The following is a 266,129-nucleotide window of genomic DNA, read 5'->3' on the forward strand; positions in this document are numbered from 1 at the left end:
AAGTATGGTCCTTCTGGATCTGTCCAGACCTTTGATGGGCTCTGTGTCTTGCCTTTAAATATTGTCAATGAGAAAATATATGTGTTTTTGTGGTTCTGGTTTATAATATTGTCTGTTCTGTCTGGCATTGGTGTTGCTTATAGATTTGCTGTTATGTTTGGCTCTCGTATGCGTATGTATCTTCTTCGTGCCCGTTCTCGCCTTGCCCTGCAAAGCCAAATAGAAATAATAGCTAAGAATTGTGAAATTGGTGACTGGCTGCTTTTATACCAACTTGGGAAAAATATAGAACCTCTTTGTTATAAAGAATTCATTGCGGAACTTGCTGGAAAGTTGAGCACCATGAAGCAACCTGCTTGAGACTAAAGCTCCATTTTACACTTGTGCCTCGGCTTTTATCAGAGCAAAATTTTTTTTAAAGGTTTAGAATCTGAAAGCGTGTTAAATTTTTGAATCTTGTTAAATTAGGTTGAAAATGCTGAGATGTGAACATACAATTTTCTTTAGTACATTACAATACAGAAAACTTTGAAAGCTCAGCATTATGGCAAATGTGCAAAAGATCTGCTTAAGTTCTTAATTTTGCTTTTGAGAACCATTCAGTTCAAATTTATTGTTTTACAGTTTTAGATGTCTCAATCCAAAATTCTTTTTCTAGTCACCGTGAATATTGCTGGCTTAAATGTGTGCACAGATGGAATGTGAAAGTGTAAATCATTTTAAGTGGTCGCTTGGTTATATGCAGTTGGAATTTCCTACTTACCTGTTTTGTTTTATTCTTGTGGGCCACTGGTGTGTATGGTGAAGGAAAATTAGTGCTGTGATGAACTAAAGACTGTTGTATGCAATTTATTAATTTTTGCATAGATGTTGAAGTCATTATTGACACAAGGATCTGATGTCCTGGAATATTTTTTTCTTTTATTTTTATGTTTTTTTCTGAGTCACTTTTCATTTTTCCCTAATGCAGGGATATCATTAGAATATTAATCAGACTTTTAGCGCTTAATCTTGCTTCTATTGTATGTTCTTGCCAAAGTGTTAAGGGGCATATAATTGCTATTGGTCTACTATTGTTTTAGTTTAAATTTGTTAAAACTTTGATTCCTTACAATTACTTATCATTGCATAAAGAACATTAACACATTCCTGCTTTTTAAGAAGTGGACTTACATGTCAATGTAATTATTTTGCTTATAGCTTTTATCCGTTTGGTGGTATACATGTAATACAAGTAATGAACTGTGCCGAATATGGTAAGACTGTTTTAGGTGAATTGTTTTACAAGGCAGCTGTTGATGCATTTTACAAGGCAGCTGTGTAATTCCAAAGTAGATTCAGTGGACTGTGTAACATTCTTAAGAATATATTTTTGTAGATCTTGCCACTGATTTGGTTGTTGGTATTTCATTTTTGAAAATGACTTTGTGTATTTTTGCCAAGGTAAAAATTTTGTTGAGTAACCAATCATGAAAGTTTTATGTTGGTGATGAAATGTTTTTGAAGATCTGCTCATGTTTGTGTTCATCTGTTCCTGATTAAAGATGTACATGTAATCAGTATGTTTACATCTTAATGTCTTCCAAGCAATATCTTTACTTGTTAATCCATGTTTTACATGTAGGAAGAAAATTTTCTATAAATTTATTGAGACAGTGTTTACTTTTTGTACTTTTATATAATAAATTGTGTAGAAATAAATTTAATTGCTCACTTAAGGTGTTTACATTACTGCCCTTCCCATTTAACAGGTTAGTGCAGACATGAGTACACTTGAAATATTCTGCTCATTGCAGACTCCAAAAATAAGTACTATTGCAAGATTAATGAGATTAAACAGTTGGTCCTATATATTGGGTCTAGTGTAGCAGGGGATACAACCCGTCGGCTTTGGACAATGACGTCACAAGTCGCCAGAGAGCAGTTAACAATTTTTGCTTTTGCTGTTATGTTTCAGTTTCGTTTTTTTACTGATTGCTTAATAAAGTGGATCTGTTTATTCTATCTCGTGAGATTTTTTTAAAAAAGCCACAAAACACATCAGCTACTGAAGGGAGCTACAACACTAAGAAGAATCGCTTCTCGTTTGGCGATTTGTGACGTCATTTTCCAAAGCCGACGGGTTGTATCCCCTGCTACACTAGTCCCTATATGTTTGATACACGTATCCTTGCAATATGTGTGAAATGAAATGTTTGTGAAGATAATTATTTGGGTAAGAAAGTTATTTCTGAAATGTTATGTCTGTGATACCTTCTTACAAAGTGGAATGTCAGTTTGTCCACAAACGAGTTTATTCTCTTTGCATATGTATGTATGCTTTAATGAAACTGACAAATTAAAGATGCGTGTGGGGCAGTTAGACAAACCTAGATTCTTGCTCTTCTAGCAACTGAGTTGTCAAAATGTGCTCTTTGGCTTGATGCAAAATTTCAGTCTAATGGCTGTCTTGTATTTTATAAATTCCACGTGGTATTGTACAGTCCTTGCTGCACTAGAATACTGTGAAAAAGTATACAGTAGAAAATGGTGTAGCCACAGGGTAGGCATTATTTTCAAAATGAGATATTCAGACTGAGGAGCTATGGTGCATGTGCAGTTGCTAATAGTGTTGAAGTTCAGGATTTTAATTCCAGAAAATTGTTTTGTTAAACAAAACTGCAGTGGGGTCGGTGCCTCCAACAGCTGACAGTGCAGTTGATAGCTGTCATCTTTGAAGCACAAACTGCTGTATGTGAAACATTAGAGTTCTGGCAACACTAGAGGTGTTGTCACATTCACGTTTACAAAATCATGTAATGTGGTCAGTGGAGGTCTGCACAAAGCTCACTGCAATTATCAGGTGTTTTCTATGCCGAGTGGACTATAGCTGTAAGTCATAAATCAATTTTTTAAATCACTTTTGCTGTCCATTATGTCTCTAATTTTGTGGTTGGATTTTAGAAAATCTTAAGAGTACTCAATCGTTTCGCAGGTGCCAGGACTAAGGGTGTTGATAAGTTATCAGTATTAATGGAACTGTTTTAAAAAGTAATTGCTGATTTTCATTGTGATCATTTCATTTGGAAGGAAATATACATCAAATATCATCCTTTATCATGTTTTCTCACTTTGAGTGATTGTGGATTTTTTCGTGATTTAAGAGGCTGTTGACTTCATTTTTATCAACATTTTTAAAACCATTCTTGACGCTCTGAAGACTACTATGCCATTCATTAAAATACTGTGTGCATCCTTGTGCACAATTATGTTGTAATTGATACGCTAAGTAGAAAATCCTTCTAAAAGATCATTTAGTGTCACACATTCAATGAAAATCTGACACTGTTATTTTCAAAAGCCAGAGAAATTTGAGCAGTAAGTGTGAACCTATGCAATTTCGAAAATTTGGAACATTTTATTACACTTTTCTGCAACTCGAACTGTATGCAAAATAGCATACCATTCATGTTGTTTCCATTGTAGTAGGACTTGGTGGTGACCTACATATGAGTTTACATGTGGTGTCTGTGATGCATTTTGTATATGCTATAGTGTGCAAAGTATTTAAGAAAATTGCAAATCTGTGGAATGTAGTTTGATACAAGAGTGAAGCACAAAAACCTCATAAATGCACAATGTTTAAAAAATGAGACTGAGTAGTAGTAGTAGGAGGAGGGGGAGGGGGTCATGCAGAAATTAGGGGACAATGTAGGGTGAATACCATTTCATTCTGTACATTTCTCATATCCACAAGGTAACAATCTTGGATATATAGTGGATGCAGATAATGCGGTGCATAAAGTTCTGCTGCCGATTGGGCTAAACACATTGCAAGTAGCACAAAGACTGACTCTTAAATGAGGGTATGGACTGGAAGCTTGAGGTCTCTCTAGATTCCTGTGATTTCATCTCTGATGGGACTGAGTGACTGTACTTACTGATGTCCAAGCAGTGTTTGTCCCCCAGAGTAATATTCTAAAGTAGAAAAGGATACAGTAAAACAGTGACTGCCAGTTTCTTTCTAAATTCAACTATTTCGTGAAATAGATGTGAGCCCATTAATAAATGGTTTACCTGACCATGATGGCCAGTGGCAGTAAAAAAAGCATACGCATAAATCAGATTTAGCTAAGAAGGGTAAAGTTAAGTTTCACAGAACTTTTAATATTAACTTTACTACATTATTCAAACAGAATTTACAGGATGAACAATAGGAAGTAGTTTACCAAAGATGCAAAGTAGATGAGAAATTTAAATCTGAAAAAAATATTCTTGCATCATGAAACATAGTTTTCTTTTATAATGGGTCAGGGACATTAACAGAAACTAAGAGAAAGGGTAGATCACATTTTGCACCATGAAGTTAGGATTCTATTTTACACTGAGGACTTATGACCACTAGAAGCACTATTCAAATCATTTGCCAATGAAGTTGGTGAATTCTTAATAACAGTAGCTGCAAACACAAGAACAAAAGTGGGCCATCAAAACAGATCTGCTGGACTTACTTGTGTAAGCATTGCACACTCCACCACCAGACTTCAGTTTTGCCAACTGAATTGTTAGAGATTGCAAAAATCTTTAGTTCACTAAAAAGCACTTCTGGCAGTACCAGTATTTCAATCACATTACTAAAATTTTGTGATTGTTTTGTAATGCTCTCCACCTCATGCTTCTTTCTTAACCATACAATCATTTACCAGGTGTATCTCCTGAAAGGCTGCAGTGCACAACACTAACACAAATATACAAAAATTGATAAGCAGCTGACCTGAAATTATAGACTGAAGTCCAACCTTCCTATGTTCTCAAAATATATTGTGAAAGTAACTTAAAACAAATACTGAATCACTTTTCTGACAATGTCTTAACAGCAGCTCTGTTTGGATTCGGTAAAGACATTTCTATTGAGAAAGTGATATAGATGATGTCGTGAACTCAGTTGTGGTAGAAGTAACCAGAAAAATTACCCTGCTTGCCGTATGAAGGTCTTCGGCTGTGTAAATTATAAGTGTCTCCTGCAAACCTAAATTTTTGGACACTAGATACATCCCGCCTTTCATAGATGGAGTTACATATGAGCAGTAGAAAACAAAAGGCCAAATTAATTAATGCTGCAGTGGGAATAAGGATACGTTTAGAATGGGGAATCATTAAATAAAATGCCCTGCAAGGTTTGGTTATTGGGGCAAACCTGTTATTGACCTGCATAAATGATTTCCTCTGAACACTGGAGTCCTTATCAAAAACTGCAGTGTTTGCTGATGACACAGGTATATTATTCATAAAGGGACAAAACACATCCATAACAGACAAAATGGGATACTAATGGAACAGTCTTACAACTGGCTCACAGTAAGCTGATTAAACTCTAATTTTATATTCATACTACACAATTACAAAAAATTATGATGCAACAGTAGAAATTAATGACATACATTGGATAAGGCCTGCACTTATGAATCTCTCTTACTGTATTGACCTACATGTGGGATCACTATGACCCTTTGTGCACTTTTACACAATGTTCTATTGCATTTAATAAATGCAATAAATGTAAAAAAGAAAAAAAAAACATTTATTCCGCAGAAGTGTGCAGTAGGTACTTTGTGTTGGGTTGATTACCAGTCATCTTGTGGGAATAGCTTTAGAAAGAAGAGATTCGGACACTTACGTGACAGGTATTTCCTAAAATTATTTGTGGTTAACAACACAGATGCATTCATGGCAACACTATTTTACAGAGGTAGCCTGCAGTGGATTCTGCTGCCAGTTGACTCACTCAAAATACTTTGTGATGGAATCTGAGTAATACAAAGTGTCAATAAATTAACTAGCAGTACTCTGGTCTGGGTTGATACTGCTGAGAGAATAGCTCTGACAAGGTGTAGTACTGGTTGGACCAAGATAAATGTTTAAGGGTCATCGGCTTTGGCCAGTAACGTAATCTTAAAGGCTGTTGTCACATCATCTTTTTGTGCATATATTCACAGTTTTGTTCTTAGTTGGCAAAGCCAATGAATTTGGCCCGAGATATAGGTTAGGTTGGAAGGTGACAGTTCAGTTGTGAACTGGTGAAGGCAATGAATGTGATACTAAAAAAATATCTGGTTGTGGTGTCAGACACATCCGTTGCTTAACCCATTTGAAAAAATTTCCAGTAACATCACATTAGTCACCATATTGTTTATGGTGTTTGTCGCATGTTTCCTATGTCACTGGTCAGAAGCCGATGGCTTGTGTCAAACATTCCTCTATATCCAACTGATCAATAGCCTTGCAAAACTCTTCATGCTCTGGTAGACTAATATATTGCAGGTAGGATTCTTTGAGCCCTACTACCATGTGTGAGTTCTTGGTATGTTAGTATTCATCCTCAAAACAGAACGGAAATAGTACTGAAAGGGAACTCGGGCAATACTATTTTTTTAATTTAGGTATAAAAAAGTATAACTTTCATGAGCCAAAGAGAGGCAAGTGGAGTTGAAGAAATGCAATCACGTCAAATGGAAATATTGTAGAACAGAATTGTGGTGAAACAAGAGGTACCAAGTATAATTAGAATCGGGACATGCTTTATTGTAGATGGTCAAAGTGAGGCTTTATCGAGTGCAAGAAAATTAAGAACATTACAAATATTGATGGAATGGTAGACAGAATGGGAAGGTTTATTTTAAAAATAAGATATTCCATGAGAATCATTGAAGTCTATGCCTCAAGACATACTAATGAGGAGGTAGCAAACCGCTACAAAGGGTTACATTAATTGTTAAATGGGGGACAAAAAAAAAAAAAAAAAAAAAAAAAAACAAAAAAAAAAAAAAAACACAATGCAAGATAATAGTGGTGAACTTTAATGTGAGTGTAAGATGAAAATAACCAGCGAGGAACTTTCGATGTGATGTTGGAAATGGCAAAAGTCAGTGGGGAGAGAACTTTTCTGAGAGTCACTTTTGTCCTCCTCTTCCTAAAAGAAACCAGGCAGGAAATTGAATTTCCAATGACCAAATGCAACAAAAAATAAGCTCAGTAAACTGTCAAACAGTAAGAAAACAGTAGATGATGTGATGGCCTTAAAGAAATTGAGAACTTTGAATGATCATACAGAAGCAAAATAACTGATGGAAGTAGGGAGGATATAAATGCAGACTGCCAAAAGCAAGTAAAGTGTTTCTGGAAAAGAGAGAGATCTGTTAACCTAAAACATAAATTTAAGTGTTACAAACACATTTCTGATAGTATTTGTAGGAAGCGCAGTTTCGTATGGAAGTGAAGTGTAGATAAGCAGATCGGACAAGAAGAGAATAGTAACTTCTGAGGTATGATGCTATGGAAGAAAGCTGAAGATTAGGTAACTAAATCAAATAACTAATGAGGAGGCACTTGACAGAACAGGGGGAAAAAATTGTGGCACAGCTTGACTAAAGGACACATCAAAGTACTTTCAATTTGATAATGGATGGAAGTGTGTGGAGTAAAGATTATAGAGGTAGACCAAGGGTGGAACACTGGTATCCTGGCCTGATGACTTTGAAAGCTCATTGGAGAACACAGATTTACCATGCCAGGCATAGCACTCCATCACTGATGACAATCTCTAATGAATGTTCTTCCTTTCTTGGGCCTCCCTGGAGATGATTTCCTCACATGTGAATTTGGCACCTCTCTGAATTTCCGTTGCCCTCACATTTGCGAATGTGCACATTACTTTCAAATTATTATTCACACAGATTGCATATTGTTGTATTATGACTCAAATTTCATCAGTACTGCAAAAAACCTAGCCATTTGTATTGCTTCTGGGTGATTGATTTACGGGGTTAAGCTGCTAATGTGATTTCATTTGTGCAGGCTAAACATGCAAAACTTCATAGGCAGACCCCTTAACCCTTTAAGTGGGCATAACGGGTATGTCAGCCATTGCCTGCCTGTTTTCAGTCAAATCAATGGATATGTTCGTTCGCAGCATTCTGTGGCTTGTTGGCAGGTGTTGTAGCACTATTAGTTAATGCTTTCTCTACTAGATTATTCCCCTCATTAGTCAAGGTAATTCACTCTTGGCCAGATATGATGTTTTCCATTGTTTATACTGGTAACTCACTGTTTGTTCAGTAAGGCTTATTGTATTTATGACGATGCCTGGGGCACTATCCAGATTTGGTTGCCAAACACACCATTGTTGTCGACACAGCGTAACAAAACATAAGGAGTTCCTCGACGTCGCAAAAAAATGAAAAACCGAAGAGGGAGAATAAGTTACAATGTGCAGAAACAAACATATGCTGGTGCAATGGAAGGAAGAGAGATGTGTGATGGTCAGCATGTTCCACAACGATACATTTATAGAAGTAACTTCAAAGAATGGTATTGTGTGAAGGCCTAGCGGCGTCGTGGATTAAAACAAGAATTGGTAGACGTGGACAGGAGCAGTTCCTCGTTACAAAGCTACCAAATGGACAGGAGCAAAATAGTAAAATTTATCAGAAGGTTTTTCACCATTTACTAGAGTTTTAGGTTTGAATGTTCCATATAAAAACATTACAACAAATAATGAATGAACAGTTGCCTGTATCCTATCCACATCGGTTAGATGACCATCTTGAACACCAAAAGCAACTTGTCTTATAGCCACAAATTTTCCAGAATTTTAGCCAAGCACAATGAAGAAAAGAACAACTAGGAGGTGTAGAGTATGCATGAGTAGACATCAACATCTCATTAATGTTAAGAATGTGAAGTTCCTCTATGCATCACTGCGTTTTAAAATATTTCACACAGAAATGTTGTAATGAGTGAATGGGGCACACAGTGTGACTACACCAGCCAATGCTAGGGGGAATTGCCTACTGAGGCAGAGAAGTGTGCATGAAAAGTACCCACTTAGGGGGTTAATTAGAGAGATATTGGTCTATTGGCTCCTAAACCAGACGTACGCATGTCAGCCCTCAAACTAGGCAGCCCATCATTGGAAGATATTTTGACTATCGCGCACACTTTCAAAATCATACAGGCAGCAAACAAGTGCCACATTGTCTGACCACGAGTAGAATCAAGGATCTATGAACAGCTGGTCGTGCTCCACATCACGCCACAGGAACCGAAGTATCCGTGTCCCACTTCCAAGATGGTGGTGTCATGTTTCATCAGTATCAGCTGTGTCAATGACCTCTGAGTAGCTGGTCGTATGCCTTTCTCTCTCTCTCTCTCTCTCTCTCTCTCTCTCTCTCTCGCACACACGCACTCTCTGTCTCAATTGCTGGGGATGACCAAATACAATTCCACACAAAGGAAAGGGCATAATTTAGGTAGTAGTTCCTGGCCCCCTCCCCAAAGCAATATTTTGGCTGACAAATTATGTATAAAGCTCATAATTGTGAGCAAAGATGTCCATTTCCACTTTTGCACACTATTTACAATATTATACGACACAGGGCTAAAGTGCTGCGGAGACAAATGACAGTTTTTCCATGAGCAAGTGGAACACTTCATGCACTTGCTAAACAGAAAAAGGGATGCAGTTCACAGGTGGCAAGATAACATTTGTCAACTCCGTACACCACCCTTAAAACTTAACAGGAGCTGCAAGCTTTCCTGGGAAACGTGAATTATTATTCAAAGTTTCTCCCACAAATGGCACATTTCATGCAACCGTTAAGCCTGTTGCGGAAGAAGGGTGTTCAGTACATACGAACAACTACAGTTGAAGCGTATGCTGGAATTGACACCTGGCCTTACACCATTTTCACCTTTACTGGTTCTGACTGCAGTTGCTTCTCTATATGAGGTTGGCATTGTGCTGCCACATAGAAACAATGATGGTACTGAACAACCTATCGCCTGTGGGCCAAAACTGCTGACACACACACACACACACACACACACACACACACACACACACACAGAGTCTCTCTCTCTCTCTCTCTCTCTCTCTCTCTCTCTCTCTCTCTCTCTCTCTCTCTCTAGCGTTTTGAGTTTTCACTTAAGAAGTTCCATGTTCACCTCTTCCAGACAAAGTTCTCTTTAATCAAGGACCCCAAACTGATGGTAACACTATTAAGGCCACATTCATCTCTCTAAATGATTAACATAGTGCTCCAACTTTAGGTATTTTTCCCAAAATCTCGCAATTATACAATTAAATACAGCACAAAACGCAAATGCAGACAATCTACCTTACATTCCTGTGGGTCCAGACCCAGACTTTCACCAGCAGGAAATCTTATGGAGACAGACCTTGGAAAGATTTTCCTTAATAGCTTTATGAATCACTCCAGACACGCATTGCAGCCCAATATAACAAGTAGCGCAGCATGTGCTACATGGGTGGCCCACATAAATTTCAAAAATCAAGAGCACGAGACCTGCTCTAATACCTACAGGTATCCGTCAGTCATCAAAGATGTCCTCATAATAGATGCTGAAGCAGATACATGCATTGTTGTCATCCTAGCCACCCTATGGCCAAAGGTTTTTGAACTTCTTCATTGAGGTCACTGGATGACAGCCCTAGCAAAGCAACATGCTTACTGTCCAGACTTAAACAGGCCATTCAGCTTGTTCATGGCATGAGGCAACACAACTCCAATCTTCCACCCCCCCCCCCCCCCCCCCCTTCACCCACCTACTGGCAACCTTGACTGCATTCGTTTGGTCCCTGTGTGCTCGTTGTTTCTGGGTTCCATGTGGCTAATAGTCATGGATGCCTACTTCAAATATCCATATGTGATAAGCATGGTGCATCCATCCACTCAGAAGCCGCAATAAACATGTTAGCCCAGATTCTAGCCACTGAAGAGCTTCCCAGTTCACAGCATTGGCTTTCAAACAACTCTGCACATGAAATGGTGTAAAACATCTTTTTAGTCCACCATTTCCCCCATCCACCAGTGGGTGTGCAGAGCATATGGTGGAGACATTTAAGAAGCAAATGCTGAAAGCTGTCGGAATCATCATCACAATAGCAGTGCTTACACTGTTCCTGAGCGTGTACAGAGCCGGTGCCATTCAAGGTCATAGTCCAGCGGAGCTTCCTTAGGAGACAACTGCAAACACTCCTCCGCCCCATAGCTCCAGAAAACCCAGACCCAGCTTTCAGGCTGATACAGCAGAGTGGGTATGCACGTATCGAGTGAATGACAAGTGAACACCAGCAACAGTGGTTAACACCCATGGAAGGTGCATTACGTCAGTTGACATACCAAAATGTTTGGAGAGCTGCCATATAAACCAACCCTTCCCAGACCTGCCAACTGCACCACCACCAGTGACACACTCTGAACTACAAAGTGTGCCATTACCAATCCCACAACCTCACAGACATAACTCCGACCCAAGAAAACCAGGGCCTGTCCATGTACAGCCAAAAATGCTTACATCACCACATCCCAGAATAACGCCATATGTTCTCAGTTTCTCACACTAGCTGGTGGGCTTAAGTGCTGTGACACCAATCATACCACCATTTCACATTCTGAAATGTCATCCAGGATGCTTCAGACCATATGTACATTTCATGGGGAAGGGATATGATATTCTGTCTGTAGACATTGAAAGTTCACCAGAGAGTGTGGAACTGGATCTGGCTGTTGCAGCTGCAAGCAGTAGCATCATTTTGCTGCAGCATGACACAGCATTCCACCAACCAGTTCGAGCTCCTGGCTAACCAGTAGGTCCACACGCACAGTGAAATTTGACCCAATGGCTTCTTGTTGTATCACATCATCGATTCTTGCCCTCCACTTCCACTTAATCTCAGGTTTTCCCTCTCAGGATTACTCACTGGACTTGTTTATCTGTAACGCCATCTCCACTTGTCCATTTACTTATTGTTTGTCTTTCTGTTCACACTTAGTGATCCACCGTTAGTGGCCCCAGACCAGTTGGTTCAGCTTTCATCTGTTATCTTTTGAGTCTTTCCCAACATTTGGTAGAATTTTGATCACAATAAATAAAGTGCACAGGTATAAATAGGAGTAGATTGCATTCATTCATTCATTCATTCATGTGTGTTTTGAGTATCCTGTCAGGAAGAAGAACCTGTATGGATGTGGACCAGGTCAAGGTATTCATTAACATAAAACAAAGACATCTTAGAAACTTAATATTTATATTGCATTATCAGTTCACTATAAGTATTCTACTTAATGCTGTTCACACTTATGCCATCTAAATTTAAATGAGTAAATTAGTAAAGAGGTAGCTACTTTAAAAAGAAAGTTTTACTATACAGCTGCTGTTTAACTGATGTTGGCAACTTAATATTTACTAAATTGGAATGGTATTTTTGCAAAGCTATATAACAAACATCACTACTCGTTTTGTTGCTTGCACAACTTTTCAATCCCTGAATCTAGATATTCAGATAATTTACAGAAAGAGTGGTTAATGAGGTATTTTTATTTTCTTTTCAATTGGTAGGGATTCTCAGTTTCTAGCTTGATGTTAGATGGAAGCTTGTTGAATATCTTACTGTCAGAGTGCATAGCTCCATTCGGAACCTTGGACAAAGAGGCAAAGTCTACATAAAAATTATTTTTTGTGTGTTGTTTGTGACTGTGAATATCACAGCTCAGTTGAAACTGATTTTTTTGTCAGGTACAAAAATCACTAAGGGGTAAATATATTGGGAAGTGAATATAAGGATCCCAAGATCATTAAGATGGCTTCTGTGAGATATACAGTTCTTTACTTTACATAACATTCTCACTGCTCTCTTCAGCTGATCAAACAATTTATTGTCTTTACTTGCACTGTCCCAGAAGATAATTTCATAAGACAAAAGGAAGTGAAAAGCAAAATAAGCCAATGCTCTTGTCTTTAGATTGATAAAATGGGAGATGCTTCCAAGGACATAGCTTCTCAATTAGTTTATCCATGTGTTGGCTCCTTTTTAACGTGATATTCAGCTGGACCCAAGGAATTTACACATTGTGCTTCATTCTATGTATGATCACTAATGCCTACTTTTGATGCTGAAATACCATTATTGCATATTTGAAAATGCGTAACATGAGTCTTTGTGGGATTAAGATGTAAACTGTTAGCTGTGAACCATTTGTAAGCCTGTTCAGGTACCACCTGAACTGTGTGTGCTAGGATTCAGTTTCGAACCATGATGAAAATGCTTTATTTATTTATTTCATCTTTGAATATTTTGCATGTTATTGATACTAGTAGCTTGTACAAATTGAATAATAAATAATGGTACATACAATAATAAAGAAAACAGTTAAATCATATAGATTAGCATACAAATATACAATAAGCTAAAATTTTAAATCTTCCTTTGCACAGTCAAAAAATACCTCTGTGACACAGAAAGCTTTCTTTTCAATCCAATTTTGTAGAACAATTTGAAAGATTTTTTAATGATGTAGTGTGTACTTGTGGTGGCACTGCACTACACAGTTTTACTCGAAGGTATGTGCGGCTATTGTGAGTCTCGCTTATTCTTGTAAATATATGAAGGTGGTATCTGTTCTTTCGGACATGTCTGAAAGAACAGATACCATCGGTGTTTTCAATAAGCTTGTTCACAGACACTCTGTAATAATCATCTGCCCTCTGTCAAAGTTGTTTATCTCAACGGATTTCCCCATTTTCTACTCATATTTTTGCTAGGATGGTGTAAATAATAACAGGACTATCATGACACACATTCAATTTTAAAGTGGCCTAAAAGATACATTATTTACTGAAAATACCCACTGAACATCTGATAGCCTTTTCCTGCTACATAAAAAACTTGTTTTCCCCAGTGGAGCTCCCACAAAGCAGTATGCAGTATGTTAAGTGGCTATGAAAAAATGCCTAATAGGAGCTGACCACTCACACATGCTCTAAGTTTATGTAGAAGATATATGACTCTTGATAATTTAGTACATACAGAATCTGTGTGGAGGTTCCAAGTTAATTTGGAGTCCAAGTGTACACCAAGAAGTTTACTAACATAAATCATTGTTGGTATAGCATAAACTAAAAATTACACTTTTGGTTTTATTTTGATTTGCAGTTAATTCATTGTCTTTAAACCAGTTACTAGATATTCGTACATTGGCTCTGCTTTGTTCATTTAGATCCTCTATACCATTTCCAGTTGCAATGAAAGTGCTTTCATCAGCATACAGAACAGATTTACACGGAATAATATTGGATAGGTCATTAGCATAGATCTCAAACTTAATGAGTCCCAGTGCAGGACCTTGAGGCACACCTCTTGCAATATCTAGGAATCCAGAACTCATGCCATTAAAAGTGTGCTATCTGCTTCCTATTCTATAAAGATGAGTTCTGTATCTCGAATTCCAAGCCATCTCAGTTTGTCTATTAGATTCCAATGAATCACAAAGTCAAATACCTTGCTTAGATCAATCAGTAGGGAATCAACAGTTGATTTTGCTTGTGTCATCAGTAAACATTGCAGTTTCTGATTGCTCTTTACAGTCATTGGAAGATCATTTATGTAAATCAAAATGGGCCCAATACCAATCCCTGTGGTATTCCACAAGTTACATTCCCCCATTATGAGGTTATTACTTTGCCTGAGGTATAGTCTGTCAATGAGACCACTTGCTTTCTGTTTTGGAGGTAAGATTCCATCCACGCAAAAGGAATGCCATAACACTTTACTTTGCTAAGTAGAATTTTGTGAGCCACACAAAGTTTTCACAAGTTTACAGAATATACCAACAGTATTATTTTTGTTGTTTAGCTCTGTTGGCACTTCATTTGTGAGATCTTGTATTATCTTTGAAGAAAGCCAAACTGAGAGGCATTAACAAGTTCTGATCAGTTAAATGAGTCAGTATTCTGTCATATGCCACTTTCTCAAACACTTTTAAATGACCTGTGTGATCTAGGTCCATAATTAGAGATGGTTTGCTCACCTCCAGTTTTGTAGATGGATATTATTACATTATATTTACATTGTCAGGAAATATGTCCAGGAGTCATTGATAGATTACAAATGTAGCTTAAGAGTAATCCTATCAAGTCAGCACAAGATTGCAATATTCTGCTAGGAACACCATTTTAGACCGTAGAGCTACTGCTTTTTAGTGAGTTATAATCTCCTTAGGTGTTTTATTTTTGAAACTAATGTCTGTTGGTGCTTCCAATATGCATAAATAAGCTGTATTTGTTTTATTTTTAATGAGTGAAATGTTTGTAGCCTCTATGAAGATGTAATCATTGAATTTGGTGGCCAATTATTTGAAAGTATCAGTAGCTATGGAGAGATGACGAGGCTTACACAGAATAGACTAGCATCGAGTACTGCATCAAACCAATCTTCAGGTTGAAGACATCAGCAACAAGAACAGAACAGTAGGACATAGAACAAAAATATACCAAAAGCTAAAAATACATAAAAGAATTATTTAGGAACAAAGGAGACCACTCACCAAAAGATAGAAGTGCTGTGTCATTGATAGGTACACAAACAGAAGTTTCTGTACCTATCAACAACACAAAGCTTCTGCCTTTCGATGAGTCATCTCCTTTATTTATAAATAATTCATAATTCTCAACTAGAACATTCCGTACATGATTGTAAATGAATAAAAGAGGCAAATACAGAAATTGATTGCATGTTTATGCTGAATGATGGATAAAAATAAATAAATAAAATAAAATATAGATCCTGAGAATTTAAAATGGGAAATGTACCAGATTAAATTGACATGTTCAGCATCTTAGAAAGTGAAGATTATACCAACATATCTGAGAGATGCAATTATTTAACCATAGTATAAGTCAACAGGAAAATATGTTGCCAGTGCAAAGGGGAGGAAAAGCAAATCTCATATGGAGGAATGGTCTTTGAGACAATGTGAAAAAGTATAGTGGAAATTTGGTGGAGAAAAAGAATAAAATAAAAAGATAGTTTAGAAAACAGACTATGAACTTATGTTGGGCAAACACCGCATTTCGTCTATGAAAATGACCCAATAACTAACAATGTGTACAGAAATAGTTCAAGAAATGGTTCAGGTACACAGATATTTAACAGTGGCAATAATGTGATTCCAGAAGATGTGCCAGATGAGCTGTTTAAAAGTCATTTCAGGTATAAGAAAGAAAAGGCATCTGGAGATGATCATGTTTCATTGGAAATGATTATAACTTGAGGAAATTAGTAGAAAACAACCCTGCAAAATTATATATTGGTTGTATGCAGAGGAAGACTATTTCTGAATAACCAACAACAGTAGTGTAATTGTTCTGTTTTGCAGGACAGGACACACACACAATAAGAAAACTCTAGACTTATCACCTCCAATCTGTAATGAACAAGTGTTGTTGTTGTTGTTGTTGTTGTTGTTGTTGTGGTCTTCAGTCCTGAGACTGGTTTGATGCAGCTCTCCATGCTACTCTATCCTGAGCAAGCTTTTTCATCTCCCAGTACCTACTGCAACCTACATCCTTCTGAATCTGCTTAGTGTATTCATCTCTTGGTCTCCCTCTACGATTTTTACCCTCCACGCTGCGCTCCAATACTAAATTGGTGATCCCTTGATGCCTCAGAACATGTCCTACCAACCGATCCCTTCTTCTGGTCAAGTTGTGCCACAAACTTCTCTTCTTCCCAATCCTATTCAATACTTCCTCATTAGTTATGTGATCTACCCATCTAATCTTCAGCATTCTTCTGTAGCACCACATTTCGAAAGCTTCTATTCTCTTCTTGTCCAAACTATTTATCGTCCATGTTTCACTTCCATACATGACTACACTCCATACGAATACTTTCAAAAATGACTTCCTGACACTTAAATCAATACTGGATGTTAACAAATTTCTCTTCTTCAGAAACGCTTTCCTTGCCATTGCCAGCCTACATTTTATATCCTCTCTACTTCGACCATCATCAGTTATTTTGCTCCCCAAATAGCAAAACTCCTTTACTACTTTAAGTGTCTCATTTCCTAATCTAATACCCTCAACATCACCCGACATAATTCGACTACATTCCATTATCCTTGTTTTGCTTTTGTTGATGTTCATCTTATATCCTCCTTTCAAGACACTGTCCATTCCATTCAACTGCTCTTCCAAGTCCTTTGCTGTCTCTGACAGAATTACAATGTCATCGGTGAACCTCAACGTTTTTATTTCTTCTCCATGAATTTTAATACCTACTCCGAATTTTTCTTTTGTTTCCTTTACTGCTTGCTCAATATACAGATTGAACAACATTGGGGAGAGGCTACAACCCTGTCTAACTCCCTTCCCAACCACTGCTTCCCTTTCATGTCCCTCGACTCCTATAACTGCCATCTGGTTTCTGTACAAATTGTAAATAGCCTTTCGCTCCCTGTATTTTACCCCTGCCACCTTTAGAATTTGAAAGAGAGTATTCCAGTCAACATTGTCAAAAGCTTTCTCTAAGTCTACAAATGCTAGAAACGTAGGTTTGCCTTTCCTTAATCTTTCTTCGAAGATAAGCCGTAAGGTCAGTATTGCCTCACGTGTTCCAGTGTTCCTACGGAATCCAAACTGATCTTCCCCGAGGTTGGCTTCTACTAGTTTTCCCATTCGTCTGTAAAGAAATCGTTTTAGTATTTTGCAGCTGTAACTTATTAAACTGATAGTTCGGTAATTTTCACATCTGTCAACACCTGCTTTCTTTGGGATTGGAATTATTATATTCTTCTTGAAGTCTGAGGGTATTTCGCCTGTTTCAAACATCTTGCTCACCAGATGGTAGAGTTTTGTCAGGACTGGCTCTCCCAAGGCCGTCAGTAGTTCCAATAGAATGTTGTCTACTCCGGGGGCCTTGTTTCGACTCAGGTCTTTCAGTGCTCTGTCAAACTCTTCACGCAGTATCATATCTCCCATTTCATCTTCATCTACATCCTCTTCCATTTCTATAACATTGGCCTCAAGTACATCGCCCTTGTAAAAACCCTCTATACAATCCTTCCACCTTTCTAATTTCCCTTCTTTGCTTAGAACTGGGTTCCCATCTGAGCTCTTGATATTCATACAAGTCGTTCTCTTTTCTCCAAAGGTCTCTTTAATTTTCCTGTAGGCAGTATCTATCTTACCCGTAGTGAGATAGGCCTCTACATCCTTACATTTGTCCTCTAGCTATCCCTGCTTAGCCATTTTGCACTTCCTGTTGATCTCATTTTTGAGATGTTTGTATTCCTTTTTGCCTGCTTCATTTACTGCATTTTTATATTTTCTCCTTTCATCAATTAAATTCAATATTTCTTCTGTTACCCAAGGATTTCTACTAGCCCTCGTCTTTTTACCTACTTGATCCTCTGCTGCCTTCGCTACTTCATCCCTCAAAGCTACCCATTCTTCTTCTACTGTATTTATTTCTCCCATTCCTGTCAATTGTTCCCTTATGCTCTCCCTGAAACACTGTACAACCTCTGGTTCTTTCAGTTTATCCAGGTCCCATCTCTTTAAATTCCCACCTTTTTGCAGTTTCTTCAGTTTTAATCTACAGGTCATAACCAATAGATTGTGGTCAGAGTCCACATCTGCCCCTGGAAATGTCTTACAATTTAAAACCTGGTTCCTAAATCTCCATCTTACCATTATATAATCTACCTGATACCTTTTAGTATCTCCAGGGTTCTTCCATGTATACAACCTTCTTTCATGATTCTTAAACCAAGTGTTAGTTATGATTATGTTGTGCTCTGTGCAAAATTCTACCAGGTGGCTTCCTCTTTCATTTCTTAGCCCCAATCCATATTCACCTGCTATGTTTCCTTCTCTCCCTTTTCCTACACTCGAATTCCAGTCACCCATGACTATTAAATTTTCGTCTCCCTTCACAATCTGAATAATTTCTTTTATTTCATCATACATTTCTTCAATTTCTTCGTCATCTGCAGAGCTAGTTGGCATATAAACTTGTACTACTGTAGTAGGTGTGGGCTTCGTATCTATCTTGGCCACAATAATGCGTTCACTATGCTGTTTGTAGTAGCTTACCCGCATTCCTATTTTCCTATTCATTATTAAACCTACTCCTGGATTACCCCTATTTGATTTTGTGTTTATAACCCTGTAGTCACCTGACCAGAAGTCTTGTTCCTCCTGCCACCGAACTTCACTAATTCCCACTATATCTAACTTCAACCTATCCATTTCCCTTTTTAAATTTTCTAACTTACCTGCCCGATTAAGGGATCTGACATTCCACGCTCCGATCCGTAGAACGCCAGTTTTCTTTCTCCTGATAACGACATCCTCTTGAGTAGTCCCCGCCCGGAGATCCGAATGGGGGACTATTTTACCTCCGGAATATTTTACCCAAGAGGACGCCATCATCATTTAATCGTACAGTAAAGCTGCATGCCCTCGGGAAAAATTACGGCTGTAGTTTCCCCTTGCTTTCAGCTGTTCGCAGTACCAGCACAGCAAGGCCGTTTTGGTTATTGTTACAAGGCCAGATCAGTCAATCATCCAGACTGTTGCCCTTGCAACTACTGAAAAGGCTGCTGCCCCTCTTCAGGAACCACACGTTTGTCTGGCCTCTCAACAGATAACCCTCCGTTGTGGTTGCACCTATGGTACGGCTATCTGTATCGCTGAGGCACGCAAGCCTCCCCACCAACGGCAAGGTCCATGGTTCATGGGGGGGAATGAACAAGGTATTTGTTAAAATCATTACCAAGAGCATATAAAAACATTGGATTTTAATTAAGCAAAGGTACAACCACACTATAAAAGTGAACATAGTATCTGATGTTATTAGCGTGAATTTCTCTTTGCCTGGAATTCGTAAATTTTGTTGAAGCTTTCTATGTAGTTTCAACATTACAATATGTATTAACAACACATGAGGAACAAGGCTTTGTATTAGTGCACTGAAGATAATATACATCAATGCTACATACACTGATGAGAGAAAACATTATGGCCACGTGTTTAAAAGTTGGCCCACGTTTGGAATGCGGTATGGTAGTGATTCTGTGCAGTACGGACTGAACAAGTCCTTAGGTTTCCAGAGGTATGTGGCAGCAGATGTCTAGGCACAGGTCACACAACTCCTGTAAATTACCAGCCAGTGGTTTGTGTGCATGGAGCTGGTACCTGATAAGTGTCCTAGATGCGTTCCATCAGGTTCAAATCAGGCAAATGTGATGGGCAAGACATCAGCATCAGTTCACTATCATTCTGCTCAAACCACTGCAGTACAGTTCTGGTCTTGTGTCACTTACAGTTATCAGCATAAGGATGCAATTGCCATATCACTATCAGGGAAGACATCAAGCACAAAGAGATGCAGATGGTCCACAATAACACAGCTGTCATGGCACCTTCAGTTACTACTAAAGATCCTATGGAAGCCTATGTTCCCAATAGCATGGTACTGGCTCCACAAGCTTGTGTCCATGTTATGGTGCATGTTTAAAGCAATTTTTCACCTAGATGACAGTGTATCTTGAAACAACCATCGACCAGGTGTAACAAGAAATGTGATTCATCTGATCAGGCAACATGTTTCCATTGTTCAACAATCCAATCTCAATGATCTTGTGCCCACTGCAACTGTAATTGATGATGTCATTGGGTCAGCTTGGGAACAAGTAGCAGTCATCTGCTGCAGAGCCCCATGTTCAATAATTTTTACTGAACAGTGTGCTCCAATACACTTGTGCCTGCACCGACATTGTACTCTGTCATAAATCTGCTACAGATTGTTGTTTGCCCTGCTGTACAGAGGGGGCAAGCCTTTGACCTCGTCATTCTGTAATGAGGTGTGGACTATGTTACAGCTTGTAGGACGCCTTGTCACCTACTAATGGTTTCACTGTCCTTCAGCCGACCAGCTTTGCCATTTCTGAGATGTTCATTCCAAGAGCTGAGCTGTAAAAGTGTGCCCTATGTTAGATTTGCTTATGTCAGTGGATTTCCTCATTTACACCCTATATCATCACTAGAATGATTCTCCATTTATCTCTCTTCACTTACATGCGTACTGTGTTTACCACATTGCGTGTCTGCAATGCCCCTAGGCAGCATTCAGTCTCATGGTGGGCTGTGGTAAAAATGTTTTGGTTCAGCAGCTTATATGCATATGATTTCAAGATGTTAATCCATTCTAGTCAGATTTTCTGGCTGTGGGACCAAGTCATAATATGGTAGCTTTATCATATTGTGACATGGCCGACACTTAGAAGAACCTTATTGAAATTAGTGCTACGACTTCATGAAGGTAGTAGAAAATTCAGAACTGAAAGAGGGGTTGGTAAAATAGCAAAACAGTTCTCAGAGGCCTTATAAAAAGTTTTCAGAATCCTAAACTGGGAAAACAGAGAAGGGATGTGTGTTAATGATGTATTGCTGAACCTTGCATTTTGCTGATGATACTGTGTTGTTCACTTCTAATGCAGATAGAAATCAAAAATGTTGATCTGAACAACAACAACAATAATAATAGTAATAATAATAATAATAATAATAATAATAATAATATGAAAATAATGCATAATCAGCACATGAGAAGAAAGTCCATAAATATTTATTGCAAAAATGTTATTATAGTATAGATGAATATCTCAAAAATAAACATTTATTTCCAAGGTCAAATACAATGTATGGAAGCTGAACCTTCAGTTGTGATAATATTAAATCTAAATCAATGTAAATATTCTTGTGTGATTTAAAAACATGTATTGTAAATCACAATGACTTATCCAATATCATATTGTACACCTTGTACAACAAATGATCAAAAGGACCAATGAAAATGTAATGTAATGAACAGAACCAGCTGCCCAGTTTTTGAGGAAGCTGAAGATGGTTGGATGAATGGGCAGCAAAAGAAATCGACAGGAGAGTAAAAACAGTGTAAAGTGATTTTGGTACACTAAATAGCTTCCCCGGGCCCACCTGGATAGCTGACTACGTTAAAGCACCCACTTCTGGGCCCAGAGAGATGCACCGGCCTGGATCAAAGCGGCCTTGTGGATTAACGATGGAGGCTGGTGTGCTTGCTAGGATGGATATTGTTTATGTGCTATTTTTTACATCCAGTTAGGTGGTTACTGGGCTGGTTTCCAGATATGCCTCAGTTGCGTATTGTGCAAACATTTTGCAAAAAAAAAAAAAAAAAAAAAAAAAAAAAAAAAAAAAAAAAAAACCCACATTTGAGCAAGCAGTTTCACCAGATGCAGACAGGAGGGGTGCACTGTTTCCTCCCCGCATTAAAACGCCTTTGGCAATAGCATCATAATAATAGCTTATATAGAAGTATTGCTTTCTGCAAGTATCATACTAGTCCTGATCCAGCATTGGCTGGAAATGGGGCGCCAGAATAAATGGGTGGAAATGGTTTCCCTTAAATGGAATATTCATCATCCCTGTGTATTCCCATTCCTGACATGAAGTGAGACATAGACTTTTAATGTCAAAACCATTCAGAACTAAGGGTACTCACTGAGCAGTGGACAGATGGATGTTGGGTCTTCTAGGAGAAACATGAGAACAAAGAAATGGATTTGGAAACCAAGTGACATAAGTGATTATGACTGTAGGTTGGTGGAGCATGTAATCAACTGAATACATGATAGATGGACTGAAGAAGTATGTCGCTGAATTTTAAGAGAAAAGAAAAGATCACGGTACCTCATGAACAGTGGATATATGATGTTAGAAAATACTGTACGCAGTAGCAACATGGGTGTATATGGTGTGCAACATAATGCTTGGAGAAGTCACAAACTGAAAATGACATACTTGGATCTTTAATTTGTTGGCTTCATCACAGAATAATTCATTTATGCAGCAAAGCAGGAGGTTGCTGAGAGAAGGTGAGAACATACAAGAGACCATTAGGATGCAAAATGCACAACAGATGTGCATCCCAGCAGAAGATGGTAGTGATTTCAGTGGTGCTTTATCTTGGTAAAAACAGTGATGTACATTGTATTTCCAAGATTTGCAGCTAAAGGATTCTCTGTTTGTGTCCTTTCGATAATAATGTGAGCTGAATGTGGCAAAATGTGCACAAACTCCAGGTTACAATACACACATGGACAGGTCAAATTGTTGACTGTGACTTATTCTCATGAAGTTTCCGATTATGAAACAACAAAACTTTGCTAGTTTAATTTGAATCTGTCCAATAATAATATGTCAAATGATCTCTGTTAAAGATAATGTAGCTGACATAAGCAATTTTGGTTTTCAAATGGTTGATATTACCATTATTTGAAACAAGAAATGACGATCTAAATATAGTATTGCTCCATCAGTGCATTTTTTTGTTCCCCTTCCCAACCCCTCACCTCAAACTGAGGTGCACAAACTGTGCTTCTCATCTGTAATGTCAAAGAAGTCTTAAGAATATCTGCTACATTTGTAATAATATGACTTGTATCTTTTTTAAAATATAAATATTGTCATCTTCAGTGCTTCTTTCTCTTTTGTCACTATTCCATAAATATTTTACTTCATAACTAAATCTGTTAGTATAATATGTGATCCAGATACTAAAGAAGTATGATTGACAAGGCATTTAGAGTGCAGAGAGAATGAATCTCTCAGATTTAATATATTATCAGGAAAATAACTGAATGCATACATTTATAAGCAAAAAGTAATAATAAAATAAAATAATTTTAATAAGAAGATAATAAATCTGTTACCCTGATCATTTCATCTCGTCTCCATTGACACATGAGGTACCGAAATAACGTCTAACAGAAATACTTGCACCAGATGGCAGAACAAACTCCAATGGGGTCTTCCAGCCAATAATGTCATATTATCATTTCATTTTAATAAGTTCATATGCACACTGTCAAATTTCAGATGTAGAGTAAGCAAAAGTAACACAGAATTAAGAGGAAGGCAGACATGAATATGTATTAAAATTAAACAAGGCTCTAGAACCCAATGGAATCCCTTTCAGATCCTATACAAAATGTGCAAGTGAATTAGCTTCCATTTTAACTATTGAAATATATTGTAGATCCATGGAACAAAAAATTGTGCCCAGTGATTGAAGGAAAACATGTATCTCAATCACTAAGAAGAAGGGTTGCAAATGTGATCCACAGAACAATCGTCCAATCTAATAGATGCCCATCTGCTGTAGAATCTTTGAACATAATAATAACTCAAACATAATGTGTTATATCAGTCTGAATGTTCTCCTCTATGCCAACCTGTATGGATTCTGGGAATATCAATCATACACAGATCTTGGCAGCCGAACTTCCTCGAATAGGGGCCTCCCAGCCAACGACGCCATACGCTCATTTCATTTTATTTCATACACAGATATCCCAAAAGCCATCTATTAAGGCAATCAGCTGAATGCAGCATTTCATGACTTACAAAAAGCATTTTTACTCGGTATGACATAAATGTTTATTTTTGAGATGAGCAAACACATGTGGTGTTAAATCAAATTTTTGAATGGATTTTAGGATTCATTTGTAGGGTGATGCCGCGTGTTATCATGGATGGAGAGCCATTAACAGAAGTAGAAGTAACTTCTGATGTGCTCCAGGGAAGTGTATTGGGATACTTTCTGTTCATGTGCAGTCAGTTCCACAAGAAAGTGTACAAAGTAACCTGTGTGAAATAAAAGACACTATTATAAATATATGTTTACATGAAAAATACATGTTATTAATAATTGCACAATTACCAAATAGTTAATCCAATCGTCGCCATTATCAATGATAGCTTGCCACCTTAACCCTTTCTCCGGTAAATCATCCACATTTTCAACCTCTAAATAGGCCTATAATTTGACCACTTCACAATGAATGTCTTTGACTTTCTAGGAATTTTAGCAGCAGTTTCTTATGAAAGATTTGGTCCCTTTGGATGATTTACAAGGAACACTGCCTCGTGACACTTCAGATGTTTTGAACTCGGCTTAAACTACAATCAACAAAATCAAACATTCAACTCTCACACTGTTTATCTGTACACTGTGCAAAAGCACATGGATTACAGATTTGAGACCACTACTAGAGGTGTTTTTTGTGGACATTCCATTTAAAATTATTGCGTACACTTTTTTGTGGAACTGACTGTAGTATATTAAGGATGTGGCAGACAATATTCATAGTAATGTCAGTCTTTTTGCAGATGATACAGTTATTTATAATGAAGCACTATATGAAAAAAACGCTGCACAAACATTCTTTCAAATCCCAATAAGATTTCAAAGTGATAAATAGATTGGCAACTTGCTTTAAATGCCTTTGTCAAGAATAGACAACATACACACACTCCTCCATCCAACTATGATTACCCTCACTGTCCCCAAATGAACCTCTGTTAACTTTTCATAATTTCTTAACCTTGAACCTTGTCTCACCACCCTTCATCAAATCTCTCAACATGCAAACTAACATTACGTCCACAAAAAGATCCACAATCCACCACCTAAAAGCTGATCCCGACCTTATAATCCAACCTGCTGACAAAGACTCCACCACTTGTTTTGAACCGCAAGGATTACCTGGCAGAAGGAATCCACCATTGGTCCGATTCATCCACCTACAAACCCTGCCACAGTGACCCTATTCCAGAAATCCAGCAGGATCTCCAGTCTCTTCTCAAATCCTTAGGTGCATCCCAGAACCTCTCTCCAAAGTCCACCTTCAGCCTATTACTCTCAAAGTACATTCTTATATAAAACATACCAACCATTTCCTCCGCCAGCTCACCACCGTTCCTGTTCCTTTACCACAATGCCCTGATAATCACTATTGATGCCACCTCCCTTTACACTAACATCCCCATGGCCTTACCACTATTGAACACTACTTTTTCCAGCACCCGATGGATTCCAAACCAACCACCTCCTTCCTAGTCGCCATGACCAACTATATCCTCACCCACAATTACTTCTCCTTTGAAGGCATTACCTACAAACAAATCTGGAGTACAGCTATGGGCACCCGCATGGCACCATCCTGTGCCAACATATTCGTTGGCCATCTAGAGGAATCCTTTCTAAACACCCAGAATCCCAAACACCTCATCTGGTTCAGATTCACTGATGACATCTTCGTGATCTGGATCAAGGGCGAGGACACTATCCACATTCCTTCAGAATGTCAACCCATTCACTTCACCTGTCCTCCTCAAGCCACCTTCCTCAATGTTGACCTCTACCTCAAAGATGGCTATATCAGTATCTCTGTCCACACAAATCCTACCAACAACCAGCAATACCTCCACTTCAACAGCTGCCATCACTCCATACCAGGAAGTCCATTCCACAGAGCCTAGCCACCCATGGCCATCACATCCATACTGACAAGCACTGTAGGGCTACATGTGAAACCAGTCATGTGATCTACAAGCTAAGCTGCAACCACTGTGCTGCATTCTACATGGGCATGGCATTCAACAAGCTGGCCCCCGACAAACTGTGGCCAAGAAACAACTGGGCCACTCTGTTGCTGAGCACACAGCTGAAAACAATGTTCATCATTTAAATGACTGCTTCACAGCCTCTGCCAATTGGATTCTTCCTATCAACATCAGCTTTTCTGAATTGTGCTGGTGGGAACTCTCCCTGCAATACATCCTAAGTTCCCATAACCCTCCTGCCCTCATCCTTCATTACTCATTGTCCTTACCCATCTATCCCCTTCCCTGTTCCCATTCCAGCACTACACAGCCCTCTATTCCGTCAACACACCCAGTCTTTTTACCTCTCTCTTTTTCTGCTACTCCCTTCTCTCCCCTGCCCTCTGTCTAACCTCGTGACTACACCTAGCTGCCCTACTCTCCAACTAGTCCCTGCATGCTCCCAGCAGCACTTGACCATCCCCCACCTTACATCCCTCTCCCTCCCTGCCCCCCGGTTGCCTCTCCCATAATGTGCTGCTACTCACGGTCTGGCTCTGGCTGCCAGAGACTGTGGTCACGTGTGTGTAAGTTGCATTTGTATGTGTGTGTGAGTGTTTTCTATTTTTGGAGTTAGCCAAAAGGTGACGTTCCAACAGTCTTTTTGTTGTACCTTTCTGCAATTCAGCATCTCCGCTGTACAGTGAGCAGCAACTATGCTTTCCATTATATTGTAACATTCCATCCTGGATTTTCCATTGTTTGATTTTGGCAAAAATGTAAAATTGTGCACTTCACAGAAAGGAAAAAGAAGAAGAAACAAAAGTATCCTCTGCCTACTGTATCAGTGAGTCACAAATGAAATCATTCAATTCATACAAATATAATGGTCTGGCAATTTGTATCCTGTAGGTAAAGCAGTTGGGAGACTTCCCACCAGTTGTGCAAAGTGTGTATACAGAAGTAGATAATATGGCGATCAGCCTCTGTGCAAAGAGGCATTGGGTGTGGGAACAAAATGAGATATGTATCTAAAGGAGGTTTTATTTATAATTTAGAAATAATATAACAACTCACTGGATAGTGGAGGCATTGAGTTGCGAGCAGGCACAAAAACAAGACAGGAAACTTTATTATGAAAAGGATAGAGTGTTACTCATCATATAGTGAAGATGCTGAGTCGCTGACAGGCACAAGAAAAAGACTGCTAAACAAGTAAACTTTTGGCCAAAAGGCCTTCTTTTGAATTGGACAACATGCACACAATACATATTCATGCAAAAGCAACTCCCACATACATGACCATATCTCTGGCTGCCGAAGCCAGACCACGAGCAACAGCACATGGTGGGAGAAGCAATTTGGGTAGGGGGCGTAAGGAGGCTGGGGCGGGGAGGGCAATGGGGTTGGGGGGGGGGGGGAGGGGGGAATGAGAGAACTTGAAAGACTGTGTTGGTGGGATAAAATGCTGTGCAGAGCTGGAGTGGGAACAGGGAAAGGGATAGGTTGATGAAGGACAGTGACTAATGAAGATTGAGGCCAGGAGGATTACGGGAACATAGGATGTATCCTATTTTGCTCTAACCCTCCTGGCCTCAACCTTCACTACCGGTAGTCACTGTCCTTCACCCACCTGTCTCCTTCCCTGTTCCCAATGTAGCACTACACACCCTTCTGTTCCACCAGCACTTCCACAGTCTTTTTAATTCTCTCTCTTTCTGCTCCCCCTCCCTCCATCTAACCTCCTGACTGCACCTAGCTGTCCTACCCTCTCCCCAACTCATCCCTTTATGTTCCCACAAGCAGCATTATGGCATAATATTTTGGGGAACTCAGGAAATGTTACACGAATTTTAAAGTTGCAAAAAAGAATCATTCACAACATGTGCTCTGCACAGCCGAGAGCATCATGTTGACCATTATTTAAAGACCTAAAAATGTTAACTGTCCGCTCTTTATACATCTTTGAGGTAGTTTTTTTCCTACACAGCAGATCTGATCTATTCAAAAAAATCATTTTGAACACTCTTATGACACAAGATCTAAAGAGAACTTTATGCTCACCTCTCATCACTTAAAACTGCATGCTCAGACTCCCCAGTATATAGCCATGAAAATTCGCAACACAATAAAAGGGTGTGACATAATGAATATGAAGATAAATATTTTAAAAAGCAAGTTACATTATTTTCTAATAGAACGATGCTACTACTCTGTGGAAGATTACATTAAGGACGAAGTGATACTTTGAGCTGGATACCTAAAATGGAATAAAAGTTTATGATAGTTATAGTTGATGTAAATACTGTAAGTTTGACAAATTTCAAGTAAGTAAACTCTCCACAAAGTATTGTAAGTGTGACAAAATTATAAATAAGCAAATTGTAACTTTGATATGTCTCCTGTACATCAGACATATGTTCTGAAACTGTGTATGTTATGAAATGAATAAAACACATTTCACATTTACCACCCCTCATCCCTAACCTGCTATCCCTCTTCTTCTATGCTCCAACCTCCCCTCCTTATCTCCACCACCAGATTGCTTCTTCCATAATGCGCTGTAGCTTGCAGACTTGCTTTGGCAGCCAGGGACAGTGGTCACATGTGTGTGAGTTGCATTTGCTTGAATATGTTTGTGTATGTTGCCTAACTTAAAAGAAGGCCTTTTGGCCAAAAGCTTTCTTTGTAACAGTATTTTCATTTTGCCTGTCTATGACTCAGCATCTCCTCTATATGGTGAGAAACAATCTATCCTTTTCATAATATTGTCATTGTTTCACACTGGAATTGTTCAATTTAGACAGAAAACTTAGCTAGCTTTTGGACAAATCCTTTTTCAAGCTAGAGAAACACACACATCAGTAATGTTACATTGTGCTGAATACAGTGTGCTAGGACTGCAGTTCTGCAACTTGACTGGGGTAATAGATTGGGTGCAGGGTTGTTACAATTTAATGTGACCAAAAAAATATGAGTATTATTAAACAATATTTAGTTATGAAAATTTAATTAATATATAAAATGTTACATAGTTAGCATTACAAAAATTAAGAAGAGCTACCCTACTTATTGAAGACAACTATTTACAGTCAAAGGAATTTATTTTATTAGTATTGTGTTTTAATTTTTCTTGCAATGTAAGAAACATAATTAAATAACATTTAATTTACAGAAAAAACTGTAACTTGATGTAGAATCATGATGGCTGTAAAGTACAGTTTAGTCCTTTTTGGAAGCGGGTAGAAATTTATAGACTTTTTCTAATTTCTCAGGTCTTTTCTCTCCTAAATTATTCTTTAATTTTGACCAAATGAGCCCATAGATGGAGAATATTCCATCAATAGATGCAGCACTGGCAGGGGAGGAAATGAGGTTTTTCACAAAATTAATAAATTCTGTAGGCAAGTTTCCTTTTTTTTCCAGGTCCATTGTCTTGCACCTTTTGTTTGGCTGGAACTGTGCTGTGACTGGATCAGAAAACATTATGGCAGGAAAAATATCTGAATCAGCAATCCTAAAGACATAACACTTGCAATCCACTCTGGCTACATCTCTACGAGTCAGTTTTCTGCGCTTCCTTCTTGTTCAGCAGTTAATCTTCCGCCCTTAAATGTTGGATCTAACATATTAGCAAGATAGTGAAATGGTTCTAGTGCCATTCTATGTCCGGACTTCTTTCTAAAAGCTCATTTCATAGTTTAACAGTGTGTGCAATATATATGCTATCTGCTTGAAAAGGTAGTTATAAGTTTACTTTTTCTCAATAAATGACAATGCCATCATTTGTCTTATGGAATCTATGGTGGGATTTTTCTAGAGTATAATGAATACTATCCGATGATATCTGGTCTAACAACAACCACATGATTTTGTTACCTGAGCCTTATACATGAAGCAAAATTGATAAATTACTTTTGTGAAAATTTAAATCTGTGTTAATATGTTATAGAAGACAAAAAATTAATTGTGATGTGGAACTAGAAGTCAGTAGTAGGAAAAGAAGTAACAATAGCTGGAGAACATGGACTGGGGGAAGGAAATGAAAGGGGGAGCCAGATGCTGGATTTTTGTACGGAGCACAACTTGTGAAAGAAGGTTTTGTGCATAGAAGAGACCTGGAGTTTCTGGAAGATTTCAGATTGGTTATACAGTGGTAAGGCAGGGAGTTAGAAAACAGATTGTTAACTGCAAAACATTTTCGGGAGCAGGTGTTAACTCTGATCATAATTTATTAATAATGAAATACAGATTAAAGCTGAAGAAATTCTAGAAAGGTAGGAAATCAAGGACAGGAGTTGAAACAACCTGAGATTGCTGAGAGTTTCAAAGGGAGCATTAGGCAATGACTTGATGGAAGCACAAAAAGAAATACAATAGAAGATGAATGGATACCTTTGAGAGATGAAATTGTGAAGAGAGCAGAACAACACCTAGATGAAAAGACATGGTCCACCGGAAAGGAGATAAAACAAAAATGCATTAAATTAAGCATAACTAAAAAAATGAGATTGACAGAAAGAGCAAAGTGGAAATGGCTAGAGAATAAATGTAATGCTGTAGATGCATGCATGACAATGGGAAATATAAGAGTAGCGATCAAAAAGTAATACAAAACTTTTTTTTCTGAAAGCAGGTTGGTTTTTTTCAGGATTCCATTACACCATATACTAGGTCTACAACTTTGCTTCCAACGTTTTTTTCTCAAAGTTCAGGGCTTTATTGTGAAAAACTTACAAAAAAAATTATGATTCATAGTATTGCCTATCACTGGCCACTACATTCTCCCATCTTTTGGATAGCATACTAATCCTGTGGCGGAAGAACTGGGCGTCTTTTGTGGGACTCCAGGAATCAATTCAATTTTGCACTTGTTCATACAATTGGAAGTGCTGGTCAGCCAGACCGTATGCCACTGATTGAAAAAGGTGGTATTCAGAGAGAGCAACATATAGAGGATACAGCGGGAGGGATAGGACTTCTCATTTCAATGTTTACACGTATATTTTGACGGGTTTTGCGACATGGGGTCGAGCACTGACCTGCTACAAAATTACCTGTACGTGTCTATCGCTGTATTGTGAGCATTTGTGTTTCAGTGCTGGGCTCGAACACATCAATTGCTTTCGATAATGATGTCCTGTGACCGTCTCCGTATGTTTCAGTAGCTACGAAAATGTTCTGCCTTCCACCACCATGCCGATCTTTGACATCAAAATCACTGTTCATAAGGCATTGAAAACATTCTCTGCACGTTCTTCCACTAATAGTTTCCTCACCATAGGTCTTACCCAGCATTTTAAGAGCCACAGCTGCAGATTTCTTCATGTTAAAGCAGAAAATTAAAACTTCCCACAAATGGTGAGAAATGGGTATGTAAGTTGACGTATTTAATCAAGAAAAACCTTATGATGCAATCACAAATCGACTAATATTTTTATGGCATTATGTTTACAGATGCCTAAGCTTATTGTATTACACCTATGGCCAACCACCAGAACCCCACTTACCGTTACTGCCGTCTATTGCAAAACAGCAGAAGGAAAGTTGTAGACCTAATATTATTCCTCACTCTTTTGGCCACAAAACACTATTCAACATAAACTCCATTCGATGTGATGGCCTTACACCACCTTATTGGGAGGGCCTGTTTGCCTGCATGGTACCACTCTACTGGTCAACATGAGATCTTGCTGCATCAATAACCTCCCCATCACCCACATACTGCTTTCTTTGGGGTGCATTCATCATTGAGCCCAACACATGCTTCATTGCTAATTGTAGTCTTCTGTTAGCAGTGAGGAACCCGGCAGGTGCACACTTTTGAGTGCCCCAACTGTTGAATGAGTGCAGCAGCACTATAAACTGAGGTGTCCAGTTATGCAGTGAGGAGGCTGATTGTGATTCCTTGATAACCTCAAATGAGAGTGTCTGCATGTTCCAACATTGCAAGAGTCACAGTTGTGTCGGCTGGCCAGCACGAGGAAGATCAGACAGGTTTGCGTCACCTTGTTGCGATGATGCTTTCCTCAGTGACTCTTCCATGCTTTTGTTTAGTGTCGGGTCTCTGCAGACATTCTACAAGCACTTATGAATATCTGTGATGCCGTGGTTGTCCGGCAAAATAAACTCAATGACATCTCTCTGCTTGCACCTGTGTTGCAGAGGCCATTTTGAAAGCTAAGTATAGTGCAGCCACCTGTCTGAACTTCAAGAAACCATAGAGGCTGAAGTGGGGATATTCCAGAATGCCCCACAACAAATACTGCATTTTTTCAATTGAAATTGGCTGAGAAAAAAAGTGTTGCATTACTTGCTGAATACCCTTCATAGACACCATATAAATGAAAACTAAAGAAATCTTTGAGAAAAGAGAAGCAACTATTGAATATTCAAATTTCTACTGGATGACCAAGGCACAACTATGGTAAGCATGTTTTAGTGGATGTAGGTTGCAGCTGTTATTCACAGATAGACTAATGTATGCAGCTGCATCAAACCAGTCTTCATGTTCTTCAGTGTCCATCCCTCACTGCCTAGCATCTCCTTCAACATGACTGTTAAAGTGGATTTTATGAAGGTATCTCTTCTATTACTTTCCCCAAATTAGGATAACACACATGACAAGCATGAGGTCTGATGACATCTCAATCATGAGATATGCTGAACTATTCCACGCACCATGGTAACAAGGGTGCTCACTCCAACAGAGCACCTACGTCTTTTTCAACTGCTCATGACTGCAGCTCCACATGTTTTATCCAGTGATGCTCATAGTTACACAGATTTACGCATGCAAACATCTTCCTGAGCACAGCAGATATCTTTGTAATCTCTGTTTTCATTGTTAATGGTTCAAAGAAGCTTCACTTTTGTTTCAATGCCCTCCAACAGCTGCACTAATTCAGAGTAAAATGTTCTACAACTGTGTGGATTGGTTGGCAGAATTGGGGGGGGGGGATATCAAACAGCGAGGTCATCGGTCCCATTTGGGAAGGATGGGAGTTATGTCCTTTCAAAGGAACCATTCCTGCATTTGCCTGAAGTGATTTAGGCAAACCACAGAAAACATACATCAGGATGGTCAGATGTGGGTTTTAACTGTCGTCCTCTCGATTGTGAGTCCAGTGTGCTAACCACTACAATCAGTGTGATACAGGCAGCAGATGCATGTGATGGAAATGTGGAAAGAAGAGGAAGTTGTTGCATGGCACAAGAATGTGTAGCTTTCTTCCTCTCTCCTACTCCACTTGACACAAGCAGGGTTGAGAACAGTTATTTAAAAAAACCTCTGTGGTTTAAATTGGTTTTTAGGGGACTTTTTCAGGTAGACAAGTAGTTTAACTTAAGTTATAGTGATTAATTTATTCATAACATAAACCCAATCTAACAATTACCCAGAAATTGTAACAGAGTATTCTGAAGAAGTCCCTAGTAGCATTAGCAAAATCTTGGACAATGTCATAATTTATAAAGATGCCACTCATCTTCTCTGACAACCATCAGAGATTTGTAGAGTCCTGTGAATGCCTGGTGTCTGTTCTTTTGGACATGTCTTAAAGAACATAAACCATATGGAACCTGCAGCTGTGATACTTTATATGTACACCCAGTATCTTCTGCTTACTAGGCAGTTGCGTTAACACTCTGCGCCAGTCAGACACAGTGTTTATCGCAAGTGTGTGGACTGTCTTGGAATGGCTCTCGGCCAACCCACACGACCACCTAGCATGCCAAGACAGTCTGCGCAGTTGTGATAAACACTGTATTCAGGTGACACAGTGGTTAATGCAACTGCCTAGTATGCAGGAAATCCCGCATTCGAATCCCAGTCCAGCACACGTTTTCACTTGTTGCTGCTGATTCTGTGTAAACTCCCGATGCACCTGACATCAGTAGCCCCTTCCCTTTCATTTCCTTTCTCCTCCATCCACGTTCAATTTACACATAGAAAAAGTTTACAATATGGTGCCTAGTGTAAGTTGTATTTTTATAGTCCCCAGTGTTTTAGCTAATCAAAATGAGAAAAAGTGTTCAACATGTGGAAATCTCAATGTTTATAATGTAAGAACATGAATAGCGTGTGATGTAGTCTCAAATTTTAGTGAATTAAGGGATAAGAAACTCAACAAATGCAAAAACAGTACACCCTGTGCAGCATCAACATTATTTCACAAGATAATGGAATAAATGATGATTACAAAACAGTGCTACTGCAAAAAATGTCCTACTAAAGGTGTAATGTTCACAACATGTAAAACAGTTGTGTGATTGTGAAGCCTGGATTTGCTCTGTATACTTAAACTTCACAACATAGAAATAAATCAGAAATTACATCGGTGTTAATTCAAGGGAGTCATGCTTTACAGCATAGATGTGGGTTGTTATTGCAACAGAAACAACAAAACATAGCTGAAGTACAAGATGAGTGCCTCAATTAGCAAAATGCATTAGTTAATCAACGCAAACGAATCACAGAACTACTCATGAAAAAAAGGTAAATATCAGAAGCAAAATAACAATGTTGGCGAACAGCCATGTTGTTGTGGACTAGTGGAAATTTTCAATAAGTCAGTTTAGCTAAAAGCAACAAGTGTTAATACACCAAACACCTCATTCTCAAAAGTAGGGAAGTTAGTGCAATCTGCTGATTGTACCAATCTTAATCAAAATGATTTTGTTGTATTATTAGGAGGATCGAACAATGTGCATAAAAATGAAACTCAAAAGGCCATACAAAATTTGAAAAGATGCTTAAGCCACCTTACTCATATAAACATACCACATAGATATGACTTACCACAATGGTCTTGTGTGAACACAGAAACTGAAATGGCAGATAAACATCAGAAATTTGCAGATTATAGACATTAACAGTATTGGGCAAAGATTTCATACTTTGCATGGCCTACATCGTAACGATTATGGGAAACAGATGATAGCCAAACAAATAGCCAATATTGTGTCAGAAAGGCAGAACAAATCCTGTGAGAAAAAGCTGACCCTCTGTTGTTGCAATTCAGGTACACAGCAACATTTAGCAATCGCTAAACCACAACTACAAAATCATTCTCCACTGGAGAAAATAAAAGAACCAGAACAGAATACAGAAGTGCAAACTGATCAAATACCTCCAAAGAAGTGAACCTGGCATCAGAAACATCAACTAACCTTTTGCACAACAGAAAGAAGACAACAGCAAAATCACCATCTAATGAAGACCACCAGAAGCGGAGAAAGACACAGTTTCAGCACAGAGAGTGAAGATACAGCCTCACCAGAAGTGAAGTTCTCAATATAAAAAGAAGAGTAGCTCCAGTTCACTTAAGGGATTTCTTCTGATGGGAGCTATAAAAATGACAAAAAGTTAAGTACAGGAGAAGTAAACACGTCACTTAATCAGATAATAACTACACATCAAAATAAGCTTGTAAACTTACAATTAGCTATAGAATTAAGATTAAATTAGATTAGATTAGTACTTGTTCCATAGATCATGAATACGACACTTCGTAATGATGTGGAACGTGTCAGGTTAATAAAAGGTGTCTATACAAGATATTACATTAGACAAAATATTAAATGACGCAATTTTTTTTTTTTTTAGGTTGGGAAATTATCCACTTACTATATCCAAAAATTCATCTAATGAGTAGAAGGAGTTGCCATTAAGAAATTCTTTTAATATTTCCTTTTAAATGCTATATGGCTGTCTGTCAGACTTTTGATGCTATTAGGTAAGTGACCAAAGACTTTTGTGGCAGCATAATTTACCCCCTTCTGAGCCAAAGTTAGATTTAACTTTGAGTAGTGAAGGTCATCCTTTCTCCTAGTGTTGTAGCCATGTACACTGCTATTACTTTTGAATTCATTCGGATTGTTAATAAGAAATTTTATATATATATATATATATATATATATTTTGAGAGGCTACAGTGAAGATTTCTAGCTCTTTAAATAAGAGTCTGCAGGATGATCTTGGATGAGCTCCAGCTATTATTCTGATTACACACTTTTGTGCAATGAACACTCTTTTACTCAATGATGAGGTACCCCAGAATATGATGCAATGCGAAAGCAGAGAATAAAAATAGGTGTGGTAAGCTAATTTACTCAGATGTATATCGCCAAAATTTGCAATGACCCTAATAGCATAAGTAGCTGAACTCCAACGCTTCAGCAGATACTCAGTGTGTTTTTTTCCAGTTCAACCCCTCACCAATGCATACACCTAGAAATTTTGAATATTCTGCCTTAGCTACCGATTTCTGATCGAAGTCTATATTTATTACTGGGGTCTTACTGTGTGGAACTGTATATACTGTGTTTTGTCAAAGTTTAATGAGAGCCCATTTGCAGAGAACCACTTAATGATTTTCTGAAAAACATCGTTTACAATTTCACCAGTTAATTCTTGTCTGTCGGGTGTGATAGCTATACTTGCATCATCGGCAAAAAGTACCAGCTTTGCATCTTCGTGAATATAGAATGGCAAGTCATTAATATATATTAAGAACAGCAGAGGACCCAAGACCGAACCTTGTGGCACCCCATTCTTGATTGTTCCCCAGTTTGAGAAATCACCAGTTTTTTGCATATTATGTGAACTGTTTATTTCAACTTTCTGCACTCTTCCAGTTAGGTATGATTTAAACCATTTGAGCACTGTCCCAATCATACCACAATACTTGAGCTTATCTAGAAGTATTCCATGATTTACACATCAAAAGCCTTTGATAGATCACAAAAAATCCCAACGGGTGACTTCCGGTTACTCAGAGCATTTAATATTTCATTAGTGAAAGTATATATAGCATTTTCCATTGAAAAACTCTTCTGGAAACCAAACTGACATTTTCTTAAAACTTTATTTTTACAAAAATGTGAAGCTACTCTACAATACATTACTTTTTCAAGAATTTTGGATAAGGCAGTCAGAAGAGAGATTGGGCGGTAGTTGTTGACATCAGACGTATCCCCTTTTTTTATGCAGTGGTATAACAATGGCATACTTCAGTCTATCTGGGAAAAATACCCTGCTTCAGAGAGCTTTTACATATGTGACTAAGAATCCCACTTATTTCTTGGGAACAAGCTTTTATTATCCTGCTGGAAATGCCATCAATCCCATGTTAGCTTTTATTCTTGAGAGAGTTTATTATCCTCCTAATTTCAGATGGAGAGGTGGGTGGAATTCCAATTGTATCAAATGGTGTGGGTAAGGCCTCTTCCATGAACTGCCTTGCTTCTTCTAATGAACATTTAGATCCTATTTTCTCTACAACATTTAAAAAATGATTATTCAAAATGTTTTCGACTTCTGGCTTGTTGTTTATCAAGTTTCCAAATTGTGCTGTTGTTTGTGTAACTGAGCACTGGCTCAAAGATAATGAAGTAATTTGTACACTGAAGCACCAAAGAAGTGCTGTCACAGGTTTATCCTATCCCATCAGGGGCTGGACCACCTGTGAAGGGAGCCATGTAATTTACCAGCTCTGCTGCAATCATTGCACAGCTTATTATATTGATGTGACTACCAACAGTTGCCCACTAGGATGCATGGCCACTGCCAAATTATGGCCAAGAGCAAAGTAAAGCCTCCTGTGGCTCAACATGCAGCTGAACATAACATGTTTGATTTAAATGGCCACTTCACTACCCGAGCTATGTGGATCATCCCCTCTATCGCCAGATTTTCTGAACTGCTTAGATGGTAGTTATCCTCACAACACATTTTCCACTTGTGTAATTATCCCATCCTAAACCTATAGTAATATACTGTCCCCACACCTTCCACCCAACAGTTTCCATCCCCCTCTGTTCTATCCCCTCTTTCTCATTCTGATCTCCCATCTTCTTTGTTTGCTGCCCTCCACAAGTGCACTCGCCCAACTTCTCCCGCTCCTCTCCTTTTTCACTCCGTCTTCACCACCTCCCTGCCCTACAATCTATTGACACTGCAAGTGTTACCATTCTAGTCCCTGCACACTCCACCAAACACTGCTCCTCTCTCCCCCCCCCCCCCCCCCCACCTGTACACTGCTATCCCTTCCCCTTCCCCACCCTCTTTAGATTGCTGCTTCCATCCCATGTGATAGTTGCTATCCGAGTTGGTTGTCATGTGTGTACGAGGTGTGCTTGCTTGTGTGAATGAAAATCATATGGTTCTCTCTTTCTGACAAAGGCTGCAGCTGAAAGCTTATGTGTGTCTTTTAATTGTGCTGCCTGCCCGCAAATTAATGTGTTGTCTTTATGGTAAGTAGTAATCTATCTTTTTCTACATTGTTGACATTCCTACCTGGAGTTTCCATTGTTCAAACCTGCAATTTGAGTAAGTAAAAGCAATGTTTTTAACGTAAAACTGACAAAGCAAATATGTACTTAGACATGCTCCATAGATGTATATCATAAGCTGTTTAGTAAATAAATAAATAAATAAAAGAGCAGCGGTTTTTGCATTGATAATGAGTTCAAAAGTACAATGCTCAATTTCATATTTCCACTGTTTCTTTTTTTGTTGTGGGTATGTATAGATTCCCCAAAGAAAATTTCTGAAATCACTTGACAGGTTTTTTGACTCAGTTAAAGTCAGGTCATAAATGTGTAAATCTCATCATACTCAGACAAATGAACATTGACACTTTAAGTGAGTGTCACGAAGCAAATACTTTACAGATCATATCCTATCTTCTGGGGACAAGGATCTACATGGACTGATACACACTAGAATAGTGATCACACGGTAGTTCAATAACTTATGTTATAACAAATTATGACTAGATCGTCTCAGCAGAAATTACAAATGCTCATCTCTAAGATCACTAGGTCAGACTTTACTGCTATAATGTAATACCAAACTGAACCCAACAAAATGTACGAGCACAAGTGTGTACTATCTGCAGGCAACATTGGTATAGTAAGATACAGTCAAAATCAGGAATCTTTGGAATGAGTAATTCCTACCATTGTGGATCAATAATAAATTAAACATGTTCTTAAAGTACTAGCTGGGCACATAAGCATTAAAAAAAGTGAATATAAAAAAAATCCACCTTTAAAATGAAAATCTATACCCTTTAATTTAAAACAAGAGATGAAAGGAAAAATGGAAAACGTGGATAGCTTGCACAGACAAACTGCAAGTTATATAAAGAACTCTGTGAGCATTGCAAATATCAGCTCTGCAAAGAAATCAAGAAATTAAAAGCAGAAAGAATTAACCAGCAGAGATGAAGCTCAGATAACATTTCAAAGTCTTGCTGGTCAGTAGTAAATAAAATCTGAAATGATGCAAGAGAGAATAAAATTAATAAAGGAACATGAGCTGTGAATAATTAAGACATTTCTGAACCTCTAACAATTAGAATATTTTTAATGATTACTTTACATAGACTGCTAAAAGTGATGTCTGCATGAACAGAATGCACAGCATTCATATGAGACAATTAAAAAATTGAACTGCAGTACACTATCTGTAGTATACACTGACAACATCCTGCAGCTTATCAATAGCCTCAGAATCAAAAAATCAGCAGGATTAAATAAAATTTCTCTGTTTCTACTGAAGAAATGTTAACATGAGTTAGAGAAACCATTAGTAAATATAAGAAACTGTATTTTTGAAGACAATGTGTTACCTGACTGGTTAAAAGTTTTAGTCAATGTCTTCATAAAAAAGGGTAAAAAGCATGTTCAGTACTTCATTAGGTTTGAAAATCTATGGTTCATCATTCAAAATTTTCAAATCTACTAAAAGCCTACAGAAAATGCAACCTGCTGAATGATGGATTACGCAAATGTTAGTTAAATGCCAATAATTTTTTTGGTGAGTGTTTGTTGAATGAATGTCGCAGTTCCTTTTGACGAGTCCTTGTTACTAGCCACAAATGCTGTGAGAGCGCATTTCCAAGGTGCAGAGGTATCTGGAGGAAATACCCGATTGAGTGTGTACAGCATGTGTCACTAAATTAAGCAATATTCTTCAAAGAATCCCAGGTATGACACTATTAAGAAAGTGACCAGCACTGTAGAAAGATCCTTCTCAGCCTACAAAAATGTACTGAGAGAAAGCACAAGAAGTTTCACTTTACAAAACTTCTTGTTGTTGTTGTGGTCTTCAGTCCAGAGACTGGTTTGATGCAGCTCTCCATGCTACTCTATCCTGTGCAAGCTTCATCTCCCAGTACCTACCACAACCTACATCCTTCTGAATCTGTTTAGTGTATACATCTCTTGGTCTCCCTCTACAGTTTTTACCCTCCACACTGCCCTCCAATACTAAATTGGTGATCCCTTGATGCCTCAGAACATGTCCTACCAACCAATCCCTTCTTCTACTCAAGTTGTGCTACAAATTTCTCTTCTCTCCAATTCTATTCAATACCTCCTCATTAGTTATATGATCTACCCATCTAATCTTCAGCATTCTTCTGTAGCACTATTCTCTTCTTGTCTAAACTATTTATCGTTCAAGTTTCACTTCCATACATGGCTACACTTGATACAAATACTTTCAGAAACGACTTCCTGACACTTAAATCTGTACTCGATGTTAACAAATTTCTCTTCTTCAGAAATGCTTTCCTTGTCATTGCCAGTCTACATTTTATATCCTCTCTAATTCGACGATCATCAGTTATTTTGCTCCCCAAATAGCAGAACTCATTTACTACTTTAAGCGCCTCATTTCCTAATCTAATTATGGCTGCATTACCCAACTTAATTCAACTACATTCTATTATCCTCGTTTTGCTTCTGTTGATGTTCATCTTATACCCTCCTTTCATGACACTGTCCATTCCGTTCAGCCGCTCTTTCAGGTCCTTTGCTGTCTCTGACAGAATTAAAATGGAATTACAATGTCTTCGGCAAACCTCGAAGTTTTTATTTCTTCTCCATGGATTTTAATACCTACTCCAAATTTTTCTTTTGTTTCCTTTACTGCTTGCTCGATATATAGATTGAATAACATCGGGGATAAGCTACAACCCTGTCTCACTCCCTTCCCAACCACTGCTTCCCTTTCATGCCCCTCGACTCTTATAACTGCCATCTGCTTTCTGTACAAATTGTAAATAGCCTTTTGCTCCCCGTATTTTACCCCTGACACCTTCAGAATTCGAAAGAGAGTATTCCACTCAACGTAGTCAAAAGCTTTCTCTAAGTCTACAAATGCTAGAAACGTAGGTTTGCCTTTCCTTAATCTATTTTCTAAGATAGGTCGTTGGGTCAGTATTGCCTCACGTGTTTCAACATTTCTACTGAATCCAAACTGATCTTCCCCGAGGTCGGCTTCTACCAGTTTTTCCATTCGTCTGTAAAGAATTCGCGTTAGTATTTTGCAGCTGTGGCTTATTAAACTGATAGTTTGGTAATTTTCACATCTGTCAACACCTGCTTTCTTTGGAATTGCAATTCTTTTTGAAGTCTGAGGGTATTTCGCCTGTCTCATACATCTTGCTCAACAGATGGTAGAGTTTTGTCAGGACTGGCTCTCCCAAGGCTGTCAGTAGTTCTAATGGAATGTTGTCTACTCTGGGGGCCTTGTTTAGACTCAGATCTTTCAGTGCTCTGTCAAACTCTTCACGCAGTATCATATCTCCCATTTCATCTTCATCTACATCCTCTTCCATTTCCATAATATTGTCCTCAAGTACATTGCCCTTGTATAGACCCTCTATATACTCCTACCACCTTTCTGCTTTCCCTTCTTTGCTTAGTACTGGGTTTCCATCTGAGCTCTTGATATTCATGCAAGTCATTCTCTTTTCTCCAAAGGTCTCTTTAATTTTCCTGTAGGCAGTATCTATCTTACCCGTAGTGATATGCTCCTCTACATCCTTACATTGGACTCTAGCCATCCCTGCTTAGCCATTTTGCACTTCCTGTCGATCTCATTTTTGAGACGTTTGTATTCCTTTTTGCCTGCTTTATTTACTGCATTTTTGTGTTTTCTCATTTCATCAATTAAATTCAATATCTCTTCTGTTATCCAAGGATTTCTATTAGCTCTCATCTTTTTACCTACTTGATCGTCTGCTATCTTCCCTATTTCATCTCTCTAAGCTACCCATCCTTCTTCTACTGTATTTCTTTCCCCTATTCTTGTCAATCGTTCCCTAATGCTCTCCCTCAAGCTCTCTACTTCCTCTGGTGGTGGTGGTGGTTAGTGGTTAACGTCCCGTCGACAACGAGGTCACTAGAGACGGAGCGCAAGCTCGGGTTAGGGGAGGATGGGGAAGGAAATCGGCCGTGCCCTTTCAAAGAAGCCATCCCGGCATTTGCCTGAAGCGGTTTAGGGAAATCATGGAAAACCTAAATCAGGATGGCTGGAGACGGGATTGAACCGTCGTCCTCCCGAATGCGAGTCCAGTGTGCTAACCACTGCGCCACCTCGCTCGGTACAACATCTGGTTCTTTCAGTTTATCCAGGTACCATCTCCTCAATTTCCCACCTTTTTGCAGTTTCTTCAGTTTTAATCTACAGTTCATAACCAATAGATTGTGGTCAGAGTCCACATCCACCCCTGGAAATGTCTTATAATTTAAAACCTGGTTCCTGAATCTCTGTCTTACCATTATATAATCTATCTGAGACCTTCTAGTATATCCAGGGTTCTTCCATGTATACAACCTTCTTTCATGATTCTTGAACCAAGTGTTAGCTATGATTAAGTTATGCTCTGTGCAAAATTTCACCAGGCGGCTTCCTCTTTCATTCCTTACTCCCATTCCATATTCACCTACTATGTTTCCCTCTCTTCCTTTTCCTACTGTCGAGTTCCAGTCACCCATGACTATTAAATTTTCGTCTTCCTTCACTATCTGAATAATTTCTTTTATCTCATCATACATTTCATCAATCTCTTCCTCATCTGCGGAGCTAGTTGGCATATAAACTTATACTACTGTGGTAGGCGTGGGCTTCGTATCTATCTTGGCCACAATAATGCGTTCACTATGCTGTTTGTAGTAGCTTACCCGCATTCCTATTTTCCTATTCATTATTAAACCTACTCCTGCATTACCCCTATTTGATTTTGTATTTGTAACCCTGTATTCACCTGACCAAAAGTCTTGTTCCTCCTACCACCGAACTTCACTAATTCCCACTATATCTAACTTTAACCTCTCCATTTCCCTTTTTAAATTTTCTAACCTACCTGCCCAATTAAGGGAGCTGACATTCCACACTCCGATCCGTAGAATGGCAGTTTTCTTTCCCCTGATAACAGCATCCTCCTGAGCAGTCCCTGCCCGGAGATCCGAATGGGGGACTATTCTACCTCCGGAATATTTTACCCAAGAGGACGCCATCATCATTATCCATACAGTAAAGCTGCATGCCCTCGGGAAAAATTACGGCCGTAGTTTCCCCTTGCTTTCAGCCGTTCACATTACCAGCACAGAAAGGCCATTTTGGTTAGTGTTACAAGGCCAGATCAGTCAGTCATCCAGACTGTTACCCCCGCAACTACTGAAAAGGCTGCTGCCCCTTATAAATGTGATTATGTACTGCAACACCAAAATGTAATATAAAATTCCATGGAGCATGGAGAGATGCACCAAACCTGTCTTCGGACTGAAGACAACAACAACAATATGAAATTCCTTCTTAAGTGTAGCATTAGGCCATTAATTGTGGCCATATATAGGTACACATATGAAGTGTGTGTTTTTATGTGAGTGACACACGAAAAGAATTTTTCAGTAAAAGACTTTTCATTAAAATATTATTTGAAAAGAAAATAACTGTAAACTGGATAAACATCCCAATTATTTATGCTTTTTTTTTTTTTTAGTGCCGGTATAAGGAATGGTTAATTGTTTATTTTTCACGAAGGACTGGAATAAATGTGTCAAAATCATACATTTTTCTATGCTAATCTTAGTGTTCATTATATTTCTCATTAAAGGACTCCAGAAAGGTTAAAATAATTTGTTTGAATCTAAAAAGGTCTATTCCAAGAAAATAAAGGGGCTAAAATCCATTTTATAAAAACCTAAAAATCCGAGCACTAGTTATCAGCTATTATGTACTTTGGACATCTTTACATTTTTTTTTTTAAGTATCAGCTTTACTGTCTATGTATTAAAATGCTGGCTGAAAGTATATACGCCTACCACCAATATACAAATCAAAATACATAAAAAAAATCCTCTCTCATACATTGCTGTGTTCAAAACATTGGAAAATACAGGAAGTGAGAACAGGTTGTGATTGTTTACATTATTCCTTTCACACTTTTTATTAATCTAATCTATTAATGAGGATTTTAATCTATATGGAAACTAACTGAAATGGAAAGATGCTTTCCACAGGTTACTAAGAACTAAAGTGCTAATGTATGGGGCAGAGATCTTTCACCATACTGAATGGTTCATCACATCAATATTGAGTTTTGACTTTTCAGTGGTTTAAGGGATTAAATTTGCTTCTTGCTGCCAGCAGGTGACATCAGCTTGGGACATCAGCTTTTAAGGGTGTTGCATATTTTCTTGTATCAATAAAATTTTGCTTTAATTTGCCAACCAATGACAGGAAATGGCTGTTCAATATTTTGCACAACTCTGATCAATCGCTGACAGTACTTGCATAGAACAGATGTATTATCTTTAAATGGCCACCATTTTCCCCTTACACTTCTTCCACAACTGACCATATTATTTTACTATTGTTTGGGTAGCTCTCTATTCTCTTAGTAAGACTAATGATTTCTTTAAGCCTGTCACGTCATGTTCTTCAGCATTTCTCATTATTGTCTAGTAAATTATCTGCTTAGTTTGTCTCTGGCCTTCAGACTATGATGCAGCTCCCATTCTCCCTACATGTCATTATTATATCCAAACTGATTGCTGATTAGTGTTACATACTTGCTGCATTTCTCAAATAGAAACAAGTTGTCATAGAAATTGACGAAGATTTTAGAAATGCACTATATTGTCATTTAAGCTGTCTGAGTGACAGACTTCTTTCAAGCGTACCCTTTGGACTTTTAAAAGGTCTTCATCACAAGTGAACCTCAACATCTGTAGCTGGTGCCAAGATTTTTTCTGCCTCTTAGACAGAGCTTCACTTAAGATGAACCAGGTTGTTTTATGTTTTATAAAATGGAGAATTGTATTTGATGAGGGCATGACTATATAATTGATATAAATAATTGTTAATTCAAAAATTACTGACAATATTTCTGGCACAGACAGCTACTACTGATAATACTATTATAAATGTGCTAAACTAAATCTAGGGCAGTTTATCAAGAAAGATAATTGTCATGAACAATACTGGCATTACTGTTGTAAGTAACAGTGTCTGCATACAAGATAAGTCTGTAATATACTGTATATTTAAAACAACATGATAGAAATAGAAATGAAAACACCTCCATCAATGACATAAGATTTTATTTACTCTTCCTTAATAAATTCATTTTTAATAACAAAATATTGTACAAATATACTGAGCAATGACAATGAAATTCTAATCTTACACTGTAAAAGATTTCATTGTTTACAATAAAGCTTTATGGTGACAAAATCTGTGTTTATGAGCTTTTAAGCTTTGATATCAACTGGAAAACTGTCTTTATTTAATTATTCTAAATATACATTTTAGCTTTTTTGTAGTTTGAAGACAAAACTACTGCAGAGCTTGAATTAGTAACGTCCTCTCCGAAGTAAGAAATCTGATGATCAGTGGTTCCAGTGGCTCAATGCTTCTGGCTGCTTGTCGCCTCATTGCTTGCTTAAAGTCTTCTTTCACACCCTTATCCGCTCCTCGTGTAGAGATGCGCCGCTGACTGTAGAGAGAATATAATTGCATCATTTTGATGAATTTGATATTTTATGAGAAATATGAACTACCTCAGGAGTATTTGTTATTGTGTCTGGCTCACTAATTACCCAGAGCATGACACTGCAATAAAGACTGTGGCGTGATGAGCAGCCTCTACATTCTTTTTACAAGTCTTTCTTGAGTGATGTTATTTGGCATTATTGCTGCATTTTTCCAACCACAATCTCATTATTGCAAGTTCTCCACCTTATATTACAAAAAATACCAACACAATTAGATCCGAACAATCTAGCTCTGATATTTTTCTTCTCAAGTTTTATTCTGTCAGGTCGTTGGAGCATAATAGGAACTGCTCCACATATCATAAAGTCTCTCTCTCTCTCTCTCTATCAACATCTGATGTGGAACAATCCCCTTAACATTTTCTTGATGTTGTATTATCTAACAGCTTGTTGGTATTTCATTAGTTCAGTTTCTACACAACACACCATTCTTACCTCGTTTAGAAAGTTTTAATAGAAGCCAGGAGTACTGAAAAATTATGCATTGGCCATGGTAAATGACACCCCAAAAAGCTTGTTTCTTCGGTGTTCAGTTCTCATAAGGAACTGAATATAGTTAAAAACAATGAGACAACAGAATTAAATCATCCCTTAAAAATGTGTACAAAATATTCCTCCAGTTTCTGTTCAGATATGTTGGCAAAAATTGCAATTAGTCTTGACCCCAGCCCAACTGGAACCAACCCTGATCTTAACTAGAAACAGTGGATTAACACTTTAACACTTGTGAAAAAGAATTGAATTTATAGCTTCACACTAATGCTGTAACAGTGACTTCCATGAAGTTACAACGTGCTCACAAATAATTAAAATATTAAGAACTTCTATTCTGTGTCTGTCTGAAAAAAGAAAGAAAAATCAGCCAACATACATAACCAACTTTATGATGGTATCATATGCAGCCTGAATTTTCCCAGTGGAAATAATATTTATAACAAAACATTTTTTTATTTTTACACAGTTTTATAAATGAATATTACTTGTTATTGTAATGGTGGTGGTGGTGGGTCTTCAATCCAAAAACTGGTTTGATGCGGCTCACCACCCTAGTCTATACTTTGCAAGCCTCTTCGGCATAACAGCTGAAAAGTATATCCATTTGACCCTGGTTACTTTATTGAAGCTCTGGTCTCATTCTACAAGTTTTATCCTCCAAGCTTCCCACCATTACTAAACTGACAATTTCTCGATGCCACAGCTTTTGTCCTTTCAACTGGTCCCTTCTTTTTGTCAAATTGTGCCATAAATTTCAACCTCCTCATTAGCAATGTGACTTACCTTTCTAATCTTCAGCATTCTTCTGTACCACCACACTTCAGAAGCTACTATTCTTTTTTAGTCTGAACTACTTGTGTGTTACAGCAAGGGGTCACTTTAGACAAATAGTTTCAGAAAAGATTTCCTAGTACTCAAATTTAATTTGGTTTAAATAGTTTTGCATATTGGGGCATGACACTGTAAACTACTAAAAACTACTTAAACAACTAAATTGCCGACATTTTGACTGACTTGCTGTGGTCTGGATGATTGACTAATCTGGCCTTGTAACACTAACCAAAACGGCCTTGCTGTGCTGGTACTGGGAACGGCTGAAAGCAAGGGGAAACTATAGCCGTAATTTTTCCTGAGGGCATGCAGCTTCACTGTATGGTTAAATGATGATGGCGTCCTCTTGGGTAAAATATTCCAGAGGTAAAATAGTCCCCCATTCGGATCTCCGGTCGGGGACTACTCAAGAGGACGTCGTTATCAGGAGAAAGAAAACTGGCGTTCTACGGAATGGAGCGTGGAATGTCAGATCCCTTAATCGGGCAGGTAGGTTAGAAAATTTAAAAGGGAAATGGATAGGTTTAAGTTAGATATAGTGGGAATTAGTGAAGTTCGGTGGCAGGAGGAACAAGACTTTTGGTCAGGTGAATACAGGGTTATAAATACAAAATCAAATAGAGGTAATGCAGGAGTAAGTTTTATAATGAATAAAAAAATAGGAGTGCAGGTAAGCTACTACAAACAGCATACTGAACGCATTATTGTGGCCAAGATAGACACGAAGCCCATGCCTACTACAGTAGTACAAGTTTATATGCCAACTGGGTCTGCAGATGATGAAGAAATTGATGAAATGTATGATGAGATAAAAGAAATTATTCAGGTCGTGAAGGGAGATGAAAATTTAATAGTCATGGGTGACTGGAATTCGAGAGTAGGAAAAGGGAGAGAAGGAAACATAGTGGGTGAATATGGATTGGTGGAGATAAATGAAAGAGGAAGCCGTCTGGTAGAATTTTGCACAGAGCATAACTTAACCATAGCTAGCACTTGGTTCAAGAATCATGAAAGAAGGTTGTATACATGGAAGAAGCCTGGAGATACTAAAAGGTATCAGATAGATTATATAATGGTAGGACAGAGATTTAGGAACCATGTTTTAAATTGTAAGACATTTCCAGGGGCAGATGTGGACTCTGACCACAATCTATTGGTTATGAACTGTAGCTTAAAACTGAAGAAACTGCAAAAAGGTGGGAATTTAAGGAGATGGGTCTTGGATAAACTGAAAGAACCAGAGGTTGTACAAAGTTTCAGGGAGAGGATAAGGGAACAATTGACAGGAATGGGGGAAATAAATACAGTAGAAGAAGAATGGGTAGCTCTGAGGGATGAAGTAGTGAAGGCGGCAGAGGATCAAGTAGATAAAACGACAAGGACTAGTAGAAATCTTTGGGTAACAGAAGAAGTATTGAATTTAATTGACGAAAGGAGAAAATATAAAAACGCAGTAAATGAAGCAGGCAAAAAGGAATACAAACGTCTCAAAACGAGATTGACAGGAAGTGCAAAATGGCTAAGCAGGGATGGCTAGAGGACAAATGTAAGGATGTAGAGGCTTATCTCACTAGGGGTGAGATAGATACTGCCTACAGGAAAATTAAAGAGACCTTTGGAGAAAAGAGAGCCACTTATACGAATATCAAGAGCTCAGATGGAAACCCAGTTCTAAGCAAAGAAGGGAAAGCAGAAAGGTGGAAGGAGTATATAGAGGGTCTATACAAGGGTGATGTACTTGAGGACAATATTATGGAAATTGAAGAGGATGTAGATGAAGATGAAATGGGATTTATGATACTGCGTGAAGAGTTTGACAGAGCACTGAAAGACCTGAGTCGAAACAAGGCCCCGGGAGTAAACAACATTCCATTGGAGCTACTGACGGCCTTGGGAGAGCCAGTCCTGACAAAATTCTACCATCCTGTGAGCAAGATATATGAGACATGTGAAATTCCCTCAGACTTCAAGAAGAATACAATAATTCCAATCCCAAAGAAAGCAGGTGTTGACAGATGTGAAAATTACCGAACTATCAGTTTAATAAGTCACAGCTGCATGGCGGGGGTAAAATACAGGGAGTGAAAGGCTATTTACAATTTGTACAGAAACCAGATGGCAGTTACAAGAGTCAAGGGGCATGAAAGGGAAGCAGCGGTTGGGAAGGGAGTTAGACAGGGTTGTAGCCTGTCCCCGATGTTATTCAATCTGTATATTGAGCAAGCAGTAAAGGAAACAAATGAAAAATTCGGAGTAGGTATTAAAATCCATGGAGAAGAAATAAAAATGTTGAGGTTCGCCACTGACATTGTAATTCTGTCAGAGACAGCAAAGGAGTTGGAAGAGCAGATGGACAGTGTCTTGAACGGAGGATATAAGATGAACATCAACAAACGAGGATAATGGAATGTAGTCGAATTAAGTCGGGTGATGCTGAGGGAATTAGATTAGAAAATGAGACTCTTAAATTAGTAAAGGAGTTTTGCTATTTGGGGAGCAAAATAACTGATGATGGTCGAATTAGAGAAGATATAAAATGTAGACTGGCAATGGCAAGGAAAGCGTTTATGAAGAAGAGAAATCTGTTAACATCGAGTATAGATTTAAGTGTCAGTTAGTCGTTTCTGAAAGTATTTGTATGGAGTGTAGCCATGTATGGAAGTGAAACATGGACGATAAATAGTTTGGACAAGAAGAGAATAGAAGCGTTTTGAAATGTGGTGCTACAGAATAATGCTGAAGATTAGATGGGTAGATCACATAACTAATGAGGAGGTATTGAATAGAATTGGGGAGAAGAGGAGTTTGTGGCACAACTTGACAAGAAGAAGGGATCGGTTGATAGGACATGTTCTGAGGCATCAAGGGATCACAAATTTAGCATTGGAGGGCAGCGTGGAGGGTAAAAATCGTAGAGGGAGACCAAGAGATGAATACACTAAGCAGATTCAGAAGGATGTAGGTTGCAGTAAGTACTGGGAGATGAAGAAGCTTGCACAGGATAGAGTAGCATGGAGAGCTGCATCAAACCAGTCTCAGGACTGAAAACAACAACAACAACATGCTGTGGTCCTCTTTTAGGGCTATTCACTGTTGTGTGCTGCTGAATGTCTTCATTTATATACTGATGAAATTTCTTTATATACTGTCATTTTTGGTTATCTGCTGGATACCAATGTCACATATTTAAAATGTCACTGGACAATTTGAAGAGGTTGTTATGGAGGGGTGACTGTACAGTACACTCTTGCTTCTGCTACCCTCGTGGCTGACTGGAAGGAAATCTAGTAGATGATTGGCAGAAGGCAGTGTATCAGTTGTTTGTTGCCTGTAACACTCTGATAAGCAATCGGTGGGCAAACTCTTGTTGACGACGTGAAGGCAATAAAAAATCAACAGCTTGCATCTGGTGGTAGCATTTTCTTGCGGCGAGGCGTTAAAACCGCACAGTATTTCTCTCACAGCCGCTTTTTATATTATTAAACTGGGTCAAATGGTGCTGCTGGCTGGAAAACACACACTGTCCACTGGCCTGGAATTGCTGGCAGCTCGGCCATAGGTAACTTGTAGCCATTCTCTCTGTTAGGGGGTTTAATTATTTCAATAGCCTCTCTTATTTTCTGTTTCTGCGTCCATAGCTGGGGAGCAAGCACACAAGGTTCTTGAAAATTTATAGGACAGCTATATTCCTGGTAGTGTTCTGCTACAGCTGACTTGTTATTCTGTCCCAGTTGTAAATAATGTTCATTCTCTGAAACTAAGGATCCAGTGAATGCTCGCCACACTGCAAGTGTCTACAAGCTTCAGTGTGAATGCAGTGAAGTCTATGTTGGTGAAAGGGGGAGACCTATTAGCACTTACATTTAGAATATGAACTTTACATATGACTGGTACAGAACAACACGCCAGCTGTAGCAGGACACCACCAGGAATATGGCTGTCCTATCAATTTTCAAGAAACTCGCGTGCTTGCTTATCAGCCGTGGATGTAGCAATGGAAAATAGGAGAGGCTATTGAAACAATTAAAGGCCCTCATAACATGAACAGGGAGGATGGCTACAAGTTATTTATGACCTGCCTGCCAGCAATTCCAGCCTGGCAGACTGTGTGTGTTCGCCAGCCACCAGCACCACTTGACCTGGGTTTAATAATATAAACAGTGGCCGCAAGAGAATTGTTGTGCAGCCTTAATGCTTTGCTGCAGGAAAACACTACCCCCTGGATACAAGCTGCTGATTAGCTATTGCTTTCCAGTCACCAATGGGAGTTTGCCTACCAATCAGTTATCATAATGGCAAAGACAACAGACAGCCAATATCCTACCTTTTGTCAATCGTCTACTAGAATTGCCTTCCAATCAGCCACCGGAGTAGCACAGGCAACAGCGTACCATACAGCTACCCTGTCATAACAACCTATTCCAATGACAACTCAGACATGTGAAGTTGGTAGCCAGCAGACAAATAACATGACAGGACATAAAGAAAGACACGGTGCTGAACTGCTCCGAAGAGGACCACAGCAAGTTGGTCAAAATGTCAGCATTTTAGTTGGTTTAGTAGTTAACAATGACACAGCCCAATAACCAAAATTATTTTGTCCAAAATGACACTGGCTGTGGAAACCTATGTACTCAAATTTATATACAATGTCAACAAATTTCTCTTTTTCAGAAACAATTTCTTGATATTGCCAATCTGCATTTCATCTCCTCTCTATTTTGGCAGTGGTCAGTTACTTTACTGCCCATATAACAAATGAACTTCTTTTAGTGTCTCATTTCCTAATATAATTTCCCCAGCATTGTCTAACTGAACTGCACTGCTTTGCTTTAGCTTTTGTTGGTGTTTATCTTGTACCTCTTTTCAAGAAACTATTCATTCCATTCAGCTGTTCCTGCAAGTCCATTGCTCTCTCTGACAGAATTACAATGTTACTGGCAAACCTAAAGTTTTTACTTTTTTCCTTGCACTTAATTCCCTTTACAAGTTTCTTCTGTGTTTTCTTTACTGCTTGCTCAATAAATAGATTCAACAACACTGGGGATAGATTACAACCCTGTCCCACTTCCTTCTCGACTACTAGTTCCCTTTCACATTCTTCAACTCTTATAACTGCAGTCTGGTTTCTGCACTAGCTGTAAATAAACTATACCTCCCTGTATTTTATCTCTGCTATCTTCAGAATTTCAATGTTGGTATTCCAGCCAACACTGTCAAAAGCTTTCTCTAAATCTATAAACGCTTTAAACGTATGTGTACCTTTCTTCAGCCTGTCTTCTAACATAAGTCATAATGTCAGTGTGCCTCACATTTAACTACATTTCTCTGGGACCCAAACTGATCTTCCCTGAGGTCGGCTTCCACTTGTGTTTCCATTCTTCTGTAAATAATTCATGCTGTTATTTTGCAATCAAGACTTATTAAACTAACAGTTTGGTAATATTATTAAATGTCAGCACTTGCCTTCTTTGGAATTGAAATTATTTAATTATACTTGAAGTCTGCAGGTATTTTGCCAGATTCATATACCTTGCGCACCGGGTGGAATGGTTTCATTATGTCATGTTTTCTCTAGGTTTTCAATAATTCTAAGGGAATGTTATCTACTACTGGAGGCTTTTTTCAACTCAGGTCTTTCATTGCTCTGTCAAATTCTTATCGTAATATCAAATCTCCCAGCCCATATTCATCTACTTCCTCTCTCTCTCTATAATATTGCCTTAAAGTTAATTTCCCTTGCATAACTTTTATACATATTCCTTCCACCATCCTGCTCCCCTTTTTTTGCATAGTACTGGCTTGCCATACAAGCATGGTTGGTTGCTGATTTGCGGGAGGGAACCAAATAGTGAGATCATCAGTCCCATGATCTGGGATGGCAGAAGTGAAGGGAGGAACAACACAAACAGCACAGTCCAGTCAAGGGGAACGGAGAAAGTGCAAAGAGGGAAAAGGAATGTTAGGGAAGCAGGAAGAGGGCAGAACAAGAGGAGGTGGGTGTGAACGGGGAAAGCTGGGATGTTCCGAAATGCTACGTGCAGTGGAGCACCAGCACCTTTATCACGATACAAAGAGGCAACATGAGGGGAAGAACACAAAAGAAAAGAGGAAACAAAACAGCAGCCCAGATCAGACAAAACATAGGGAAAAGGTGGGGAGAACCTGTCCAGTATAGAGGCAAGGCCAAAGACTCTATGACCACCATCTACACTACTGAGAAACTCAAATGCCAGAGGAAAAGTCAAGGACTTATATCTGCAAGTACAAACCACTTTTGTGAAGAAAGCCAAGGCCGGACATAACCACACGAGGATCGTCCCCTAACACACGAGACAAGGAAGGTGGGAGGACATATTCAGTACACTGGGCTGAAAAGCAGCATAGTCCAGCAAAATATGGATAATTGTGAGCAGAAACCCGCAACTACAAAGGGGGGTGGGAGGGTGGCTCACTCATTGCAGAGTAAAACACAACGGGTGAACCTAGTACGGCCAATATAATGATGACAGAGGACGGTAGATTCCTGCCGGGAGAGGCAGAGGGAAGAACAGCACATGGTGGGAATATCTTTAGTGGCACGAAGTTCATTAGACAGAGGGTAGCTTCCCAAGAGTCACCCCATGATTGAGCAAAAAGAGAACTGATTTAAAGCAGCAAATCTGCTCCTGGAGGGGTCACAGAGAATGGGGGTAGTTGGCTGTGGTCACCCTCAAGTCAGATTATCAGCAAGTTCATTACCCAGGATACCCGGCAGTTACCAGTGGCTAAATGGATACCATGATGGTGAACTGAGTCCAAGAGCAGCAATGTGAAAGGAGCAGCCAATCTATAAACTTGACAACCACAGTCTGGGCACAACAGAACTAATGCCCAGTAAAGACAGAGAAGAGTCGAATGATTTGTGCCCCATGAGGTGGTGTGGGCAATGAAGTGAAAAACATTGAGTTTACAAAAACTGCCAACCTTCAGATGACGAATCTGAGGGACCCAAGAAATGGAACTGGGGGACCACGGTAGGTGTTGGGCATCGCGATAAGAGCCCTGGATAGGATGGACCTTAGTCTGGTGGCAGAAATGCACCAACCTCAACTTAAGGCAAGAGAATTTAAAATCATGAGTGTGTCCACAGGGAAGCGCACTGGATGTCACCCTGGAGCTGGCGTTCCACAGAGGCCACCGAGCAGGAGCTAGCACAAATATAGAAATCAACCATATACAGAGCACAGTTGACCGCTGGTCCAGCAGAGGCCCCAAGTCCATTAATGGCTATTAGAAAAAGAAGGACACTTCATATTGATCCCCATGGGGTGCCATTTTCCTGAATCTGCAGAGAGCTGAGAACAGTGCCAACCCAGACTCTGAACAACTGGTGGGACAGGAACTGGCGAATAAAAATTGGGACGGCGGCCCAAAGACCTCACTCATGAAGCATATGGGGGATGTGACAGTACCAAGCTGTGTCATAGGCCTTACGGAAATCAAAGAAAACTGCGACAAGATGTTTTGCTGAGAAAAGGTGTGCCAAACTGTGGATTCCACTCAAAGCAGATGATTGATTGGAGACTGTCTCTTTCGAAAGCTGCACTGGTAGGAGATAAAAGGTCCTGAGCCACCATCTGTTCTAGTAACTTGCAGGGGACATTTGTCTGGCTGATGGGCCAGTAACCATAAAGAGATGACGGGTTCTTGCCAGGCTTGTGGACAGGAACCATGATACTGTCTATGCATTGAGGGGGGAAAATATCTTGGAGCCAAATACAGTTAAACACCTGGAGGAGATACTGACATTGTGGAGGGCTGAGGTGTTGAAGCAATCGGTTGTGGATGGAGTCAGGACCAGGGTCTGAACTGTGAGAAGAAGAGAGGGCCAAAAGCAGCTCACTTTCAGTAAAAGCTTCATTGTAGGATTCCACCTGACAAGCAGTAAAACAAAAGCGGGAAGCTTCAGGCAGCTATTTCAGATGGAGGAAGGCAGCCGGAGAGGAGGCTGTCGCCGATGTCATTGCAAAATGGGTCAGAAAGTATTCCACAAGAATGGATGGATCTGTACAAAGGCCACAGAATGTAAGACTGCCACTGACAACCTTGGAGGGTGCAGACTGTAGCTTACACCCATGACGAAGGGACAAATGAACCGAGACAGGAGACAAAGCATTCACAACACACTAGTTTGCTCTATTTGATCAAGTAACAGACTTTGGCATGAAGAAAAGTAAAGGTAATAAAACCGGCTGAGGATGGGTGCCATGTAATATGTTGCAAGGTGCAACAACAATCACGGACAGCAGTGGCAATAGCCATGCTTCACTGTGGAACTGGCTAACAGTGAATGGGGCCTGTCACGCGGAGAAAGGCAACGCCAGCAGCAAGGATTATCTTATCAGACAGATCACAGACAACTTCATCAATACAACCTGACGAAGAAGGCAGATACATGACCTGGGAGGCATATGGAGGCCAGTCAGCACATTGGAAAGCTCGGCAGAGAAACCTGGTCATTGGGAGGAGGAAGGGGGGGGGGGGGGGGGGGGACGAGAGAATCAATGGGGAGTGGTCACTATCACAGAGTTTATCGTATGGTGACCAGTGTAAGGTAGGGAGAAGGGGAGAGGAAGAGAGTGAAAGCTCAATGGCAAAGAAAGTGCCATATGCAGCACTAAAATTAGTACGGGAACCATCATTAAGAAGGCACAGGTTTTGGTCAATGAGGAGCCTCCCCCCAACTAGATGAAGAAGCAGTGCCCCAGAAAGGCTGATGGGCACTAAAATCCCCAAGGAGGAGGAGGGGAGGGGCAGTTAGGGTACGATACGCAGGTGGCCTGTCAGGAGGGAGATAGAGATTGCAAAGATTTCAAACTGTGATGGCAAAGTCCAAGTGGACCAGATCAGCAACTGTTTCTAACATGGTACAAAGTGGGATCACTGTACTAACAATATCCATATGGACCAATGTCCAGGCACCACCGGAAGTTCTCCAGGGCCAACCTGGTACCATCAGAAAGTACAGTACCCACAAAGGGTCGGCTAGAGACCATCAGTCGAATGAGATTCCTGGAGAATGACACTGACAGTAGTATCCGTTAAAGTTTCATTGAATAATCACAACAGCTGGGTACCTCTCAATGCCTGTGTGCCTGAGTGATCTGCCCTTCCTTCTTCTTAAACTTCCCTGACCTACCTACCTCCCTCCTTCCTTGAGGGAGGAATTAAGAGCTCTGAGAGCTAGGATACTGCCTATCGTCAATACTAAATATTATGCTTATTGAAGGTAAGTACTTGCCAGTATTTATGTCTTAAAATTTCATAGTTTTCTTAAGTGATATAAAACAATTAATTATTTCAAAAACAAACTGGCAGTGAGGAAAAAAGCTGTATTGAAATATTAATTATTTAGCATTTTTGCTGTGACAATAAACAGAACAATCATGAGAAGCATCAGAATTCACATATGAAAGAAGAACAGAAATTTTGAGGGAGCTATGACCGCCACAGAATGCTGCAGAAGCAGAATGCTGGCTCGGAGTACAAATGTTTCGAGTTCCCATTTTTTGGATAATTCCCATGCTACTATACACCAGCAGTGCACTTACTCACAAGCAACACCCATACATATTTAAAATTTTCTGCATATTCTATGTTCTTTTTCAGTTTCACTATCTGGCTACCCTGATTGGGGTTTTTGTAGTGTTTTTACATCATTACAGACAAATGCTGGGATGGTTCCAAAATTCACCAAAACTGTGGCCAACTGCTTTCCCTATCCTCCATCAGCTAGTTTTCACCTCTAATGATCTTGTCATCAATGGGAAACTTAATTCTAACATATCTTTCTTCTAGCCACACATGTGGAACTGAGGAAAGGCCATCTTGTGAGCCATACATGTAACCTGTCTTGGAAGACTCATTCAGCACAATATTTACATGATCATTACTTCGCTATGAGAGTGAACTGCCACACTAGTTATTTTGCTGCAGAGTTTTGCCTTTTTCCTCTTTTACATAATTCATAATATTCTGTGGATCCTATCAAAATGGATAAGCTTCAGGGGTCTGGTGTGAGTCAAATGCACATTAAGAAAGAGAAGTAACTGTTACAAATTGCATTAATAGTTAACTACCGTTAAAATACTTTATTTTTGTTTACTCAGGCTAAATTCAGCGTAATACAGTCAGCAGAAAAACTGCCATTTTGGGAGCAAAAAGAAAAGAAAGGAAGAAAAAATGCTCCTACTGTTCTATTGTTAGCTTAATATCTACATAGTCTCATTGCTATTTATCATAAAACCACACTTAGCTATTTGCCGCAAGAAGAGAGGCTTTTTTACCATGAGTGTTGCTGCTAGTCACCTATCTAACAAAAATAACAAATCCTTAATTAAATTCTTTGTAGATTTACAAGTAGGCTATGTTTTTAATCATTTAGTCGAACAATAGAAACTCCAGATAGGAATATGAGCAATGTAGGAAAAGATAGATTGCTATTTACCGTAAAAAAGACACATCGAGCTGCAGGCAAGCACAATTAAGACTCACATAAAGCTTTCAGCCACGGCCTTTGTCAGTACAAGACGCGCGCGCGTGCACACACACACACACACACACACACACACACACACACACACACACACCACAAAAAGGAAGCACACCTTACACACACAAGCACCAACTCCAGCATCTTGGGCCAGAATGCAGAATCACGTGGGATGCAAGCAGAAATCTGGAGGGGGCTGGCGAGGAGAAGAGATAAGAGATATTAGTGTATGAGTGGAGAGGGAGAAAGAGAGAGACGGACACTTCCTGGTGGAGAGTACAGGGACTAAATTGCCAACAGGCACAGTGTCAGGAGGTTGTGGGACAAGCAGGTGGGGAAAAAAAGAAGCAATCAAGGAGAGGAGTGGGGAAGAACAGGCAGATGCATTGGCAGAGGGCCACAAATAAACAGGGTGGGAGATGAATAGGGAGGAGATGATAGGACATCCCGATGCTGCACCCGTTGGCAATCTAGTCCCTGCACACTCCACAAGACAGCATTCCTCTTTCTCCCCACCCGTACACTACCATCCCATCCCCTTCCCTGCCCCGACCAGATTGCTGCTTGCATCCCACGTGATGTTGCATTCTGGCCCAAGATGCTGGAGTTGGCGGTCGTGTGTGCATGAGACATGTGTGTGTGTGTGTGTGTGTGTGTGTGTTTTACTGACGAAGACTGTAGCCGAAAGCTTTATTAGAGTGTATTTTGATTGTGTCTGTGTGCAACTTGACGTGTCTTCTTTACAGTAAGGAAAAAAATCTTTTTTCTTACATTGTTGTTTTTAATTATTTATATATGTGGACTGAAGTGACAAATGAAAATTCGTACCAAGGCTGGGATTCAAACTGAGGTCTCCTGCCCATTAGGCAGATGTGCTTACCACTACATCAACCTGGCACAGTGGCTTCGCACAACTTCATGGACTACCCAAGCGTGTCTCCCTCCTCAATACAAATTCCCATTCATACTTCAGTCTGATTCTTACACAGTTGGAGAACCTTTGCAATACTGCTCTAGTTAAGGGAGAACACTAAGTGGACTGAAGTGTGAGTGGGAATTTGGACTGAGAAGGTAGGCATGCTAGGGTGGTCCGTGCAGCTGTGCAAAGCCTCTGTGCCAGGGTGGCGTAGTGGGTAGCACATCTGATTAGTGAGCAGGAGGCCCGGGTTCTAATCCTGACCTCAGTACAAATTTTCATTTGTTGCTTCAGTCTGCGTGTATACATCACAGATGTTTGAGACTTTAAAAATTCCCTGGAACCATGTAGTTCCACTTGGTTTTTAATTATTGTTTAATTTCTAAGGCTTCCCATTTTCCTGTTGTATGGCTGGATAAATAAGAAAACAGCAAGGGCACTACAGCCCTTGCTTTCTGCTGTCCACATCATTGCTAAGCTTTCAACACAATGTTCTTTTAAACCTGAATACTGGAAGTTTCTTTCTGGCATACCATTCACAGATTCAAAAAAACTTTTTAGATGTGCTTTTTGGGTGGGGTCCGCCTTTAGCAAAACACAATTTTGTTTTCTGTCCCAGACATGTTTCACTGTAGTTGCAGCATTGTCAGGTTTTTTTAATCATTATTATTATTATTACGGATTCTTACCATATGGTGTGGTTTTCCTGCTGTATTACTTTTTTACAGTGTCTGTTTTTCTTTACAGTTTGTCATCTGCAAGCTTTCTTTTTATGTCATCTTCTTCACTGTCAACTTCTGTGTATTGAGAAGTTCTGTGTATTGGTAAGAAGCCATAATAATAATAAAACAAACATTGATGAAGCTGCAACTGCAGTGAAACATGTCTGGGACAAAAAACAAAATTGTGTTTTGCTAAAGGTGGTCCCCACCCAAAAAATCTGTTACTGTTAAAGCAAACACAGACAAAAGAGCTTCATCCTCAAGATGATTTTTAGATGTGTGTGCTTATAAGTCAGTTATTCTTGTTTCACAGGCTTCTAAATAAATAGTCGCATTTTAGTACATGATATCTAAAAAGAGGTTAAACACCACTTTCCATGAGAATATTTAGATTTATTACCTTGATGGTTGTGTGCTGGGCACAATTTCAAGTGGAATAGCTCCACCTTGTTCAGTAGTGAGGTACACAAATTCTTCAAGGAGATCAATGGAAATAACATAGTGCTGGAACGGAGAGTAAGTAAAGCTGCCCTTGTGATGAATCCGTTGCACCAGTTGATCCATAAGCTCTTCTTCCAGAGGCCAGTCTAACTGAACAAGAACTGTCATGTGCCCAATTATTAAATCCATGTCACAGTCAGGTCTTTGGAGACATTTCTGTAAACAAATAAGCTGTCACAGTTAAAAGGAAAAAAAGTGTGAATTAGAAAAATCACCGATCAGTTATAATCTTACAACATATTTCACTTAGCATACCTGCCCACTTGTCTTACAGTTCCCTCATTATCAACCTTACACCCACAAAGTAAAAAGTAAATTATTATTTCATGAAAACCACTTTGGGACTTCCATTTCCAACATCAGAAAAGTAAGATAATGCATATGTTGTGTGTCTTTTTCATGTGATTCATCTTATGTAAGAAAAAATGTGCAAATCATCAATGGCAATATGATAGTTGAAACTATTACTGAAAAGGATCATATAGTCCTAAAACTTCAATTCTATATCTAAAAACAAAGATGATGTGACTTACCAAACAAAAGCATTCACACGTCGATAGACACACAAACAAACACAAATATACACACAATATTCTAGCTTTTGCAACCAACGGTTGCTTCGTCAGGAAAGAGGGAAGGAGAGGGAAAGACGAAAGGATGTGGGTTTTAAAGGAGAGGTTAAGGAATCATTCCAATCCCAAGAGCGGAAAGACTTACCTTAGGGGGAAAAAAGGACGGGTATACACTCGCGCACACACACACACACACACACACACACACACACACATCCATCCACGCATATACAGACACAAGCAGACATATTAAAAGGCAAAGAGTTTGGGCAGAGATGTCAGTCGAGGCGGAAGTGCAGAGGCAAAGATGTTGTTGAATGACAGGTGAGGTATGAGTGGCGGCAACTTGAAATTAGCGGAGATTGAGGCCTGGTGGATAACGGGAAGAGAGGATATATTGAAGAGCAAGTTCCCATCTCTGGAGTTCAGAAGGGTTGGTGTTAGTGGGAAGTATCCAGATAACCCGGACGGTGTAACACTGTGCCAAGATGTGCTGGCCGTGCACCAAGGCATGTTTAGCCACAGGGTGATCCTCATTACCTACAAACACTGTCTGCCTGTGTCCATTCATGCGAATGGACAGTTTGTTGCTGGTCATTCCCACATAGAATGCGTCACAGTGTAGGCAGGTCAGTTGGTAAATCACGTGGGTGCTTTCACACGTGGCTCTGCCTTTGATTGTGTACACCTTCCGGGTTACAGGACTGTAGTAGGTGGTGGTGGGAGGGTGCATGGGACAAGTTTTACACTGGGGGCGGTTACAAGGGTAGGAGCCAGAGGGTAAGGAAGAAGGTTTGGGGATTTCATAGGGATGAACTAAGAGGTTACGAAGGTTAGGTGGACGGTGGAAAGACACTCTTGGTGGAGTGGGGAGGATTTCATGAAGGATGGATCTCATTTCAGGGCAGGATTTGAGGAAGTCGTATCCCTGCTGGAGAGCCACATTCAGAGTCTGATCCAGTCCCGGAAAGTATCCTGTCACAAGTGGGGCACTTTTGTGGTTCTTCTGTGGGAGTTTCTGGGTTTGAGAGGATGAGGAAGTGGCTCTGGTTATTTGCTTCTGTACCAGGTCGGGAGGGTAGTTGCGACATGCAAAAGCTGTTGTCAGGTTGTTGGTGTAATGGTTCAGGGATTCCGGACTGGAGCAGATTCGTTTGCCACGAAGACCTAGGCTGTAGGGAAGGGACCATTTGATGTGGAATGGGTGGCAGCTGTCATAATGGAGGTACTGTTGCTTGTTGGTGGGTTTGATGTGGACGGACGTGTGAAGCTGGCCATTGGACAGGTGGAGGTCAACGTCAAGGAAAGTGGCATGGGATTTGGAGTAGGACCAGGTGAATCTGATGGAACCAAAGGAGTTGAGGTTGGAGAGGAAATTCTGGAGTTCTTCTTCACTGTGAGTCCATATCATGAAGATGTCATCAATAAATCTGTACCAAACTTTGGGTTGGCGGGCCTGGGTAACCAAGAAGGCTTCCTCTAAGCGACCCATGAATAGGTTGGCGTACGAGGGGGCCATCCTGGTACCCATGGCTGTTCCCTTTAATTGTTGGTATGTCTGGCCTTCAAAAGCGAAGAAGTTGTGGGTCAGGATGAAGCTGGCTAAGGTAATGAGGAAAGAGGTTTTAGGTAGAGTGGCAGGTGATCGGTGTGAAAGGAAGTGCTCCATTGCAGCGAGGCCCTGGACATGCGGGATATTTGTGTACACTGCTGGCCACCGTAAATGCAACACCCTGAAGGAAGCATCCAAATCAAGTGAAATTTACACCATGGGTTTGCAGCGATGAGATATGCAACAGATTAGAATTTCGGAGCAGACGCACATCACGCGGTGCCTGTGGCGCCACCTCATAGCGCCATTTAAGGCGTGGCGATTTCGACGAGTGTACGTTCGGCATGTGTGTTTACCTTGTGGTTGTTTCACAAGACGATCAGTTATGCCTCGTAGACAACAGCGAACATCGTTTGATCAAGTATCCAAGTTCGACAGAGGAAGGATAGTGGCCCACCGAGATGGTGGATTATCATACAGAGAAATCGCTAGTCGTGTTGGACGAAACCAAACAACTGTAGTGCGGATATGTGACCGTTGGATGCAGGAGGGTACGACGGACCGACGTGGTCGATCGCATTCACCTCGGTGCACCACTGCACGTGCAGATAGGCAAATTGTGCGCATGGCAGTGACGGATCGCTCAGTGACAACCCGAACCGTAGCACAGCACATTGCGTCTGAAACGCATCATCCAGTGTCTGCGCGTACCATTCGACGCCGTTTACAGCAGAGTGGTCTGTCTGCAAGACGTCCATTGCTTCGTCTACCACTGACGCAGAACCACAGACGTCTCCGTCGCCAATGGTGTGATGACAGACGGATGTGGACGGCAGAATGGAATGACGTTGTCTTTACTGACGAGGCACGCTTCTGTCTGCAGCACCACGATGGTCGGATTCGAGTGTGGAGACACCGTGGAGAGAGGATGCTGGACAGCTGTATTATGCACCGCCACACTGGTCTTGCACCGGGTATTATGGTATGGGGCGGTATTCGATATTACTCTCGCACGCCTCTAGTACGCATTGCTGATACTTTAAATAGCTGGCGCTACATATCAGAGGTGCTGGAGCCAGTTGTCCTTCCTTACCTTCAGGGCTCGGCCACAGCCATATTTCAACAGGATAATGCGCGACCACGCGTGGCACGTATTGTCCAAAGGTTCTTCGTCAATAACCAGATTGAATTGCTTCCCTGGCCGGCTCGCTCTCCGGATCTTTCGCGGATAGAAAACATGTGGTCCATGGTTGCTCAACGAGTGACCCAGATTACATCCCCAGCTGCCACACCAGATGATCTTTGGCAACGTGTGGAAGCTGCTTGGGCTGCTGTACCCCAGGAACACATCCAACGTCTCTTTGACTCAATGCCGAGACATGTGGCAGCGATGATCTCCAACAATGGCGGCTACTCTGGCTACTGATTCTGGGAGGAACCACATGTCACAGACGTCCGTAAACGTAATCATTGGATACTTGGTCAACATGTTATCTACAAAATAAATTTTGTTGTGCTACCTCTTGTCTTTCTTGGTGTTGCATTTACGGTGGCCAGCAGTGTATAAGGAAGTGGCATCAATGGTTACAAGGACGGTTTCCGGGGGTAACAGATTGGGTAAGGATTCCAGGCGTTCGAGAAAGTGGTTGGTGTCTTTGATGAAGGATGGGAGACTGCATGTAATGGGTTGAAGGTGTTGATCTACGTAGGCAGAGATACGTTCTGTGGGGGCTCGGTAACCAGCTACAATGGGGCGGCCGGGATGATTGGGTTTGTGAATTTTAGGAAGAAGGTAGAAGGTAGGGGTGCGGGGTGTCGGTGGGGTCAGGAGGTTGATGGAGTCAGGTGAAAGGTTTTGTAGGGGGGCTAAGGTTCTGAGGATTCCTTGAAGCTCCGCCTGGACATCAGGAATGGGATTACCTTGGCAAACTTTGTATGTGGTGTTGTCTGAAAGCTGACACAGTCCCTCAGCGACATACTCCCGACGATCAAGTACCACGGTCGTGGAACCCTTGTCCGCCGGAAGAATGACGATGGATCGGTCAGCCTTCAGATCACGGATAGCCTGGGCTTCAGCAGTGGTGATGTTGGGAGTAGGATTAAGGTTTTTTAAGAAGGATTGAGAGGCAAGGCTGGAAGTGGATAGTGTCTTGGGGAGTTGGATCATTAGGAGTAGGATTAGGATCAATTTTCTTCGTGGCAAAGTGATATTTCCAGCAGAGAGTACGAGTGTAGGACAGTAAATCTTTGACGAGGGCTGGTCAAAGATTTACTGTCCTACACTCGTACTCTCTGCTGGAAATATCACTTTGCCACGAAGAAAAATGATCCTAATCCTACTCCAAATGATCCAACTCCCCAAGACACTATCCAAATTGAACCCGGCCTGGAACAGTTCTGTCCTCCGTCACAGCGGGACCCACCTCCTCTTCCTCAAAATCACCCTCTCCAAACCTTCCAGGAATTTCTGACTTCCAGCCTTGCCTCTCAATCCTTCTTAAAAAACCTTAATCCTACTCCCAACATCACCACTGCTGAAGCCCAGGCTATCCGTGATCTGAAGGCTGACCGATCCATCGTCATTCTTCCGGCGGACAAGGGTTCCACGACCGTGGTACTTGATCGTTGGGAGTATGTGGCTGAGGGACTGCGTCAGCTTTCAGACAACACCACATACCTGATGTCCAGGCGGAGCTTCAAGGAATCCTCAGAACCTTAGGCCCCCTGCAAAACCTTTCACCTGACTCCATCAACCTCCTGACCCCACCGACACCCCGCACCCCTACCTTCTACCTTCTTCCTAAAATTCACAAACCCAATCATCCCGGCCGCCCCACTGTAGCTGGTTACCAAGCCCCCACAGAACGTATCTCTGCCTACGTAGATCAACACCTTCAACCCATTACGTGCAGTCTCCCATCCTTCATCAAAAACACCAACCACTTTCTCGAACGCCTGGAATCCTTAACCAATCCGTTACCCCCGGAAACCATCCTTGTAACCATTGATGCCACTTCCTTATACACAAATATCCCACACGTCCAGGGCCTCGCTGCGATGGAGCACCTCCTTTCACGCCGATCACCTGCCACTCTACCTAAAACCTCTTTCCTCATTACCTTAGCCAGCTTCATCCTGACCCACAGCTTCTTCACTTTTGAAGGCCAGACATACCAACAATTAAAGGGAACAGCCATGGGTACCAGGATGGCCCCCTCGTACGCCAACCTATTCATGGGTCACTTAGAGGAAGCCTTCTTGGTTACCCAGGCCTGCCAACCCAAAGATTGGTACAGATTTATTGATGACATCTTCATGATATGGACTCACAGTGAAGAAGAACTCCAGAATTTCCTCTCCAACCTCAACTCCTTTGGTTCCATCAGATTCACCTGGTCCTACTCCAAATCCCATGCCACTTTCCTTGACGTTGACCTCCACCTGTCCAATGGCCAGCTTCACACGTCCGTCCACATCAAACCCACCAACAAGCAACAGTACCTCCATTATGACAGCTGCCACCCATTCCACATCAAATGGTCCCTTCCCTACAGCCTAGGTCTTCGTGGCAAACGAATCTGCTCCAGTCCGGAATCCCTGAACCATTACACCAACAACCTGACAACAGCTTTCGCATCCCGCAACTACCCTCCCGACCTGGTACAGAAGCAAATAACCAGAGCCACTTCCTCATCCTCTCAAACCCAGAAACTCCCACAGAAGAACCACAAAAGTGCCCCACTTGTGACAGGATACTTTCCGGGACTGGATCAGACTCTGAATGTGGCTCTCCAGCAGGGATACGACTTCCTCAAATCCTGCCCTGAAATGAGATCCATCCTTCATGAAATCCTCCCCACTCCACCAAGAGTGTCTTTCCGCCGTCCACCTAACCTTCGTAACCTCTTAGTTCATCCCTATGAAATCCCCAAACCTTCTTCCCTACCCTCTGGCTTCTACCCCTGTAACCGCCCCCAGTGTAAAACCTGTCCCATGCACCCTCCCACCTCCACCTACTCCAGTCCTGTAACCCGGAAGGTGTACACAATCAAAGGCAGAGCCACGTGTGAAAGCACCCACGTGATTTACCAACTGACCTGCCTACACTGTGACGCATTCTATGTGGGAATGACCAGCAACAAACTGTCCATTCGCATGAATGGACACAGGCAGACAGTGTTTGTTGGCAATGAGGATCACCCTGTGGCTAAACATTCCTTGGTGCACGGCCAGCACATCTTGGCACAGTGTTACACCGTCCGGGTTATCTGGATACTTCCCACTAACACCAACCCTTCTGAACTCCGGAGATGGGAACTTGCTCTTCAATATATCCTCTCTTCCCGTTATCCACCAGGCCTCAATCTCCGCTAATTTCAAGTTGCCGCCACTCATACCTCACCTGTCATTCAACAACATCTTTGCCTCTGCACTTCTGCCTCGACTGACATCTCTGCCCAAACTCTTTGCCTTTTAATATGTCTGCTTGTGTCTGTATATGTGTGGATGGATATGTGTGTGTGTGCGGGAGTGTATACCCGTCCTTTTTTCCCCCTAAGGTAAGTCTTTCCGCTCTCGGGATTGGAATGACTCCTTACCCTCTCCTTTAAAACCCACATCCTTTCGTCTTTCCCTCTCCTTCCCTCTTTCCTGATGAAGCAACCGTTGGTTGCGAAAGCTAGAATTTTGTGTGTATATTTGTGTTTGTTTGTGTGTCTATCGACGTGCCAGCGCTTTCATTTGGTAAGTCACATCATCTTTGTTTTTAGATATATTTTTCCCACGTGGAATGTTTCCCTCTATTATAAAACTTCAATTCTGTTAGATAGTAGCACAGGAAGAATGAGAACATGTTTCCAACAATAATGTTAGTGACTGATGACATAACAGTGCAAAAGGGGGTGGGGGGAGGGGGAGGGAGGAGTAAAATACAATGACTACAAAGAAAGTTCTTTTACTCCATTTTCATCTAGGAATTCAGAACTAAACCAGCTACTGGATACCATACAACATGTAATTTTAAGAGAAGTACTGAGTGATGTCAGCAGTGTACAAGTTCTCTAAGGAAATAATTTAATAATGAAGACTTGCTCTCATTATTTGAGCAGAAGTCAATGTGGCCTGGTACCTCAATTATTCAATGAGGACAAACATCGTTAGTCAAGGTCTTATCACATTCCAGATTACATGGCATCATTTGTTTTGTATGTAGCTCACCAAAGTCTAAAATATACAGAAAAGGGATATATTGCTACTCACCATAAGGATTACATGCTGCATAGCAGACACAAACAAGCACATGTCATGCATGCATGAGTGCCGTCTCCAGCAGCTCAGAGTGGAATGCAATTTCACTAGAATGAAAGCAGCAATCTGGAGTTGGCAGGAAAGGGATAGCAGGGTACAGGTGAAGGGAGAGGAGAGCCCCATCTGGCAGAGCGTGCAGGGACTAGATGGGAGGCACAACGAGACTGCCACCAGGTGCAGCATGCAGAGGCAGTGGGGGAGGGAGGTGGGGAGGAAACAGGGAATGGAGAAGGAGAAGAGCAGGGAAGAGGAAAGATGGGTGCACTGGCAGAGGGTGGCACACAATGAGGGTGAGTTGATGTGAACAGGGAGGAGATGCTAGGACAGACGGGATGGAAACTGTTGGGTGGAGGGTACGGGGATAGTAGATTACTGTAGGTTGAGGTCAGGATAATTTTGGGGGCGGAGAATGTGATGTAAGGATAACTCCCATCTGCACAATTAAGAAAAGCTGCTGGTGGAGGGGATGGTCAAGATGGTCCAGGTTGTGAAGCAGCCACTGAAAACAAGTACATTCTATTCACTGCATATTATGCCACACGTTGATCTACTTTGCTCTGGCTCACAGTTTTGTGGTAGTTGTTCATCCTGGTGGACAGCTCGTTGGTTGCTGTTGTAGTGGTCTTCAGTCCTGAGACTGGTTTGATGCAGCTTTCCATGCTACTCTATCCTGTGCAAGCTTCTTCATCTCCCAGTACCTACTGCAACCTACATCCTTCTGAATCTGCTTAGTGTATTCATCTCTTGGTCTCCCTCTATGATTTTTACCCTCCACGCTGCCCTCCAATACTAAATTGGTGATCCCTCGATGTCTCAGAACGTGTCCTACCAACCGATCCCTTCTTCTAGTCAAGTTGAGCCACAAGCTCCTCTTCTCCCCAATTCTATTCAATACCTCCTCATTAGCTATGTGATCTACCCATCTAATCTTCAGCATTCTTCTGTAGCACCACATTTCAAAAAGCTTCTATTCTCTTCTTGTCTAAACTATTTATCGTCCACGTTTCACTTCCATACATGACTACACTCCAAACAAATACTTTCAGAAACGACTTCCCGACATTTAAATCTATACTCGATGTTGACAAATTTTTCTTCTTCAGAAATGCTTTCCTTGCCATTGCCAGTCTACATTTTATATCCTCTCTACTTCGACCATCATCAGTTATTTTGCTCCCTAAATAGCAAAACCACTTTACTAATTTAAGTGTCTCATTTCCTAATCTAATTCCCTCAGCATGACCCGACTTAATTCGACTACATTCCATTATCCTTGTTTTGCTTTTGTTGAGGTTCATCTTATACCCTCCTTTCAAGACACTGTCCATTCCGTTCAATTGCTCTTCCAAGTCCCTTGCTGTCTCTGACAGAATTACAATGTCATCAGCGAACCTCAAAGTTTTTATTTCTTCTCCATGGATTTTAATATCTACTCCAAACTTTTCTTTTGTTTCCTTTATTGCTTGCTCAATATACAGATTGAATAACATCAGGGATAGGCTACAACCCTGTCTCACTCCCTTCCCAACCACTGCTTGTAAATAGCCTTTCGCTCGCTCCATGTATTTTCCCCTGCCACCTTCAGAATTTGAAAGAGAGTATTCCAATCAACATTGTCAAAAGCTTTCTCCAAGTCTACAAATGCTAGAAATGGAGGTTTGCCTTTCCTTAATCTTTCTTCTAAGATAAGTCATAGGGTCAGTATTGCCTCACGTGTTCCAGCATTTCTACGGAATCCAAACTGATCTTCCCCGAGGTTGGCTTCTACCAGTTTTTCCGTTCGTCTGTAAAGAATTCGCGTTAGTATTTTGCAGCTGTGACTTATTAAACTGATAGTTCGGTAATTTTCACATCTGTCAACACCTGCTTTCTTTGGGATTGGAATTATTATATTCTTCTTGAAGTCTGAGGGTATTTCGCCTATCTCATACATCTTGCTCACCAGACGGTAGAGTTTTGTCGGGACTGGCTCTCCCAAGGCTGTCAGTAGTTCTAATGGAATGTTGTCTACTCCGGGGGCCTTGTTTCGACTCAGGTCTTTCAGTGCTCTGTCAAACTCTTCACGCAGTATCATAACTTTCATTTCATCTTCATCTACATCCTCTTCAATTTCCATAATATTGTCCTCAAGTACATCACCCTTGTATAGACCCTCTATATACTCCTTCCACCTTTCTGCTTTCCCTTCTTTGCTTAGAACTGGGTTTCCATCTGAGCTCTTGATATTTATACAAGTGGTTCTCTTTTCTCCAAAGGTCTCTTTAATTTTCCTGTCGGCATTATCTATCTTACCCCTAGTGAGATAAGCCTCTACATCCTTACATTTATCCTCTAGCCATCCCTGCTTAGCCATTTTGCACTTCCTGTTGATATTATTTTTAAGACGTTTGTATTCCTTTTTGCCTGCTTCATTTATTGCTTTTTTTTCTCTCCTTTTATCAATTAAATTCAATATTTCTTCTGTTACCCAAGGGCTTCTACTAGCCCCAGACTTTTTACCTATTTGATCCTCTGCTGCCTTCACTATTTCATCCTTCAAAACTACCCATTCTTCTTCTACTGTATTTCTTTCCCCCATTCCTGTGAAAATTGTTCCCTTATGGTCTCCCTGAAACTCTTCTTGTCAATCGTTCCCTAATGCTCTCCATGAAGCTCTCTACAACCTCTGGTTCTTTCAGTTTATCCAGGTACCATCTCCTCAATTTGCAGCTTCTTCAGTTTTAATCTACAGTTCATAACCAATAGATAGTGGTCAAAGTCCACATCTACCCCTGGAAATGTCTTACAATTTAAAACCTGGTTCCTGAATCTCTGTTTTACCATTATATAATGTATCTGAGACCTTCTAGTATCTCCAGGCTTCTTCCATGTATACAACCTTCTTTCATGATTCTTGAACCCAGTATTAGCTATGATTAAGTTATGTTCTGTGCAAAATTCCACCAGGCGGCTTCCTCTTTCATTCCTTACTCCCATTCCATATTCACCTACTACGTTTCCCTCTCTTCCTTTTCCTACTGTCGAGTTCCAATCACCCATGACTATTAAATTTTCGTCTCCCTTCACTACCTGAATAATTTATTTTAGCTCATCATACATTTCATCAATTTCTTCATCATCTGCAGAGCTAGTTGGCATATAAACTTGTACTACTGTAGTACGTGTGGGCTTCCTGTCTACCTTGGCCACTATAATGCGTTCATTATGCTGTTTGTAGTAGCTTACCCATACTCCTATTTTTTTATTCATTATTAAACCTACTCTTGCGTTTGATTTTGTATTTATAACCCTGTATTCACCTGACCAAAAGTCTTGTTCCTCCTGCCACCGAACTTCACTAATTCCCACTATATCTAACTTTAACCTATCCATTTCCCTTTTTAAATTTTCTAACCTACCTGCCCTATTAAGGGACCTGACATTCCACGCTCCGATCTGTAGAACGCCTGTTTTCTTTCTCCTGATAACGACGTCCTCTTGAGTAGTCCCCGCCTGGAGATCCGAATGGGGGACTATTTTACCTCCGGAATATTTTACCCAAGAGGACGCCATCATTATTTAATCGTACAGTAAATCTGCATGCCCTCGGGAAAAATTACGGCTGTAGTTTCCCCTTGCTTTCAGCCATTCACAGTTACCAGAACAGCAAGGTCATTTTGGTTAGTGTTACAAGGTCAGATCAGTCAATCATCCAGACTGTTGCCCCTGCAACTACTGAATAGGCTGCTGTTCCTCTTCAGGAACCACATGTTCGTCTGGCCTCTCAACAGATACCCCTCCGTTGTGGTTGCACCTATGGTACAGCTATCTGTATCGTTGAGGCATGCAAGCCTCCCCACCAACGGCAAGGTCCATGGTTCATGGGGGGAAGAGCTCATTGGTAGTCCATCGGAGTCCGGGCCACATATGAAAGCAGCCATGTGATATACCAGCTCTGTTGCAACCATTGCACAGCTTTTTATATTGGTATAGCTCGTTGGTAGTCATACCAGTATCAAAAGCCGTGCAATGATTGCAACAGAGCTGATATATCACATGGCTGCTTTCATATGTGGCCCGGACTCCGATGGAGTAGGGTAAGCTCGTGACAGGACTATAGTTGGAAGTGCTCGGAGGTGGATTGGGCAGATCTTGCAACGGGCTCTTCTACAGGGAGTGGCATAGGGACAGACTAGGATTCTATGGAGACTGGTCACTTTAGGAGGGCTGGGAAGGACCTCGGTTATCCCTCATTTCAGGGCATGATATGTAGTTAATCAAAGCCCTGATGAAGGGTCTGGGACAGTATCGGGTGAAGAAGAGGGCACTCTTTAGTAGCTGTTTCTTGGGGATGGTGGGAGGATTGGGGGTATGTGGGGAAATGACATGGGAGAGCTGTTGACTAGGTCTGAGGGGTAGTGCCTGTCTGTGAAAAGGTGTTGGTGAAACCTTCAGCATACTGGGCAAAGGAGTACTTATCAGTGCAGATATGCCTCACCCAGGTGGCCAGGCTGGTGTAAAAGGGGTAAAGAGGAGGAGGCCAACATGCAGGAAGGTGGCACACTTAGTTGAGGAGGATCGGGTGAAGTGGATAGGAGAGTCTACATCTGAAGAATATGGTTTTAATAATTACTTGCATCTTAATTCGTTAGATATAAGGCTTGTAGGTACCTAAATTATGGAAAGCATTCAGTGTTTTCTTAACACTGATTTCCAGTATTTCGACACTGCTAAGCGTATAGTACTGTCAGCAGATTTATTTATTTAATCTGGTCTCATTAGGTCCTGCTACTGAGGACTTACATCAGACCATGGTTTCTCACACACAGTACTTCTTTTTATTCACTTTGGGAATAACAATTTTAATATGACAAATAGTATTAAAATGATTTGAATGTTTACAGAGACAATGTCAGTAAATAGTGCTGACTATGAACTAATAAAGTTAATACTGGTAGTACGTGTACTACTGCTGAAGCTGCTCCCACTAATGGTGGTAATAGTAACAGTTATAATGACTACAGTAACAATAACGATAGTGGCAGATATAAAAAGAATTTAAAGGTGTACAAAATAGATGTTTTATGATATAGCGTGTTCTGAGGAAAGGAAAGAATATTGGGAAATGAGGAGGATATGATTGGAAAGAAGGGTGAACATGGCCAATGACAATCATTACTGGTGCTTCAGCACATATGTCATTAACTGTCTTCTGATGCTGGAGATGTTATTCAGTTCTCTAATATACTGCGGGAGGTTATTCCAGAATCAGGTTCCTGCTACTGAGGACTTTGAGAAAGTGGCTAACAACAGAGTGGGACACAGACGATTTTACTCTGATGGGAAGGGGTTTTTCTGCCAGAGCATTAAGATCAATGAGAGATATGGGAGACCTCTGCATATTTGAGGTCTTTTAAACAAGACCACAACAGAACTCATCATCAATAAAATATGACAAGATAAATAAAATATTTCCAGTATTATTGTCTTTGCAGTTACCTGGAAATTGAAGCATTCAACACCAGGGATTCAAGATATTTCCATATGATTATACAGGTGTCTCATGAAAGACAACCGGGAGGAGTCTGCAGGTCTCGCAGCATGTTTGCCGGCTGCTGATGCTGCATCTGCCAGTTGTCGCTATGCACAGTTCTCGGACACCAATACTTTGCGCATGCTCCCTACACTGCCCGTCTGGTATACTGGTGTTTTCTTTTGAGTTCTTTTGTTGTCAATTTTAATCTCTTCAAATATTGTTGCTAGATGTAATTATTATAACTACGCCAAATCTGCGGTGCTCGCGTGCTGCTGGGCCCAGCCCTCAGACAGAAACCTTGTGTGCGTCTTCTACACTGAGTGTTAGGTATTTAGTTTTGGGTTTCCTGTCGAGTTTCCATTCGGTACGGTATACATGAAGGATCAATGAGCATTTCTTGTGTTGAACTATGCAAAAACAGAATCATATGTGGAATGTCAGCTTGAATTCATACAAAAATTTCCCAGTGTACATGTTCCCAATGATTCGATGATATGCAGATTAATGAAGAAATTTCATGAGACTGGATCTGAGTTACACAAACAAAAGGCCTATAGAACCTAATCTTTTAACCAAAAACAAATTAGATAAGATACGGGAGGCCTTGAAAAAAACCAAGTAGATCTCTGCACCATTTGGCACTTCAGACTGGGGTGTCACGAGCATCTGCTCACAGAGCTGTGCACAAACTGAAATTGAAACTATACAAAATAACGATAGTGCATTAATTGAGGAAATCAGATAATGTTGCGTGACATCGTTATTGCAACTGGCTGTTACTGTCTGTGCACAATGGGGAAGTTGATCCTGAGAAGCTTTTTTTTCCCGAACAAGCGTGGTTGCATTTGTCACGGTATATAAATTCTCAAAACAATCGATGTTGGAGTTCCAAAAATCCTTACGAATTACATCAACAGCCTGCGCATGATGTGAAAAGAGGAGTGTGTTGTGCAGTTTATTTCATGCACAACAACGCAAGACCACACATCACCAATGCTTCTATGACAGCAATACAAAGTGTGTTGATGATAGGACAATTGACTGGCATCCTCATTCTCCAGATCTAAATTGGTGTGATTTTTACCCTTGGGGAATGTTAAAAGAGAAGGTGTATGCAACCAATCCCACCACTTTTGAAGAGTTGGAAGGCAGGGTTTGGCTAGTTATTTCCCATATTTTGGCAGCTGAAATTCGTTGAGTGTTGGCTAAAGTGTTCAGGAGATGTCAGGCTGCTTTTACCACATAGGGATATGATTTTGAGCACCTACTGTATATAAATGTAAGCTTAAGTTAATCAGATGGCAACATTGTTTATGCTTAAATCAGGAGAAGTGTGCATGCAGCTGACTACTGGCAGATTAGTGGCAAAGAGTTGGGCACAGTGGCAGCCGGAGGATGTGGTGGTGGTGGTGGTGGCTGTGGCCTTGTGACGCAACCTGTAGACCTCTCCCAGGCGTCTTCCGTGACACACCCTGAAGAACTAGTACAAGGAAGGAGGAAGTTCCGAGAGCAAAACAAGGCATCTAAATTTTTGATACATGGGGAATTAGCTGGAAATAACATTAATAAAACACCATGACAGCAAATTACATGAAGGGACTCTATTGCTTTTTTGATGACATACATTACTGATCATTGGCACCTGGAGTGACTGATGTCTATTTTGAGTTATTCACTCCAATATTTCCATGCAAGAGTATCTTGACACAGCCACATTCCATTTACCCTTGTTTAGTCACAATGGTCAAACATTAACAGTGAAATACCCGTTCACTTTGGTGCAATGCACAACAAAAACAACACAACATAACAGAATAATTAATGGTCCTAACTAATTAACTAAATAAAATGTGTTGTACGTATTTAATGAAAAAACCCACTGAGGATGCCACAGTTGTGGTGAAACATGTTTGGGTTTTACGGAAAAACATTAACTCTGTACTTGCAAAAGGGTGGACCCACCTTTAATTCGTTATTATTTTTCTGCAAGCATGGAAACAGAGTTAAAAATCACAGTACGATAGTTTCCATGCCATTCCAGACATTTTTCTCAAAGCTCTACAACAAATACAGCAATGAAGTTCCAGCAAACCAAAATAAGCATAAGGTTTAACAAAGTATGTTTATCTAAAAATGTTAAATCTATTCCAAAGTTAATGTAAACACGTCATATGCAGAAAAAAGAAAGAACAGAATTTGCATGGCTTCTTAAAACCACACTATAAAAAAACATTTAGAATTAATCAATCACATCAAACAATCTTCAGTTCTTAATGACATTACTGAAGACGTGAAATCTCACATAGAGACAACAATGTAAAAGAAGCTAGAGAAACAAGATCAGAAAACACACAATAGGAATAATGCACACCAACACACATTCTATGAACAAGTTGGCAATTTAACAGAAATAAAGTTCTCAACACAGGAAGAAGAACTGCCTCAAAAGAGATTTAAATACAATCTAAAAACACAAATCACACAAAGAAAAATAGAAAACATTATTATAGAAAATAAATATACAATAAAACAGGAAGAAAGAAAAAGTATCGGAAAATTCAATATAGAGCTCACCAGAGAACTGGCAGCGGAAGAAACCAGACATTGTTAGGAAGAACAAAAATACTATCAATGGTTCAAGTTAACCACAGAGGGGAAAACTGCCAAAGACATGCACAAAAAACTGAAAAAAACACAATGCAATGCTCACAAGGGCAGACAAGGACAGAAGAATGGAAGAATGGTTGTCATATATGAAAGGGACTACACTAAGGAAACACTGATGTTCATAACAGAAAGCAAAATAACAAAATTTAAAAAGTGAATTCATCCAAGGATTCCAAAGAGACATGCAAACATCAGATCCACCCTGTCACAAAGCCAAATAAAAAGAACAATACAAAATAACCCCAAAGCACACACATTCAATAGTCTACAGAAAATTCACAAGCCCAATGTTCCGATCACACCTATGTTAGATTTCAGAACTGTACCAGCGTATCATTTAGCCAGACAAATGCACACTTTTCTGTGAAGCCACTACACATATACAAACAACAGAAGCTTAGAAAACACCAATGATACCAAATGGGAAAAATCAAAACTATGAATATGCCCAACACAGCTACACTACTACCATCTGAGATTACATTGATATATATATACACACACATACAAGCTGAAGAAACAATCGAAATAATTGACGCACGACTAAGACAGATAAACATCCCAGGGGAAAAAAAAAAAAAAAAAATCCTGACCATTTTGAAAGTAATCACAGGACAAAATTATTTCATATCCCAGAAACAAAGACACAAGAAATCCTGACCATTTTGAAAGTAATCACAGGACACCATTATTTCATATTTAAAGATGAGTTGTTCATCCAACAGGAGCGACTAGCTATAGGGATCGCCCATAAGTGGCTTGCTCGCCATCATCTTCCATAATAAACGTGAAAACAAAATCTTTGAAGTAATAATAAAAGCAAAACAATAAAAAAAGGTATTCTGGTACTGGTACCAATATGTTGATGACATAATTTGCTTGGTAGAGGAAACACATGATCAGATACTACAGTTACACAGACACATCAATACTGTAAAAATCCATTTCACCCTTGAAACCAAAACAGACAAAAAATAACTTTCCTAGATATCACAATAGAAAAAAAAATCATCCACTGATTCTCAATACATGGAAAAATCTACATCCACCTGTACGATTATTCACAAACTACACAGACTGAACAGAATTCCAATGGAAAGAGAGATACACAAAATAACAAAACAAAATTTAAAAGGTTGACAGAGAAAATTGTTACAAAACAAACATTGTAGATACTCTGAAACACAACATAAGAACACAACTAACATGGAACACACACAACATATTACAGCACAACACACCAGTAACAACCACACAGAAGAGAACATACACAGAATACAAGATGAAAAAACCACCATCAACAAGAATACAAAGCATGCACCATGATCTGATAACAAAATAACACAGAATTGGAAACATTAAAAGAAATATGGTATAAATGTGACAAATAGAACAAACAATACTCTGCAGAAAACATTAAAAATACCCAACATCACCATAGATAAATATAACACAGTAGGTATATACTAATTAACCTGCAAAGACGATGCTTCAGTATACATCAGACAGATAAGTAGAAATTTCAGGGCAAAACACACAGAACATTTAAGAACACTTTCTTAATTTTTTTCTGTAGAGTACTGATTGTTCTATATGTCACATTTATACCTTGTTTTCTCATAATGTTTCTGGTACTGCATTATCTTGTTGTCAAACCACCTCATTAAAAACAGCCACTTCTCCAGTGGTATAGAAACAGACATACAGATTCTAAAACAGCAATCATTTGTACCATTTTTTTACAATAGAATGAAACTATGACATCCACAGAGCTATCACACAGGGCTCAACACTCTACATGAACTACGTCCCCATAATCCCCCCCAGCCCCCCCCCCCCCAATACACAAAGAAAACAAATGAAACAAATCAAATTTTGCAGCTTTCAATCGAAAACAAAAGAGTGAACCACAGGCCGTCAAAAGCATATCAAAAAACTGTGCAGAAAAATTTGTGCACAAGCCCAGTAATATAACAAGACACAGAACACAACAATGAACAAGACAAAACATGAGTAAACTTTGTTAAAAATGAAAAATAATCCATGAATAACAATCACATCAAACAGTTCTCCATACCAATGGCTCTCAAAATTTTTTTACCAATGTCCAGAGGTAATTCTAAACACACAAACAACAACAAGAACATGTTTGGCATGCAAATAAAAACCAGTCACAGAGCAAGAAAGCCAAACACAGCAATTGTAAAGCTAAAAAAAAGCGAACAATCTATGTTTTTACCGGAACATATATTTTAAAGGATGTGTTTCTAAATAAAGATTTAGTGCAATCAATGCCCTAACATCCTTTATGTTTGCAGGTGATACAGTGTATTACTTTAAACCTGTGGCTGACTTTGGTTTGCAGCTACAGGAGACACACAATGTAAATCAAAGGTAAAGTGCATAAGATTTAAATAACAACAAAATCCAGTGTAACATATTTCTTACCCTAAATAAAATCTGTATGTATCTCAGGAAAAAATAAAAGAAAAAACACACTGAGGATGTCACAATTGTGGAAAAACATGTTTGGATATTAAAGAAAAACACTAGTGGACCCTCTTTAATTCATGATTAACTAACTAAAGCTAATGAAGTACCTTAAGTGTGGCTAATACTAGCTTCACACAGTAGTAAAGCAGATGAGACCTCCCTATGGGAAGGAAGTGCAGGTGACGACCAGAGCGGGATACTTGCTGTAAGCTTCCTGGTACGAAAGGAGAGGAAGCAGGCACTGCTGACAAAATAGTGACCACTTGCATCACCTGTTCCACTGCTGCCTGGAACAGAAATGGGGAACACATTCTGTCAATGCATACCATAGAGAAAATACATGCCTGACAACAAGCTGTGTTGATTAAATGAAATATTCTGCAACAATTCAATAAATACATAATTAACAGGGATATATTAGTTCTTAATTGGTTCACAGTTAACCAAAGTTTATTCTTCCACATAAAAACATTGAAGTTGATACAAGTAAACGGTAAGAACAAAATCTGAGAGCAACTGCCTGCTGCACTGTACTTATATGGAGGAGGGCTCCAATAGATGGAATGGTGAAAGTCAAGCCATGCACGAGACATGTGGACCACTGCAGACAGCCTCTGGTGGCCGGTCCACACAGTTTCCACTGGTGGACTATTGGTGGTTTAGCGCACCGGAGGCCTAGTTTTATGGTGCGTATCCAGGTATTATGCACAGATATATAACATCCACCCATCTTTGGGGAAAGGGCACTCCTACAATAAGGGCATCAGGGCGACTGTGGAAACAGGCACAGCCTCTGTAGCGGGTGATGACGATGGCAGAGGCGGCATGAGATTCCTGGTCAAAACTGGTGAACAGGAGTGGACATTGCGTGTCCAAGGACATGTGAAGTGGCCAGTCCCCCTTGAAGACATGTAACAAAGGGAGTAGTAGTATCCTGAGGTCCAGGTCCTTTATGTGGTGGAACTGCACTGACAGAGAAGGTGTCAGCCACTTTGGCGGGGCTGCCAGGGATGCCAGAGTTGGAGGACTTGACAGCACCAGTCCTGCCAGTGGTGGAATAGCGGGATGGGCTGGCAACAGGTACATGAGGGCCAGACTCATAAGGAGAGACAGGAGGTGGTGACATCCACAAGGAGGGCAGGTCTGCCCCCACAGCAGGGATGCCTCGTGAGGCCTGGATAGGTGCTAAGGGAGAATGTGATGGTGGCAAAAGACGAGCCGCAGCCCTCGCCATGGTGCGAGGATGCAACTGGCCATGGTGGCATGCCACCAGCCCCTCACTGTTGCACACCATACAGAGTGACACCTGTGGCAGCTCTGGACTTTGACCAGAATCCACCTGGATTGGTGGCCAAACCCTTCAAACCCAGACCGTGGAGCCAAGAGCGAACCATGACAAGGGATATGCCGACAGTTGGTGAAGCGGCATCAGCAGATGCAGGAGGGCGTGTGGCTGATAAGTGTGGAGCATCTCGACTGGACTCGGATCACTCACTGGTGTAGACCTGTAGGTGCTCAAGAAATGAGGCACGGCATCATCTGTGGAGAAGTCTGTGACATACTTCTTCATGGATGAGACATTCTGTCTTGCCATTATATTGGGGGCATAAGGGAGGAGCAGTCACATGGCGAATGCATTGCTGGGTGCAAAATTGTTGAAGGTCTGAACACAGACTGTGGGCCATTATCTGTCATAAGCATATAAGGCAATCCTTCCCCGCCCCCCCCCCCCCCCCCCCAAAAAAAAAAAAAAAAAAAAAAATAAAAATCAGAGATGGCCTGAATAGTAGCTGCAGCTGACATTGAAGGACAGCAGATAACATATGGAAATTTAGAGAAAGCATTGACAACCAAAACCCAGTAAGAATTTAGGAAGGTTTCCACGAAATCAACATGGATGCATTCCCATGCATGCCCATGGCTCTGTCTATTGGGTAACACATTGAGGGGAAGCCATGACAAGAGCAAAATGTTGCTGTCAATGCCGGGTCAAAACACTTGCCAACAAGCCAATGATTTGGTATATGACACTCTCTAATGTCCCTGATGTAGGAATTCCCCAGGGCAGCCAGAGTCACAACTCTGGGTGACAGGCTGTCCATAACTAAGAGAACACTATCAAATACCGAAAGGCGGTGACAAAGTGCAAAATAGTTACGCAAAGGATCAGAGGGCCTGGCCAACCATTCTGATTGAGGCAGACAACGTGACACAAAACCGGATAAGATGCAATCTGGGAACCTGTAATAGGAAACCCTTGCACTGTACATTGTGCCACATCTAAGTGGAAACAAAGGAGTTCAATCTGGTCAAAAGTTGGATCCAGTCCCATCAGAAGCTGGGACAGTGCATTGGCACAGGCATGTTGTACACAAGGTTGAACATGTATTTTACAGTTGTAGCGAGACAGAAACAAGACCCAATACTAGAGGCTATGTGCTGTTGGGCAAAGAAGCAGAAGGATTAAACAATGAAGCTAAGGGCTTGTGGTCAGTAATGATGTGAAATTCAGATCCATACAGGAACACATGAAACTTTGTTAGGACATAGACAATAGAAAGCATATCCTTTTCCACTTTGAAGTGATGTTGCTGAGTGAAGTTGAGTGTTTCTGATATGTAATGTATTGGACATTTGGAACCATCCTCACAGCGATGTGCTAGAGTGGCCTTGAGGCATAAATAGCCAAAACTAGCCATCAGTCAGGATGCAAAATAGCCAAACAAGATGCAGCATGTAAGTTAGGTTTCAAAAGTGTGAACCTATGCTCACAGGCTGGCAGCCGTCAAAAAGGAATGTTCTTGTGGAGCACCTCATGGAGAATATTGGGCAATGTGGCTGCACCCAGACCAAAGTTATGATAGTATGCAATTTTGCCTAAAAATTCTTGGAGTTATTCGATATTGATAGGGCGAAGCAGAGCTGTGACATGGGCAACATGATGATATAAAGGCTTAATGTCTCAAACTTCAAGTACACAATGGATGGCTGATAAAATTTGACTGGCCAAGTAGCATTTCAGACCTGCAGTATGGATGACTGCGAACAAGATGGATAAATTATGTAAATGCTCCTCCATGGATGCACCCATAACAGCAGTATCATCCAGATAGTTGTTGCACCCTGGAATGGTTATCATCACTTGTTCCAAAAAACGCTGAAAAATCACCGGGGCACTAGCTGTACGAAACAGGAGGTGCTGCCATTGGCACAACCCGAATTGTGTGTTAAATGCAAGGTTTAGTATCCTCATCCAACGGAACCTGTAAATAGGCTCCAGATACATCAATTTTGAAAAAAAATTGCCCCCAGCGAATCTGGCAAATAACTCGTCCTCACAAGGCAAAGGGCAGGTGCCAATTGAGTATGAACTGAAACTTTAAAGCTGCCACAGAGGTGAAGCAGACTAGTTGCTTTTTTAACAGTCACAAGAGGGGGTAGACCAATTACTCAACATAATAGGCTGTACAACCTCCAATGGCATCAATCTGTCCAATTCTGATTTCACTTTATTGCACAAAATCAATAGAATACAGCACGCATGGAAAAAGTGCGGCTGCACCAGAGGTTTCAGGTAATGTGGGCTACAAAATTAGTGGACCATATTAACCCACCCAAAGAAAAACTCCGAACACAGGGAACCTAACTACTGGTAAGGGACCTAGTCAGAAACAAGGTGCATCATATCTGAAATGGAAAAACCAAAGGCACAGAAAGCATCCAGGCTGAACAAACTGTTGGCTAGTGGATGGAACTGGTGCTGACAGTTTGTCAAGGAATGAACCACAGTTTTAAAGACAGTGGGAGCTATAAATTGTCCCAAAATGGAAATATGCTGCTTCTCGTAACCCACCAAATGTTGAGTAACCGGAGACAACATCTGAGATCCCAAATCCACATAAGTTTGCGAGTTCAGTAAAGTCACACCTGCACCAGTGTCCACTTCTAGTCCAAGCACTTTGCTCATCAATTGCAAATTCAATAAACAGTTTTTTTAGTCATAAGCACTAGAAAAACATAATTGACATTGATGTCATGTCTACAGGAAGGGGCCAGGAATAACACACTGACACGTAGTAGTAGTAGTAGTAGTAGTAGTAAGTGGCGGTGTTTGGCATGTTGCTGTCCAGTGCAGCACAGAGGGCATGTTTGTATGGTTGTCACATTGCCTTCCCCCAGAGAGTTAACTGACGTCTGACAACTACGAACAGAATCCACTGCAGTGATGTCACACCAAGCCTCAATCTGATTCACATGCAGCACGAGATACCTCAAATGACTGAGCAATATTTAACACTTCAGCTTAAATATGGATTCTCGCACAGTAGTGTGCACTGATGCGTGTTCTCGTCAAGAGCCAACCGAATGATGGCATCTTCACAGACCATAGAATCAACATCGGAGCCAGGATGAGCAATGGTAACAAAATGACATATGCTACTGCGGCCATGGAGTTTGGGCACCCAAGCCCTGTAGGACTGGAGGGGCTGTTTATGACAACAGTTCAACTCTGCACAAGCTGCAATGACATGCATGGGTTTATGGTCATAATTTGACAACAACTTACACATTTTGTTGAACAAAATCGATGTAGATTCCTGGAGTGGAGGTAACTGGTACACCTGAAGAAAAATTCAGAAAGGAACAAAGCCTAATACATGTTCGCATCACTGACACAAAAAGTGAGGAAGTGTTACAAAAGTCACTTCTCATAAACCTCCCACTCTTCAGCCACAACATCGTAAGGGAGACAAGGTGGCAGTAAAAAATGCCGAGAGCCTAGAAGCATGCAGTGTGGCTGACAAGTTTGTGATAGCAGCCATAAGAGCCTCCACTGATGGAACAACCAAATAGACTGAGCGCATGAAAGTGAACACCATTCTCGTCATCAGTTGCATTGTAATACAATATACAAACAACAGTGCAGCTGCAATTAACCAAAGTTTATTCTTCTACATTCAAATGAACAGTAAACTTAGAAGCTGATGCAAATAAACAGTAAGAACACAATCTGAGAACGAGTGCCGGCTGCACATTGCTTATACAGAGGAGGGCTCTCGTAGACGATGCAAAGGATGTCTTGAGGTTGAGGTTGTTGTCGAGGAGGAGACCAGACTGCGAGGTCATTAATCTCATCGGATTAGGGAAGGACGGGGGAAGGAAGTCAGCCGTGCCCTTTCAAAGGAACCATCCCGGCATTTGCCTGGAGCGATTTAGGGAAATCACAGAAAACCTAAATCAGAATGGCTGGACACGGGATTGAACCATCGTCCTCCCGAATGCAAGTCCAGTGTGTTAACCACTGCGCCACCTTGCTCGGTAAGGATGTCTTGCCGCGTGCACTAGTTATGTGGCCTCTGCTGGCTGGCCCATGCAGATGCCGCTGGTGGATTGTTTGGAGTGTAGTGCACCAATGGACTGGTGCTGGGGCATGTGTCCAGGCATTATGCACTGGCTTATAGCAAAAAATTAAAATTATTATTGAATGTTAATTACTACAGCAGTCCATGTTGTCAATATGCAGTGTCATACAAAACACTCTTTGGAACACATCAATATGAAGCTGAACACTCAATTTAGAATCTGAATCATTAAGCACCAATGTCCCAGCAGCCATACTGGAAAATCCTGTGTCCTGGAATACACTCTTCCATCAATGAACTAGACAGACTTTCCTTTCTCTGTCTGTTCAGTTTTACATCTCTTCCCTTCATCCTCTTATCATTTTACCCTAAAATGTTACTCCCTATTTCAGTATCTTTTTATTTTTGCATATTTATAAATTCAATACTTACCTACGTTGCCTATCTTTGCATATTCATATTCTGCAGCCCTAATATCAGTCCCTCCCAATCTGCTTCTCTGCACAAGTAATGTGTGTGTTTTCCACATACCACGTCTTGCTGCTAGGCCTTCACTGAATGCTCTCATTATTGAGTTGTGTGTTCCTCAAACTTTACTCTTGAGTGTCTTTTCCATATAATATTTGTGTAGTTTTATTTCTTTTCATTCTTTTGTCATGCGGAAAAAATCCATAATTCAGAAATCTGGTGATTTTTCAGCTCTTTTACTTGTCTATATCTTATTCAGTATGCAACAAAAGTTCTTTTTTATTTATTTATATCAGTTTTGTAATTTGATATGCTAAAGCAGGAGTGCTCAATCTTTGTATGCTTTAGATCTACTACACGCAATTTAGTCCTAGAGATCTACTGACTTAAAATATCATAAGGGTTTAAGCAAAAAAGAAACTCCATAGCCACAATTAACACATAAACCACATGAAAACATATAAAAGGTAATTTTCTCTCTGTAACAAGTTGCAGGCCTACTACTAAATTTTCAAGATATTACACATTTACATCATCATAAATGTTGAAAAAGTTTAGTGAAATACTTCGCATTGCATATCACTGGCAAGTTTATTATAATCTGGTAAATAATTTGTTAGCGACAACCTTACTCAGTCAATTTATTTCACTATGTTCATCACTATTTCACAATGTTCATCGTTGAAAACACTGTTTCACATGGATAAGTTGATCCGAAAAATGATAAAACATATGATGCCTCTTTTGCAATGCTAGGGTGGGTCTTTACACACACTAATTTATAAAAAGTTATCTTCATTTTATTCTGACTTTAAGGAAAAGTCATTTTGAAATTGTATTATTTTCTCTTCAAGTTCAGTCTCACTGCAAGAGAAAAGAGTACTCATTTTTCCTGAAATATCTTCCACGTCCACTTTTTGGAAAGGTTGATTTATGAAAGCTAGAACCGGTTCCACTGCCCTGAAATCTGAAACTCAGTTTTAAAACTCTGTCTTTAGGGCTAACAGGTTGGCCATATACTTCTTTGCAGCTTCGTGATCCAGCGATGCTCATTGATCCAACAGTTTTGACTGTATCTGAAGAAAGTGTTCCACATTTAATTTCTGTATCTGCACAATCCAATGGTCAAGTTTTGTAAGAAACACTTTACTGACGTATCTGTTACAAATGCTAAATCCAACAACTAGCTCAACTAAAGCAGTTGTGAGTAGTTTTCCTCTATTTCAGACACAAAAGAGTTTATAACTGGCAGAAGTTCTCTAAATCTGTTTACAAGCACACCTCTACTCGACCATCAAACTTTGGCTTGCAGATAGCAAGCCTCCAAGCTGGTTATCCAATTCTTGTAATAGCACTCTGAACTTTCTTCGCTGTAGTGACTGTGAGTGAACTGAATTCATAATTTTTGTGACAGTACTCATATGTACCAATTTCAAAATAGGTCTACAAAGCACTTTCTGACACACGATACAATTACACTTAAAGAAAGACAGGAAAGAGTGTCATTCACACACAAGGTAATAAACCCTTTGTGTTTGTCTACCATGCAAGGCACTCCATCAGTAGTAACATGTGCAAGTTTCTGAATTGGCAAATCATCTTCAGAAATGATTTGAATGCAGTGCAAAACTTTTTCTTGTGTAGAGTGTTTCAAGGTCAAAATTGGAAACAAGTCTTCTTTTACATGGAAATCTGAAAACATAACTCTTACAAAAATCACAGCTTGAGGTGAATCAACTTCATCTATGGACTTGTCGAACCACAATGAGAGACACATGCAGGATTCCAAACCTAACATCAGCAGAACTTTCATAATTACTGCCATTAAAGGCACTTTTCTTATTATAGTTGACCTGAAAGAGGGATGTCTTTGATGGTTGATACTCTGACTTGTTTTTGCATGTGGAAAGGAGGACTCACTAGCTGCCTTTAACAACTGAGCTATCATCAATTGGTTCATGTTTCATCAGTACTTCTGATACACAGAATAATGCTATGTTTGATGAGAGACTTCTTCCTTGAAAAATTAAGCTTATTTTTGTTTCGTTGTTGATGGCATTTACTTAAACTTATGGACTGATGTTTTTCGGGTTCATAAACATTTATTTCTATCTGTTATTACTTTTATGTTGTAATTTAATGTAATGACACGTTCCATGACCTTGGAGATTTGCTCCTCAATTTGGTCCTACAGAACATGATGGGTAAATAATACACTCCTGCAAATGGAAAAAAGAACACATTGACACCGGTGTGTCAGACCCACCATACTTGCTCCGGACACTGCGAGAGGGCTGTACAAGCAATGATCACACGCACGGCACAGCGGACACACCAGGAACCGCGGTGTTGGCCGTCGAATGGCGCTAGCTGCGCAGCATTTGTGCACCGCCGCCGTCAGTGTCAGCCAGTTTGCCGTGGCATACGGAGCTCCATCGCAGTCTTTAACACTGGTAGCATGCCGCGACAGCGTGGACGTGAACCGTATGTGCAGTTGACGGACTTTGAGCGAGGGCGTATAGTGGGCATGCGGGAGGCCGGGTGGACGTACCGCCAAATTGCTCAACACGTGGGGCGTGAGGTCTCCACAGTACATCGATGTTGTCGCCAGTGGTTGGCGGAAGGTGCACGTGCCCGTCGACCTGGGACAGGACCGCAGCGACGCACGGATGCACGCCAAGACCGTAGGATCCTACGCAGTGCCGTAGGGGACCGCACCGCCACTTCCCAGCTAATGAGGGACACTGTTGCTCCTGGGGTATCGGCGAGGACCATTCGCAACCGTCTCCATGAAGCTGGGCTACGGTCCCGCACACCGTTAGGCCGTCTTCCGCTCACGCCCCAACATCGTGCAGCCCGCCTCCAGTGGTGTCGCGACAGGCGTGAATGGAGGGACGAATGGAGACGTGTCGTCTTCAGCGATGAGAGTCGCTTCTGCCTTGGTGCCAATGATGGTCGTATGCGTGTTTGGTGCCGTGCAGGTGAGCGCCACAATCAGGACTGCATACGACCGAGGCTGCGAAAGGTGGATATACACTGTACTAGTGCCAACACCCGGCATCATGGTGTGGGGAGCGATCTCCTACACTGGCCGTACACCACTGGTGATCGTCGAGGGGACACTGAATAGTGCACGGTACATCCAAACCGTCATCGAACCCATCGTTCTACCATTCCTAGACCGGCAAGGGAACTTGCTGTTCCAACAGGACAATGCACGTCCGCATGTATCCCGTGCCACCCAACGTGCTCTAGAAGGTGTAAGTCAACTACCCTGGCCAGCAAGATCTCCGGATCTGTCCCCCATTGAGCATGTTTGGGACTGGATGAAGCGTCGTCTCACGCGGTCTGCACGTCCAGCACGAACGCTGGTCCAACTGAGGCGCCAGGTGGAAATGGCATGGCAAGCCGTTCCACAGGACTACGTCCAGCATCTCTACGATCGTCTCCATGGGAGAATAGCAGCCTGCATTGCTGCGAAAGGTGGAGATACACTGTACTAGTGCCGACATTGTGCATGCTCTGTTGCCTGTGTCTATGTGCCTGTGGTTCTGTCAGTGTGATCATGTGATGTATCTGACCCCAGGAATGCGTCAATAAAGTTTCCCCTTCCTGGGACAATGAATTCACGGTGTTCTTATTTCAATTTCCAGGAGTGTAAAATAAATTCATTCAGGCCTAATAAAAAAACGATTGCTGTGATTGTAATATACTTTTAAGATTAGAGAGTTTCTTCTTCTTCAACTCACTACCAATAGCTGCTTCTGATTCTTTGTGACTTGTTCTAAACTGGCATACAGTATTTCTCTTTTTAGGTATGGCTAAAGTAGCATTACATATCAAACATATACAGCTATCTTTACACAGAGTAACAAAAAACTATTCCCCCCACTCACAACAGAAGTGGTATGTTTCCCAGTATTTAGCTGCACTCATTTTTCACAGACATGTTACTGTGGGAGAACTATAACATGGCGTGTGGATTCCCTAGTTCTGATCAACAGCACTTGGCGGCAATCAAGAGACTTCACGCTGTAGCGGTTAGGATATGTTCACTGCCAAATGTACAGCATACTATTCACCGTATTTGACTGCAATGTTGCTGTTGCTGTGGTATGTACTATTGCACTATTTTGTTCGCTATTGTTTCAACAATGAGTGATGAGGCGATTACCTGACATGTCAATACAAACAACAATCTCAGTTTTGATAACACAAAGTTTTTAACTGATCATTACTTCTGTTGTGCGCATTGTTGTTTCATGGAAGCTCAAAAACAGCAATTTGTGTTGCCTACTGGAAGCAGTGTGTGTGTGTGTGTGTGTGTGTGTGTGTGTGTGTGTGTAATCCTAAGGGATCAAACTGCTGAGATCATCGGTCCTTAGAAGTATTGTTGTCACATTTACCTCCTACAAATACAGTGCAAAATGCTCATTTTCAACAAATTGGTGTTTTACCAAAACAGCTCATTTAAACAGAGTGAAATATCGCCTTCCCCCCACGAACCATGGACCCTGCCGTTGGTGGGGAGGCTTGCGTGCCTCAGCGATACAGATAGCCGTACCGTAGGTGCAACCACAACGGAGGGGTATCTGTTGAGAGGCCAGACAAATGCGTGGTTCCTGAAGAGGGGCAGCAGCCTTTTCAGTAGTTGCAGGGGCAACAGTCTGGATGATTGACTGATCTGGCCTTGTAACACTAACCAAAACGACCTTGCTGTTCTGGTAACTGTGAATGGCTGAAAGCAAGGGGAAACTACAGCCGTAATTTTTCCCGAGGGCATGCAGCTTTACTGTATGGTTAATGATGATGGCGTCCTCTTGGGTAAAATATTCCGGAGGTAAATTAGTCCCCCATTCGGATCTCCAGGCGGGGACTACTCAAGAGGACGTCGTTATCAGGAGAAAGAAAACTGGCGTTCTACGGATCGGAGCGTGGAATGTCAGATCCCTTAATCAGGCTGGAATGTTAGAAAATTTAAAAAGGGAAATGGACAGGTTTAAGTTAGATATAGTGGGAATTAGTGAAGTTCGGTGGCAGGAGGAACAAGACTTTTGGTCAGGCGAATACAGGGATATAAATACAAAGTCAAATAACGGTTATGCAGGAGTAGGTTTAATAATGAATAAAAAAATAGAGGAGTATGGTTAAGCTACTTCAAACAGCATAGTGAATGCATTATTGTGGCCAAGATAGACACGAAGCCCATGCCTACTACAGTAGTACAAGTTTATATGCCAACTAGCTCTGCAGGTGACAAAGAAATTGAAGAAATGTATGATGAAGTAAAAGAAATTATTCAGATAGTGAAGGGAGACGAAAATTTAATAGTCATGGGTGACTGGAATTCGGTAGTAGGAAAAGGGAGAGAAGGAAACGTAGTAGGTGAATATGGAGTGGGGGTAAGAAATGAAAGAGAAAGCTGGCTGGTAGAATTTTGTGCAGAGCATAACTTAATCATAGCTAACACTTGGTTCAAGAATCATGAAAGAAGGTTGTATACATGGAAGAACCCTGGATATACTAAAAGGTATCAGATAGATTATATAATGGTAAGACAGAGATTTAAGAACCAGGTTTTAAATTTTAAGACATTTCCAGGGGCAGATGTGGACTCTGACCACAATCTATCGGTTATGAACTATAGATTAAAACTGAAGAAACTGCAAAAAGGTGGGAATTTAAGGAGATGGGACCTGGATAAACTGAAAGAACCAGAGGTTGTACAGAGTTTCAGGGAGACCATAAGGGAACAATTCACAGGAATGGGGTGAAAGAAATACAGTAGAAAAAGAATGGGTAGCTTTGAGGGATGAAATAGTGAAAGCAGCAGAGGATCAAATAGGTAAAAAGACGAGGGCTAGTAGAAACCCTTGGGTAACAGAAGAAATATTGAATTTAATTGATGAAAGGAGATAATATAAAAATGCAGTAAGTGAAGCAGGCAAAAAGGAATACAAACTTCTCGAAAATGATATCGACAGGAAATGCAAAATGGCTAAGCAGGGATGGCTAGAGGATAAATGTAAGGATGTAGAGGCTTATCTCACTAGGGGTAAGATAGATAATGCCGACAGGAAAATTAGAGAGACCTTTGGAGAATAGAGAACTACTTGTATGAATATTAAGAGCTCAGGTGGAAACCCAGTTCTAAGCAAAGAGGGGAAAGCAGAAAGGTGGAAGGAGTATATAGAGGGTCTATACAAGGGTGATGTACTTGAGGACAATATTATGGAAATGGAAGAGGATGTAGATGAAGATGAAATGGGAGCTATAATACTGCGTGAAGAGTTCGACAAAGCACTGAAAGACCTGAGTCGAAACAAGGCCACGGGAGTAGACAACATTCCATTAGAACTACTGATGGCCTTGGGAGAGCCAGTCCTGACAAAACTCTACCATCTGGTGAGCAAGATGTATGAGACAGGCGAAATACCCTCAGACTTCAAGAAGAATATAATAATTCCAATCCCAAAGAAAGCAGGTGTTGACAGATGTGAAAATTACCGAACTATCAGTTTAATAAGTCACGGCTGCAAAATACTAACGCGAATTCTTTACAGACGAATGGAAAAACTAGTAGAAGCCGACCTTGGGGAAGATCAGTTTGGATTCCGTAGAAATATTGGAACACGTGAGGCAATACTCATCTTAAGGCTTATCTTAGAAGCTAGATTAAGGAAAGGCAAACCTACATGTCTAGCATTTGTAGACTTAGAGGAAGCTTTTGACAATGTTGACTGGAAAACTATCTTTCAAATTCTGAAGGTGGCAGGGGTGAAATATAGGGAGCGAAAGGCTATTTACAATTTGTATAGAAACCAAATGGCAGTTATAAGAGTTGAGGGGCATGAATGGGAAGCAGTGCTCTATATTGAGCAAGCAGTGAAGGAAACAAAAGAAAAATTCGGAGTGGGTATTAAAATCCATGGAGAAGAAATAAAAACTTTGAGGTTCGCCAATGACATTGAAATTCTGTCAGAGACAGCACAGGACTTGGAAGAGCAGTTGAATGGAATGGATGGTGTCTTGAAGGGAGGATATAAGATGAACATCAACAAAAGCAAAAGGAGGATAATGGAATGTAGTTGAATTACGTCGGGTGATGTTGAGGGTATTAGATTAGAAAATGAGACACTTAAAGTAGTAAAGGAGTTTTGCTATTTGGGGAGCAAAATAACTGATGATGATCGAAGTAGAGAGGATATAAAATGTAGACTGGCAATGGGAAGGAAAACGTTTCTGAGAAGAGAAATTTGTTAACATCGAGTATTGATTTAAGTGTTAGGAAGTCGTTTCTGGAAGTATTTGTATGGAGTGTAGCCATGTATGGAAGTGAAACATGGACGATAATTAGTTTAGACAAGAAGAGAATAGAAGCTTTCGAAATGTGGTGCTACAGAAGAATGCTGAAGAGTAGATGGGTAGATCACATAACTAATGACGAGGTGTTGAATAGGATTGAGTAAAAGAGAAGTTTGTGGCACAACTTGACTAGAAGAAGGGATTGGTTGGTAGGACATGTTCTGAGGCATCAAGGGATCACCAATTTTAGTATTGGAGGGCAGTGTGGAGGGTAGAAATCGTAGAGGGAGACCAAGAGATAAATACACCAATCAGATTCAGAAGGATGTAGGTTGCAGTAGGTACTGGGAGATGAAGAAGCTTGCACAGGTTAAAGTAGCATGGAGAGCTGCATCAAACCAGTCTCAGGACTGAAGACCACAACAACAACAACAACAGCAACAACAAAGCATGGTGTTCAACCAGCTGATCATGATTGATGGCTTGAGAATCCCTGTACTAAAGACACACATGGATTTTGAAAATAGGAGTAAAAGTAAATGTTACAGGTAAAAAATTTTAATAGCATCAACTGGAGATTATGACTGTGTCCTTTAGAAAGAAATAATATGTTGCACACTATAAAGCTGGAAATTCTTTGTAGTCACAAAAAAAAGGGCCATCTTATTAGGCACAAATTCGTTGAGGCTTTCATGGGCACTAATTCACAAATTGCCTGTTGGCTACTGTCTCAGGATCTGCTGTTGATGTTTGTTTAAAAATTAGTTTCAGTAAAACATCAACAAAATTATGAATCAAATGGCTGAAAATCTGGAGACAGAAGTCAAAGGCAACATTTTACTTATTACTATTACATTCAGTCATCCTTACCTGATACTGGCCAAGACAATAGCAGATACTCGCAAGTCGAAGATGACGACGTAAGGCAGCAAGTGATGTAGGAGGGGGTTCTGGTTGACTTCGAACAAGAGACAGTGCACTTTCAAAATTTCCACTGTAGAGAGCAGCATCCATGAGAAAGCCTTGCAACCACACATCTAATTTCAGGTGTTGTGCTAAACGCGAAAACTCTGTTCAAATGTAAATAGTTCTGTTAGTGATGACATATTCCATTCAGGGAACACTACTACTAATTCAACCATGAAAGAAAGACATGTCTAACTGATGACAACAAAATAGGTTACAAGAACAATGAGTCATTAATTGCATAAAATTGTATCATTGTCTTTGAAGGTGCTGTTCCACAGATTCTAAGTAATGGAAAAAAGAATACATGACTGCTGAGATGCTGACATATGAATGTTATGTTAGTTAACTTGTTCTCTGTTGGGCCCACACCTTGCGTAAAATCACAATATGACATTTTCTTTATACTTTTACAAAATTAGCTGCAAATACTTTTATTGTTGTTTTTACATAGGTACATTACAAGCCTGTTTTGGCAGTTGCATCATTTTCAAGTATTCCTAATGACATTACATTTACAAAACATTTTATTCTACATCTATGTAAACTATTATGAGACTTTTCTCTTATACGTGGGTGGTTTGAAAAGTTCTCGGAATCACCACAAGAGGGCTGCCCTAGCACAAAGAGTTGTTCATGTGATATTCATTGGACTGTTGCCTGTAAACACGTGGCACGTCACTGCTCTTGGAAGACAGCTGGGGAGGTGACATGGCTCTGTTGTTGTTCCAGCATACTGATTTGCGAAAATGGAAAAAAAATCAAGATTCAGGCAGTGATTGAGTACTTCGTAAAGAAAGGTGTGAAAGCAAAGGACATTCATGCTGATTTCCAGAATACACTGGGGGACTCTGCTTGTTCATATTCAACTGTTGCCAAGTGGACAAATGAATTTAAATTTGGTCAGGAGAGCTTGGATGTTAATCCGTGCAGTTATTGGCCAAGATGTGTCCCTACTCCAGAAATCATTGTAAAAGTGCACAAAAGGCTCATGGACGACTGCCGATTGAAAGTGCGTGAAATTGCTCACACTTGCCAGATGTCATCCGAAAGGGTATATCACATTTTAAATGAAGAATTAGAGATGACAAATTATCCGCAAGATGGGTGCCACGGCTCTTGATGCTGGATCAAAAATGCATGAGAATGGACATATTGGAACAACGTTTGGCCCATTTTAGAAGAAACAAACAAGATTTTTTGCCCCGTTTTGTGACCACAGATGGAACTTGGTTGCACTACTATACACCACAGAGAAAACAAGAGTCAAAGCAGTGGAAACATGCTGATTCTCTGCCACCAAAGAAAGCAAAGACAATTGGTTCGGCAGGAAAGGTTATGGTACTAGTGTTCTGGGATGTGAAAGGAATTCTGTTAGTAGATTATCTCTCCACTGAGCAAACAATTACTGGAGAACACTATGCTAACCTCCTGGACAAATTGCAACAAAAGATATGCGAAAAAAAAGTCAGGTTCAAAAAGGAAGACAGTCAGGTTCAGAAAGGAAGAAAGTCATGTTCCATCAAGACAATGCGCACCCGTACACATGTGCCATTGCCATGACAAAATTACAAGAACTAAGGTATGAATTGTTCCACACCCACCTTATTCACCTGATATAGCTCCGTCAGGCATTCATCTCTTCCCAAAACTGAAAATTTTTCTTGGTGGCTGAAGATTCACTTCAAACGGAGAATTGATAGCCAGAGTTGACAACTATTTTGCACACCTGGAGGAAACTCATTTTTGAGATGGGATCAAGGCACTGGAACATTGTTGGACCAAGTGCATTAATCTACAAGGAGATTTCATTCAAAAATAAAAAATGTTTCAGTGATGTAAGTACTTTTTTTCTATTCTGTTCCGAGAACTTTTCAAAGCACCCTCATATTATTCTTATATCTAGATGGAGTGATGTCCATAAGACATCTTGGAACATAATTTCTTTTATTTACAGTGTTGTTAAGATAAGTCATGTCTTCATCCTCTATAGAAATTTCGTGTTACTTTTTGACAGTTGGCAAATGACAAGTTGTTCCATTGGTGCATAATGTTTACAAGCAAATTATATCAAACACTGGAAAATCTAGTCAGGAATATAAATACTGTAAGAAAAGATAGAGTGCTACTTATGGTAAAGATGACATTTTAAGTTGCAGGCAGGCACAATTAAAAGGTGCTAACACACAAGCTTTTGACCACAGCTTTTGTCAGAAAAAGAGAAACATACACCACTGATTCACACAAGCAAGCACACCTCACGGACACAACACTGCCAACTTCGACAGCTCCGAACAGCTGGAGTTGTTGGTCATGTGTATGTGAGGTGTGCTTTCTTGTGTGAATGAATGGTGTGTGTTTGTCTTGTCTTTTTCTGACAAAGGCTTTGGCCAAAGTGTAAGTGTAAGTGTAAGTGTCTTTTAATTGTGCCTGTCTGCAACTTAATGTGTCATCTTTACAGTAAGTAGCAGTCTACCTTTCTCTACATTGTTGGAAGTAAATTATATCCTAGGTAGTCAGAGATTTTTTGCCAGAGATAATTTGGCATATGTATTTATTGTGTTGTGTTCACCTCTTTTTCTATATTGTCTTTTTCTATATTGTTAATAAAGTCTTCTAGATAATTTTTATGTTTGATGTCAATTTGTTCGTTTAGGATGTCACTCAGATATCTGTTTGCATGTGTATAAATTTCTAGTTCTTCGAGAATGGTTTGACCTCCTGGTACCTTTGCAGAATTTTCAAAGTGTTCACTTTATGATTTCTTAAGAGTAGATAAAAACTTGAATGTATCTAAAAACAAAGATGATGCGACCAACCAAACGAAAGCGCTGGCAGGCCGATAGACACACAAACAAACACAAACACATACACAAAATTCAAGCTTTCGCAACAAACGGCCGCCCCACCAGGAAAGAGGGAAGGAGAGGGAAAGATGAAAGGATGTGGGTTCCAAGGGAGAGGGCAAGGAGTCACCCCAGTCCTGGGAGCGAGTGTATACCCATCCTTTTTTCCCCCTAGGGTGGGTCTTTCCGCTCCCGGGACTGGGGTGACTCCTTGCCCTCTCCCTTGGAACCCACATCTTTTCGTCTTTCCCTCTCCTTCCCTCTTTCCTGGTGGGGCGGCCGTTTGTGGCGAAAGCTTGAATTTTGTGTGTATACCTGTCCTTTTTTCCCCCTAGGGTGGGTCATTCCGCTCCCAGGACTGGGGTGACTCCTTGCCCTCTCCCTTGGAACCCACATCCTTTCGTCTTTCCCTCTCCTTCCCTCTTTCCTGGTGGGGCGGCCGTTTGTTGCGAAAACTTGAATTTTGTGTGTGTGTTTGTGTTTGTTTGTGTGTCTATCGGCCTGCCAGTGCTTTCGTTTGGTGGGTCGCATCATCTTTGTTTTTAGATGTATTTTTCCCACGTGGAATGTTTCCCTCTATTATATTCATAAAATAAAAACTTGAATGATTTGATAAGAAAATATACAACTGGAAGATGGAGTAGCAATGGGATATTGTATAGTAGGTTCTATCACAGACATATTTCTCAATGCATAGAAGAAAAAATTTTCCCCTTCAATTCTCTATCCCTTAACAAAACTATCTACTACTACCAGTATATAGATGATACATCACTGCTAATAAATGGAGACAATAAGGATATACACACTATTCGGCAGCAATAAAGCAATCTGCATCCAAAAATTAAATTTACAATGGAAACAGAAAACAACAAATCCACCAGTTTCTTACACCTAATAATAAGCAATGGTAGTAACTAACAAAAATTTGAAATTTACATGAAACCTACAACAGACACCATAATCAATAATAATTTATGCCACCTGATTGGATACATATGCATACTTTACATCAGTGATCAACAGAATTATAAATTCACCAATGGAAGAACAAACAATAAAAAATGAAACACTACAAAAAGTAGCACAGAAAAATAATTTTGACCCAGATACAGTACTCAAAAACTATCAAGAGCATACTAAACCTAAAACAGACAACATACATACAGAAATAACAAAAACAAGAGATAACAAAACCGACACCAAATTGACATATACAGGGTGATTATAATTAAAGCTAAACTTTCAAAACGTTGTAGAAATAACACTACTGGTCAGAATGACGTCAAATTGCAATGGAATATTATTGGAGACGAGAGAAAACGTATAGCAGAAGAAAAAAAAAACTGTGTGATAATTGAACAATAGATGGCGCTGTTATGTGTCAGAATAAGTAAATGAAAACACCTGCCATGTGTATGACCCACTGAAGTTGGTATAAACACGTCGGGTGCACAGTTTTTCCTCCTTTCGTGTTTGCGACGTTCGCCATGACTGTCTCAATGCAGGATCGCACTCTGTGTGTAAAGCTGTATTACAAGAATGATGACTGTGCACATGTCGCTCTGCAGAAATTCCGGACACTGAAGGGTTCGAAAAAAGATGTTGGTCCGATGACTGCCATGGGTCTGGAGAAAATGATTCGGAAATTCGAAAAGACAGGTTCTTTTAGTGTGTAACCTGGTAGAAGGAGGAAACAAATTGATTCAATGTCAGTGGATGCAGAGACCACAGAAATGCTGGAGATGAGTTGTGTTGTGCAAATGTGTAGAGCATGGAGAATTGCCCAAACATACCTGTGAGCACAGTGCATAAAATCATACAAAACATCCTTTTATGCTATCCATTCAAAATTACCCATGTGAATGAGTTGCTTCCTGTTGAACTGCCAGCAAGAGAGACCTTTGCTTTAGAATTTCTTGCTCACAAGGAAGTGGACAGTGATTTGCCGTGGAAGATTTTGTGGACAGACGAAGCCCACTTCCATCTGACAGGATATACCAATACACAGAATTGTCGAACATGGGCAATGGAAAATCCACATGCAAGTCATCCTAAAAAGGTCACTGTGTGGTGTGGGTTTATGGCATCATTTATCACAGGGCCATATTTTTTCGAAGAGACAGGTGCTTCCAGTCCTGTTACCTGTACTGTCACTGGTAAGTGCTATGAGTGTCTTTTGTGCAAAAATGTCATTCCAGCTCTCCAACAGCATGGATGTGTGGATGGGATCATTTTTGTGCAAGATGGCACATCTCCGCACATTGCAAATCTGGTTAAGCAGCTGCTGCAGCGCCATTTCATAAATTCTAGAATTATCAGATGCCATTTCACTAAAACCTGGCCATCCCGATCACCTGATCTTAATCTGTGTGACTTCTGGCTTTGGGGCTATCTGAAAGACGTTGTGTTCAGTTTTCCAACTGCAAACTTAGCTGCATTGAAGGCACACATTGCACAACACATTCTGAAAGTGACCCCAGAAACACTTTGATCTGTTGTGGAACATTCTGTTTCTCAATTTCAAATTGTTGCAGAAAACAGTAGACAGCATACTAAACATGTTTTGCACCAGTCACACGCAAATTAATAATCCGATTTTATTTTGATTGACATTTTTTTTATGAGGTTTTCGATGTCAGGACAGTTAAAAACTGATTTTTCCCATCTGATGTGATATGACCTTGCTGTGGTGGATGGGCTTATGTAACTAACAGTATCACACCAGTACACCCACACACACTGAGTAGCACAGTTTGTTTAATGTCAAACATACACCTTAGGCTTGTTGTATGATTCATTTGTCATTTGTAGTAGACCACTACTAAATTATGATGCTTACAGCGCCACCTATTAGTACATTGTGTAACTCTTTATTTTTCCTATGCCGTACGTTTTCCTCCTTTTCTGATAATATTCCGTTGCAATCTGATGTCATGCTGGCCTGTGGTGTTATTTCTACAATGGTTTGAAAGTTTAACTTTAATTATAATCACCCTGTATATAGCAACAACATATATAGGCAACATATCACACAAAATGAACAAATTGTTAAAGAATACAAAAATACAATTAGCATTTTGGACTAACGATAACTTACAAACAAAGCTGAGATCAGAAAAAAGAAATGACTCTATCTTTTCTAATCCAGGTGCATACAAAATTTCCTGTGGTGACTGCAATAGTTTTTACATTGGACAAACAGGATGAAGCTCTAGTATAAGATCTAAAGAACACACGAGAGACTGTGAAAGAGACCAATCAAGTTTTTACCAACACTTAAGAAACAAAAACCAAAGAGATAACACCATCAAAAACACTTTGAAAATTCAACATAGGACAGAAAAGGTCAGATCATGAACATTTTGAAAGAACTGGAAATTTACACTCACACATAAACTGATATCCGATTGACATCCTAAATGAACAAACTGACCTTATAAACATAAAAATTATCTGGAAAACTTTATTAACATAATAGAAAAAGGGATGAACACAATACAATACACAAAAAAGAATTAACAACATTAAGATCACACAGTTGCATAATGCAAAATTCTCTCTGACTACCTGATATGATTTACTTATACACATAACGCATCAATGGAATGATCTGTCATTTGACAACTGTCAAAAAGTAACATGAAATTTCTATAGAATGTAGGTATGTGACCTATATTGACAATACAGTAAATAAAAGAAATTATATTCCAAGATGTTTTATGGATGTCACTTCATTTGGACATAAGTATGACGTCACTTCATTTGGACATAGGTATAAGATAAAAATCTCATAATACTGTTACACAAATGTAGAATAAAATGCTCTATAAATGTAAAATCAACAGGAATATTTGAAAATGGTACAAATGCCGAAATAAGCATGTCATGTACCTGTGTGAGAAAAACAATTAAAATATTTGCAGCTAATTTTGTGAAACTGTAAAGAAGAATGTTGCGTATTCAATGACTACTTCCAATACCATAATCATCTTCTGGTTGGCATTATCACTTATACTAATTTTCTAAGCTGAGCCACAGTCATCATACACCATGAAACATTCAACGTTTACAGATGCTTACAACTTTTAATGCTGTGTGGTATATGACGACAATGGTTCACCCTATCAAACCAGTCAGATCACATCAACCACAAGATAATAGCTCTATTGAAACCAATCACTGAATAAAGGCATACTGCAGCTTCTCAACAGTCACATTTTCCCTTTTTATCTCATGCTCTGGCAAAGACATTATGAAGATCTATATTTGTTAAAATATTTATTACAGCATTGAAATCTGCTCAGATGATCAACATACTGAAATTTTAATTCAACCTCTCACCTACAGCAGACTGAAGCGTGGAGCACAGCAACACATAACAGAAAATAGCATTTACGCTACCTTTTTAAGCACTAGCTCTTATTCTAGCAAAAGTACGCATTCACATAGACAGCAACATAGACACCCAAACATGCAGAACCTTGACCATGATAAAACTAATTACAGGTACTTCATTACTGAAAGTAATTGCCTGAGCTGATGAAAGTGGAGAGGAAGTAGGGTAGGATGCAGGAGGGGGGGGGGGGGGTTTACGGGAAAGAGGCAGGTCTTTGAACAGATGGCTCTGTGGCTGTGCAATAAGATGAAAATACAAGAGAATACTGTATTTACTCGAATCTAAGCCACACCTGAAAAATGAGACTCGAAATCAAGGAAAAAAATTTTTCCTGAATCTAAGCTGCACCTGAAATTTGAGACTTGAAATTCAAAGGGGGAGAAAAGTTTTAGACCGCACCTCCAAATCGAAACAAAGTTGGTCCATTGTAACACGAGACACAATTTAGGTAGAATGGATAAAGATACAGCTACAGTAGTTTGGTTTGAGTCGTAAGCTTAACAGTTAAGCTTTACCAAGTAGCCATTGTTATGTGTCAGGCGCTCCGTCCGTATTTATAAGGATATCCTTCCTTTTTAACGTGCTTTGTCTGGTTTGAATTGATTGCTTATTTTGGTTTGATCTGATAAGTGCGTTCTCTTTGTTATAGGTGCTTGTGTCACTCTAAGCTGAAAATGCATTATTGTACTGTGTCACGCATTGTTTGTCGCATTCTGATAATGAGTGTTTATGACCTGCTGCTGCTCGCGGCAAGGCTTGCTTTTGTGCGCGCTACCGCGGCTTACAATAAAACAAAACAGAGGAACTGTCTCGTAAGCGAAACAATGGCAATAGACTGCTATTTGTTGCTACTTACACTGCTACTTTCTTTGATAATGATCAACAAGAACCAAATAATAAACTGCGTATGATAGAAGATGTTCTGAACGAGAGATTAGCGAAAATTTTTCTCCATTTGAAAATCTCTGCAGACGCCTCTTTAGTACATTACATTCTGCACAGAAATAAGTATCATCTTAGATTTAAAAATCTAGTCAGTTGCCGTGCTTCATTTCTGACTATCACTATTCAGCATAAGAATAATACGAATATAAACATGACATGATATGTATATTCTTCTGCGTTTGCTGTTGTCTCACTCTAGTTTCGTAGTTTGTCAGGCATATAGGTTTTAAATGACATAGCAGCAAACACGAAAGAATACATGGCATAATGTTCACATTATTCTACCTTTTCTTTTAATTTATTTACTGATGCAGAGGTTTTGGCGCCAGTATTTATCTTTGTGCCTGCAAAGCATGCCTGTGTAGTGCTACATATATTCGATCGCAGAAACTAGTTGTGGCGACTCCTACCAACATTTTTCAGAACTTCCACTTACTTTGCAGTTTGCACTCGATTCTAAGCCGCAGGTGGTTTTTTGGATTACAAAAACCGGAAAAAAAGTGCGACTTAGATTCGAGAGGGGAGGGGAGGGGAGGGGACCACCTGTTATATCTTCATGAAGCGTGTTACACATGTTGTGTGTTGTATATTGAACCCATTGATTTGCATTGTAGTACCTTGACAAATAATGTATCATTGTGAGATGATACTTTGGATGAATAAAGACATGTAAAACTATTAATTTATATTTTCTTGACAGTGCTAATAACATGCTTGCTAAATGAACTAATTCAATTGTAACACATCAAAGACATGATAACAACACAAGAACCTGTACCTCTCTGCTCTCAACACAAAATAGACTAGCAAAAACTAATAACAACTGTGTGTATATGGCAATCAAAATGTGTAGCAAACTGTCTAGTCATGGCCCCAGTATGCCAATGAAATTATTTAACAAGAAACTGCACTGGTTTGTGGCAGATGACCAATTTTATTCCTTATAAGAATTTTTAAAACTGTCAAATATTAGCACAACAATGTAAATACATATTTTGGTAAAATTAATATGTTCCATGCACTGACAATGTCTATTACATGTAATGATGCTGAATGATTAACAAAGAATCTGAGAATACACCAGTAAACACCCAATTCTTTCAAGAATTTAACTTCCATTTATAAAACAGCTTCAAACATCTGATTGCTTTAAAAATAAGTTAAAGTGTCACAAATATTTGGTGTTCTTCCCCCCCCCCCCCCCCCCCAAGTATATCCATTGTGGATGATGAACTGTGACTCTGATTTAAATTGGCAATTTATCTGGTAATAAATATGCAACCAGTCACTTTTTAGTTTTTTGATACGATTTACTCAACCATAAACATGTTTTCAATCCACTGCAGGCTCAACCTTATGCTGTGGACCAAGTGTAGCACTGCATCTAGCTACTTTATGGGTTCCTCTTCATAATGATATATGTATGATGTCAGTACAATGTTTGGTTCTTGTGCAATAAATAACTGAAAGTGTTCCCGGACTTTATGTACACCCTGTATAAGTAGTATGAGTAGATTATGACAGCATTTTAAATTTTTAAATTTGGCCAAAAATTATGTGAAATACTGAAAATCAAATTTTTGTTGCACCTGGAAGCCATTTGGCAATTTGCAGCTGGGCCTGTTAACCATGAACCATGAACTGGGATAGCCGTGTAGTAATATACACCACCCAGTCACATTAATGTGACCATTGCCTATGTTTGACATCAACATGCAATAAGCACTCATGGATGGCAGGTGGAAAAACGTGCAGTGGAAAGTTTATAAAGCATGTCGGGGGCACACAGTAATTAGTGCAGTTGTTGCCTTAATGCAGAAACGGACCAATTTATCTGACGTCCAAAAGGGTATGATCATTGACTTTTGGGCCAAGGGTGGGAGCATTTTCAAAACGGCTAATTTTGTAAACTGTTTGCACGCCGCAATGGTTAAAATATACTGTGCATGGTAAAATGGTGTTATCCAAAATCGGTGCCCACACAACTGTGGCGCAAAATGGGCCATAGGTGAAAATGGTGAAAAATGACTTTGGAGATGTGTATGGGCGAAAAGACATGCAACTGTTGAGCAATTGACTGCCCAGATGAACCAAGAGTCTACCAAAAGTATTTCCCCAATGACCGTTCAGCGAACATTGCTGCATATGGGCTACCACAGCAGGTGCCTGGTTAGTGCAACCATGCCGACTGCTGTTCATCGGTGACAAATGTTGGAATTTGCATGCCAATACTGCAACTGGATGACCACTGAGTAGTGACAGGTGGCCTTTTCAGATTGATCATGTTTTATGCTCCATTGGACAGATGGTCATTGGAGTACACAACATGACACACCCAAAAGCAAACACTCTGAAACAATTGTCGGAAGGGTCCAGGTCAGAGGATGGGGCATTATGGTCCAGGGAATGTTTTCATGGCATGGAAGACACAATGGATCAACACAAGTATGCATCTATCATTGGGGACCTACATGCCATTTGCTTTTCCTCCGAGTGACAGCATCTACCAGCAGGACAACACAACATGTCAAACAGTTCACAGTGTAAGTGTGTGGTTCAAAGAGCACCAGGATGAGTTACCAAACTCCCTGCATTTAAAACCAATCAAGAATCTGTGGGATTGCCTCAATCGAGCTGTTCGCACCATGGATCCCCCCCTGTGAGAAACCTAAGTGCAGCTGGCCACAGCACTGGAGTTGGTATGGCTCTATATCTGCGTCGGTACCTGCTAGAACCTCACTGACTCTCTTCCTGCACATCTCACAGTTGTCTGTGCTGCAAAATGCAGTTATTAAGGCTTTTGACAGAGTGTCACACTAATGTTGCAGGACTGTTTAGTTTGCAGTAGCCATATGACAACACTAGAAGTTGAAATCAGGAATGAAATCAGGTAGTAATATACTTCAGAGTAATAATTTATAATTTAGCACAAACTTTTAAAGTTTAAAATAAACTTACAGGAATAACTGAAGCAATTTTCATTATGTACAACTATCAACCTGGTCTTAAAAGAAAGATAAATATTTTACACTTGATATAGAGAATGCATATGAATATATAAAGTCACAGTTGTGATCAGAAAGTGAAAAGTACACATTAATTCATCTTCGACATTTTCTTTTCTCCAATCAGATTGTGCACTACTAACATGCAACCAAAGTTGCATGCATTGTGAAAGTGGTGTGTAAAATTGACAAAAGCATTATAAATAAAGATACAACTGCAAACCAGAGCACTTTAATGCAACAAAAAGCACAAACTCACCCCTCTCCAGGCTTTCTGTACTGTAAAGTAATTCCCAGCATCGCACAGCCATAAGGAAACTATGCACAACAGGCGATGATGTCAGTCCTGCACCTACAGTAGTTGCCGTCGAATTCCCGACAGCACGTGGTGGGCCTGTCAGTATAGGTACTGCGGCCTCATCAGAAGCTTCCAGCTTCCGACGCTTTGCTTTAGTTTCTCCACTGTCATCACTGGATGACGATGCTGTAAGTGGTGTGAAAGCCTCCAACAAAACTAATGACTGTTCTCCACCACCTGTTGAGTAATATAATTTATTGTATTAAAGGATGACTTGACCAGGTTATTACGTGAAAGGTAATACCTCTGTTGTGTCATGTAATACCAATTATTTTTAACAAAGCTATATGAAGAATGTACATCAGGTATGAACAAGGAATGTATTATTTTCTAATATGCTGAACTTAAAATTAACACGATGTACTGGTGTTTCTATGCTATCTTCACCTGTTGGATTTTATATTAAGCTTCTGTTCTGCACATATGTACAGCAGACGCACCCTCTCTTCCATCACCTGCTTAGTGTAGGTTGCCAGAACTGTAGTGTCTACTATGTAATTATAGGGAGCACAAATTGTGGCACTGTGATTAAAAACTGAAGAGCTACATACCTAAGTTAATAAGATCAGTTTGTTCCAGAGCTCTGGAATCCCCTTTTTATTTATACATACCTAAAGTTAATATGACCAGTTGACTCTGAAATCCACTTTTTTATTGATATAATGGTCGTACTGGAGGCTAAGCAGCTTCTCTGAAGAAACTAGTACAGTTTTTGGAAATGACAGTAACGAGGAACCCAGAATGCTTTCTTATTTCACAAGATCCTGAAGGCTACAAATATTACACAGTTGACTTCAGTGTTTGTTAAAGTTAAAAGGCTGTCACACATTTCCAAATTATCATTTATTATAAGTATTTACAGAATTTATGACTAGATATGCCTCAGATTAAGGATTTCTTATTTTGTACAGTAACATTTGCTGTTGTAACCAGCCATATTTGGACTCGCTGTAACCCACAATAATATGACAGCATTAGATAAGTAACATTCATTTCAAAAAACAATCAAAAGAAAGAATTAATAATTTTTTATAGCTAACAACTCATTTTTCTATGCAGTCTTGATATAAATTCAAACATCTGTCACACAATTCAGTGGATTTTTGTATTAAAGTGTCCTCGCCCACCAGCTTGTCAAGAAATACAGTAACTATTTTCTCTGAGTCGTCATCATCATTCTGAAAACATTTTCTTCTACAGAACTACTTCAATTAAAAAAAAAATATCAGTAGACAACAAATCCAGACTGGAGAGTAAGTAGCCACATCAACTTAAAAATTTGTCAATGAATATTGTGCTTGAGCTGTTACAGAGGAAGCTAAGGGAAGTTGCCAGAAGACATAAGAACCAATTTTGAATAGCTCATTGCAATTTCCTTACAATTTTCTTTTTCGAATCATGTTACAAGAAATCACCAGTAGCACACTGCATCAAAGTCTTCCATTGTTTCAAAAATCTAAATAAGTTAAAAGTGGCACCCTTTTTATATTCATTTTTAAATAAGAGAAAAACTGACATTATAAAATATTTCAGGTTGTCAAATAGCTCACAATAATTGCAGGACTAATGGTACATGAAATATGTGTGACTCAATCACTTATGGCATCAAGTGTAGCATACAAACATTCTTCAAAATTCGTCAACTGAACCCTGAACACCTAGAGAGTGATTTAAAAAAGGCCTTGAAGACAAGAAGCCAATACAATGAGTGGAGAAGAGATGGATTTATTATTTTAAAAATAATCTTGCAGAGCGATTTATTTATTCATTCATTGCATTTCACAGATCCCATCAAAAAGGAGAACCTCCAGGGATGTGGAACAAATGCAGGTATACATTCACATAATGTAAATACATCATAGAAACAAAAATATGAATTTACAGAAAATTACACCTACAGAACTTACTGGTGTATAATATTCACTCACTGCAATCTGGGAACTAAAGCAAGTTCAAGGAGGAGGATGAGAATAAGAAGAAGAAGAAGAAGAAGAAGACAGATGTCCTGTTACTTCTCTGTCTGGAGTTGAAATTTCAACACCTTAGCCAAGCAAAAGACTTATCAGTAACATGGTCCCCATAAGCTACTTTGATTCCATACCAAAAGTCTCTGAGACCTTAATAACCCAATCCCTGCCACCCCATCGTTGAAGTGTTTCGAATAGGCACTGCATGAAGAGAGCTGCATGTCACCAAAAACAGCTGGATGAGACAAGCTGACTATTGAAACTGTTTGCAGAGTACACATTTGTTCTTAAGAATTAGAATATGGTGACAATATCAATCAATGCTTCTTTTACGTGTACAATTTTTTCGACACAGTCTCAATCATATTCTACAGCCTTAGCCAGAGACGTTTAAGAGCAAGTATTCTGTGTTGGTTAGAGCTCTTGTCCTGTGTTCATAGCTGGTTAGCCATGCATGACTTATACTGTCATCATCTTCAAAGTGCGTCCCACATAAAGACTCCTATAATGGATGGAAATCTTAGGGCACCAGGGTTGGAATATAGGGTTAGGGAGATAATGATGTTCATCTAATTTACTGAATTGTTTCCAGGATCTGAGACTTGTGTGTTTGTGTGCATTGTTGTGTTGGAGCATGATTTCTTTTGGACTCTTTTCAGGCTGAACACCTCAGAAATGGTTCAGACTCTGAATTAACAGTTGACCCTTCAGGCAACACATTCATGAGAATGACACCATCACTATCACAAAAGACTGTCATTGTGATTTTGCCAGCAGAAGAAGCTGCCTTGAATTTCTTCTTTTTTGGTTATCTTTGATAGTGCCATTCCAGTGACATCGTTTTTGGGTCAAAACAATGCACCTAGGTTTTGTCACTTGTAATGATTCATGATGGAAAGACCTCTCCACTGACCTGAAACTACAATAACAGGTTTTCTTTGAATTTTGTGGCTTACTGTGATAATTCGAAGACCCCCTCTTGAGCGTATCTTTGAATATTCAAGAATCCCAATCACTGTACATGCACTTCCAATGATCGCCAATAACTGTAGAGTCAACTATCTCGTCATGGTGCACAGGCATGCATGAATAATGACTCCCTGCAATTCATAATTTTGGGAGCAGTGATGATGATGATTGGTTTACAGGAACTAAATATTTTGTTTATCAGTTCTTCTTTTCACTGCAAATTTACATAAAATGATGTGAAACACAAGAACTATCAGCTCTAGGGTCTGCGACCTAGTCATCACAGTTGAAAATTTGCCTGACAGTAGCTCAAGTCAGATGGTTAAAAGTGAGATAAAACCCAAGCAGCTAAAACTGTAGCTGGGCACTGAAAATTATACCAAGAAGGCTCATCATAGTCAGTATGATGAAAATGAGGTGAGAAAAAGAAGATTGTTTGGATTTGAGAGCTAATTAGCTCAAACAATTACATAAATAAAACACATACATAAAAATTTTAAAACATATGACAGTGAGTGGTACCCCCCACTTCCATCCTGTGATGGTCGCCTGCTTTATTTCCTCATTGATTTTCCTTGGTGTCAACGTACTGCATTGCTATACTGGCTGAAAAATTGGGGGAGGGGGGCTGGAAGTTCAACACTGACCACTTTAAATGATGAAGCCATTAGGTGCATATCTGCATTTCACAGTACTTTACTTTCACTGTTCACAAACCCCCAACAATACACAGGATGTTGTTACAAAAAGGTACGGCCAAACTTTCAGGACACATTTCTCACACACAAATAAAGAAAATATGTTATGTGGACATGTGTCCGGAAACACTTACTTTCCATGTTAGAGCTCATTTTATTACTTCTCCTCAAATCACATTAATCATGGAATGGAAACACACAGCAACAGAACGTACCAGCGTGACTTCAAACACTTTGTTACAGGAAATGTTCAAAATGTCCTCCATTAGCGAGGATACATGCATCCACCCCCCATCGCATGGAATCCTTGATGCACTGATGCAGCCCTGGAGAATGGCATATTGTATCACAGCTGTCCACAATACGAGCACGAAGAGTCTCTATATTTGGTACCGGGGTTGCGTAGACAAGAGCTTTCAAATGCCCCCATAAATGAAAGTCAAGAGGGTTGAGGTCAGGAGAGCGTGGAGGCCATGAAATTGGTCCGCCTCTACCAGTCCATCGGTCACCAAATCTGTTGTTGAGAAGCATACGAACACTTCAACTGAAATGTGTAGGAGCACCATCGTGCATGAACCACATGTTGTGTCGTACTTGTAAAGGCACATGTTCTAGCAGCACAGGTAGAGTATCCCGTATGAAATCATGGCGGTGAATTGAGGAAGTACAGTACATACTGACGAAACTAAAATGAGCTCTAACATGGAAATTAAGCGTTTCCGGACACATGTCCACATAACATCTTTTCTTTATTTGTGTGTGAGGAATGTTTCCTGAAAGTTTGGCCGTACCTTTTTGTAACACCCTGTATAGTTATATGGCCAGCTACCTATTGGCAACCTCCTCAGGGGACACTGCCTTAATGTAGCACTGTCCGTGCGGGCGAGGAGGACTGTGTGCTCTGGATCCGGAGGGCTATTCTGGCGGTAGCGTAGCTACCAGCAGGGTCACCACTGCTGGACAGGCCAAAGGGGAGGAGCCAGACGAAGTGTGTCCCATAACGACCTATCAAGCTTGTTTCCTGTCCTATCCTATCCTAAGCCTATCCTTTTTCCTTGTCATTTTCAATTCCCTACAACATAGGGCAGGGAGGGCTCTACAGATGTGATGAAGCCAGTCTCCATAAGAAAGTAAACCCAATACAAATCCAGGTTCTCCAGGTTGGGGGTTGGTCATGGGCCTAACAACCCCATATCGGAAAAAAAACTCACTGTTCAGCAACAAATTCACAGAGGGAACCAGACTGCCTCAAAGTTACAATAACCAAGGCACGTCAAACGGCAATAATTTTGGTATAACGGAACATGGAATGTAAGAAGTATCTATCAGGTGGGAGCCAGAAGGAAGCTTGAGGAGGAATTATCAAGGTACCGAATTGAAGTTGCAGCATTGCAAGAGATAAGATGGAAACAAACAGAGGTGGTTGATCTCCAGCATTATACCTTGATCAATAGCGGGGAAGAAGAAAATAGATTGGGAATAGGTTTTATGGTAAAGAAGTCCATCAGTCATGCCATGGTGGAATATGAAACAATAAAGCCCAGATTATGTCGATTGAGGCCAAAGGGAAAATTCTCCAACTTGTCGCGATTAGTGTGCATGCCCAACAGAAAATGCAGCTGAAGAAAAGAAAGAAGAATTTTATGAGAAATTGGAGCAAGTATATGATAAGCTACCAAAGTATGATGTCAAAATTATACTGGGGCATTGTAATGCTAAAGTAGGTAAAGAGAAAGAGAATCAACCGGTGGCAGGTCTTGATAGTAAAAACCTGGAATCAAATAACAACGTATGGAAACTGACTGAATTTGCTTTTAGCAAAAGACTAGTGATTAAAAGCACGTGTTTCCCAAGCAAAGACATTCGAAAGGAGACTTGGATATCACCAGATGAATTGACGAGAAATCGAATAGATCATGTACTGACAGATGGACGGCATGCCACAGGTATTTTGGATGTGATTAGCTGCCGAGGAGTGGATATTGACTGATACCATATTTTGGTAAGAATCAAAACCTTAGAAAGGATTGCAGTTAAATCCAGAAGGGATGGGTTGGAGAAAAGTAAGCTCTACAATGTGGAGATGCTCAAATATCAGAAGAAAAAGGAAGAGTATAGGAACAAAGTGCAAGAGAAATTGCAAAAGATCAGCGGCTTGGAGTGAAAGGATATCAATGTACTATGGGAGGAAACTAAGATAGCTTTAAATACAACAGCTCAAGAGGCACTTGGAGAAAGAGGAGAACAGAAAAGAAACGGATGGTTTGATGAGGAGATGTCAAAGGCGCTAGATGACAGAAATCAAGCTCGACAAAGAATGTTACAGAGACCTACATGAAATAATGTGGCTATGTTTAAAGAGAAGAGAAGGGTAGCGAAGAATTTAGCATGGATTAAAAAGAGAGTAGAGGAAAGGGAAAGGATGGATGAAATAAAGAAGAACTTTGAAAATAAGCAAGGGAGGAAATTCTTTTATGGGGTGGGACAAATAAAGAGAGGATATCAGCCAAGGGTGGACATGCTCAAAGATGAGATGGGCAGTTTGATAGTTGGAAAGGCAAAAATAACAGAAACATGGGCACAACATTTTGAAGTGTTACTGTCAAACAGACACATCGTAAGTAAAGAAAGAAATGGAGGGGCTAGAGAAGAAACTGAAGAAGAACAAGAGGTGGATGGAGATGATGATGCAGTGGACACAGAACCACCATCAATACAAGAGCTAAGAGTAATTATAAAGCAACTTGGGAATAACAAAGCTCCTGGACACGACCTGGTAAAGGCGGAAATGATAAAACACGGAGGTGAAATATTAGTACGGAGGATACGTAAAATAATTACAATGGCCTGGGAAACAGAGAAAATGCCAGAGGACTGGACATTAGCAACCATCTGCCCTACACATAAGAAAGGATCACACATGCAGTGTAAGAACCCTACCGACGAATATCTCTGCTTAATATCTTCTACAAAATCGTTTCCACGGCTATAACAAGGAGAGTAAGTAGTAGAGCAGAATAGATTCTAGGTGAGTACCAGGCAGGCTTTAGAGCTGGAAAGTCTACAGCTGACCATATCTTTACAGTACGTATGATGCAGCAGAAGACTTATGAATATAATGTAAGATTAAAACATCTCTTTACAGATTTTAAACAGGCCTATGACGGAGTTAAAAGATCAGCACTGTGGGAAACAAAGCAGACATTCAAATTTCCTAAGAAGCTAATAAAAGTAACTAAGATGACTCTGGAAAACAGGAAAACAGCAAAAGCCTGGTTAAAGTTCAGGGATGTCTGTCGAGATCGTTCCCAATGGAAGACGGACTAAGACAGGGAGACCCACCATTCCAATTACTATTCAACCTCGTATTAGACAATGCAGTAAGATCAATAACCACAAACCCACAAAGCAATATTTACAATAGCTTCTGCAAATCTTAGCCTATGTAGATGATGTAGTAATAAGTGCTAGAAGTACAGAGGTGCTCATATCAGCCTTCAAAGAGATTGGAGCCGCTGCCACGAACCTTGGTTTAGAAATTAGTGAGACAAAATCTAAGTATATGGTAACTGAGAGAGATAGAAGAAACACAGACGATCTACAGTTAGAAGAGTACAACTTTGAAAGTGGCTCGGTAATAACATCAGAAAACAAAGTGGAGCCAGATATAACAAATCAAATTATGGATGCTGACAGATCATATAGAGCACTATATACCATGCAGTAAAAACCTAACCACGCAGTTCACAGTCTCTCAGAATACTATGGAGTGTATTGAACAGATACTGTCATTGTTTTAACACATGGCCTATTTGTGTTACATTTATTTCACAGTTAAGTTGATGCATTGTTGTTGATCTAACCATTATGTGTTCCTCGTCTGAAACTCGGCCATGGACTGACTGTCTTGGGATTAAAAATCAAGCCCTTATATATACTCACAAAAATAGGCACTGAAACTATACATTGTTCAATGTTTAATTTACAGAAATTACAATTAAAACATAAATCATTAAATTAAATGAATACATTGAAAACTTCCTTCTTTTTAGCAGTTTCTTCTACTACAAAAGTTAAGCTGAATTATTTGTTTAAATCATGAAATTAACAGATATAGTTACGCAAAACTGGTAATTACTTTGGAATTAATTAAGGGCTGGCTTTGCTGACACATTTTTAATAGAGCCAAACAGATTCTTTAGGAATACTATTAGTTGTTCCTCCAAATGTTTATAATTAGTACAGAATTTATATTTGTTTATAAGTCGACAATAGAATTTAAATTACAAAACAATTACTGACTTCACGCTATAACAAAAGTATTAACTAGGAATAGTCAAAATAAATCAAAAAATCAATTACATACATAAAATGAAGCACAAAATTAGATCTGGTGTTATATTCTTTGAAACTGAGGGCCAACCCTTCTCTTTTATGTAACTGCAGACTATACTCACATACGTTAATGGTAATTACTCCAAAATGAAAAAATGAATTTAAGGAGGCAGATGGCAAAACAAGAGGGGAAGTAAAAATATCCCAGCTTGCTTCATCACAACCCCATACATCTAATGTTGAGATGCATTGAATTTTGTTGTAAAATTCACTTTCCCTCACAAGTGTATCACTTTTGTACTTGCTATCCCATCATCTGCAAACATCTGGGGTAGAGAGATGGCTCATCTCAGATCAGTCAGCAGAGCACACATCGTGAGAACAAGGGCTATCATGAAATGACTATCTCAGCTGGATTGGAGAAGAGTCCTCTTGACATAGAAGAAACTCATGTGTAAGTCTGGCATGGCCAATACACAGTTGGCACAATACGATGTCATCTTTCTGAGAGGCTCAGAGAGGAGTATATTATGTCTTGTTGGCCACTTGGATTGTCCTCGACTTCACGAGAATCACAACTCTGCTATTCCATATTCTAGATTTTAAATATTTTATTTCACAGTTGCAATCTGAGGTCTGTGCCCAGTACTCTGAGTTCGAGTTTGACTGTAGTTGCTTCCTTAGACAATTTGTCAGAAAGTTGATTTCCCCGAATACCCAAGTGGCTCAGTAGACAGATGAACGTTACATTGATTCTGGAGCTGTGAACATCAACTAATAGGTCTTGGATGTTAGTAACCAAACGTTTTGTGGGGTAGCACTGAGATATGCCTTGTAAGCAGCCCATGGAGTCACTACAAACCAGCAAGTCCTTTGTTGCAGAATCGTGAGCAACTCTGCCGTGTACACAGTGCATGCACTTGATACAGAATACTTGCCATACCCCTTATGTGTGCAAAAGCATAACCAACCATATTGTGTACATGTATACTAAATTGGTGTAGCCAAGGAGAACTAAACAGAATAACACTCTTGAGAATGGTGGGCCGGTATTTTTCTTTGGATGGCACAATAGGCCCACCCTCATTAAAGGACTGAGTATACACCACATGGGAGTTGCGGGAGGTGGAGGGGCATGTCAGGAGGGAACCCTATGTATACAAACAAGGGGTAGCTGAAGGTCCTTGCATAAAGCATCCAATCGTATTCCAGCTGGTCTATTCATTATTCATTTTTGGGCGAGACAGCAACAGTCTGAACTATTGGCTGTGAAATAAGAGTTGAATAACAGAAATGGGTAGGCATCTTAGAGATTGTGACCACATCGTTCACCACGAGTTGATGGCACCTGACCTTCAGTGGTGGGACACTAGATTCCACCAGGAAGCTGTGTACAGATCTCAAATAAGAAGGCGCTAGTTGCCAACCAAACACCACTTTATGGACACGGTCTACCATGCGCAGTACTGATTGTGCTGCTGACCTTTGTGTTTTACGCCGTTGTTGCTAAGGTGTTCAAGCAATTGATTGTGGACTTTTATCGCATCCACGGGCTGTGTGTTGATACTCTGCTAAAGTGCTGCAGAGCTTCCATTCGCTAAATGGAGCACTGTACGAGTCCAGGCAAGGCCTCGTGTATGAAAGGATAAGTAGTTTCATTCTGCCTGGCATTTCTGTATTGGGAAATTAGTAGGATGTTAGTTGCTGCACGCAGATGCTTTGGCAAAGGGTACCATGAAACATTCAATGATGACTGGGATCAATACAGACGCCACCACTGTGGGTGATGCCAGGAACTACCGTGGGTGTTGTGTGGACCCAAATGCAATGATCATAGATTATTCACACTGTTCTCAATGCAGCTACTTTCTCTCTTTTTTTTTTTTTTTTAATTAAAACCTGTGCCCTCATTTGAAGTTCCTTGAGTCTATTAAATGCTTCATAACAGAATGGTGTTTGTTCACTGAAGCATCCTTTGATGATCTCTAATACTTACGGCTATTCCTTCAGGCTGTCACAGCACAGGCATGTGGTGAGGAGGTCCTGAAGAACAGGGCATTGTTGCTTTTGCAGTGTGTATAACTGTGTCAATATGTACCATTTATTCAAAATATCATTCCCTCAACTGGTTTCAAAATTTGCTTTGGAGATGACAGCTTGGCTTTCTGAGGTGACCAGTGTGGTGTGTATACCAGTAGTCAGTGGTTTGAGAACGAGTGAATGACAGGAAACCGGTCACTGTTGCGCACATCGCCATGGAGAAGCTACTGCATCAAGTGTGAAGTGCTCAAGCTGCAGACTGTAATATCTATGGCTGAATATGTTTCATGGGCTATACTGAAATGTGTTGCAGGTTCAATGGGGCCACTGAAGTCCCCCAGTAGTAGGAAGGATGGAGGCAGCTGTTCCACTAGCACCATCAGCTTGTGATAAGGTATAAATCTGTCTTGGGGTGGATAGACATTACCTATTGTTACTGTAACTGATAGGTGGACACAGACAGCAACAGCTTCTAATGCAGTTATTAATGGGACCTGCTCACAGAAAGAGTTGAAGCGTATGAGTGTACATACTCTTCCACATGCCCCCTCAGCAGTGAAATGATTTTTAAGGTAGGATTTATAATTTTTAATAGTAGTGAGTTTGGTTTCTGAAAACTGAGCCTCCTGAAGATCCACACCAACTCCAAAGCAATTAACCATTAATTTCTCGAGTTTGGCCGGATGGCAGCATTAGCCGTTGCAGTTCAAATTGAAGGAACATCAGACTGGGATCTGAGAAAGCAGTGAAGAGGAAACAGGAGAACAAATTAGTTTGATGTTGAGTCATTCTTCTCCTGTGTTTGTGATTCTTCATCGGTATTCACAGGCTTGACCTCAGGGGAGGACGGATATCAGATCAACTGGAGCAGCAGAATTCAGTTTAACTTCTAATTTTTCTTTCTTGTCCCTGTGAGGTTTTGGTTTCTGTGGAGATATTTCTATCTTGATCTTTTCTTTGATCTGCAGTGCATGGATCTTTCAGCCATTGCTTGATGGTAGGCTGCTGGTCTGTTTTGCCCTGGGAGGGACCACCTGGGCAGGTGTCCTCTCCTCTGGTGACAAAAGAGGATGAGGCATCTTTGGCTGTGCTGATGGGGGTGGTTATCACTGGTGCAGTGAGCTTGTGGGTCAAGGGAGTTGATTCCCCCTCCACGACTGACAAACAGGCATTGACATGTGGCTAGGGTCATGAGCCACTGTTTGAGACCTTTTCATCACGCTAGCTGTAGATTTTGACACATTGTTTTCAAATTTTCGCATCACAACAATTGGATGGAGCTGTTCAAACTTTTTTCTTAGCATCTTGAAAGACTGGCAGTCAAGTATTTTATATTCCTGGATTTTCTTTTCTATCATGAAAACTGAACATGTTGGTGAATAAGGTGGGTCGTGTTCTGGGCAATTTACACATGTAGGAGGTTGTTTACAAGGACTGCCCTTATGCATTGTCCTTCTGGATGTACCACGAGTAGCCTCATTAGTAGAGCAGGAGGACCTGTGTCGAAGTCTCCGATGCCTAAGGCAACTCATGTTGTTGTTGTGGTCTTCAGTCCTGAGACTGGTTTGATGCAGCTCTCCATGCTACTCTATCCTGTGCAAGCTTCTTCACCTCCCAGTACGTACTGCAACCTACATCCCTCTGAATCTGCTTAGTGTATCCATCTCTTGGTCTCCCTCTACGATTTTTACCCTCCACGCTGCCCTCCAGTACTAAATTGCTGATCCCTTGATGCCTCAGAACATGTCCTACCAACCGATCCCTTCTTCTAGTCAAGTTGTGCCACAAACTTCTCTTCTCCCCAATCCTATTCAGTACCTCCTCATTAGTTATGTGATCTATCCATCTAATCTTCAGCATTCTTCTGTAGCACCACATTTCGAAAGCTTCTATTCACTTCTTGTCCAAAATAGTTATCGTCCATGTTTCACTTCCATACATGGCTACACTCCATACATATACTTTCAGAAACGACTTGCTGACACTTAAATCTATACTCGATGATAACAAATTTCTCTTCTTCAGAAACGCTTTCCTTCCCATTGCCAGTCTACATTTTATATCCTCTCTACTTCGACCATCATCAGTTATTTTGCTCCCCAAATAGCAAAACTCCTTTACTACTTTAAGTGTGTCATTTTCTACTCTAATTCCCTCAGCATCACCTGACTTAATTTGACTACATTCCATTATCCTTGTTTTGCTTTTGTTGATGATCATCTTACATCCTCCTTTCAAGACACTGTCCATTCCGTTCAACTGCTCTTCCAAGTCCTTTGCTGTCTCTGACAGAATTACAATGTCATCGGCGAACCTCAAGGTTTTTATTTCTTCTCCATGGATTTTAATACCTACTCCGAATTTTTCTTTTGTTTCCTTTACTGCATGCTCAATATACAGATTGAACAACATCGGGGAAAGGCTACAACCCTGTCTCACTCCCTTCCCAACCACTGCTTCCCTTTCATGTCCCTTGAATCTTATAATTGCCATCTGGTTTCTGTACAAATTGTAAATAGCCTTTCGCTCCCTGTATTTTACCCCTGCCACCTTCAGAATTTGAAAGAGAGTATTCCAGTCAACATTGTCAAAAGCTTTCTCTAAGTCTACAAATGCTAGAAACGTAGGTATGCCTTTTCTTAATCTAGCTTCTGAAATAAGTCGTAGGGTCAGTATTGCCTCATGTGTTCCCATATTTCTACGGAATCCAAACTGATCTTCCCCAAGGTCGGCTTCTACCAGATTTTCCATTCGTCTGTAAAGAATTCGTGTTAGTATTTTGCAGCCGTGACTTCTTAAACTGATAGTTCGGTAATTTTCACATCTGTCAACACCTGCTTTCTTTGGGATTGGAATTATTATATTCTTCTTGAAGTCTGAGGGTATTTCACCTGTCTCATACATCTTGCTCAACAGATGGTAGAGTTTTGTCAGGACTGGCTCTCCCAAGGCTGTCAGTAGTTCTAATGGAATGTTGTCTACTCCCGGGGCCTTGTTTCGACTCAGGTCTTTCAGTGCTCTGTCAAACTCTTCACGCAGTATCATATCTCCCATTTCATCTTCATCTACATCCTCTTCCATTTCTATAACATTGCCCTCAAGTACATCGCCCTTGTAAAAACCCTCTATACAATCCTTCCACCTTTCTAATTTCCCTTCTTTGCTTAGAACTGGGTTCCCATCTGAGCTCTTGATATTCATACAAGTCGTTCTCTTTTCTCCAAAGGTCTCTTTAATTTTCCTGTAGGCAGTATCTATCTTACCCCTAGTGACATAAGCCTCTACATCCTTACATTTGTCCTCTAGCCATGCCTGCTTAGCCATTATGCACTTCCTGTCGATCTCATTTTTGAGACGTTTGTATTCCTTTCTGCCTACTTCATTTACTGCATTTTTATATTTTATCCTTTCGTCAATTAAATTCAATATTTCTTCTGTCACCCAAGGATTTCTACTAGCCCTCATCTTTTTATCTATTTGATCCTCTGCTGCCTTCACTACTTCATCCCTCAAAGCAACCCATTCTTCTTCTACTGTATTTCTTTCCCCCATTCTTGTCAATTGTTCCCTTATGCTCTCCCTGAAACTCTGTACAACCTCTGGTTTAGTCAGTTTATCCAGGTCCCATCTCCTTAAATTCCCACCTTTTTGCAGTTTCTTCAGTTTTAATCTACAGGTCATAACCAATAGATTGTGGTCAGAATCCACATCTGCCCCTGGAAATGTCTTACAATTTAAAACCTGGTTCCTAAATCTCTGTCTTACCATTATATAATCTATCTGATACCTTTTAGTATCTCCTGGGTTCTTCCATGTATACAACCTTCTTTTATGATTCTTGATCCAAGTGTTAGCTATGATTAAGTTGTGCTCTGTGCAAAATTCCACCAGGCGGCTTCCTCTTTCATTTCTTACCCCCAATCCATATTCACCTACTACGTTTCCTTCTCTCCCTTTTCCTACTACCGAATTCCAGTCACCCATGACTACTAAATTTTTGTCTCCCTTCACTATCTGAATAATTTCTTTTATTTCATCATACATTTTTTCAATTTCTTCATCATCTGCAGAGCTAGTTGGCATACAGACTTGTACTACTGTCATAGGCGTGGGCTTCGTGTCTATCTTGCCCACAACAATGCGTTCGCTGTGCTGTCTGTAGTAGCTTACCCGCATTCCTATTGTTTTATTCATTATTAAACCTACTCCTGCATTACCCCTATTTGATTTTGTATTTATAACCCTGTATTCACCTGACCAAAAGTCTTGTTCCTCCTGCCACCGAACTTCACTAATTCCTACTATATCTAACTTAAACCTATCCATTTCCCTTTTGAAATTTTTTAACCTACCTGCCCGATTAAGGGATCTGACATTCCACGCTCCGATCCATAGAACACCAGTTTTCTTTCTCCTGATAACGACATCCTCCTGAGTAGTCCCCGCCCGGAGATCCGAATGGGGGACTATTTTACCTCCGGAATATTTTACTCAAGAGGAAGCCATCATCATTTATCCATACAGTAAAGCTGCATGCCTTCGGGAAAAATTACGGGCGTAGTTTCCCCTTGCTTTCAGCCGTTTGCAGTACCAGTACAGCAAGGCCGTTTTGGTTAGTGTTACAAGGCCAGATCAGTCAATCATCCGGACTGTTGCCCCTGCAACTACTGAAAAGGCTGCTGCCCCTCTTCAGGAGCCATAAATTTGTCTGGCCTCTCAACAGCTACCCCTCCGTTGTGGTTGCACCTACAGTGCGGCTATCTGTATCGCTGAGGCACGCAAGCCTCCCCACCAACGGCAAGGTCTATGGTTCATGGGGGGAGGAAGACAACTCATAAGAGGAGAAAAACTGGGTTTGACATCACACCTATAAACCGTGATCTTAATTTCTTAGGTAAAACATTCCCACTGAAGGCTAGAATGAAACCTCCAGTGTTCACCCTATCATACTAAGGTTCATCTGAATGTGATGAACAAAATGCGCTCCACACTATTCTAAGTTAGCGTGCAGTTCTTCATCTGTTTATAGCATTAAGTCTCAATAGAAGATGACACCTTGAATCCGGTTGAGTTTGTTATGAGGAGAGATAGTAACTGGAGCACCCTCGAGCTTGTCACAGGCCTGAAGTGCCTGCAATTGGTTGGTATTCAGAGTTTGCATCAGCAACGAACCATTTCTCATTTTCTCTACTGCAGCAACTTCTCCAAACTTATGGTCAATATTTTTCAGCAAGAAACAATTGGCTTCACTGTTGCAAGAGTATCTCTGTCTCTTGTGGAACATACCAAGAACCGGGTGAGCAATCCACTTTCCTTTCTCCTTGTCAACCCTTTATGTAGCCAAAGACAGAAATGCCACGGGGTTGTAAGCCGCTGCATATAAAATCTTGTTTTCTACCTGCTGAGATGGTCACGTTTGACACAGTCACTAGTATGGGTGAGTTTAATCTGTTTCAATGCGGATCATTTGTCCTGATGCCACACTCTCTGATCGGAAGCTCTCCCCGTGGGCACCAACCAACCCACCACGGCAAAGACTACCTGGCTTAGTAGCTATTGCCTGGAGTTCCAATGCTCTGGATTGCACAGGCACCTACTTCTCAGCATACATATGGAGATTAAAAATCAGACGTCAGTAATGCAACCCTCTCACTGTCAGAGGATACAACCATGAGGGTGGATGACGACCCTCCACAATGGACTGGCTACCACACTTGATTTTGGATACAAACGTAAATCTACATCTACATCTACATCTACATCCATACTCCGCAAGCCACCTGACGGTGTGTGGCGGAGGGTACCTTGAGTACCTCTATCGGTTCTCCCTTCTATTCCAGTCTCGTATTGTTCGTGGAAAGAAGGATTGTCGGTATGCCTCTGTGTGGGCTCTAATCTCTCTGATTTTATCCTCATGGTCTCTTCGCGAGATATACGTAGGAGGGAGCAATATACTGCTTGACTCTTCGGTGAAGGTATGTTCTCGAAACTTTGACAAAAGCCCGTACCGAGCTACTGAGCGTCTCTCCTGCAGAGTCTTCCACTGGAGTTTATCTATCATCTCCGTAATGCTTTCGCGATTACTAAATGATCCTGTAACGAAGCGCGCTGCTCTCCGTTGGATCTTCTCTATATCTTCTATCAACCCTATCTGGTACGGATCCCACACCCTGAGCAGTACTCAAGCAGTGGGCGAACAAGCGTACTGTAACCTACTTCCTTTGTTTTTGGATTGCATTTCCTTAGGATTCTTCCAATGAATCTCAGTCTGGCATCTGCTTTACCGACGATCAACATTACATGATCATTCCATTTTAAATCACTCCTAATGCGTACTCCCAGATAATTTATGGTATTAACCGCTTCAAGTTGCTGACCTGCTATTTTGTAGCTAAATGATAAAGGATCTATCTTTCTGTATATTCGCAGCACATTACACTTGTCTACATTGAGATTCAATTGCCATTCCCTGCACCATGCGTCAATTCGCTGCAGATCCTCCTGCATTTCAGTACAATTTTCCATTGTTACAACCTCTCGATACACCACAGCATCATCCGCAAAAAGCCTCAGTGAACTCCCGATGTCATCCACAAGGTCATTTATGTATATTGTGAATAGCAACGGTCCTATGACACTCCCCTGCGGCACACCTGAAATCACTCTTACTTCGGAAGACTTCTCTCCATTCAAATAATAGATGCAGAAGAGCACTGTGCATTGTGGATGGATGATGCATCATGCAAAACATCCTTCCCAAAGAGGTCCACACATCTGTAAAATTTAGAGAAGTGAGGACAAAGCCTCAAAGGGAACCATAAGTAAGCAATCCAATAAGACTGAGGGAAAGGTTATAAAATGAGCTAAAATTGATTGGTGGTCTAATAATAGCAAGTTGTCAATGTAAAAGCTTCATTATGTATAAGACTCCTATGAGAGGCACGGAATTATCATGGGTCTCTTCTGCTCCTGACACTGCAGGTGAAATTGTGAGAGGGCATCCCGAACATGGCTGGTCAGGGAGCTCAGTTTTTGCACCTCCTGTTTCTCTTTGCCCATGGCCCAACATCAACTGCATCATTACAATACACTGCACACTAACTTTTAGGGAAGTTCATCATAGTTTATTTTTCCAAAACCAAGAACAATTACAGCAGGTTCCTTGCAACACGTACCTTGTGTAGATGCCATTTTGATGGTTCGCTGCAGCTCTGCCATCTGTCGGCATTGTTTGAAAATTTGCACACACACAAAAAGTATCATTAAATACACAGTACCTAAAATGAAGTTTTCCTATACATATTAACAGCTGTTAAACATTATTTACTGATTGACCCTCATAAAAACAGATTAGTGAGTAATGTAGCCAACTTTCTAAGAGATTCTTCAAAGGTAATGTTGTTAATTATTGTTCATCGTGTATTCAGCCAAACTCTTGACCCTATTCAAGGCTTCAATCTGCTAGTATCTTACTGCCAATTCAAGCTTTGAAACCAGTTATGAGTTACACTTGAATATTGTGAGTTGTTAAGGGCATTTCTCATGAGAACAAGGGTTTGCATTCAAGTGTCAGTGCAGGAAACAGATGCAATCAGTCAGAAACAGTTTGTTTGCCCTGCTGCTGAGAGCATCACAAAGGGCCTTTCAGTAAAAATACATTCACATCTGTATTACAGGATATGTACTTAACCCTTTCTGGCCCAGTGGTTTCAGTCTGAAACCATATTTTTATTTCACTTCCTTATCTGCCCCAGCCAGCCAGCACCGCACCTGGTGTCACGTTGCATCAGCACAGACAACTAGCTGCAGTAGCAAAATGATTGCTGAAAGTGGATCGCCTTTTCAGTGTAGTGTTGCACTGAGTACAGGGGTATGCACCACAGTCTTAATTACATACTTAATTTGTAACATCTCTACAACAGATGTTTGGAATTTCAGGTAGTGCTTTGATCTTATACTTCACATAGCAAGATATTTTTATTGATAATTATAATAACTGGTTTCTTTTCTTACAAAGATGCTGGTGGTTTGATTCTGAAACACTGGGAGGTAATGACCTTCATGTAAACACTGGGAGGTAATGACCTTCATGTGCAGCCATTAAGCTCATCATAACATCCCAGTGGCTTCAATTTGAAACCACCAACAATATTTCATTACGATGTTCAAGTTTTTGTTGTTATTCAATCAAATTACTGGTTTTTGTGACAATAAAGCCAGATTTGGTTCCAGGGAGAATTCCAGTTTTGATGTAGCAGCCAAGATACCACAACAGTGGTTTGGCAAGATTGCACACTATTACAGTTTGATTCAGATTTCCACAATATTTAAAACAGTAGAACAGCATCTCAGAAATGTACAGATGGTTATCATGTAGAAACTTCATTCCAGATATCGGAAAGGATTTCAATGCCTATATGTTCAAATCAATCTACAAGCTTCACAGGAAAAGCAAAAAGTGGTGGCACAGAATTTTCTGGCACTTTCTTGATGTCACTGCTGTAAATGCCTTCATCATTTATAATGAATATTGGAATCATGAGCAAATATGCTTGAAGTAATTCAGACTGTCTATAACTAGTGGTCTAGTTGGAGCATCTTCATCAACTCCTACTCACACAAGAGGTCTCAAGATTCAACAGTACAGATTCAAGCCATTCGCTGCAACAGAAAAGCGCTTTCACAATGCATCCCATGTGCTGGAAAGAGGACCATCTCAAAAATGTGTGCACTGCAGTACTGATAAAGGGCCACATCAAACAAGATCAGTGTGTAAAATATGCAACATGGGTACGTGTATAATAAAAACAAAGAATTGTTTCAACAAAAAAATATCACCATTAAACTCATCATAACAGCCCAGTGGTTTCACTTTGAAACCAAAATATTTTATTATGAAATTAAAATTTCACTGTTATTATATTGCATTATTGCTTTCTGTGACAATAAAGCTAGATTTTGAAAGCAATTGTTTAATTTTTCTTCTTATGTTAATTCACAGATCATAAAGGATTAAAACAAAGAGTATGTATTAGTTCTAAATGTAAAAAATAAGATGAATGTAGACTCAGTAGGCTGTAATAGCCCTCATTTATACTTTATGAGTGGAAGAACACCACTGTTACATTTAGCAATGACCAGTTATCCTACTTTTATGTACTTAGATGAATCATACCTGGATCCAACATCCCAACATACTCATGTAAGCAGTACAAGAAAAATGTTGTGGTGCAGTACAGCATCTGCTTATGGTTGGCATAATCGTCAGGAGTGAGGGGGTGGTCTGCACGAAACTGAACTATCTTCTGCCAGTAAATCTCTTTATTCCTGCATACACAGTAAGGCAAATGCAGGCTGTAGAATTTGAAATGAGACACTGGCTGCTGAGTTAAATGATAAATATTCACATTACTTACCAGAATACAGTACTTAATTCCCAGTTCAGTTTCTTGCCAGTCATCTCTTGTATGGCAAATAAGTTTTTCCATGGATCTTCAATTTTGCTCTCCAGTTCAGGCAAGTCCTGAAAATTATAGCACTGTAACATTGCTTACAGACACAAATACAACAAAAATGATACTGTTTTACATAATGTTTGATATATATAAACTCTTTGTATAGGTTGCTTGGACAATCATTGTTTAAAAACTTGATTTAAAAATGAATATTAAAACAATAGAAATGCCAGAATGGGAAAAGTAGGATAGATAATTGTTCATCTGCAGCTGTTTGATACTTTGCGCACAGAATTAAGTGACAGCATAAAACTTTTGATATATTTTTTTTCCAGTTTTAGTGATTGGTTAGTTAGTTAGTTAATTCCCCCCCCACCCCACCCCCTCCCGCTCTCTCTCTCTCTCTCTCTCTCTCTCTCTCTCTCTCTCTCTGTGTGTGTGTGTGTGTGTGTGTGTGTGTGTGTGTGTGTGTGTGAACTGGAAATAGAGTGGTAACTTGAAAACACAAAATTTGCTATCCTGTTACTCATACGTATGCATCAAGGATCATTTATTTGCAAGCGAGTAGCTGCCTACTTTAGAAATTCGACGAACGAATTATAAGTTAAAAAGTTTTTGTGCCAAATTTGTAAATGTAAAGCTCATAGATATTGATACTTACGAAAGAAACTGTTTTACACGCCATGGAATGCATCACAATGAACATGGTAGGGAAAGATTAGCTGCGAATATTAACGATGTACTTGAACTGATATCTCATGATAACGAAAACAGACCTGTTATTGCAATGGAAGCTCCTTCACAGGGAAACTAATACGGCGGACCAATTCCTATGGAATTAGGTCCGAAAGAACTAATAAAGTGAGGGACCATAAATTTGCAGTACAAACTCACATCGGTGTAAACTTTGCCAACAGTTTAATAGATACTGTAAATTCTTTAGTCAGTAAAAATAGCTTCATAATGCACTTAAACATAGGTGGTGTGTCGGGAGAAATGAAGAACAAACTATATGACTTAGAAATACTCTTAGGGCAAATTAACTCTGTAAAAGTCATATGTTTGAATGAACATTGGCTTAAATGGGACAATGTCAAGTTACTAAATTCACTCTCAGGATACAAGTTAGCATCGAGTTTTGCAGGAAAAAGGGGTATGGGGGATCATGTACATTAGTTGAACAGACACACAACTTCGAAGCCAAAATGACATTCGATTGTTTAAATGAGGTATTCGAAAGCTGGTGCATTGAGCTGTCTGAATACGGTTTACTAATCATAAGCATATATCATGTCCCGGAATATTGGGCTACTAGGGCATTTCTAGAGAAATTTGAAACTCTGCTAAGTAGGTTGCCGGTAGGGAAACCATATAAACAGATTGTAATTTGTTCTGATTTTAATATAGATATAAGAGACGAAAACAGATTTGTTACCACCCTGAAGGATTTGTTGGCTACAAATGGCTTAACATTAAATTTTACTGAGTACACCAGGGTAACAGCCACTTCTGCCACAAGCATTGATAATATAGTGAGCAGCAAAAATTATGGGAATACACAAAAACATGTATTAGACTTAAGAATATCTGATCACTCAGCACTTTTTATGTCATTGTCATACATAGACAAAACATATAGGCCCACAGTGAACTTGGTCAGAAATTTCAGCCAGCCAAATATAAACACATTTATCTTGAAATTAAAGGAAACCCATTGGACCTTCAGCAACCATTGTATAGTAAACAATAATTACAACACTTTCATATCTGGATTCAAGAACATTTTCAATGAATGCTTTCCCCTCATATCAACAAATGATAAATACAATAAAAGTAAGACATGGATTATGGAAGGTATCAGGATCTCTAGCATTAGAAAGAGGGAAATGCATAAGGAAGCGAAAACCAACCGTGATGCTGAATTTATTAGGTAAAAAATCAAAGACAAAAAAATATTTGATCGGGTAGTTAAACAAGCAAAACAATTGGCAAACAGTAAATATATAGCTAATGTCTCAAATAAATCAAAAGCAGTATGGCAGGTTGTCAAGAAAGAAACAGGTACTGAAGAAACAAAACATTTTAATTACAAACTAGAAATTGGTGGGAATACTGTTATTAACACTTGGCACATCTGTGAAGAATTTAATAAGTACTTCATAACCACAAACAAAATTCATAACTTCTTACTTCCACAAATAAGACCTGATGCAGTACTGCAGGAATCAAGAGAGTTTAAATTTACTGCAGTATCATGTCATGAAGTAGCTAACATCATACAATCCCTAAAAAATCTTAAATCTGTGGGCTGGGATGAAATTCCAACAAATATCATAAAGGCAGGAAGTGACAGCATTGCACCTCAACTCTGTAAAATAATAAACCAATCATTTGATGAGGGCTGCTTTCCAGACAGACTGAAATATGCTGAAGTCTGTCCAGTCTACAAAAAGGGAAAACAAGATGATTTAGTAAATTTCCGCCCAGTGTCTATACTCCCAGTTTTCTCTAAAATAGTTGAACGAATAGTATGTAATCAATTAGAAAAGTACAATAAGGAAGGTAATATTATTCTCAATAACCAATATGGGTTTAGGAAGGCACGAAACACTTTACAAGCTGTAAATGAACTAATCTCCAAAGTAAGTAAATGCCTTGACAACAAACAAAGTGTATCTGGTATTTTTTGTGACCTCTCAAAGGCGTTTGACACAGTAAACCATAAGCTACTGCTCCAAAAATTGGGTACCTATGGCTTCCATGGAAAATCTATAAGATGGTTTTCATCTTATCTCAAAAACAGATACCAAAGGGTGGTGATACATCAAAAGGGAGAGAAAACTTGCTCTAGCTGGAAAGAAATTCAAGCAGGCGTGCCTCAGGGCTCGATATTAGGACCACTTCTGTTCTTATATTACATAAATGACATGCCTAGCAAAGTAAATACAGATACAATACTTTACGCAGATGACTCAACTGCTGTAGTCTGCTGCAAAAACACTGACGAATTAGTAAGGACCACGAAACAAACTCTACAAGAACTTTAACAATGGATAAAAGATAATGCTATGAAATTAAATCTTGAAAAAAACCCATATCATACACTTCAGGACCAAACAAACTACTGAATGTATATCACAAATAGAATATTCAGGTAAAGAACTGACCGCAGTTGATTCTGTAAAATTTCTTGGGATAACTTTAAATAAAAACTTGCAATGGACTGACCATATGGACAGTTTACTGAAGAGATTAAATAGTTTAGTTTATGCAATGAGGGTACTACACAAAGTAACGGATCTGTATACCATGCGTATTTCATGACACTTATAAGATATGGAATAATATTTTGGGGTGCTGAAAAGACAAACCTCCTTCGAATCTTCAAACTACAAAAAAAAAAAAATAATCAGAGCAATGACAGGAACCAATAGTAGACATTCACGCAAACCACTATTCAAAAGCCTGGACTTCATGACAATCCCTTCCATCTTCATATATGAAACACTTCTCTTTTAACAGAAAAACTCACATCTGTTTGAAGGAAATACATTCACACATGCCTATGAAACTAGACATAAATTGAAATACATGCTACCTTGTCACTGACTCACAGTATATGAAAATACATGGCTCTGGAGATCAGAAATAAGATAAGGTCAATATTTGGTGAATCCACATTGGGAACCATTGGCACATACCTAAAAAGTAAATGTTATTAGAGTCTAGAAGAATTTCTAAATGAATATAAAGCAATATTACAGTTTAGAAGAATTTATAAATAGGAATAGGGAGTAAAGATGCAAGTACAAATGGTATACTTTCGAAGCCATATAGATATAAAGTATACATGTTCACTTTATATTCATGTTTATATATAAATATAATAGAGGGAAACATTCCACGTAGGAAAAATATATATCTAAAAACAAAGATGATGAGACTTACCAAACAAAAGCGCTGGCAGGTCGATAGACACACAAACATACACACAAAATTCAAGCTTTCGCAACAAACGGTTGCTTCGTCAGGAAAGAGGGAAGGAGAGGGAAAGACGAAAGGATGTGGGTTTTAAGGGAGAGGGTAAGGAGTCATTCCAATCCCGGGAGCAGAAAGACTTACCTTAGGGGGAAAAAAGGACAGGTATACACTCGCACACACACACATATCCATCTGCATATACACAGACAGAAGCAGACAAATGTCTGCTTGTGTCTGTTTATATATAGAATTATATGGCGGTTTGTATCCCGTTCAGTACATCCATACTTCATATAGGTGTGTGAAGGCTATAGTAATGATTCGATGAGTTACGAAAAGATTTAAAATATAATGTTGTATTTTTATTATAATAAGCAATGTATGTATGACGTATTTCCTGTAGTATATAAAACACTGTAACAACTTAGGTTAAAGACTGACAAGTCACCAATGTTCTCAATCGAATGATTGTATAAAAACATGTTATGTGACAATAAAGTATCTTATCTTATTTTTTGCTATGATGTAGAAGAAAGGATGCAAAAGTTCAAGAGACAAGATGAAAGCAATCGAGAAGATTATAGGAAACACAGCAAAACTTTTTAGCCCTCTCCCCTTTGCATTATGGCTACAATGAAGGATGAAACAAGTTTTACAATCATGTATATAAGTAATTCATTTCACATCATTCTTCTCTCAGTATAAACACATTTTCCATTACATCATGTAGCTCCTTCCACAAATGGATACACAATAAATGCGGTGGTGGTTTCTGGGTTGGGGCACTCCACAATGAGATTCTCAGTGTCCATACGAAAATTAGGAGAAATGAATGTGTTTACGATAAAAGAAAGAAAAAGCAATCTGACATAAAATTACACTCACTCTTTCCTAGTCTCACCCAAGATCATCTGCACAGTCACTCATCATGTAAGACAATGTTAAAAATGGTCAGATGTTCTAAAACTTTCAAGTAAAGCACATGTAAGGTAAGAGAAAAACTAAAGTAGATTCACTGGAATATGTGGCTGGCTGATCACTTCTGCTGTCCTCTTGTCTGAATACAAAATACAGTCTACTTTTTCTTCACCCTTCTTCCTTCCCCTTCAATCCTTCTGCCTGAAGAACGAGCCACTGGCTCCGACAGCTTGCCAATCACAACAGTCTTTCATGTGTGTGTTCTGCTGCCGCTTGGTGAGTAAAGCTTTTTAACGATCCAATTAAATAATTTTATCAATAATTGATTGTTTTCATTGTTAGTCTACTGATATGTGGCGCACTGTGATCTGCACGCCACATGCACCCCACATAGGAGGGTTCTCTCACCAGAGCATGAAGCCATGTACCAGAGGGCTGTGTTCTATGTGAACATGAGTGAGGTGGCCCTCTTCCTGTCTGTGTGCTTGAAAGGAGGTTCACCATGGCCACACTGTAGACTTTACTGGACACAGTTTGCATAATAAATCAAACTTTTTTTATAAACAATACATATTTGTATACAAAATTTCCACCCTTTTCAACAAAATGGTTCCTTTTACTGTACTCACAGTTTGACGAACACGCACAGGCATTTGCCTTACTCAAGTTCTGACTGTGCACATAATGGAAGCAAAAATCTTGTCAGTTTTAAACAGCATATCACTGGCTTCATTTACAAGCAATTCTTTTTTTGTGATCTATAATACTGTACACAGTTTCTTTCCCAAGGTATTTGCTGTTGCTGAGCACATACTTGTTACACACAAATAAATTTCAATAAATTTACTCAAATGCTGATTACCGGTATTGATTTATTTGGTAGCATGAGGTAAGCCAGATAGAACTCAATAGACTTCTGCAGCATTCGGAAAAGATGTTTTGGAGGCAAATCAACTTGGCTGGTCCCAAGCAAAGGCAGCAGATCATAAACTGAAAAGCAAATACCAGATTCAATACATTATAACTGCATAAAAATTTACAAATAAAGAAACAACAAACAAGAAACAGCACATGTAATTACAGTTTACAATATATGACACATACAAATTGTTTCATGAGATGGCATGTCCTTACTCTCTAGAATAATGTATGCTGCAACACATGGTATGTTAAATCTTTGTGCTAATCTTTTCCAGTCACCCACCACCTGCACATTCCCACTATCCAGCCACAAAGGAGCAGACCTCTCAGCACTGGAACAACCGAGTCACATTCTCTGCTAGGATTTAGACTACCTCTCGTCAAGCCCTGAAACACAAAACATCCTACCCACTATCCCTCCCACAGTAGTATTCCACTGCCCACTGAACCTATGCAGTATCCTTGTCCATCCTTAAACCACCCCTGCTCCCAACCCCTTGCGTCATGGGTCATATCTCTGCAATAGAACTAGATGCAAGAAGTCTTCCGCACATCCTTCCACCACCACCACCACCACCTACTCCATTCTGGTCACGGGCACAACCTATCCTATCAAAGGCAGGGCTACCAGGGAAAGCAATTGTGTGATCTACAAACAAAGCTGCAACCACTGTGTTGCTTCCTATGTGGGCTGTCTGTCTGCACGAATGGCCACTGAAAAACTGTGGTCACAAGACAGCTGGATCACCAATTTGCTGAACATGCTGCCCAACACAATATGATTCGCTTCATTTACTGCTTCGCAGGTCGAGCCATCTGGATCCTTCTTACCAACACCAGCAGTACACTGCCTTCTATTCTACCAATGCACATGCTTGTCTTTTCCCCCTCCTCTACTTCTCACCTTTTCCACCTCCCGCCTCCCAAATAAAACATTCTGACTGCACTTAGCAGCCCTACCGTGTCCCCACAACATCCCTGCATGCTCCCACAAGCAGCAGTACATCCCCAAAACTACCCTGCTATCCCTTCTCCTCACCACCATAGCATCCTCCTTACCCTCACTACAAACACAGACTGCTTCATCCATTCACATATCAAGCACATTTGCTGTACACAGTGTTGTGTCAGTGACCAAAGACAGTCATCTCGTGTGTGTGTGTGTGTGTGCGTATGTGTGTGTGTGTGTGTGCGCGCATGTGGGAGGGCGTGGCAGGGGGGGGGGGGGGGGGGAGGGCCATGCACACACATGCACGCAGTTGTGCGTGTGCTTTGTGCTGGTGTGATTGTGTGTGTGTTTCCTACTTTAGAAGAAGGTCTTTTGGTTGAAAACTCAGAATATATAGCAGTCTCTTTGCTTTGCCTGTCTCCTCTATATGGAGAGCAGCAACCTAGTCTTTTCAAAATACTACCATTACAGTGGTGCATATGTTAATTATCGTTTTATGTTTTGTTGATATTAAACTACCACCTAGCCCACGACATCCCCCCCTCCCCCATATTTTATTTATTCCTGTTGACCTATCATTTCCGTGATCTTTCACACGATATTTTCCCTTCAAACAATGGAAAATCCAGGATGGAATAAAATAATATTATGAAAAGGAAAGCTGCTACTCACCATATAGCGGAGATGCTGAGTCACAGATAGGCACAGCAGAAAGACTGTTCCAAATAAAGCTTTCAGCCGTTAAGGCCTTCACCAACAGTAGACAGTCATACGTGCACAAACCCGTGCACCCACCACACACACACACACACACACACACACACACACACACACACACGACTGCAGTCTCAGGCAACTGAAACCACACTGCGAGCAGCAGCACCAGTGCATGATAGTGAAGTACTGCAGGTCAGACGGTGAGCAGGGGAGAGGTGGGGGGGGGAGGGGGGATTAGTGGAAAAGAAGAGAAATAAAAAGACTGGTTGTGATGCTGGAATGACGGCTGTGTAGTGCTGGAATGAGAACAGGGAAGGGGCTGGATGGATGACAGTGACCGACGAAGATTGAGGCCAGGTGGGTTACAGGAACGTAGGATGTATTTCAGGGAAAGTTCCCACCTGCACAATTCAGATAAGCTGATGTTGGGTAGGATCCATATCACACAGGCTGTAAAGCAGTCATTGAAATGAAGGATATCATGTTTGGCAGTGTGTCCCATATATCCACAGCTGCAACCACTGTGCTGCGTTCTATGTAATCATGACAACCAACAAGCTGCAAGTCCGCATGAATGGCCACCGACAATCTGTGCCCAAGAAGCAAGTGGATCACCCTGTTGCTGAACGTGGTGCCAAACATGATATTCTTCATTTCAGTGACTGCTTCACAGCTGGTGCCATATGGATCCTACCCACCAACACCAGCTTTTCTGAATTGCGCAGGTGGAAACTTTCCCTGCAATACATCCTACGATCCTGTAACCCCCCTGGCCTCAATCTTTGTTAGTCACTGTGCTCACCCACCCAGCCCCTTCCCTGTTTCCATTTCAGCACTACACAGTCGTCATTACACCACCACACCCAGTCTTTTTATTTCTCTCCTTTTCCACTTCTCCCCCACCCCCTCCACCTCCACCTCTCCCCTGCTCACTGTCTGGCCTGCAGCACTTCACTGTCTGCCACCCCCAGCATATTATCATTGCCCCTCCCTGCTCAAGACTCCTCCTTACCTCCACCCAGTCACCATTCCCATCATGCATTCGTGCTGCTGCTCACAGCGTGGTTTCAGTTGCCTGAGACTGCAGTTGTGTGTGTGTGTGTGTGTGTGTGTGTGTGTGTGTGTGTGTGTGTGTGTGCGTGTGCGTGTGCGCGCGCGCGCGTGCGCGCGCGCGCGCGCGCGTGTGCACACGTCTATGAGTGTCTAGTGTTGACTAAGGCCATAATGGCTGGAAGTTTTAATTGTGAGAGTCTTTTTGTTGTGCCTATCTGAAACTCAGCATCTCCACTATATGGTGAATATCAACCTTCCTTGTCATAATATTATTAATGTTAACCTCCTGTGTTGTATGGCTGTTCAATGTGGGAAATAACAGTCATAATGTGTAAACACTGTTGGCACTTTCTTTAAATGGTCATATGGTCCTTTTAAATGTCCTAGGATCCATGTTAACAAAGAAACACAATATGTGATTGTTTCAGAGCAATTGTAAAGCAATACTCTATCACATAAAGTTTCTGCACTTTTCTTTATAGAAATTCTCTTAAGTGAAGTTACAGAGTGAGACAAACATAAATTACCTTTGAATGACTTTAAAGGGCAGTTAAAAACCTGTAATGTTTGCTGATGACACAATCACTTAAATTATGGGCTCAAATTTTACCATAGTAGATGCAGTTCAGATGACAGCTCAACACACCTACAAGTTGCTTAACGCTAACAGTTTTAGTCTTAATTTCACAAACACTCATATTAAATAACAGAAAGTCCAAGAAGGAATAATCTTAGCACATAAAGATATTGCCCAAGTGTTAGTCAGTTACTTTCATGCTCCATGGATCATTTGTATGATAAATAATAATGGCACAGGACAAGTCATTTTGTTTATAAGTTGTTCCTGTGTGAATGTCAGTGAGTTTTTGCTTCTGCATAAGAACTTTGTGCACAAGCTGAAATATTTCTAGCATTCTTTTTCATTGTGCCTGTCTGCAACTAATACCTATACTATTCAATGAGTAGCAAGGGCACGTTATGCAGTTTCACATAAGTATTAATGGTCTCTCAACACCACAAGCAGATAATAATGGTCATACACTGAATGAAATACAGCGTGTAAAATTTCTTTGTGACTAGCTGTATAACAAGATCAGTGCTGCATGTTATGCCATTAGAAGCATATATCATTGTGTTGACATAAAGACAGGAGTGTTAGATTATTTGTGATATTTTCATTCGCTGCTGTGCTATGGAATCATATTATGGGGCAGTGTACCTAAAATAAATAAAATGTTTCTTCACTAAAAGTGAGCAATGAGAGTTTTGTGTAACATAGGTAACCATACATATTGCAGAAGCTTTTTTTAAGGATCTTGGAATTCTTACATTTATTTCCCAATTTATTTGCTCCTTAATGGTTTCTGTTGTTTACAATAAAAAATACATTTCAGTTGAACTGTGATTTACACAATCACAATGAGGATGCAAAAATAATTTTCATACAGACTTAAGCTCCTCTTCTGGGGTGCAGAACGGACTTGTATACTCTTATGGAAAGATAATTAATAAGCTTCCACCCAACATACAGCAAGAAATTGGGGATTCCTAAAACTTCAAAGGAAGATTAAAAAGATGTGTTATTATGCAATTATATCAATATCTACATTAAAGAACTGGAAAGGTCTGTTAGCTACATGGGGAGTAGTGGTATACATTGAAAATCTGCATAAGAATTAGCAATGTATTGTAAATAATAACACTGACTTTGAAAAATTCCATTGCAACAAAGTAATATGAAGCTACCAATAGCAGGTAAACAGCAGCTATGTAGTATAATTGTGGAGGCAGCACATTATTTAAGTAACAGCTTTCTTTCTAATTTACTCGAAACTAAATTTGGCTGTCATAGGCATGAACAGCATTAAGCAGTATAGTGACAGTTTGCTGTTGATAGAGTATACAGATCAAGGTCCTATGATTTTCTTATCTTTTGTTAACATATACCTTGATTCATCCCACATCCCTGAAGGTTATCCTTCTAGTTGGGATCTATGGAGAACAATGAACAAATGAATGAATGAATGAATGAATGAATGAATGCAAACACAACACAAGACATACAAAAGAACAAGCAGATCAAGGACAGTATTTAATGTACAGTTTCACTGAATCTAGTAATTACTTTAGCACTGAATTACAAGAGAAAATTGTAAGTCATACCAAGGAGCTTCCTGTAACAGTTCACAGCATTCTGGTAATGACAATGCTTCTCTGCGGTCATCAATGTCTCCACAAGTTTAGGCTAAGGGGAAAAAAAACAAAAAAATCTGCTCTTTAACATGTTCTTGTCAAAGCAAATGTTACTGAACCTCTCAGGTTAAAGTGTCAGGTGTGTTAATGAAACACATCATCACTGTTTTTGCCTGAAGATCATAAACAAGCACTCTACTGAAACAGTGAAATGTTTCTGTGACACAATCTGACATAACACCCAAGAGCCTCACCAATAGAGTGGTACAAATTAAACAACTGTAAAGATGCGCTTCTAATAACTGTGTGGACACATTAATCAGGAAGCCAAGTAGGAAGTCAAATGATGGACCTATTATTGCAATGGGTGTTTACATTAACACATCAATATGGTGCACAAAGTAAAAAATAAGCTTTCAAAAGACATTTCCACTTATCTGACAAACACCCCCCCCCCAAAAAAAAATCTCTCTCTCTCTCTCTCTCTCACACACACACACACACACACACACACACACACACACACACACAAACACAAACACACACCTACCGTATGGGCAGTAACCTTCTGTTTATGTGCTTATCCACAACTCTACTTTACTTTTATATAGTAAGTGGTTGTCTATGCTCCTTGAACTTATTACCCATCCACCTCTCCCTCTTTTGTGAAAATATTCTAAACCATCTTAGAAAAAAAACTGATTTCAACACGGGAAAACATTACAACACTGTCAATAATGCAGGTTATTTTAATTAACAGTGTACAAATTTCACAAAAACTTTAACACTTACATAAGAATTTCAAACGAGTAACTGCCTTGATAAATAAACTGCCTGTTGGCTTCTGTCTCGGGTTCTTTGGCCAACATTTGATTCAAGATTTTTCTGACGTTTCACCAGCACGAGTGGCTGCCATTGTCAAAGCTTCACCTTCTGTTGCTGGTGTTGGACTGGAGTCAAGCTTGTAGCAGCAGGTTATATGCAGCTGGTACGCCATGTCCAAGGGCTTTTCCAAGGACATTTCCAGTGTGGTTCTCTCCTGACTATCTGCAGTGGTCATTCGCTGCAGCACGGGAAGCCAGGAACCATTCACCTTGAGGCTTTCTTCTTTAAGCTGTTCTCATATTTTTATAGTTTTTCTGAACAACCAAGTGTGAAGCTCTTCTGTACAGAGCAAGAACTTCCATGTCAGTGAATTCTACTGTGGTCCATCTCACACAGCGCATGTTCCACCACGGCCAGTTCCTCCACCTGCCACAACCTGCAATGCTGCTTATGTTGGAGATTCTGGAACTGATTGATCATCCAGTCATTCCAATATAGATTTTTGCACATGTACATGGTATGTGGTATATTCCTGATATTGCAAGTGGGTCCCTTTTTACCTTTGCTCATCTGAGATGCTTTTTGATCTTCTTTGCCAGTTTATAAACGGTCTTTACACCGTATTTGTGCAATATGAGGCCAGTTCTGTCCATTAGTCTGGGAATGTATCACAGGAAGGCCGTACACAATATTTCTTTTTCTGGTGTATCACTTCACCAAGTTTTTTTTTATTCTGTGACACTCCTTGTGTAACTAGTATAATATTTATTGCTCATCAGAATGCTTTCCAGTTGCTCCATTTTGTGTCTGAGGTGCTATGGCTCACAGTTGTTGTTGTTGTTGTTGTTGTGGTCTTCAGTCCTGAGACTGGTTTGATGCAGCTCTCCATGCTACTCTATCCTGTGCAAGCTTCTTCATCTCCCAGTACCTACTGCAACCTACATCCTTCTGAATCTGCTTAGTGTATTCATCTCTTGGTCTCCCCCTACGATTTTTACCCTCCACCCTGCCCTCAAATACTAAATTGGTGATCCCTTGATGCCTCAGAACATGTTCTACCGAGCGTTCCTTTCTTCTGGTCAAGTTGTGGCACAAACTCGTCTTCTCCCCAATCCTATTCAGTACCTCCTCATTAATTATGTGATCTACCCATCTAATCTTCAGCATTCTTCTCTAGCACCACATTTCGAAAGTTTCTATTCTCTTCTTGTCCAAACTATTTACCGTCCATGTTTCACTTCCATACATGGCAACACTCCATACAAATACTTTCAGAAATGACTTCCTGACACTTAAATCTATACTCGATGTTAACAAATTTCTCTTCTTCAGAAACGTTTTCCTTGCCATTGCCAGTCTACATTTTATATCCTCTCTACTTCGACCATCATCAGTTATTTTGCTCCCCAAATAGCAAAACTCCTTTACTACTTTCAGTGTCTCATTTCCTAATCTAATACCCTCTACATCACCCGCCTTAATTCGACTACATTCCATTATCCTCGTTTTGCTTTTGTTGATGTTCATCTTATATCCTCCCTTCAAGACACCATCCATTCCATTCAACTGCTCTTCCAAGTCCTTTGCTGTCTCTGACAGAATTACAATGTCATCGGCGAACCTCAAACTTTTTATTTCTTCTCCATGGATTTTAATACCTACTCCGAATTTTTCTTTTGTTTCCTTTACTGCATGCTCAATATACAGATTCAATAACATCAAGGAGAGGCTACAACCCTGTCTTACTCCCTTCCCAACCACTGCTTCCCTTTCATGTCCCTCGACTCTCATAACTGCCATCTGGTTTCTGTACAAATTGTAAATAGCCTTTCGCTCCCTGTATTTTACCCCTGCCACCTTTAGAATTTGAAAGAGAGTATTCCAGTCAACATTGTCAAAAGCTTTCTCTAAGTCTACTAATGCTAGAAATGTAGGTTTGCCTTTCCTTAAATTAGCTTATAAGATAAGTCGTAGGGTCAGTATTGCCTCACGTGTTCCAGTATTTCTAAGGAATCCAAACTGATCTTCCCCGAGGTCGGCTTCTACTAGTTTTTCCATTCGTCTGTAAAGAATTCGTGTTAGTACTTTGCAGCTGTGGCTTATTAAACTGATTGTTCGGTAATTCTCACATCTGTCAACACCTGCTTTCTTTGGGATTGGAATTATTATATTCTTCTTAAAGTCTGAGGGTAGTTCGCCTGTTTCATACATCTTGCTCACCTGATGGTAGAGTTTTGTCAGGACTGGCTCTCCCAAGGCCGTCAGTAGTTCCAATGGAATGTTGTCTACTCCGGGGGCCTTGTTTCGACTCGAGTCTTTCAGTGCTCTGTCAAACTCTTCACGCAGTATCGTATCTCCCATTTCATATTCATCTACATCCTCTTCCATTTCCATAATATTGTCCTCAAGTACATTGCCCTTGTATAGACCCTCTATATACTCCTTCCACCTTTCTGCTTTCCCTTCTTTGCTTAGAACTGGGTTTCCATCTGAGCTCTTGATGTTCATACAAGTGGTTCTCTTATCTCCAAAGGTCTCTTTAACTTTCCTGTAGGCAGTATCTATCTTACCCCTAGTGAGATAAGCCTCTACATCCTTACATTTGTCCTCTAGCCATCCCTGCTTAGCCATTTTGCACTTCCTGTCGATCTCATTTTTGAGACGTTTGTATTCCTTTTTGCCTACTTCATTTACTGCATTTTTATATTTTATCCTTTCATCAATTAAATTCAATATTTCTTCTGTTACCCAAGGATTTCTACTAGCCCTCGTCTTTTTACCTACTTGATCGTCTGCTGCCTTCACTACTTCATCCCTCAAAGCAACCCATTCTTCTTCTACTGTATTTCTTTCCCCCATTCCTGTCAATTGTTCCCTTATGCTCTCCCTGAAACTCTGTACAACCTCTGGTTCTTTCAGTTTATCCAGGTCCCATCTCCTTAAATTCCCACCTTTTTGCAGTTTCTTCAGTTTTAATCTACAGGTCATAACCAATAGATTGTGGTCAGAGTCCACATCTGCCCCTGGAAATGTCTTACAATTTAAAACCTGGTTCCTAAATCTCTGTCTTACTATTATATAATCTATCTGATACCTTTTAGTATCTCCAGGGTTCTTCCATGTATACAACCTTCTATCATGATTCTTAAACCAAGTGTTAGCTATGATTAAGTTGTGCTCTGTGCAAAATTCCACCAGGCGGCTTCCTCTTTCATTTCTTAGCCCCAATCCATATTCACCTACTACGTTTCCTTCTCTCCCTTTTCCTACACTCGAATTCCAGTCACCCATGACTATTAAATTTTCGTCTCCCTTCACTATCTGAATAATTTCTTTTATTTCATCATACATTTCATCAATTTCTTCGTCATCTGCAGAGCTAGTTGGCATATAAACTTGTACTACTGTAGTAGGTGTGGGCTTCGTATCTATCTTGGGCACAATAATGCGTTCACTATGCTGTTTGTAGTAGCTTACCTGCATTCCTAATTTCCTATTCATTATTAAACCTACTCTTGCATTACCCCTATTTGACTTTGTTTTTATAACCCTGTAGGCACCTGACCAGAAGTCTTGTTCCTCCTGCCACCGAACTTCACTAATTCCACTATATCTAACTTTAACCTATCCATTTCCCTTTTCAAATTTTCTAACCTACCTGCCCGATTAAGAGATCTGACATTCCATGCTCCGATCCGTAGAACGCCAGTTTTCTTTCTCCTAATAACGACATCCTCTTGAGTAGTCCCCACCCGGAGATCCGAATGGGGGACTATTTTACCTCCGGAATATTTTACCCAAGAGGACGCCATCATCATTTAATCATACAGTAAAGCTGCATGCCCTCGGGAAAAATTACGGCCGTAGTTTCCCCTTGCTTTCAGTTAACAAATTGAAATAACATCACTATAGCCATCATCAAAACATTGTTGAGTTTTACTCTTTAGCAGAATCATGTATTTTACAACATATGTGAGCTGCAGCACCTCAGATGCGAGACGCAACAACTGGAAAGCATTCTGATGAGAAAAGGATACTCCACCTGTTACATAAAAAGTGTCACAAAATCAAAAACTCGGCAAAGCAACATATCAGAAAAAAAAGGTCACTTAAGGCCTTTCTGCCATACATTCCCTGAGTGACAAACAAAATTGGGTGCATACTGTGCAAATGAGGAGTAAAGACTATTTACAAACTGACACATAAGACTAAAGAGTGTCTCAGTTTCATAAAGGTAAATACGGACCTACTTGCAATGTCGGGAATATACCACATACCATGTACATGCAGAAAAGTCTTTTTTGGAATGACTGGACAATCAATCAATACCAGAATCACCGAACACAAGTGGCATTACAGGTTGGGGAAGGTGGAAAAATTAGCCGTGGTGGAACATGTGCTGTGTGAGACAGACCACATAGCAAAATTCACTGGCATGGAAGTTCTTGCTGTAGAGAACTCCTATCAGACACTCTTGTTCAGAGAAGCTATAGAAATACACAAATATGAGAACAGCTTCCACAGGAAAGAAGAAAGCCTGAATGTGAATGGTCCCTGGATTTCCATGTTGCAGCGATTGACTGCTGCAGGTAGTAAGAGGGGAGCCACCCTGGACTTGTCCACAAAAAACCTCGTGGACGTTTGAGTGCCAGGTACATATAAACTGCAGCTGCGAGCTTGACTCCAGTACACTACCAGCACTGGAGAGTGAAGCTTTGACAATGCCTAGCACTTGTGTCGGTGAAATGTTAGAAGAATCATCAAACAAAGATCAGTCACAGAACTCAAGATAGAAGCCAACAAGCAGTTTGTTAACAAGTAGCCATGAAAGTCTTGGCAATTTTGTGCCTTAAATAAAATTCAGCATCCATAAACATTTAACAAACTGGGATAACATTATATATCCCTCATTAAAACACTGTTCAGTTTTACTCTTTAGGAGAAACATGCAATTTGTTAAGTAGACAGTTAACTAATGAAAGATAAATTATTTCTGAAGTGAAAGACAAATCAGAACATTAAGGCTAAAAGAAATATTAAAATGAACAGGAAAAAATAATTGAAGGTGAGAGTTTGATTAATAATTGTATAGAAACTAGTAACCTCATTCTGAGACAGTGAAGCAGTGAAGAAAATATTGGAATGTCCAATATGTTACGTAAGACATGATGCAGATTCAAGCAGTTGTTCAAAGATTATAATTAACAATTCACTCTTTACCCAGTTTATTGACCAGAATTTCTTTAAATTTCCAAAAATATTAGTGAAGTACTCAAAACAGTCTTCTTTGTAAAAGCAATTGGTGTTTTCTTTCGTGAAATGTGATTAATTCAACTTCACTCCCCTTGTTACTAAACAACCTAGTACTGACACACTAAAAGTTACGACATATTCTAACCAAATTAAGCTTACGCATCCTCCTACTCTACTACAGGCCATTAACTGATCTCACAAGTAATTCGATTTAAAACATAGTCCAAGACATGTAAAATGTTTAGTAGTGACAATCAAAGTAATCTACAGGAGCAAAGAGAAACTTTCTCAGCTTCATAATAAAAGATAATAATTTTTAGTTATCAAATACACTCATTTTTTACTGTAAGCTCCTTTCAGATCAATGCACTTTGTGAAAAATCTCTCAGGCAAGTAGAGTCCATCGCTGGAGGAAGATTCCGACAGGGCCGCCAAAAACCCATATATAAGGTGATCCACAATTGTGGACTTCAAGGTTTACCAGTGGAATCTACACTAAAACGTAAACTAAAAGTTTCTCTACAACTTATTGCCAGGAATGCTTAGTAACAGAACGAGACTGTCGCGTATATACCGTGAATAAATTCTTCTCAGCTAACAATTCATATCCTTTCAAATGAAGAATTTGTTTTATCTGAAATTAAGTGAAATTAAGTTGCTTGTGAACCGAAAAGAGGTTCCCCCCCCCCCCCCCCAGGAATGCTGCCACCACAAAAGACTCCAAGGATGTGGAGGTACATTATTCATCATACTGAGAGATTAAATGTGACACTGACAGGATGCTAAATTTTCTACAGCAGATATCAAAAGTGTCCACCATTGCATTCAGAAAACAGCTCTGTTCTTTTAAATCATAACTGACAGACATGTTACAAAATCTTTGGCATATCCTGGATTGTATTTGCAAGAGCTTCTATTACATTTCACCGATTTTCTCTTATATTACATCACTGGGAGGACACTAGGTCTTTCATGTGGCCCCATATCCAGAAGTCACAGAGTGTGAGATCAGGAGAACATGATGGTCATATAACAGGTTACATTCAACCCACCTTTCGAGATAATGATCACTCAAATATCGAGCCACGGCAGGCTGATTATGTACATAGGCTCCATAATGTAGCAACCACATGTTCTGTCATGTTGCCGCCAGTGCAACATCCTCCAATACACCCGAAAGAAATGTCTGAAGATACTGCAAGTGGTAGACACCTCATAGTCATCCAGGCAGTTCAAACTTTCCAAACATCTATCACCAATGATTAGTGCCTGAACACTGATGAACAGCTGATGCTGGGAATCTACCTCCAAGATAGCGTGTGGATTTTTGTCAGTGCAAACATGGTAACTGTGTTGACTGAATATGCCATTTCTGGTGAATGTTGCTGCATCCACTGCCAGTACTCTACTGAGGAATTATTGATCTGTGGTGTGTTGGTTCAGCAGCAAATCAAAATGTTGCACGGCATTGAAAATCAGGATTTGGATTCATTGCACATGGAAGGGATACAGTAATTGTTCATTTACTGTTCTCTACACAGACTGCTCTGACAATTGAGGTATGCATCTAATCTCGAAGTACTGGTAATCAGTCAGAGTTCCACAAAATGCAGAGATTCTCCCTCAACTGCAAATGTCCTGTGACACTGCAGCCTAGCAGCATTGACTATTACAGGTGCACAGTGACCTATGCCTCTCTCAAACACAAATGTTCTTGGAGTGGGATGTCGTCTGCCAGGTAAATGGGCAGCATACATACATACTGACATACATGCAACAGCAGCAGAATTCTGATGTTACTAACTGTAAATCAAAGCGACATCAGTCAATTCAACATTTCCATATCCATCATCTTCTGTCAACCACAGCAACTAACTGAATGTTAACAGTACATGCCAGTGTACTGCAGCTGTGTGTTGCATTAACGTACATAGTACCAATGACAAGGCCATACATTAAAACACGGTGTTTCCAGCAATAACTTATAATGACACTTTCAGATCATTTTCAGTGTAGATCTCACTCTTAATCTTTGTAGGCAATAACAACAGATCACTCTGTATAGTAGTCATAATGTCTTTATTGGTCAAATTACTTATGCTTTCCAACTACAAATTTCTTTGGGTGTAGAAATAGGTGCAAGACAGAATGTACCAAAAATGGTGAACAAAGTGGATATTCCAACAATCTGTACATCAAATACCCTGAGTTTGCCGAAACACCCTTGTCAGGATGTGAATTGTCCGGTCTGTTATCACAATGTTTTTCCTCTAGTTGATCCAGAAGACTTGCATAGCATATGCCAGCTAATTTGTTAATAATTCTATGTTTATAAAAACAAAGAACAGATTTTTCATACCAGAAAATGCTGGTTATAGAGATTGGAAATTTTCCTGTGAATGTATAATTTCATTTCTTCTCAAGTGTTCTGTTTAATTAAATTTTTGGCAATGGGGCTTGCATCATCTTCAGACTGCTAAGGAATTATGGGCTGGTCCACTGGTGTGGACTTCTACACAATTATTGTTTCCCCTGGGGCAGTGCTATGGAGAATTAATTGCTACCATATGCTTTCACTAGAGTCATATCCTCGTTTGTGTTGTGCCCTCAGCATTCCGAGGTCTCCATCTTTAGCGGAAGCTGATAAACAATGACAGTAGATTATGTTGCAATGAGGTACGAGATCGAGTGTTTGGCTTACTGATAGTCCAGAGAGAAGTCACAATGTGAACTGAGTGAAGTCACAGCAACAACAAGTCTTCAGAGTAGGGACCCATTCCCTCATCACAAGGCACCTGCCACCTGTGTGCTGACAGAATATCCTTTCCGGTACATGAGACTAACTTCACCTTTGTTGCAGGACCGTAAGCTTCAACCCATTGCTTTGACTGCTGTTTCACATGTGATGTGAAGTAATGGACTCATGTTTCATATGCAGCAATACATTGGTGCACAAAACCAATTGGGTTCTTTTTAAAATGGTACAATTTTTCCTGAGAAACTCATTTTTCATTTGCTCACTGTCAGCAATAATTAACAATGCATTCACTTTGCACAAAGATTCCTCATAGTTCACATAAAATAGACCATACTATTTCTTCTGATATCGCTACAATGTCATGCATTTCATATACCTTTAATTGCCTTTTTGCCTTTTCTCCTCTACCATATAAAGCACTTTCTTGGTGTTTTGATCAGTGGTTGCCATTTTGGGACACTGTTTGTATGAATCAACTACAAGATTAGTATAACATACAATGTCTGCCAAAAAAAAAACAAAAACCCAGAAGACAAGGTTAGATGTTAATGTAACTTTGTACACATACACACCATTGGTGCATATGTAAATGATTGAGAGTTTCAACTGTAACAGGTAGAATGGTCACCAGAATGCATTAGTTTTGTTCATGTTTAGTATTGTTGCCAGCCAGGTAGATTATATAAGAGGCGTGAACAGTGTCAGAAGTTGTGTGAGCACTGTAGACATCAAGATGCTGCATACTCGTATGAGACAGCATTATGAGCACCCGACAGAGTTTGAAAGATGTATCACTGAAGGTCCCCCTTTTGGATGTGACAGCAGCATTATGTTGGACTGCACGAAAACATGAGGGCAGGCATACTCTTCATCAAGGTCGTGGTAGATTTCGTCGGAGTGACACAGGGAAGGATCACTATACTGTGCACCTAGCACATTGTAATCACTTCACATCTGTGCCTGGCATCTGAGTACAAGTAATGGGCTCCCTGAAACATTCTGTGTCATCCCACATCATTGACTGCAGTTAGCAGCAGCTGGACTAGGGAATCACCATTCTATGCGGAGGCTGCCATTAACACTTTTCAGAAGCATATACTGTACAAGGGGATGTCACACCAGCTATCCTGCCCAGTAGCAATCACAAAGACAAAGAATGAAGTGTAAGTAATTCTGTAACTTCAATTACATAAATGCATGCTTACTAAATTCTGAGTTGACTGATACTATGTGCACACGTGTCAGATAATTAATTTAAAAGCTTTCAAATTAAATTAATGATTTTATATACCAAGATTAATTTTCTCCAGCCAAGAGACCCCACCAATACCTTGCCTGCTTAGAGGACTATAGCTTTAATAGGACACAGTACTTTTCTCATTCTTCAATTAGTTAATCTAATACATGGCAAAAATGCTCAGAATTTGTAGGCTCTGCATTCAAAATTAAGCAATTGCCATGCCAACATTTAGGAACACCAACTGTTTGCATTTCTGGAGAAATGGCATCAAATCATGCCTCCCAACTTGAACTTCAAACAGACGGACAATCCCACTGACCTGGGGCACAGCAACTGGTACCTCCTTCACCCGCGGTTATGTTTGCTACAGTAATCTTTTTACTACCCGTGGAAGCACACTACAGAGTGGCACCACAGTTTGCATAAGCATGGAGAGGTGGCCTCTGGCCCCCATGCGAGTGCAATCAGTTGCAGAATTTGGATGTATATCATTGTAGATGGCAGAATAGCAGAAATTACTGTCATCTTCAAATGCCTTTGTTGTTTTCCATTCTTTGGAACTACCTCATGTGAAGACTGGCTGTTATTGTACAATGTGGCAGGAAACTAGCAGCAACTACACTGGGTGCTACTGTGCGTCATACCAACTGGACCAATTGCATTCGGTATAGCAACTGCACTGGAGTAATCTGATAAGCTTCTATGTGCCACCCCTGCTGCTGCATTTATTTCAGAATCTATGGCTTGCAGCTCTTCGTGGTCCATCTCCTATAATCTGTTCTCACTCTGTTTTGGGACAGGGCTAAATTATTGTGCCTTTTCCCCACACATTTGACTTTTTTTTAATAATCTGTCCTACAGCAGGTCAGTAGCTTGCCAAGTCACTCAGAATTGTGGGTGGGCTATTTGATTTTCAACTTCTCCAGTTGCTACAGAATATGGCGAACATGATAGGACTCGAATCAGTTTCACATGACAAAATCCACTAGGCAGTCTTTGCCAGGTGTCTTTTTCTCATGGCTATGGGAAATGGAATTCCCATTATAGATGGCAAGAGCAATGTTTTTCTTAGTCCAGAAAAATTAAGAAGAGAGATCTTTGTTTTTCCTTCATTGCTCATTGCAACCTTTTCTGGCACAAGGTAAAGATTATAGAGCAGCACAGACATCTCAGCTGAAATAGACAGGGACCGGTCAGATGCTCCATGAGGGTCACTGTCTTACACAAAGCCTTTCACTGAAGCCAATGTTATTATCGGGGCCATTCCTGCTACCTGTGGCAGTGTAACAGCCAATGCTGAAGCACATATGGGCACTGTCAATGCCCGGAGCTCAATGGCTCACTTTCTATTGACATCCTGTCTAGTAACAGCATGCCGACCAGCTGTGTGTTCAGCACTGATGTTGCAACCGCTGCTGGAGGTGTCTACTTTGCCACCAATGCAGACTCCTGTGCCGATATTGTTGCTGATACTGACACCAACACGTCGCAGCAAGCAGACAGTAAGGGGACTGTTGCATGGCCGTCAACACCACCACGTGCAGAAACAACCATTACCAAGGCAAGTACTGCTTTGCAACCAGCTGTTGCTGCTGATGTGATGCAGGCTATGTCGGGTCAGCTGTTGGCAGCTATGGGCGTACTGATCGTGAAGTTAGACGAAATGTTAAATGCTCAAAGCAGAGAATTACACACATCTCTGGAAGAAAAATTAGGGAAACAGTGAGGCAAGCTAAGCTCAGAATTAGACATAAAATTAGAATAGCAGTTGTGAGTACCTGGAGCAATGAAAACCCGATTTTAGGATGCTCACCATGATGAATTTTCGAGGCACCTAGACAATCAAACTCAGGGTCTTCAAAACAGGGAGAGCTTTTGGATCAGGTGCTTGTGCCAAATAAGGAGGCACAGGTGAAAGTCTGATCGAGATTGATGGATGTGAGGATAAATTTCAGGGGACTGACGAAACATTGTGACAGCTGCTTTCCAAATAGAGGAGCAAAAAGCTACACCGAGACACTTTGTGAACGAGTTGGAGAAACTGGTATGACTATTTCAGGGCACACAGAACCCCTTTCATAATAGAAATAAAGGTTGAATTAACAGAGGGAATGATGGAGAAATTCCGTTTAGGAGCTGCAAAAAAGATGAAAGATGATGTTGCAGTATGCTGAGCGACAAGTACGATTAGTTGATAACATCAGCCATATGATACACATCACAACAACTGACTGGTGAGTCTCTGAACATGGTGCGGACAGGCCTATCTATAGGATGTCAGGTAATGCCTCCTACAAAGCTGCTACTAACAACACAGAGAAAGGCAATGGATTGGCAGTAAGGGCACTGCTGATAACCCCTGTGTCTGATACCAGCAAGTGTACAGGTCAGCTCTGAACCACACTCACCAAGACACCGTTAAACTTACTCTCTACAGTAGTAGCTGCCCCCTGAGTGGGAGGAAAGAACCAAGCAGGTTAGTTTACAAGAACAGAAAGAGCAGCAACTGTTCCTGCAGGAAACTATTCGTGAAGTGTAATCAGAGAAGAACCATTTCATGGCCAAGTTATGAACAGTTTTGGCACTCCAGCATACAGTTCACTTCTCCTAACTGGGAACATTTTAGTGGCCTATAATAAAAAATACGCCCTGTTGACTTCTTACAGAACTACTAGACCTGGTGCAACACTCTTAATATCAGCTACTGTCAGTTGACGCATGCCTTCAGACAGCATGTTGTTTCCAAGGTGAGTCTGTGGTGGCATATAATGGGGTCATTACTGTGCAGACTTTGCACAACTGAACAGGGAATTCTTAGGCCAGTTCTGGAATGGGGCATGTCAGTAGAGAGTTAGATGCTCTTTAATGACTGGTCCAGCATACAGTCCTAGTAGCGGAACTCTCCTCAGTTCTTCCGGTGCAACATGTCTAAAATGTGACACCTGGAATGACCCATAGGCCCCAGAGAGACTATTCCTTTAATATGTGGGCAACGGACAACTACTCATTGTTCCAACAGTTAACACTAAGCAATCCCTAAAAAATTTGTCAAAATTGGATAATTTCTAAGAGAAGAGAAATTATGAGCTAACGAACAATGAAGGATTAAATCACAGCAAATAAGGGCCAGAATACAGACAGGTTGGCTCCCGCTGTTCCACTTTGTATGCAATTCTATTTAATGTGTTAAGATCTATATAAAATTTTCACCAAGTTTTTCTTTCAAAATTCCGATGTTACAGTTCTTGCACTGAATACATGGTGTGGAAATTATCAAAATTCTAGAAACAAATTCCCTCGCAAAACTTTATTATTCAGTTGGTTATTCAGATTGTAATGAATTAAAAAGTTTCATTAGAAATGATGGTGACCAAAAGTTATCACAGTTACAAAATTTTATGCAGCTAGTCATAGGCAAAATCTTATGCACTTACACATAGATTCAAAATGAGGCACTACTTTTAAATTAAAGAGCTATTTTTCCTCTTTTCAGTAACATATTTACATTAGCCCAAACTTAATGGTCAAAGGATGATGTTAATTAATGATATCACATGGTCTGGACTTTCAGTGCCAATTATACTATTGTAAATTTCTGGGATGTGTTGATAAACTTTTGATCACCTCATTTTTCTGAATCCAGTGACACCCATATAGATGAGCAAGAGTCTCTGATGAAAAACTACAAAATTTTAACACACAAGATGAACCCCACGTTCATAAACCCAAGATTACACAGCATGGGCATAAATTAGTACTGTATATTTTAATAGATATTGCTCATGTCAAATAACGTACAAACAAAACACAATGACAGGCTTAATAGCCAATAAAAGGCGAACTTTCTAACCTGCAGAATTTATAAACTATTATAAATTAACATAGTTCATTAATACCATGGAGTGAATCTTTATAAGGTCAACACTCATGCCACTTCAGTCAGTCTGCTGTTAGTGTTTGATTAGTTCTGCTTTAATCTTCTTCAGTCTAGCATCACTATTAGCTTGGCATCTGTTACGCACAGTCCAACCGTGGGACCTGTTTGTGCTCCTTCTACATTTGGTTTAATTAAGGCTGAATGGACATATTTCATTGATATGCAGGTTTGGTTCAGGTTTGGTTCAGGTTTGGTTCAGCTGCAAAACATTGGTAATTATAAAACCTGTTTCATGACATATGTACTTCATTAAGAGTGATGCAGCCTCACAGTGTTTCATATGTAAAGTGCTCAATTCTATTTCTGAAAGAAACAGTGACTATTAAGCTCCAAATATGTCCATACTAACTACCTGTGTGTAAACATTGTTAGACTGCGTGAGACGTGGGCTTTACTGGCAGGATCTCAGTGAATTATCATTTCGAACTTCCAAAGGAGACTTTTGATTTATTTTCAGTGTAGAGCCTGTAATATTTAATTTCAGATGCTGATTCAGTGAAAGAGTGTGGCTACCAAAGGTTTGTACCACAAAATGTAGGTCTAGTAATGTGACAAGGTCAGGTCAAGTAAATGACCAGTCTGGATGGAATCAATGCAGTAATTACCTTCAAACCAATAAAAATGGTAGGAACTTCATCACTGTACAATTTACAAACACCAAATATACTGTTCAATGAGACAGATGAAACAGGGTCAAATTTATCCCACAGTTTCAAGACATCACATATAATAATTTATACATGACTCCACTGGTTGTACCCTGGCAAAAACAATTTTGGGAAGGTCTGTAGTCATGCAATTACGGACGAGATACCCCATACACAAGAAGAAGATGTTCAAACAAAGCCAGCAGTTGCTCTAAGAAGGCTAAGGCACAAAGAAGCATTAGGAAGGTCTGGCACGACAGAACTACATAGAAACCTGCCATCAAGGAAGGGGATTTTGGTACTGGTGACCAACCAACATTGATCTGATTTAACTGAAAATAAAATTGCAAAATTCTGTTATATGAGGGACACTATCAAGCAGAAAAGGTTGTGGTGGACACTACCGCTTAGTTGTCAATCCAGAAATTGATCAGAAAAGGGCAATCAGAACACTGGGAGCATCAAGCTGTTTATCAACTTAGACAGCCATCCCATTAGATTTATGTTTCATTTATTGCTTTCGAGCATTGTGATTGTTATACAGTTGCATTGCCCAGCAGATTTTCCTATCATGTTTAGAAGAGTGAATGTTATTCTGTGTATTTTGTGTTTGTGACCACATATGGTATCATGTTCATTTCTTGCTGTTGTTACTGTCAATAAAAAAAAAGGTGGAATTGTTTAGCACTAATAGTTCTAACATTGGAATGGAAAGATGGATAAAGTGAAGCCTTTGTCTGTGACAGGCTTTTGAAGCACCTGAGAAGTGACCGAGTTCGCTGAGGAGTAGGGAAAGTGGAAGTACGGAAGCGTGTTGCGGCATGGGCTGGCTAAATAGCAAGAGTAGTAAGACTGGGGCCTGAACCCTTTGAGGCAGGTGTACCTGGGAAGTTACTGCCTGGCACCTTGAAACTCTCCCCTCTCCTCCTCCTCATGCACACACGCAGTTACTTGCCAGAGGCAGACTGGACCTGGGGGTCTACTACACAAACACAAACACATACACACACGCACAAGTCATCTCTTGCTGGTGACGGTATGGCACCAGCAGTCTCTGAGAAGGGCAAGATCGAGTACAATGCTGACAGATATGCCCCTAAATCGTTTCCCTTCTTCACTACAGCATGGGAGGAACATAGGGCCACAGAAAGAAGAGAGCCATATTTGCTTTGGTATTTAGTTTGTAACAGAATGGATGGGGACTCCTTTCTACCTACATAGCATCAATTTTTGGTGAACATCTTGAGAATAAGTTTGGGAAAGTGACAGCGCTGTCCAAGATGAGAAGCGGTGCAGTCTTGATTCATACAGCATCCCCAGCCTAATCCCGGACGTTACTCACTTGTAACGGGCTGGGCAATATTCCCGTTTCTGTCACTCCGCATAGAAGCCTCAACATGGTCCAGGGGATTATTTTCCATTGCATACTCCTCTTGCAGTCCGACAACTAGCGCTGCACCAATCTAGAACGGCAGGGTATTCATTTCGTGTGGTGCGGTTACAGGGAACCCAAAGACAACAGGGTTGCTACCAGTGCCTTCATCTTGGCCATTGAGGGCGATTCATTGCCTGAAAAGGTCAAGGTGATGGTTTACCATTGTGACATTAAACCATATGTGCCTCCCCCTATGCAGTGCTTTAACTGCTGGAAATTCGGGCACGTCTTCCCGCTGCCCTTCCAACGCCACGTGTCAAGATTGCAGACATCCACTGCATCCAGATACTCCCTGTGTGCCTGCTCCCACTTGTATCAACTGCAGAGAGCAGCACTCCTTCTGCTCGCCAGACTGCACAGTACTTCAAAAGGAGCGGAAAATCATTGAGTACAAGGCCCTGGACCGGTTGACTTACCAAGAGGCTAAACGTAAATTTGAATGATTACGCCTCTTTCGGTTGACATCCACATACGCTGCAGCTACATTACCATCACCATCACAAGTACCAGTCGTACTACACTCTGTGCCACGAACTTTGGGCCCTCCTGGACTCCAGAATACATCTGCACCCTTGTTGGTAGGGGGAAAATCTCCTTCCGTTGCTTCCAAAGTACCTACTTTGGGAGGAAGACCCCCCCCCCCCTCAAACGCAGGGGCATCGGTCCCCTCCCCCCCCCCCCCCCAGCTGGAGAAGCAGCAGCCTCCTGCGGCTCCTCTCGTCCTCTCTCCCAAGATCTCCACTAATGCCACAGCGGACACTCGCCAGTGGCTAAAGGAGCCAAAAGATGCTGGACGAAGAGCTTCACGGTCCTCCTCTGTGCCTGAAGCTACTTCAGAGAAGTCTGCCCAGCAAGCCCCTAAAGAGAAGTGAGAGGGCAAGCAAACAAAGGCGTCTGCTAAGAAAAAGGACCTTCCGGTGGCCCCACCACTGCCACTCCCTATCAATGCTGCACCTGCGGATGAGGTGGAGATCTCAGCATCCCCTGAAGACCTGGATCTCACTAATGCCTCATACACAATAGGGATGGATACAAATACACAGTCAGTGGCAGTAGGTGACCCTGAGGCATAACCTGCCTCCTAGCATGCTTCATGCCTTCCCAGCCTCACGATAACATCATCCTCCAGTGGAATTGCTCTGGTTTTTTCCACCACCTGGCCGAGCTACGGCAACTGGTAAGCTTTACACCTGCTTTCTGCATTGCCCTCCAGAAAACCTGGTTCCTGGCAATGTGGACCCCTGCCCTTTGCGGCTATAGGGATATTACAAGAACCATAGCAACTATAATAGAGTGTCAGGTGGAGTTTGTGTCTGTGTCCTGAACTCAGTATGCAGTGAACCTGTGCCCCTTCAAATCCCTCTTGAAGCTGTGGCTGTTAGGATAAGGATGGCACAGGAAATAACTGTCTGCAATGTATATCTTCCTCCAGATGGTGCAGTACCCTTGAATGCATTGGCTGCACTGATTCATCAGCTCCCTAAACCTTTCCTACTTTTGGGAGATTTTAACACCCATAACCCTTCATCCCCTGGCCGAGGTAGAGATGTCAAAACTTTCCTTTGTCAATTCGATCTCTGCCTCTTAAATACTAGGGCCCCCACCTTTCAGTGTGGCTCATGGCACTTACTCAGCCATTGATTTAACCCTCTGCAGCCCAGGACTTCTCCCATCTGTCCATGATGACTTGTGTGGTAGTGACCACTTTCCCATGTTCCTGTCACTTCCCCAGCTCCATTCCCCTAGATGTCTACCAAGATGGGCTTTCAGCAAGGCAGACTGGGAAGCTTTTACCTCTGGTGTCACCATTTAATCTCCCCCACATGGTACCATTGATGTGGTAGTTGAGCAGGTCACTAGAACGATCATTTTTGCAGTGGAAAACACGATCCCTTCTTCATTAGGGTGGCCCCGGCGAAAGTCAGTACCTTGGTGTTCACCGGAAATCACTGAGGCCATTAACGAGCATTGGTGAGCTCTACAGCGACATAAGTGGCGCCCTTCCCTAGAGCACCTAATAGCTTTTAAACAGCTCCATGCCCACATTCGCCAGCTTATAAAAAGACAGAAACAGGCATGTTGGGAGAGGTACGTCTCGACCATTGGGTGCCATACATGACCTTCCCAAGTCTGGACGATCAGATGTGCTTGTGGGTACCAGACCCCGACAGGTGTTACTGGCATTTACATCAATGGTGTGTTATCTACCAACGCAAATGCAGTTGCTGAGCACTTTGCTGAGCACTATGCTCGAGCCTGTGCATCACAGAATAACCCCACAGCACTTCACACCCTCGAATGCCGGATGGAAAGGAAAGCCCTTTCATTCACTGAACGTCACAGTGAACCCTATAATGCTCCATTTACAGAGTGGGAACTCCTCAGCATCCTTGCACATTGCCGCGACACAGCTCCTGGGCCAGATCAGACCCACAGTCAGGTGATCAGACACCTGTCGTCCGATTACAAGTGACATCTCCGCGTCAACTTCAACTGGATTTGGTGTGATGGCGTCTTTCCATCACAATGGCTGGAGAGCACCATCATTCCAGTCTCAAACCCGGTAAAAAGCCGCTTGATGTGGATAGCTATCGGCTCATCAGCCTCACCAACGTTCTTTGTAAGCTGTTATGATGTATGGTAAGTCGGCGGTCAGCCTCACCAACGTTCTTTGTAAGCTGTTATGATGTATGGTAAGTCGGCGGTTGTGTTGGGTACTGGCGTCTCGTGGCCTACTGGCTCCATGCCAGGGCAGTTTCTGCCAGGGTTGCTCTACCATTGATAATCTAGTTTCCCTCGAGTCTACCATCCGAACAGCCTTTTCCAGATGCCAACATCTGGTTGCCATCTTTTTTGATTTACCAAAAGTTTACGACATGACCTGGCGACATCATATTCTTGCCACATTATGTGAGTGGGGTCTCTGGGGCCCGCTCCCAATTTTAATCCAAAATTTCCTATTGCCTCATACTTTCTGTGTCCAAGTTGGTGCCTCCCACAGTTCCCCCCATATCCAGGAGAATGGGGTCCTGCAGGGCTCCGTATTGAGTGTATCTCTATTTCTAGTGGCCATTAACAGTCTAGCAGCAGCTGTCAGGCCTTCGGTCTGACCTTCTCTGTATGCAAACGACTTCTGCATTTCGTACTGCTCGTCCATTACTGGTGTTGCCGGGTGGCACTGACAGGGAGCCTTCCACAAGGTGCAGTCATGGGCTTCAGCCCACGGCTTCCAATTTTCAGCCGTGAAGTCGTGTGTCGTGCACTTCTGTTGGCATCGTTCCATTCATCCGGAACCAGAACTTTACCTTAATGATGATCCACTCACTGTAGTGGAGACATATTGATTCTTAGGACTGGTTTTTGACACCCGATTGACGTGGCTTCCTCATCTGCGTAAGCTGAAGTGGAAGTGTCAGCAGCACCTCAGTGCCCTCTTCTGCTGGAGCATCACCAACTGGGGTGCAGATCACTCTATGCTGCAGCTCTACAGAGCACTTGTTCAAACCCATCTTGACTGTGGGAGTCTGGTTTATGGTTTGGTGGCACCCTCTGCATTGCGTGTACTCGACCCAGTGCACCACTGTGGCATTTGACTTGCAACAGGAGTTTTTAGGACGAGTCTGGTGACCAGTGTCCTGGTGGAGGCCAGAGCCCCTCCATTGCAGATTAGGCATGCACAACTGCTTGCCAGTTACGTTGCACACATTCATAGTTCTCCTGAGCATCTGAATTACTGTCTCCTTTTCCCATCCCCAGCGGTTCATCTCCTGCATCAGATCCCAGGTCAGTGCTTAAGATTGCTATTCGCGTCCAATCTCTTCTGTCTGAAGTGGAGTCTGCCTTTACCACTTATATTCGAGGTCCATTCACGTACACCTTCATGGTGTACACATAGGCCAAAGCTTCGCCTGGACCTTTCACATGATCCTAAGGACTCAGTTAATCCCTCAGCTCCCTGCTGTCACTTCCTCTCGATTCTTGACATGTACCGGGACCATGAAGTGGTTTACACTGACACCTCGATGGCTGATGGTCACATTGGCTTCACGTATGTTCATGGAGGACATATTGAACAGCACTCCTTGCCCGATGGCTGCAGTATTTGCACTGCAGAGCTGGCGGCCATTTCTCGTGCTCTTGAGTGCATCCACTCATGCCGTGGTGAGTCGTTTCTTTTCTGTACTGACTCCTTGAGCAGCCTACAAGCTATCGACCAGTGCTACCCCTGCCATCCTTTGGTAGTGACCGTCCAGGAGTCCATCTAAGCCCTGGAATGGTCCAGTCGTTCCGTGGTGTTTGTGGGGACCCCGGGCCACATTGGAATCACAGGAAATGAACTTGCCAACAGGCTGGCCAAACAGGCTACATGGAAACCGCTTCTGGAGATCAGCATCTCTGTAACTGACCTGCGATCATTATTACGCCACAAGGTTTTTCAGCTTTGGGAGACAGAATGGCGTCATCTCAGTACGCACAACAAACTGCGTGCCCTTAAGGAGACTATGAATGTGTGGAAGACCTCCATGCGGACATCTTGCAGAGACTCTGTAGTTCTCTGCCAGCTCCGCATTAGCCATACATGGCTACCTCCTCCGTCGCAAGGACCCACCTTGGTGTCACTGTGGCTCACATATGACTGTCGTCCACATCCTGCTGGACTGCCCACTTTTAGCTGCTCTGCGTTGGACTTTTAACCTTCCCAGCATCCTAGCTTCATGTTGGGCGACAATGCCTCAACAGCAGATTTAGTTTTACATTTTATTCGTGAGGGGATTTTTTATCCTACCATCTAAGGGTGGGCATTTAGCCTTCTCTCTGAGGTCGCCACCCTCCCTCCATTTTAAATCTGTCACACTTTCTTTGCATTTGTTTGTCTTGGTGGTCGTCTTTTCCATACATGTGTTCATCTCACATTTTCTTTTTTGGGTGGACATTTTAATGAGTTGCAGTGTAGCTGGCTCATCCTCTTTTATTATTGTGATCAGCCAGCCCAGACCATATGCTCTATGGTTTTATTACCTTCTTCTACTTTTCCTTGTGGTGCATGTTTTCCTCGTTTTTTTGTTTGTTTGATTCGTTTTCTTTTTAGGTGTGGTGTTGAGTGTTTTTGTACCTTGAGCCTTGCGTGCACCAGTAAAAAGAGACTGATGACCCTGTAGTTTGGTCCCTTTATACCCTAAACCAACCAACTATTCAACCTAAATTCTCCCAATAAACCGAAGTTGACCATTCGCCTTCCTTGCCACAGTTCTCATATGTTGTTCCACCTCATGTCACTTTGCAGTGTTATGTCCAGATATTTAAATGACTTGACTCTTTGAAGCAGGACATTAGTAATGTTGTATCCGAATGATACAGATTTGATCTTTCTACTCATCCGCATTAACTTAGATTTTTCCATATTTAGGGATGACTGCCATTCATCACACCAACTAGAAATTTTGTCTAAGTCATCTTGTGTCTCCTTATAGTCAATCAACTTTGACACCTTACTGTACACCATAACATCATCAGCAAACAATCACAGATTGCTGCCCACTCTGTCTGCCAAATCATTTATGTAGATAGAGAACAACAGCAGTCCTTTCACACTTCCCTGGTGCGCTGCTGATGATAACCTTGTCTCTCATGAACACTCACCATCAAAGACAACGTACTGGGTTCCATTACTTAAGAAGTCTTTTACCACTCACACATCTGTGAACTTATTCCATATGCTCATATCTTCGTTAACAGCCTGCAGTGCGGCACCATGTCAGATGCTTTCCGGAAATCTAGAAGTATGGAATCTGCCTGTTGCCCTTCATCCATAGTTTTCAGTACATCATGTGAAAAAAGACGAAGCTGAGTTTTGCATGAGCAAATGCTTTGTACAGCCATGCTGATTCGTGTGCACAAGCTTCTTGATCTCAAGAAAGTTTATTGTATTCCAGCTGATAATATGTTCAAGGATTCTGCAGCAAACAGAAGTCAGAGATATTGGTCTGTAATTTTGCAGGTCCACTTTTTTACATTTCTTATATACTGGAGTCGCCTGCACTAATCAAACTGGGATTCCATCTGTACCTGTTAATCCATTTGCATTCAAATCTGTCAGTTTTTCTCTACACCATGTATGCTTATTACCGTGTCATTCATACAGGAGTCTGTCTGATGGTCAAATGATGGTATGTTTGTAAAATTCTGCTGTGTGAACAATTTCTTGAATGTGAAATTTAGAACTTTGGCTTTCATTTTGCTATCTTCAACTGCCATACCAGTTTGGTCAACAAGGGACTGAATGGAAGCCCTAGACCCACTTAGCGATTCTACATAAGACCAGAATTTTCTTGGGTTTTCTGCCAGATCTTTAGCCAAGGTGTGACAGTGGTAGTTGTTGTATGCTTCACGCATAGGTCTTTTTGCAGACTCGTGAATCTCTGCTAACCTTTGTTTGTCATTATTTATGAGTTCACTTTTGAACTGATAGTGCAACAGCCTCTGCCTCCTCAGCATCAACTGAATTTCTTTATTAAACCAGGATGGGTCTTTTCCAACCTTTATCCACTCTAGACCATGATTTACAGTCTGCTTGAATTTTACCCATAATTCCTCTACATCCATCTTACTGGAACTAAATGGCGGCAGTTGACTTCTAAGTGAGATATGTATAACTTCTTATCTGCTGTATCTAGCAGAAACACTCTCCTAGCCTTCCCGATTGATTTATTTACTTTCATAATCGTAGTTGCTATAATGACATCATGATCGCTAATCCCCATTTTACACTGACACAGTCGATTAGGTCCGGCCTATTTGTAGCTACAAGATCTAAGATATTTCCATTGTGTGTGGGCTGCTGAGCTAGCTGCTCAAGACATTTTTCAGAAAACGTGTTCAAAAGTATTTCACATGACTGTGTATCTGTAGCCCCGCAATGAATCCATAGACATCCTACTCTATACTTAGCATTTTAAAGTTGCCTCCAGCAAGAATTGCACGATCTGGTTATTTACGCACTGTTGACTGTAGATGTTCTTTGAATGACTCTAGAACTGTCACAGTAGAATTGGGTGGCCAGTAAAAACATCCAGCAATTCACTTGGTTTCACTTACACCTGTTATAAGTGACCAGATGACTTCACTGCCACACTAAACTTTGACCTCAATATAGACAATATTTTTGTCAGCTGCAATGAACAATTGCCCCCCTATGGCCTCTAATCTTTCTTTCTGATATACATTCAACAACTTGCTAAATATCTTGGAGTTTTCCACTTAGGATTTCAGCCAGCTCTTGGTCCCAAGAACAATTTGAGCACGAGAACTTTCCTGGAGGGCAGTAAATTGAGGAACTTAACTACAGATACTTGCACAATTTACTGATAAAATTGTGACAGTTAAAGTCTTTTTCTTCTGCACACCATTTGAGTTCCCTTGATGCGTATTGACTGGCGAGTGTTCATCAGGGCATCTCAAACTACTGCCTAGCCTAAAAAACCCTCATGTGCACTCCACAAGTACTCTGGTATCCGAGTAGCTGCTTCCTCTGTGTAGTGCACCTCTGACCTATCAAGGGGAGTCCTACAAATTCCTACACGATAATGCATGTATAGAAATGTGCAACCGAGACTGTCACAGAGTTGATGAAGCCTTTGGTTGAGACCCTCCACTCAGCTCCAGACCAAAGGCCCTGATCAACTCTGGTAACGATGCTACAAATTGTGAGTTCTGCTTGCACTGTGCACCCAAGGCCAGCAGTCTTCGTCAACTCCGCCAGCCATATGTATGAACTGAAGATTGCCTTAGAATCCATGCAACAGGAATCGTTGGCACCAAAATGAGCCACATGCAGATAACTGCACCTTGCACACTCAGTAGCCACAGGCAAGGCCGCCTCCACATCTCAGATGAGGCTCACCCCCCCCACCCGCCCCCACCCCACCGGCAGACACACTGAGTGCACATTGGCCTTCTTTCCAGCCCTGAACACTATCTATCTAAGGAGCTCCATAATGCAACAAACATTGGAGTCCCCAATAACTAGCAAACCCTTCCCTCTGTGTGCCTTTGCAGACCCCACTGAAGGAGCAGCCACCTGTCCACACTAAAGGTGTTGAATGGGCAAGGCCAGGCGACCAATCTTCACATTGGCCCTCCGCTTAGAGTGATGCGAACGTGTCACCCCCCTGCCTCTAACCCTGCTGTGAGAGTGGATACACCGCGTCGGATGCACTAGGAGGTGTCTTGGAAGCAGATTCTGTGGGAAAAACAAGCGACACTTGAGGCATTCCATGCAATGTGCAAGAGTCTTCACCAACGCTACACCCCGGGGTAACAGCCTGAAGGTTACTGACCAAATCCAAGAGCAAATTCAGCTGTTCGCGAACTGCGGCCAGCTCTTCCTGTGGCTGCACACAGCATGCACACATCCTAGCCATCCTATCAAGACTAACTGAAGAAGTGAACTGTAAAAGCAGACAATCCTAGATATGCAGCTTGCTATCCTCCTGATGTGTCACCAATAGACACTGATGCATTAATGAGCTACATAGCTGGCTGTTCAGTGAGCAACTATTGCGCTACAGACTGAATGAATTTATACTTACAAAAATGTGAGATTAAACTTGCTAGACAGAGAAACCTGCACAAAGTGTAATAAATGTACTTTGTGGCAAACACAGAAAAAGATTAACACTTAACTTGCCACTCTGTAGATGTGTATCAGCTGAGAACTGGAGCCTTACTGACTGGCTTACTAAATGAAAGGACAGTTGCTTTTGAAACAAAACAAATTAGCAACTACTTCACTACAGACCGAATGAATTTACACCTACAAAAACACAGGATTAAACCTCTTAAAAAGAGGAACACACATGAAATTTAATAAATATACTATGTGGCAAACATAGAAAAAGATAAACACTGAACTTGCTGCTCTGTCGATATGTTTCAGCTGAGAGCAGCAGCCTTACTGACAGGCTTACTAAACGAATGGATGATTGTTTCAAAGCAAATCAAATGATCTACTACTGTGTTACAGACTGAATGAATTTACACTTACAAAAACGCGAGATCCCCCCCCCCCCTTAAACACCGAAACACACCTGAAATTTAATAAATATACTATGTGGCAAACACAGAAAAAGATGAACACTTAACTTTCTGTCCTGTAGACATGTATCGGCTGAGAGCAGGAGAGAGGCTCCCCATATGACACTCTGGGCTTCCTTTGATCAAAATGTCCCTGGGGAGAGACCAAGAGGAAGACTTTGTGACGCCTGGGAGAAATAAAGTCTCACAGGCCTGAAAATGTGAGTTGCCAGCTGGCATCATATTATGAACGAAAGCATTGTAAGGGGAAGAAAAGTTAAAGGAGCTTATCTACAAATACATCAGGCTCATTGGAACAGGAAAATGGTGATGATGATGAAGTGATGATAATGATGATGATGATATTATAAAACCCCCTTTTTATGCTTTTCAACCAACTGACCCAGAACAGTGTAAAATGCAGGAAAGTGTAAAACACTTGTAACACAACAAGTAAGAATGAATTAAATTTTGCATATCGAAAAATATCTAAAATAATTAATTATTTTTGTTTCTTTCTAACAGCAGTTAGCTGTATTTGTCTCTCCACAGTATACAAAGCATCAGTCACAAAGGCAATAGCTGAGTGCTGACACATAAACTTTGTTCCAATCATGTCCAGTGGTGTAAATAAACCACAGAAGCAAAAGTCTCTCATGAAATGTGAAACTTATTATTGATAACCGTTATAAGATTACAGTAAATAAAACTTGTAGCACAAAATTGGTCAAAACACAAAAGGTGGCAATCTTTGTAAACATAGAACAGCAGGCACTAATTCTACAGCTTGTCGCTGACTAGGAGGTAATATGGTTCAGGGTATGTCCTGTTTGAGAAAGATGGTGGAAATTGTTGTCATGTTATGGAGTATCTTGAGGAGGAATGTTTACATCTGACATTAGGTTGTACCAACCTAAGAATGTGCGTATAGTACAGAGCAGCGTATTTCATACATAAGTAACAACAATTCGTGAAAGCCCATTATAGAGATGGCCATCTTCAGAAGCAATGTCTTTTGTAAAAATTAAATTACAGCTGTGGTAATACAATGCAGTGAGCAGAAGGAAGGTTGCTAGTTTCCCACCCTTCCTAACACTGTGAACCTGTAATACAGGTGGCTGTGACCCACCATTGTGGGTCATCCGCCTTGATGCCGCCCAGTCCCATTAGGGCCTCTCCCTACGGGCACCATGCAACCACAGGAAAGGCCACCTGGCAGGATGGCTGTTGCCGGGAGTCCTGATGCCCCAGGAAGACAAGCATCTACTCCTTGGCATAGGCAGGGAGTTTACAGATCAGGCATCAGCAGTGCAATCCCTGTGTTGTCAGGGGGCTACCACCAAATGGGTGCATGACAGCCCAAACACAACGGACTGGCTACCGTGGTGGGTATTGGGCGCAGAGAAATCCATTACTGTCATGGGGGAGAAACAGGACAGGAGACAATGGAGGAAGATTACAAAAGTGTCCTCACCAAAATAGTTGAATCGCAGGTGGAGATGCAAAGCCATGACAAGAGGTTCAAGAGATCGAATCTAAGGGCACTATGGATAACTCATGCACCATATAAGGCATCCTTTCCCATATGGCCTGCACTTCTGTAGAATTTGGAAAGTGGCAGGTCACATCATAAAATGGAACTTGAACTTATAGGACTGAAAAGTATGAGACTCCTTTTAGTTCACCTCTTACGACAGGCAGGGATACCTCGGGTCTATTGTAACCCCAGACCCGCAGTGGGAGAGAATTTTGGAAAGTGTGGTCCATCAGCAAAGGAGACTACATATAGGCTGTAGGTGCAACCTATTCTTGAGTACTGCTAGAATGTTTGGGATCCGTACCAGGTCAGATTGAAAAAAGACATCGAAGAAATTCAGAGGCAAGCAGCTAGATTTGTTACCAGTAGGTTTGAACAACACTTAAATGTTACAGAGATGCTTCGGGAACTCAAATAGGAAACCCTGGAGGGAAGGTGACATTCTTTTTGAGAAACACTATTGAGGAAGTTTACAGAACTGGCATTTGAAGCTGACTGCCGAACGATTCTACTGCTGCCAACATACATTGCACGTAAGGACCATGAAGATAAGATACAAGAAATTAGGGCTCATACAGAGGCATAAAGACAGTTGTTTTTCCCACACTCTATTTGGATGTGGAACAGGAAAGGAAATAACAAGTAGCGCTGTATGGTGACTTGTGGAGTATCTATGTCTATGTAGATGCAGGTATGCCAACAGTGCTGCAATTTCTTCAATTCAAGGGTCTTCAGCAGGCTATTTCTAATTCTAGCTGTTGTCCGATTTCCTCATTTCTGTGAATTTTATCCATAGTGGATGCTGTTAAGTTCTTACTTTATTACTTTATCCCCTTTTTTGTATTCAACAGAGAAGAAAAGAAAAACTTTATTTCTGTTGCCTGTTTATTGTTTTAATTCAGTCCTATTACTGCTGCGTTTTTAGTTCATGAATTAGTACAGGTAAAAGGTATGTTTTGCATATGCTGATCTTAGAAGCTTGTACAAATGTTTAATCCTAAAGCATCTGAAAAACTGCATCATAGAATTTGGAAGCTTTTCATACTCTCGTATCGAATCTCTTGGTATGTGACGTTATCTGACAAAACAGCACTAAGTACTGGAACTTGTCTACCATGTTTATTCCTTATCTCAAAGGTTTAGATGACTGCTATAGAGTTCCTACTCAGCACCAAACCAAGTCTTGTCCTGATTACTTTAAGAACCATTTTCATTAATTCTTCCCCCAGTACTTAAGTTTAATTTGTATCTCCACTTCTGTCTCATCCCACATTGTTATATAACAATATTTCACTGATTTCTGTATGATTCTGTGTGGCAGGATGAGAAATTTTCACTTTGCTTCTTATACAAATTAGTGTTAAAGTAAAAGGACAAAACAGAGGGGAGGGTTATTAAGAGTTTCATTCACATTCAGTCTATTTTTTGCTCTGAAATATCTTTATTTGATACAGACCCCATGCTGCGGAATTGTAGCTGGAAACTGGCGCAAGAGAAGCAATAGTAGTCGGCAATGTTCCATTGTATCTTCACTGCGACTTGCAGTCTGTAACAGCAACTCATGCTGCACGTCTGGAAGTTATAAAGAAAATTTAGGACTGATAAAGATGATGTTTTAAATGGCCAGTATTTAACCTATGATGTATTAAATGATTAGACTCATACTGTTGCACTATAATCACAAACAAATTTGACGTAATTTTAAAATCCCTAGCATAGGTGAATTGTGATTTACTCATCTCATAACATACATAAACTAATCATTTGATGGGAGTACAGGAGACACATCAAAATACGGTTACTACAGTTTCTCTGATATAAAGTTAATAAGATGTAGCAGTGTTTAATTATTAATGTAACTTCTTTTGTGAGAAGCTAGATTTACATATTCACATAAAAAGATAACTGATAAACTACATCCTGCTCAAATATTCAGTTCATTGTTCATGAAATCTTCAGCTGTGTAATAGCATCACTGAAGCAGAGTACCATATAACTTACTTTTTGGTGAATCTAGGTTCAAGCTTAGAATGTTCTTGGCTTTTAGCTTGTTGTAAATTTTATTCCCATGTACTGGAGAGTCTGAGCATACAACTTTAAACGATGAGCAGGGAGCATAAAATTTTCTTTATTTCTTATATTGTAAGTGTGATCAAACAAGTTCTCCTTGCATAATTCTAAACTGCTACACAAAAAAATTAGAATGTCATAAATATATAGTGAGGCTATTGTTAATAATTTCACTTTTTTAAATAATGGGCGACATGATTTCTTGGATGCACAGCACATGTTTCTAATAATTCTTTCCTGTAACTTCAGTATGCGCATTAAGTTGCTCAAATACAATACCATATCTTATAACTAACTGGAAGCAGCTATGGTAGGTAATTATCCTTGTGTCCATGACACTGGTATTAGCTAATATTTGCACTGCAAATGCAAAACTACATAGTTTTGTTTACTAGATATTTCACATATTCGTTCCAATTTAAATTCTTGTCTTGGTTTAATCCTAAAAATTTCATGGAATCCACTTCTTCTAGATTTTGATTTTGTGGTTTATTTTGATTTCCTGGGATGTTTATTGTTTTGTTCTGATCTGGATCACATGAGTTTTTGGGATGTTCAGAGTTAATCCACTGAGATGAAACCATGTTTCTAAATGATCTATTGTATTCATGATGTAGGTAGGGATAGTTTCCAGCTCATGCTCCTCAATTAATACAGATATGTCATCTGCAAATAAAACAGATGGGGCATTTATATTGATTGATAAGTAATTAATGTAGAATAGAAACAAAACAGGTCCAAGGGTAGAACCTTGCGAGACGCCTTGAGCTATTGCCTTCTGTTTGGAAGAATAATTTGCTACATTTCTAAAGATAACCACTCTCTGTTTCCTGTTGTACGTGTATGAAGTAAGCCAGTGTAGAACACTACCTCTAATTCGATACCTGTGATGTTTATGGATATTTATTTTATTTAGCGTATGGCATTTAGGTACATTTCAGTATTGGATCACATTATTCTACATTGCATATATTCACAGACAAATATCTAGTCCTTGTATATATTCAATGGATTTTTGGGATGCCATGAGGATTTCTTCAAAGTCCCCACCAAACGCTGTGGCACTGCATTCATCTCTGATGTGTTGGATGGTCTGCTTAGACATGCCGCAGTCACATGCTGGTGAAGACAGCAGTCCTTATTTGAAGAGTGGGTCAGCATATCTTCCATGCCCAGTACTTAGGCAGTTCAGAGTTAACCAGATCTTGCAGGGCTGTTCAAACCCAGGAACTGCTTCAGTAATACAGGCATTAGGTGGCAAGTTGTTGGGGCATTTTGGAGCCATTCTCTTCTCCAAGAGTTGATGTCAGCCCCAGTGAGGCTGTCAAGAGCAAGAGGAGGATGTCCTGAACGAAACCTCTTGATACTCAGATCAGGTATATCGATGCGTACCGGCAGTTCAGGGTTTGCTTCAATCTTGTTGTATTTCCTGACCAAGGTTCCTTCTCATCATATTTTTGGGGGAGGTATATGACTCAGGACAGGTAGCCATATGTTACGTGTAGACCTAACGGTTTCTGAAATAATGCACACGGTGTTGTTAAGTTCGACATTGATTTTGTTCACATGACTACTGTTTAGCCATACTGGTGCACAGTACTCCCCTGCAAAGTCTACCAGGCTCAGCGCAGACATCCTCGAAGTTGTTGCCGTTGATCCCCAGGTGGTTCCGCAGAGTTTATGAATGAGGTTGTTTCTTGTTCTCACCTTAGCAGCTGCTTTTGTAAGGCGTGATTTAAACGACAAGGTTCTGTCTGACGTGACCCCTAAGTGCCTCGGCTCCCTGTTGTTGTTGAGGCATGTGTTGTCAAGGTATACTTCCAGAGCTTTGTCAGCTTCTCTGTTATTGAGGTGGGAGCAAGTTACTTCTGTCTTTGTGGCATTAGGCCTAAGCCTCCATTTATGGAAGTATGCTGCCAGGGCAGACAGCCCGGAAGTCAGGGTTTCTTCCATTGTACCAAAATCGGTGTGCCTTGTTGCAAAGGCCCAGTCATCAGCATAGCCAAATTTCCTACAAGCTGTTTCTGGCATTTTAGCAATGTATAGGCTGAAAAGCAGTAGGGCTAATGCTGAGCCTTGAGGTAAGCCATTTGAAGTAATTTCTGGCTGCTGACTTTGTTTCCCATGACGACCTGGAATCCTTTGTTACCAATCATGTTACCAATAAGCTTTGTCACTTTTTGACACAGAATTATTTTCATCAGTTTATAGAGTAGGCCTTGTCTCCAAACGGTATCATAGGCTGCTGACAAGTCAATGAAGGCCACAGATGTTTTTAATTTCTTTTGGGATCCCACTTCAATGTGTGTTGTAAGGGCCAGGACGTGGTCTGCACAGCTTTGGTTGGGACGAAAGCTGGCTTGTTCTACTGGGATGGCTGTGAGTATTGCCTGACCGAGCCTGTTAAGTAGTACTCATTCCAGAAGTTTGTACACCATGCTAAGCAGCGCTTTGCTAACCTATTTTCACAAAGTTCTTCAAATCACTACTGCAGACAGGAAACATACCCCAAGAACTTAAATGTGCCAAGATAATTGCCCTCCTAAAGCCAGTAAACCAGGAAATCTTCCACAAAACTGCCGGCCCTTACCACTGCTTAGCATGGTGTACAAACATGTTTATGGATAAGAATTGCACAATTTACTGAATCAAGCCATTTGTAAGGTCACAAAAGATCCCTTAAACTTTATATTTTTGTTGTCTAATGATGTGCTAATTCAGTCAACAAACTGGCTAATTGCATCTATAATGCTCAAAGTCAAATTAATTTTTCAAAATAATCTCATATTTTTCAATAAAATTTTGAATCTGCATGGCAGCTGCTTTTTCCAATACTTCTGACAGGTCTAGAAGAAGAGAGATGGGATGATAATTTCCCATATCCTCTCTTGATCATTTTCTGAGCAGCAGTTTTAGTTCTGCATACTTCAGCACCTCTGGGAAACATCCATGTTCAAAAGATTTTGTTTTAGTATTATAGATAGTGGATGTCCTATTATTTTACACATAAATTTGAGAACTTCTGTCGGTATCAATCTGCAGAATCTTTGTTTCTCAGTATTAGTATAATATGTTCCAGCTCTACTGATGACACTGTTTTAAATTTTGTGAGGCATTCAGACATCTGATCTAGTATGAAGGGACATACTTGGTTGTCGTAATCTCCAACATTGACATCTGATTTGGATACATTAATGAAGAATTCATTGAAGCATTCCGGAACATGAACTGGATTTACAATCCTACTTTCAAGCTTGATTTTACAGATTTCATGACTAGATACTTTAATACCTAATTCAGATATCACAACTGACTACATGCCTTAGATTTATTCTCATGTCTTAAAATTAAACTGTTATTTGCCATTTGCTTTTGCTGCCTTGACAACTTTCTTAAATGTACATTTATATCATCTCACATACTTAAATAAGTCAGTATTTTTATTATATCTTAGCTCATTATGTAGCTGTCTTTCCTCAACACTAGAGATTTTCATACCTTTTAGTGATATGTTTCAACTTATTTCTTCTTTATTAAAACAAGTTCTAGGTGGAAACATTTCCTTGAAAATATTCAAAAAACCACTTAAGAATGGTTCAAAGTTTCCACTGACTGAAATATTTTGCTATTCTGTCTCATTCAGCTTGTCATAAAATGAAATCATGTTTTCCTGATTAAAGTTTCTTTTTATGAAGACTTTTTTACACAGAACTTGCTTACTTTATCTGGGCGGCTCAATTAATAATGCTAGGTGATCAGAAATTCTTAAATCCAAACAAAATTTATGTGCATCTTCAAAAACATAATTTGTTAAAATATTGTCAATACATGTAGCTGACAGCATTTTCTCTCACTGTTTCCAAAAAATTCAAACTGAAACCTTTTTTTTTTTATTAAATCAATGAATTTTGATGCTTCACTGCTTTCACTCAACACATTGATGTTAAAATGAGCAGCAATTACATTTTTTTTTTTTTTTTTTTTTTTTTTTTCCTTTTTCGCTTTACTGACGTGTTCTATCAAACACAGATTTATGTAGGAAATGCTCAATTGTGACTTTTCCTGGGATTCTATAAATTGATATAACAACAACAATTAGGTTCCTTAATATGACATAGGAACCCTCAAGATTTCAATTTTGTTTAAGATTTTTACTATAACTTCACTAAGCCAGTGTCCATTTCAATAAATAAATTTAATACTTTTAAACTCAGACAAAAAATTTGAAGCTCATCTATTTTGGAACTTTTGTCATCTGAGTATTCAGCATTTAATCCATTTACATATATGTACTGTCAGTTCTAGTTATAATTTTAGTCAGTTCTAGTTATACTTTTAGGTTTACTATTGATTGGAAGTTATCTTGGCTCTTTGACATCTCCATCAGCACTCATTAGTTTCTCTTATTTCATGTGGTATGACAAGTATCAGTGAACATTTTACTGTGTTTTGCAATCCAGTGTATTAAGATCTAAAACATTTGTTACTTAAAATTTATTAAGATCTACAAATATTGTTCACAATCTGTTGCAATGCTCCTTGATACCAGAGTTTATTCTAGCTATATACTGATCTTCTGTATATTATGCTGCTCATTACAATCCTAGAAGCATTGCAGAGATGTCTTGCCATTTGAATTATGTTTCTTGCCCTGCTGATGATTTCTTCCTCACTGCTGATTTGAAGAAAATTTGTCCCCGTATGTAGGTATAAAACTTTGTAGTTCCAGCTGGATTCATCTCTTGAAGTTTCTTCTGAACATAAGATTTTATTCAGATGTTATCTCATTTGCTGAGACTTGATCCCTGGGTGTATAGCAATTTTTGCATTTGACATTTCAATGCTTTTCAGCATATTGTCACCAGCAACAAGAAACTTGACCTTCACTACTACATTGCTCATTATTCTTTTGATGTATGTCACTTTTGTCTATTCAGTGATTTAAAGTCCAGTTCTTTTTTCAAAACTGCTACATATTCTTTTCAGGAATGTGGCATCATGTCATTCTATCAATTTTTGCGTCTTTGTTAAGAGAAAATATATTAGACGATTCAACCAAAATTTTATTAATACGATGCAGACAAAAAAAGAAAGATTGTTCCTACGTTTCTTCCCACAACCCAGCACAACATTCTGAAGAGTTCAGCTCAATGTGACTGAAAAATCAGTTACTCCCTGAGAATTGATACTGCCATGATAGCAATTATTTTCCCTGGAATATTTATTAAATTTGTAACAAGCCATCATGGAATAACTAAGTCAAGAATTGGAATAATCTACCAATTGTTTGTCTGCCTGTTGTAAAGCTGGTTTGAGACAAAGTAACTATGTCCACAGCATCATCAATTCTGTGACAGATATAATGAATCCTTTCACTGACTAGATCAAACTGACTTGTCTTTTGATCTGCTGGCCAACAGGAGTATGGATGTGGCAGAACACATATGTAGATGACTGTGTGATGTGACCATCTCAGCATTTCATTAGAAAGAAAGAGAATCACTGACAGTTTTCTAGAATTACGGTTACAATTTGAAGATTTAGCATACCCTTAGATCAATTTGATGAGGACAAGAGAAGCCTTATCAATAGGATCTATACATTACACATGAAAAACACTTACAACATACAGAAGAATTAACAGACACACAATCTTCAATTTATTGGGTAACCATCTATTAAGAACAAAGCACTTTTAGACTCTGCAATGAAGAACTTAAGATGCTAAAAGCTAATTGTGACAAAAATTATGTGGAGCAAACACATTGAAATGTTGAAGAAAGTTTCACAGAATGCATACATTGCAAAGCTTATAGAAAGCAGAAAGAGTCAACTGTGGTAGAGCCGGACACAGTTTATTCATACAGTACTTGTAATACATGCTAGGGTTCCCACAGCCGCTCTGCCAAGTTTTTGAGGGGAATATTAACTGTGCAGTTTTGAATTAAAAAGACTAATATTGTTTAGGATTATGTGTGCATGATTGTGCCATACTTTTAAAACACTGGCTATAAAACATCATCGACACATAATGGCATTTTTTAATGTTCGAAGAATACACCTGCCATAATTCTATTTTATTAAACCATACTTTACATATTACAATTTGAAACATGAATTTTATTAACAAGTTTCACTCCACTCTGGTCTGCCATGAATTATCACAAACTTGTGGCATGATATTGTTGACACATATTGTTTTCTCAATACTGTTAACAAAATTTACCAAAAATTCATTTCATGGTATTACTGCATCAAATGACATAGACCACTATGTGGAGCAGAATACTCTGAAAGCAGTTCATCTGAATTACAGTCAGAGATAATACAGTGCCATTAGCACTGTTTTTATCTTGTTTTATGTTTCTTTCACTAATATTACATTCAGTCACAGTCTGTCTTCACAGTATGTTTGTCTATAGCATTTCATTGCACTTGTGTAAAGTTCTAAATCATTTTTTAATGTTTAATCTATTCAGATAGTCCATTTTGTTCATTCTTTCTTGCCAAATGCCTCAGTGTTAGGTTTCCAGCTTCCGCCACTAAGCGCATCTTAGACCAGGCTTCCTCAACTGGCATGTCACAATGTTTTACTGTGTGGTAAATTTCTTTGTTTTATCCACAATAATAAACTTTACAAGTTCTAAAATAAATCATTTCATTCTTTATGGGAGTCGTAACAATTTCTCATAAATTTCAAGACAGTCAATAAAAGTCAGCACTCACTTGTCTATAATTCAACTGATTGTAAAAAGTAGAACACCAGCTACCTTACTCCTCCAATTCAGTGTGATTTCAAGATAAGAGAGCTTCCTGGTTGCAGTGTCTTATTTAGGCAGTGATCGAAAATATTTATTTCAGTTTTACGATGGAGAGGCTTGTTATCTTTAAAAGGCAAGGCGAGTAACTTTTTGAACTTGACAGTGCCAGATTGTCAACACACGAAAGAAGAATCCAGTTCTCTTCAGCATTGACAAGAACACGTTGCGTGTCATAAATATACTTTATCTTATTAATATAATAGAGGGAGACATTCCATGTAGGAAAAAATATAAATAAAAAACAAAGATGCTGTGACTTACCAAACTAGAAAGCGCTGGTAGATAGACACAATAAAAAACACACTAACACACACACAAATTTCAAGCTTTTGCAACCCAAGGTTGCTTCATCAGGAAAGAGGGAAGGAGAGGGAAAGACGAAAGGATGTGGGTTTTAAGGGAGAGGGTAAGGAGTCATTCCAATCCCAGGAGCAGAAAGACTTACCTCAGGAGGAAAAAAGGGCAGGTAGACACTCACGCACAGACACACATATCCATCCGCACATATACAGACACAGGTAGACATGTCTGCCATGTCTGCCTGTGTCTGTATATGTGTGGATGGATATATATATATATATATATATATATATATATGTGTGTGTGTGTGTGTGTGTGTGTGTGTGTGTGTGTGTGTGTGTGTGTGTGTGTGTGTGTGTGTGTGGGCGCGCGCGCGCGCGTGTATACATATCCTTTTTTCCCCCTGAGGTAAGTCTTTCCGCTCCCGGGATTGGAATGACTCCTTACACTCTCCCTTAAAACCCACATCCTTTCGTTTTTCCCTCTCCTTCCCTCTTTCCTGATAAAGCTACCTTGGGTTGCGAAAGCTTGAAATTTGTGTGTGTTTGATTTTGTTTTATTGTGTCTATCTACCAGTGCTTCATTTTATTTTATGTGATATAAAAAGTACTGTAAGTGTGAAACCCAAATCTGGAGTAAAAGATGGCCTGAAGGCCCATATCTGATAAGATTGAATAAAAAAGAATAAAATACAAATATTTCCCAGCCAAAATGGGTGCTGCTTTGCTGAAGACATCCCTTTCAGAACTTTACCACCTTTGCTTCCAATCCGCTGTCAATACATTTTACCTGATTATGTAATATGTTTCCTACATACAGATGATGCAGGGAGATTGCAGTGTCACTGGCTTCCAAGGAGTGGGTTTATGAAACAGTATTATCTTAACAAAATACCAAACTTCAGTGCTAATAACTGACAAGGGAATGGTCTGATCTGACATGTAGATACCTGCCTTGAAATTTTTTATACAGGAAGTACACACCAAAAGAAACTAATGTCAAAAATTTAGCTGCTAAAACACATTGAAAGTATTTCTTTTTATTATTTCTGAAAACTGCCAAATTCAAAGCTCACCAAGTGGTTGGAGAAATGTACACCCCAACTGTAGCTGTAACATGCAGCACATGTGCAACACAGCAGGCACATATCCCTGGTTGTCAGCACATCAGTAAGCAGATAATACAGCATGGCGCGACCATGATTTGTAACGCAAATTTCAGTTTTCATCGACAGTTTCAGTGTCACAATTTTTAGCAGTTACAGTCTCCAGAATCCACAACTCATTTAATATCCATAATAATTAGCAGCTCCCTTTGCCGTATCACTAAATGTTAATGATGGAGATAAAACTAAATTAATTTTCTTCACTTTTTTTTGTATATGCTTGCTAATAGCGTCTGTCTTTGTGCAGGTTCCAGAGTCTCACAGTAATGATGTTTTAAACATTTTAAAGATGAAATGTGAAGAACATGGTATGCAATCAAAATCACCTATTTCTCCTAAAGACCTACATATGTACTATATATTAATTAATTTCTTGGAAATTCATTTGAATATTGACATTTCATTAGGAAGTGTGTTAACATTTGAAGGAGCAGGAAATAACTGACAGTTCTAGACAAAGAAAAGGTTGAAAATCTTTTGGTCAGGCAAAGCAGAGAGAAAGCACTTACAGTTATGCAGCGTTTTGTTTCATAAAATCCAAATGTAAATTGTATAAACAGAAGAAAGATTTACATTAAGTACAAAATATGAGCCAGAATGAAACTTGCAGAAATGTGAAAGAGAAAATATTCAAAAGCTTTAGAACTGCTTATGATAGTCAATGCATCATTACCAAGAGAGATCTACAAGACTGTGCCCTCTGGTTACACAGAGCTAGGAAATTATACGGAAAAGAAAGTTGCAAAATCATTACATTTACTTAAAAGTAAAAGTGTCATTAACAGGTAATACTATAGAGAAATTCACAGCTGGTGTGAAGAAGAAGCTTCTCGTTATCCCTTAAAATGCTGTGTATATATGTAATCAGTCAAGTTTTGTGCAATATCTATATGCAAACCACACTTTCTTGTTAAAAAAAAGACAGTCTCCACATCTGTATACAAGAATATATGTATCAGTGTACTAATGTTTAAGCAGCTTTATATCTATCTTTGCAAATCTCATGGCAAATTAAGACCAAAAATTAACAAAAAGGACTGTTTAGTTGCAAAAATCTTGTAATCACTGTAACAAAATCTGGAAAAATTGGAGAGAATAATTTTCAATATTACAACCGAAACGTTTCCTTACCAGTTGTAGAAATTAATTCACTGCTTTTGTTGGACTCTTGGCCTGGACATAATGACACCTCTGTCTTTAAGAGGATGACAAAAAGACTATTAATGTAATTCAGATTCCACTCTGAACTAATAGTGTAAGTCAGCCTCTTGATGAAGAAAGGTCTCCATGATGTAAAGCATTTATTTTTTAACTGTCAGACAAATACAATTTCCAACAGTATTCTTAAACATCAGTCATTTTAATCAAGTATGCCTGGTACACAGTACAGTATGCAGAACAGACATGCCCATTTCTTACTCCATCCAAACAAAACTAACAATTACAGTGAAGTGCCTGGATTAATTAATTTTCCTTTTATCAGACGTGTCTGATGGGGGGAAAATGTTTGTTTTAGTCATCGAATTTGCACTTTGCATTTTTGTTGTGACTGCAGGAAACAAACAAGGAACTGCTTCATTGTTAATAAAATATACAATATTCACAAATTATTATAGGAACTGTGCTACAGGAATTGTTATCAAATATCTAATGTGAACAAATTAAAGTTCCAACTGATGGAAGTTGTCTGCAATGTAACGTCTTGATTTTCTAGTCACTTGGGTAACAATTACATCCACAACAGCTTCGCTGGTTAACATTTGTGTGAGTGCACTTTGGACTCCACACTATGTTCTCTTGTTGCGCCTTCTTACTTGCCAACTCACATGCTTGGCAGGAAGGACTGTACAAACTGCTGTTATAAGTGGTCCTTCGTGCAGTAAAACCTTCAACATTATTATTACGATTTTTCAGATATCTGCAGTGCGCCTTATCTGCTGAAACTTTGGTAGTACATTTGTTTCAGTGTATTCTACCTGTGGAACAAATTTCAGTGTAGGTTTCGACATGATGATTTGGACCATTCCCTTGTTAGTTTTTCATTTATTGCAATTTTTTGTTTTGTTCTTCCCTAGTTTATGAAAACCAGCATATAATATTTTCACCAGGAAAATACAACTTCTCTTTTGTTAGCATGTCTAGCAACAATAAATGTATAAGAATATCCCGTGCTTTTTCAATCTTTCAGAGCAGTGGCCTTCACGGAAATTTAAATAAATAAATAAAGAGAATACCAAAATCAAATCAACTCCGTTCAGAAAGCATTCCGACAGTTCATCTACAGTTTTCTTGTTCTGATGTTTATTTCAAAACAGAACCTCTTTTTTATTTACAAGCCTCATACCTGTAGGAATATGGCTGAACATATCTCGCAGAAAAACCATATTTGGATCACCACTGTCACTTCGTAATGCCGATGTAATTGCTTCAACTTCGAGCCATAGTTCAGATTCATCTTGAAACTTCTGAAAACTGAAAGAACAGCTCATTTAGACTAATGCCAATATGTGTTTCATAATTATAAGACTGCAATAATGACACTCACATCTGGCTTATGCATTTTGCTGCTTCTTTTACACTCCTTGCTGACTTTTCAATCTGGTATGCTTCAAACTGCAGACATAAAAAAAGAAAATTAATTTTAATCCAAATTAAATGTTAATATTAACAGTAAAAATGAAAAAAAATAATAATTCTAATGCCGCACAACAGAGAACAACAGATACATGATAGATCAACAAACTCCTTCTAAGGATTCCAGCAACATCAATTCATGAATTGTCCATGTTGTTTCTTCCCATATTTTGGTGTGGTTTCGGTGTGTTATGATTCACCACCTTACACAGGAATTGGTGAAGTTTGAAGCACCTCCACCTAAGACTGTGCAAAAATGTATTTTCAGTTGGTGTTTGGGGAATAATGGTAAAATGGTTCCACCTTTCATTCCAATTTCATGGCAAATGTTCATTGTGATTAAAAATATCTTCAAATGGCACTTCTTAGCACAAAGCTGTCAATCATATGTAGAAACATAAATAGATAATGTCACAACAAATGTGCCAAGTCATGCATGTAGTATACCTAGCAGCCAAGTAAGTCACTAAAGCAATAGCCAAACTAGAGCACAATATACACTTAACTATCTCAATATTTAAGACCAATATTAGAAAAGGATGGATTGCTGCTCACTATAAATCGGACACTATGAGCTGCTGACTGGCATGATGAAAAGACTCTCATATAAATTTTTGGCCAAAGCCTTCTTCACAGAAGAGGAACATACACACATTCGCACATGTAAGCATATCTCAAACACACATGACCACTAGCTCCGGCCACCCCAGCTAGTATTATCGTATTAACATTAAGATAAAGACCATACCAAATATGAGGGGTAAATGAAGAGTAATGCCTCCACCTTCATTAATTGGGTTTGGATGTGAATATTTTAATAAATCAAATGCAGAAATAATCCTTAGAATGTGATCTTTAATTACCAATATTCATGAATGCATGTTGCTTAAATCATATTGACTGACTGTCTGCACAGGGTTCCATGCTTTACACTGTAACAACACAACCATTCATTCCTGCCAACTGGAGCTATAAGGAAGAGGTTACGGAACAAGCCAGTACCTGATGCATTTCAATGCTGCCAACTGTTGAAGAGTTACAAAGGTGGAGGCATTACTTTTCAGTCAACCCTCGTAAATGTTAGAAATTATATTAGGCATATATGTTCCCTTGAAAAAGGAATTTTGCGGGTCACATATTTACAGAAAAATATATCATTTGTAATTTCATCAGAGAAAGAAGACAACAAAGCCAAATGAATTGATGTCAATGAATGTCTGCAGAACTTTCAAGACTTTTTTAAAAAAGAAGGGGAAAAAATGTTGTTGTGTTCAATCAAAGATAGCTACACGAAATTTCAGTGCAGTATTTGTATTTCATAAGCCAAAAACCTGAAGTTATGAAAATGTTGAAATATGTTACTTAACATTAAAAGACATTGGGCCATCCAATCAACTTTTTACTACGACGTAGTTGGAGCACTGATGTACCTGATGCTTGACTCAGCATCAACAGAATACATGGTGAGAGTAAAACTAGTATTCTGGAACACAGCAGGTACATGTGAGCCAGGTATAATCTATTATCCTGACTTGTGCAGTGGCATATTCGATTGTTACAATGATGCAGACTTTAAAAGGTGCAACGAAACTGGTCAGACAACATCTGGTGTCCTTGTTACTCATGCAGGCAGATCTCTCTCTTGAGTCAGCCAATGACAGGCAAAGGTTGCCATATCTGCAGGTGTAGCAGACGGTACCCGCAACAGGAGCTGCTAAGGAAACAATTTATCTGCATAGAGTTTTTAGAGGTACGAGAAAGCTTGCGGAATTTTCAGTCACCAAGGATGATAACATGGCAACAGTGGGAATCACACAGAATCCTGAATTTGAGAATCACACAAAAAATTTAAAAATAAGGAACTTTTTATGGAAGAAAAAGTAATAGGACAGTTAGACAGGGTCAACAGAAGTCTGTGTTACCACCCACCAATTTTGGCCCATGAGGTAACTGTGCTGTGTTATGTGACATCATTGTGGTGAGGCATCTTTGAAATGGATCGTGTCTGTAGGATTGTTGGAGTAGGTGGTGGCACACACTAGTGTCAGATTGTTGTTGTTGTGGTCTTCAGTCCTGAGACTGGTTTGATGCAGCTCTCCATGCTACTCTATCCTGTGCAAGCTTCTTCATCTCCCAGTACTTACTGCAACCTACAGCCTTCTGAATCTGTTTAGTGTATTCATCTCTTGGTCTCCCTCTACGATTTTTACCATCCACGCTGCCCTCCAATACTAAATTGGTAATCCACTGATGCCTCAGAATATGCCCTACCAACCAATCCCTTCTTCTAGTCAAGTTGTGCCACAAATTTCTCTTCTCTCCAATTCTATTCAATACCTCCTCATTAGTTATGTGATCTACCCATCCAATCTTCAGCATTCTTCTGTAGCACCACATTTCAAAAGCTTCTATTCTCTTCTTGTCTAAACTATTTACCGTCCACGTTTCACTTCCATGCAAGGCTACACTCCATACTAATACTTTCAGAAATGACTTCCTACACTTAAATCTATACTCGATGTTAACAAATGTCTCTTCTTCAGAAACACTTTCCTTGCCATTGCCAGTCTACATTTTATATCCTCTCTACTTCTACCTCAGTTATTTTGCTCCCCAAACAGCAAAACTCATGTACTACTTTAAGCATCTCATTTCCTAATCTAATTCCCGCAGCATCACCCAATTTAATTTGACTACATTCCATTATCCTTGTTTTGCTTTTGTTGATGTCCATCTTATATCCTCCTTTCAAGACACTGTCCATTCCATTCAGCTGTTCTTCCAGGTCCTTTGCTGTCTCTGACAATTACAATGTCATCGGCGAACCTCAAACTTTTTATTTCTTCTCCATGGACTTTAATTCCTACTCCAAATTTTTCTTTTGTTTCCTTTACTGCTTGCTCAATATACAGATCGAATAACATCAGGGATAGGCTACAACCCTGTCTCACTCACTTCCCAACCACTGTTTCCCTTTGATGTCCCTCAACTCATAACTGCCATCTGGTTTCTGTATAAATTGTAAATAGCCTTTCACTCCCTGTATTTTACCCCTGACATCTTCAGGATTTGAAAGAGAGTATTCCAGTTAACCTTGTCAAAAGCTTTCTCTAAGTCCACAAATGCTAGAAACGTAGGTTTGCCTTTTCTTAATCTATTTTCTAAGATAAGTCATAGGGTCAGTATTGCCTTACATGTTCCAACATTTCTACGGGATCCAAACTGATCTTCCCTGAGGTCGGCTTCTACCAGTTTTTCCATTCGTCTGTAAATAATTCGTCAGTTGCTTATGTTTCTAAATTGTTTGTGTGTGGTGTTTTTAATACAGCACTGGACTTGGTGTATGTGTTACTTTGTGTTTCGGGAGTTCAGTTTTTTGCCTTGTCAGTGACATGTTTTCAGCTTTGAAAATGCTAGTTTATTGTGTTGTTAACGGTTCTAAATAAATTTTTTTAAGTTTTCATTTGGTACCAGGTACAGAGTTTATGACAAAATTTACTAGTCAATTGTTAGATGCTGCTATGGGTGACGATATGATTGCTGCAACTAAATTTCTCCAGTTATATGGCCTTGTGCAGAATGTGTGAGTGTCAGCAGTGTGGGAATATATGAAATTGACCAAAGCCACTTCTTTTCAAACCAGTGACAAATACATGTGGTTGTGTTTTCATTAACAGTTATTTTGATTTTTTAGAGAGAGAGAGAGAGAGAGAGAGAGAGAGAGAAAGAGAGTAGGAGTATCTACATCTATACCCTGAAACCACTGTGGAGAGCATGGCAGGGAGTATGTCCCAGTGTACTAATTATTATCGCTTTCTATCATTCCATTCCCACATGGAAAGAATGATTGCTTAAATGCCTCTGAGCATGCTGTACTTAGACTAAATCTTGTCTTTGTAATCCCTATAGGAGTAATATGTAGGGGGTTGTAACATATTCCCAAATTCACCACTTAAAGTTGCTTCTTGAAACTTTCTAAGCAGGTTTCCATGGGATAGTTTGCATTTATCTTCCAGTGTTGGGTTGGGTTGTTTGTGGGAAGAGACCAAACTGCGAGGTCATCGGTCTCGTCGGATCAGGGAAGAACGGGGAAGGAAGTCGGCCGTGCCCTTTCAGAGGAACCATCCCGGCATTTGCCTGGAGCGATTTAGGGAAATCACGGAAAACCTAAATCAGGATGGCCGTACGCGAGATTGAACTGTCGTCCTCCCGAATGCGAGTCCAGTGTGCTAACCACTGCGCCACCTCGCTCGGTTATCTTCCAGTGTCTACCAGTTCAGTTCTTCTAGTATCTTTGTGACGCTCTCCCATGGGTCTAATAGACCTGCGACCATTTGTGCTTCCGTTCTTTCTATCCATTCAAAAACTCCTGTTAATCCTATTTGGTATGCGTTCCACACAACTGAGCAATATTCTAGTACAAGTTGCACCCGTGTTTTGTACGGTCCCCTTTGTAGATTGACTGCATTTCCCTACTATTATAGAAATGAATTGAGAAGATCAGCCTTGTGCGTGGAGTTTCAATGAAGCTCAGAATTTGCAGCATTGTCCCCAGAACTGATCGTGGCCCTTTAGTTCTGTGTTGAGTGAAAGGGCTAAACCAGATATTTCAAAGGTTCTCTGACAAGCTTGGCTGCCACTTCCTGAACTTGTGCCATATGGTTGAGAACTGTAGGGTCACCCTAAATAGGTCAAGTAAGCACTACACATCAGAAGCTGCTACACAGATAGCTGACTGTATGTGAGGTGCACACAAGGGCTTTTTAGATTAGGCAACTCTCCATCCAATCCAGATAATTATAGCTGTAGAAACCCATAAGGATCAGTGTATGATTGAAATAAATGCCTCCCACAGGTGAGAGTATTTAAATCGTAATGGTAAATTGCTGACGCATTCACAACAAAGTGAAAGAGTTTGGAGCACTCATGAAAAGCAGTGAAGCTTAGCTGATACTAGGTACAGATAGCTGGTTGAAACCTGAAATTGATAGCAGTGAGACTTTTGGGGAAAATTTGTGTGTATATACACACATACACCAAAAAAAGTTTTGCATTGCCTCGTTTCCAAGAGTTCCGGAAACTGTACATAAAATTGGAATAGATATCAACATAAACATCATTTCTGCCCTTTTTATTGTTCATGAAAGCCACACATTGCATGTTGTACCACAATATAGTGAGACCTTCAGAGGTGGTGGCCCAGATTGCTGTACACACTAGTACCCCTAATACCCAGTAGCATGTCCTCTTGCAATTGATGCATGCCTGTAATCGTCGTGGCATGCTATCCACAAGTTCATCAAGGCGCTGTTGGTAAAGATTGCCCCATTCCTCGACAGTGACCACCTGTTCTAGGGATAGAAGGCATTTTGTAATGTTTCAAAGGATGTCTTCTCTCACCCAACACTAACAAAGCTGTAATTATCCCATTTGTTCGTTGGACAACTTAAGTCTCTTCTGATAATTATAGTATAACTGGGGAACTTGCATACTAGTAAACTTAGGTTTTCTTGAAACTTTTCGGTTGTATCAAAAGGTGACCCTGGCAGTCAATAGAAGGATCGAATTACAATTTTATACCCAATCATGATACTAAGTCTTGTCCAAAAAATTTCGCATGTTGTGTCAAATTCTATCTCAATAGATTTGAGTTTCTTATCTACTAAGACAAATACACCTCCTTCGTTACTCATTAGTCTGTACGCTATCTTCATGAAGTCACGGGTAAAAGCCGACGTATGGTACCACCACTAACTTCGGTATTCCCATCAGCCAATCAGCATATTTAAAATTAAGATCAGCTAGTCTGTGCACTGACGAAGTCATGGAAAACCCAAGATTGTCACTTTGGTGTCATAAAATGTGTGTTTCATGTTGAAATGGGTTGTTTCTTTTTTTTTCTAAGATCTCTTATTTATACAAGAGAAAGTCTTAGTGCGTTTAATTTAGTAGCGAGCAAGAATGGGTAGCACTTCGTGCTAAGAATAGCATCTACATATATAAGTACAATTGTTTCTCCTACAACGTTTGACTGTGAAGAAATGTTAAGCGCAAATGAATTAAACTGCAAACTATTAAATTTAACAGTTACCTGAACACCAAAATTATCTGGGAATAATGTTTTTGCCGTTATCATCCATGACTTCGCTTCATATCGATTAAAACTCAACGATTCTTTGGCTCTCTCAACCAGATATTCTTCATCCGAAAGCTTTTCTGGCACTAATACCATTGTCGGCATGTTTGTTTTTGTACGAATAAACACACGCACATGTGTTTTCTATTTACAAACTCACTCACATAATATCTATGACGTATGACAAAACTTTCAGAGTTAACTGATGCCACATCTGAAATTAAAGATCGATGCCACATTGTGATCGATGCATACTTGACAAGACTGTGGTGTGGAACCACAGTCTAGAGCACAGTCTACTGTGGTCTAGAGTGTGATAGAACTTAAAAACAGTCAGCAATATTTACACACCGCTTGCAAATATTTATTCTCCATCTTGAATTCTTCAAGTATGAATGATTGATCTTAATACAATAATACTGCACACTTATTTTGAAAACGCTGTTAAAGAAATTGAAAGGCTCCATATCACTCATTGCTAATACACATAATTCATTCCAAGGTTTCCTTTCTGAATTACGAAATTTTCTTCCAAACATAGAAGCTTCTATTACAATTTCTCGCAACATAGGTACATTTTCTGAGTTGTGAAAAATATAATCTGGTGATAAACGATAACGTGAAAGAATATAACGGATTTTTTCATTTCTAAAATGTAAAATAATATCGTCTTTCAACAGATCCGGAATATTTAAGTCAATTGTATGGAGAGCATTGTCCAGGTGTCCTATTATTACAAATACGCTCAATTTGTACAAAGTAGAAAGCATTTCGTAGTGTACTTACGAAAAATTCACTAAATGCAGCTTCGGCGAGGTCAGAGGTAGACGCAGTGTTCTGTAAGTTGTCAGAAGACATGGTTACTAAAACCCTAACATACCCCTTGCATGGTGCAAATGGCTGTGACCGATTACACGCTATTTCTTTCTGTCGCCAACCTTTTGCTGGCGTGGGTGCTTGCCCAGATAGCCGGCTTGAAAAGCCAACTATCTCAACACCACAGCCACAGGCGCCATGGCGACCTTGTGACCAGGGGACCCAGGGGGAGGGGGGGGGGGGGGAGATCGAGTGTATGGTCAACAAATCGACGCACATGTGCGGCCGTACGTGCGTCATGGTTCATGTTGACCATACACTCGATCTCCCCCCCCCCCCCCCCTGGGTCCCCTGGTCCCAAGGTCGCCATGGCGCCTGTGGCAGTGGTGCTGAGATAATTGGCTTTTCAAGCCGGCTATCTGGGCAAGCACCCACGCCAGCAAAAGGTTGGCGACAGAAAGAAATCGCACGTAATCGGTCACAGCCATTTGCGCTATGCAGTGACAGATGTTGCTGTCAGCAGGCTGTCAACGGATTGCTATGGAGCGAAATGGGACTGCAACGTCAAAGTTACACAGGAACGAAATTTTGCTGTTGATGTTAATGAGTGGACGTTGGTGTCGCCAACTAACATTTACTTATTTATTTATTTATTTATTCGTGTTCCATAGATCCGGTATACAAAAGAATTGTATGGATCTGGAACGAGTCACAATATAAATTAGCACAGTAGCCTACTTGTATATGCTAACAAATGTAAATTGCAATTGGTGTATAAGAAACAAAATATGTTAACAGTTACAGGCTTAAGCATTTTCTATCGTAAAACAGAGGTAGAAAACTATAAAATAATAAATAATAATTTTCCATATTACAAACTATGCATTAGCAGAAATTTGATAGTGCCAATTGCCTGAACACGAATTCCCATACTAGTGTAAGATGTATTAAGTTACAAAGTGGCAATAGCAAATATTACAAGTAAAGTATTACATCTAAGTTACAATGTTGCATTAAAGAATTGATAAAGAGAGTAAAACGCTTTTCCCAGAAAATATTCCTTCAATTTACTCTTAAATTTTGGCATTTCACTGGTAAGATTTTTTATGTCAGATGGGAGTGCATTAAACACCTTTATGCTTGAGTAGTATACTCCCTTTTCTATCAGACTCAAGTTTTTTTCTGTCAACATGAAAGTCATGTTTTGATCTTGTGTCATAGTCATGATAATAAGTATTGGTTTTGTACATGTGTAGGTTCTTAGCTGAAAAACACATAAGGGATAAGATATATTGTGAGGTCATTGTTGTATTTGTGTGTTTTAAAAAGATTTCTGCATGAATGATTCCTGTTAACTCCACTTATAATTCGAATTGCTCTTTTCTGAGTTACAAATACTTTATTTGGCATTGGTTGGTTACCCCTGAATATTAAGCCATAGGATAACAATGAATGGAAGTAGCCAAAATAAGCAGCCTTAACAGCATCACTATTAGCAGTTGTTGCTATAGAACATAAGTTGCTGAACTAAGTCTTTTTCTCAAGTCCAAAATATGGCAAGACCAATTTAATTTATTGTCATTGTGGAGGCCTAACAATTTTGTTGAAAAAACTTGATGTGTATCTTGATCATTACAGCTTAAACTTATGTCATCCTGAGCTTTGTGAGACCCATGGAAATGTATAATTTTTTTTTTAGACTTAAAGTTAGGCCGTTCCATCTGAACCACTTATGGAGGTCGTGGAACACCAAGTTGGCAGATGATGCGATATCATTTTCAGGTGTTTTTTCAATTACAAGGGATGTATCATCTGTGAAGAGAGTAAATTTGATGGTAGCCTTAGAACAGTGAGGAAGGTCATTAATAAAAATAAGAAAGAGCAAAGGGCCAAGCACCGAACCTTGCGGCAGGCCTACACTAACTGTTCACCAGCCAGATGACACTATTGAGCCACCTTCATGATTCAGCAATACCCTCTGCTTTCTTTCAGTCAGGTATGATCTGAGCCACATTCCCACTGTGTCAGTTAAATCACAATAGAATGCTTTTGAAACGAGGGTTTCATGGCTCACACAGTCAAAGGCTTTGGTTAAGTCGTAAAAAATACCAACTGAAGCCAATTTATTGTTCAGTGCTTCTAGAATATTATTAGTAAAGGAGAGTATGGCATCATCAGTTGACAGGCCTGATTGGAAATCAAATTGGCACTGACTAAGAGCCTTGTGGAAATTCAGGTGTTCTACAATTCTCCTATGCATCAGTTTCTCTAGAACTTTGGAGAAGCATGTTAAAAGGGATATAGGGCGGTAGTTAGAAGCATCAGTTTTTCCCCATTCTTGAACAATGGTTTCACATCGGCATACTTCATTCTATCATGGACAATACCTTGTTGAAGGGATTTATTAAATATATGGCAAAGTATTACACAAATGGCATTATGACAATGTTTAAGTACCTTAGTGGAGATATTACCAAAGCCAGATGACATTTTGGTTCGCATTTTAGTGATGATCCTTTTCACTTCACTGACTGTAACTGGGGTTATGAGCATTTGATTAATTTTGCACAGACCAGATCTTTTCAGAAGGTCCCTAGCCTCGTTCACAGAACCCCTACAACCAGTTTCTTCAGAAGCTGTTAGAAAGTGCTCATTTAAGACTGTTACAACTGCATTCATTTCTTTAATTAAATTACCACATTGTCTTATTTCTACGCTGGATACACTCTCCACTTTTTATCCCAGCTTCCTTTTGATGACATCCCAGATGGTTTTTATTTTGTCGACTTCATTTTTAATATGTAAGGTTTTGGAGCACTTTATAATTCTTTTTAGGATTTTACAATATAATCTGTAGTGTTCTTTTATTGCAGGATCCTCAGAACATCTTTGTAACATATATATCCATTTTTGTATTACATGAAATTTTTATCCCTTTTGTAACCCAGGGTTTGATTTTGCAATTCTGGGGGTTAATTTTAAGTTTTCTTGTGAAATACTGCTTCAAAGAGGGATATGAATTCATCTGTGAATAGGTTGAATTTAATATTAACATTTGTTTCTTTGTATATTGGGCTCCAGTCAGTCTGCTGCAAGAGCTAATTGAAATTTTCTAAAGTGTCCACGTTGATTGTTCTGAAGGACCTAAAAACTGGTTTATATTTTTTAAAGCCAGAACATAAGTCATTAAGAGTAAGCAACTGCCCATCATGGTCTGACAGACCATTAAGAATTTGACATACAGTACTAAGACTACTACTAAATTTAACAATAAAGATGTTGTCAATAAGGCTTACGCTGGTATCTGTCACTCGGGTAGGAAATTGAACTATTGGAGTTAAATTTAAGGTTTCCAATAAATGTTCCAATTCTCTTCTACTGGTGTTGTCTGTAAGGAAGTTTACATTAAAGTCACCCATAATGACTAACTGCTTAGCCTTTGAATATATTTTTACCAAAACTGATTCAAGCAGTTTTAACAAAATACAGATTTTCCCTGCAGGAGCCCTATAAATTGTTACAGGAGCAGACTTATTATCAGCAAAAATTTCAGATCCACATGCTTCAAAATTAAAATCTTCACAATGCATACTTAAGTCAAGTGATTTGTGAGGTATACCCTCTTTGACATAAATTACAGATCCACATTTCTCTCTGTTTAATCTACAGTAACTATCAGCTGAAATATAACCTTCCAGATGGGTCATCAGCATGGCAGACCTTACATGGTGTTCTGTAAAGCACAATATGTGAGGTTGGTTTTCATTTAACATGAGACCCAAAAGCTCCAATTTTCCTCTAAGGCTCATTTTGGTGGAATATACAGAATTTATCTTTCAATACAGATGTAAAGTTGCAGTTTATGGGTGTTAAATTAGAATCTCTCAATACATCAGGATTGATACTTGATTTACTGACTGGTTCCCTGTTAAGGGGCCTACTTGTGCACACATTACTTACGATTTGACTTGTGCTTTCCTCTGTTTCTTGATGCGGCACTAATCCCATAAAAAATAGTCTTTGTGAACAGCAGGTCTTCTACTTCTATGGCTTTTTCTAGGATAGGTGAAATCAGACATTTCAGTGGACGGTAGAAGCTTTGAAAAAAGTGTCTCGTTGTTCATCTCTTCTTTTTCTGCTCCTTCAGATGATGCTGGAGATGGGACCTTGGAGACTATGGTTGTGGCCTGTTGAGTTGTTGATGGTGGGGCACAGGAGTCTTCTATTAGTGCTGCTATTGCTATAGTTTCTTCTTCTACCAAAGTTGTGGAGGCTGATGCTTCTGACATTTGTGATGCTGGCCATAACAACTGACTCAGGTAATAGTAGTTGTAATGTTTGTTGGGGTGACAATAAAGCTTCTTCTGTAATTGCTGTTGTTTCTAGAGAAGGAGTTGGTGACATCTGTGTTTTATCAGTAGATAGTGTCGGTTTTGCTGCTGCAGTTGGTAAGGTTTGATGAGCTATTGTATGTGGCTGGCAAGCAAACGTGGTTCTCCTGCTATCAGCACATTATTAATATTATTTCTGTGAGCTGCAACCAACAATTCCATAATTTTATAACTGAGAAGTTTCTTGCCCTTACCGTTAAGGTGCAGTCCATGTCTGGTAAAGGATTTTCTCTCCAGGTAGTTAAGAGGCGAGAACTGTATGTTTTGATGCATTTTACAGAGCTTCTCAAACTGTATGTTGGCTTCATTGATTTCTTTATTAACACACGAGTCATTTATAAGGTCGTGTCTGTGAGGTATTCCAGTGATAATGAGCTTGCTTTTTGTATTAGATTCCAACACTAACTATAAGTTTAGAAAAGCACAAGATAATTAATTCTTGTAGACATCATTGGCACCACCCATTTTTACTGTAAACTCATTTGCATTTCGTGAAGTTCCAGCTTTTATATAATTTGTGACTTCGCAAATAGGTGCTCCAGGTTTAACATAGCTACAAGAGTTAACATCATAATCCCAACGCAGAACTTTCGCGACTACGCGTCCATGACTATCTGAGTGAATATTTACATTAAAAGATTGCTTTCCTATCATTCTTGACACTTCTGTTGACTCTATTGTGTTTGCAGTTTCATTTGCACACTTATCTTCTGCACTTTTGATAGTCTCTAAATCATTGTGAATGTTTATTGGTGTATCGGTAATTTGAAACACTGTTTCACTTTGAAATGGGCGAGTGAACTTTTTAGGCATAAAATGATCGTCATAATAACTCTCGCTTGTTACCGGTAAAGCTTGCAAAATATTTGCAGAGTTTTAAGATTCCAAATAAATCAATTTCTTTTGCAGCTTAATTATGTCATCACACAGAGTGTTGATTATTTTTTCTTTTGCAGCTATTTCACAACGGATTTCTTCAATATTTCGCTGCAAGGACGCACGTATTGCAAGTGGATATGAGTTCCTTGTACTTACATGTGGTTTATCCAGTAATTCATCTTGACTTCCAGTGTTTTTTATTAAAATATAGCATGGCACACACAGATTATCATCAACACAGGGAACACTTAAATACGCGTTTTTTTTGTTGTTTTTTTTCGTTAAAAGAGGAGGTGACGAATTGTACATCTTTAGAAGTTAACCTAGTGTCATAGCATTCACTCTTTGCTATAAAAGTGAATTTCATGTATTAGTGTCTTCATAGTCCTACTTTTTATTATTTGTTTTCCTTTCGCCAAAGGCTGAAAGAATTCAATGAGGACGGATATTATTCCTATAAGAGATCGCGAAGACAACATTAGACTCTAGGCCAATTCGCAATGGCTGCCACCGTACGTCAAATCATTTCACAACTCATTTCAAATGACGTAGTTCACATAGGTCGTTAAGAAACCGTCACGTCACGTAACATCACGTCACGTCAAGCTTCTCGGGAAATTATTTTTGACGGTGATGTCATCTGGTAACATTGAAAGTCAACCTATTTTCGCCGAGATCATTCATTTTATAGTGGGGATTTTATGCTTTTGTCTCGCCTTCTCCGCCACGTCACAGTACCCACACGACGGAGTCTATACAAATTACCTGCAGCGAGCTCAATACAATTAATATTGAGGTTAGTGGCTGTCTTTCACATCATGTCACGTCAAGTCAATTGAAATCACGTGATATCAACTGGCATTCCTGTTCCTCACTGTATTTTTGCGGGAATTATTGGCTTGCAAGGTGATTTTTAATTGTTTTTACGCGCGAAGTGCCCATACAGGTGGCGTGGTTCATATGCGTGGTCGCTGGAGTCAACATATATAAGAAAATGACACTTATCTGACTCAAACTGTTTGCAGCTTGCAAGGATATTAGAGAAGAAAGACCACAATGAGAATCAACACTAAAAAGAGTATGAATCCGAAAAATGTCACCAGGAAGGGAATTTCACACATTCTAGACGCTAAAGAAAGAGAAATTTGCATTTTACAAATATTTTAAAAAGTTAAAGCACCAATTTTTGCATTTGTTACACATATTTGCATCAGAAATTACTAAAAGGGACACAGTGTTGCGAGCTGCCATCAGCCCTAATGAAAAGTTGGTTTGTTTAAGGTTAAGTTTAATTGCCAGTCCAGTCTAAATTTTTGTGCAATAGGCGTAGCTCCCTCAATCCCTTTCCCTTCAAGATTTTAAGGTTTCCTTTGTATCTTGTATCTGGCTTTCTATAGTGCCTTATTTGCACTGAGATTAGCTAGTGAAACCACATCAATATTGCCCACTGATGCTTGCAAAACAGTTTGACACACAATCGAGAAAGCTGCTTAACAATAAATAAGTCTGCCACGAACACATATTTAAACATGTAGCTTTATATTACTTCATATACACTGAAAAAATAAAGGCAATTTTTTTCAAAAAAAGACATAATGTCTGAAGGAATACCACAAACACTGGTTATATACTGTTACTTATGTGAATAAACAATGGTTCGTGAATAAACATTTTTGGAATCAAGACAGATTATAAGTAACATTGTAAAAGCAATTTTGACACTGTTGTAGTGTCTGAATATTTCAAGGTCAGTTCACACAGACTGCCTCATAATGTCACATCAGGTTATAGCAAAACATTTTGCAATGCATTTCAAATGGCAGCATCCACACCTCATATCAAGTCACATCATGTCATGTCATGGCATCGTCAGGGTTTCTTAAGAAGAAAGTTTTGACAGCTGACATCATCATCTGCTGTTGATCATGTGACCACAAAGGTCTTTTCCTCCCAATACAAAGCTGTGTGCTCATCCTACACACTTCGTTCTATCTAGCTTTTTATCGATGATATCAGTTTTCATTCTGTCTTTGTTATTTGTTATTTTTGTTATTTGTCGTTAATTGTTTGTTTTCGTTATCTCTTTTACTAAAATTTATACTTTTACAATATACACTCCTGGAAATTGAAATAAGAACACCGTGAATTCATTGTCCCAGGAAGGGGAAACTTTATTGACACATTCCTGGGGTCAGATACATCACATGATCACACTGACAGAACCACAGGCACATAGACACAGGCAACAGAGCATGCACAATGTCGGCACTAGTACAGTGTATATCCACCTTTCGCAGCAATGCAGGCTGCTATTCTCCCATGGAGACGATCGTAGAGATGCTGGATGTAGTCCTGTGGAACGGCTTGCCATGCCATTTCCACCTGGCGGCTCAGTTGGACCAGCGTTCGTGCTGGACGTGCAGACCGCGTGAGACGACGCTTCATCCAGTCCCAAACATACTCAATGGGGGACAGATCCGGAGATCTTGCTGGCCAGGGTAGTTGACTTACACCTTCTAGAGCACGTTGGGTGGCACGGGATACATGCGGACGTGCATTGTCCTGTTGGAACAGCAAGTTCCCTTGCCGGTCTAGGAATGGTAGAACGATGGGTTCGATGACGGTTTGGATGTACCGTGCACTATTCAGTGTCCCCTCGACGATCACCAGTGGTGTACGGCCAGTGTAGGAGATCGCTCCCCACACCATGATGCCGGGTGTTGGCCCTGTGTGCCTCGGTCGTATGCAGTCCTGATTGTGGCGCTCACCTGCACGGCGCCAAACACGCATACGACCATCATTGGCACCAAGGCAGAAGCGACTCTCATCGCTGAAGACGACACGTCTCCATTCGTCCCTCCATTCACGCCTGTCGCGACACCACTGGAGGCGGGCTGCACGATGTTGGGGCGTGAGCGGAAGACGGCCTGACGGTATGCGGGACTGTAGCCCAGGTTCATGGAGACGATTGCGAATGGTCCTCGCCGATACCCCAGGAGCAACAGTGTTCCTAATTTGCTGGGAAGTGGCGGTGCGGTCCCCTATGGCACTGCGTAGGATCCTACGGTCTTGGCGTGCATCCGTGCGTCGCTGCGGTCCGGTCCCAGGTCGACGGGCACATGCACCTTCCGCCGACCACTGGCGACAACATCGATGTACTGTGGAGACCTCACGCCCCACGTGTTGAGCAATTCGGCGGTATGTCCACCCGGCCTCCCGCATGCCCACTATACGCCCTCGCTCAAAGTCCGTCAACTGCACATACGGTTCACGTCCACGCTGTCGCGGCATGCTACCAGTGTTAAAGGCTGCGATGGAGCTCCGTATGCCACGGCAAACTGGCTGACACTGACGGCGGCGGTGCACAAATGCTGCGCAGCTAGCGCCATTCGACGGCCAACACCGTGGTTCCTGGTGTTTCCGCTGTGCTGTGCGTGTGATCATTGCTTGTACAGCCCTCTCGCAGTGTCCGGAGCAAGTATGGTGGGTCTGACACACCGGTGTCAATGTGTTCTTTTTTCCATTTCCAGGAGTGTATAACCCACCCTCTCACCCCCCTTGAACCATTGTCATTGCTTTTGGGGGGGAGGCTTGGGTGCCTCAGTTATACCGATAGAATACTGCAGGTGCAACCACATTGGAGGGGTATCTGTTGAGAGGCTAGGCAAACGTGTGGTTCCTGAAGAGGGGCAGCAGCCAATTCAGTAGTTGCAGGGGCAACACTCTGGATGATTGACTGATCTGGCTTTAACCAAAACAGCCTTGCTGTGCTGGTTCTGAGAACGGCAATAAACAAGGGGAAACTACAGCCGTAATTTTCCCTGAGGGCATGCAGCTTTACTGTATGGTTAAATGATGATGGCGTCCTCTGGGTGTAAAACATTTCAGAGGTAAAACAGGCCCACATTCGGATCTCCAGGCAGTGACTACTCAGGAGGGTGTCATTATCAGGAGAAAGGGAGGTGGCATTCTACTGATTGGAGCATGGAATATCAGATCCCTTAATTAGGCAGGTAGGTTAGAAAATTTAAAAAGGGAAATGGATAGGTTAAAGTTAGATATAGTGGGAATTAGTTAAGTTCGGTGGAAGGAGGAAAACGTTTTTTTTTGGATAGGTCAATACAGGGTTATAAATACAAAGTCAATGCAGGGGTAGGTTTAATAACGAATAAAAAACAGGAACATGGACAAGCTACTATGAACAGCATAATGAACACATTATTGTAGCCAACATATAAAATGGTTCAAATGGCTCTAGGCACTATGGGACTTAACATCTGAGGTCATCAGTAGCCTGGACTTAAAACTACTTAAACCTAACTAACATAAGGACATCAAACACATCCATGCTCAAAGCAGGATTCAAACTTTCAGTCATATCACCAGCACGTTTCCAGATTCAAGCGCCTAGAACCGCTCGGTCACAGCAGCCGGCAGCCAACATAGACATGAAGCACAAGAATACCACAGTAGTACAAGTATATACCCCACCCATGAACCATGGACCTTGCCGTTGGTGGGGAGGCTTGCGTGCCTCAGCGATACAGATAGCCGTACCGTAGGTGCAACCACAACGGAGGGGTATCTGTTGAGAGGCCAGACAAACGTGTGGTTCCTGAAGAGGGGCAGCAGCCTTCTCAGTAGTTGCAAGGGCAACAGTCTGGATGATTGACTGATCTGGCCTTGTAACAATAACCAAAACGGCCTTGCTGTTGTGGTACTGCGAACGGCTGAAAGCAAGGGGAAACTACAGCCGTAATTTTTCCCGAGGGCATGCAGCTTTACTGTATGATTACATGATGATGGCGTCCTCTTGGGTAAAATATTCCGGAGGTAAAATAGTCCCCCATTCGGATCTCCGGGCGGGGACTACTCAAGAGGATGTCGTTATCAGGAGAAAGAAAACTGGCGTTCTACGGATCGGAGCGTGGAATGTCAGATCCCTTAATCGGGCAGGTAGGTTAGAAAATTTAAAAAGGGAAATGGATAGGTTGAAGTTAGATATAGTGGGAATTAGTGAAGTTCGGTGACAGGAGGAACAAGACTTCTGGTCAGGTGACTACAGGGTTATAAACACAAAATCAAATAGGGGTAATGCAGGAGTAGGTTTAATAATGAATAGGAAAATAGGAATGCGGGTAAGCTACTACAAACAGCATAGTGAACGCATTATTGTGGCCAAGATAGATACAAAGCCCACGCCTACTACAGTAGTACAAGTTTATATACCAACTAGCTCTGCAGATGATGAAGAAATTGAAGAAATGTATGATGAAATAAAAGAAATTATTCAGATTGTGAAGGGAGACGAAAATTTAATAGTCATGGGTGACTGGAATTCGAGTGTAGGAAAAGGGAGAGAAGGAAACATAGTAGGTGAATATGGATTGGGGGACAGAAATGAAAGAGGAAGCCGCCTGGTCGAATTTTGCACAGAGCACAACATAATCATAACTAACACTTGGTTTAAGAATCATGAAAGAAGGTTGTATACATGGAAGAACCCTGGCGATACTAAAAGGTATCAGATAGATTATATAAAGGTAAGCCAGAGATTTAGGAACCAGGTTTTAAATTGTAAGACATTTCCAGGGGCAGATGTGGACTCTGACCACAATCTATTGGTTATGACCTGTAGATTAAAACTGAAGAAACTGCAAAAAGGTGGGAATTTAAGGAAATGGGACCTGGATAAACTAAAAGAACCAGAGGTTGTACAGAGATTCAGGGAGAGCATAAGGGAGCAATTGACAGGAATGGGGGAAATAAATACAGTAGAAGAAGAATGGGTAGCTTTGAGGGATGAAGTAGTGAAGGCAGCAGACGATCAAGTAGGTAAAAAGACGAGGGCTAGTAGAAATCCTTGGGTAACAGAAGAAATATTGAATTTAATTGATGAAAGGAGAAAATATAAAAATGCAGTAAGTGAAACAGGCAAAAAGGAATACAAACGTCTCAAAAATGAGATCGACAGGAAGTGCAAAATGGCTAAGCAGGGATGGCTAGAGGACAAATGTAAGGATGTAGAGGCCTATCTCACTAGGGGTAAGATAGATACCGCCTACAGGAAAATTAAAGAGACCTTTGGAGATAAGAGAACGACTTGTATGAATATCAAGACCTCAGATGGAAACCCAGTTCTAAGCAAAGAAGGGAAAGCAGAAAGGTGGAAGGAGTATATAGAGGGTCTATACAAGGGCGATGTACTTGAGGACAATATTATGGAAATGGAAGAGGATGTAGATGAAGATGAAAAGGGAGATATGATACTGCGTGAGGAGTTTGACAGAGCACTGAAAGCCCTGAGTCGAAACAAGGCCCCCAGAGTAGACAACATTCCATTGGAACTACTGACGGCCGTGGGAGAGCCAGTCTTGACAAAACTCTACCATCTGGTGAGCAAGATGTATGAAACAGGCGAAATACCCTCAGACTTCAAGAAGAATATAATAATTCCAATCCTAAAGAAAGCAGGTGTTGACAGATGTGAAAATTACCGAACTATCAGCTTAATAAGTCACAGTTGCAAAATACTAACACGAATTCTTTACAGACGAATGGAAAAACTAGTAGAAGCCAACCTCGGGGAAGATCAGTTTGGATTCCGTAGAAACACTGGAACACGTGAGGCAATACTGACCTTACGACTTATCTTAGAAGAAAGATTAAGGAAAGGCAAACCGACGTTTCTAGCATTTGTAGACTTAGAGAAAGCTTTTGACAATGTTGACTGGAATACTCTCTTTCAAATTCTAAAGGTGGCAGGGGTAAAATACAGGGAGCGAAAGGCTATTTACAATTTGTACAGAAACCAGATGGCAGTTATAAGAGTCGAGGGACATGAAAGGGAAGCAGTGGTTGGGAAGGGAGTAAGACAGGGTTGTAGCCTCTCCCCGATGTTGTTCAATCTGTATATTGAGCAAGCAGTAAAGGAAACAAAAGAAAAATTCGGAGTAGGTATTAAAATTCATGGAGAAGAAATAAAAACTTTGAGGTTCGCCGATGACATTGTAATTCTGTCAGAGACAGCAAAGGACTTGGAAGAGCAGTTGAATGGAATGGACAGTGTCTTGAAAGGAGGATATAAGATGAACATCAACAAAAGCAAAACAAGGATAATGGAATGTAGTCTAATTAAGTCGGGTGATGCTGAGGGAATTAGATTAGGAAATGAGGCACTTAAAGTAGTAAAGGAGTTTTGCTATTTGGGGAGCAAAATAACTGATGATGGTCGAAGTAGAGAGGATATAAAATGTAGGCTGGCAATGGCAAGGAAAGCGTTTCTGAAGAAGAGAAATTTGTTAACATCCAGTATAGATTTAAGTGTCAGGAAGTCATTTCTGAAAGTATTCGTATGGAGTGTAGCCATGTATGGAAGTGAAACATGGACGATAAATAGTTTGGACAAGAAGAGAATAGAAGCTTTCGAAATGTGGTGCTACAGAAGAATGCTGAAGATTAGATGGGTAGATCACATAACTAATGAGGAAGTATTGAATAGGATTGGGGAGAAGAGAAGTTTGTGGCACAACTTGACCAGAAGAAGGGATCGGTTGGTAGGACATGTTCTGAGGCATCAAGGGATCACCAATTTAGTATTGGAGGGCAGCGTGGAGGGTAAAAATCGTAGAGGGAGACCAAGAGATGAATACACTAAGCAGATTCAGAAGGATGTAGGTTGCAGTAGGTACTGGGAGATGAAAAAGCTTGCACAGGATAGAGTAGCATGGAGAGCTGCATCAAACCAGTCTCAGGACTGAAGACCACAACAACAACAACAACAAGTATATATGCCAACCAGCTCTGCAGATGATGAAGAGATTGAAGAAATGTATGATGTGATAAAAGAAATTATTCACATAATTAAGGGAGACGAAAAATGAATAGTCATCTGGGACTGAAATTCGATAGTAGGAAATGGAAGAGAAGGAAAAGCTGTAGGTGAATATGGACTGGGGGCAAGGAATGAAAGAGGAAGCCGAGTGGTAAAACTTTGTACAGAGTGTAACTTAATCATAGTTAACACTTGGTTCAAGAATCATGAAAGAAGGTTGTATACGTGGAAGAGACCTGGATACATTGGAAGGTCTCAGATACATTATATAATGGTGAGACAGAGATTTAGGAACCAGGTTTTAAATTGTAAGACCTTTCTGGGAGCGGATGTGGACTCTGACCACAATTCATTGGTTATGAACTGCAGATTAAAACTGAGGAAAGTGCAAAAAGGTAGGAATTTAAGGAGATGGGATCTGGGTAAAATTAAAGAGCCAGAGGTGGTACAGAGTTTCAGAGAGAGCATTAGGGAATGATTGACAAGAACAGGGAAAGAAATACATTAAAAGAAGAATGAGAAGTTTTGAGAGATGAAGAAGTGAAAGCAGCAGAAGATCAAGTAGGTAAAAAGACGAGGGCTAGTATAAATCCGTGGCTAATACAAGAGATATTGAATGTAATTGATGAAAGGAAAAAATATAAAATGCAGTAAATAAAGAATGCAAAATTGGAAATTTGGAAATTTCTGGTAAGGTCTTATGGGACCAAACTGCTGAGGTCATCGGCCCCTAAGCTTACAGACTATTTAATCCAACTTAAACTAACTTACACTAAGGACCTCACACACATCCATGTCCGACAGGGGACTCTAACCTCCAATGGGAGGAGCTGCACAGGCTGTGGCAAGGCGCCTCAGACTGCATGGCTACCCCACATGGCTAAAGCAAGCGAAAAGAAATACAAACGTCACAAAAATGTGATCGACAGGAAGTGCAAAATGGTTAAACAGGGATGACTAGAGGACAGATGTAAGGATTTAGAAGCATATATCACTTGGGGTTAGATAGATACTGGCTACAGGAAAATTAAAGAGGCCTTTGAAGGAAAGATCACCACTTGTATGAATATCAAGCGCTCAGATGGAAAACCAGTCCAAAGCAAAGAAGGGAAACTAGAAAGGTGGGAGGAGTGAATATATAGAGGGTCTTTACAAGGGCGATGTACTTGAGGGCAATATTATTTATATGGAAGAGGATGTAGATGAAGATGAAATGGGAGATATGATCCTGTGTGAAGAATTTGACAGGCCACTGAATGACATAAGTCGAAACAAGGCCCCTAGAGTAGACAACATTCCATTAGAACTACTGATAGCCTTGGGAGGGCCAGCAATGACAAAACTCTACTATCTGGTGAGCAAGATGTATGAGAGTGTAGAAATACCGCCAGACTTCAAGAAGGGTATAAAATTTCCGGTCCCAAAGAAAGCAGGGGTTGACAGGTGTGGAAATTACCGAACTATCAGTTAATGAAAAAAAAATGGTTCAAATGGCTCTGAGCACTATGGGACTCAACTGCTGTGGTCATCAGTCCCCTAGAACTTAGAACTACTTAAACCTAACTAACCTAAGGACATCACACACACCCATGCCCGAGGCAGGATTCGAACCTGCGACCGTAGCAGCAGCGCGGCTCCCGGACTGGGGCGCCTAGAACCGCACGGCCATCGTGGCCGGCTCAGTTAATGAGTCATGGTAGCAAAATACTAACTCGAATTCCTTAAAAACAAATGGGAAAAGTGGTAGAAGCCGACCTTAGGGAAGATCACTTTGGATTCTGTAGAAATGTTGGAACACGTGAGGTAATACTGACCCTGCGACTTATCTTAGAAGATAGATTAAGGAAAGGAAAACCTACGTTTCTAGGATTTGTAGACTTAGAGAAAGCTTTTCACAATATTGACTGAAATACTCTCTTTCAAATTCTGAAAGTGGCAGGTGTAGCATACAGGGAGCAAAAGGATATTTACAATTTGTACAGAAAGCAGATGGCAGTTATAAGAGTCAAAGGGCATGGAAGGGAGGCAGTGGTTGAGAAGGGAGTGAGACAGGGTCATAGCCTATCCACGATGTTACTCAGTCTGTATATTGAGCAAACAGTAAAGGAAACAAAAGAAAAATTTGGAGTAAGAATTAAAATAGATGGAGATGAAATAAAAGGTTTACCAACGACATTGTAACTCTATCAGAGACAATAAAGGACCTGGTAGTGCAGCTCAACAGAATGGACAGTGTCTTGAAAGGAGAATATAAAACGAACATCAACAAAAGCAAAATGAGAATAATGGGATGTATTCTAATTGAATCAGGTGATGCTGAGGGAATTAGATAAGGAAATGAGACGCTTAAACCAGTAAATGAGTTTTGGTATTTGGGTAGCAAAGTAACTAATGATAATCGAAGTAGAGAGGATATAAAATGTAGATTGGCTATGGCAAGCAAAGCGTTCCTGAAGACGAGAAATTTATTAACATCGATTATAGATTTAAATGTTAGGAAATCTTTTCTGAAAGTATTTGTACGGATTGTAGCCATGTATCGAAGTGAAACACAGAAGATAAACAGTATAGACAAGAAGAGAATAGAAGATTTCGACATATGTTGCTATAGAAGAATGCTGAATATTAGATGGGTAGATCACGTAACTAATGAGGAGGTACTGAATAGAATTGGGGAGAAGAGGAGTTTGTGGCACAACTTGACTAGAAGAAGGAATCGGGTAGTAGGACATGTTTTGAGGCATTAAGGTATCACCAATTTAGAATTGAAGGGAAATGTGGAGTGTAAAAATCGGAGAGGGAGACAAAGAGATGAGTACACTACGCACATTCAGAAGGATGTAGGTTGCAGCAGTTATTCAGAGATGAAAAGGCTTGCACAGGATAGAGTTGCATGGGAAGCTGCATCAATCTAATCTCTGGACTAAAGACCACAACAACAACAAAAATATATGGTGAAAGACTGATTGAAGCAGTGAGGCAGCAACGTGACTTACATGGCATGAGTGGTAGGAGGTACTCAAACTTTGCAAGGAAAGAAGCATTGTGGAACAAATAAATAATGTGTGAGGTTTGATTCATAAATATCTTAGCCTTCTCACATTTGTATTGTAGTTAATATGTGCCAGAAATGGCTTTTGAATAGTAGATATAAAATATATGCCTTCTACTACATTCACAAAGTGGGTTTCTATACATATCGGTATTTAATATTTAATAATGAAAAAGGTTGCAATGTGCCTGCAATTTGAAGTGAAAGTGTTTTGGGTATAATCAGGTTGATTAGTAAGTGAAAGTTATTTGTGTGTTGTCAAGTATTTGTAATGTTTGATAAAGAAATGGACTAAAACTGTCAGACACTACAATAGTGGTAAAATGCTTTTTTTCTGAAGTATATATCGAACAATATATTAGAATTGTTTGTTTAAATACATATTTGTGGCATGCTAATTTTTATTAAGTAACTCTGCAGACTGCATGTGAGACAGGTCTGCAAGTACTGATGGTCAATATTTATGTAGTTTCACCAGATAATGCAAATGCAATTATGGCACTTCATCTATTAAAAGCCGAATACATGATGTAAATAAAACCTACAGCTGTTGAAGGGAAAGTTATTGAGGGAGATATGCATGTTGCATAAACCTTAAACAAACCAATCTTTCATAAAGTTGATGACAGTTCATAACACTGTGTACCTTTTAGTTATGTCTGATGCAAATTGATGTAGCAAATGCGAAAAATTGGTGCTTTGACTTTCTAAAATATTTAAATGCAGATTTCTCTTCCTGAAGTACCTCATAGTATGTGTGAAATTAATCGTCTGTACGCCTTAAAGATATTTTTCAGGCAAATGCTCTCTTTTTTATGTTGTTTCACACTTCAGTCTTCCTTCTCCAATATAAAAATTATCCATGCTAGCTGAAAACTATATGAGTCTGATAAATGTCCTTTTCTTACAAATCTAGACTCCAACATCCAAATGTACATAAGCTACCGTATTGTGCACATGCACTTCCAGCCCAAAAACAGTTGAGAACCACCTAGTGAAGATCGCAATTCGCACGAGAAAGTAATTAAGGACACCTGCTAGCTGAGATCATAGGATTTGAATTGACTTTATGTGATGGACAGAAGGAGAGAAATAGAGTAGTTTATGCTGGTATTAGATACATCTGGAAAAAAGTAATTATTAAAGTATGCAGGTTTCCTTATACGTATCTTTTTATGTGTTCGAATCTATATATTTTCGCTTGCAAATAAATGTAATTTTTTGAAATGTTGTTTCACTTCTCAGCACTTTATGGCATAAAATTGATAAAGAACATATTCTATGATGTTTTCCTTCACATTAATAAACGTTATCGTTCTTATTTCCTCAATTCCGATACCATACTACAACTTTTTGTATCACAGATGGTAACCCATAACCTAACTTTCACTATTCAGCACTGGGCTAAACGAATTGACATGATGTGTTGTAATGAACAATGTGTATATACCCTGAGGTGACGAAGACCTCACATGATGGTGCCACGATAGCCATTGTGGATAGGCCTTTACAACAAAACCAGAGACATTTAAGTAGTCATTCTTCCCATGTTGCATACATGAATGGAACAGCAAGAAGTCATAACAACTGGTACAATGAGACATACCCACTACCATGCACTTGTAGAGTATAGGTGCACAAGTAGATACAGAGGTCAGGTACCTGAAAGTGACAAAGGTCTTACTGTTGTTGTACAAAGAAAAAATCTACACTGTACATTATTAAGAACTTGAATTGAGACAGTTTCCATTAAACAACCTTTCTTTTCATGTTGAAAAAGCTGATTCTATGAAAGGAGAAAAATGAAGTTCGTTTTGACATTATTTTGCACTTAGAGAAAACAGTGAAGAAGATAAAAAGGCTCTATATATTGCATTGTAAATATTGTTTGCTGTGTGTATATGTATATATTTTCGCCACAAAATAAATGCCGATATTCCGAAATCGTTGGAGGGATCTTTTACTAATATTTGGGTTCAACTTGACTAGATCAGGGGTTATTTGGTAGGCCACATCCTTAGACATCAAGGAACTACCAAAACGAGGGGGGGGGGGAAGGTAAAAACTGTAGAGGGAGACCATGGCTTGATCACCATAAGCAGACTCAAATGCATGTAAAACGTAGGGTGCAGTAGCTATGCATAGATGAAGAAGCCTGCTCAGGATATGCTAGTGTTGAGTGCTGTGCTTAGAACCGAAGATTATAAAAAAAAACCACTTGTATGCAGACAAAATGCAATGTGTGGACCAAAAATCTGAGGATATATTATACCTGAACAGACACTGATGAGAATTGACAATAAAAGAAATGTCATCTTGTATATGAATCAGTGCAAAAAAACAACTATACAGCAGTTACAAACAGTGATATTGGCAGTCGTCTTCCAAGTAAATTAAACTATAAATTAATCTAGCAACCAAGGTTATTGGTAATAAAAGTCGTGTTGCCTGCTGGCAAGCCTTTTATGTCTTCAGAGTACATTCAATTCGTTCAATTCTCTATCCTTTTTTGCATTTGTGATCAACTCTGCTGAAAATACAAGCATCATTCAAGGTCTCTCAGCACCCTCTTTCCCCTCAACATTCTAGGTCAGGGCATACGTTGCCTGTACATTAATTCAGCTCTGCTAATAGCACATATCACCATCTCTGTATGAAGAAAAATACAGTGAATGATTCAACTGTGATTCAGCAGTCTTTGAATGTACTCATGGTTTCTGTCCCAGCTGGGTGTTTCTAAATGCCAAAGAGTTATTGTGGTCTCTTGCCTGGTGAGAGAGATGAAAGGCAGAACAAGTTCATGTGGAATGCCAGTGCGGAAACGCTGAGTTTAGCTCAAGCTTGTCGAGTGCCAGATGTACTGCATAGCACATTATTACTCGCCATCTCTATAAAACCTTTTTTTGCATGAGAGCTTTCTGGTCAAAACTGGCTTCTTGTAATGAGGGCATGTCACTTACAACATGTAATTGTAAAAGAGTGGATGTGAGTTCTATAATGGAGCATAAATTATATAATGTATTATTGCTGTATCAAGATCCGCTTGTCATGACTAATCGTTTTGCAATGTCTCATTTCTAGTTCACTGACACATAACCTAGCTGCTTCTCAGTAAAGTTCTGTCTCACATATTTAGCTGCCATTTTAAAGAAATGTTGTTCAACATACAGTTACTGCAGCATAAGAACAACCGAAGATATATTTAGAATATTGTTAAGTACATGCTGATTAAGCCATAAATATAGTGCTTAGAGCAAAGAACAAGGCAAAAAAGATACTTTCTTCCATTATTTATCTCCCTCAGTTTTATTTTCGCTGAAGACACTACTAAGCACCAGCAGAAATAAAATAATTCAGCGTTCTCATGTTCTTGGAAGAATGTTTTATTTTATTAAGTGTCACAATAAATTATTATTCATTCACACAAACCCTTGATTTAACCATATTCTCCGAGTCGAGACAGTTTACACTGATGAGAACACATGCAAATAAGCATTAGCAGACAATTCGCCATTTTTCACTACCCCATATGTAGGAACAAGTGTCTACAATGGAGGGATTGTAAGGAAAGATGACAGAATGAACTCTACAAATTCTGTATTGTTCGTTTATCTTTGTATTGACAAACTAACATCACTTAACGACTTTAATTCAACATGAATCATGACGCACGTGTGCGTCGATTCGTTGACCATTCACTCGATCTCCCCCCCCCCCCCCCCCCCGCAAGAGTCCCCTGGTCCCAAGGTCCCAAGATAGTTGGCTTTTCAAGCCGGCTATCTGGGCAAGCACCCACGCCATCAAAAGGTTGGCGACAGAAAGAAATTGTGCGTAATCTGTCACAGCCGTTTGCGCCATGCAGTGACAGATGTTACTGTTACATATATCAATGCAGAAATTAGTAACATCTATTTAGTCAGCACAATGTATTGGTTAAATGAGTATTTGAGCACAGGACAACCTGGTTCAATACAGTATGACGGAGGAACTTTATATACAGGACCGGTGGACGATATTGAAATGGCAGAACGGGGAAACGTTTTTAATGTTAATAGGAGTAATAGTATAAGAACAATGTTTCTCAAAGATGCTGCAGATGGAATTAGGTATGGAGAAAATCCAGCATACGATGATTTAGACGAAGAAGTTGTTGAATTTGTAATGGAGACAAGGCCAACAGAAGACGTAAATACTGGATTGCGCCAGCGTCGTCCATATCAGTACGGTGAAGAAGGTTATACAGCAATAATTTTTCTGTTGTTCCACTACTCCTTCATTTCTGTCTTCATACATATTCTATCCAAGTTGCTCATAATTTCCTATATATTCCGCCTAGAGAGTGTTCTAAATGCAGTATTTTAGTCTTAAAAAAATTCTGTCGCATTATTCCCAATCTTTGTGTAGCTTCTTCCTAGTTCCTTCATTATATCTGTAATCCATGTAATTGTTGACTTCGTTTTCCACAAATACAGGAATATTCGTTGTGTTAGCCTATTCCCATTCATTTGGTAGAGATGCCCAAAGAAGATTAATCTTTATTTTGCCGTAACTTCTTATGTTTACTGTATGGCAGACCTCCTCTACGTGTCTCATTTTCCAACCATCTATAGTTTGTGTTGCACATATGATTTTTGATAATCTTTCTCTCAAGTATCCCTATTCTGTCCATTATATAATTCCTAGTTAATTATTCACATGCATATAAACATTCTTTTCTTAAGTTTTGTACTAATTTCTTGTTATCGATATTTTTAGTTACACCACACACTTTTGTCATTTTATGAAAGTCGAGTTCACACATGCAACTAACGTGATGTCACAGCTTGTGACTTCCTGTAGTGGCACTATGAGGCACTGTTTACACAGAATGTTACAAATTCCACACAGTTTCACAGTTTTCAACATGGTGTCAACAGAAATCATGTAGCTGGGTATTAATATTGTAGTGCAGGCTATGGGATTAGAGCTGTGACAAGAGTTTAACACAAGGAGTACGAAACCCAAATGTTAGTTCTGAATATAGACTTCACACAGAAATATATTTTGGAAATTTATGGTAAGATATTATGGGACTAAACTGCTTTGGTCATCAGTCCCACACAGAGATAAATCAGGGACCACAAACACATTCACAAAAGAAATGACACTCGAAGACGAAAATGCTATCTGCTTCAGCAAACTAACCAACAGCTATCAGGTATTATCTGCAAACAAGCCACTCTTCTAAGGTTCTAGAATCTTATTGTATTCATTCATCTAGGCCTTTTAAATAGTTAATGACAGTACTTGTTCTCACAAATCACAATGGTAGACAATTCGATTTTTTTGTTACATACTAAGTTTATTTATTTATTCGCCCAACAATATTTCAAAATTTAGCTCTAGGTCTACGTCATTGGTTTGCATATATTGTGCGCAACCACACACACACACACACACACACACACACACACACACACACACACAAACATAAACATACACAAACACATTACTATAGAACATTAAATTTAGGTCGTTCTTCTTGTAGTTCCAGATGCTGCAAAATTGTACCTGCAGACCACTGTTTTGACTTTTTTCTGTAATAAAATGAAAACACACTGAAGTTCTATGGACTACAGCAGCTATTACTGCAAGATAACTGTGATAGCATGCTTGCATCATTTCAAAATACAGTCATCCAGGAGCAGTGGAGAGAAGAAAGAGGTGTAACAAAATATAACCAAGTCGAACTTGTCATGGGAAGTTGCGTCTCTTAAGTTCAGTTCCCACTGAAAATTGGGAATTCACACATGAAACTGCAGTATTCAGCTAGCTGTGGTAACACTTTTATTGCATGTGTGAACCCATCGTAAAAGGGGAGTACAAAAGCTAGTGTGTGTATAAAATGTCGATTTTTGTTTTTTCATGGCAGATTGTTGTTTGGAGGTTTCTCTTTTACTTGTTGTATGTTTTGTTGATTTTGGATGACGATAAGCGTTTTTAATTTAGTTTGAAATAATTTACTGCACAAATAATTTCTACAAAAAATGGTTCAAATGGCTCTGAGGACTATAGGACTTAACTTCTGAGGTCATCAGTCCCATAGAGCTTATAACTACTTAAACCTAACTAATCTAAGGACATCACACACATCTGTGCCCGAGGCAGGACTCGAACCTGTGACCGTAGCGGTCGCGCGGTTCCAGACTGTAGCGCCTAGAACCGCTCGTCCACCCCGGACGGTAATAATTTCTACAGGTTCCATGAGCACTTGTTCAGTTACAACACGATATCTAAGGAATTGTTTGCTCTAGAAGCAGTATTTTTGTCGATTTGTAATAAACATCCTGACGATAGCTTGGCTACATTGTTTGCTGTGAGATCTATTCCTATTTGTGGCGTAATGCATGGCATCAGCCACATTTTGTAAGGTGCATTACACTTTTAGCACTTTTAGTTGTGCATACTCGTATTTTGACCTGTTGCTCATTGAGTGGTGTTCCTCTCCTTAACATGACTCCACCGAAGGGAATATTTAAGAAGAGAAGAAATAAGGAAAATAGATTCTACAGAACATATCCTGCTGGAAGCTTACAAACAGAGAATGAATTTAGATTAAGCAATCCTGAATGAAGTCGTTCACCACCAAGTGCTCCCAAGAAGAAGCTTGTGAATGGAAATGAAATGTACAGTAAAACTAGTGCCAGCAACATCAGTTTCATATTAGATTTAAATGTACTAAACACAATGTTTACTCAAACTTCATGCTGTAATTTCTGTGACTGAGAGATACTAATTTCTGAAAATGTTTTCAAAAGATATGGCTTAGTTCTTAGTTTGGAAGTCTCTTCTTCGAGTTGTGAAAGTAAGAAAGAATTTTTGAGACCTGAAAAATTTAAAAAGAATAATATTACGGGGGCTACCAACTACAAATATTAACTCTGCTGTTTGACTCTCATTCTTCTGATCAATGTTTTTTGCTTCTGCTTCTGTTCTCAGTCTTTCATATGATTGTTCACTTTGTTATTGTTTCAAAGGAATAAGAGTGTATTATGATTAATCAAGTGTTGGTGATTTCTGGCTCCCTCACCACACTACTAAGGGGCAGAATTTGCCAAATCAGTGACCCTGGACTATTTTCGTTTCCACTCATTATTTCAGTGACCATTTACTGTGAAGTGCTGCACCTTGTAAACAATGAACCAACCATCATTCGACTCATGACATCAGTATTCTCACACCACATTCAGACTGTGAAGCTCAAGTATGCTACCCTCTACAAGCTGTTGTTAAAATGGAAAAAGAATGCTCACATATTTCTGTGACACAACTAAGCTCCCTAACCCCATCACGTTAACTATAATGCAAACCAAATGCATTTTCTTCCATGCTTTCCCCAGATCACACCGCCAGCTGCATTACACAAGCTCCACAATCTGCTGCTCACATGTGTAATGGACCAGGCCTCACTGCCCAGTGTGGGGTAGGTGAGTTTCATACTTTGCCGTCCACCTTCAGTGGCCACAAAACAGTGAACTGCTTTGTTCAACTTACTGCACAGTTCCACACAGCTTCCATTAATAATTTTCACTGCCATGGCTGTTCCACCACGAGAGTCGACCACACTCCTGCACCTTCCACGTTGCAATTTATCACCCCACCTCCCAGACAGGGGTCTTGGGTGATGCATCACACAGTATGCTCACTCTGCTTGTACATACATCGCCAGCACACTGTGCAACATATGTCAACTGTGCTGCGCCAGTTAACCGCGTTTCTGCATCGTGTTCTACGTATGGTCACAACCTCGACTCCCCCACCCCCCACGACAACCTTGGGTTGCAAACCATGGGACACTTCACTGCTCTCAATGAGGATTTCACCACTCATTGCAGCTTCTCACATACCCTCCCTCCATTTCTTTCGATGCACCTTTCACCCAGACAACAGGTGCTGAAAGGCAGGTTTCCTAAATTACCTCCCCTGTTGAAAGAAAACCGTTGCACCTGGTTCATTCTGGCTGACGACAACTTCAGCCTTTATAGCATTACTTGTGGTGACTCGAACTTCATCTGTCTCAGTCAGCCATTCATACAAATATATGGACTTGAGCACTGATTTGATTCTGTGTCAACCCACCCATCACAAGTACTTTCTTGCAAAGGCCACCATCATCTGGCATTTGTCGCACCCGCCATCTGGAGTGTGTAACCTCCCCACAAAAATAATAAAAGTCAATACTAGTGAAATTGTAACCTCCCAGCAAGAATATGAAAGTCAATGTTAAGTGAAATGTTATCTTCCCACAAAACTGCATAATAAAAATGAACCAAATGTAAACTCCCCACAAACATTAACTAATGAAGATTGCTTATTAATCCCACAATAAAATTAATTAAATAATGAAGCATAAACTATGTGTAACATCTGAACACAAATAATTAAACCTGACAAATTTTATAAGGGCAGCGGCGCTGACCTTCGGCCCTGTGAAACAATTAAACCTGAACACAAAAACCAAAATTCTTACCTCAGTAAAACTGCATCTATATCTGCTCTTATTTTTCGGCACAGCTCCGTGCAATGCTGGCCCATATTTAATTTTGATTCTTGGAGGGAATGCATGGGAAATATTATTTAACTTGAAATGAATCTTTTTGTTTAAAACAGTTACTTTAAAAGAAAACTATTATTGGGGCAATTCTTGAACAAATTAATTACAATTAACATATGTTATTATCTGAGCGCAATGCTGGTTCATTACCTTTTAAAACAATATACCTCGACCAGAACCGTGACCAGAGACCCATGTTGACGCCCGCCGACTCCTCACACACAACTACTGACTGAGTCCAACTCACAACTAAACACTCGCGCGGTCAAGCGCAGACTAGCAACGATAAATAACTCTCTGGTCAGAGATTCTGTCATGCCTCGCCATCGCTGGTAATGAATACATATGAAACGTACGCGTTTCAAGTGTTACACCACACCATACACAAAGAGAACCTGGAATCATGGATTCAGCTCTGGTGACATCTACATACACTGTTCAATGCTGATTTCACGCCAGACGTTGTGCTATGGACATTATGGCGTGCCAAACTCCTATACCAGCTACAACTGCAATTACTGTCTCATGGATCACATCCTTCGGAGCCTAAGCTACACCTCACTGACCAAGCTTACAGCATTTTCTGGCAGCAGCATCTATTCACCAACACAGGCACTCACTAAGAGGATAGTGATGGTGCCAATGACTACCTTCGCCCCCTCCCCCCCCCCTTCCCCCTGCTCCCATGCAGGTCGATGGAGGCCACTCAAGAATGCACACTGAATGAAGTTTCTTCCAAAGAGACAGCGAACACCACTCAGACACAAGCCAATGGTGCGCAACTAGCACGGAATACACCCACCCCATGGATTCATTGTGCTAGGTACACACTACATCTGGAGATGCAGCACGAAACTGCTGACCATGCTGTGCATTCCTGTACTCCTCTTGCAGAGCAGTTTGGGCACAGCTGGCTGTGCCACCTGCCCACCACACCTCATCAAGCAACAGTTAGCATATGCAATATCCATGCCACAGGATTGTCTATACGTATTGGGCAGCACATAAAGCCTGAAATATCTCGCTGGCACTGCCACAGTGGCCAGTGCCATTCCTACTGCGTTGGCCGCTGCTCACACATCTCTGACTAAATTGACTTTATACGTTGTGAACGCCTACAGTATCAATGCCCAGGGTGCTAAACACATTCAAGCTCATCTCACGGGTCGCTTGAGTTTTACATGGACCTTACACATAGTGGATGTCGACGAACCTGTGTTAGGCATTGACTTCATCAAACATTTCGGAATTTCCCCTAACACAGAGGATGCAGCGTTACTACATCATGCTTCTGACTCCCTGGTCTCAGGCTCATCTGGTCTTTCTTCTCCCTTTCCCCACCTAAATAATCCCCTCCTTAGCTTACCTTCCCAGTGCTCTTTTCTGATGGCTAAAATCACCACTGCACTGGTAAAGCTTACATTCGAGCACTCTGTTTATGACACTCTTTAAGTTCACAATGACGCTCTTCCACAGCAGATAGATACAGCATCTTCACAACTGGCGCAGGCTCACTTGATACTACATTAGTTGGCTGATGCAGATTCAGCACACCCAGATGACACTTCGACAGCCACCCCTCGTGGCGCTGCCTTCTACACAAGTGACTCAGGCCAGTGACATTGCCCCTCCCAGTACAACCTTCCTATGCAAACAGACAGTATCGTTCTTCTCGTAGACTCGAATGATACCCTGGTAGCATTACTAATGGTACTAGTCACAAGATTATCACTACAAAGGGTCCCCCCCCCCATTTGTCACAAGGATATGCGCCTCAACCCAAAACAACTGCGCCATGCTAAGGCTATTGTTAGTCAACTGTTAACTGCAGTGCAGTTAGAAATTGGTCTTCCCCCGTCCACCTTGCTCAAAAGAAAGATGGGTCGTTCTGCATCTCTGGGGATCACATACTCCTCAATGCCTGAGCTATCACTGACAATCATCCAATCCCTCATATTCAGGACATCGCTGAACTACTCAATGGTGCACAAGTGTTTAGCATACTTGATTGTAGCAAGGCCCACCACCAATTACCTATGTCCAAACATAACATTGCTAAAACTGCTCTAATCACTCCTTTGGGACTGTATGAATACTGTTTCATGCTATATGGCCTCAGAAATGCATCTTGGACGTCGCAATGCTCTATCGATTCTATACTTTTTAACCTTCCATTTGTATATACTTACCTCGACGAAATTCTAATGTTTCCCTCCGCTGTTGAGGAACATGAACTGCACCTGGCTCAAGTCATGGAAACACTTCATGACAATGGTGTCAAAGTAAATCACGATAAATCCCATCTAAGTAGCGCCAGTGAGACCTTCCTTGGAAATACCTTAACAGTTGAAGGTGTTCGACCAACATCCAACTGTATCGAATTTATTGATAACCTCCCTGTACCCACATACTACTGCAAGCTGTGCAGATTCCCTGGTATTATTAACTTCCCCATGCTACCGCCATGCAAGCCCTTCTCACCGATGCTCTGATAGGAAAAAACACCTCGGGTGCAAAGAAACTGCCATGGACAGAGGAGATGCTTCAAGCCTTTAACAACCTTAAGTCCACCTCCACTCCCACTGTAAATTAGCTCACCCGATACCTGACTGCTGCAGCTGAGTCACCACTTACACAGGCAATATGTCTATATCTGCAGTGCTGCAATAGCTCACCACTGAACCTCTTAGATTCTTTTCCAAAAACCTCTCACTCCCCCAGCATAAGTGGTCAACGTTTGACCGAAAACTCCTCATGCTCTATGAGGCGGTCAGATTCTTCTGTGAGGATACTGAGGGGCATGAGCTCACCATTTTTACCGACCACCATCCGCTCGCTGACGCCATTCGCAGTTCCAGCACAGATTGGCCCCCTGAAACCTACACCAAATGAATCCAGTCTACCAGTATTCAACGGACATTCTCTGTATACATGACTCTGAGAAAGTGGTTGCCGACTAGCTGTCCTGGGTGAGCATTATCACATTCCCTATTCACATGGATGAACTAATGTGTCTACAAATGACGACACCGAGTTGGTACACATGTTCAGAGACACTAACTGATCGTTGAGTCCTCAGCCTCGCCTTCTGTCTAGTTCCCCCATGTCTATTGTGTGACATCTTAATGGGTAACCTTCGCCCAGTATTACCCCAACCTCTTTGACAGACAGTGTTTGCATCACTATACCATCCAAATCACCCTGTCGTCGAAGCCACTACCAAATCGGTCACCAATCTATTCATCTGGCAAGGGTCAAGAGTGACCACTGTGAAAGGGTGCATGCTTGCGGTCCTTGCCAGTGGAGCAAAGTCAGCAGACATACTCACCGTCCTCTAGGGACATTTGGCATCCCAAATAGATAACTGTGCCACGTCCATATAGATATCGTCAGCCTGCTTCCTTCCTCTGATAGCTTCTGCTACATAGTCAGTCGATCTAGTTATGAGATGGGCCAAAGCCAACCCGCTGATCAATATCACAGCCAACACATTTGCCAAGGCTTTTGTCAACTCTTGGATTGCTCACTTAAGCTGCCCCACTTCCACTATCTCTAACCAGGGCCATCAAACTGAGTTGTCACTGTTTGCCAAGCTATGCAAACTTTTTGGTTTTGACAGTTTCCACAACACTGGTTACACCTGCAGGGCAATGGCCTCGTTGAGCATTGACACCGCACTCCTAAGGTAGCTCTCATGTGTCACAATGGTTCCTGTCTGGAGGTGCTTCCATCTATTCTTCTCGGCGTATGCTCCAGCCACAAAGAAGATTTACAGGATTTACTGGCTAACGTTCTCTATGGCGATCCCCTAATCCTTCCCACTACGTTTGATGAGCACATTCCCCTCCCAAATGATAATGAACTCCCTGTTCTGATTGAGCAGGTACATGATCATATTTCCCATATTTGCATTGCTCCATCGAGGCCTCACACCATCCTATGAATCTTCGTCCACACAGACCTCACACACTGTGATTTTGTCATTCTGTGAAATGACTGTCTGTGACTCCATGCAGCCACCTTATTCAGGTCCTCACAAGGTCCCCAGTTGCGAGCAGAATACCTTGGACATTTCCTTCATTGACAAACGTCAAACAGTTTCTGTGAACACAGTGAAATTGGCCTGGTCGTTGGTCGACTCCCACCTTCCTCCCGATGGTACCTACAGAGACATCTGTCATGGTTGAGGAGACCTACGCCTCCAATGATACCACCACCTCCTCTCTACCAAATGCAACACCTGATATATTCGAGGATCTTGCAAACCTGTATGACATGTCTCTCTACAGGCTGTCTCCCCTTCATCCCATAGTGTTTACCACCTCAGTCTGGAGTACTTCTCCATCGAAGTTAGAAAGTACAGTGTTCATTTTCTCCAGCCTTTCATATACGCAATGAGATAACTCATGCATCAGGCACCTGTTGGGGTCTTTCAAGTTCTGTAAAGATGCTAACCACGACCTCTTCACAGATAAGGTTTTGGGTGATAACACCCTCTCAGTTACCACTCCTTCCCAGTCCCAGTTTTTGAAAACTACTCCAATCGACGAACACCCCATCCGTCAGTCACGTGTGAGTGGGAGGGAAGCGGGTGCTCTGTCATGACTATCAGCCACAAACGTTAACTCTGCCATTTGACTTTAACTATTTTTGACCAATATTCTCTGTTTTTACTTCTGTTCACAGACTTCCACATGACATGCTTGTTCAGTGTGTTATTGCATCAAGTGAATAAAAGCCATTTATGATTAATCGTCATCACATGACTAAGAGACAGAATTTGCCACAACCTTTTCGTGACGAACGTTAGATATTTCTATAGGCTGAGATGCATCAGTAAAGGCCCTAGGGCTGGAACAACGCTTTGTACTCTCATGAATCTGTCATGCTCCGGACTAATGTTCCAAGATACACAGATTCTTTAGGGGAAACAGTAAAAGTAATTGTAGAAGAATCAATGCACTCTGCAAGAGTGGAAGTAGCTGAAGAACATGATTATAACAATGACATTTGCACAGCATTTGATGAATCATTACAGTAAAAAGTAAATCAGTCCAAATATTCTTTTACAGCTGCCATAAGTGTTGATACCGGGAAGGTGCTTGATGTTGAAGTATTGCCAAAACATTGCCATGGATGCACAAAAGTGGGTACCAATAATGAGAAGAAACAACTGTATGAACACAACTGCCAGAAGCCATATGAGGAATCCAGTGGAGGAATGGAAAGTATCTCAACTCTGTAGATCTTTTAGTCTCTCAAGAACATTGTGGGGTTCGCCACGCTAAATTCATTGTTGATGGTAATTCCAGTTCATCCAACTCAACAACTGACAGCAGGCCCTGTGATGGTCTAACACCCCAAAAGTTAGAATGTGTCTATCATCTTCATAAACAAATACCTGACTGCATAAAATCAGTCAGAGCTTTTCTAGCAAAAAATTGAAGATGGCAAGACTACTAGAGAATGTTTGACTGACACAACAGTCAGTAGCTAAGTGATTACCATGTCCAAACGTTCAGAAAGAATACAAACAGCTGGAAGGAATAAGAAAAGCGGCATGGGCAAAGTTTTCCACAAGACGTTAAATGGTTACTAATGGGTGAATAGTTATCTGGAAAGTGCTTTTCCAAGAGAAACTGGGAAAGTTAGACAATGTGGTACTCTGCATTGTACTGTAAGTTCTGCGAGTCACAAATTTTTGCTAGTTTGCTACACAATTTAATTAAAACTGGGAAAATTTAATTACTGGACTGGAAAGCATTTCTAACATGTTAACATTAATTAAATATTCCATGTGAATAGATTTAATGAGCATGTTGAAACAATTTAAATACATAGATAAATCAAATAATTTAGAGCAAGCAGGAGCTTAAGCCTCAACAAAGAATAAGATAATCAGACAAAAATCTGGAAGTACAAGGTCTGTCTTTTGTACTTCAGAAATATCAGGTTCTATGTATTAAAATAATCTTACAGAATGGCAGGAACTCTTTTGAGAAACAGGCATTACAGTTTACTGAAATGAAGTATCATATTAAAACTTCACAAAGTAATTTTAAACTATAGTGTGTAGTAGCCTGATATTTAATTATTTAATTCTCTTATTATTGTACTGAGTGCTGAGGTATGGTGCAAAGATAAATAAAAAGTAAATCTTAGGTGTGCATGGGAAAGGTTCATACAAACATACAAGATTCACACACACAAAAATAGAATTATGCCCATCACAATACCTCAAAGGCTCAGAGGTTCATCCCTATTGCTATGATTGAATTATTATGAGTACGGATACTATGAAACACTTCCTGACAAAGAAATTTATCTGCATGATCTTCCACGTGAAACTAAGGTTCGCTGGCGAGAAACACCTCCAAATGCAGTGAATATTCAACAAAGCAAAATTATTAAGACTCGTGTAGACTTCTAGGACACAAATTTAAACCATATAGACACAAATAGCAATATAATATCATATGGAATTAAGAACAAAACTTCAACGAGATGGTACTGAAATTACACATTGTGAAATTACTACCATATGGTATGAACAAAGCTACACAATCTTAAAATTGAAGCGAAATGAAAAGCAGAAGAAATAAAACACTCACACATCAGAAAAGTTCACACATACATTCCAATTAAAAGGAAAGTCAGACAATTGAATTTTAAACCTGTGCTGGAGTAACGACTTCTTACATCATGTGTTCTGGTAACACAAAGCAAGGACTGGAAAACTTACTGAACACAGAAAATTTACTCAAGACTAAACACTGAAAATAATAAGTAGTCAGATGCCAGACTTGAAACTGATCTAGCAAATCAAATGCACATAAAGGTACAATAGTAACACACCATCATACATTAACACACTTGCGAGGCTCAAGTTGCTGTTAAGACTACCGTCTTCACTCACCAAAGGTTCAGTTCTGAGTGCCGAAGCATGCCTTCATGGTAACGAGCTTCCCCCAGGTAGACGGAGGAGGCCAGAAGGCTCCTTTCCATTGGCAACTTAACTACTGTCCAATGACTACCGAAAAAGTACCATCTTTTTACCTTGACTGAGAAAGCTGCATAGCCTATTCTGTTACTACCACAGCAGACAGCTACATGCTTTACTGCCACCATATAAAAGACAAACTCAACGTGCACACTCACTCAGTCATTGAAACAGAGGATGAAGGGAGAACGGAATTTTGGAAGCACAAAATATACGTAATATGCATAAGAGTGGATGCTTACTGGAAAAATCAATACTGTAACTCCGTATCACTGAATGTGGACAAACACGAAGTACAAAACAAAATGACAAATGAATAAGCATGAACAGCATGAAATATAAGTTAAATAATATGAAACTAATCTCACAGAGATGTTTCAATATCAAGTGATAAGAGCCGCTACACAACTTGTGTTCAATTGATTGGTGTAAACACCGAATATACCCAACCATCCCTGAGCAGTAATAAAGCCAGTGTATTGAAATCTAGCACATCCAAAAATGCCTCACAGGAAAAACTCAAAACGTAAATGAGTCTTTGAACAATCTTGTATGGACCAGTATGCACAAAAATGTATTGTGGGCTTGAAAATACTGAATATTGGGGTCAATGGTGTTGCAGTCACGTTCAATTATAGAAATATAGGTAGAATAAAGATTCTAAAGCAATTTGTAATTAAATCTGGTCGTAATACAGGACCAGTCCTATAAGAACTAGATAGATAGCAAGTCTCCAAGGCAGAAATTATGGTTAAAAACACACCAGAAGCAGTACGATCCTTCAGACAGAGAAAGAGACTGCATGTCGTTGATCCTCAAGAAGATAAAGATTACAAAGTTGGAGAGTTTTAGGTGTCTCTTCATACTACAATATGATTTCCTTCACTTAAACGTCGTGAAAAAAATTTTTGCTGATGTTTCCCATTATCAGAAACTACTTACACTAAAACTCTGAACTTTTTACCTGTTACTGACAGTGATATTACGTTGACATGGATCTTCAGTGGTAGCAATAGCACTTATAGTTTGATTATAAAAATAATTTTTAGAAAATTGCATATTTTCTTAAGACCTTCATTAAAAAATTCAAGTCTTGATTCCTGACAAAATTAGATACTTGATATTAAATCTGCCGATTTTATTAAACATGGCTCTATATCCTGGCAAATATTTGCTTTATTACATTAGGTAGTTCCTGAGAAAATGGGAAACAAATATATTGAATTTAAATTATTGGGATAGGACATTGATACTCTCATTAACTCTTACATCTACTATAAATTTTTCTTGTCCATAGTGTTGCATGATTTCTCCAAGATATTTAAATTTACTACCAATCTGTCATTCGAAGAATTTTGCTACTTTTTCGATATAGATAACGAATTTTGTTTTTTCAAACAAACTCCATTGGCTATACTTTACAGAAGATTTATATCAGTAACTTCTTCTTTTAGGTTACCTGAAGTTATTACAAAATCGTTTGAAAAAGATAGTTGAATGCCATTTGATTTTGTTCTCAGAATTATTGTGATTTATTTTTAGCACTAAATTCCAGATACTTGCGTTTTTTCTCATACGCAGCTAAACAGGAATAACGATGATTTGCTGTCCCCTCATCAAATGACAGAGATGTACTTACTATAACTTTCCTATTTCTTAGAATTTTATAAACTGTGTTTGATAATTTTGCTTTAACACCAAAAATCTCTTATGATTCTGTCTATTGTTTCTCTGCCTACAGAAACTAATGTAATTTTGTAATCAATAAATCATACTATTGTAGGTTTGCTGCTTGACATTCTGCAGAGAATTTTTTAGTTTCAGTTAAAAAAAATTTCTGAGCAATATCTTTTCTTTAGAAAACCAACTTGATATTCACCCAGCTTGTTCTGAGGTTCCTTCAGCTCCATTGAGAAGAACTTTTGGCAATATTTTTATGGTAATGGTAGAAGATTTTGTATCAACCAAATGACTTATTTATGCAACTAAATCAGCTTATTTTACAATTATTGGCTTAAGATCATGAACACACATAAAGATGAAAAACACAGAGTAAATTTATGCACATCTGTGAAAACCAAGAAATTTATCTTGAGACAATTGAAACTCAATGAAAATCTGTGGAACGTTTTTAGTAGAAGTGACACTTGATTTTGTTCATCTGCCTTTTATGTAAAGGGAGGATTGATGCTGTTTTCTACTCTTCTGGAAAGTTTTATGTTTTCCAAGTATTCTGAAAAAATAAATTTTGATATATTATATTCTTTGGTTCTGACCATTCCAATAATCGCCTTGCAAATGAGCCTTCACCAATTGCTTTGATAGTTTAGGGTGTTTTGATTTCTTCATGAATTTCTAGCTACATTTGTGGGAAATCTTCCTCAAGATTTTTCCTATTGCTGAAAATTCTAATTCAACTGTTGGAACTGGAAAGTTTAAAGCTCTGCGAAAATGTTGCCAATATTTAACAGTTTTCCATTTCACTAATTTAATTTTTAAACCAAGAACTTGGTGTTTGATACCCTAAAAGTATATGCCTGATAAGAAATTATAATAGTATTTTTCATGATAGTTTCTTTTGTTCCTATAAACCCATTTTTCAGAGGTTCTTTTTCATGTTTCTTTTCTCTCTTGTCTGAATTTTCCTAGGTGATCTTTTTATGACCATATCCATTTTCTAAAGTTGTTTTCTTTTTATCTTGGCCAATCCTAATTTTTCTCTGCGCCTTAGAAAGTTATTTTAGATCATGCCACTCACAGTTTTTACAATGGTGTGTTATTTGATTAATGGTGTCAGAAAAGAAAAATATAGTTGCATTAGTTTGTATGCAAGCAGGAAACGCGTTGAGGTAATCCACATATCACTGAATTGCGGCCTTCTTCCTCAGCGTTATCCCAAAACATGGTAAGTATGTTAGCTTTTGGTTTTGCCTTCGTATTGCAATGGAGAGTGAAATCTAAAGGCAGGACACTATTTACCAATGAGTAATATAATCTGATGAAAGTCTAGCATTTATGCACTGATTCTTAAGTATCTGTCTCACATTTCAGTAGCTATTATCTCTTTTCTGTTCCCTGACATGTGCAGTAACATTTGTGGGACACTCAAGAGTTTTGTTTAAGTATACAGAATGAAAGTTGTTTCAATAAAATGAGATCAATGGAATGTAATATATACTTATGGACTGACAAAAAACTTCTACATCGTTCAGAAGTGAGATGTTATGATTAAGAGAAAAAATATATTTATTTATTTGGTTTGTTGAAAGAAGTACATTTAGTATCAGTTTCTTTGATGCATAAAGATCCTCATATTTAGAGATGTACACTCATTTACTCTTTGCGTTTCATCATTATGAGTGTATTTAGTCTGACGTTAACTGTTGTAATGGGCTTAAGCTTAGTCAAATATATAAATCATTTAGTCAGTACAAAAATGTTAATTCTCTCTGCAAATCTTCAAATATTTCATTAAGTTATGGTCCTAGGCTAACTGAGAAAAATGCACAAGTTGTTTTACGAGTATAGTGATAAGTTACTCAGAAAAACTTTGTCAGCACCCATTAATAGGCGAAATTACATTATCTCAATCGTGATATCCTCAGACAAGTAATCTACATTGGCTGAAGAAGCCTCTATGAAAGATCTCGCGAAATCAAACAGGGATAATTGTCAAGTTTCAAAATTACAGGTGACTGCAGTTCTTAGTGCTTAAGAAGTTTTTGATGTTGTAATTGGAACATGAGTTCAACTGGCTAAAACTGATGATACAGTCTGAAATCGTGAATAAGAGCAAATTTCAAAGCTATGTCCCCAATTTCCTCAACAGTGGAAGAAAATCAAATGCAAAATCTGTTGTATTGTGAGGTAGCTCATAGAATGTGCAAAAGTTGAGATTCATACATGAGCAACGATCAGACATCAGTAAGTTAACTACACTCCTGGAAATGGAAAAAAGAACACATTGAGACCGGTGTGTCAGACCCACCATACTTGCTCCGGACACTGCGAGAGGGCTGTACAAGCAATGATCACACGCACGGCACAGCGGACACACCAGGAACCACGGTGTTGGCCGTCGAATGGCGCTAGCTGCACAGCATTTGTGCACCGCCGCCGTCAGTGTCAGCCAGTTTTCCGTGGCATACGGAGCTCCATCGCAGCCTTTAACACTGGTAGCATGCCGCGACAGCGTGGACGTGAACCGTATGTGCAGTTGACGGACTTTGAGCGAGGGCGTATAGTGGGCATGCGGGAGGCCGGGTGGACGTACCGCCGAATTGCTCAACACGTGGGGCGTGAGGTCTCCACAGTACATCGATGTTGTCGCCAGTGGTCGGCGGAAGGTGCACGTGCCCGTCGACCTGGGACCGGACCGCAGCGACGCACGGATGCACGCCAAGACCGTAGGATCCTACGCAGTGCCGTAGGGGACCGCACCGCCACTTCCCAGCAAATTAGGGACACTGTTGCTCCTGGGGTATCGGCGAGGACCATTCGCAATCGTCTCCATGAAGCTGGGCTACGGTCCCGCACACCGTTAGGCCGTCTTCCGCTCACGCCCCAACATCGTGCAGCCCGCCTCCAGTGGTGTCGCGACAGGCGTGAATGGAGGGACGATTGGAAACGTGTCGTCTTCAGCGATGAGAGTCGCTTCTGTCTTGGTGCCAATGATGGTCGTATGCGTGTTTGGCGCCGTGCAGGTGAGCGCCACAATCAGGACTGCATACGACCGAGGCACACAGGGCCAACACCCGGCATCATGGTGTGGGGAGCGATCTCCTACACTGGCCGTACACCACTGGTGATCGTCGAGGGGACGCTGAATAGTGCACGGTACATCCAAACCGTCATCGAACCCATCGTTCTACCATTCCTAGACCGGCAAGGGAACTTGCTGTTCCAACAGGACAATGCACGTCCGCATGTATCCCGTGCCACCCAACGTGCTCTAGAAGGTGTAAGTCAACTACCCTGGCCAGCAAGATCTCCGGATCTGTCCCCCATTGAGTATGTTTGGGACTGGATGAAGCGTCGTCTCACGCGGTCTGCACGTCCAGCACGAACGCTGGTCCAACTGAGCCGCCAGGTGGAAATGGCATGGCAAGCCGTTCCACAGGACTACATCCAGCATCTCTACGATCGTCTCCATGGGAGAATAGCAGCCTGCATTGCTGCGAAAGGTGGATATACACTGTACTAGTGCCGACATTGTGCATGCTCTGTTGCCTGTGTCTATGTGCCTGTGGTTCTGTCAGTGTTATCATGTGATGTGTCTGACCCCAGGAATGTGTCAATAAAGTTTCCCCTTCCTGGGACAATGAATTCACGGTGTTCTTATTTCAATTTCCAGGAGTGTATAACACAATCTTTTCATGAATATCGGATGAACGTGAATGATTCAGTCGTTGCTCACCTAGCTTAACTTGAAACCCTGCCACCTTAGCTTATAAATGTCGTAGAAAGTGTGTCGAGTGTAGTGTAGTGGCAAAAATTATTGTGTAACTGGCACCAAAATACAATTTTTGGCCATATGGCTAAGAACTGGCCTGTCCGACCAGTTAGGCAGCTTAGTTGACGACAAATAACGCACAAACGTTATCTCCTTTGCGGGGATGACAAGAACTTTATTTCTTCGTAGGTCAAGTAACATGTAACATCTCTTAGATGCTGTGTATGCCAAGACAAGACTTGTGAGAAAACGAATAAGACTCTTGAGGACTGGTTACTATGAGCTATGAAGATGGCAGTCATGACAGAACTCAACTCAGTGTAAACATGAACATAATAAATTGCTATAACCTATGAGTAAACAGCATGGAGTTTATAGACGAAACACAGCACTCCTGGGGGCCAGTGTGAAACTAATTTGACAGTGTGAAAACGAACACTCGTGGCATGACACATGTGTGAAACACTCATGCAATACACTGTAGAGAATTGCTGGCCAGGTCTCTACATCGCCCTCAGGGGAAGCAGAGCCCCGTCCAGGAAGCGCACTGAGTAGTTGTTGGCATCAACCAGATCTCATGGAAGTGATCGCATCAACCAGATCTTGAGGTGTGCTGGTCCCCCTGGAGCCAGCATCCTGGTAGATGCTGGTGCCGGAGTTGCTGTTAATGGATGAGGTGTGTTCACTGTGTCTTGGGGAGGGGGGATGTCGTTGAAGACATACACTCCTGGAAATTGAAATAAGAACACCGTGAATTCATTGTCCCAGGAAGGGGAAACTTTATTGACACATTCCTGGGGTCAGATACACCACATGATCACACTGACAGAACCACAGGCACATAGACACAGGCAACAGAGCATGCACAATGTCGGCACTAGTACAGTGTATATCCACCTTTCGCAGCAATGCAGGCTGCTATTCTCCCATGGAGACGATCGTAGAGATGCTGGATGTAGTCCTGTGGAACGGCTTGCCATGCCATTTCCACCTGGCGCCTCAGTTGGACCAGCGTTCGTGCTGGACGTGCAGACCGCGTGAGACGACGCTTCATCCAGTCCCAAACATACTCAATGGGGGACAGATCCGGAGATCTTGCTGGCCAGGGTAGTTGACTTACACCTTCTAGAGCACGTTGGGTGGCACGGGATACATGCGGACGTGCATTGTCCTGTTGGAACAGCAAGTTCCCTTGCCGGTCTAGGAATGGTAGAACGATGGGTTCGATGACGGTTTGGATGTACCGTGCACTATTCAGCGTCCCCTCGACGATCACCAGTGGTGTACGGCCAGTGTAGGAGATCGCTCCCCACACCATGATGCCGGGTGTTGGCCCTGTGTGCCTCGGTCGTATGCAGTCCTGATTGTGGCGCTCACCTGCACGGCGCCAAACACGCATACGACCATCATTGGCACCAAGGCAGAAGCGACTCTCATCGCTGAAGACGACACGTCTCCATTCGTCCCTCCATTCACGCCTGTCGCGACACCACTGGAGGCGGGCTGCACGATGTTGGGGCGTGAGCGGAAGACGGCCTAACGGTGTGCGGGACCGTAGCCCAGCTTCATGGAGACGGTTGCGAATGGTCCTTGCCGATACCCCAGGAGCAACAGTGTCCCTAATTTGCGGGGAAGTGGCGGTGCGGTCCCCTACGGCACTGCGTAGGATCCTACGGTCTTGGCGTGCATCCGTGCGTCGCTGCGATCCGGTCCCAGGTCGACGGGCACGTGCACCTTCCGCCGACCACTGGCGACAACATCGATGTACTGTGGAGACCTCACGCCCCACATGTTGAGCAATTCGGCGGTACGTCCACCCGGCCTCCCGCATGCCCACTATACGCCCTCGCTCAAAGTCCGTCAACTGCACATACGGTTCACGTCCACGCTGTCGCGGCATGCTACCAGTGTTAAAGACTGCGATGGAGCTCCGTATGCCACGGCAAACTGGCTGACACTGACGGCGGCGGTGCACAAATGCTGCGCAGCTAGCGCCATTCGACGGCCAACACCGCGGTTCCTGGTGTGTCCGCTGTGCCGTGCGTGTGATCATTGCTTGTACAGCCCTCTCGCAGTGTCCGGAGCAAGTATGGTGGGTCTGACACACCGGTGTCAATGTGTTCTTTTTTCCATTTCCAGGAGTGTATGTTAGCTTGACCCTGTTGATTATAACGCTTGCAAGTTTTCTGTTGATTGGAACATTCAGGGGGCAGTCTCCCCTACTGATAACTCTATGTGGCCCAATGTATTGTGATTGGGGGCCAGTTTGATACCATTAGTACGTAACAGAATATGTGGGCATGTACTGAGATCTCTGTGGACAAACGTGGAAACAGTTCTGTGTCTAGACGGTTGCAGAGGTCGGATTTTCTTGGCCTCGTCGCTGAGACGTCCAACAAAGGTAGATGGGTTTGTACCAGGCTGTGGAGCCACATCTACAAATTCGCCAGGCGGTCGTAACAACTCTCTGTGCACTAGTTCTGCGGAAGAACCGTCCAGATCAGGTTTGTATTCGTATGCTTTTTGTAATTCAAGCTTAACCATCAGTAGAGCTTCTGCCCACCAGGCATTGTTGTACCTCAGGCTACTTTTAGAGTTCGGTGCCCACACTCTATCATTCCATTGCTGGCCAGGTGGCAGCTGGTTGTTTTGTGATGGCTCATTCCACAGAACGCTGTTAACTTGGTGCACAAATCCGACTAGAACTGTTTACCATGGTCTGTTGATATGTGTAGATGCCAGCCGAATCGTGACAGTTTAACAAGAAAACACACGCAAAGGTTTCCGCGGAGACGTTGTCGACAGGTGCAGCTTCTGGCTAATGCGTGAATCTGTAATCATAGTCAGTAGATAACGTTGACCATTTGAAGGTGGTAATGGTCCCACTACATCGACATGTACATGCTTTGGCGCTTCAGGGAAGTTTCTGATTGGCGCATGAACGTGTCAGTTAACCTTGCTCCGCTGGCAATGTATGCAGCTTCGTTTCCACTTATGGCAGTCTTTCTTCATAACTGGTCACTCACAGCGATCTAAGATTAGGCATATCGTAGGCCGCGAGCCCGCCTGGCACAGGTTGTGCAAAGATTCATCCGCATTTTTCCTGATTCTTACCAATAAAAACAGTGCGATTTTGCTGTAGACCTGTCGCAGTACAGCTTGCTGACAGTACTGGGAACGTTGACTAACTGCAGGTCCAATGGTGTCTTGTCCTGCAACAGCTCTTGCAATTCCAGGTCTGTACATTTTGCTTGTGCAACATGCACATAGTGTATGGCAGAGACGCTGCTGACGCGGAAAAGACTGTGTGCTGCTATATTCTTGACCCTGGATATGTGTTTAACGTTGGTGCTGAACTGTGCAATATCAAGTAGCTGGTTGTGCTGCCTCGTTGGACAGTTGATGTGGTACTGTCAAAAGGCATATATCACTGGTTTGTGATCTGTGAAGGCAGTAAACTCACAGGCTTCCAGCTGACGACGAAAGTTTTTGATTATTTCGTACATTGCTAAAGTTCTCGATTGTGTGCTCTCTACTTTTGTTGGGATGTCGACAGTTTCCGTGAAAAAAGGCTGGAGGCTGCCACACAACACAGCTGCGTTGTTGTAACACTGTGGCACTGCCAATGGCTTGCTTCTGCCACGAGTGTTAACTGTGCACTAGGCTCCGGGTGCGCCAATAATACAGTGTCTGTTATTGCATGTATGACTTGTTTGAATGCAGCAGTTATGTGGTCTGTTCATATAATTGCTGCCTTCTCTTTGCGTTTTGGACCTACTAGCACAGTCATTAACGGCTCTTGAATTCCCGTTGTATTTCGTAGATGTTGGCGACAAAAATTCAACATCTCTACGAATCGCCACAGCTCCTTAAACGTGGACTGCTGGGCTATCTGCTGGATGTGCTCCACTTTGTCAGGTATGGTAGGCAGCCTGACAGAGAGATTTGGTGGTCAAGGAAATCGACTTACGGCTGTGTTCAGAACAATGCCATATTCGCCCAGCCGTTTGAAAACTTCTGCTGGTGACGTTCTTCTGGTGACGATGTGAATGTCAATATGCCATCAAGGTAACCAAAACACAATGATGAGTCTTGCATCACTGTATTGATAGATCTCTGCCATGTCCGTGCAGGGCTCCTGAGACTGAATATCATGATTTTGCTTTCAAACAGGCTGAATGATGTAATTATGGGCATCTTCAAGGATGTCTTTCTCAGCGACAGCTATCTGTGTGTATGCCTTGGCCCATACAAAACATTGCACAAGAGGGCACTGCTCAATGTGTAGGTGTAATCCTGGACTAACAATTCTGGATAATGACCCAGTACTCTACAACCATTGAGCACTCTTAGTCTCTGCATGGACATCATGCATCATACATCTTTGGCAAGGGATACAATGGCGAAGACCAGATACTATCAAATATTTTTTTCTGTCTGTCGTCTATAATGGTTAAATACCTTTTTCTATTTTCCCCAAATAGAGTCCAACAGATTATACTCATCTAGATAGACAAAATACAAGTGAATTTCATCTCTGAACTGTTACTCTCTTACAAAGCTTACAGAAAATTGTTAATCTCTTTTCTTTGCATAATTTTTAAGATATCTTTTCTTTTATTCTTTCGTTGTTTGTGCCTCAAGATTAATAAAGGCCAAATTCTATTTTATTTCAAATAAAGAGTCAGTATCTCTGTTTTAAAATTTCACTAAGCAAGGTTTTATTTCTTCTTTATTTTCTAACAGCAAGTTATCATCAGTTGCAGGCGAGCAACAGCAAAACTAAAGCCCAAACAACAAAGATAATGAATCATAATAAAATACAAACAAAAAACCTATGCTCCACCATCAGCATGACCCTGATGGTAAATAATTATTCAGAATTCTGTCTTTTCAGATGTTGGCAAACGTGTCCCAATAACGTCTTATACATGAATTTTCACTTGAACAATAACTTAGCAAGCGAAGGTAATTCTGCACAAAGCTCAATTAACGCCAGAATGAGTATTCACTCTGCAGCGCCGTGTGTGCTGATATGAAACTTCCTGGTGGTTTAAAACTTTTGAAAACATCCTGCAGGCGGTGGCTAAGCCATCTCTCTACAATATCCTTTCTTTCATTATTGCTAGTCAAACAAGTTTTGCAGGAAAACTTCTGTGAACTTTTGAAGGTAGGAGATGGGGTACAGGCGAATGTAAAGCTGTGAGGACAGATCAAGTATAGCACTTGGGTAGCTCAGTCAAGCACTCGCCCATGAAAGGCAAAGGTCCTGAGTTTGGGTCTTGGTCCGACGCATTGCTTTGATCTGCCAGGAAGTATCACATTAACAGCTCCAATAGAGTACAACAATTGAATAATTCAGGTAAAGATGTTTGTGAATTTTTGGACAATGTACACTGTATGACTAAAGAGAAGTTCCATTTTAAAATTTCTAGTGCCTGTTAAACAACGTATCTTGCAGTTAAGTCTATACCTCGCTCAATGCAAATTGTGAAACCAAGCTTCCAAACAGATGAAGTAACAAGTCAATTTCCTTAGATGCAACCAAATTCCAGCATGAATACTGCATCCAGTCAATTACTGCAGAGGGTGCTAAATTCAAGCACAAATACATTAGAGGGTGCCAAACAGGACCACTAGCTGCATGATACAGATAACCTTCACACTAAAAAAAAAAAAAATACGATAATGCTTGCTTGGTCAAGATACAGATCTACCAGCCCAGTACTGCGATAATGTAATAGTTCATATATACCTGCTCTCTTTATACTGTTACTTGACAAGATCTCCAATGCTAACAGTGCTAAGTAGTGGGATGATGGCAAAACAGGTGCTTTTTTGATATCAAATTGATATCAAATTAATTATGCAAATTAATTAAATTGAACAATTAATTACCCATCAGCCCCACCCACAGATGACATCATGGGGTTTTCCCAGCCTGCACATGGGTCCCTGCCTCCTCCCCATCCTGCTCTACTGGCAGGAATTTCGAATTTTGGCGGGAATTCCGAATTTTCGCTGCGAAGTTCAATTGTCATTTCAGGGAACCTAATGTTAACAGAAACTGTTGATGGAGATTATTTATAATACGGAAATTTTTTGATCGAAATTGTCTATAGAATGGGGATAGGTTGTAGAATCGAAAAAATTCAGGGGACAGGAAATTGGGGAATTATGCACTACAGAGAATATAATTTGTATTTTGCATGACATGGATACACTTGTTTAACTTCTGACCACATCATATACTGTCGTTTCCCCACCATTAAGATACTCCATGATGCAGCATCAGGTGCTACACATAGCGCTCATAATCGCATATTTAACATGCAGCATGGCATAGCACGCCGTAATGCCTGTCAGGTGAGGGCTGTCACCTGCACGCTTTTCTATGGCTGAACAAACAACCACGCGTGCCATACCATGTGCACCATTTGGCGCGCCCTCTGGTGGCTGGCAGCAGAACCATGGGACCCACCCTAGGTCAGGTCGTAGATGCCTCGTGTGACATTGAGAGCTCACCACACAGGCACTGGGCTGCCTCCACCTCCCCCGCCCCCCTTTTCCCCGCCGCACCTTTTGCCTCACGCGGGACGTGAGCTGTCCCACCTCCTGCTGCCGCTCAGCGCTACACCACACGCCTTGCAGGGGTCACAGCTGTCTCGCGCCCAGCCAGTGATCAAAGGTAATAGGCATACCACTGTAATTTGAGCCACTATCCGTGGAGCATGCGGCGGTGGGTGCCTGCCATACCCTCTATAACAAACAATAGATTTGTTTTCGAAAGTTAGTGTCTTCCTCACACAGCTGGGCCCTGACGAAAAACAACATGTATTTCGAGGGATGTAGCCAACACCGCAAGTGCCAGGCTATCTGTTTGTGTCTGAATGAACAAATGGTGTTATCAGCTGTGTGCTACTTTCGTACTACATGCAGTCGCTTGCCAGCAAACAAAGGTTGTTTTCGAAACTTCCCTCTATCTTTTTGTCCCAGAATTTTTTTGAAAGATAGCTCTCGACTCACAGCAATGTTCTGTTTTCTCAGCCACCTGCACCAAGTCTGCTTCAGCCTGCACGAACAGAAAGAAGGCATGTTCTAACTTGCTGGTATGGCGTTCTGAATTCCTATTGGTGTTCTGAAAAGTAGAGGGTGGATCCTGAATGTATATAAAGCCCATCCACCCTCCCACACAACCATCATCAGTGTGTCTTGCACAGTGCCTAGCTGTGCTCACGTGCATGTTGCAGCCATTAGCAGTGCCAGTGCCAGTGGTGATGGGAAATGTCCAATCTAGGACCAATTGCCATGTAAGTGTGCCAGCCAGATTGACCCAACAGTTCTAGGCACTACAGTCTGGAACCGTGCGACAGCTACGGTTGCAGGTTCGAATCTTGCCTCAGGCATGGATGTGTGTGATGTCCTTAGGTTAGTCAGGTTTAAGTAGTTCTAAGTTCTAGGGGATTGATGAGCTCAGAAGTTAAGTCCCATAGTGCTCAGAGCCATTTGAACCATTTTAACAATGTGTTTATAAAAATAATATGAGTTAGAATTGTGACAACTATAAAATTTTGCATCAAAGTATTCACATTTTTCAAGATTGTGATACATTTTCGTAAGAAGTGGTTACAATAGTTCTCCTTCTTGCTGTTACAGCATTCATTCCCGAAATGCTGGCCAACATAGAGCGTCAGCTTGAAGCTGAGGATCAGCAATGTAATCACATTTGCAAGTTCTGTGTGTGACAGTTTACATCCTCAGAAAATATCTCTTAAAGTATTCAGATCGTAACAAAGGCTTATAACATTTCAATTGTCGTTCTATAATTAGAGCGGCAGCTGGATGGTGAAAGTCGGCAGCAGCAGCAACAAGCTCGAGAGGTTATGCTACCATCATCTAAGGCACATCTCAAAATTCTGTGTGTGTTTGATAGTTTATGTGTTCAGAAAACAGCTCATGATGTATTCAAATCGTAACAAGTGTCTACTGAAGTTTTGGTCTAGCTGTTGCAGCATTAGAGTGGCAGCTGGCTGAACTTGAGCAGCTGCTGGAGGCCGAGAGGCAGTGGCACCAGGAACGTAAGTAAATTTGTAATATATTGCCGTTAGACTTTTGTTTTCATCGTACACAGTCCTGTGAGACATATAGCTTTCATTGTTGTAGCTATTGCAATGGAGAAAGGGGAGAACCTGGCAGGGGTATGCATAGACATAGAGGATTATGACCAGGAGTCATCACTTCCATCTGGTATCTATCTTTTTCTTCATGGAAATGGAAATGAAGTCCCATGCTTCTTTACAGAGCGTAGGGGAACAATGCGGGAGACCCGCACCGCCTTACTAGGCAGGGTCCTAATGGAGGTGGTTTGCCGTTGCCTTCCTCCAACCGTAATGGGGATGACTGATGATGATGAAGACGACACAACAACACCCAGTCATCTCGAGGCAGGAAAAATCCCTGACCCCGCCGGGACCTCGTGCTCGGGAAGCGAGAACGCTACCGCGAGACCACGTGGGCGGACTTTTTCTTCATAGTTATGTGTAATCAATATCTCATTGTAGACAGTTTCATTACCGATTTTTGTTGTTTTTTTCTTATAACCAGTATCGTGCTGTAGACGACTTCAGTCAGATGGATCAGTGGCTCCAAGGCAGTTCTGACAAGGGTGAAATACCGGAGTGGGTGCATGAGTGAGTTGGCGGCTAGTGAGGAAGATGGAAGGGAGGAGGAGGAAATACTGGACTGGGTGGGAGAACTAGCAGAAGACCTGACTGAACTGTTCAACCACAGAGCCAGAGTGTAAAAGGTGATTATAATTCAACAGCCATCGTTGCAGCATATAGTTATTATTATTCTGGGATGTTGATGTACTTAACTGTTGTTATTTGTTTACAGTATATATGAAAACACCTTGAGTGTTATACTTAATTTCTTTTGTTATTTGTTCGTTACAGAGGCCTCACCAACTCTGCCACCACAACAGCTCTCTGTGCCACAAGTGCCTAGAGTGGTGGTTGTGGGGAGAGGTGTCAAACACGCTTCTGGTTGGTGTGCATCCGGTGTGGCCGTGCGGTTCTAGGCGCTTCAGTCTGGAACCGCGTGACCGCTACGGTCGCAGGTTCGAATCCTGCCTTGGGCATGGAGGTGTACGATGTCCTTAGGTTAGTTAGGTTTAAGTAGTTCTAAGTTCTAGGGGACTGATGACCACAGATGTTAAGTCCCATAGTGCTCAGAGCCATTTGAACCATTTTTTTGGTGTGCATCACCATATAAAGCAGCACTTATGGCTGGTGGAACCAGTTGTGACTGCTGTAGTGCTGATACCTGCACAATCGCATACCCTCTGGCGTTCGTGGTTGATTCAGTCAAAAGAAGAAGAACAACAATCTCCCACCCATCAGGCTCGCAGTGGTGAAGGCTCCAGCATACAACAACATCAACAAGCGCCATCTTCACAGCCAGAGAACTCCCAAGTACCTCACTGCCGCCACCTCCTTCTACCCCAGCTCAGGCTGATCGCCCTTGCCTGAAATAAATGGTAAGTGTGCCTCTGCACATACCCCTCATCACATCAGACGCCTCCTCCCCAAAACACAGGTGGACACAGTCGTTGGATTGCCCTAGACATAGTTTTGTCGGTAGTGTTAATGATAGTATTAATGATAATCAACCTGTGACTGGTGGTAGTTTTCTCTCCCAGCCTGATAGTGAAGGACATCAGATAAGTGGCCTCATGACCGCTCTAGAATACTCAGCAGTAGCTAGGGCCTTTGAAGGCCGGATGTTATTCACTAGAATTGAGAATCCAGCCAGGAGGTGTCGTGACTCAGATGGGTTCCTAGAAGCATACCTCCAGTGCTGGAGACAGAGCTGGTCAGAGCCATAGATGATCTGAGATTTAAAGCCATTAAATGCAGTGCAGTGCTATGCTGTAGAAGAGAAAAGCATGCACTACATCTGGGGTGATAATGGCATTATATCTTGGAGCACATCAGTTGCTGAGTAGTATCATGAATCCATGTTGGGAGCTATACTGGCCCAGCTTTCCGAGATCCAAATAAAAGGTTCAGCTAAGGCACTCAGCCAAATACCACACCTTGACATGCATATTCATGTCTATGATCCGTTAAAAGGAGGGGCCAGTTTTATCAAAATCTCCCTGAGGATATTACAAACAAGCATGTTTGTATTAACTTTGAAAATGAAAAGGATAATGCTTCTTTTGCATGGTCAATCCCGCCTTGTAAAAGAAAAATTAAACAGAATCCAGAGTGCACATCTGGATACAGAATAGGCCCTAACATTTGTGAATGTTAGAACTTTGATGGTATCGAGTTCCCCATAAAGATTCAGGACAGACCAAAATTTGAGGCACAAAGTCCCAGAATATTGGGTCACATTTATGGCCTGAAGAAGCAGAAAAGCAAGCCAGATGAACCTGATGATAATGATGATAATTAGCAACAGAAGCAGGACAAATATACTGTAGTTGGACCATTCCCTTTTTAAAAATATGCAGGTCAGTGTAACCTATAAGTAAACATGCTGCTCTTGTCTGAAGGTCATAATCAGCATTTTGTCTGAATCAAAGATATATCCCACCTCCTTTACAGACAGTTGTCGAAACACAAACATAAAAATCACGTTTGCTTCAGAAGAAAAGTATTTAAAAAGGCATCTGTAGGATTGTGAATACAAAGAAGTGGTACGTGTTGTTATGCCTTCAGAAAAAACAAGTTCATTAAACTCAAGAATGCTCACCACCAGGAACGATGTCTGTTTGTTGTCTACACTGACTTTTAATGTCTGCTTGCCCCTGCATCTGCTGTGAAGGGAACACATTAGCCTCACATACCACCTTCATGCAAAAAACACGTACCGTATGTGGAAACATACCAACTTGTATGCTCATGTGATTCAAGACTTAACCACTAATAATCTTATTTTAGTGATAATCCTGTGGTTTGTTTGCGCACTGAGCTTGAAAAACTCTCAGTGGATGTTAACAGGCTTTACAACATGAACATCCCCATAATCGAATCAGCGGAGATAAAATTTTATATAACTATGCGCCCAGCTGTCATATTTCTGGGCTGCTGTTAGATAGAAAACCTGAAACTTCCTGTAGAGATCATTATCATCTTACGGGGAAGTTCTGCGGTGCAGCTCACAACACATGTAGTTTAAAGTATAAGTTATCACAACACATACCTGTCTTGTTCCATAATTTAAGTGGATATGATGCTCACTTTCTAGTTGAGCAGTTGGCTAATAGCGGTACAAAGAAAAATCAAGTCAGTGTCCTGTCTGAGACTGTAGAGAACTTGCTCAAAACGAATGACGCCAAAAATTACGCTCCACTTCCTTCCCTCGCTACGATTCATGTAGACTTCACTCCAGAAACTTCTTGACACTCTACTTCAGCAGGATATGCGCATTACTCGATCTGCATATCCCAATGAGGAGAAGTTTCAACTTGAGACTATGAAAGGAGTTTTCCCTTATGAATATAAGGCAAAACTCAACGAAACCAGGCTACCCAACATATCTGCATTTACCTGTATTCTCACTGGCGATGCCATAACTAATGCAGATTATGAGCATGTCGTGAATATCTGCAGGAATTTAACAATCCCAGTATGGGTGAATATGCAAGACTATACATGGAAACTGACATGCACTTGCTCGAGATGTTTCTGAAAATTTGCAGAGTGTATGCATGGCCACGTACTCTCTGGACCCTGCCTTTTAATACATGTCACCTGGGTCGTCCTGAGACACAATGATCAAGTAAACGAGATGCAGGTTCAAAATTTTGACTAATGCTGATATGCTTCTTTTCTTTGAGCTTGGGATCCATTGGGGATTTTGCCAGTGTGTCCATAGACATGCCAAGGCAAATAACCCATGTATGGATGTGAGGTTCAATTCATCCCTCAGTTCAAGTTATATTCTATAATTGGATGTGAATAACTTATACGATGAAGCAGCAGTGGGTTCCATGGGTGCCGAAAACGAATTACAGGGAATAGGAGGAAAAATAATGGGTCTGGCAGCTAATTCTGATGTAGAGTATGTGGTGGAGGCAGACCTCATATACCCTGTTAGTAGTGGTGGGCTAAACTGCGATTTTCCGATATCAGTGATTTCTGTGAATGCTACTTTTCAGTATCTGTTATTCTTAACTGTGATTTGTCGCAGTTAAGAGTCGCAGTTAAGGAACCTAGGTCGCGTATCCCTCCGCCACTGCTATTTCTGCGATTTCTGCTACTTCCGCGATTTCTGCGACTTCTGTGACTTCTGCTACTTCTGCGATTTCTGTGACTTCTGCTACTTCTGCGATTTCTGTGACTCCTGCGATTTCTGCGACTTACCACCGTATGAAAAAGCTACATCTGTCCACACAGAAAGTTGCATCTCAACAAACCTGTCATTGGTAAGTATGTTTTACGTTTGTTCTTCCGTTGGCTTTAATTTTGTATTAAAGAAACAACTGTGAAAATATTAATAGTGTAATTAATATGTAAGTAGCCATACAGTACTGTAATAGTTCGTGTTTAGAAAATGAATTCTAACATATTGTTATGCTCTCAGGTACCCGAACTACATTTCAGTCACTCAGTTAAGTGATAACTCAAAATATCATTCTCAGCAGATCTGGAGAAATTGCCACTGCGTCTTTAGATCGTTTTCGTCAGACGAGAGGTTAGTTTCTAAGTGTTTCGATGGACTTAATTACTTAAGTGAGATCGTTCTTGCAAATGTGAAATATAACCCATTGAGTGGCTTTCATTACAGCAAATATTAGCAATCTACTCTGTCAATTATATTGCTTGTAATTAGTGACAGCAAAAATTGTTTAATAATCCTTGTGATTTTGCAGACACAGTTCTGGTTGCTGTACGTATCTATCCACATCAAGGCTGTTGGGAGGGACTCGTGAAGATTCAAGAGAGCTCTTAGAGGATTTGCAGTTTAAAAGTGACATTATTGCGAAATAAGTGTGCAGATGAGTGATTAAACTGTGTTTTATTGAAGTTGTTGTGCGATTTTAAAGGAATAATAAATGTTAAATACAGTGAGTGAATAATGAAAATCTCATTTTCCACATGTTGAGCCGTCCTATACCCGTAATTTTCCGCCACATATTTATTGGTAAACACTTGTTGGAGAGTGACATGCCGCCCCCCCCCCCTTTCTCCACAATCTTGGTGTGGCACTGACCTATAACATATCCCAAAGTCTACATTATGCATTTTGAGGCTGTTGATACGAAAGTGGGAAGTACAGCTCTTACAGTTAAATCAGAAATAGCTTAAGTGCATTACTTGAAAGTAACACATGAAAAGCTTACTTATGTAGTTGGTAGTAGTGTCGGCAAAAAGTTCTTGTGTGTGAAGTTGCCATGTAGAGCACCAGTTGTAAAACTTTTCTCCCGAGTCTTGAACTGTGTCGGAACAAAAGTGAGGCATTCAAATGACACAATAATACTGTTTTTATTTCACTACACTTATACAGGTGTCTGAGTTCTGCTGTGTTAACATCGGAAAGTACTGTAGGCATGTGGAGTATTAACCAAAACTGTCATATTGGAAGCAGAATCAAACACATTTGTTACGTTACTTGATATTTTCAGGAGAAATAGGCAATGTTGCTTCTTATTAATATAATACATTCAGAGTCACAGCTGTGTTTGACCAACCATAACTGATGCTGAATGTGCATGTCGTCATCTAATATGAAGGGCTCATTTCAAGTGGTACAAGTCCATTACCTCCACTTTTCTGTCTATAATGCTTCTGAAATTAATGATCCAAACAAACATAAATAAAGGTTCATCTCTAGCAAGAAGCCATATGCTTGAATATTTCTGGTATCTCAACTGCAGATTTTTCAGCACTCATTTAACTTTACGACTCTGTATCTCAAAATGAACAAAAGTGGACTTGTACCACTATTGAAATAAGCCCTTCATACGCAATATTATGCACACAGTCACACACAGCACGTCGATCTCGTGAGGCACAAGGCTCTCGTAACGAAGTACATACGACGGTCAACAGATGGCACTAGGAAAAGAACGTTAACTGCCCTTTCTAGTTGCTACTTGCGACTCTTAGTTGCGATTTAGAGGTGGCAAAAAATAACGTAACTGATAGAAATAACCGGTTACTGAGAAGTAACGGTTACTGCGATAACCGTTCCTCTGATTCTGGCAGTTATTTCAATAACTGTTTAGTGTCAACAGTGCCTCGCGCCATCTGTTGACCGAAGATCGTACTGCGCATTTGGAGGCGTTCTATAGACCATGGGAATAACTGTGAGACTGCGCGCCATCTGTTGATAAGAACTGTGTACTATTTCGTGGGCCTTCGTTACTTTTAGCATAAACAATTAAATAAAGTTAATATCCGAGCCGTGGCTGATAGGAGCTGCAGTACAGGCATTAACAAGTACGGTCGTTCCCTTAAGCCACCGCCTTACGTGTTAATTTAGCTTGGACGGGTAGTACAAGGAAAGTTACTAAGGAATTCGAGCGACTATGGAAATAACTGTCAGAGCCGGTATTCTCCTCTGGCAGTTATCGTTATTGGCTCGTAGTTCTAGTTCTCTGGTAGTTATCGGGCTACCACCACAGATAACCTGGAAGCTGGTAACGGAATAACTGTGTGTCTAGACGTTCCTGACTCGGTGACTCCAGTTAAAGGTCGTAGTTCCAGGTGATATTTCCAGAGAGGATAGTAACTGGAGCGAACAAATATTTTCGTACTGCTACGGAAATAGCCGCTGGCCATCACGAATGACAAATAACATGTCAGAAAGTATAACATAATACAGTGGAATATAATAATTATTATCCTCATCATTTGTCAGGAGATTGTCAAAATACGTGAATATATCACAGTAACTGCTAATATTTACAGAATTGGTACACTGACAGAATAAAACACAGTTACGTACTTTTAATAAATTTATCGTACACAGAATACCCGATCTTGACTGTTGCAACCAAGTGCTGTCAAAACTAAAATATAGCAGAATTTTTACCTAAGCTGGTCTATCAGTCTCTGTTACGATATTCATCTACAGAGTAGAAGGAGGGGTCACTGGAAGCGTCTGATTCCACCCGTCTGCTTCGACGTAAAGGTGTTGTGGTGTGTGAATGTCATTACGGCACGGTGTTTATGAGTTGGTTTTTTGTGTGTGTGTGTGGGGGGGGGGGGGGGGGGGCTGTCGATCTAGGTTGCAGTGCCGGAATTTGCTGGTGGTAATTAATTTTTTTTTTTTCTAGCTGTGATGTTTTGTGTATTTATGAAGTATTGAATGTGATTTAATTTATGTAGGGATGATTGATTTGTGGACTTTTGGGATTGTGGTTTTATTTTTCGTAGTTGTAGGTGTTGGTTTTTTGGCATCAGTAGCTGTGGTGGACCTATATAGGTCACCGGATAATGACCGATTCCCATTTTCATAATTGTGTGTGTTGATGTTTTAGTATCGTCATCTGAGGTTGACCTATGTAGGTCAAGGGAAATGTCTGATTGCAATTTTCGTACTTTTAGTTGTGGGTATTGGTGTTTTGGTATGGGCACCTATAGTTGACCCATATTGTTCAAGGGAAGTGTCCGATTCCTGCAGATTTTTGTTGGTGTAGCAGAATGCTGTATTTTTTTTCTTTTTGTTCTTCATTTTGTGTTTTGGGATCATGGTGTGTTTTTTTTTACTAGCTTGTCCTCACCCTAAAACCCCCAACTTCCCGCAGTTGTCCCATTGGTTTGATTGTATTTTTGGTGGGAAATGTTATTGTATTATTTATATGTATCTTCGTGTTTGTTGCCATGTGTATGTAGTGACGTCATACACACACTTAAAATAGACATTTCCGGCATATTGATGATGGGTGGAATCAGACACTTATGTATCAAATAGTCATTCAAACACACTGTAAACCGTGCCTTATCTGAAACCAAGTTTTTAATGGTTGCTGACTTGCTGGCAGCTTATTGAAAATGCATGTTCCTGAATATTGGACCCCTTTTGGACCAAGGTAAGTAATTTTAGGTCTTTATGTAGATTGCTGTTCCCATTTCTAGTACTGATATTATGTATTAAGCTATTGGTTGGAAATACTTGTAACAAATTTCATTAAGGAATAAATATACTAGGAAGCAGTGGTTAGAATACAAAGTTCCTTGAACAGGTTCCTACAAGATGTTCTTGAATTGATACCACAAACGATTTTCATTACACGCTTTTAAATGCGAAAAACTTTTGCTACGTTTGATGAGTTACCACAGAATATGTTCCCTTATGAAATAATAGAATGAAAAAATGTGGTATGCCCTTCCCAACTGAATTTATTATCGAGTTGTAGTCCCAGAAATGTAACACTGTCAACCTTTTCGATCTGCATGTCTTCATATGTTATAAACATGCTGTCGCTGGAGAAATCGAGCAGTTTGCAAATCTGACATAAAACTGGGATTAGCGTACTCACACTTTCCCCAATAGGACTAGCTTTTACAGCACAGGAGTAAACGAATCTGTCACATTACGTATATTTTTTGTTGTATTACAAGGCTGTACACTTTATTCTATTATGTGAGCAGCACAAGAAATTAAGCTTCGAATTTAACCTACAGTACTCAGTTTACATATTACTTCATTCTTAAAAACGCACGTTGTTAACATTTTACTTAAACAGTGCTTTGGCGAAGTTCCGCGTACTTTCTGTCGCAGCTGCGAAGATATTATTTCTAATAGCGACCGATAACCTACAAACATATAATCTGAAACACTAATAATCGTTCTAACATCAACTAAAATGTACCCGGAGTTAATAAGCTGAGGTTATGACACGATTCATACGACATTCCTGCTATTTCACACTACTCGCAGTTATACTGATAACTAAACTGATGGATTCCAACTATGTCGTTATTTAACTGTCGGAGTTATCGGTATTCGCTAGCGAAAAATAACTTGGCAGTTATTAATAACCGTTAACGATAACGGTTATCAAAGAATAACTGGAACTGTGATAACGGTTACTCCAGAATAACCGTTTGGCCCACCTCTATTGCGATTTGTCACAGAAATCGCAGTTTGACTGGGTAGCGAATAGCGTAGTATGAACTTTGCTCAACAGATGGCACTGCTAACTGCGCTTTTTAGTTGCTACTTGCGACTCTTAGTTGCGACTTGTCACGGAAATCGCAGTTAGACTCGATAGCGTGTCGCAGAGATGAGCATAGTACGAACTTTGGCCAACAGATGGCACTGTTAACCGCGCTTTTTAGTTGCTACTTGCGACTTTTAGCCGCAATTTGTCACTGAAATCGCAGAAAGCAGTACGGAATTCGGCCAACAGATGGCTCACGGCGTTGCATGTGAAATGCTACTTGCGACTGCTGACTGTGACTGAAATCGCAGTTAGATTTTGTAAAGTTGTTATTGTGATATCTGTGACTTCTCAATCACTGTGATTTCTAACAGATACGCGATTTCCTGCCCACCACTACCTGTTAATATGCATGAAACGACGCACGATTTGCTGCTATGTCCAGAGCAACAAGTTCCACAAGAAAGCACTATCCCTAAACTGATGGTCACTGTTGGACACAAGCAGAAGTACATAACTCATTATCATAATCTCTAGCAGTGTCTCAGGTTAGGGACGGAGCTAGATAGAATCAGCTGGGATATATTTGTCAATCAGTCCCCATGGTTGGAGGAATATATTGAACTGAATAGAATGAAATGGTAATTAAATTTAAATCACTAAAATGAAATGATAATTAAATCGATTTAATTATCAATTCATTCTAGTGAAGCTGCACGGTCATCAATGGTATCTTTTCTTTCAGGAACAGATACCATTTTCATATAGTTAAAAGGCTACTCAGCCATTGATCTTCCTATGTGTGAATGCACACACTTTGCCTGAACGCTTACGGGACTTGTCAGCTTAGTCTGGCGCGAGTAATGAGTGAATGGGCAAATATCTACGTATTAGGAACACTACGAATGTAGGTTATAGGCAGTTGGAAATGTGGGTCCCACGGGAAGCGTGCAAGAGATAAGTCCTTACAGTCGCACTATCCTCTGTGCCCTTGGTGGCTCAGACGGTTAGAGCATCTGCCATGTAAGCAGGAGGTTCGACTCCCAGTCGGGACACATATTTTCAGCTGTCCCCATTGATGTATATCACCAACACCTGTCGGCAGCTAAGGGTTTCGATTTAATTATCATTTGAAACTGATATTTCCATTAGCAAATACCGATGTTGATGATATAACAGATTTCATTTCATTCGTATAATTTACAAAGTCCACTAAGGTGTTTCTCATGTCTAGAGGACTGGCAAACGTGTCTTCCACCCATCTTTCACCTGCTAGATGCACACACCACAATCGATGTTCTCTCAACTAAATAAAGGCGGGTAATGTGTAGAAGCAGTCAACAGGACAGGATCTAAACTGACATTGACACGTTCTGACCCATTGCCTCTCACAAAAACTAGACATCACATAGTGTAAATCATGTTGTTACTGCTGCTACCATAACATACCACACACACTGTATGGTTTTAAATAAAAGACAGTTACAACATAAGGAAACTGGAAGATTATGGCGACGTTGTGGAGTGTTTCCAAACTGCAGTCCGAAGGTGATTGACGACCTCTACATTTAAACTCATCTGTCAAAGTGAAAGAATAGCTGATGGCTCTGCATTCTGTTTCGGCTGATTCCTCATATTGCAGTCATGTACACGATCACTGTGTCAGTGCTACCCATCCGCAGAAGGTGCAGCCCCTCCACCAAAACTCTTTCTCCAACTCAAACAAGCGATGTCAGTCAATCATTATGTGGTAACCAACACCGTACCAGTGGATGGATGGGATGGAAAAGACGCCCCGATGTACTGAAATAATAAGCATTACAGTTGATTGTGTGAACAATTTTACCAATTTTACAGACAGCGCTCTACATATTTCTAGCACTTCGAGCATAGTGCATAGTTTACAGTCTATCTCTATGTGGATGGGAATCACAGAGCATTCTCACAGTCTTAGCATAAAATTAGAGACTGAAAGACTCCCTCACACTGTCTTTAAGCAATCCACCCTGCAGTACCGTTACCAATTTAATCTGCAGCTGGCCAGAAGTAGACCACTACATTTCGCTTCTCGTGAATGAATGGACCTTGCTGAGTCCTCGCTCATCCAAGTGCACAAGATTTCTCGAAATGCGCCAGTGTCGAGGAGGTTAGCACCCCTTATCAGTGTATAGTAACAGATTTGAAAGTGTTATGATAGAATACGATTAAGAAGAACTAGAAACAGGTGGTTTTTATGCACGATGGAGCTCCAGACGGATGGAGTTTGAGGAATTTTATGAAAATCAACTACGCTATCAATTTTAAAGTATTGTTCTAGTGTCTGGGATCAGCACCAAGAGGGTATTGGTAAGAGAGAACATAAACACATGTACTGCTAAGCCTACACGGTTCTGCACCCAAAGCGGGCTATGATGTTAGATCGCTTCAGTTTCCGACCTATCATACGCGTGGAATGCAGCCCTATTAATATCCCACTGTAAGAAAATGTATTTCCAGTGCATGACATACATCCTTCATGCAGGTATCTTTACGATAAACTGTGGTAACAAACTGTAAAGTGAAAAAACTACTTCCTTAAAACAGCGGCTCTGTGTGATACATGCGCAATATAGCTTTCCAGAGATGTATAGCGTCCACTGTTCACATCTGACCACGGTTCATCAGTCTTATATAAAATGATCGCTAGTAGTGGAGAGTTACAAGCAAACAGACAAACAAATAGCAGTGGCGTCAGGCATGTGAAATTACACGTCATGTCTGTAAACAGGACATCTGTCAAGCAGATGTATACACGAGGATTGCAGTGTCTCACAAACACCTACCGCTAACTTAGAATCACCTTAGTTATGAAGTTGAAGTCTCGATTTTATAACCAAAACGACAGGGACATGGAGTACATCGTATAAATCTTCGTTCGTTTAGCAGAATATGTCGAAACAGGTTGGTCACATTTCATCACAAATGAAATGGAAGTTCCCTGATGACCGAGAGATTTGCTGTTATCAATCGCATGTAGGCAGAGCTCTAAGTCACAACGTACAGAAAACGTGGTGTATACGAATCGAACGCAGGATATGTCACGCGACTGATGCATCCTGACAGAACAGCGGAAAAAATGGTCATATGACCTGCAGCATCATCTCCCTCTCTAGAATGCATCATCAGTCTGCCATTAAATCGTACCTCATTAAAGCTCCATCTCAATCAATCACCCCATCCACTCTCTGTTATCCTTTAACGCAGATTCAAATACGTTTAGAGGCAGATGGTTCTCTGTTTTCCTGAAAAGCGTCAAATACTGTAGTCAATTCGCGTGTATCACTGTTACCTGAATAGATGTAGGGTAGAATGCTGCCTCTATGGAAAAAAGGGACTGTTTCCCTGGTTCCCTTCGCTTCCATGCCGACTCTCACATCCCTCTTGCTGTCACATACTTGTCTCCATGTACAAGAATTGTTCTGCGCCAATCAGAAGACACGCAATTACTTCCTCAATTTCGCCCCATTTCGGTATATTTTCCCTCAATTTATACGTATTTTCTGTCATTTTTCGCAATTCTATCGATTTTTTATGTCACTTCCACCCTTCTGATCATGACATACCTCTCGTTCCGTGTTACAAAGTTGCTTGTAAATATAGTACAGCTGCCAATTCCTAGCGCAAATACAGTATTTTTCTGATGAGGAGGCATAGTATGGTACTGTACTCAATTGCATCTAGTCGCCTCCACCCACATATTCCACTTTTGCAGTGCTTTTGCACTGTTTTCTGTATGTATGTATACGTTAATGTGTCGCAGATTGCTCCCAGGACACGGTCCGCCTACTGGTGGACTCAATTTTGAACACAGAACATATCTTCGAACGCAAAGCGTGGTTGGTCCACCTGTGAGCCCTATCCCAGATGTGGCGTGTGGTGGATCCGCCTCTGAACATCACTCTGGATATATAGTGCACGGCAGTTCCACACTCGAATGCTAACTCGGATGTGGTATATTGTGGATCTGCAACTCTATCCCAGACATGGTGTACTGTGGATCCACATCACAACATCTCTTCAGATATAACGTGTGGCGGATCCACACTCGAACAGTAACTGGGGTCTATTGCGGATCCTGCAGGAAATGTGCAAAGGGAATGACTATGCCCAGTCTTAAGGAAGGTATGGAGTTGTGGAATACCGTGATAGCAAAGAGGAAAATATGTCAAGTCATAAGAATGCCACAGATATTTCTATTTCCAGAGCCACTTCACTCATTGTCAAATATCATACAATTCAGACCGCAATTGTACGAGGGCTATCCACAAAGTACAGTACGTTTCCGTTTGTGTCCGTTAGGGGCGGGGCTAGCGCGACCATTTTGGTGTCATGGCATTCCACCGCTCAGTCGGCATCCTGCCGTGCTAGTGAGAGGTTCATGCTGTACTCCGTTGAGTTACTGTGACAGTTTGAAATGTCAGCGTTAATTGAAAATGCCGCGAAGTGTGAAGTGCGTGCTGTAATAAGGTTTCTGACTGCAAAAAACTGTACACCGATAGAAATCTATCGGCAGCTTTGTGAAGTGTATGGGGACAACATAATCACTGAAGGTGGAGTGCGTCAATGGGTCATAAAATTTAAAAATGGCCGAACTAAAGTTCACGACGAAGGGCGAAGTGGAAGACCCAGCATAGTGACAGCCGAACTTGTCGAAAAAGTCGATGCCGCGGTCCGTGGAAACCGTAATTTCACAATAACGGAACTCTCTATGAGTTTTCCACAAATTTCACGAAGTTTGTTGCACGAAATCATTACCGAAAAGCTTGGTTACCACAAGTTTTGTGCAAGATGGATACCAAAAATCTTAACAGAGATTCACAAAAATCAGCGAATGGCTGCAGCGTTAACGTTTTTGGACGCTTACCAGAAAGATGGCGACTCATTACTCGATCGCATCGTTACTGGTGATGAAACAAGGGTTAAGCATGTGAACTGCGAGACAAAATTGCAGTCAATGCAGTGGGGGCACACAAATTCCCCCCAAAAACCCAAGAAATGCATGCAGATAATGTCGGCAAGGAAGGTGATGGCGACTGTCTTTTGGGACAGAAAGGGTGTGATTTTTGTGGATTTCCTGGAAAGAGGCACTACAATAAACTCTCAAAGGTATTGCCAAACTCTGCACAACCTCAGAAGAGCAATACAAAACAAGCGCAGGGGAAAGTTGGGCTCAAAGATCTTGCCGATTCATGACAACGCCCGGGCCCACACGGCAAATGCCAATCGTGAAGTTCTCAAATCTTTTAAGTGGGGGTTGTTTCCTCATCCGCCGTACAGTCCCGACCTGGCACCGAGCGACTTCCACTTATTCCCAGCAATGAAGAAGTGGTTGGCTATGCAACGTTTTGATGACGACGCACAGCTTCAAGAAGAGGTAACCACGTGGTTGAAGGCGCAGGCGGCCGAATTTTACGACGAAGGAATTTCCAAGCTCGTCCATCGCTACGATAAGTGCCTTAATTTAAATGGCAACTATGTAGAAAAGTAGTATTTAATTGTGGCCTTCATCTGTATATAATTTAAAAAAAATTTCCAATACTTTGTTTATTTTTAATTCCAAAACGTGATGTACTTTGTGGATAGCCCTCGTAATATTTAATTGTAAGTACAGTGATAAAATATATATGTGGCCAGTTTGCTAGGATGATTCTGTCTGCGCCAGTGGGCTGTGGCGGGAATGATTCACGTTTCTAGCTAACAGTAGGAGCTGTCCGAATGGAGAGGCCTGTTGGGATGCAGGAATGTAACGGACCTAACCATGTCGTGCTCTAGACGGCCGAATAGCGAAACAATATTTAGCGCGGAGTGCAGCTGATCCCAGCGGAGGTTTGAGTCCTCCCTCGGGCATGGGTGTGTGTGTTTGTCCTTGGATAATTTAGGTTAAGTAGTGTGTACGCTTAGGGACTGATGACCTTAGCTGTTAAGTCCCATAAGATTTCACACACATTTGAACATTTAGTGCGGAAATTTGAGAAGATTGAATATGGACGTGTGTTTGCGCTGGACCATTATTCCCTCCCATGTAAATTGTCTGGTTGACCGCTTCTACACATTTCGCACCTTTATTTAGTTGAGAGAACATCGATTGTGATGTGTGCATGTAGCAGGTAAAAGACGGGTGAAGGACACGTTTGCCGGTTCCTTAGACATGAGAAACACTTTAGGTAAGTTTTTTAAATTATACGAATGATTTGGGATCTGTTATATCACCGACATCGGTATTCACGAGTGGAAATATCAGTTTCTTATATTTTTTTCGAGTTTTGACATAAAGGTTTTTGCAGACAGGATAAGTTTCTAATTACTCAGTGGTTTACAGCACCCTCTACCTCGTTAAAGTTTTGAGTTTCTAGAGAAATAATTTCGAGTCTATATCTTCGGAATTGTGGTGCGTAAGCGATACTGCTATGCAAGCAATATTGTTATGTGCTTGATATCGAGAAGAGTATCGAGTTGTTGTTGTTGTGGTCTTCAGTCCTGAGACTGTTTTGATGCAGCTCTCCATGCTACTCTATCCTGTGCAAGCTTTTTCATCTCCCAGTACCTACTGCAACCTACATCCTTCTGAATCTGCTTAGTGTATTCATCTCTTGGTCTCCCTCTACGATTTTTACCCTCCACGCTGCCCTCCAATACTAAATTGGTGATCCCTTGATGCCTCAGAACATGTCCTACCAACTGATCCCTTCTTCTGGTCAAGTTGTGCCACAAACTTCTCTTCTCCCCAATCCTATTCAATAATTCCTCATTAGTTATGTGATCTACCCAACTAATCTTCAGCATTCTTCTGTAGCACCACATTTCAAAAGCTTCTATTCTCTTCTTGTCTAAACTATTTATTGTCCATGTTTCACTTCCATACATGGCTACACTCCATCGAGTATCGAGTAAATGGTATAATATTCTGGCAAACCATGGGAAAATACATGTAATCTTGCAGACCCAGAGTCTGGAGATTGATGTAGAAAGGAAGCAAGATAGCAAATAAGTCGTGGCTAGAAAGAGTGACATCTCTGTTCGAGGCAAAACGACCTAGTCTTTGCTGAACATTCTTCACAGTATATGTATGAGTGTTTGGTGGTTGCTACTGTGTGCCCTATCATGAGGGAGGTATAGATTCAGCACATTGATAGCCGTAAGGAGAATGAAAGGATTTTTTTACGTGGAAAATTATGTGCGCCATAGATACTGAGATTCGTTCCAGAACCACAGTTGTAAAGAGGAGAAATATCCACTACATTGCTCGATGTCAGACTGCGGCAGCAATCCTGATAATTTATTGTAGTTACACTGATAAATATGTGTCTGGTTCCCAATATTCTTGTGAGTCTGGAGATGGCTGTAGAAAGCACAGTAGCAAGCAAGCAGGTCGTGGCCAGAAACAGCATCTCAGTGGACGCCTTTTGAGTAGTGAACTAATGCCTATTTGCGTTGAGTTCCCTTCGTGACCACGATTGTCATGTGTATACTCTGCGAGAATTTGAGAAGATTCAATACAATGAGTGTTTGCACTGGGAGTACTGATATCGTTCAAACTCCTACCACTTAGGTCCTCCTGGGCTGGGCGCTCGTCTATGGCTGGCTGTCCTCTCTCTGGCTGACATGCACTTCTGTGGCTGTGGTCATGGGCCGTGTTTGCAGTGGCAGTTTCCTCCATCGACGCTACACTGCAGCATGGTGTGTACTTGGGATGTATTTGATGATCTATTAGCGCAATATGGCGATCTGTACAAAATAGTTTTTTGCCACTGAATGCCTCATCTGCAGAAAAAAAGGCAGTTCTCTCACACTAGCAGCAGCAGCAGTTTGACAGGTAAATTCAGTAAGTGTTGGGCTGTACCATTAGGATCATCAGGAAGAATGCATTGGGTGGTATTCTTTACTATTTTCGTGAACAGGTCCTGTTAGGGCCATAATTTCTAAGTCGACAAGCTGAGACATCACGAAAGCCTGTACAAGAGCGACCATTAACTATTTCTGCAGCACTTTACTATTTCCAACAGGTAGACTTGACTCTTATTTACGTAGAAATGTGACGTCATTATAACATTGATAACATTTTAGCTGCACCTGCGAGGATGAGCCGCTATGCAAACATATCACTGAGGGTGATCCGCTATGCAAACATCTCTCTCAGTGCTGGACCCACCAGCAATGGTACCTAGGTGAACATGTATTTCATCAGGTGCTTCTTAGGTGTCACATATCAAAGGGATGCCGCCAACTCATCCTTGCAGGACCCGAACTGACAATTGCAGGTGGTTCGGCAGCTAACGTCTGCGTTGTCACTTCACAGGGGCCACCAGTGCATCTTGACTCCTGGGAGCATGTGCGAAAGCCCCCTCTGCGGTCCAGCAGACAGGGGATGGCAGGCGGTCTGTGCTTTGCAATCGAAAGGTTTCTAACTGTGTAATTATGTGTGATGTGTGTTTCATGAGGGTATTCCTTGCGCAGTCGGAATAAAAAAGGAAATGCGATCAATGTAATTACTTCTCACAAGATCTGCATCTTCCCAAACAGCAGAGAATGATGAGCGAGAGAAATTGCCCTTCGTGAGATCATTCCTCTCCACCGCAGAGCCGCCAATTTCCAGGTGTAGGAGGGGTGGGTGTGAGGGGAGGGGGTGAGGGGGGGGATGGGGATGGGGTGGCTGGGGTCGTGATCGATTTCCTGAACAATTCTTTAAATATATAAATAAACTATATTCCATACACTGCCTTGAATACCCTAAATTGTTTAAATAACGAATATTCCACACATTGTCTAAATTGTTTAAACAATATTCCATGCACAGCAATCGATTTTCTGACAAATGCTTTAACTAAATAAATAAACTACTGTGTATTCCGTACACTACCATAAATAATTAAACAATATTCCATGCACTGTCTAAATTGTTTAAACAGTATTCCATACACTGCAATCGAATTCCCTCCAAATGACCGATCAACTGAGTCTTTTTCCCACCAATTTCTGGGAGGGGGGGAGGGGAGACGGTTTACCAGGAGGGAGGGGTAAATTAATCAATCAATTTAATTAAGTAGTCAATCAAACTCATAAGAGTGAGAGGGGCTATTGCAATAACTCAGAGCTGAAAGTGTACCTGTAGCAGCGAGGGGGAGGGAATGGGTTGGTGGTTTCCCGAGGGGTGGGGGGAGAGGGAGGGGGTGGAGGGACAATAGCTTAAGGACCTGTCAATCAAAAGGAAGGATCCTTTCAGCAGAACAATAGTTGTAGGACCTGTCAATCAAAGGAGAACAATAGGTTAATGACCTGTGAATCAAAGGAGAACAATAGGTTTGCCCCTAAGTGCATACCTGCCCCTGATGTAGGCAACCTGCACCAACAAAATGCGCTGATGGCGGCCTTGTCCTACTACTGAAAAGATGTGACGCCTTGCAGCGCAATTTTGGGGGCAATGACAGACATTCCACCGTGGATTAAAATCATTTTAGATAAGGGAGGAGAAATGGATAAGAAAGTAGAGGCAGAGAGGCGGAAAACAGAGGAGTTGGAGAGAAGGTTGGTTGGTTGGTTTGGGGAAGGAGACCAGACAGCGAGGTCATCGGTCTCATCGGATGAGGGAAGGACGGGGAAGGAAGTCGGCCGTGCCCTTTTGAAAGGAAGCATCCTGGCATTTGCCTGGAGCGATTTAGGGAAATCACGGAAAACCTAAATCAGGATGGCCGGTCGCGAGATTGAACCGTCGTCCTCCCGAATGCGAGTCCAGTGTCTAACCACTGCGCCACCTCGCTCGGTAGTTGGAGAGAAGGCCGAAGTCGATATAAACAAGGCAGAAGCGGGTAGACAAGAAGTGAAGGCTGTAGGGAACCTGCAAGAGAGGGGAAGAAACACTTTATAAAAGAATCTGCAGATTTAGAGAAAAAATTCGACCGCACATTCGAAGCTTTTGATGAACGGTTCAGAAATCTGTCAAATAAAGTAGCCGAACAGTGGAAAATAAAACAGGAAAAGTAGTGGAAGGGGGAACCTCTCTCGTTACGAAAGTGAAAAAAATTGAGGACGAAAATACAGACTTAGCACACAGAAAGCGTGAGGAAAAACTAGTTTCTGAAATGACTGATCCAGGTCAGCTTAATGAGTCTGAAGAATATGTTTCGCTAAAACGCGAAGTAGAAAAGTTTAAAAGCAAAGTGGAAAATGCACCGGTTGTAGAACCACTATTATCTGTAACGGAGAATAGGATGCACACGGAAGACGCAAGTAGTACATGTGAAAGTTCACGAATGATTGTCATAGCATCGACTACTACGGAGAGGGCTGTGATTATGGCAAAAATACGATATCTGAATACGCGTCAGGGCGCGAAAAGACATTTGATGAGAACTGCTTTTTTTTTTTATTAACAAAGTTGTTACCGTTCACAGCAGGCGGAAAGTTACACATTAAAACGTAAGTGCCGCAATTTAGGAACAGTCTTCCGAACCACTGCCCCATCCAGAGTAAAATTCAATTCATAAGGAATTATCTCAGTGACGAAATAACTGCCGAGGTGTTACCGGAAATTCACAAATGTAAAACAGTAGCGAAATTTTAATCCGAAATAATGAAACTTTATTCGTCAACGGTCGAACAAAATTGAGTGCGACTCAGTGTAATGAGAGCTCCTCCACTTCCCACAATAAGATTTCAATCACACGTGTTTCATTTCGAAGACTTATTGAAACGGAACCAACATTTAGATAACCCGTGGTAATGAAGAAGTGATACATTTGTCTATTAATTCTAGGTGCTCGAATCACAAGTGATCGATTATTGAGGTGGAGAAGAACGATTTAGCGGCATTCAAGCAAATATTAAGCGACGTACATGATTTTGGACGGAGAGGGAGAAATCTGTATTCTACATTCGGTAGGTGGCCACACAATAACAAGCGGGGCTCAGTTGCTCTCATGACAGCATATGTTAATGCTGAGTATAACTGTGATGGCAGCAGAGGCCACAATTCAAAACAGAACTGGCGCAACAGCAAACCTGGTTATTATTCAAAAAGAAATGACCAAAAGGACGATGTTCGGCGCCAAGGGATAGTGGGAGTAACAAGAGAGAGATCGCTGAACTGCGAAGTCATGCTCCAGGTCACAACCAACAATCGTGATTAGGACACCTTTAAGTCATAATTTAAGTCAGATATGGATGCATTTACCGCTTTTTGCATATGTACGTTTTAGTTTCTTTTGTACGAGTCCAATGTTCGTTTGCGTTTTATGTGTGTCAGATCGATTTCGCTTTTAGCGTGTCTTAGTGTACAGATTTTATTTCCCGAGGATGTTTCGAGTCTGTGTGTGCCTATGAGTACCTACAGGGTGTTTCCATTAGAGCGTGCAGAAATTTAACAGGACATAGAGAATGTACCAGTGAACAATTTGAGGCAAGGAGCCTGGGGTCGGAGAAGCCAGCATAAGGAGATGATAGAAATAAAGTCACATTACTGTGTACTTTTTGCTTAAATTAGTTACAGTTAACTGCAAATATCATCATTGACACAATGAACGTACCATTTCTACTGTATTTCACAAAACGTGCTGCAACCGACGGCCATCAACCTCAATGCAAGCATGACATCGGCGAACAAGATTCTGACGCACCCTGGTGTTTTTCGAACCACATCACAGGCAGCTACAATTCTGGCATTCGTCGATCCAGAGAAATAACAACTCATCGTAACAATTTTGTTTTCCTTTATTGTATTTCGATTCCCCCCGAAGGGGACGGGCTGGCAGCAGCTTATTACGCTGCTCTGCAGCCTACAGACTTTTTTAAAAACCTAGGAGAAGTTAAGAAACAATAAAAGCAGGCGATAAAACGGGGACTTAAATTGTAAAACGGCGGAAAACTGTGGAAAGTTAAAACATAAAGCAAAGGGTTGGCAAAGCGAATAAAATACACAGGATGCAGACAGGTAACGTAGTAGACAGACAATTAAAAAACATGGCGACAGTCTGCTTTCTGTTCGCAAGAGATATAAAAGCACATCTAGCGACAGTATGATGGCCGTTCGCAACACTTCGGAAAAGACACACAACACTGAACACTCACTGTAAACACTGCAGTAAAATGTCGGCACATAGCCTAGGGCAGATGGGGTGGGGGGTGGGGGGGTGGACCTGGACAGATGACAGATGAGGGGGAAAACAAGGAGGGAGGAGAGGAAAAACGAAAGGGGGGAAACCAAAGGATGGAGAGGACTCATAAGGGGGGAGGGGCAGGGCAGACGCAAGAGGGAATGGGAAAAGGCAGAGGAGAGAAATGCAGAAGGACTCGGGGGAGAGAAGGGGGGCAGAGAGAGGGTAGGTGGGGAAAAAAGAGGATGGAAGGGGGGAGAGGGAGCCCAAGAAAAGGACGGAGGAAAGGCGCGGGGGGGGGGGGGCGTGAGGATCAGAGTTGATAGGAGGGACAAATGGAGGGAGAGAGGGCATCATCCAGGACGGGGTGTTGATGGAAGCCACCTTGGGAAAGGAGATGAAGGGTGTAGAGATGGAGGGATGGGGGACACAACAGCGAAGACGTGGCAGGGGGCGGAGATGGGAGAGGAGAGGAGCAACCAGGGGGTGAGGGGGATCAAGGCGGCGGGAGGTGTAGAGTATGCGGATATGTTTGAGGAATAGGAGCAGATGGGGGAAAGGAATGAGGTCATCGAGGATCCGCGTGGGGGACGGGAGGCGTATACGGAAGGCGAGGCGGAATGCATAATGCTCAAGGATCTGGAGGGACTTATAGAATATGGGGGGGGGGGGGGCGGCATCGTAACGAATGCTGCCTGTTAGGCAGCCTATGCAGCCTTTCAGCAATGAGAGCATTCCAGCGTACTTCCCCACACACAAGGTGCATGTCAGTGAGTTCTGCAGAACTGTACCCGTACTGCTACATCATATTGTACTGTGCATCTCTGAATAGCACTGAGTAATGAATGAATCTGTCGTTGATCCATAGCACGTTCTGTCGTGGGACAATGTAAATACGATACAACAGAGCCATCTTATCGACAAGTGCAGTAAACAAAGCCTGCATCATAACTTCCTAATAATCAGGCTCGTTCTCCTTGTATCTTTGCAGGAAATAAAGAATGTACGAGTAAATAAACAGCACAGCATGTGTAAGCTTGTACGCATGTTGTAAATAAGCGGGAAAACAGTAATGCTAGACAAAGTTGTAGACAAGTTTACTTCCTTATCTTCTTAAGATGGCTTCTCCAACCCCAGGTTTCCTATCTCAAATTGTTCAGTGGGGCATTCTCTATGTCCTGTCAAATTTTAGCACGTACGGAAACGTTTGTATATGATTTCTACTTTGGCTTGAGAGTGGAGACTTGTATTAGCAGTGCGCTTTACGTATGACAATGTTGTATGCCAATGGACACGCGGCCTCTTCGTTTACGTAGGCTGTTTTTCATCCTACCAGGTACAGTGTTATCTGCATTTTTAACATGTTATTATTGACTATTTTGGATTAACCTGTGGCGTGGTGAAGTTCACGAAAGGGCGGCAGTTTCAGCTGAGGAATGTTTATTTTGTCTTACCTGAGCAACGTCAATGCTGAGACTGAGGTAAAAATGTCGTGTATCGTCTTCTTAAACTATTATTCTATTTGTATTTGTGATTTGGTGCTCCATTCATGTACCGTGTTGTCAAACCCTTTCATTTTCTTTGAGAAGTAGGTTATGTTTCTTTGGTTGGAGACACTCTGGTCTCTACCGGTCTTTTTGCTTTCAGAGTGGTACTGACTGCATGTGATTCTTGTGGGAGAGTTACTAAACACAGCCTTCCTAAATGCCTTCACAAAAGAAGACGAAGTAAATATTCCAGAATACGAATCGAGAACAGATGCCAACATGAGTAAGTAGTAGGGCAACCTTCGCGTCATGACACGTGCATTGTTGCCAAATTCATTCCAAGTGGCGGCGATGACGTCATCCAAGATGGCGGCATATAGACTTGGCAACAGCACATGACGTCATCCAAGATGGCGGCTTTTGGCGGGAAAATAGGCTTATTGTGCTACGTCCACTAACCTAAGCCTCCAGAAGAAAAATTGGCTGGAAGTTTGAATTCCAACAGGATAATGCATGCAAAACCATACTTGTCTTTATTATTATTCATTATTATTGATTTTCATTTATTAACATTCATTATCATTTATTATAATTCATTATCATTTATTATTATTTATTATCATTGGCCTGCCTCCACTAGAAAATTCCCTCCAAATTCAAATTCCAACACGATAATGGCTGCAAAACCTTACTTTTGTTTATTATTATTCTTTATTATTTATTATCATTCATTATTATTTATCTCAGCCACCCGAGGACGTCGCTGTGACGTCATTTAATATGGCGGCAAGAAAGTCAATTGGGTCACGTCCACCAAGTTTGAATTTTCGCGGTCACTTATGCTTCCGCCGCTAAATTATTAAAATCGCGCCACTTGTACTAACCTAAGTCACCAGGTGGGGAAATGACTGTTTATTTCAGGCCTTATGGTCACGCAGGTGTGTCCCAACTGACTTCGAGATGGTCACACCACGAACTCCAGAGCCCAAATGGTTTAGTTCACGTCATCGCCAGCAGAGGTCGGTCGGCGGTAGCCCACGCGCGCCGCTGGTCCATCCAGCAAGCCGCCGCTGACGTCACAGGTGCCACTCGGCCGGTCGGTTCGCGATCCACCACGCGGCTTTGTGGGACAAGCAATGCCCTGCCACACGTTCATCGCCAAAGTTGCTTGCTCGAGAGGGGAATCTGCCCTGACGTCACACCCGTCGATAGGCCAGTCGCAACCTGCTTTGCTGGACAGTCAAATCTGGCCACGTATTTCTAAATCAGCGCCCGGACATACATAATTAAAATCTCGTCACTTGTACCATGCTAAGTCACCAGGTGGGGAAATGACTCTTTATTTCAGGCATTACGGTCAAGCAGGTGTGTCCCTACTGACTTGACCATGCTCACACAGCGAACTCCAGAGCGCAGCTGACGTACGCGCGGCCGGCAGAGCCCGCTCCATCTGCAGCTCCATGGCCGGCTGACATCAAGCGACCAGCGGTGCCCGCACAGCCAGGTACGCGGCGAGCGGCGCCTCAGGGTCCAGCCACAAACGGTCAGTCGCGCTCGCCTCAGAGTCTGGCTATGTAAACATCTTTCCGCGCCCGCGAGCACTTAACACTGGACAGGATGGAACCTGTCGACCACCTGCTGGACAAAGGACACGTTCCACCCCAAATTTATTTTTCTGAACAGGTTCGAACCTGCCGATACCTACCTCACACAACTGCCCGAGATGTTTGGAAAGTTCTATCACGTGACACGCTAAAAGCTATATCGGTCATAAAGTTCACAAATTCCCAGCACTGACGGACAGGAACCGACACGCTTGCTTTGTCCAAACCACCCTCACGATACATACCGCGCCACCAGCACATGTGATGGAGCACAAAGGACGCCCTCATCCCCATAAACTTTGCAATTCAAGACCGATAGACAGGAACCGACACGCTCGCACTGGAATGTTTTTTCTACCGAGTTGGAAACTTCCTTCACGTCACAACGCGCGATCGACCACGTGGCTCTGTTGGACAACGAACGCTCTCACTAAGTTAACTGATCACCTGATTCTCATTATTCAGCCCACATGCTTCGATTATCTAATCCAGGATCTTGGCGAAAACACACGTCCGTAGACATGAGCCATCGCGTGCACCTAGCTTAGTACCTCCGCAAGTGAATGTAACAATGTCCACATGACTATTTAATAAATCTGATCAATTAATTAACCTCTCTGATGCGGAAAACTGCCACGTCCACCTAGACTTGGAATCAATTTTCGCCACTTCCACACCCACCTGGACTTGAAATGAAATAGTTAAAGTCCCTACCAACCACCACGTCCTTTTACCGACCCATGTTCGTTGGCTAACATGTACTAATGCTTGCTTTCGTTTACTAACCTGCACTAACGTGTACTAGCCTACATTAACTTATAGCACATTCTGTCTATACAAATAAGCCAAGCTTCAATTCTGATGGTCAGTTCGTGTTTCGCTACCAAACACAAGAAAATTGTGGCTAACGAAGCCACTAACCTAAGTCACCTGTGATGACTCAAAATCGTCTGCTTTGCCTCTCTCTCACACCACGAGCGCGAGACCGCCCACATCACAGTCTGGACCTTTATACTCGCGTCGGACATACTCCTCTATAAATATTCTAGCTAAACTATGACCCTAATATTGTTGTTCAATCCACACGGTCTAGCACATGGCCAGAGCACACCCCTAGTACCGAAGCCGAGATCATTGCTCACCCCATCTTTAGTTAACCGCTGAGAGACGGAGATATGCTGCTATCACATCCCTCGCGCTCTCGTAGCTACTCGCCTCAGCAATTCGATCTAACAAACCCTCCAAGTAGAAAAAATAAAAACCAACTCGAACTCTCTCATATTCTATATTGTCCCACAAATACTTAACGTACATTTTATTTACGCATCGAGTATAGCTATCACTCTCATACAAAAAACACTCGCCCCGATATACCTGGTGTCATGTTGCACAGTCGGCAGACCCGCAAACAGCTCCTAATTTCCGTGCACAATATCAAACTGCTCCTAAATAATGCAGTACACCTAACTGTAAACACCATCAGTACTCGTAATCTGTCCAAATAACGCATAGCAAAATAACTCAACAGACGCGCGCAATCAACCTGTCCCACACTAAGCACACGTCCAACAGCTCTCAATTCGCTCAAAGGCCTCTGTTCGACCCCTCAAACATGACTTGATGACAGCCGCATTCACACCTAACACCTGAGAAATTCATATCACCTACACGCCGAACATGACTATCCAAGCCAGGCCACGCAAGTCGTCTGTCGCCGTCCTAACTCAGTGCGGTCCAACACGCATGTTACGGCCGCATTCCATTGCTTGCCGGCCTATGTGCGACACATCTCCATCTTCACGTCTGTTGTCAGAATAGCCGAGAGCGAGTTCACACACACACCATCTGCACACATCCCAGCGCTTCTCTCCGCTCCCAATCTAAAACGACCATTTGAAAATTAAAAAAAAAATAAGAGCCCAGTCAACCTCTCCGAAATTGTATAGTGCCCCCAAAAATAGTTAACGCTCGCTTTCATGTTTTCTCAGCTTATTTGTAAATTCAAATTCTTACCCTAAAAGAACTTGTTCATCAAAATAGTACTGAATGCGCTGCCCAACTCCTACCTTTCCAGCTCTCAACATACGCAAATGTTCTCAACCCTCCTATATCCCAGCACAACCGATTAATCATTCTCATTCCTTCTTATCGAATTTACTGTCCTAATTTCCTAAGGACCCGTTATCGAAGTACCATCCTGCTTTTCCTTCTGAGGCTTCCTGTGCTTACTTTTACAGAGATCGCTAAATTACCTCCACAGCCACCTCAATCTACACACACGCACGGTCATCCTCTCTATTCAAATGGCTCTGAGCACTATGCGACTTAACTTCTGAGGTCATCAGTCGCCTAGAACTTAGAACTAATTAAACCTAACTAACTTAAGGACATCACACACATCCATGCCCGAGGCAGGATTCGAACCTGCGACCGTAGCGGTCGCTCGGCTGCAGACTGTAGCGGCTAGAACCGCACGGCCACTCCGGCCGGCCATCCTCTCTACTCATCCCATAACATAATCAACAGTAACTTTACAATCCATTATATTGCTTTTTGCATTGTGCTTATTTCATTTGTGAATAATTGTGACTATAGTAAAAATGCCGCGAAAGGCTGTGAATAGTGTATCGCGAAGTATAATGAATGAAATTACCGACTTAAACAACTTCACCAATACTACTAGTGACACGCAGTGTAATGATGACAATCCTGCGTTCACTGACAATCAGTGCGTTCCAACCATTCATGATGATTTTTATCTTAATGATGAACAAACGAACTCAATTGTGTCCTCTGTTAATTTGACGACAATTGATGACGCCGGGCGCCATATTGTAATGAGCGCTGCCCAGCTTAACACACCCGGTTGGGAAAATTCAAATAACGTACAGAGAAATTTTTCTAATGAAAATGGACAGTGTACTGAAAGTACGATGGATTTATTTAATTCCGAAATAGTGTCTGACAGTGTACATCCGACTGATCTACCTTTTTGTAAATTACAGAATGACCAAATGGTCACACAAAAAGCGACAATTGCAGGTACACCACTAAACAGCACAGAGAATAGAAATACTAATTTTGGCTTGGAACAAATTATGGCAAAATTGCTACATCAACAATTTAGTGAAAATTTCAAACAGCTTAATGAAAATTTCAAACAACTAGATAAAAAACAAGACAATCTTAATGAAAAACTAGACAATAATAATGAAGATCTCAAACAACTTAGTGAACAGGTTAGACAACAGAGCGAAGATAACAAACATGATAATGAAAAACTCAAACAATACTTTAATGAGAAATTAGACAACAATTCCAGACAGCTTAGCGAGCAGATTACAGCCCCGTTGCCGGCAGTGTCATGACACTAAGGAACAGTTACGCGAGGAAATTGAGGCTTGTTCAAGAAAAAGTAGCGAAGAAATTAGGTCTGTTGCTCAGGAATTAAGGGAAATGCAAACAGCTACAACAGAAACACTTAGAAACGAAATTAGCGGAGTCGCTAAACAATGCTCTGAAAAGGCTACACAATTACGCGACGAGTTTAAAGCAATGACAGCAGAACTTTCGCGCACAATGGATGCAAAGATAGACGCGAAATTCGACCAACAGAACACTCAGATTGACGAACGTTTTAATCACCACATACAAAACAGTGATACGCGTTTCCGCAAATTTATTCAGGATCAAAATAAAGTAAAACGTCAAGTCATGGAGACAATCACTGCTCAGAGACAAGAAGACAAACGTAAAATGTTTGCGAAGGCAAAAACATATGTAGACAACAATATTGCTACGGTATCGGACAAAATTAATACCATCGAACAGTTGAACGCCGAATTACGTGATGAAATTTCTGATCTTAAATCAAAAACAGATACACACACAGCAGATATTCAGACAGTGACAGACAGATTCGAACAATTAGAACTAACACAGGATTCCGATGTCGTGAAAGCTGACGTTAAAAAATTGAACGAAACCACACGTAAATTACAAAAACAGATTAATACTACTGACACTAAAAACGATGATCAGGTTAAAATACTGACTGAAAAATATGATGAAGTGGCCAGTCGTATTGATGCTATCGAAAGTACTAATGACAATAAATCAGACGATACTGCACCGATTTCGTTTAACCAAACACCTGAATTCCAAAATTTGCAGCAGACAATTAATGAGATAGATTCATCTAATAACACCTTACGTAGAAAATTGTCATGTTTACAGCAAGAGGTAACAGAGATGAAAAGTATTTCAGTCAATAACACATCACAGCAGACGCCACTTTGTGAACATTTTTCAGACTCACGCAGCGCGTATAATTTGAGTAATCCTCAGAGAGTACGGGACTTAGATTCCTAACAGACACAGACAAACAGATTCACACACAAACCTGAAAGTGTTATCAAATTCAGTGACGAGAACATTGATTACGAGCAATTTTTATCCGTAAAAAAATCCAAGGAACTTAATAATGACAGAGCACAGATACACGATTTGCACTGTATAAGACAATTTATTTTCGTACTTTCACCGCTATTACCTGTAATGCAGAAACTAGCTTTGAACCAGATGCGACAATTTGCTATTGTATTTTCATCAGCATTGCCTGTAATGAAAAAACTAGAATTAGCATGGATACAACAGTTTATTTCTGAATTTTTACCGCTATTGCCTGCAACGCAAACGCTAAAATTTATTTGCAGCGCGTAATTGACCTCAGGGGATTCATTACGCTTTAATGAATATGTGCCGTAGCGCGCATAGGGCCCCGAGCTGTAGTAGTGCTGTTTCATCTTTAGTTTTCTGCACTGCTGCCTTCTCTTCTGCTATCCTTTATATCTATCAAAATAGCTCTTTAACTTTTGCTCTACCTAGAATTAAGAAAAATGACTAAAGAAAACCCGATATGACAAATTTTACCGAAAGTGATAATTTTTCATTAGACGCTCCAGAAATGACAACTACGAGAACTTTAACATAAAAAAAAATTTTAATCATCAGTATGTACAGAATTTTCAGCAGTCGCAACCACATTTTAGTAACAATAGACGTTTTCCACCACAACAGCATGTAAGTCAGCCGCTTGGCATACCTAACCAACAATGCAGTCCACAAGGTCAACCAGGCTTTAATGTTTCGCCGCGTGCACGTATAGTCCCTGATACAACAAATGGTAACGCACGGCAGCAAAGAAACAGCTACGTACAGAAAACACAGTATTTCAATTCCTATCGCAATGCACCGTATAGGAATGACAATCACGACAGACGTAAAAACAATGAGCACAATTATCAGCGTACGTTTAATAACAGTCGGTCACACCAACAGCAAAATTATTCACAAGAACATATTCTCATGAATGAACCCGACAGTAGGTATCATCCAGAGCGTAATACGCCTGGAAGAAATAACAGAACAGTTCAAATAGTGGAAATGCCACAGAATCCTCCTGATAATAATAACACGTCAGATAGAATCTGACTAGATACTGTACAGGTCGCATCTTCCAATAACACAAGCACAACTTTAGACACGCAGAATGTTATTCACGAAAATGTTATTACTTTTGATGACATACGAAACACTCTTTTACAGGAAAGACCAGTTGTTCAAAAAACCATTTCACATCCTGTCATCGAAATTAAAATAGGTTCATCGAAATTTTCAGCAGTAATCGATTCCGGATCACCTATGTCAGTAATAAATGAAGAAACTTTTAACGATAGTGTAACAAAGAGAATACCTATCCTACATTACCATTAGGCAAAACGAAAGTGAAAGGAGCAGTATCGAGTAAAGGAGTAGACGTTAAATTACAGACGCATTTATCATTTTGTATTGCAGGTCACACATTTCACTCAAATTTTTGGATTATTCCATTACTGACGACCGACATTATTTTAGGTACGAATTATCTGGTACAACACGACGCAGTTATTGATTTTCAAAATTCCTATTTAATGTTGAAGGACGAGACTGTACAGTTGGCTTTGGAATTTCAGCACTCTTTATCTGCGGAAGAACAGACAATTAATCATACAGAGGTCATTTCCGTATCACGTAACATAGACTGTAATTCCACATTGTTCACTGATACGTACGTACATAACTATAATACTCCAGACGAAGCTGACTACGACGTAATGCAGGTGATTTCTGATAAAGTTAAACAAAGCAGTGCAAATACAGACGACGAACGCAAGCAACTATACAAAATTCTTTTACAGCAAGCTCCAGTTTTTGACAACATTCCTGGTACTATGTCCGGATTTATGCATGAATTTCAAGTCAAACAGCACGACACATTTAAAGCAAAGCATTATCCCATTCCATATATCCACAGAGAACAAGTTAAAGAAGAATTGCAAGATATGCTCGACCAAGGAATTATTGAACCGGCAGTTAGTCCGTACATAAACCCGCTACATATTGTCAAGAAAAAGGATGGCTCACTTCGCCTTGTACTTGATTCGCGTCACATTAATGACATTATTATTAATGAAACAGATCGACCACAGACACTAGAAGAACTACTACAGAAATTTCACGGTACTGCTATTTATTCTACATTAGATTTGAAATCGGGATTTTGGCAAATTCAACTTCATCCGAATTGCAGAAAGTATACAGCTTTTCTCTGTTTTGGTGACTGTTATCAATTTTGCAAATTACCGTTCGGTTTAACTATATCTTCAGCAGCTTTTATTCGCGGTTTGAACACTATACTTCCGACAGAACTTAAAGACAGAATCACGACGTACGTAGATGACATTCTTATCGCAGAAGCTAACTGGTCTGAACACAATGTGATTTTAGAACGACTGTTGCAAACTTTTCATGCACAAGGACTCACAGTTAACCTCAGTAAATCGCATTTTGGTAAAACTTCTATAAAATTTCTTGGACACGTAATTTCAGCAGAAGGAATTGCGCCTGATCCGGAAAAACTTCAAGCTCTACGTGACATTACTGTTCCTACGACGAAGAAGCAACTACGCAGTTTTTTGGGCTTAATTAACTTTTTTCGTAAATTTATTCATCACTCTGCTTTAGACACACCTAGATTATGCCAATTAACAGGTAAAAACAGTATTTGGTCTTGGGATAAGAAAGCACATTCTGAATTCATGAGCCTGAAACATGCTTTGTTGAATGCACCACTTTTATCGTACCCAGATCTTACCAGAAATTTTTCCATTGCCACCAACAGTTCCAGCACCGCTTTAGGCGTACACATTTTTCAGGAAATTGAGGAAGATGGCTCAACAGTAATCAAAAACATCGCTTTTGCAAGTCGCATTCTATCACCTGCAGAACGAAATTATTCCGTTACAGAATTTGAAACATTATGTGTTGTATGGGCTTTTACGAGATTTAGGCACTTTCTTTATGGCAGACATACCACCGTTTACACAAACCACAGAGCGATACAATTCTTACTTTCAGCTAAATTCACTCACGACAGATTAAGCAGATGGAAGCTTTATTTACAGGAATTTAATTTTACAATAGTTCACATTCCCGGCACACAAAATATTGTAGCAGACGCACTATCCCGTTCTCTCATCCAACAATCAGCAATACATCGCAACCAACTTCTGCAAAGCAAATTTCAGCGTGATGTACATCCAACAAGTTGCATTTCAAAATTTTATTTCATCGTCATTACAGGACACAGCAAAAGAGCAAAATAAAGACAACGTGTGGAAAGAAATTAAACACATTTGGCAAGATAAGAATAATGTTACGATTAGAAACCACTACACTGTACGCAACGACATTCTGTTTCGCCGCTCTCATCCTGACAGCAATAATTGGTTATTATGCATTCCTGACGAACTGGTTAACAAATTAATCTGGTACACTCATTTAAGTTACGCACATTACGGAGCAAGAAAATGTTTTCTTACACTGAGACAGAACTGTTATTTTACCAACATGGAGAAACGTATACGACGAGTTTTAGCGTCATGTAAAATTTGCCAGAAAGCTAAGTCAGACACGACTTCACATATTCCTCCATTATATCCCATTGTACCTGTTAAATTAAGACACATGGCCGCTGTAGACATTTTTGGTCCGATTCCCAGAACTAATAGAGGTTTTTGCTACATCTTTGTCGCTGTTGAACTCACTTCAAAATTTGTTACTTTCACTCCGTTACGCAAAGCTACTGCTAAAACTGTTTCGAAAGCATTTGTAAAGTATTTTCTATTTCATGTAGGGCATGTGATGAAAGTAATTTCTGACAATGGATCACAATTTCGTTCTGCTATATGGACACGCATGTTACGAACTAGAAACGTTTCTCCGATCTATATATCCAAGTACCATGCTTCTTCGAACCCCTGTGAACGATTAATGAAAGAAATTGGTAAACTGTGTAGAATATACTGCCACAAAAGACATATTGATTGGGACACACACATATTCTCATTCCAAGATGTAATTAATTCCATTCCAAATGAATCCACTATGCTATCTCCGTCTGTAATACTGAAAAACGTTGAACCACCAAACAAAATTAAAGAATTAGTAACATTTCCTACATCTCGTCGATTACGACACCACGAAATAATTGACATTGCGCTGAACAACATCAAACGTGCCGCAGAGCGCCGGAGAAGGCAGCAAAAACAGGTTTGTACATGCCGAGACTTTCACGTGGGATAGAAGATATTAGTACGCACACACTATTTATCCAACAAAATAAAAGGTAGGTGCAGTAAATTTGAACTTCTATATGCAGGTCCATATCGGATTCGCAGCATTCCTCACCCCAGTGTTGTACACGTCGAAACTTTGAGAACCAGGAAAAAGTAAAGGAAACCACAACTTATCCAACATAAAACCCTTTATTGAATGAACATACTTTATGATTTATCACACTGTAATGCCATTTACCTATTTTTATGATCATTTCTGCAATTATATTCACATGAACACTTATTGATGATTATCGTATTTTTTCTTGGCAAGTGCCCGGCAAGGTAAGGTTAGCAGGTCGCTCTTCTTGTCGTTACACATCAGACCGTGCACATTTTTCCAGATGAACTTACACATTTGATAATCACTTATGCAATTATATTTACGTGGCTACTTACTGATGTTTGTCGTATTTTTTCTTGGCAAGTACTCGGCAAGGTAAGTTTAGCAGGTCGCTTTTCTTGTCGTTACACATCAGACCGTGCACATTTTCCATTTTTTTATGTATGTATGATTGTTTCATGTTTTGTTTGTATGCACTATGAAATAACTAAGATATAACACACACCAGTTGACTTTGACATTTTTTTTGCCCTATGATATCTCAACATCGTGACTGTTGTTTTTTTTTTTTTTTTTTTTTTTTTTGCTGCATTGTGATATTCTGCGTACATTTTTGCATCTGAACACTGTCAATGTCTTTGACATATTACGTTTTCTGTCATGTTATGCTATATGCTTAATTATGTTACCATAAACCAGTCATTATTTAGTGGGTATATGATGTAAATGCACGACATTAATCTTTGTTCATCATTTTCAGAAATAAATAACGTGTAAAGGAAATAAATTTAACAGAAATGGGAATTTCACCTACGGAATAAACGAAAGAAGATGCAAAAACCTTACGAGGAAGAGTAAATGGATCAGAATTAACAAGCATTAACAAGAATATACTATACACATCGTAGAATAGCAGTCTTAACTAATTTTTTCTTTCAGAATACAAGGCGATTGATGCAGGCTGTCAGACAGAACTACACATCTTAGTTTTAGTGATGAAATATGCTAGAGATAAGGAATAGTTATGTAATGAGTAATGAAGTGATTTTTTTGCAGATGATAATGAATGCTGATGAATAATGATGAAGAATATGCTACTATGGATAATGAAGTTTTTCTTTACAGGTGATGATAATAATGGAGTTATGATAATATAAGTAATGAAGTGATGGATAATGAAGTTTTTTTCTTTACAGATGAGGATATCGTTGAAGTTATGTATTTATGCTATGTAGTTATTTAAGTATATGTTGCAGTTCGCTTTGACAGCAGGTGTTATATTGCATAGTATAATGACGGAAGGTTTTGGAACAGACAGCTATGGAACACATTTTTATACACATTTCACGACCTGTTAATTCGAAGTTCACTACTTTTCAGCACAAAATGCATTTCTTCTTTCAGCTTAATAATCCATTTTTTATATATTTTTGCAGGAGACATTATTTATGAAATTAATGTGCTATAAGCAGTTCATTAAAACTATGTCATTACATATACTCTACTTGTTTCATAACCTTGTTACCGCTGACTCATGACGAATGACGTTACACATTTTCATTTACAGGAATAACCCAGAAGCAAATTTTTTCTTTTTCTCTTCTTGCTTTCCCTTATAATTACCCAAAGCAATGCATTGCTAACAAAAAAAATGTATCACCAGTTCCAAATAATGCTACCCATTTAAGAGAGTTCTGAATAATACTGAATGATGAAAAATGTTTTGTACTATTCAACACTTGCTGGCCAATGAGTGCCAATAATTAGTATAACTAAATGAATTATGTTAATACTATGCCATTCATTAGCTCCTGTTTTCAATGATGACTTCTGATGTTTTGTAACTGGCCAATGAGTGCCAATAATTAGTATAACTAAATGAATTATGTTAATACTATGCCATTCATTAGCTCCTGTTTTCAATGATTACTTCTGATGTTGCCAGCCGAAGTGGCCGCGCGGTTCTGGCGCTGCAGTCTGGAACCGCGAGACCGCTACGGTCGCGAGTTCGAATCCTGCCTCGGGCATGGATGTGTGTGATGTCCTTAGGTTAGTTAGGTTTAACTACTTCTAAGTTCTAGGGGACTAATGACCTCAGCAGTTGAGTCCCATAGTGCTCAGAGCCATTTTTGAACTTCTGATGTTTTGTAACTGGCCAATGAGTGCCAATAATTAGTATAACTAAATGAATTATGTTAATACTATGCCATTCATTAGCTCCCATTTTCAATGATGACTTCTGATGTTTTGTAACTGGCCAATGACTGCCAATAATTAAAAATGTTTTGTACTATTCAATACTTGCTGGCCAATGAGTGCCAATAATTAGTATAACTAAATGAATTATATTAATACTATGCCATTCATTAGCTCCTGTTTTCAATGATGACTTCTGATGTTTTGTAACTGGCCAATGACTGCCAATAATTAAAAATGTTTTGTACTATTCAATACTTGCTGGCCAATGAGTGCCAATAATTAGTATAACTAAATGAATTATGTTAATGCTATGCCAATAATTGACTCTCATTTTCAATGATGACTTCTGATGGTTTATAACTGGCCAATAAGTGCCAATGTTAACTAAAATCAGATGTTTTATGAACATTATTCTGTAATACTTCATACATGGTACAGAAATGTTCAGTAACTGGGCGATGAGTGCCACCAATTACTTAAATCAGCTGTTAGACTAATGTAATTCTCAATGAAGACTAGTATGTGACTTAATGTCCTTCACCTACTGACCTAACTACCCTGAATTACTGCAATATCCATTTGTCCTGTCCATCCTCATGATCATGGAGCACTATATTTGGTTTTTGCACTAATTCTACGTTGGTGTGCCTTGTAAGAGCGTGGTGTTGACAAGACATGCTGTCCACCACCGTGAGCGATGGAGACGTTATTATGGTCCCACTGTTTGGTGTACCTAATGTACTACATGGAATATTACTACGACATTTCAGCGTCTTGGCTACGCTGATAAATACTTCTGGGAAAAGAACTTCAAATTGTCTCACTTGGTGTTGTACTTCTGTGGAAAGATATGGACTTTCAGAGCAGCTGCGTGCAACCTAAAGTGCTACAACCATGATGCAATCCTTCCCTTTCCTATCCTAATTCTTGTAACATAGTGAAAATCGTTTCTTTTCCTAACATGATTTCTATTTATATACATTTTGTGATTTGATGATATATTCTCAACTGCAGTACATGTGCACTTATGTCACTTATCAACTTTTTTTTGCCATTATGTTTATTTGTTATGAAAATGCTAAAGAGTTTTTCAGTGCGTGTGCACTTTTGTAATTTTTGTAACATGATTTCTACCCATTCTATGTACATTTTTTTTCGATTTGTTGATATATTCTAAAGTACAGTATATGTGCACTCTTGTCATTTATATTGTATATACATTTTTGATTTGCTGATATGTTCTGAACTACAGTATATGTGCACTCTTGTCATTTATATTGTATATACATTTTTGATTTGCTGATATGTTCTGAACTACAGTACATGTGCACTTATGTCATTTGTCAATGAGATTTGTTGAGAAAATGTCGAAGAATTTTTCAGTGCCTATGCACTTATTTAATTTCTTTTGTACTCACATTTTGTCATTGTCTACTATGTTTTGTACTTGATGCATGTGCACCATATTTCCTACATGTTCTATATCTATATATATGCTGTAATTGTAAAGTTAATTAGTTAAAAAAAATTTGTTGCTCATGGCAAGTCCAAATGACTCACCATCGCTGCCAAATTTTTGCTCCCCCAGTGGAGGGTTATGAAACACGTATGTATCCAGTAGCAGCGATGGCGAGGCATGACAGAATCTCTGACCAGAGAGTTATTTATCGTTGCTAGTCTGCGCTTGACCGCGCGAGAGTTCAGTTCAGTTGCGAGAAAGTTGTTGTACGTAGCGAGTCGCGAGAGCATGTAGTTCGTTCGTGCTAGTAGCGCGCGAGAGACAGTCGGAGTTGTGTGTAAGGAGTCGGCGGGCGTCGACATGGCCCTCTGGTCAAGGTTTAGAACGAGGTATATTTTTTAAATAAGGTAATGAAGCAGCATTGCGCACATCTGATAATGTAATGTATCTTAACTGTAATTAATTTGTTCAAGAATTGCCCCAATAATAATTTTGTTCTCAAAACAATCCTTTTAAGAAAATAATAATTACAATTGAAACAATATTTCCTTTGCTTTTCCTCCCAGAATCAATTTATCAGGTTGATCTTAACGTTAATTTTGTAGGGACTTAATATTTTTGCACATTGTTATTATCATTGAGTTTTACTACTGTAGGAAGCTAACATTTGGCTCTATTTGCATTTTTATTCAATTCATATTATTTCAAAATTCTCCGGGGAGGTTACACTTAGCACGATGAGTATGCACATTTAAAATATTTTCATTTTCATTTTTGCGGGGAGGTTACAAGCATGTGGGCTGAATAATGAGAATCAGGTGATCAGTTAACTTAGTGAGAGCGTTCTTTGTCCAACAGAGCCACGTGGTCGATCGCGCGTTGTGACGTGAAGGAAGTTTCCAACTGTGTAGAAAAAACATTCCAGTTGGAGCGTGTCAGTTCCTGTCTATCGGTCTTGAATTGCAAAGTTTATGGGGATGAGGGCGTCCTTTGTGCTCCATCACATGTGCTGGTGGCACAGTATGTGGCGTGAGGGTGGTTTGGACAAAGCAAGCGTGTCGGTTCCTGTCCGTCAGTGCTGGGAATTTTCGAACTTTAGGACCGATATAGCTTTTAGCGTGTCACGTGATAAAACTTTCGAAACATCTCGGGCGGTTGTGTGAGGTAGGTATCGGCAGGTTCGAACCTGTTCAGAAAAATAAATTTGGGGTGGAACGTGTCCTTTGTCCAACAGGTGGTCGATAGGTTCCATCCTGTCCAGTGTTAAGTGCTCGCGGGCGCGGAAAGATGTTTACATAGCCAGACTCTGAGGCGAGCGCGACTGACCGTTTGTGGCTGGACCCTGAGGCGCCGCTCGCCGCGTACCTGGCTGTGCGGGCACCGCTGGTCGCTTGATGTCAGCCGGCCATGGAGCTGCAGATGGAGCGAGCTCAGCCGGTCGCACATACGTCAGCTGCGCTCTGGAGTTCGCTGTGTGAGCATGGAGAAGTCAGTAGGGACACACCTGCGTGGCCGTAATGCCTGAAATAAAGAGTCATTTCCCCACCTGGTGACTTAGCATGGTACAAGTGACGAGAGTTTAATTATGTATGTCCGGGCGCTGATTTAGAAATACGTGGCCAGATTTGACTGTCCAGCAAAGCAGGTTGCGACTGGCCTATCGACTGGTGTGACGTCAGGGCAGATTCCCCTCTCGAGCAAGCAACTTTGGCGATGAACGTGTGGCAGGGCATTGCTTGTCCCACAAAGCCGCGTGGTGGATCGCGAACCGACCGGCCGATGTTTACGCCGGCCTAGTGGCACCTGTGACGTCAGCGGCGGCTTGCTGGATGGACCAGCGGCGCGCGTGGGCTACCGCCGGCCGACCTCTGCTGGCGATGACGTGAACTAAACCATTTGGGCTCTGGAGTTCGTGGTGTGACCATCTCGAAGTCAATTGGGACACACCTGCATGACCGTAATGCCTAAAATAAAGAGTCATTTCCCCACCTGGTGACTTAGGTTAGTACACGTGGCGCGATTTTAGTAATTTAGCGGCGGAAGCATAAGTGACCGCGAAAATTCGAACTTGGTGGACGTGACCCAATTGGCTTTCTTGCCGCCATCTTAAATGACGTCACGGCGACGTCCCCGGGTGACTGAGATACAAACTAACACATAGTTGGACTCCAGACCTCGGAGCGAGCACGGTGGATGCTGCTGCGATCTCGAAGATGTGATGTTGGAGAACTAGTGATGACCGTACTGTTTGAAATAAACACCTCAGTCCATTTCCCACGAATTCACAGGAGTTGACTTAGATTAGTGGAAGTGCAGTTTAATATTATTATTTGACGAGATTTTGATAGCTTATGAGTGAAACAATAAGTGATTGCGAGAAAATTCAAATGTAGTACGATGAGGTGGCCTATTTAGTATGTGTGACCGATTATCGTGTTGGAATTTGAACTTGTGACCGATTTTTTGTTATGGTTGTAACGGAAATGGCTTTCTTGCCGCAGAAAACAGGCATATTGAAAAAATAATAATAAATGATTGAACTTGGAGCGATTTTCTATGTTAGTGGAGGTAGGCCAATAATAATAATAAATATAATAAATGATAATAAATGAACATAAATAATAATAAATGATAATGAATGATAATAAATAATAAAGAATAATAATGAACAAAAGTAAGGTTTTGCAGCCATTATCGTGTTGGAATCTGAATTTGGAGGGAATTTTCTAGTGGAGGCAGGTCAATAATAATAAATAATAATAAATGATAATGAATGATAATAAATTATTATGAATGTTAATAAATGATAATCAATAATAATGAATAATAATAAAGACAAGTACAGTTTTGCATGCATTATCCTGTTGGAATTCAAACTTCCAGCCATTTTTTCTTCTGGAGGCTTAGGTTAGTGGACGTAGCACAATTGGCCTATTTTCCCAACAAAAGCCGCCATCTTGGATGACGTCATGTGCTGTTGCCAAGTCTACATGCCTCCATCTTGGATGACGTCATCGCCGCCATCTTGATTATATTGGGCAACAATGCACGTGTCGTGACGCGAAGGTTGCCCTACTACTTGAGTAACGTAGAAGTAAATAGCCTCGGAGTAGCGAAGCAACTTAAATCACTTAATAAAAGCAAGTCTCCTGGTCCAGACTGTATACCAATTAGGTTCCTTTCGGAGTATGCCGATGCATTGGCTCCATACTTAACTATCATTTACAATCGTTCGCTCGACGAAAGATCCGTACCCAAATACTGGAAAGTTGCACAGGTCACACCAATATTCAAGAAAGGTAGTAGGAGTAATCCACTAAATTACAGGCCCATATCGTTAACGTCGATATGCAGCAGGATTTTAGAACATATATTGTGTTCGAACATTATGAATTACCTCGAAGAAAACGGTCTATTG

At 40.5% G+C, this 266,129-nt stretch overlaps 2 protein-coding genes across 4 annotated transcripts in view; one reads left to right on the top strand and one right to left on the bottom strand.

The window, feature by feature from the left end:
• Nucleotides 1–1,674, top strand: part of LOC124711190 (innexin inx2-like) — a 2,919-nt gene extending 1,245 nt beyond the window's left edge. The window contains exon 2 of the mRNA XM_047241119.1: nucleotides 1–1,674. This exon is cut by the window's left edge and continues 980 nt beyond it. Within this exon, the coding sequence (XP_047097075.1) occupies nucleotides 1–360 (360 nt within the window). The 3' untranslated portion in view covers nucleotides 361–1,674.
• Nucleotides 1,675–45,661: 43,987 nt separating this feature from the next.
• LOC124711984 (integrator complex subunit 10) lies at nucleotides 45,662–180,098 on the bottom strand. Of its 3 annotated transcripts, XR_007005554.1 has the most exons (14): nucleotides 179,873–180,098; nucleotides 173,693–173,760; nucleotides 173,492–173,619; nucleotides 162,248–162,363; nucleotides 134,058–134,139; nucleotides 129,117–129,244; nucleotides 123,317–123,423; nucleotides 123,076–123,227; nucleotides 103,793–104,068; nucleotides 92,243–92,442; nucleotides 78,344–78,523; nucleotides 60,030–60,286; nucleotides 45,838–46,073; nucleotides 45,662–45,799 (listed from the first exon to the last, which is right to left on the bottom strand). XR_007005554.1 is itself a non-coding variant. In XM_047242268.1 (13 exons), exons 1-13 carry the CDS (start codon nucleotides 180,020–180,022, stop codon nucleotides 45,914–45,916), a joined length of 2,004 nt encoding a protein of 667 aa, XP_047098224.1. In that variant the 5' UTR covers nucleotides 180,023–180,098; the 3' UTR covers nucleotides 45,662–45,913. The 3 variants fall into 3 exon arrangements, 2 of the variants coding, with proteins under 2 accessions (XP_047098224.1, XP_047098225.1); XM_047242268.1 differs by having other exon boundaries at nucleotides 45,662–46,073; XM_047242269.1 differs by lacking the exon at nucleotides 179,873–180,098 and adding an exon at nucleotides 179,459–179,495 and having other exon boundaries at nucleotides 45,662–46,073.
• Between the last annotated feature and the right edge of the window lie 86,031 nt (nucleotides 180,099–266,129).

The sequence above is a fragment of the Schistocerca piceifrons genome, chromosome 8, assembly GCF_021461385.2.
Source record: "Schistocerca piceifrons isolate TAMUIC-IGC-003096 chromosome 8, iqSchPice1.1, whole genome shotgun sequence".
Classification (NCBI taxonomy): domain Eukaryota; kingdom Metazoa; phylum Arthropoda; class Insecta; order Orthoptera; family Acrididae; genus Schistocerca; species Schistocerca piceifrons.

Excerpts from the sequence above, each read along its gene's own strand:
- LOC124711984 (XM_047242268.1), bottom strand. The coding sequence starts at position 180,022 with ATGCCGACAATGGTATTAGTGCCAGAAAAGCTTTCGGATGAAGAATAT. Across the intron at positions 173,620-173,692 it reads GCAAAATGCATAAGCCAGAT|TTTTCAGAAGTTTCAAGATG; the intron begins GTGAGTGTCATT and ends CTGTTCTTTCAG. Across the intron at positions 46,074-60,029 it reads CCCAGCACACAACCATCAAG|TCAGCGGCGCATCTCTACAC; the intron begins GTAATAAATCTA and ends TTCTCTCTACAG.